This window comes from Zonotrichia leucophrys, chromosome 18, assembly GCF_028769735.1.
Source record: "Zonotrichia leucophrys gambelii isolate GWCS_2022_RI chromosome 18, RI_Zleu_2.0, whole genome shotgun sequence".
NCBI lineage: Eukaryota > Metazoa > Chordata > Aves > Passeriformes > Passerellidae > Zonotrichia > Zonotrichia leucophrys.
In genome coordinates, this window is record NC_088187.1 from 3295242 (window position 1) to 3558497 (window position 263256).

The window sequence follows — 263256 nt, forward strand, 5'->3', positions numbered from 1 at the left end:
TGCTCTCCAGCTGACATCAAAGCCTGCTCTCGCTTTTCATGGCTCCTAGAAGCCCTCATTAGGGTGTGCAAATGAGCAGAATATTTGGCTTCGTTGGCTCGAAGGATTTTTCCCCTCAGTCTGCAGAGATTTTGTAAACAGAAAAGTTTTTTTGAGCAGGTCCTGCTGCTCTGGCAGGCAAAGGACTAAGGGAATCCAAAATAGCCTTCACTGGCTATCTTTTACCACAGCACATCCTGCCTCTTCTCTCCCCAAACCTTCCTGCCTGTGCAGTGCTGGCTTGGATATCGAGAAAATGCCTGAAATCCTCGGCCTAATTTGTTCTCTTGCAGAAAAGACCCCAGGAGCAGCAGAGCAGTGTTTTCCCTCTTGTCCTCTCCCTCCCAGCCTGCTCTGCCTTGGCTGGATCAACCAGCTGGCTTTGGCTGACCCAAATCCACCCTCCAAGGTTTCTCCTCTTAGGAAAAGCAACCAGGATGAAGGTCTGCCCGTGCTCACCTCCTAAATTCTGGAAGCCTCTCCTCAAGATTGGGGTTTTCCCAATCTTGCAAATGGCCCTAAAGCCCTGGGAAGCAGCTGAGAAGGGGCTGTGCAGGCAGAGTGTGGGTGATGGGGGCACTGGGAGCTCTGCACAGCTCCTCACTACCCTGGGCGAGGCTGGCAGGGCAGCAGGACGCTCAGAGGGATGGAGAGGTACAAACTACCCCTGTCCTGCCTCCAAATCAGGGAGGGAACCCCTCCATTCCCTGTCTGCTCCCAGGCCAGCCTCCAGCATTTAATCACTCCCCACAGCATCCTGTTAATGAGAAAGGCAGAGTGTTAATGTGATTCCTTGCTGGAGCAGTTTTGGCTTCAACCCCAGGGATAAGAAACAGAATAGAGCTAAAAGGGACCATTGGGTGGCTAAATAGCAGCATGGCCCACAGGGAAAGGCAGTTTAAATATCCACTCAGTGCCGCTGTGGGATTGCAGCTGTTTCCAGGGATGTGCTCATGGGAATACAGAGCTGCATCCACATGCCCTGACCTCTGTGGGCAAGCTGGAGGGTTGATAGGCAGCATCCAGAGCACGAGTGCCTCTGGATTTCCCCCTCTGGATTTCACCCTGAGGATTTCACCCTGAGGATTTCACCCTCTGAGCATCGCTGTGCTAGAGGGGAGGGTGTGACACATCCCCCCAGAACATTCATCCAGCCCACCTGGAGCTGTGGACAAGGTTCCAGCCCCTCTCCCTCTGCAGCCAGGGAGAATTGTGCCTTTGTGGAAGCAGAATCAGGCCTTTCTCAAAGGCAGAAGGTGCCCTTTGGCTTCATTTACTCTGATGCCGTGTCTCCTCGAGGTTTCGAAGCAGAGCTTTATCCAGCACAGCGATGCTCCTCATCATCTCCTTAATGTACATTGCAACAGCCACTAATAAAATATAGATACAGTAATGGGCACAATCATGTGTGGAGATGGAAACTGTCCCTCTTCAGGGCTATTATGTGCTGAAGAGCAGTGGTGGGGTTTCAGGTAGCCACAAATAGCCAGGAAAACAATCACATTATACCCCTGACGGGGCTCACGGCAGGGGCACTGTAATGGGGACACGTCAGGGCTGTTTGCTCGTTAGCTGGGTGTGTTTTTGCACTCTGATCCCTGCTGGAGCTCTGATATGCTTCCATCAGGAAGTGCCACTGAAGGAGGACTGATTGCTTTTTTTAGGGCACAACAGCCCAGGGCCTTGGCTGTCACAGCACTGACGGGCTGCAGATTTTACAGTGCCTGGGTGTCAAAATGAGCCTCTCCCATTTAACAGCACTATCCAGATGTCCACTGAGGCACTGTTGGGATCTCTCTAGCTGGTCAGAGTGACCCCAAGAAAAGTTGGAAAGTCTCTTTTCCCAGCCTGGCGCTTGAAGAAGGAGTCGGGGCTCTTCATTTCTTGGTCTCAAGGTTGTTCATTGTATCTTATCTGTAAAATTCTTTCTCCTGTCCTGCTGAAGTCCGCTCAACAAGACAGTCAGAGGCATTTTGCCTGCCCCTGGGGCGGTGTTATAATAAAAACTACGTGTACAATGTTTACAATTACTTCCCAATACCTATTACCTATGTTAGACAGTGAGCTTCTACTCTAAATCAATCTAAAAGTGCCCCATCACAGCAGAAGATGGAGGCCAAGAAGAAGAAGGAGAAAGGCTGGACATGCCCAGATCTCTCCATCTTGCCCCCTGAACCCCCATTCTAAAAAAACCCAAAATCTACTTTTCCACCTTGTGATAAATTCACTGTCATTGTACTTAATTTGTGATGGCTTGATGATCTTCATCTAAGATTGGTAACTTGCTCCACACAGAACCCACACAGGCATTTTGGGCTCTGTGCCAGGGTCTCTGAGCCCCCTGGCAGGGGTCTTGGCCATCCTGGACAGACAGAGGGATGTTCTGGGTCCTGAGAAGGCACCTCTGCAAGTCCACACCACCCAGCAAAACACGCAAAGTGCCACATGCCAAGCAGCCTCCCTGCCCAGTTCAGGGACAATTCTTGCTGGGGAGGCTGTTTTGGGAAGGGATGGCCTTTACTCTGCAGGAGAACATCCTCCCTGGAACCAAGCTGTGCCTGTGATCTAACCACCTTATGGCACTTCGGTTAGATCACCAGCATCTCCCCGCTGAGCTACTGCTGCCCAGAGGGTGTGTGACAATGCCCAGAGGGTGCCAAAATGCCCAGAGGGTGCCAAGATGCCCAGCAGGTGCTGGGGTACCCAGGATAGCCCTTATCTATCTATCTACTGCTGAAAAGCAAGCCCTGCCCTTCCTCCCTGGGTGTCTCCCAGGCTCTCTTTGCTCAGGGTTTCAGGGGCAGGTGCTGGGGTGCCCACAGGGTGCTGGGGGGGCTGCCAGGTACTGGAGGTACCCCAGGATACAGGGAGGCGTGGCAGTGCCAAGGATGCCAGCAGGGCACCAGGATGTCTGCTGGGTGCTGGGGATGCCCACAGGGCCTGGAATGCCCGCTGGGTGCCGGGATGTGCCCTGGGGATCCCGGAGGGTGCCAGGTGCCCGGTGGGTGCCCGCTCGGTGCCGGTGCCGGGCTGCGGCCGGCGGGGCTCTGGTGCCACCTCGTGGGCTGTCGCCTCCCGGTGCGGCGACACCGGCCCGGGGCTCCCCAGGGCAGCAGCGCCGCTCGGAGCCCCGCGGCTGCGGCCGGGCTGGGGGCTCCGCGCTCGGGTGCAGGTGAGCGCTGAACCCCCCATGCTCAGGTACAGGTGAGCGCTGAACCCCCCATGCTCAGGTACAGGTGAGCACTGAACACCCCATGCTCAGGTACAGGTGAGCGCTGAACCCCCCATGCTCAGGTACAGGTGAGCACTGAACCCCCCCGTGCTCCACGCTCGGGGCAGGTGAGTGCTGAACCCCCCATGCTCAGTACAGGTGAGCACTGAACCCCCCCACCTCTCCTGCTCCGTGCTCAGGTACAGGTGAGCACTGAACCTCCCCCTTGCTCAGTACAGGTGCAGGTGAGAGCTGACACCCCCCACGCCCTTCTCCGTGCTCAGGTGCAGGGGAGCACTCCGTCCCCCCTGCTCAGCCTTCAGGTGCAGGTGAGCTCTGAACATCCCGTGCTCAGCCCTCAGGTGCAGGTGAGCACTGAACCTTCCCCTGCTCTGTGCTCAGGTACAGGTGAGCACTCCATCCCCCCTGCTCAGCCCTCAGGTGCAGGTGAGCACTCCATCCCCCCCTTCTCCTCTCTGCAGCCCCTCCTTGGCCAATCCTCCCCGTGTTTCCCTCTTTTGCTTTGCAGATGCACAGAGCTCCTGTCCTTTCCCTGCTGGGAAGAGCTGGTGCCTTCAGGAAAGGCCTTTCAGAGCAGCTGGTGTCACAGGGAATGCGTGCAGACCCTCCCCCAGGGAGAGCTGGGGGTTTATCTTCATCATCACGCTCAGCAGGAGTCCCTGTGCCCCCATTAACATCAGGGAACAGAAATGTGAGCGAGTGATGCAGCGTATGGCAATCCCTCATCCTGTCTCTGTGATCCCAGAGAGCCTCTGGAGGCTGGCTGGGCAGGGAAGGAGATGCTCTGTGAAATCCCTTCCACCTCAAGGCATTTTGTGATCCTGCAGGAATCGTGATCACCCAGCCCTTCCCCCTCTGGCTGTGCTGCCCTGACCAAACACTGCTACAGAAAACTCAGAGCAGCATCACCTTGTGCATGAGCAGCTCCATGTGAGCACGATCCTCCTCCTCTCCCTCCTCTCTCCCTTTTCACTGAGACCTAGAGCTCAGAACTCTCCCAATGGCCTTGCTCCAGGCTCAGCCTTGCCCTGCAGGGTTTTTCTTCCCCGTGGGTGGCATCTGGTCCCCACCATGTCCAGGGTCACCCTGGCTCCCAGCAGCATGTGCCAGGGTTAGGGCTGGGGACAGGACAGATCCTGTAAGCAGCAGGATGCCCCCAAAATTGCCAGGCTGCTGGAACCTCCTCTTCCCAAAGCCACACTGGCTCCAAACTGCTTGGAGGGCTGGGCCTGGAGGGTGGGGCTGCCACTGCTGGGCTCCTTCCCACCTGCCCAGCCCTCTCCTCCCAGAGGGGCTCCTGCAGCCCCCACTGACCCCCTTCCCCCAGGACTGTGCCATGAGTGGCTGTGACCTAGTTACAAACCCAGCTCACAGACAGGAGAGCAGGTTAATCAGCAGCACTGTGGTGCTCCAGGGAGGGCTAAAGAGGTCCTGGCTGGCTCCTGGCACCCGTCTCCTGCTTTTGGCCAAAAGCATCTGCCAGACTTGTTTGTTCTCCTTCCTCAAAGGCAGAAAAGCAGCAAGATACACCAGGCCTGCAAAGGTGTGACAGTGTTCATGGGGGTCTGGGGGTGAGGGAAGAGATGAGGATCTGACTCCATGTTTCAGAAGGCTTGATTTATTATTTTATGATATATATTATATTAAAACTATACTAAAAGGATAGAAGAAAGGATTTCATCAGAAGGCTAGCTAAGAATAGAAAAAGAAAGAATGATAACAAAGGCTTGTGGCTCAGACAGAAAGTCCAAGCCAGCTGGGCTGCGATTGGCCATTAATTAGAAACAACCAGATGAGACCAATCACAGATGCACCTGTTGCATTCCACAGCAGCAGATAATCAATATTTACACTTTGTTCCTGAGGCCTCCGAGCTTCTCAGGAGGAAAAATCCTAAGGAAAGGATTTTTTCATAAAATGTATCTGTGACACAAAGGCACATGTTTACTGCGGGTCAAAGCCACAGTTCAAAGCCTGTTCACCTAACCATTGCTGAGAACCCAAAAAAGCTGTGAGTATCATCCCTTCATCCCTTCCCCAGCTCCCTGAGAGCGTCTGTGGGGAGAATCAGTCCCACCACTGATGGGCCAAAGGGAATATGCCAAAGGGAAGACATACACATGTATATTTGCATGTTATTGATATTATAGATACACATATATAAACACCTCAGAGCACAGAGAAGTGGCCCCTCCAGGGCCTGTTGAGAGCCCTGTGTTGATATTTTGAAAGAGCAGCAGCTGGCAGGTTCCTAAACCACGATGTCCTGCTCCAGAGGAAGGGCTGGAACCATGCTGGCTCCTCAGGAGCTGCTGGTGGATTCAAACCACTCCTGGCAGCTGGAGAGGGAGCACTGGGAGGTAGAAGCAGCAGGAGGGCAACCTGGAAAACGCTGGGAATAGTGAGTATGTCCAAAGAGCCACGTCCTGCTGGGAAGTTACAGCAACAACAAGCACCAGCACTGAGTGATGAAAAGGAAGGAGGTGCTGAGAAGGAAATCAGAGCCCCCAGCTGACCCTGCAGCAATGCCAAAGTGCAGAGCCCTGCTGCTAGGTCATTGCCAGGACAAAAGCATCACCCCTTTGGAAAAGTGGGTCCCGATGGCCGAGCCAGAGGAAGGCGCTGAGCAGGGATGTAAACAGAGCCCAGCCTGGGAATTATGCAATTACGTGAGTCTGAGGGAGAAACCTCTCCAGCGGCGTCACACGGGGAAGGATCCCGGTGCCATCTGCATCCCGTGAGGGCAGACCCTGCCTCACAGCGGGGCTGCAGACACCGCAAGCCGCTTAATGCGCTGAGCACCGGGATAATGGGGCTCGGCGGGGCTGAGGAGCCCCTGAGCTGCCCGAGCACGGCTCCGCTCCCAATCCCGGCACAGGGAGGGGGGCAAACCGTGATTCATCTGCCTCCCACATGTGGCCCCTCGCAGCCAGCCCTGCCCGGCGATAATCGCTGCCTTCCCCCGGGTTCTGCAGCAGAGGGACCGGCCCTGCTGCGGGGCCGCAGCGATGCTCGGGGCTCTTTGAAGATGCTGAGAGAGCTGCTAAATATGCAAATCTGGGCACACTGCTGAGGCTCTAATTTAATGGAGCTGTTGACCCTCCGCAGCTGTGTGGGAGCAGGAAGAGGCAGGCTGTGGAATGCGGCATCCCTGATTGAATATTCCAGCCACGGGCCAGCCCCTGCTCTGCTGGGCTGTTTTAATGGCTGGGAGTTGCTCCAAAATGCCATTTCTGAAGAGCAAAAAGCTGCTGGGTCATATTTCTGTTTCTATTCAATGAAAAAGCTTAAAAGAGAGAGATAAGGGCGTAGCTCCAGGTCATTTTGGCCATGGCTGGAAGCTAAAGCAGGTCCAGAGCTGCCCTGGAAATGTCTCCAGTGGAGCAAAGCCAGCTCTGCCTCCTGCTCCAGGCTTCTTTCAGGGCTGCATCTGGTTCCCAGTGATAATGATGATGCCAACATCGTGCTCCTGCCTGGGATAATCTCCCTTTTGTTACACGTGCCCTGATGGGGACAAACATTGCTGGTTCTGCCTGTCCAGTTTCTTATGTAACAGCTCCCAGGGACAGAGGGCTGCGTGGGGGAGAGATGCTTGGTTTTTGGAATAAGCTCCTTGGGCAAGAGAGCTTAGATCTGATGCCCCATCCTACAAGGAGTCAGCTGAGAAACTCCCCCCTGCTCGAGCCCAAGCAATGATCATGCCTGGCACAACCGGCAGCCTCCCCATCCTTCCCCAAACAAAACTCATCCACTCTGATGGGGAGGTCAGGATCAGAACAGGACAGTGCTCCCTTTCCTGGCTGTCCCCTGCTCTCCCTGCCCAACCCACAGAGCAATCAGCTAAATGCTTTATCCCTCTTCAGCCAGTCACGCCAGGGGAAAAAAAAATTAAAAAAAAAAAAAAGAAAGAAAGAAGCCTGAAGTGATCCCTTTGCTGGCCTGACACCCTAAAGCCTCTCACCTCTCCCCGTCTTTCATCAGAGTTCTAAACTCCTTAGGATGTCATCACGTGCTCCATAAATAACAAATATATAAAAGCAGGGGCTGTGGAGGATGCAGCAGACAGAGGAGGGGAGGCAAAGCCCCGGATCCTCCTCTCCACCAGCGCTGAGACAGCACCAGGCGGGCAGGGAGCGGCTCAGCACCCCTGGCTGGTAAGCACCGACATTCCTGTCACATCCCAGGGACACTGCCAGCCTCGGGGACAGCTCCTGGTGCCCCGGGCACTGCGGCTGGCTCCTGTGCCCCAGGCTGGGGGAATTTCCCCAGAGGGGTGGCGGGTTGGTGCGCAGCATTTTGCTTGCTGAGAAGTGGTTTAGGCACAGGGGAGGGTGGGACTCCCATCCCAGCCCCTGCCTCACCCCTGCACTTCCAATATGTGCCTCCAAAATCCAGCTGCAGGGACTCTTCTCACTGAAACCCTCCCTGTTCTGGATGTGGGGAGAGCTTGAGCTCTTTTGCACAGAGTATTTGATTTTAAGACTGTGTGAATAACTCTGATTAAAAAAAAATCCATCTCCAAATCCAGGCAGACAATTCATAACTTAGTAAAAGATGTTGCCAGAGGGGTTCTGTGCACCTGCCTGTTTATTTAGCTGTGAGCATCTCTCTGTACCGTGGGGATGCTCTGATCTCTGGTGCACAAACACAAGTGATGGCAGGAAAAATTTACAGAGCAAGCTCTTGGTTCACTGCTACGACACACAGACATGGTGGGCTCATCTCAGACAGGCCTGGCAAGGAGTCACAGCACAAAATTCAGCCTGGGATATAAGAGAAATTAACAAATACAGGAGGCTTTGCTGGAGCATCAGAGAACAGGTGAGCTATGGAGAGAGAGTGTTCCTCATTGCTGTTTCTCACTTACTCTGGGACCTGGGCAGAGTTTCCTTCACTTCTGCAGGTCTGATGCTTCCCATGGTCCCCCCATGGCTGTGCAGGGCTCGTGGTTTCTCCAGGGTTAGGGAGCATTGTTGGTTCCTCTGTGCTCTGCAGATTCTATGTAACCCTCCCTCCTCAGAAGACCTTCAACTCCTCAGGGAGCTGAGAAGCAAAGCAAGAAGTTCATTTCCTGAAAACAAACATAAATACATCAGCCCTTCAGCTGTATAACCTGGGTTGCCAGGAATAACATGCTGGAGGGGAAAAAACGCAAGGAAAACAAGCAAGGAGCAACCTTTCCCCTTCCCTGGCTACTGCTCCAGGGTGTTGCTGGCTGGAGTCTCAGGCAATTCCTAAAAATAGCTGGAGGGACCTGATTGCCCTTTCCCAGTTTTCTCTGATGGGATTGGAGCAGCCACTTAAACAGGAGGTTTTGAACCTCCAGCTCTGAGGATGTCCCTGTAGAGACTTTTTGTGACCCAGTTGTTTCCAACCTCCATATGCTCTGGGATAAAGACTTGAATAGTGAGCACTGGATGGTGGCTGCTGGAGAGCAAACACCCCTGAGGAACCTGGGCTGGTCCCTTCTCCCTGCAGAGGGGTGAACTGCATGACCTTCAACAGCCCTTTCCAACCCAAACCGTGCTGTGATTCCACAATCCAGCTCCATAATTCCCATGGGAACTGAAATGCTGGCCCTGCCTGAGGCCATATTCAGCTGCCCTCTCTGCCCTGCCACCCCTGCACAGCCATCCCAGCCTGATCCAGCAGCATCCCCAGAACTCACCCCAGGCACTCAGCACCCCCAGGATCAAACCACCACTGCACGTTTTCAAACCACCACTGCATTTTCAGGGTCCCCTGAGCTTACCCTCTTGCCTACTCTGGGATTTATTCATGCAGATGAGTCCCTAATCCAATTAGTGGGACGAGGAGTTCCAGAAGGTTTGACAATAAGCTCTGTGAACATCAGACCCACTCCCCCAGCACCCCACTCTCCCTGCCAGCTCACCCTGCTTTACTTCCCTGCTGCAGGAGCATGAACCACCCATTCCCAGCACGGCTTCAGTCAGTCCTTGGTGGCTGGAATGAGCACTGGGGATGCTCAATAATTCCCCTGCCAAGGAAACCCTGTGTCCCTGATGGATCTGATCCCTCAGATACACACCCACAGCCAAACCAGCCATTCATTGAAAACAAATCCTGACCACCCTGTCTCACCTCAGGCTGGATAACACTGGCATTTCAAGCATCCAGCCCTTGGCATTTCAGGATGGAAAATTCCCAGCTTGTGCCAGTTGTGCCCTGTGCAATGTTTGTGCTGGTAATGCTTTTGTTTCCATAAATCCTATTAGCTGGAGGCAAGCCTATAATTAGCAGGGAAAGCCGGCACCTCTGAAACAATAATCAAAAATGACCTGGCTTTGCTCTGGCCTCGCTGGAAATTGCTTGCATATTGCTCTGAGTTTGGATGGATGGTTGAATGGGTGGCTCTGAAAGCCATTCCCACTATTTCTGTCTGCAGGATGTGTGTGCTTAGTGAAATTATTCACCCAGTTTGTGCTTCTCTCTGGGTTTATTGACTCGGTTCACTCACACGTGAAAGCAGAGGCAGATTGGAGCCACAGGCTCTGATCCAGGTCAAGGGATTTGTCTGGGCTGTGCAGGATGGGTGCTGCCAGATGACCTGGGGTGCTGGTGACCCTCTTGGGGGAACCCATGTTGAAGGTGGAGTGTCCTGGAGTGGGGTCAGCTACCCAAAGCTGCTGGGGCAGGGGGCAAAGCCTGAGGGCACCTCACCAGGGAGGATGGCCAAGGCCTTCAGCCTCAGTCACCTGCCAGGGACCTACCTCTGTGGGCATGGACATGACCTGAGAAGCCAACAGAGGTGAAGCTGTGTCACTGACCTGCTCAGTGGGTCAGTGAAGGGGGTAAATCCTGCCAGATTGGGTCACTGACCTGCACAGTGAGTCAGAGAAGGGGTAAATCCTGCCAGATTGGGTCACTCACCTGCTCAGTGGGTCAGAGAAGGGGTAAATCCTGCCAGATTGTGTCACTCACCTGCTCAGTGGGTCAGAGAAGGGGTAAATCCTGCCAGATTGGGTCACTCACCTGCTCAGTGGGTCAGAGAAGGGGTAAATCCTGCGAGATTGTGTCACTCACCTGCACAGTGAGTCAGAGAAGGGGGTAAATCCTGCCAGATTGGGTCACTCACCTGCTCAGTGAGTCAGAGAAGGGGTAAATCCTGTCAGCTTGTGCTTTGGAGGAGATGGCTCAGGCTGCCTGATGTGTGTCCCTGTCAGGGCACCTCTGTGACCTCCTGCTCCAGCACAGCTGTGCTGCTCTACAAACACCAGAGCATCACAGGGAACTTTCACACAGATAGATGCTTCTTTTGCAGCTCTTGGCTTCCTGCAGGCACATCCCACCCTGCCTGAACCCAGGGCAGCAGCTCCAGGGGTTCTCCTGCCCTGGTGCTGTCATGGGCTGGGCAATGTTGGGCAGGATGCTCAGCCCCACACCTGCTCCAGCTCTAGCAGCTCTGTCCCCTCTCCCTGCTCTGTGCCACAACCTGGATCACTGTGCTCTGTCCCCCTGGTCCCTGGGCTTTGCTCACAGCCAGTGCCAGCCCCCTGTGTCCCCCAGCTCACAGCGAGGGCAGCTGGGCTCACTGGGGTTGTTACAGGGCTTGCAAGGGTCTTCAGGGTGAAGAGAGAGGCGAGAATCTTGACTTCATGTTCAGAAGGCTTGATTTATTATTTTATGTTATATATTACATTATGACTATACTACAAAGAATAGAAGGAAAGTTCTCAGAAGCTAGCTAAGCTAAGAATGAAAAGGAATGAATAACAAAGGTCTATGTCCAGGCAGAAAGCGAGAACAGCTCTGCCGTGAGTGGTCAGTAAATCCAAACATCCACCCGAGACCAATCACGGATCCACCTGTTGCATTCCACAGCAGCAGATAACCACTGTTTACATTTCTTGCTGAGGCCACAGCTTCTCAGAAGGGAGAAAAACCTTAAAGAAAAGATTTTTATGAAAAGATGTCTGTGACAGGGGGTGGCTATTTGCTGTATATACAAACAGCAAAAGGGGAGCAAGCAGCCTAATCCCGTCTGTGAACAACAGATACCTCTGCTGGCTAACGGTGCTGGAGGAGCTCGGCTGGAATAAAGGGGGCGGGAGCCGGTGGGGGCTGCCCCGAAGCGAGGGAGCGGCGGGAAGCCGGGCAGGAGGAGCAGCAGGAGCAGCAGGAGCAGCAGGAGGAGCAGGAGGATCGGAGGATGCCGGCGCTGAGCGCGTTGCCGTTCCTGAAGCCGGCGCAGCTGCGCTCGCCCCGCAGCCCGCCCGGGGGCCAGCGCCGGCACACGCTGCCCGCCAGCGAGTTCCGCTGCCTCGGGCCCGGCGACGCCGCCAGCGTGTTCGAGATCGAGCGCGAAGGTACCGGAGATCCCGTCTGCTGCATCCCCTGGCTGCTCCCAGCCTCTTGTGCTCCTTGTAGCGGTGAATTCCCCTGTGGGGGCCCCCGTGGTCCTGGCTTGGGGCCACCACGGGCTCCCTAATTGGGGAAGCACGGCCCCAGCTCACCCTTGTAGGAGCCCAAAACAACCCTGTGAAAGACGGGATAGCAAAAGGGGAAGTGGGAGGAAGGACACCACGCTCTGCCTCCTCCTGCACAGGGACACTTTGAGGTGCCACTCTGGCAACATTTCCCCATTTCCTCCACCATAGCCTCCCTCACCCAACCCATTTCTCCCTCCTCTCCGAGGGCAGGGGCAGCCAGGGAGATGTAGAGATGCTCAATTCATCACCTGCTGCTGTAGCTCTGGAGCCAGCAGAATCAGGAGCTGGTTACTGGGCCATGGGGAAACTCACCTAGCCCATTTCTCCCTCATCTCCAAGCACAGGGGCAGCCAGGAAGATGCTGAGAGGGAGGGCTCAATTCAGCACCAGCAGAATCAGAAGCTGGTCACTAGGCCATGGGGAACTGCCTCTGGAGAAGCAGAACTGCTCCCTGGGACCATCTGTGTCCCTCAGACCTCCTTTAGACCCAGCAGGCAGCAGGACACGTGCCATCTCTCCCCACCACATCCCATTTTCCCTACCCTACGTCAGTGCTGGGAGTGTTTCTGGGTCGGGTGTGCTTTGTGTCTCTCACTGTGTTCACCACTGCCCCCTCCAGCCTTTATTTCGGTTTCTGGGGACTGTCCCCTGCACCTGGATGAGATCCGACACTTCCTGAACCTGTGCCCGGAGCTGTCCCTCGGCTGGTTTGAGGAAGGGCGGCTCGTGGCCTTCATCATCGGCTCCCTCTGGGACCAGGAGAGGCTCAGCCAGGTATGACCCAGTCCTTCCCCCTCGGGCACCACCAGGGAGGGCACCAGCTGGTGTGAGGGGAGAAATCCAGGGCACCTTGGGGCACCTCACTCTCAGGGGAGAAGGGGCAAATGCAGCCTCGGGTGATTTAGTGAAGGGTGGGATGAAGGCAGGGGTGACTCGGCCTTCAGGCAGGATCAGGAGGCTCCATGGATCCAAGGGTTTGGCTTCTCCTTCTGCCTGAGACCCTCCAAACCCTGTCTCCTCCCAGGGAAGGGTTTGAGTGAGCCAGCAGGGCACCAGCCCTGCCAGAGCCTGGGGACCAGGAGAAGCTCTCTGGGGCCCTGAGGCTGCTCCCAAAATCTTCTCCCAGTCTAACTGCTAAAGGGCTGCTCTGGTGGAGATGAACATTCTCATTAATTAATTTCAACCATGCTGTTAAAAAATACGCTAAGTAATTCCCCTCAACATTCATTTTAAAATTAAAAACTCTCTGAGGACGATGGGGGGAGGTGAACAGGCATGGGGAGGATGAGGATCCTGGTTATTTGGCTATTGGAATAATTACCAATATAGCTGGACAGGACATGCCTGGCTTGTCTGGCCCTTGCTGCTTGACCAAAGGTGGCAACTGTGGTGATTTCACCTCAGAGACACTTTTGGCTGGCTGTGTGCTGCAGCTGGCACTTGGGACAAGTCCAGGTAAGCAGGAGCTCTCAGAGGTGGAGAAGCTTTAAGGTGATGGTGAAGGAAAGGAGTCGGTTCTGATGGAGGGTTTGGATCCAGAGCTTTATTCTGGCCCACAGGCCTCTGAATCCAGCAACAGCTCCAACAGAACTCATATCAACCATGCTGTTAAAAAATATGCCAAGTAATTCCCCTCAACATTCATTTTAAAATTAAAAACCCTTCAAGAACGATGTGGGGAGGTGAACAGGCATGGGGAGAGTGATGACCCTGGTTCTTTGGGGTGGGGAATAACAAGCAGGATGGGACCCTGGTCCTGCTGAGCCCTGTTTCCCCCTGCAGGCAGCCCTGACCCTGCACAAGCCGCAGGGCTCGGCCGTGCACAGGGCTGTTCTGGTAGAAATGAACTTTCTGGTAGAAATTAAATTAATTTAAACCATGCTGTTAAAACATATGTTAAGCAATTCCCCTCAACATTAATTTTAAAATTGAAAATCCGCCGAGGATGATGTGGGGAGTTGAACAGGCACGGGGAGGATGTCGACCCTGGTTCTTTGGGGTGGGGAATAAGAAGCAGGCTGGGACCCTGTGCCCCTGCTGAGCCCTGTTTCCCCCTGCAGGCAGCCCTGACCCTGCACAAGCCGCAGGGCTCGGCCGTGCACATCCACGTGCTGGCCGTGCACCGCACCGTGCGCCAGCAGGGCAAGGGCTCCATCCTGATGTGGCGCTACCTGCAGCACCTGCGCTGCCTGCCCTGCGCCCGCCGCGCCCTGCTCATGTGCCAGCCCTTCCTCGTGCCCTTCTACCAGAAGTGCGGCTTCCAGGCGCTGGGGCCCTGCCAGGTGACCGTGGGGGACCTGGCCTTCGTGGAGATGCAGCACGCCGTGCGCGGCCACGCCTTCATGCGCAGGAACAGCGGCTGCTGAGGGGAGCTGCAGCCCCTCTCCGTGCCCACATCCATCATCCCCAGCTGGCCCTGGAAACAGCTGCTCCCTCTGCCACATCTGCCTTGCAGCCACGCCAGCCTGGCCCCATCCCATCCCTGCAGGGCTGGGCACAGGAGCTCCTGCCACGTCCTGCTGGAAGCATCAGCTCCCTGGGCTGGGCACAGGAATTCCTGCTGGATCCTGCTGGAAGCATCAGCTCCCTGGGCTGGGCACAGGAATTCCTGCTGGATCCTGCTGGATCCATCAGCTCCCTGAGCTGGGCACAGGAATTCCTGCTGGATCCTGCTGGATCCATCAGCTCCCTGGGCTGGGCACAGGAATTCCTGCTGGATCCTGCTGGAAGCATCAGCTCCCTGGGTTGTGCTTGAGTCAGGGATGGCCACAGGAATTCGTGCTGGATCCATCAGCTTCCTTGGCTCTGCTTGAGCTGCCCTGGCCATGAGCCCTCTGGGATGGGAAGGCTTTGCCCTGGGAATGGTTGGGGGCTCTGCTGGTCTGAGGACACTTGCACCCACCATGGTTGGCTGAGACACCCAGAAGAGCCCCTGCAAACACGTGCCCCAGCCTGGCATCGCTCCCACCATCACCACCACCATGAGTGGAGCACACCATGGCCAAGCCCTCCCTGAGCAGCCCCCAGGCCAGGCAGGGGTTGTGGCAGCCACCCCCTGCCCACAGATTTCCTTCCCAGCCCACAGCCACCCTGAGCTGCACATTGCAGAGCCTCCCCAGGGAACCAGCCCAAACCATTTGGTCCTCCCTGTCCCAGACCCACAACCAGCCCAGGACAAGCCTTCTGCAAACAACTCAGGTTGTTGGAAAGCAGCAAATAAAGATGTGGTGGTGATTTTCTACACAGCCCATGTGTGTTCCTGCCCTGCTTTGATCACGGTCTCACCACAATGGCTTGAGGGAGGGCACCAGCTGGTGTGAGGGGAGAAATCCAGGGCACTTTGGGGCACCTCAGCCTCAGGGGAGAAGGGGAAAATCCAGCCTCAGGTCATTCAGTGAAGGGTGGGATAGAGGCAGGGGTGACTCTGCCCTCAGGCAGGATCAGGAGGTTCCATGGATCCAAGGGTTTGGCTTCTCCTTCTGCCTGAGACCCTCCAAACCCTGTCTCCTCCCAGAGAGGGTTTGAGCAGCCCCTCAGGGCACCAGCCCAGCTTGTCCTCCCTCCCTGCCACACCAGCCATCACCAGAACAACCAGAACCCCCCAAAAGTGCTGCTTCCCCACGCCCAAGAAGAGAGGAGAGACCTTGTGCATCTCATTAAATACAGGTAGAAATTTATTAAGGATGGGGGGAACCCACAGCTTTTTAAAAAAGTATCAAAAAAGAGACAAATGAGGTGAAGTGTCTGTCTTTGGCTGGAGCAGCAACTGGAGGGACAGAGTGGGGCTGGAAACTGGCCCAGGGTGGAGGGAGGGATGCAGGGATGGATGCAGATGCTCCTGGGCTCACTCAGTGGCTGTGGAGTGGGAACCAGGCTCTCAGCCCTTGAATATTCATCCCAGGACATCCTAACTGGGGCATCCCCCACTTAAAAGCACTGAGGCCTCCAGCACCAAAGCAACACATCTCGGGGGAGAGCCTGGGTCCAAACCAGCCCAGAGGGGTCACCTGGACCCCAGGAAGGACCTGCCTTCGTGCCACGGCTGGTGCTGAGGAGGAGGAGGAGATGCTGGGGAGAGCAGCTGGGACAGGGCAGTCTCAGGCAGGGAGAGGGAAGGTGACAGCCCCATCCTGCACTTCCACACCTGAGCAGCACCACTGGAGCAAGGAAGGAAGGGCTGCCTGGGTCTCCATGCTTTGCAAAAGGGAAAGGGGAACCAGCAGGGACTCAAGGCAGAAGGTGGGAGCACTGACAGCTTCCTGAGAAGGCTGTAGGCTCCAGAAGCAGCCACAGGAGCCCCCCAGGGGGATTTTCTCCATGTCTGCCTCCCACCATGGCACTATAAATACAGTCCCTGCCACTCCTCCCCTTCCAAAAGGAGAATTTCACTGAAATAAGGGAAGGAAAAGCCCCCTGCCCCAAGTCCTGCCTCTCCATCCAGTGAGGAGCCAGGCGGGAAGGCACAACCCTCCTTGGGGACCTCAGGGGGAACAGGACTGAAAAATATCTTTAAAGCTCAGCCCTGAACATCTTGGAGCCACGACAGAGACTCCAGAGAGCCCAAAAGGGGGAAACCCTGGGCCTAAAGAGCTGTGGATAAAAAAAGTGCCCCTGCAAAAAGGGGGTTGTGTTCACAGTATGAGCTGCAGCACTGCAGGGCACCGAGGTGGGACGGGGCCCCAGGCAGGCAGGGACACAGGCTGGAGACTTCAGCAACTTCACCCCAGGACTGGCAGTGCAGCCTGGCCATAGATACACCAAGATCCAGCCTCCCTCAGCACTTTCCCCACACAGGCAGCAGCCAGGGTCCATCCCCAGGCCAGTTATGGCTTTCCAGCATCAGGAGGGGATCAAGGCAGGGCTGGCTCAGCCCTACATCCCCAGCACTGAGCAAGGGGTACCCCAAACCCTCCCTCCCTGAGGATGGAGCCATGCCCAGAGTCTGCCCCATCCTGGAGCAGCCACCACCACGTCCCACAGGCTGGGCAGCACCCGCCCCATGGGAACATGGCAGGGTCAGTGCAGGACCTGCTCCAGCTCGTACTTCTCACAGAACTTGCTGGTGAAGGGCAGGCAGGTGAGGTACTCCACCCAGCGCCAGTTGACGGGGTACACGTAGAGCCACACCACCAGCGAGGCAAAGAGCCCCAGGAAGACCAGCAGGGACACGATGATCATGGCCCGCTTGCGCAGCTTGTCCACCGTGCCGAAGGTGATGTAGGGCAGGAAGGCGAAGGACAGCAGGAGCCCGCTCAGGAAACCAAACAGGTGGGCAATGTTGTCGATCCAGGGCAGGAGGCCACAGATGAAGAGGAAGAGGACAATGCCGAAGAGGTTGAGGAAGGCTTTCCAGGGTTTCTCCAGCACTTGCCAGCTTTGGAAGAGCTCCACGAAGAGGCAGGCCAGCAAGCCGAACTGGGAGCCGGCAGGGCCCACCTGCAGGGAAATGAGGGCTGGGCTCTGTGTCACCCCAGACACACCCCGTGTCCCCCATGTCCCCTCTCTGTGTCACCCCAGACACACCCCGTGTCCCCCAGGGATCACCTCCTCCCCTGGCAAAGAGCATTTGGCTCCAGTGTGCCTGTGCAGGATCCTGCATGGGGCTCAGGGGTGGGAGCCTGTCACAGACATCTTTAATGGAAAATCCTTTCCTTAGGATTTTCCCTCCTGAGAAGCTCGGAGGCCTCAGGAACAAAATGTAAACAATGGTTATCTGCTGCTGTGGAATGCAACAGGTGCATCTGTGATTGGTCTCATGTGGTTGTTTCTAATTAATGGCCAATCACAGTCAGCTGGCTCGGGCTCTCTGTCCGAGTCACAAGCTTTTGTTATCATTCTTTCCTATTCTATTCTTAGCTAGCCTTCTGATGAAATCCTTTCTTCTATTCTTTTAGTATAGTTTTAATATAATATATATCATAAAATAATAAATCAAGCCTTCTGAGACATGGAGTCAGATCCTCATCTCTTCCCTCATCCTCAGACCCCTGCGAACATGGTCACAGGAGCCCTGGCACAGGAGGATGAGGAGGGGAGCAGGGTGGTGCTGTTTTGGCAGAGCTGACACTTTCTGTGACTCAGCATCACCCCCTGGCAGACCCCAGCCCCATCCTGGCACACCTGTGGGGGGATTAGGGCCCTTGGCATGATCTCATTTAAAGGCTGACAGGGTTTGGCTGGCAGCAGATTAGCCATCTGCCTGCCCAGGGACCCCGCACGCTCACGGACACGTGGTGACATGTGACACACGTGGCATGTGCCAACACCACACGTGGGGCAGGTACACCCCCTCCTCCTCTCCCTGCAGCAAACCCTGCCAGGGGGTGACAATCTGTGCTCCAGCCCCTTCCCCAAACCTCTGCCCAGCATGGGCATGGAGAGGGGCGTCCTTTGGTCCCTGGGAGCGCACAAGATTTGGGACAGACCCCCAAACCCTCACCTCTGCCCTGTAGGGTAGGAAGATGGCACTGGCCAGGTTGCCCGTGATGCCACTGAGGATGAAGATGATGGAGATGCGGTGCCAGCCCGCCAGCTTCTCCAGGTCCCGCAGCACTGTCATCTGGAACGTCACCGACACCAGGCAGTGGATGATGCTGGGGGAGAGGCCCTGGGTTAGAGACCCTGCCCAGGGCACGACACAGCTCACAGAACACCCCTGTCACAGACATCTTGTTATGAAAAATCCTTTCCTTAGGATTTTTCCTCCTGAGAAGCTGAGAGGCCTCAGGAACAAAATGTAAACAATGATTATCTGCTGCTGTGGAATGCAACAGGGGCATCTGTGATTGGTCTCATGGATGTTTCTAATTAATGGCCAATCACAGCCCAGCTGGCTCAGAGAGAGAGTCTGAGACAGCTGCCTTTGTTATCATTTTTTCCTTCCTATTCTATTCTTAGCTTAGCTAGGCTTCTGATGAAACCTTTTCTTCTATTCTTTTAGTATAGTTTTAATGTAATATATATATATATCATAATACAATAAATCAAGCCTTCCGAGACATAGAGTCAGATCTCTGTCTCTTCCCTCATTCGAAAACCCCTGTGAACACGGTCACACACCCCCACTGAAGGCACTGTCACAGTCTGGGAGTGCCCTTCCCTCCTCTCTCCCAGCCCATCCCATCCCAATGGGCACTCCAGTGCCCAGTTCCCCCATCCCTGGGGATTTGGGGCTGTGGCTCACCCGGCGTGCAGGAACAGGGACAGCCACAGGCGGTAGAACTGGTCAGGGACCTCCGGGTTCAGGAAGGGCAGGAGCCCACAGACCTCGTCCAGGCAGTGCACCTGCAAAGGCAGCAGGGTGGTCCCCAGAGCCACAGGGAGCAGGGGATGGCTTACAGGGATGCCAATGATGCCATGTGGCAGCTGTGAGGGGATTCTGGATGGAGTGGGGCACCCACATTGCCCTGGCACTGGTAAAGGCGCCTCCTGCCCCACACCAGCAAGGTGGGTATCACAGACAACTTTAATGGAAAATCATTTCCTTAGGATTTTTTCTCCTGAGAAGCTCAGAGGCCTCAGGAACAAAATGTAAACAATGATTATCTGCTGCTGTGGAATGCAACAGGTGAATCTGTGATTGGCTCATGTTGGTTTGTTTGTAATTAATGGCCAATCACAGTCAGCTGGCTCGGACTCTCTGTCCAAGATGAAGCCTTTGTTATCATTCTTTGCTATTCTATTCTCAGCTAGCCTTCTGATGAAATCCTTTTCTCCTATTCTTTTAGTATAGTTTTAATGTAATATATATCATAAAATAATAAATCAAGCCTTCTGAAACATGGAGTCAAATCCTCGTCTCTTCCGTGACCCAAGAACCCCTGTGATCACAGTCACAGGTGGGCACAGCAGCAGGAGCTTGGCCAACAGCTGGGCAAGGCCCTGCACTTTGCATCATTCCTGCTCACACCCATCCCAACCATGTGCCATTCCTGGTAGGACACTCTGAAGCCCTTTGATATCAGCAAGGCTGCCAGCATTGTATCCCACACATCCTGCCAGCATCCTCCCATGTACCCCACACGCCCTGCCAGCATCCCCCCATGTACCCCACACGCCCTGCCAGCATCCCCCCATGTACCCCACATGCCCTGCCATGCCTCCCTGGCCCCTCACCTGCGAGCAGAGCGTTGCCTCCTCGTGGAAGTAGCCATGCATGAAGTCGCAGTACTCCCGCGTGGTGATCTCACAGCTGCCAGGGGCAGGAGGGGCTCATGGGGACAGGGCACACTCAGGACACCCCTGAGCATCCCCCTCTGCCCCCAGCCTGCTGGCACTGCGCTTCCCACCCCCCAAGGCTCTGTAATCCCCCCCCTCAGGCACAGCTCTGGACACTGAGGGGCACTGGACACTGCACGAGGCAGGAGTGCAGAGGGGGGGCCAGGCCAGGTGCCCCCTTTGCCCACCTGCCCTTGGTGCCGATGCAGCAGGGCCTGCCCTTGATCTCGCAGTCCAGGTGGGCCAAGCCCGTGTGGTTGGTTTTGGTCTCGTAGGTGCAGATCTAGGAGCAGGAGGGAAAGGAGCCCTGGTCAGAGCCCGGCCCCAGGCTGTCCCTGCAGAGCCCTGCTGGGCTCATTGGCACTGCCACCATGGAGCCAGCAGCTGATGGTGGCACCGGGCTCTTACCGGCCACTTGGTGATGTCGTCTGGCCACACATGGGGTGGGTTGGACGCAGGCTCCTCACACGTCCTGGCAGGAGGAGGGGGGTGAGTCGGGTGGGTGCCCCCAACACATCCCCCTGCAGACCCTCAGGCACAGACAGCTCTGCCTCGACCCTGCCCACCCATGGGTGCCCCACAACACCCCACAGCAGCTCCTTCTGCAGGTGAACCCCACAGAACTCAGGGCTGTTGCACAACCATGCCCATGGATGCTCCCATCCCAGCACAACACAACAGCATCACCTGCTGCTCCTTATGTTAAAGACAGGCCCTGCCTCAGTTTCCCCACTGATTCCCTCTTCTTTATCACTCTCCTAGTGTGCAAAAACCTCCCATCCCCTCAGACAACAGGAATCAAGGTACCCCAGCAGGAAAGGCAGCGCCTTCTGCCGTGTCCCACACACAGCCAGGTGACAGGGTCACCTCCACCCAGCTGCTATGTCTACCTGGGGTCCTGGTGACACACAGCCCCCGAGGTCCTCTTCTCTCCCGAGCCCATGGCTGGTGCATTGCTGCCTGGCCACTTGATGAACGTTGCCAGTGTCTCCTGCAGGGAACGTGGAGACACTGAGGATGCAGCAGGGAATGCATGGCTCTGATATGTGGTCTCCTCGAGCCAGGTCTCATAAGCTCTTGGAGATCTATATCACACCCAAGATAGCTCAGCTACCTTAGAAGGCATAAAATCAGCAGGACGGCTTCTGTAGCAGTGTTGGAAAAAGAAAAATTTTAATAAAAGGCAAAATAACAAAACTCTTTACAGAGAAAAAATGAGCCCAGTGCAAGAGGTTCTTGCTCCTGGTAAAACACCTCACAAAAGCCATTAGTTTCTTTGTCTCCTTATTTTCCTAGTAAATAGCTTAGGCAGAACTTTTTGGCTCCTGTCCAGTTGGCCATCCTTAAGTTTGAGGTGAAGCCCCCCAGGTCTTATGAGGTGTCTTTTTACCTAATCGAGGAGAGAAACTTCTGGGCTTTTTTCCTTTTTAAAAAGACAAAGGCCAGTTTGGTCACTCCATCAACAGGGGGCACATTCCTACAGGGCTCTGACCGCACCTGCATCCTGCCCAGGGGCAGAGCAGGGCTGAGATGGTTTCCCCTGGGATCCCCAGCCCTTCGCAGGGCAGGGGCACGCACCGAGCAGTCCTGGGGCAGGGTCTGGATGCAGCCGGAGTTGTCGTTCTGCACGCAGCAGCCGGAGCCCCGCTCGCGGTCCCGCTCGCGCTGGATCAGCCGCTCCACCTGCCGGTCCTTGCGGATGCACGGCGAGAACTTGGCGCCCAGGTGGATCAGGTCGATCTGGCAGGGAGATGCCAGCAAAGGGGATTTGTCTGTGCACCCCCCTTTGCTCCAGCCATCCTCAGAGAGAGTTTAGCAGGAGCAGGGGGTCTCCACAGGGAATAGACAAAGGTGTCGGTCATCCCAGTGGAGGGAAGGCACGACCATCCCACTGTGATGCCACATGTCCCAGTGGGATGGGAGCATGGGACAGCAGGCTAGAGTGAGGAAGTCAAGCTGTGCCCCCCTGAGAAGAGGAGCACTGCAGAGAAGCACCTCAGATCAGGGCAGGGGAAGCAGAGGGCAGAGCCTGAGACCAGGGGCCAAGGGTCTGGCAGGGTCCTTACCGAGCTAGGCCCAATCCAGAAGTTTTCCTGCTGGATGTACTTGACACTCTCGTAGACACCCTTGTTCCTCAGCACCTGCCAAGAGAGGCCAGGGTCAGCTCCCACTGAAGGGATCAGTGCTGAGGGGAGGGGACACCCCTGTCTCCCTCCACTCAAAAGGGGCTGAGCAGCCCCTCCATCCGAGGGGAAGGGCTGTGGGTCCCACCAGCAAGGCAGGAGAGGGAACAGCTCTGCTCCCACCACATATTCTGCTGCAACATGGTGCTGCTCATCCCCTTGCCCCAGCCATATCACAGAGCCTCTCAAATGCTGGTTCCCAGTGTCCCACAGTGTCAGGCTCCCACAGGATGCTCCCAGTCCTTGCAGGGAGCATGACACCATGGGACCCTGGTGGTTACAGTCCCCCTGAAGGATGGCTCTCAAACTTACTAACTCTGTCGTCACGTGCTGGGCGAAGCCGATGGGGGCGATGCCGTAGGTGCCGATGACCAGCAGGGTGATGAGAATGTGCACAAAGGTGATCCAGTATGTGAAATACGGCCTGGAGGAGACAGGACCCAAAGCTGGAGCTGGTCAAAGATCTCCGGGCAAAGGGACACTGCAGTCCCCAAGCACTGAGGGGGACACACATCCGAGTGGGGTGTTCCTGCCATCGGTGCCCCTCACCGGTGGCTGTCGGTGATCTCCAGCTGGGACTGCACGATGCTGCTCAGGCTGCGCCGGTACGTCCTGTTCAGCCACTTGCCCACCACGCCCAGCCCGTAGTAGCGTTTCTTGCGGTCGAAGGCAAAGTGCTTCACCTTGGAGGCGATGCGCCTGCCCCGCCGCGGAGCCGCGCCCGGCACCGAGGCCAGCCGGGCACCCTCCCGCCTGGCCAGAGAGGAGAAACCCATCACACCTCCCAAAGGAACAGCTGAGAAACACCCCACGGCCAGAGCTATGCCCTGAGCTGGGGCTCTGAGCACCTCCTGGCTCCCAGGATCATCATGGAAGTGCCCGGTGCTCATGGGGACACTGTCCTGCCTGCAGCAGGGCACCTGGGCAGCCTTGGGGGCAAGGCCTGCTGAGGGTTGGTACTCACGGGGTGGGCTGCTCCACCTCAGGGGACACCCTGGCTTCCTCTGCCACCTGGTGCATGCGTAGGTACGTGGCTGACAGAGGAGGCGACTCAAAGACGTCATCGGGCATGGAGTACGTCTCATCGTGCATGTCCATCTGGAAAGGGGATGGATTGTGTCCTTGGATATGGGTGGTGGGTCAGAAACTGACTGAGCCCACACCCCCTGAATGAGCATCCCACTGGCCAGGGGGAGTGGGTGATCCCCAATGACACCCCACTAATGACACATCACAGGGTGTGAAATGTGCCCAGATGGCAACAAGGGCCATCACCAGGGCTGGGGCATAGCAGCCACCATTGCCTCTGTCACTGCCGGGTGGAGTGCCAACACAGGGATCCTCGTGAGAGCCCTCCTCCACACCGAGCCCCCTGTGCAGGGCCCCAGCTCCAGCAGCCAGCATGGAAAGGTGCTTGCCTTACTGAAGAAGGATGAGTCCAGGGTATCAGCAGCATCCACCATGTCCTCGTCCATGAAGCTGGGGTACAGGAAGCTCCTCTTGCTCCTCTGCTTGGGAGCCAGTGGCTCCAGGACAGAGCGCCCCTTCAGCAGCACAAGCAATTGAAGGTGAGCAACCAGAAGCCCTCAGTTTTTGCAGCACTGAGGGTTTCTCAGATCTTCCCTCTCCAACACCGAGTGGCAAAGATTAAATCCCAATCAGCCACCATACCCCCTTGTGTGGGGAGGAAAAGGCAGAAGATGCTGCCTTTAGCCCCTCAGAATCCACACTGGACCATGGCCACGTTAGTCAGCATGACAAGTGACCTCTGAATTCATCTGGTCTCATACCCACAAACCCATCCCCAAGACTTGCCCTGGGGTCCTCAGAACCAAGAAAATTGCTGGAGAGGTTTCATTGCCCCTAAGCAACGGAACCCAAAAGTTGTTTCTTTCTCAGATTGTCCAATTTCCACCAAAACTCCTACTTTTAAGTAGCGCTCAGGTTTAAAAAACCAACCTCCTCCCTCAAACCCACCCTGGAGAGAGAGCAGTCTCCATGCACAGCAAACAGACAACAAAGATGATGGGTGAAGGACAGAACTGAAACCCAGCTTAGGAAGGTGATTCCCCCTCACCCTCCCAAAACTCACACGCAGGAGGGCTGCAGCCGCCTTGAAGCTCATGTGGGCCACAGACTCCCTCTTCCTGCGCGGCAGGCGCCCGTAGCCTGAGCGGATGCTGTTGAAGGACGCCAAGGACACCACGCCGGGGGTGAGCGGGGGCAGCACGTGGTGGGGCGTGTGGGGACGGTCGGTGTCGTCGGGGTGGCGGAAGGGACGGCCCCTGGCCAGCGGGTCCACGATCTGCAGGAGGGATCCGCTGTCAGTGCCGGGAGAGCAAGGCTGGCAGTGGGACCCCTCACCCCGAGCTCTACCTTGGGCATCTTGGCGGGCTTGGGCGACTCGGTGGCTTGGAAGGAGGGCACCTCCTGGCTGGGCAGCTCCATGTCGCGATAGGCGGGCTTCAGCTTGCCGTACCTCATGCTGCAGTGCTGCAGGCTCTTGCGCTGCCACTGCTGCCGCTTGCCCTCCCAGTCACTGCTGACACCGAACCACTGCGCCGTGCCCCTGCACACGGGGTGGGCACAGCTGTCACACACCTGGCCCCACACCATGCACCACTATTGCACCCAGCCATCCCTTCTGCAAGGTGAGCACACCATATACCACCATTGCACCCAGCCACACGGGGTGGGCACAGCTGTCACACAGCTGGCCCCACACCATGTACCACCATTGCACCCAGCCATCCCTTCTGCAAGGTGGGCACAGCTGTCACACAGCTGGTCCCTCACACCACGCACCACCATTGCACCCAGCCATCCCCTCTGGCAGGTGGTTGGGGTGTCTCAGCCCAGCCCACAGCAGGGCAGTTTTCACCTGGCTGTGGGTCAAAGGTGAGAGGAATAATAGATTTGTCTTTACAAACCAGCTGTGGGTCTGCTGGTGGATAAAACTAGCACTGGGAGATAAAAGAAACCATGGGTAGGATTCCACTGATTGATGAATGGAAAAAGATATTTGCTTTTACTAATAACCTTTAGGTTTGCTGATAAATAAAATTAGACACTGAGAGATGAAAGAAACAATGGGGAAGAAAAACCCCTAAATTCTGTAAGAATTAAAAATTAAAAGGGAGGGTTATGCATTAGAGGGGAATCTTCAGTATCAGGTGTTTTGGGAAGTCTGTACCTCTCAAGTACCTCAGCCAATGGGGAAAGAGAGAAGAGAAATTGGGATAAAAAGGAGGCTGCAACCTCCAAAAATTTGAGAGATCCCAGGGGAATGCCCCATGGCCTCTCCCTTTATTCAAATAAAACCAGAAAGGACTCCTCTGTATCCTTTTTGGTCATAAACCTCTGGTGTTTGTGGATTAATTTTCTTAACAAAGGGATGTGGCGGCAAGTGATTCTTGCGCTCCCTACTGAGACAAAACCCTCCAGCCCCACCCCAAATCCTCTGGCAGCACCCACAGTGTCCCTCTGTGAGCGATCCAGCCCTGGCTGGAGCCCAGCCCGCCCTCACTTGCGGATGCTCTGCGACAGGGATGTCTGCCGGCGGAAGCCGGGCCGGCGCTCTGGGCGCGGCTCCTGCAGGCTCTTGCTCTTGCGGTACACGGGCACCTTGTGGGGCTGCAAGGCAGAGCAGGGGGGCATCAGGGCCACGGTGGCACCTGGCAGCCCCCCGGGCCTGGCGTGGCACGGGCACAGCTCCAGCACTCACCTCCTTGCGGGCGCCATCCTCCTCGGCCTCGCGGGGCGGGATGACGATGGACAGGTTCGGGGGTTTCTTGCTCTGCAGGCGGCTGCTGCTGCCGGAGCGGCTGCCCCCGTTCTTGTCCCCGGCTGACATCTCCGGCTGGGGCTGGCTGGCAGGCTGGCAGAGTGCAGGGGGTCAGCACAGGGGGACAGGGATTCCCCCAGGAGCTTGTGTGTGAGGGAAGGCTCAGTGAGAGACGGGGCCTCATCAGTGGGACGTCACCTGAGTGCTGTGCTGGTGAGACCTGGCCACCATGAACCCATCATGGACCCAAAACCCACATCCCAGCCCTGAGTTTGGGTGGGTAGCAAGGCTTGCATTACCCACTCACTGCCAGTCCCCCAGGGATCACCAACACCTGCTGGGAGTAGGGCAGGGACAGCAGCAGTGACCAGGTCAGAGCATCCCCATCATCCCAGCACATCCCAGGCTTCACACCCCGCCTGGATGAGCCTGACCATGTGCCTTGGAAACATGGGGGATCCCAGCAAGCCCTGCCAGGCCCGTGGCACACAGCTGCAGCACAGGGAACACCAGCACTCCCAGTTTGGCAAGGGAGCCAAGGGGAGACAGCAGGGGATGTGTGCAAGGAGCTGCTCTTGCCTGGGCAGGGGGGGAAGGAAGGGATGCACAAGGCCTGAAAACGCCTGATCCACTTCCCCACATGCACCACAGCTCCCACGTGGACCTGTCACGTGTTGGGGTGCCCCATGAAGGGGAGATGCAGGACATTCCCCTCTGGCACGTGCATGCACACACCAGGCTGGGACACTGAATCCTCCCTGGCACCGTGTGCAAGGAGAGATAGGCTTAACAGCCAAGATGTGGTTAATTCCTCAAGAAATCCCCTCCCAAGGGTCCCTGCAGCCAGCTCTACCAGGCAGGGCTTGCTTTGCAGGGAAAGTAATTCCATCAGAGTGCAAGAGAACAAGTCCCAGATCCTATTAGGGACTACGAGGGCAATCAAATGGGAGGCACAGCCCTCTCTGACCTCTTCTGCTTGCCCATGTGCCAGTGCCCAGGGACTCACACAGGTCTCACAAGCATCTCTTGTCCCCCAGGACAGCCATGGCCATGGGAATGGTGTCACCTGCCACATTTGCACAGTGCCACTGGCTGCAAAATGCCAGCTTGATCCACAGGCCTGGCTCCTCTCCCTGCCCAAGATCCCAATGACCAGACTCCTCCAGCTCTGCTCTCCTTAGGCAACATCACCTGAGCAAGCAGATGAGTGACTGAGATCCCACCAGCCTCTTCCACAACAGGATCTATTGGCAGCCCATTCCCACAGCAGGAGCCAGGGACAGGGACACTTTTGCAGCTCGCTCGGCATTTGGAGTCCTGAACACAACCCTGCCCTTAGCCCACACCACAAGCAAAGTCTGGCTTAAGCAGCATGGGCTGCCCAGGGGATCAGCTCCATGGGGATGCAGGAGTCCAGAACCAGCTCCCCAAGGAGGGGACAGCCTGGAGTGGGCAGCACTGGCAGGAATTGCTGCCCTCCATCAGCTCCTGGGCCAGGTGATAGTTTTCTGCTCCTGCATTAAAATGGGTGCTGGGCTCCCTCTCCAGCACCAAAGCTGGGAGCAATCAAGTCCCACATTTCCCCTGGAGGCTCAGCCAGTGCTGCTCCCCACGAGGGTCTCCTCACCTCATAAGAGTGACAGGGATCCTGTGCAGCGATGGCAAACACCCACAGCAGCCTTCCTCTGCCTCTGTCCTTCACGTGTGGGAGCCCAGGACACGGCTGAATTCCTCCTGTGGGGAGAAGCTGGGATGAAAAACCACTCATGGGCAAGCAGGCAAGGGCTGCAGGAGCATCCTGGCAGAGGGAGAGCTGAGCTCAGTGCTGCCCCGACCCTGGGGACAGGGCTGCAGCTGGCTGCACACCAGGGACAGGGATCAGCCACTGGCACAGCAGGAGGAGGAGAAGCCCCCATTTACAGCAGTGCTCCATGGCAGGGAATGGCATGGGGCAGGCAGGGAGTTTTGGAGTTTCCCCCTGCTGCTGCTTTCCTGGCTCTTGGGAACAAAGACACCCAGGAAGGGCAGGCAGGGACTGTGAGTGCCTCACTGGGTATTTCATAGCTGCTGAACTGGGAGAGTGCCAGCCCCAGCAAGTAAAACTTTCCATCCCATTGGTGAGCTGGAGGCTCTGTTTGTTTTCCTCCCAGGGCAGCCAGCAGTGAGCCCGAGATGGCAGCTGTTCTGGAGAGCTGGGAATGGGAACACACTGGGCTCAGAGCAATCCCTGGGGCACCCTCATCCTGTTCCAGCTCTGGGGAATGGCTCTGAGTGGTAAGAAGCACAGAAATTGGAGCCAAATTCTTACACTCCCATCCCAAAATCCCGTCCTCAGTTGCTCCCATTGTAGGAGCATTAGGGGGTAGGATGGTGGGGATGGATGGAGATGAGAGATCTCTGCAGCCAGGGCTGGAACTTGGGGTTCATTGCAAAGGGCCTGGGTGCAGGGCCCTGCTGGGAGCTGCCAGCCACAGCTCAGAGCAGGCCCCAGAGAAGAGAGGGGGAGAGAGAATGAAAGGGTAAGAGAGTAAAAGCAGAAGAGAGTAGAAGGGGTAAGAAAGTGAGGTTCCCGTTACAATACAATAAATCTTCTTTTGTGCTGAATATTCTAATTCTCACTAACCAATCTAGTACAAGATACAAATCCTATAGCATTTACATACAGCCTGTAAGAATCATTACATTGCCATACTGTGCTACATTTCAAACCCTAAAAACTCCTCTTTGGGCTCTTTCTGCCAAGCTGTAGGGTCTGCTCTGACCCTTGGGCCTGTCTGCAAGCAGAGGGTGTTGTTTCATCAAAAGGGGATTACCTTCAGCAGCCACACCATTGTTTTCCAATTGTTCAGTAACTGAGGGATCTCAAACCTTGCTTTCATTTCAATCTCACTTATAGTTTCTATATTCTCAAAATCTTTTGCCAGGCAATCATATTTATAAGGCTTTCCTGTTTCATCTCCCCCAACACCCATCACACCCCGGACAGCCCCAGATCTCTGTGCTTCCCAGCAAAGCAGGTTTGCAGCATGTCTAAAATCCCGGCCTGGCTTCCCCCCAGCTCCCCAGGCAGAGGGTGGAGGGCTGGGCTGGCCTCTCCCGAGGTGACTCAGGCCAGGGGAGCTGGCACAGCCTGCCTGGCACCTGCTGTCCCGTCACGGTCACGCGGCCGCAGCGCCGGTCACGGCTCTGTGCCCTGGCACTCCTGGCATTGAGAGGGAGGGGCAGGAGGGCAGCAGCCCCCGAGGGCTCAAGGCTGCTTTGCCACACAGCAGCCACCCCCTGAGCACAGATCCTGAGCCACAAGAGCCTTACCCCGTGCCAGGCAGAGAAATCCCCAGGGGATGGTGCTGGGAAGGTGTTTACCAGCTCACCATGTGCCTGGTGCTGGTGCCCAAGGCCTCTGGAGCTGGCATGCTCAGTGTGGGAATGGGCCAGGCAGTGCCTCCATCCACAGACAGCCTGCCCCTGCTTGTCCCTCCAGATTCCCTGAGGTCCCCAAGCTTGTTCCTCCAGGTCCCCTGGGGTCCCAGGTCCCCAAACTCGTCCCTCCACATCCCCTGGGGTCCCAGGTCCCCAAACTTGGCTCTCCAGATCCCCTGGGATCCCAGGTTCCCAAACTTGTCCCTCCAGATCCCCTGGGGTCCCAGGTTCCAGAACTTGGCTCTTCAGATCCCCTGGGGTCCCAGGTTCCAGAACTTGTCCCTCCAGGTCCCCTGGAGTCCCACATCCCCAAGCCTGGCTCTCCAGATCTCCTGGGGTCCCAGGTTCCCAAACTTGTCCCTCCAGATCCCCTGGGGTCCCAGGTTCCCAAACTTGGCTCTCCAGATCCCCTGGGCTCCCAGGTCCCTGTCACCCCCCAGCCCCATGGAGGGCTCTGCCATCAGGAGCAGGGCTCCCTGCCCAGCAGCCCAGGCATCAGCCACCCCATCGCAGGGCACAGCTCAGCTGTGGGTGCCCAGGGAGCCTCAGCCCAGCCCTTGGACACTCAGGGTGCACGTGGTGGCTTTGTCCTGGGACAGAAGAAGGAAGTGAGAGGCGACGTGCGGAGCTGGCACAGGGGATGGCTGAGCATGGCCCTGCTCTGGGGACAAGGCAGGTCACAGCATGTCCTGAGCTTGGTAGGAGCTGTGCTTTGGGCTGGAAGAAGGGTCCTGGGGCAGCACATTGTCACTCTAGGTTGGAAAAAATCTCCATGCACTGGGGCTGCTGGCATTGTTGGAGTGATAAATGGGCAGGGCATGGAGGGAGGAACACCAGGTGTGGTTGGTGAGAAGAGATCCCTCACTGTCACCATCTCCCCTCCCAAAGCTCTTGACCACTCAAAGTCACCAAAGCCTGACATCCAGCAGTGAGGGACACAGCCTGTGTGAAGGTCCCACCCCTTCCCAAGAGGGCAGATGTGCTGGCATCACTGGGGAGGAGCCTTCAGTCAAAAAAGGCACAAGGAAGGTGACCAGGGCTGGCTCCCAGCCTCAGGGTGAATCACAACAAGCACTGACCAGAGGAAGCACAGCAAGGAAGAAAGTGATGGGAAAAATTGTGTGGTTCACACAAAGAGTCAGGCAGGACATGCTGGGATGGTCCAAGCAACACAAAAGGAGCATCAGCAAGGCCAGGTGAGCAGAGCTGGGACAGCTCAGCACAGCCAAGGCACAGGACAGCAGAGACAACCCTGCAGAGCAGCCCTGGCTGGAGTTCTGTTGCCATTGATAAAGCACTCCCCTCCCAAAGAGACAATTACACATGCTTGGGCACACAAAGACATTTACTCATATTTGTTCTCCCAGATACAAAAAGAGAGAGAGAAGCTGAAATCTGTATGCATGCAAATATCAAGGAAAAGATAATAAAAAGCCAGAAGGTCCTCACAGGAACCAGAGTCAGAATTCATGTACGTATGGAAAAATATGCTAAGTTGTTCTTATACATCACATTTGTAAGGTTTCATCTTCTCCAGACTACTGATATTCTGGTTAATAACACCCGAAATTTCCAGATCTTTCCAAGTGTGGAATATGGATGCTTGGAGAAGGACCAGGATCTCTCTCCCTGCCTCTTTTGGCACTGAGGGAAGGGACATTCCTGCAGTAACACTGTCTGCATCTGCTGCAGCTCACCTGGAGGACAAAGCAGCTGTGAGCCACCCAAGGGTGTGGGGCAGGGACCCCATCATCACCCTGAGCCTGAGGAGCCCCAGCTCTTCCTCTTCCTCTGCACAGGGCAAGGAGAAAGGGGCCAGCAGTGCCACAGAGCCCCAGACACCCCCCAGCTTCTGCTGGCACCCAAGAGCCATCAGGCAGAGCTGCTGCTGCCCATAAATGATTCATGAGCATCCTCTCTCAAGGCTGGAGCCACGTTAAAAGGTGCTCCCAGTTATTAAGAGCTCCAGATAGGAAACTCAATTTGTGCAGCTGCTCTGAGCATCGAGCTCCTGTGGGCTCACACCCGAGCAGAGACCCAGCACCTTTCAAAAAGCTTTTTGCCATTTTGCAGTCTCAAGTTTCAGGGCTGGAGAAAAGGAGCCAAAGCACAAACAGCTTTTGAAATAAAACCATATTATTATTGGAGAAAAAAAAAGAAAAACACTCTATTTTTTCCCCACGTGTCCCAATCCTGTCACAAGGGAACTGGATGGCAAAACTGTGAGATTTTTCAGGGTTTTGCTCTGAGTGTTGAGAGAGGCCCCCTGTGTTCAGAGGGAATGGCTGGCTGCCCTCTCCCTTATCACTGAGCCACACAGTCAGCATGGACACCCACAGGGGCTGAAATCCACCCCTCCCTGCTGGCTGGGGCAGGAGGATGGGTATGGATGAGTGCTGGGATCCTGCCTGATCCCCAGGGCGTGCAGGCAGCCAGCAGCACCTCACCCACAGCACCATTAGAACATCCTCTCCCATTCTCCTCTGCCAGGAAGGACATTGGGCAATGGCAGCAGGTTTGCTGGGCTGGGAGCAGGGCACACCCCAGGAGGAAGGAAAGCAGCTGGGGAGACAGAGCATGGTGGGGCTGCTGATAAGGAGAGCCCTGCATGGGGACATGGGGACACAGGGACACGGCAGCCTGGGCTGGGCCTCCCTGCTGCAAGGCCTGGAGAGCCAGGGATGTGGCCCTGGGCTCCCTGGCAGGGAGGGTGACGCCATCCCCATGCATGGAGAGGGAAGGATTTGCCTGCACTGCCTGGGAGCGGGTGGAAAAGCCACGTGGAGGATTTCCCACAGCCCATTTCCCATTCTCATTAATGTTTTAACCAGAACAAAAACCCCCAGCCAGCCCAGCAGACAAAGGCTTCCCAAGCTGCTGGGCTGGGGTCCCTCTGTGCCACCCACCCCTTGTGTCCCCACACCCCCTCGCAGCACAACAGCCCCAAGCAGGCAGCACAAACCATTCCCTGCTTCCTGCAGAGGTGCTGGGAGCTGCTGGAGTGGCTGTGGCTGCACAAGGGGACCCCCAGCCCACCGGCCCCTTCCTCAGCTGGAGCTCAAGCCAAGTGAAGAGCACACAGGTGGAGATTTTGGGTCACCCCAGAGGCTTTGGGGACAGCAAAGGGCCAAAGTCTCCCCCAGCAGCTCCACTGGTCACAGACACACAAGGAAAGCTCTTTTCCATTTCCCCCCAGCCTACCAGGACTGAGTTAACTTGGTTTTACCTAAGAACTGATTAATTACTCAAATCTACTCCAATTTCTTATTAGCTGGGCTTAAACACAGAGAGCACAGACATGATGGTGCAAGTGTTTCAGCCCTGGCTGCACCTTCTGGAAGGGGCTGAGGGCTCTCAGGTTGGTGTTTACCCAAGGGAAGGGGACAGCCTGCCTGCAGCCACGTGCCTGCCATCCCCACGCTGCAGGTCATGCTGAGCTCACTCCCACTTCCCTCCTGGAAGCAAAATTCCTTGTATGAAAGGTCAGTGGGGCTGGAGGGGACACTCCTCCCTCTGGTTCTCTGCTGAGCACTCATTCCTCCAGCAGCTCTCGGTGCCAGGGCTGCCTTGTAGCCTTCCCCAGTGCCTGGTGCCTGTTCCAGAGCACACCAAGGCACCAGAGCAGCTCAGGCCTGGCACAAATGCCCCACATTTACAGAGGGTTTCCCTGCCCTGGGCTCTGGCCATCCCCACGCTGTGTGGGAGGAGGTGCTGAGCCCTGTGCAGGAATTTGGCTCAGCCCAGGGATGAGATGAGCCCTGGGCTGGAGCCCCCCTTGCCTGCAGCTCCCTATCTGTGGGAACAGACTCCTTATCTCAACACAGCCATTCCAAGGCTTTTACAAAGTGCTGCTCGCCCTGACAGGCCCTGTGCAAAGGGGGAGCCCTGGGTGGACACCAGCAGCCTCCTCCTTTCCCACTCCAGGGCCAGCAGAAGGGAAAAGGACCTTGTGGTGTCCCTTTGGGCTGTCATGGTGCCACCTCTGCTGGCAGGGGGCTGTCCCCAAACACCCCATTCAGTGTCAGTGCTCCTGGCCCTGGGACAGCTGGGGGAAGCTGCTCCTCCCTCCTCCCAGCCAGCAGCAGCCGAGCGTGGGTGGGCCACTCCTCAGCTTCCTTCCTTTCCCTCCTGATTGCAGGAGGGCTGCAGCACCCAGACCTGCACCCTGCACGGAAAGCCTGGCTGGGAACAGCTCAATCCACCCAGCACAGGGAATTCCTGCACAGGTGTAGGAGCACTGTGGGGTGGGACAGTCAGGGATGGATGGAGATGAGAGATCTCTGCAGCCAGGGCTGGAATTTGGGGTTCATTGCAAAGGGCCTGGGTGCAGGGCCCTGCTGGGAGCTGCCAGCCACAGCTCAGAGCAGGAATGAGAGAAGAGAGGGGGAGAGAGGATGAGAGGGCAAGAGACCGAGGTTCCCGTTACAATACCATAAATCTTCTTCTGTGTTGAATATTCTGTTTCTCACTAACCAATCCAGTACAGCATACAAATCCTACAGCATTTACATACAGCCTATAAGAATCATTACATTACCACACTGTGTTACATTTTAAACCCTAAAAACTCCTCTTTGGGCCCCTTCTGCCAAGCTGGCAGGGTCTGCTCTGACCCTCGGGCCTGTCTGCAGGCAGAGGGTGTTGTTCCATCAAAAGGGGATCACCTTCAGCTGGCCACACCATTGTTTCCCAGTTGTTCAGTAACTGAGGTATCTCAAAGCTTGCTTTCATTTCAATCTCACTTATAGTTTCCATATTCTCAAAATCTTTAGCCAGGCAATCATATTTATAAGGCTTTCCTGTTTCATCTTCCCCAACACACAGGGAATCCCTCACTCACTGAAACCTGTGCACAGTGATGCTCTTCCCACCACAGCCTCTCCATGGAGCTGTGCCAGCCAGGCACTTTGCAGCCTCTCAGCTGCCCAGAGGTGGAGATGGGGTCTCCTCAGCCATCTCCATGCTCCTCCTGCCTGCTGTCCCACCCCTGGGATGCTGCTCCACACAACTCACAGGGGCTGGAGATGCTGCTTTTGAAGGAGCCACCTCTGTGTCCTCCCCAGGAGAGCTTGGACTGGGTTAAGTCACTGTGTACAAGAGGTGACTGGCTATGGGATCACCTTGGAAAAGCTGTGTGACAGCAGCACAGCCCTGCTCCTTCCATGGAGGAGCTGAGGCTGGGCAGGACACACCAACACCGAGCACTGCGGATCCCCCTGGCTGCCCGTGGGCACAGAGTGCAGCCCTTGGGCTCACAGGTGGCAGACAGGACGTCACTCCCAGCCCTGCCTGGCATTCCCAGCAAATTCCCCCACAGGAATATTCCCCCACAGGAATAACTCCACCAGGCCCCCAGCACAAGCTGCAGCATGACACATGGGGAGTGAAGGAGGTGTGGGAGGAGACACTGGCACACTGGGCATCTTGGGGGGCACCAGCCACACCTCTTCTGCCCCGGGAGGGTCTGACAGACCAGAGGAATGTCACTTTTAAGCAATGAATCTCTAAAACACAAACCAACAGAGGCTGTTGAAGGATGCCTGGGAGCTGCAGCAGCTGGGAAAGGTGCCTGGAGATGGGAGGGATGGTCCTGTGGGATGGGGGGGACCACACACCACCCATCTGGAATGCTCCTCACAGGGCTGGGCATTCAGCACAGAGCCCATCTGCCCTCCACACTGGTGGGTTCCTTCCTCCCACCCAATGTCAGCAGCTTGAGAAAAGGCCAGGGAGCATCCCTGGGCGCTGTCCTGCTCCCTCCTGCCCCACATCCCCACTGCAGCATCAAGGGGCTTGGTTTACACCTCACTCCCCCTGCCCCCAGGCACAGCCACAGCGTCAGCCCTGCTCTTGTGCTGCACAAACTGTCCCCGAGGTGACAAGCTGTGGTTTCACTGGACACCTCTGTGCTTTGTGGCATCTCACAAGTGGGGAAACTGAGGCACTGCACTACAGAAAGGCTCCCTGCCTGCTCACCCTGCAGGGAGCTGGCTCCTTCTCCATCCAAGCCCACACAGCTCTCCCAGTTTTAAGTTCCTGGAGGACAAGGGTGGAGGAGGAAGCCCTCACATGCAAACCCCATAAATATTCACTGCCCTGCCCTCCCAGAGCAATTATTTGGGGGTTTCCTCAGCTCTGTTCTCAGCTAACATGACCAGTGCCCTGCAGTGCTTGACCTTGGAGTGTGAGTCCCCAAGGAAGAGGGGACACAGGGGTCCCGTGTGGTGGGCAAGCAGAGGCCAGGGCTGGCCTGGGGTCCTCCCTGGGTCCATTCTCCAACCTAAATGCCTCATTAAGAGAGCAACCACCAAACAACTGCTTTTTTGTTGTTTTTTTTTAAGTAAGAGGGATCAAGTACCAGCGCCAAGGGTTTCCTGCATACCCACCAGCACACACAGAGCTCTCCAGGCCGATTTGGAGGCCAGGAAATGACCATCACTCAAAGCACTGCACACCCCCAAATGACCAAACTCCTGGATGCCTGTAATTAACAGGGCCTGTGCCCACCCCCGCTGGGAGCTGGCTGTGTTATCAAACATCTCAGACCGGCAGGACAGCAGAAACCGAAAGTCATTAGGCAAAAAGCTCCTCCAGAGGGGGAGAGTTCATGATCCCAGCACTTGTGGGCTCATAGAGGTTTAAGTAATTAATTTTCAGCTTTCATTAATTGACTCCTTCAGTGCTGAGCCCCTGTCAGCACCAAGCCTGCACTCGCTCCTCCGGGCCAGGTCCCTGCAGGACTCCCAATGCCCACGGGAAATGTGGAAATGCCTCACGAGCCCCACGTTGGTCTGGGCAGCTCTGCCACCTCCCCACCAGCTGGTTCTCCATCACCTGTCTCCTGCTTTCCTTGGTAATGAGCTCTGTTCTGATTCCTGGCTTGTCCCAGGGGCTGTTTTCAGCTCAGGAAAACCCAGGGGATAGGAATACCAGGAGTATTTTGGGGGATCCCTCAGCTTCAGTGTAAGAGCTAAACAGGAGCAGCATCCAAGAACAAAACATAGAACAAGAGGACAGCTGCTCTTTCATCCCAGCCCACATTGCCCAGGTCCCCCAGCGCATCCCGGTGAGTGCATTCCCCCTGAGGCCACCCAGCAGTGCCCTCCCCACCGCATTCACGCCCCCCTGCTCCGCATCCCCAGCTCGGAGCTGCTCTCCCGGCATCCCCAGGCATCCTTTGTTCCTCCCCCCACTCCGCTCCGCTCCGGCAGCGCCGCTCTCACACCCAGCGCTCGCACATGGCAGAGACAACCCCGGGCTCGGGCCCGTCTCGCAGAATTTACATCAGGGCTCTGTTGTGGTGTCAAACCCCACTCTGCGGTTTGCCCTTTCTCACTCCGGGGCTTGTAGCACCTCCAGGTGTCCCAGCGCAGCTGCAGCGGTGCCAGAGAACAGCCACGAAGGGAAGTGGCGGATGGTCACCTGCTCTAGAGCTGATCACCCCATTGACTGCGAAGGAGCTGGGAAGGGCAGAGCCCAGGGAGCCACATGTGAAGCCAGAGCTGACCAGGGTAGCACAGGCAGAGGCAGCTCTGGTTTCTCCCAGGCTCAGCTGCAGCTGAACCCTCCAGCTCATTTCGGAGGTGGGACGATTCCAAACTGGTTATTTCCCACTTGGGAAAAAGGCAGGAGCCAAAGGATGCTGCTTCAGAGGGCACAACGGAGTGAGCTGAGTGGGGGCATTCCCTCGCTCACAGCCCTGGCACTGGGGTGGGGAGCTCTCCCCAGTTCCCCAGCTGGGCTGGAAGCTGTGTGCCCAGGGCAGCAGCAGCACCATGAGTTCACCCTGGAAATCCCCGGGAGCCGCCATCCAGGGGCTGGGAACGTGCAGGAGGAGAATGTCCTGGCTCCTCGTGGCACGGATGACGCCACGCTGGGGAAGAAGGCGGACACTTCCTCTTGCCACAGGGACCCGGCGGTGACAATGCAGCCTCTCGGGTCCCCTTCCCCCTGCAGGACGGGCCCGGGGACTGAGAGAGAACTGCAGGGTCTCAGATCACCGTGGGCACCACAGCCTGGAAGGATGGTCTCTGCCCAGTCCTGCTGGCCTGGTATCAAGGCAGGGCAGGATGGGGTAGAGCTCAGCCTCACCCCTCTATCCCAAACCTGGAGGATCAACAGCAAAAATCTGACTAAAATACCCACGCACAGCATCCCTCTGCTCCCGGCGGGATGTACACACAGACGGAGCATGACCCGAGCCCTGCTCTGTAGGGATTTTGTTCGCCTGCGAAGCGCTGGTGGCAGCACTCGCCACTCCAGGCAGCACGTGGGAGCGTCCCAGAGCCCGCAACCAAACCCCAGAGCAGCGACAACAACAAAGCCCGGGCGGGCGGGGGGCAGGAGGATGCCCGGGCTCCGGACCGGCCCCTCCGCCGCCCCCTGCCCGAGGGGCGCTGCCAGCCCCGCTCACCTGGGCGGGGGGAAAAGCAGCAAACACAAACAAAAAGCACCCGCCCGCCCGCCTGGTTATCGGCGCCAGAAAGTAGGTTAGAGCCTGCCTGCCTGCCTCGGCAGCGGGCAGGGTTTTCTCTCCGGCCGGGTCACCCCGCCGGGACACGCACCCACTTCCCCCTGTGATGGAGAGGAGGAGGAGGAAGAGCCCGGCCCCGCCACCCGTCCGGATGCTCGCGCTGGAGGCGCCGGGCAGGGCGCGGGGCACGGCCCCGGGCAGGGGGATGCGCGCAGAGCCCCCCGCCCCGCGAAGTGAGCGGGGTGGGACGGGGCAGCCCCCAGGCAGCCCCGCGGAGCCGGGCCGGGCCGGGCGGGAGGCGCGGGGCGGAGGAGGAAGCTGGCGGGACGCGGCGCTCACAAAGCAGCAACAAACCGGGCGGTCACGGAGCGGAGCGGCGCGGAGGCACCGGGACCCCGCCCCGCTCTGCTCTGCTCCCCTGCTGGCCCCGCTCACCTCGCTCCCGTCCTGCCCCCGGTGCCACTCCCGGTGCCGGTGCCGGTCCCGCGGCAGCGCCGCCGCCTCCACCTGGGCCGGGCGGGGCTGGGGGCGGGCCCGGGGCGGGGCTTGCCGGGGGCGGGGCCCGGGGCGGGGTCTCCGCCCGCGCCCCAGCCGGGGCTCCCCCAGTCCCGCCGGGCCCCGGCCCCATCTACGGGAATCCCCCATGGGAATGAGCCCCCGCTGGGAGCCGGCACCGCCAGGACTGGGCGCTATCGGAACCAGCCATCGCAAGAACTGGGCACTGCTAGGACTGGGCACTATTAGGACTAGGCACTGTTAAGACTAGTCACTATTAGAACGGGCCGCTGTTAGGACTGGTAGTAATGACCATTAGGAATGGTCATTATTAGGAACGGTCAGTATTAGGACTGGTCAGAATTAGAGCTGGTCAGCATTAGGACTGGGCATGATTGGGACCAGCCGCTGTAAGGACCGGTCACTGTTAGGACTGGATGCTATTAGGACCAGGCACTATTAGGACTGGTAACCATTAGAAATGATCATTACTAGGAACGGTCACTATTAGGACTGGGTATTATTGGGACCAGCCACCATAAGAACTGGTCACTGTTAGGACTGGATGCTATTAGGACCGGGCACTATTAGGACTGGTCACTATTAGAATTGGCCGCTATTAGGATCCGTTACTATTAGGACTGGTAGCCATTAGGAATGGTCAATACTAGGAACAACCACTATTAGGACTGGCCAGCATTAGAACTGATCAGCATTAGGACTGGGCATTATTGGGACCAGCCACTATAAGAACTAGGCACTATTAGGACCAGGCACTATTAGGACTGGTCACTATTAGAACTGGCCGCTATTAGGACCCATTACTATTAGAACTTGTAACCATTAGGAATGGTCACTATTAGGACAGGTCAGCATTAGGACTGGGCATTATTGGGACAAGGCACTATAAAAACTAGGCACTATTAGGACCAGTCACTATTAGGACTGGTCACTTTTAGGACTGGTCGCTGGTAGCATCAACCACTCTTAAGACTGATCACTCTTACAACCCATCACCATCAGGACTGGTCACTATCAGAATTCTCAGTATTAGGACCGGTCATTATTAGGAATGGTCACTACTAGGACTGGTCAGCATTAGGACTGGGCATTATTGGGATCAGCCACTATAAAAACTAGGCACTATTAGGACTGGTCGCTATTAGGACTGGTCACTATCAGAACTCTCAGTATTAGGACCTGACCACCATAAGGGCTCTAAGGGATGTCCCCTGACCCCACACTCCAGCAGTGGGCACTGCGGGGTGCAGGCAGGGATGGGCTGGCACAGCCCACAGGCTCGGTGGGCACTGCGGGGTGCGGGCAGGGCCGGGCTGGCACAGCCCTGTGGCTCGGTGGGCACTGCGGGGTGCGGGCAGGGATGGGCTGGCACAGCCCCGGGCTCGGTGGGCACTGCGGGGTGCAGGCAGGGATGGCCTGGCACAGCCCCGTGGCTCGGCGGGCCCGGGCATGTCCCGCCCAGCCGGGCTGGGGCAGCGGGCAGCGGGGCCGGTCCTGTCGGCTTTCACAGCCTGACTCACCCGGGGCTGGCCAGCTCAGCCCCTCGGGAGCTGCACCTGCTCCATCACCATCAGCGCTGGGCTGTTCTTCTTCCACAACAGCCTCACTTCAGCTCCCTCCATCGCTGAGGGGGACACTTGGTGCTGGCAGGATGTGGGGGCTGAGGAGACGCCTTTGCAGATCGGGTTTGGCACGGTTTTGTTGCTGAGGGGTCTATGCAGGACAATATGCCCTGGATTTTGCCACAAAATAAATTCTTGATTCACAGCTAGCTACTGGTTCCACGCTGAATTTACAGCTGGCACCAGGCAGGATGAGGAATGTTATGCCTTGCTGTCCAAAACTACAATTTCCCCTTACATTTCTTTTCCCTGCACACCCAGCCTGCATTCACCGGTGCCTGTTTGGGCGCTGAGCTCGTGCTCTCATCAGCCCTCTCGGCCTTCCACGGCTTCACGCTCAGCAAATCTGAGTTCCTGGTGGAAGGGAGGGAGGGTGGGGAAGCTTTTGGCTGCTGCCGGCTCCTTTGAAGGCGTGTCTGGGAGCGGGTGGAGCAGGGAGAGCCGGGCAGGTGCCAGGGTGGGTGTCTGGGCACACACAGCCCGACGCGGGGTGTTCCCTGCCCGTGACTCAGGGGTGAGCAAAGGGTGAGGTGCAGGTGGCAAGCAGGGACCTGTGCCAAGGTGCCAGGTCTTCTCCTGGCATTTGGGAAGGGACACAGCAACCTTTGGGTGGGATAAACAATGGCTGTCATTGCTATGCCCCTTCCTGCATCCCGCTCCAAGCTTGTATCCTGTGCAATGTGTCTTTCCATGGAGGAGCCAGGCAGGATGGCAAAGCCCACAGAGGGGAGGAGAGGAGGGTAACTGCCACCTGTGCCAGCCCTGCTGAGCATTGGGCAATAAGGAAGCAAAAGAAATGACTGAAAAACCCCAAGGCAGCGAGCACAGGGTGTTGCATCACTGCTGGGGAGACGCTCTGCAGAGCACTTCCCTTTGTGGAGCAAACAGCTCCATGGCCTGGCCACAACTGCTCTGGCTGGTCTGTGCTCCAGGGAAGGCAGGGAGGGGACACAACAGTGTGTGTCCCAGGGTTGGGAGACCATCCTGTGCAGGGTGATGTGCTGGGCCCAGAGCTGGGATCTCTCAGCAAGAGATTTTCCTCCCTCTTGTGCCATGAAACACTCCAGTCTGGGATCTGTCCCCACAGCCCAGAGCCAGCAAGGTGCTGCTGCTCGCTGCCCACCCAAGGCTGGCAGGGGCTGCTGCTGGGGCAGGTCCTGTCCCTGGGTGTGGAGGAGCACTGCAGGAGATCTGAGCAGCATCAGGCTTCTCTAGAAACCACAGCAGGAAGGGTTTCGGGGGATTTAAAAGAGGATTTTCAGGGGCAAACTGAGCCCCGCTTTCCTTGGCCTTGTGTCCTGTAACATCAGATGGGATTTGTGGTCCCTTCCAACCCAAACCACCCTATGATTCTGTTGCTGTTCTGATATGTTGTAGGAAGGTATGGCAGCTGGTTTTTCCTCCCAAGGATGCTGCTGAACAAACCCAGGGGGCCAGTGAGGCTGTGACGTGGGGCATCAACTATTACAGTGACCTTAAGGGGTCACTGGGTGAGAGAAGGACGAGAATCTTGTTCCTTGATCAGAAGGCTTGAGTTATTGATATATAATATATAATACATTATAACTATACTAAAAAGAATAAAGAGAGAGCTTGCAGAGACTGCTAAGCTAAGAATAGAATAGAAGGAATGAATAACAAAGTTCTGTGTTCAGGGAATCTCCCCTGAGCTGCTCCTGTGATTGGCCCTTAATGGTACACATGGAAGAAGAGCCAATCACAGGAACCCCTGCCACATTTTCACAGCAGCCGATAACAATTTGTTTACATTCTTTTTCTGGGGCTCTGCTTCCCAGAAGATGGACAAATCCCAAAGAAAGGATTTCTATGAAGAAATGTCTGCGACAATCAACCCTGTTGTTGTGTTTTGGGAGAGCTGATGGAGCCGAGAGGCTCCTGCTCCCCGAAAAGGAGCTCTGCATCCTGTGGGTTTGATCTTCCCTCTCAACAGAAACAGAAAAACCAGGGTTGTAGGACACAGGTGGAAAGGGCCAGTATTATGGGATGTGCTGGAACTGGATGGAATTGGGAATGGTGTTTTATGTGGGCCTCCACCTGCAGAGGAGCTCCAGGAGCTTGGCATCAGCTCCAGTGACTTTTCAGAGGAAGTGTCATGAGGATGCTTGGGACAAAAGATCCCAGTTTCCACAGTCTCAGAGTTTTTGTGTTGTAAAAACAGCACACTCCCATCCCAAGGCTGCAGTCCAAGATTTTCTTGTCTTTCCAACTTCTTCCTTAAATCTCCAGGATTCTTTCCTCCATTATTGGCTCTTTATGAACCCCATATGGATGTGACACCCCTCTGCTTGCCTGGAGTTGCTCCCACACGAAGGCAGATGGGTTTGGTTTGTGTCCCCACAGCCCCTCTGGACACCTGGTCCCCCCATCCCTTCATCCCCTGATCTCTGGGGACACAACCTGGGGGTGCAAACCTGCACAGAGGGGACAGAATTGCCCCATGCCTCCCCCTGGTTCTGACCCTCCATGTCCCACCCCCACCATGTCCCACTGTAGCCACATTTTACAGAGAAAAGCAAGGCACAACTTCCCAAGGATATTTCTAGCATTCACATTCTCTGAACCTCAGAGAAACAAAAAACAATTCTTATCTAATTTACTGTTCCTGTGTTTTAAAACAAGTAGAATGCATAGAGGATTATTTACCTGAAGGAATTTGCTTAATTAGATTCTAATGTGAGTGTTTTAATTCATTAACCAATTGAATCCACGTGTGTGTGTGTTGTGACTGTCGGCTAGCAGTCACAAAATTCTGTACAATTGAGTCGAGTGCTTGTACATATTCAGTTCAGATGCAATGCAATATAATTTAGAATAATATAGTATAGCGTAATGATAATATACTATAGTATATAGTATATTTATTATACTATAATATCGTGTAATAAGGTAATAATAATATATAATATGATATGATGTAATGAAATGTAATATAATATGATATGATATAATACAACATAATATAACATAACATAGCATAACATAATATATAATATATAATATATAATATATAATATATAATATATATAACATATAATATATAGTATATGGTATATAACTTATAACGTATAACGTATTATATATTATATATATATATAATATATATTATATATTATATATTATATATTATATATTATATATTATATATTATATATTATATATTATATATTATATATTATAGTATAATAAAGTAATTGATTAGCCTTCTGGTACCCATAGAGTCAGACACATAATTTCCCCCCGGGGGCATTGCCAGCAGCTGGATGAGCAGCTGGATGAGCCGCCCTGCTGTTCCCGCTGCGAACGGCAGAGGCCAGCCCGTGGCCGCGCTCCGAGCCGGGTGGAAGGCATGGAATGGATGGGAGCTGCTCCAGCAGCAGCAGGGGATGCTCAGCCTCTGCCATCGCTCCCTTCCCTCTCACCTCCTTCCCTCCGGTGCCACTCCGGGTGTCGCAGCTGCCACCCCTGCCCAGCTCCTGGTGGCTCCTGGTGCATCATGCACAGACAGAAGTTTTTCCTGCTGGGCAAACTGGGAGCTCAGGTCTGGTTCTGGGAGGGCAGAGCACAAGGAAAGCCCCTCTGAAGTCTCCCCACCGGCATCACAGGGGTGGTGGCAGTGGTGCCACCCATCTGTATGACAGTGGTGTCACCCTGCTGTGTGGCAGTGGTGTCACCTCTCTGTATGGCAGTGGTGCCACCCGGCTGTGTGGCAGTGGTGTCACCTGGCTTGGTGTCACCTGGCTGTGTGGCACATGGAGCTTGTGGTGTCCTTCTCACCTGCCTCAGCCATCGAGGGGCAGGGACACGGGCACCAGCACCCACTGCCCACCATGCCATGCTCTGCAGCTGTCCCATGCCCTGGCACCCCAGCAGGGATGGGGATGCTCCTGCTCACCCCAAGTTCCCAGCCTGGGCAACTGGGGGACCCCAACACCCATCCCCAGAGCCACTGTTACCCTCAGATGCTCACTGAGCCACCCTAAGGCACAGATATTAGTGGGAAAATTTGTATATTTACCCTTTTCAAGCACTGCCTCCTCCTGCCCTCTGGGCCTCCCTCCCTCCGTCCTCGGCCAGCCTGCAGTGGGAAAGCATTAAGAAATAAAACAATATCAAATGTAATCAAAGGCATGCTGGTGGGAGTTTGTCTTCTGGGGTTTCCTCCTCTCTTATTGCTTTCTCAAAGAATAAACTCTTGGGAGGACTCTGGAGTGATTTAGTGGAGCAGGAAAGGTCAGGAGGCTGGGAGCTGCCTGCTCCCTCAACTCAGCAAATTCTGGGACTCTGTGAAATAACCTAGCATAGTCCAGCCTTGGGAATTTTCCTTCTAGTGAGTGCTCAGTCAGAGTCAAAGCTGGGAACAGCCTGGCTCTGTGGGGAGCTGTTTGTGCCCGCGGCTGTGGGGCTGGGCCAGCGGGAGCTGCTGGCAGCGGGGCTGGGGCAGGGGATGGCTCCAAGGATGCCATCTTTTCATAAAAATCCTTTCTTTAGGATTTTTCCTCTTTTTGAGAAGCTGTGCCCTCAGCAACAAAAGGTAAACAATGGTTATCTGCTGCTGTGGAATGCAACAGGTGGATCTGTGATTGGTCTCCTGTGGATGTTTGGATTTGCTGACCACTCATGGCAGAGCTGGGTCTCACTCTCTGCTGAGACACAGAACTTTGTTATTCATTCCTTTTCTATTCTTAGCTTAGCTAGCCTTCTGAGAACTTTCTCTCTATTCTTTTTAGTATAGTCATAATGTAATATATATCATAAAATAATAAATCAAGCCTTCTGAACGTGAAGTCAAGATTCTCGCCTCTCTCTTCATCCTGCGACCCTTGCAAGCCCTGTAACACAAGTGGGCGAGTTCACAGCGGCACGGAGGAAGCGCTGACCTTTGCGAAGCCATCCTCCTCGCCCACTGCTATTTATCCAGCGTTCCCAGGGCTCTCCTGCCGGCGTGCGGGGCTCGGCGGGGCCGGGCTGGCTGGGCAGAGGCTGCAGAGCCGTGTCCGCCTGCATTCACCTCCCGAGAGCTCCCCGCTGCCGAGCCCAGCCTCACCCAGCAGCTGGGCCGGGCAGAGGCAGAGCTCCATCAGCCCGGGGGGCCAGGGGGCTCGGTATCCCAGGGGAAATGGGGGCTTGGTAGAGAGCAAGGCTGGGCTGCCAGGACAGGCACTTGCCCTGTGCGTTGTTAGCAGCCCCACGTGTGTGCTGGAACCCCCTCTCTCCACGGGAACCTGTAGGCACAGCACCTCTGCAGGCACCCCAAGCTGTTGGGGAAGATGAAACAGGAAAGCCTTATAAATATGATTGTCTGGCAAAAGATTTGGAGAATATGGAAACTATAAGTGAGACTGAAATGAAAGCAAGCTTTGAGATACCTCAGTTACTGAACAACTGGAAAACAATGGTGTGGCCGGCTGAAGGTAATCCCCTTTTGATGGAACAACACCCTCTGCTTGCAGACAGGTCCAAGGTCAGAGCAGACCCTGCCAGCTTGGCAGAAGGGGCACAAAGAGGAGATTTTAGGGTTTAAAATGTAACACAGTATGGTAATGTAATGATTTTTATAGGCTGTATGTAAATGCTATAGGATTTGTACCTTGTACTAAATTGGTAAGTGAGAATCAGAATATTCAACACAGAAGAAGATTTATTGTGTTGTAATGGGAACTTTGCCCTCTTGCCTTTTACTCTCTTGCCCCTCTTAGCTCTTACCCCTTTTACTCTCTCACTCTCTCATCCTCTCTCCCCCTCTCTTCTCTGGGGCCTGCTCTGAGCTGTGTTTGGCAGCTCCCAGCAGGGCCCTGCACCCAGGCCCTTTGCAATGAACCCCAAGTTCCGGACCTGGCTGCAGAGATCTCTCATCTCTGTCCATCCCCACCGTCCCACCCCCTGTCAATCCTACACCAAGCCTTTCTCTCATCACCCAAACCCTCTGCCAGCCCCTGATCCAAAAGGGAGCCATGGCACAGGTTGTTCTCTGTATGGAGCAGAGAACAACCACAGTCTCACTGATCTCCTCCTCAGCCACCACCATGAGGATTATTTTTAAATTAGGTTCCCCAAACTGACAGTATCATTTCCAGGATCTGCTTCCTGCATTTTGCACCCTCCCTTCACCTCTCCACCTGGTGTGGATGTCAGCCAGTGCCCTGGCAGATGCAGGCCAGGGACTACATTTTATGTAGGTACATATAAAATAGGAAAAAAATTTATTAAATCCTGAGTATAATCATGATTTGCTGGCTGCAGAGCCCTGAGTGGTGTGCAGCTCTTGGCAGACAGATGGGGCATGGGTTTCCTAAGTTCAAAATAAATCAATTTATCTTCCCGTGCACTGCCTGGCTTTTAGCCCAGCCAATCCTCTACCAAGAAAACAATGAAAATAAGTGAAAGCATTTGTGGTTATTTATTTAAATATCCAAAGAAAGTAAATGAAAACCACACTATTCCTTAGAAAAGTATCCTCAAACCAAATCCCTCTGCTGTATAAATATAAACTATAGCAATGTGGCAGAGCCCGATGGTTATTTTAATTCAGGACCTGTTTGGAACATCAACGGGGCAGTTTTCCAAAGCTTTCCTTTAGAGAAAATACATTTTTCAATTTATGAAAAGGATTTGTAATAAACAGCAGTGACAGTCCCACCTATTTTGGGCTGGGAATCTCCTCAGCAGCAAAGTCCTTGGGTGATCTCTTGGTGAGGGATGGGGAGATGTTGGGAAGGATGAAAGTTTGACAGGAAAGTCTCACAGATATGAATGCTTAGCAGAAAGATTTTTGAATGTAGAGTCTGATGAAGGAATAGAGATGGAAGCAAGTTTTGATATAGAAGAAAAGAATTGCTGAGCCAGTCTCACTGGATAACCAAGGAGGCAAAGGGTGTGTTAGTTAGAAGGAGTTTTTATGACTTAGAGCAAAGGATAAACCCACTTCAAACAAGAAGTTTGTACCAAGCAGAAAGAGAGCACAGGCAAACAAGGTAGCAAAGTTGCAAGAAGAAAAAAGGTCTCAGAATTTTCCACTGCAAGAAAACTGAAAACCAACTTCTAGCTTAAACTGGAATGTACTGACTTTTAGTGACTGGAGAACAGTAACATTAATATGGTAATTATAGTAGTTATGATAGGCTGTAGGTAAAAGTTAAGGTATAGATTTGTTCTGCTGTATCAAGATGCTCAGCAAAGAAAAGTCTAGAATGCATTGTAACCAAAACCAAAGGGTCTCCAGGCCTGCAGCTGGAGCTGACAGCTGTAGGCACAGCTCTGTCACACACAACCCTGGACTGCTGTGACATCCTGGATCCAATAAACTGCATTTTGGAGAGCAGCCTGGAGTCCTGCATCCCTCATTTCAGCTCTTACAGTGGCGCCCAACGTGAGGCACCATTACTATGAGCCTGAATGAGGGATGCAGGACTCCAGGCCTGCCTGCAGCTGGAGCTCACACAGGCTGTGGGCACAGCTCTGTCACCCACGACCCTGGACTGCTGTGACCTCCTGAATACAATAAACTGCATTTCGGAGAGCAGCCTGGAGTCCCGCATGTCTCAGTTAGGCTCTTACAGGGATATTCAGCCAGAATGTGTTTTGTGGTGTTTTTTTCCACAAGAAGAGGGCGGTGGGTGCTCATCAGAGCGGGGCTGGGAGTGGCCCCTGGGCCAGGGGGGAACAGAGGGGGCTTCTGTCTGGGCATGGTGCCACCTCCCGAGGTTCAGGCATCTGGAGCATCCCGGTGTCCGGAGCATCCCGGTGCCCTCAGCGCTGCTTCCTCCAGCAGCACCCGGGGGTCCTGGGGCTGATTGGGCTGGGCTGGGGGCTGTGGGCTGTGGCCTCGCCCCACCGTGTCCCTGGCACTGCGGGGACAGCTCCTGAGCGTGGGGAAAGCGTGGTTTCCCAATCCTTCCCCTCCCTGCAACCCTCCTCCTGCTGCTGCTGCTGGTCCTCTCCCCATCCTCCCTCTGCCCCCGGCTTTGCTCTCTCTCAGGAGTGCCTGGGAGAAGAGAAACCCGGCTGTAAATTACCCGGGAGGATTTTTCAGTCTGAGATGTGCACTCCCCCCTTTCTCCCCCCCTCGCAGCGCTGTTATTTCATCTCGGCTGCCAAACTGCCGGGAATTAATCCCGGCCGGCGCTGACAGCGTTTACATCCCGCGCCGCTCAGATAAACCATATCAGCCGTGGCAGCTGAAGAGGAGCCGGCCGCGGAAGGAAGGGCTGGCTCCTGCTCAGTGTCAGCCTCTCTGGCCTGCCAGGGTGTTTTCCTGCCTTTTTTTCTTCTCCCCGAGGGCTTTGCTCAGAGCGAGGAGCCACCAAAACGCCCCCGCTGGTGAGGGTGGCCGTGGAGGGGTTCAAACAGGGAAACCTGGAGCTCCTGGCTCTTGTCCTGGTGCAGATAACACAGAGGAAGAAGGGACATGTCCTTCAAGCTGGTGGGAATCTGCAAGCTCTGTCTCATCCTTCACCCTGTGCCACCCCCACAGCCACTTCTCCTTACTGCCAGCTTCCATGGGACGGGGTTTCATAGGAATTTCAATTAATTTGAAAGGAAATTCCTTAAAAAAGGAATTTCAACAGTGCAGTTATTGCATGTTCTCTTTCCCAATCTCCCCTCTGCAGCTGCGTTCCTGCCTGTCCCTCACAGTGACCCTCTGGCCCTGCCCTCAGCTGTCACCAGGAGTATCCAGCAGGACACAGACACACAGTGCAGAGGTGTCACCTCTGATCCCAGAACGCCTGTCTGATCCCAGCCTGTCACCTCTGATCCACCAGCATGGTGGGGCCACCATTGCCCAGCTTGTGACAGGCCTTGGGCAGGAGCACTGGGCCCTGTGGCCCCTGGTGTGGATGGAGAGGTTTTCCTGGAGCTGGAGCAGGACAAGGGGACCAGGAACACACCCTGGGCCGTGCCTTAGCTGTCGATTCATCTTTCCCTCCATCTCCCAGCCCACAAAACACCACTGGGGCCACCAAGGTGCTTTCTCAGAGCTGAATCTCCACCAGCTCCCTTGCACAAAGGGTGGTTCCTGGACAGCAGCATCCCCAGGCAGGCACACTTGGGAACTAGGTGGGTTTGGCACTCCATGAGCACAGGGCAGTGAGGGTGTGAGCCCATTGTCCCCTGGGCTGATTTTGTGGTGTGGTGTGAGCCTCAGGCTCCTTTTCCAGCAGCACTCGCAGATCTCTGGTGAGGCCACGGGCTCTGGGTCAGGGTGTGATCGTCACAGGCACCCTGACGTGACAGGATCTGGGGGTAAATATTAGTATGAAGTGAAGGGCTGTGTACATATTTTCTCCCTGCAAGGTAATGCTGAAATTCCCTGCTCCTTTTCAACAAGCTGTTAGAAAAAACAGCCCCGTTTTAGCACCCTCTGGCCACTGCTGGGCCTGGCCACTCTCAGCTCAGCGTGCAAAGGTCTGGGGGCTCTGGGTGCCCACTGCAGCCTCCCCACTGCAGAGCTGAGTCCTTCTGCTCGTGCTTTCCCAGCCGATGGCTCCCATCTGGAGCAGGGCAGTGTGCAGGCTTTGCTGACTGCTCACTTCTGCCTGGAAGCGTGTACAGGATGTGGCAGAGACTCCAAGGATGGCTTATTAATCACATTAACAGCACCAAGTGGTTTTTTGCCCCACAAGAAAAGACACAGCAGGAGAAGACAGATTGAACCAGACACTTATTCCCCTCCCCACATTCTCTGTGGCTACTGCTGGGCTCAGTTTTGTGGAGCTGTGGGGAAAGAAAAAGGTTCCTCTTGCAAGGCCACACTTCTAATTGTGGCTTGGGTACTCCAGAGTAGCTCAAGTGCCTGCCCATGCAAAACTGCACCACTCAACTGCTGTTATTTTCAGCATGTGGGGCTGGAGAGCAGCATTGTTGCCCTCAGCCCAACTGGAGAAGTTGGCACCAGGCTCCCCAAGACCCTGAGCAGCCTCCAAGGCACCAATCTTTGCCCTCCTCCCTCTCAGAACAGTGTCCCCCCAGCCTCAGTCCAAAACTGGGATTGCTTCCCTTGAAATTGTGGCAAGGTGCTGCTGTTTTCTACCACCCTGGTGGGATGGGTTTTCCCACCCCTGGAAGACTGTTCTGGATTCAGGGTAAAGAGGAGCACAATAAACAGGATTGCTGGAATTTGTTTTCCAAGCCTTGGATCCCACGGCAACAGAGCTTATGGGACCATAGCACGAGTCTGTCTGTCTGTCTGTCTGTCTGTCCATCCTCTGCCAACAACTTTGGGAAGGCTGGCCAGTGTCAGCTGAACTTGAGAGGGGCTGTTTTGCAAACGAGGGAGCTGGAGAGACCCACGGGGGCAAACCACAAAGTGACCCAACCCCTCTGGGACCCATCCCCTGCAACGTGACCCAGCCTCAGAGAGGGGCAGGGGGAGCCACCAGGGGCTGGGACGTGGAAAACTGAGCTTCTGCTGCTGCTCAGGGAGCTGTTTGTTATTTTTACAGGCTGGGAACAGGCTCACAGCCCTCGGTGGTCGTGGCTGCTGCACGTTGTGGCCGTCAGTGAGCACTTTGGACTGGCTGGGCTGCCAGAGGCACAGGAATAGCTCCTGATCCAGGAGAGACCCTGCTGGTTTGTACTTGGAAGCCAAGTGAAGAGCCCGGAGGGGGGCAAACCCTTCCTTCCCTGTTGGGGAAGATGAAACAGGAAAGCCTTATAAATATGATTGTCTGGCAAAAGATTTTGAGAATATAGAAACTATAAGTGAGATTGAAATGAAAGCAAGCTTTGAGATACCTCAGTTACTGAACAACTGGAAAACAATGGTGTGGCCAGCTGAAGGTAATCCCCTTTTGATGGGGGGGATACAATACCCTCTCTTGCAGGCAGGCCCAAGGGTCAGAGCAGACCCTGCCAGCTTGGCAGAAGGGGTCCAAAGAGGAGATTTTAGGGTTTAAAATGTAACACAGTATGGTAATGTAATGATTCTTATAGGCTGTATGTAAATGCTGTAGGATTTGTATGTTGTACTGGATTGGTTAGTGAGAATGAGAATATTCAGCACAGAAAAAGATTTATTGTATTGTAATGGGAACTTTGCTCTCTTACCCCAATTATTCTCTTACCCCTTTTACTCTCTCACCCTCTCACCCTCTCTCCCCCTCTCTTCTCTCAGCCTGCTCTGAGCTGTGGCTGGCAGCTCCCAGCAGGGCCCTGCACCCAGGCCCTTTGCAATAAACCCCAAATTCCAGCCCTGGCTGCAGAGATCTCTCATCTCCATCCATCCCCACCATCCTTGATGCACCCTCGATGCTCCTACACCTCCCCACAGGAGTGCACTGCTGAGATGTCTCCAGCCACCTCTACCACCTTTGCTGGGCACATCCACTCCCTTTTCTGCTGCTTTCCTGCTCAAAACTCCCTCAGAGTGAGCAGGAACCCTCACGACCACGGGGCAGCCCTCAACACACCTCATCTTCCCACCAGAAGAAACCAAGCAGAGCTCAAGAGGGGTTTGATTGATTTATCCACTGAAGATACAAGTTTCAGTTTAATAACACCATTTTGTCCGGTTACAAACATACTAAAAACCTACAAAAAGAAAAAAACCAAAGTTACACCCATAAACACAGAAGGCAGGTATAAAACCAGCACGGAAGCGCCGAGGAACACGAACATGAACAGGATCTGCAGCAGGAACAGGAGAGACACAGGGTTACATCAGACCACACTCATGGCTGTGGGGCACGCTGGGGCTGGGGCAGACACACCAACACTGAGAGACAACTTCAGCTATGGAAAATAACTGGCAACCTGGCACAGAGGTCAGGCCAGGCGGGTGGATTTGGCCCTCCCTTTCCCTCAGCTGGTCCAAGGTCAGCGTGTGGGTTTCCCTTTGATCCCTGTGCCTGGCATTGGTGGTGCTGGCCCCAGATCCCCACAGCAGGGCAGCTTCCCCATGGCCAGGGGCAGGCTGAGTTCTGGCACCAGAGTCCAGCCAGGTGGAATCTGGTCCCCATTGAAGTGTCTGAGCATCCCCTCACACCCTGGGGGGACACTGTGACCTCTCTCCTGGGACAAAGGGGCAGAGATGTGAGAGGATCCCCTGGGAGAGCTCAGGCTGCCCTGGGGATTTGTCACCCCCAAGAGAAGATGAGGGTGGTAGCACATAAGGGTTCTGGTGATATTGGGGGGTGTCTGCAGAGCTAAACCTGCCATGAATGTTGGCCATGGAGGGGGGACAGGGTGGGTGGGTCTGTGCCCCATCCCAGCCCAGTGCCCCCATTCCCCAGGGCTCAGCTCCCTCTGAGCAAACACTGAGCTGCAGCGAGGGGACAGGAGCTGGCTGATGAGAACAGTGCTGCCAAAGACAGCCAGGACAAGGGGCTCAAGGGGGACACCAAATCCCCCCTCACTCAGCATTTCCCCACCTCTGGCAGGGGGCACAGAGGCTTTCCCACCTGGATCACAGCTCCAGGCCCAGCCCTGATGATAATGCCAAGGTGCTGGCAGAGCCAGGGGCTGGCTGGGTCTGGGGGTGCAGGGCAGAGACCAGCTGGGCCCAGCATGTGCTGGCAGCAATGCCCTGAGCCTTAGCTTCTCACTTGTGAGCTCTGGGGAAAGGAGTTTGAGAGCTGGTCACCACCAAGGAGAGCAAAGCTCGGCCTAAGTGTGCCCTTAGCTCGGCCTAAGCGTGCCCTTAGCTCAGCCTAAGCATGCCAGGAGTGAAAGGCCAAGCCCCAGAGAGCAAGACCTGAACAAAAGGGGACAAGGGGTCCCCAATCAGCAGTGGTGGGACTGGGGGAGCAGTGGGTGGCAGTGACAGGGAATGGCTGTGCATGGGGGTGTGTGTGTGTGTGTGCCAGAGAGCCATGCACAGAGCCATGCTCCCCCTTGCTGCTCTTCCACACGGCATTTATCAGCCCTGTCACTCTGGAATGGCGCTTTTCCCTCGCTCTGTTGATCTTTGTCTCTCCCCAGATGAGGACGGGGCTGGGTTTCAGCAGAGCAGAGAGGGGGCGTTTGTTTCATCTCCATCTCCTCCTCCCCTCCCGAGCCCTGCCCTGCCGCCCTCCTGCTCCATGTCACTTCCCAGCAAGTTGATAAAAATAAAAATAAACGTGGTTTTGTTTGCCTCTACTGGAGTGGGCTGCGATTTGGCTGATCGGGGTGCTCCTCGAGGGACAGCAGCTGCACACATCTGGATCTGCTTTACGAAAAAGTGCCTGGAAAAAGCCCCAAGCCCAGCACACGCACACGTGGTGCAGGAGGCCGTGGGTCAGCTTTTCTGGGGATGTAACAAAAGAAAGGAGAAACCAAAGCACTGTTTAATGGGGAGGTGAGGGGACCTTCCTGCTGCTGCCCCCCAAAAGCCAAGGCACAAGGGTAGGTTGGGTATGAACATGGAGAATTTCCAGACGCTCCAAAGTGGCTTCTCTGCAGACTGGGAGCCCAGTTTTGGCTGTGGGAAGGGAGGGGAAGGGTTTGCGCTGCAAAAATAAAATTCCCACCTGGAGATTATTAACCTCAAAGGTCAATGTGCAAAATTTTGTCTAAAGATGAAACATCCCTGTACAGAAACACCCCTGGCCCAGCATGTGCAGAGCACAGGGAGTGCATGAACTGCTCAGAAATGTGTGCTGCTGGCCCCCAGGCCTTGGCAGGAGCCAGCAGAGCTCGTGAGTGCCGTGGTGTGCACACACACAGACATCACCTAACAGTCTTGATCCAAGGGATCCCTCACCAGCCCTGCACTGGAGGGGAGTCAATGGCTGAGCAGGCTTCTCCCATCCATCCCCACCCCAGGCAGCAGCAGCTGTTTGAGGGCTGAGCAGCCTCTGTGACAGCCCAGAGGGAGCTGGAGCTGCAGCCACGGGCACCTCCACCAGGGCAGGCTGTGGGCTGGATTCTGGGCATGCTGGCTCTGACAGCCCCATGAGCAGAGCAGCATCACTTGTCACCCTGTGCCTGTCCCTTCCTTTCACAACCCCCTGGACCCTGCCATGCCCAGGACAGCTGTGCCCAGCTGTTGGTGCCACCCAGGAGGTACCATTGCCCCAGGCCCCATTGCTCCTCTCCATCAGTGGCACTGTGGGATGCAGGAAGGAAAGGACTGCAAGGCCAGAGTGGCTGCAGTGACATTATTGGAGTTGTGGGGCTGTTTTGAGACACAACAAACCTGTTCTGTTCCTGGGGATGGTGGAAAGCACAGGTGAGCCAAGCAGGAGGTTCTGTCTGTCTGTCTGCTCTGGAGGAGGGAGGTCAGCCTGGGGCAGTGACCCACGGTTAGGGGTGGCCCCAGGGTGGCTGTGGGGATGCCAGGTGGAGCTCTGGGCTGGCTGCCTGTCCAGCTGGCACCAGCAGAGGAGCTGGGCTCTCTCAGGAGCTGCCAGCTCTCCAGGACAGCGGTGGAGCCCGGCCAGAGGGAATCTCAAAGGGAACCCTCCTCCCACTGCCACAGATAACACTGCCCTTAATGCCTGAGCTCTAAAAATAGCACAGGCCTTCAGGGAAATATTGGGTGCCAAGGATTCCAAAGCTTCCCAGCACATCTGGCATTTCATCCTCAATCCTTCGCCATTCAGTTCCCAGAAATGTTAAGAATCCAACCACATGTGGGCAGGAGGACGCGGGGCTGCTCCTCCTCCTCCCTTTTTCATATCTGCAGGGGAAACTGAGGCACAACCCAGGCAGACTGACCCGGAGGCTCAGGAGGAGTTGGTGCTGGAGGAGGGATGAGTGCTCCAAGCCCTGCAGCCACGTTTGGGGGTGTGGGAGAAGCCTCTGTCAGGCACAGGCAGGAGCACTGCTGTCCCCAGGAGGGACTCAGCTCCTGCATGGGCTGATTTCTACCAGGCACTTTGTTTGGAGGAGCCCAGTCTCACCACGAGGGCAGGAATATGTACAAGGTATTTATGGATGTTAACAGAGAAGGGACCTTTCCTCACAACCAGAATCCCTCCTGATGTGTCTGTGCCATCTTTCCTCCTCCTAATCACAGCCTGACCCCCGTTCTCACTGAGAGGACAGACAGACTGACACACAGCAGCTCCCAGGGCACACCATGCTCCATCCAAACCCCTCCTCAGGGAGATGTGGGGGCACTCACCAGCTCCCCACCTGTGGCACAGGGATCCCACCCACACACCGTGCTCTGAGCCATGAGGGATCCCCCAAGGGCTCCCCCTCCTTCCCCTCTCTGGGGCTGTGGGGCAGCTTCTCTCCCAGCCCAGAGGGGCTGCAGCAGCCAGCCCAGGACAGGGACTGTGGGTGGCTGCACAGGTGAGCTCTGCTGCCCACCTGGAGCATCCAGAGAGGCTCTGGCTGTCAGCCCTGCCAGATGACACACAAAGTGCAAAGCAAAGCAAAGTTCTCGGTGCAGTCAGGGGCTCCAGCTTTAGCCAGGGGCCTCACGTGGAAAATGAGGGTTGTGTTGTTCATCAGTGAACAGGGCAGCAGCACTTGTGCAAGGGGCTTTGAGATGGTGCAAGTGAGGTGCAGGATTTGGGAGGTGGTGATGGACAGGCCAGGACAGGAAGATGGAGCCAACAACCAAAGCTCTCCCCTCACCCTCTGCATCCCCTTCCAGCATCCCCTGCAACTGCTTCACCCCGACCCACCCACACCCTTCATGGTTCTGTGGCTTTTTTTGGCTTGTTTAGTTTGTTTTTAAACCCCATGGAGATCAAATTGTGACTTGGCAGCTGACAGAACTGGCCCTGCCGGGCTTCCCAAACCGAGCAAAGATCTTGAGAGGAGACCAGAGCAAAGTCCTGGGGTGAGCAAAGCCCTCCCTGCCCCTCTGGTGGCCCCCTGGGCGCTCACAGGGTGGCAGTGGGGTACTGAGCCCAGCCCGCCTCCTTGTAGGCTGCTGTCACATGGGTGCAGATGAGGGTCTTCATCTTGGTCCAGGCTCCGTGTGCCTCAGGGGTGAAGTCGTTGGGGTATTCCTCAGCAATCACCTCCAGCATCACACCAGTGAGTTTCTGAGGGGAGGCAGACAGCAAGGAAGGGGTTAATAACTCACCAGGGAGCTGCTCACAGCAAGTTTGGCTTTTTCCTACAGAAACACTTGAATCCTGCTGCTGTCTGTAGGACACAGATGTGCTGGAGGTCTGGGACAGCCCTGGGAGCAGCCAGGACAGGCAGCAGAGCAGGGAGCTGCTGGCAGGCTGAGGCATCTCCCCAGTCTGGGCACCCCAAATGATTCACAGAATCACAGAATATTCCAGGCTGGAAGGGACCCATGAGCATCATCAAGCCCAACTCTTGAGTGCAATGGGGATCAAACCTGTGATCTTGGGGTTATTATTCCCATCAGAAAGAAACCAAGCAGAGCTGGAGAGGGGCTAATTAGCCAACTAATTGAGTCCCTGCTATCGTGCCTAATTTCTAGAAGGGGGACACAGACACAAACATGGGCACAGCCAGGTGGGCAGGGGCAGGCACAGGGTGCTCTGGGACTGAGTGTTTGGGCAGTGTGGTGTCCACAGGACAGTGCCACAGTGGGACACTCCAGCTGTGTGGGGAGCAGCCCCACACCCAGCCAAGGCCCAGCAGCACCAGCTCACACAGCTCCTGCTCCCCTGCCCTGTTCCTGCAGCAGCCCCAAGGTTATTTTGCTCCTATTTGTCGCAGACATCTTTTATGAAAAATCCTTTCCTTAGGATTTTTCCTCCTGAGAAGCTGCGAGGCCTCAGGAACAAAATGTAAACAATGATTATCTGCTGCTGTGGAATGCAACAGGTGCATCTGTGATTGGTCTCATGTGGTTGTTTCTAATTAATCACAGCCCATCTCGGACTCTCTGTCCAAGCCACAAAACTTTGTTCTCATTCCTTCTTATTCTATTCTTAGCTGTTGAAGATTGCAATGCAAGATGTTTTCAAGTACCATCTGTATGGCAGATTACCTTTGTCAAGTGGGCAGTTTGCCTTATCTCTCTCTCTGAGTGACCACAATCACTCCTCCCTCGAGAGGGAACATCAGCTGATAACAGCTGTTGAATGTCCCTGCATGGCTGATAAGAACTACAGCATCCCATTGGGAGATGGGAGCCCAGAGGGAGGAGCCAAGCATTCCTACCTGGATATAATCTGAGATTCTGGAACACCAGCACAGCTTCTCCACTGGATTCCCCAGAGGAACAGCAGCTGCTTCTCCCACTGGATCTTCAGAGGAAGAACACATCCTTCTCTACAGGATCCCTGCTCCAACAGAACCAGCCCTGACACTGCAGGAGGGCTGAGCCACAATTCCAATGGGACTGCTGCCAACACCCTGACCCACAGGGTGTCAGGTTGGGTTCTGACTCTGGCAGTGTTGTTCCAGTGTACTGCATTTTTTATTTTATCCTTTTATTTTTTCCTTTCCCTATTTAAGAACTGTTATTTACTGCTCCCATATTTTTTGCCTGAGAGCCCCTTAATTTAAAATTTATAGCAATTCAGAGGGGTGGGGAGGGTTTATATTCTCCATTTCAGGGGAGGCTCCTGCCTTCCTTAGCAGGCACCTGTCTTTCCAAACCAAGACAGAAGGCCTTCTGATGAAATCCTTTCTTCTATTCTTTTAGTATAGTTTTGATGTAATATATATCATAAAATAATAAATCAAGCCTTCTGAAACACGGAGCCAGATCCTCATCTCTTCCCTCATCCTCAGCCCCCTGTGAACACAGTCACACCTATCCTTTACCTTAAAGTAGATGGGCTCCACTTTGTGCTTGAGGGCATGGGCCTTGCCCACCAGGGCCAGCACAGAGGAGACCTTTTCAGCATCATTGAGGTTCTCCACCACGGTGTTGATGGCCCCCATGACCCTCCGGGCGTGCTTGCGCAGCTGCAGGCTCCTCTCCATCTCCAGAGGGTCCTCCATGTGCTTGAACTGGCTGAAGTACTGCTTGGCCGAGGGGAAGTTCACGAAAAACCTTCCAGAAAGAGCAGATATGAAATGCCATCAGCAGGGGGAGAGCAAGCTGAGGGGTTAATGCAAAGCACGGGGGATGGAGGTGGTGGAATCCATCCCCTGTGTCTCACACAGCCAGGGCTGATTTTGCTATCAAATTCCCCAGGAGCTGCAGCATTCAGCTGTCTGAAAACAAGAAGGTTGATGCCTTTTCCCCAAACCCCATCTGCTACAAGGTCATCACAGCTGGATATTCATCCTCAAAGCAGAAGCAAGACTGAGTTCTTGAGGCCCAGAGATGCCACCCAGGCGTGCCAGATGCTGGATATGTGCCCACATATATCAGAACAGCACATCCTGCCTCAGAGAGCTGGAGATGAGCATGAAAACCTCTCTTTATCCCATCCAGCCTCTCCTTGCCCCTCTTCCTTGCCTCTATGGGCTTTATTTCTGCATTGCCACCCAAAACAGTCTCCCCTTGTCCACCTTTCGTGGATCAGCCCCACCAGAGTGTCCAGCAGGACCTAAGGCCTGAGCTGATGTCACTGCTCATTTGGGACATTTTTCCCAGCACAAGGATACCCCAAAAACTCATCAGCCCCTGTGTGGGGCGGCCTGGGGACCCTCTTTTCTGCAGGACTAAATCAACCCCAATGAAATGCAGCTGAAAGAAATGAAGTTGTGGTCACAGTTGATGTGCTGAGCTCCCCAGGGAGGCAGAGGGCTGGAGGGGACAGGGAATTGAAGGGCACAAGGTAACAGGGACCAGGGCTGGAGCCACCAATGCCAACAGCACCCATGCCAGGATTGCAGCTGGGGCTGACACCTCGCTCACATAAACCACCCCTTCCACTGAATTTCTGCAGGAGAGAGCCACATCAGTGCTGGTTCCCCCCTGTCACCCAGCTCCCTCCCTCCTACAGGGCTCTCCCTGGCTCCTGGGCTGCTGGAGGATGCTCAGGAGGCAGCACAGTGCTCCCAGGCTGTCCCCATCATCCCTGGCTCCAGGCAGACTCCCTGCTCCCCTCCCCACACCCCTTCCCAAGCACCATCCCAAACCACAGGATCCTGAACCCATCCCACCTCTCTCTCCAACCATCACTCCTTCTCTCCAGAACCAGGTGGGATCCTCTTCCCCACTCACCACTCGGTGAATAATCACAATATTGAGTACCAGGCTCCTTTACCAGTTTGTTATCCTCCTTTTCCCCCTCCCTCCCTTCCTTCCCCCGCTCCCTTGGCTTGTGAAAGCTTGGGGGCATTGCCAAGGAAGCGGCTGAAGCTGTGCCTGGAGTGCACCACGGCTCCTGCTGCTTCCCCAGGCAGCTGGGATTCATCAGATGGCCCAAAATAGGTTTTGGAGGTGTGAGGAATGTGTGGCAGAAAGGGTGGGGGAGGAAGGAAGGTGGAAGGGGGAGATGAGGTGTTGCTTTTGAAACCCAGAGGGGACCCATGACAAAACTCCTCTTGTTGTCGTGCAGCCTCCTCCCCGCAGCACAGCTCCTCCTGACACATCTGGTCCCTGTCGGCAGAAATCACTCCCAGGCCTGGCTGTCTCCAGCTCCTGCTGCCACAGAGATGCTCAGTCCTTGAGCCCAGAGCTGTCAGAGAGGTGCTGGGGGATGGAGCTGGCCAGGCCTTCACAGATAACATCATCCCAGCATCTCAGACTTCTGCTGCCCTGCGCATTTCCCCACAGAAGGGCAAATGTTCCTCTCTGGTTCAATGGAACCATTTTTTCCAGCTGGACTCAGCATCCTTCAGTCCCCATCTCATCCCTCCCCACCTCTATTCAAGGTGTTGCAGCTGCAGTCACCCAGCAAAGCCCTCCAGCTCCAGCAGCGCTCATCCTGTGGGTTTGACCATCCCTTAGTGGATCTTCCCCTTTCACAGGCTCCCCCTTGGAGCCAGGGATGGCCCTGGGAGCCAGGGATGGCACTGGGAGTGGGACCTGCTGCCCCAGGCAGGGAATGGAGGCTCCAGCTGCTCCCTGCATGCCTCAGCCTCTGCACCCCAAACCATGGGAAGCTCCCTGAAAAGCTGTTTGATCTCAGCCGAAGGGCAGCATCTTCTCAAGGCATGGGAAATGAGTTGAGAAAAATTCCTGGTCTGAACCACGAAGGGAATAGCAAGGGGGGACAGAGCTCTGCACCATGAGGATTCACAGTTTGTCCCCAACAAGAGAAGGGCCAAAAAGAGACCCTGGGACCATCACCTCCACCTCTCCCCACTTTGGTCAGCTATGCCAGGAGCAAAGCCTGGTTCAACCATCAAAATACCCCAACCTGTATGAAACCAGACCAATGAAAGATCCAAATACTTGGTTTCCAACCTGTCCCTGCTTTGCAGACCCTCAGGCTGATGCCCCTGTGGGAGCTGAGCCCAGCATCTTTCCCAGGGGATGTAAAACCAGCAAACCCTCAGCTCATGTGTCCAGTCCTGTCTCTGCTGGATTTCTTTGGTGGAGAACCGAAACAGAGGAGCCCAAAACATCTTCAGGAGCAAACCTATGGATGGCCAGAGACCTGCAGCCACCTCTCCTTAGAGAGCAGCAGGCGCCTGCAGCAAGAACTTCAGCCTGGAGCAAATATTTGAGCTGTCAAAGCACAGAGAAGAGGGAAGGAGGCTCACTCAGTGGTAGTTGTTAATAAACAGAGAAGATTAATTTAACACAAAGGTTAAATATAACCAGAGGAAAGGAGGGGGAAAAAAAAGAAATAAAATACTCCAACAATAGTGAGTTAGAAGAGGTGTCTGTTGGGGTTTTTCCATCTGCAGAAAATTTGGAGAGTTCAAACCTCACGGGCTCTGGAAGGGTTTTGGATCATTATGTGTGTGCGTGTGTGTGGTTTGGGCTTTTTTTCCTCCATCAGAGTCATTAAAAGATGATATTTACCATTGCATATCACACAAAATGATGATTGATAGGAACCAGATGCCTGCATACCGATCTCATTAAATTTCTTTTTAAGCGATTCCATTCTCCACCCGCTAATTTGTACTCTGCCAGCTACATCTGGACCCAGAGGACAGGATGTCAGGATTGCTTTTCCTCTCTCTTTTGCCCTTGTAACAACTTTAAGGACACAACCATTCCCAGTAGCAGAGCCAAAGGAAATAATTAAGGTGCAAACCCACTGCAGTTACTGGAAACCTGTTTTCTGTTAGGGAGGAGAGGCATCTCCTCCATCTCCCCCAGCTTCCTCCCTCTCCCCAGAGCATACAAAGCAAATCCTGCATGAAGGAAACCTCCAAGCCCAGCTGGAAAGAGGGCACCTGGGTGCTGCCTGGTCCCCCCCAGCACCTGAACCCTTGCTGCTTCACTTCCCCTGTTTGCAAACTGTGGGGTGAAAATGCTCATGAGCCCTCAGATCTGCTGGAGGCTTCAGCAGAATCATTCAGGTCGGAAGAGGCCTTCAGGATCACCAAGTCCAGCTCTTAACCCAGCCCTGCCAAGCTCACCACTAAAGCACATCCCCAAGTGCCACATCTCCACACCTCCTGAATCCCTCCAGGGTTGGTGACTCAACCTACCAATGCTTTCATGTTTTCCCTCGCCTCGTCCCTCTACGTGGGAGAGACTCTAAGGCAGCCTGGAGCCTCTGTGTCCCTTTCAAACCTCTCCTTCCAGCTCCTCTCTGGGGTGCCCACAAAGCAGCTGATAATGGGTAGGCAGGTGCTGTGTGCTGCTGCTATTTATTATTATGCTGAGGGCTGGCTCACAGCTTTGCCTGCATGTTCCCCCTGCTCCTCCCAGCCACCTGTAGCCCATCATCCCCTTTTCAGGCTGCTGGGTTTACACAGCCCAGGGTGAGGAAGGTCTCAGCCATGTTGATGCTACAGCTCAGCAAGGCAGAAAAAGGCAAATCCAGTGAGTAGGAAGGGAATGGTGCCTGCCTGCTCCTCTGTCCTCTCTCTGAAAGCTCCTGGACAGGTGGGGATGGTGGTGGGAAACATCTCCAGCTCTGCCAGGGGAGGGCTGAGGGAAAAGGGCCAAGTCCCCATCCACTCACTAATGCTAAATTCAACTTCTTCTGCAGCTGAGAGAAAGGTGTAGCTGGCCTTGCTCCAGATGATGCCCACACCCCACTGCAGAGCCTTGGGAGCAGAATCCAGCACAGCACTGAACCCTGCCCAGAGGCTGTGATGCCCCAGTGCCCAAGGCACAGGGACCAGGACACCCCCGGGAGGCTGGGAGCAGATTCCTCAGCAAAGATTCCACCAAATACACTTGGACATGAGCTAGAAACCCCCAGGGGCAGGTCCTGCTCACTTCTGTGTGCACAGCTCACACCTCCAAGTCCTCATTGCTGTTGTTTTTCCCTACCCCACATGAGGATTCAGCCCAAGCACAGATGAACCTTTAGGGCAGGGATCTTTCACAGGAGAAGTGAATTAACAGCACCAAAGTGGCTTCCCCACTGGTCTCTGGAGACCTGCCTCCCTTGGAGCTGGAAGAACACCCCTGGCTGTGTACAGAGGGGGGTAGAACCCATCCACAAGGATGTGGTCCATGTTCCACTCACACTGTGAGCCTGCGTGTGGCTTTGCCCATCACCACCTCTCCCCTCCAACGCTCCCTTGGTGGTTTCCAGCAGGTCCAGCTCGGACAGGATGGGCAGCCAGCAGCACTCAGCGTTCCCCAGGCACCCTGCCAGCCTGCCCGGGGCTGTGCTGGCATTTCCCTGCCCTAAATGAGCCCCGAAGCTCTGCCACAGCCTCATTAGCGGGGCCGGCCGGGGCTCAGCCCTCCCTGCCTGCCCTGGAGGGGAATTGTCACCGCTGGGACCGACCCATCCTCAGCCACAGCCAGGGAAACTGCCCGGGCACACTGCTCACCCCCTGAGCTTTTGCTTGCCCTGGTCATGGATGTCCTGGTGGGTGCTGAGTGGGATTTTGTACCCCCACATGCCTTGGAAGTGATGCAAGGGCAGCACGGGGACAGGGGACATGGGGAAGGCTCTGGATATCCCAAGAGCTGCTGGCAGGTTGTGCCACATTTCTCTTTCATTATCCAACTTCTTTCATTATCCAAACTTCTGTCATTCATATCAATAAATCCCCCCTCTAGCAAAACCACCCATTGCTCCAAGCACTACCCCCTGAACCTGCCCATGAACTTAAACTTCTTTGACCAATTTTCAAGCCCATTCCTCCTAGGAATCCCACTAATCCTCATCTCAATAACATTCCCAGCTCTCCTACTACCATCCTTGGCCACGGGGAAGGCTCTGGATGTCCCAGGAGCTGCTGGCAGTGCCAAGGTTGTGCCACAGGGATCCCCACACAGCTGTCTTGGGAGTTTGCTCAGAGACAATGCAGCCATAGGAGAAGGGGCTGTTTTGAGACTGAGCTTGTTAAACCCTCACTTGCCCCCTCAGTGCTCATGGAGTGGTTGTTAGCTGGGAAATGTCCCTTGTGTGCGCCTGTGTCCCTCTCTGGCTCTCCCTGTCCCCACAAAAACATCTCCCAAAACATCTCTCACCGCCATTCATGAGTGTGGGACAGGGACACTGCTGCTGTCTCCACTGGGCCCTTTGCAAGGAGAGATTTTGCATCTCCCTGAGCCACTGTGCCCTGAAATGTGTCCTTCATCAGCCTGTCCCCATGGACGCCTCCACAAAACACATGTTGGTTTTGGGGGCAGCTGCAAAATCACTTCTTTAAATGCCATTTTTGGGTAGATTCAACCCATACATTTTGATTCAGCTGGGAAAAAAAAAAGAAAAAAATAAGGTTTTTCTGCATTTCCAGACTCATTAGTCAGATTTTTTTGCTATTTTAACCTAGAACTCACAATAACATCTGGCATCCAAGGAGTGCTTTCATATTTTAAAGCTCTCTGCAAAGTGTCTGAGTCCAGGTGTGTTTGCTCAGACTAAGCAGCAACCAAAATCCAAAATCCAGGGGCCTGATCCTGCATTGGCAAACCTTTTGCTTCCCCTCCTACACCTCTTGAGGGGGAAAGAGCACATCAGGAGCGATGGAGAAGGTGGGAATTTGGAAAGCTGATGGCTCTGAAGTGCAGACAGAGGGAACAGAGGGATGGAGAAGCCCTGTGGAGGTGGCACAGCCTGTGGTGGCTGAGCCAGCTCGCCTTGCATGCACTTGGCATGGCATCACCATTGGTCCAGATTCTCCTGGGATCTGTAGAAGCTATCCCTGGGTTTTATCCCCTCTGGAATCCATAAAGTTCTGTGCTCTCACATCTGTGCCTGTGGTACGTGTGTGTGGGTGTGGGAGCAGGCTGAGCTTTCAGCCCTGGGTGCTGGGATTAGCTGGGCTCTGCAAAGCACGGAGGGTCCCAAACCCCCTCTGATGCTCACCCCGGGCTGCTCTCAGCCCCTGTGTGCTGTGGAGGGCTGAGCCACCCCCGGGTGTTGGCATTTCCCAGCCCTGTGTCACAGTATTGGCAATAAACTATTGGAAGGAGAAAAGGGGGACCCTGGGGAGGCACAACCACAGGCTGAGGGCTCCTGCACTGCACAGCAGGCTCTGAAGGCTGCCCTGGGAGCTCTGTGCTGAGGGAGGGGTCCAAAAGGACTCATTACTGAATAACAGATGGGGAAACTGAGGCACAGCAACGACCCCAGGGTCATGGGGAGGCTACGGAGGAGATTCAGCCCAGGGCTCCCAGCCAGCCCACTTGGGAACCACTCAGAAGGAGGCACAGCCCCAGGTGAGCAGCTCCTGCTCCTGCTCCTGCTCCTGCTCCAGCTCCAGCCCCAGCTCCAGCCCCAGCCCCAGCCCCAGCTCCAGCCCCAGCCCCAGCTCCAGCTCCAGCCCAGCCCCAGTCCCAGCTCCAGCCCCAGCTCCAGCTCCAGCCCCAGCTCCAGCCCCAGCCCCAGCCCCAGCTCCAGCCCCAGCCCCAGCTCCAGCTCCAGCCCAGCCCCAGTCCCAGCTCCAGCCCCAGCTCCAGCTCCAGCCCCAGCTCCAGCCCCAGCCCCAGCTCCAGCTCCAGCCCAGCCCCAGTCCCAGCTCCAGCCCCAGCTCCAGCTCCAGCTCCATCCCAGCTCCAGCCCAGCCCCAGCTCAGCTCCAGCCCCAGCTCCATCTCCAGCTCTAGCCCCAGCTCAGCCCCAGCCCCAGCTCCAGCCCCAGCTCCAGCCCCAGCTTCATCTCCAGTTCCAGCTCCTGCTCCAGCTCCATCCCCAGCCCCAGCAAGGGTTAAGGCCGCTGTGAGATGGAGCCTGCAGAGGCCCCAGAGCTCCCGGGGAGGAGGAAGATGAGCGTGGCGAGGAGCCTCTGCTTCCTCCGGGGCGAGGCTCCCCACCGAGGAAATTGTCAATTAGCGACAGCGTTTGAAGCACAGAGCGCAGATTCCCAGGATCCGGTGGCTGCTCAGCCACAGTCCCCATTATCCTTGTTTGTGTCCCCGGGCTCCCAGAGCTCTGTGGGATCAGGGGCTCGTCGTGCTAGGGCAGGACCCCGGGGTTTGCTGGGGGTTCAAGCACCAGCAGCAGCCACGAGGGATGGGAACATGATGCCCAGCTCTGTGCCTCAGTTTCCCCACATGCAAAGCATGGAGAGGCTGGGGGTGGAGGGGTGGGATGCTGGCTGGGGACATAGGGAGCTGGGCTGGGTTCCTGCAGGATGGCAGAGCTGCAGATCCCCCATCACTGCCTTTGGGTGGGCATTGTTGCCCCCCTGCCTCCAGCCTTGGAGCACAGGATCAGGCCCCAGATTCAGTTCAGGAGAGCTGCAACCCCCCAGCCCTTCCCACAGGGGAAAATGCAATTTCCTGCCCTGAAGGGATGGAGAGGGGATAGAGCAGGTAAGCAGGAGCAGACCCTCTGCCACCAGGCACAGCCAGGTCCCTGGTCACAACCCCAGCCACAAGTGCTGACAGATTTGCCTGCTCTCACCACTCTGCCCATGGGGGTTGCACTAAAAGGGCTCCACAGCCACGCACCCCCTTCCTTCTCCCTGGCCACACCTGTGCCAACCCCTTTCTGCCTCAGTTTCCCTCGCGAGGTGAGCAGGAGCACCAGGCTGGCTCTGGTGAAGCAGAGGCTGCTGGGGCAGCTCCCAGCCCCTGTTGTACCCACCCAAAATGTGCAGGGCGGGTCACCTCGCACCGACCCCTCCCCAGCCCCGACCTCTGGAGCTGCTGAATCACGGCCCGGGCTCCCGGCGGCCCCCAAGCGTGACCCACTTCCACCGCGGCTCTGCCAGCTGTGAGCACAGCTGGGGCAGCGGCAGCGCGGGCTCCCGGCCCCAGCCAGGGCTGCTCTGCTTTCCGTGCCCCTGCCAGGGCTGCCCTGAGCTCCCTGTGCTCCTATCCCCGGCCAGGGCTGCCTTGCTTTCCCATCCCTGCTTTCCCATCCCTGCTTTCCCATCCCTGCTTTCCCATTCCTGCTTTCCCATCCCTGCTTTTCCATCCCTGCTTTTTCTGCCTTGCTCTCCCAGCCCCGGCCAGGGCTGCCCTGAGCTCCCATCCCCGGCCAGGGCTATTCTGCACTCCCAGCCCGGCTTTCCCAGCCCTGCTCTCCTATCCCGGCCAGGGCTTTTCCAACCGTGCTTTCCCATCCCCGTGCTCCCAGCCCCGGCCAGGGCTCCCCTGTTTTCCCATCCCTCTTTTCCCATCCCTGCTTTCCCCTCCTTTCCCATCCCTGCTTTCCCAGCCCTGCTCTCCCAGCCCCGGCCAGGGCTGCCCTGCTTTTGGCCTCCACGTGCTTCTTCCCCAGGGAGCTCAGGTGCGGCTCAGAGCAGCAGCGCCAAAAGCTCCCTGGGGACAGGGATTGTCACCGAGGGGACACAAACCGGCTGTGCCGTGCGGATCTGCGGCTCCAGCCGGCGCTGCTGGAGGGGATGGTTCCTCTCCCAAATGGCATCGCTATGCACAAGGCCAGACCTCACTTTAAGCATCCCAGGGAAGCTCTGGCTGAGGGAGCAGGTGGTGGGTTTAGCTGGGATGTGCAGGGCACGTGCCATGACTAAGGATGGAAAGGCTCCCAAAGAGCCAGGGTTCACCCTAGCAGGCAATTCTGTCCTGCCCTGTTGTCACAGCAGGAGAAAACCTTCACCACAGTGCACAACTCTGCCTGCATTAAAAAACCCCCAAACTGCACCAAAAACTTCTGCTGGGAAAGTTTGACTTGGGACCAGAGCTCGGCCACCCCGTCCCCACTGCCACACCTCGATTCTCCTCATGCCCAGCCCTGCCCCAAGCAGCACCATGAGGACTCCAAAAGCAATGAGCTGCCCTGGGTGAATCCCCCATGGCATTGCCATGAGTCCCTGGGTGCCAGCCACGGGCACAGAGCCACCCTCCCTGTGTCTGTGGGCAGTGGGCACCTGGAAGGGCTGGCAGATGGGGCCGTGGCATGACCCAGCTGCTGGGCAAGGGGCTGGCCATGCATGGCTGGTGGCCAAGCCACGAGCTCAGCCTTGTGAGATGGGGATGAGGGGAATCTTACAACCCCCAGATTGCTGCAATTTCTGCTTCAGAGCCAGCCTAGGTAGGTTTGGTGTCCCAGCCATGGAGCTGTCACCCCTCCTGACTGCCCTGACTGCCTACACAGACTGGGGCCATGGGAGAATGGGCTCAGCCATCAGCTGGCTCTGAGAGAAGGAAATGTTTGTGAAGGAGGTGGAGAGGGGGCTCCAGTCTCATTTTGGAATCTGCAGAGGGGTCTTGGTAAGAAAATCCCATTGCAGTGCTGGCATGAGCCTGGAGGGGAACTGGCTCTGCTCATTGTGATGTCCAGGGAGTCTCTGCTCCCTGCAGACCCTGTGGGCTCAGAGCTTTAGCTCAGTCAATTGGAAAACTTTCAGATGATTATTAGTGAACAGCACATCCTTCCAAGGGGTTCCCTGCACACCCACAGTGCCCTGGTGCAGGAGAAAAGGGGGAAGACCCAACCCATACCTGGAGTGCCTGGTTTTGGTCCAGGTGGGGTCTGACCAGGGACATCCCAGCATTCCCGACCCCAGGGATGAGCTGTGTGGCTCTGGACAGGATCTTTGCTGTTTGCCATTTGGCCATTGCAGGCATCTCACCTGCCCCTCTCCTTGCCCTCCTCAATAAGGGAAACAGTTGGTGCCATACCCCACTGTTACCCCAAACTCCCAGAGCCTGTGGGATTCCCACTTGGCTCTTTCCCGGTGTACCTGGATACGGTTTTACTCCCAGACAACACAAGAACCCCCACCTCCAGAGCATCTCCCCCGCTCTGGCTGCAGGTGCAGAGCTCTGAGCTGCTCTCTGTGCCCCACTGCCCTCGGGAGATGCTCCACACCCCCCTCGGGGTCTGCCGTCCCCCCCTGCCCCTCTCCCGCCCGTGCCCCCCACCTCCCTTCCCAACTTCACTGCTCTCCTTCCCGCCGACGCTGCCGCCGGAGGGACAGATGGTGCCCTGGGAGACACACCTGCTTGGCTTTTATCTTGGCTCCCAACTCGCATTATTTCACCCGCCAGCCTGCTCCGGACCCGGGGGGAGCCAAGAACCGCGGAGCCCCGACCCGCCCGCAGCGGGGCTGAGCTGCCCCCGCCTCCGCCGCCCCCCGGCCCCGGGGTAAGGTGACCTCAGCACGGAGCATCCCCCCAAAGCCCCCGGCAAGGCTGCCCTGCTCCCCCCGGCTCAAAGGTGTGGGAATCCGAGGAGCGCTGCGAATCCCTCCCTGCTCCCAGGCAGCAGATACACCCAGCCAGCTCCCCACTCGCTGTCATTCATCTCCACTCAGTTCTATATATTGTTCTGCCTCTTTCTGAGCTATATAGAGATTCAGTTGGATTTGCTGCTTCCTTTTTTTTTGGTTTGTTTTTTTAAATACCTGATGAGTATGGAGACCCCAACGTCCTCGCAGTTTGCATATACTCTGCTCCATATCTCTTGAATGACCTTTTTTTCTGCGTCTGAAATTTCTTCACTTCTTTCCCATCTCTCAATCTCCATTTCTCCCTGGACTTTCTCCATGAAAAACAGCCGGCAGGATCCTCCGGGAAGCCAGGAGGAGATAAAGAGAGATGTGTGTGAGCGGGTATATCCTGCGAGAGGAGAGACAAGGTGTTTGCTCGGCGGCTCTGCGACGTGTGGATGTGTGTGTGAGTGTGTGAGTGTGTGTGTGAGTGTGTGTGTGTGTGAGTGCAGCTGCTGTCAGCGTGTTTGGATGTGGAATTTCAAGAATATCCCGGAGGAATGATGCGTGCGATTAGATGTGAGATCTCCTAGTGCTGTCCATGGCTGTAGTTAGCTTCAGCTCGCCTCGGATGTGTGTGGCTGACTGATGAGGAACTGCCTAAAAGTAAAATATTCAAAGGCATTGCAAGACCAGCCTCTTCACCAATGTGTGAACGTGAGCTCACTTTCTCCCTCTCTCCTCCTCTCTCCCACTCCTCCCTCCTTTCCGTTTTTTTTTTTTTTTTTTTTCCTCCCTGAAAGGGAGGGATGAGAGAGATGTTCTGGGCAATATCAGGACGGGGCTGGCGGGGGGGAGGTAGTGCTGGAAGTTTTTTTTCCAGCCCTTTGTAAACAGCTCAGAGGAAATTCAGAATCCAGAGTGCTGAGTTAAAGTTAGCCCAAGTGCTGGTTGTGCCCCGGCTCTGCTCTTTGCACTCCCTGATTTTGCAGGAGGTGATGTTTGGAAGGACAGACCCCTCACCTCCAATTCTTGGGCTGAGAAGAGATTTGGGTAGAGAGGGGATCTCTCTGCCCCCCAAAAGAGATCATGGTGTGTCCCACGGGGACTTTTTTAATGCTGAGATTTTGCTCTCCCTTCTCGTGGCACGACCCAGCTGAAAGGGATGCAGAGTTGAGGCACTGGTGAAATGAAGGCATTATTGTGGATTGCGTGGCTCCTGGCAGCGCCTCGGCAGGGAACACCTCCACTCCAGGCTTCCCGCCGCCTCCGTGGGTGTGATTTTGGGGCTGCTTTTTACCCAGATGCCATTCCCAGCTCGCTGGCAATCCGGCACGTTAAACCCACAGCACAGCCCATTAGCACAGAGAGCAGGAGAATCCTCCAGGGACTTGTAATAACCGCGGGTGCTCCAGGGGGATCAGAGAGCGGGTGTGCCCTGCACACCCCGCCAGGACAGACGGGCAGACAGACGGACAGACAGGCTGTGAGTGCTGCTCTGGCAGCCTGGGGGGTGCCTGAGCCCCTTGAGGAGCTGCAGCTTTGTTATTGCAGAGCTGTCGAGGCTCTTTTGCTGTATTTCTCCTCCAAACCAGCCTTGGCCACGTCCCCATTAGCAGCCGCCAGACTGGTGGTGTCAGCAGATTTGCTCTTGCAGAGCTGATGGGAGCTGGTGGAGAACGTGCTGCCCACAGATCCCACCCCCAGGGAACACGTCCTGGGACACACTGGGAGCTCCACGCAGCCTTGAACCCCTTGGTTCAAGAGCAAAGCTCAGCTGGGAGTGCTGACAGGGTGACAACAGAGCAGTGTGACCAACCCAACCCTGCCAGAGGTCAGGAATTGTTCGATAGCTCCACCAGCAGCTGCTGAATCATCAGATTTTCACCACGTTTGCATTTACCTTTTGCCCATTAGCCACTGGGATGAACAACCACGAGCCCCAGCTCAAATAATGTCACCAGGTGGTCACCAGGCAGCAGAGAAATCCCTCTGGACATAATATGGCACGGCTGAGCTTATCACCTTCCCTTGAGGTGTAGGGGAAGAGCTGCTTTAGACCTGGCTTAAAACCAGAGAGACCCAGCTTAAACCCTGAGCAAAATTGCAGTGCAGTGCAAGGGGAAAAAATTCTCTTTCAAAAAATGGAAAAATCAAATACTGACCAATGTGAACACTGGGGAGATAATCTGGGTCAAGTTTTGGTTATCACTTGCGGTGTGTTTAAAGAAAAGAAATCTTTGAGCTTTTGTACCTGGTGTCTTAGTCCACCCTGTGCTCAGAGCCTGGCACGTGGTGCCTGGGTGCAGCAGGAGCTTTTCCTCACTCCCTAGCACTAGGAGTCAAAATGTCTGGGCTCAGAAGTCTCAATTTAGAAATATTAGAAAGCATTAGAAAAGCAAGTGAGAAATCCCCCAGCCTTTTCCAGGTTTCTGCCTCCCTCCCTGCGCTCACCACGTCTGGCCCTGGCCGGAGCCCAGCCCTGCCCTCCTGCTCCACCAAGGAGGTGGGGAGTGAAGCAGTGGTGATTCTGCACTGCCTCCAAACCCCAACCCATGCCAGGAGCCATGCATTTGTGCCTCTGGTCCCAGAGGTGGGCCATAAATCAAGGGCAGGAGTGCAGCACACGCTGTCACGTGCCGGCCGTGGTTTCCATGGTTTCCCATGACTGTTGCTCTCCAGGGCTTGGGGTTAGGAGGCGACTCCTTCCACAAGGAGAGAGATGCTGCCCTGACACCGCTGCAGCCTGCTGGCCCCAGGGGAGCTCAGCTGAGCCAGGGCGCTCCAGGGAGGGGCACAGAGAGCTCTGTCCCCATGGCCATTGCAGACACTGAGGTGGGGTCAGCCTGCATGATCCATGCTGAGGAAATCAATCCATCTCTCTCAGGTGATTCAACACCCTCATCTCCCCTCACCAGCTGAGCATCACAGCCCTCCTGCTTTCCATCTCCTTGCTGTGGTCCTGTCCCCATGATGGGGTGGCACTGTGGTGCCCTGTCCCTGCTGAGCCTCAGCCTGCTTCTCACAGAGCTTCTGCACAGCAGGAAGAGATCAATTCCTTGTCCAAGCCATCCTCCATGGCAGCTGCAGAGGGTGAGGATGGGTTTCCAGGCCCTCCAAGCCTCTGCTTGTGGCATGCCATGTTCCTGAGGGGTCTGTACCCACCTGCTGATGGCTTCTCCCACTCCTCCCCTGCCCTCCTACGTTGCCTCTCCTCCTCTCATGTGCTGGGTGCAATGAGAAATGTACTTGGCTCCTAATCCTTGAGTGGGAGGTAAAGGCAAAAAATCCCAAGACTTCAGCTCCACAGCGTGTGGGATGTGGATGATGGCAGATCCCCACCTTTGACTTTTCCACTGTCTCTGGGGTGAAGGCAGACACCTCAAATCCTTTGGGTCCTGAGTCCACCCTTCGTGGTGCTTGGGGACAGCCTTGTCATTTGTTTCCTGGAGAATACCAGGCCTTTTCTTGTGCCCCTTGCAGTGTCAGCTCCCTGGGGCCTTCTGACAGCCACCATTACTTGGGGTGTCCCAGGAGACACCCCATGAGATCCAGCAGGGAGTGCTTTGGGAAGGAGCTGCCCGAGCTGCCCCAAGGCCTTGGTGCTGGTGGCATTCCAGGGCTGCAGTGAGAATCCCTCACCAGATCCTCAAGACACCAACGTGGCCAGAACAGGAGCAGTCCTGGGATTCTGAGTGCAATGAGGCTGAAGGCGCCAACTCCTCCTTCATTCTCCTCCCAGAGCCTTTCTGGGCTGCTGACCTGGAGATGCTGGATTGTCACCCTGACCTTTGCTGGTTGCCAGCCCAGCTCACCCAGCTCAGCAGGCCAGGCCTCTCTCTCCCCTTTCTAATCCAGCCCTGCTGCAAGCTGCAGTGTCCCAGCCTGAAAAGGAATAACAAGACTCCAGGAAAGAGCTTTGCAGTGCTGCTACCCAGGGAGGGAAGGATTTAGCCTAAAGCCTGTACAAATGCTCTGTGCTTATTGCAGGTTTCCTTCCCCCAGCTTCTCTGATCCCAGGAGATCTGTGTGCAATCCTGATGCTCCAGCTCTGTGCTGGCAGTACCTGTGGCCTGAGCATCTCTGCAGGGTCAGGATGGAGGCAAAAGGGGCTGCAGGCAGCAGGACACCCCCAGATCCAGCTGGGGTTGGATTGCTGCCTGAATCTCCATCCCAAGGTGGGGGTGATCCCAGTTTAATCATGCAGTCATTGTTCCCATTGCTGGAAGGCGTGGTCACCAATTTACTCAGAAATACCTGAAGTACTGAGAAACTGGGATTTCCCCAGTTCCATGTCTGCAGCTTGGCTGGCAGGAGATGTGCCAGCAGAGTGACAATGAGGGAGCTGCTGTCCCCTCCCAGCTCTGTGACACCTGGGCTGTGGTGAGGAGCAGACATTCCTGACTGATGGAATCCAGGCTGCAGGAGGTGCTGCTGGAGCTGTGGGGAATCTGCTGAAACCAAACCAGCCCAGATGTTCCTTCCTACCTGGGAACAGGGCTGCTCTGCTCTGGGCTCCCAGTGCAGCAAATGTGGCTTTGTGCAGACTGAGGTGCCACCACAGCAAACCTCCCAGTGGGGACCCCCAAGCTCCCAGAGGGACCCTGTGGCCACTCCAGCCTCAGTTCACAGCCCATGTGTGGGAGCAGGAAGGTGTGGGGTGCTGGGGACTGGGACAGCAGCAGCACTGAGCTGATGCCTGGGAAGGGACAAAAAGGAGACCCTGGGCAGCAGCAGGCAGGGTGTGATGGGGACAGCACAGCCTCCCCATGACCTTAAGCCTTATGACACCTTTCTGGTTTCCTGCCCCAAAAATCCCTACCAACCCACACAACCTAAAACCCCCCAAGGATTAGGAAATCCAGGGCAGTAGGAAGAAAGGAGCCCTGGGAGAGGGGCTGGTGCTGCCCAGGGCTCTGTCAGGATGGGGCAGGGCAGGGTGAGACAACCCTGGAGAACACTTCCAACCCAACCACTTCCAACCAGATTAACCTGTTCCTGGACTAAGAATGTTGCAAAAACTCCCAGTTCCATACTGGGATTTGGAAGAAGCTGAAACCTTGTGATGCAACTGGGAGAGATGAAGCAAGAGACACTCAGGAAGCAGATGACAGATCCAGCACCACAGGGCTTCATGAACAAGGCATTAGCCAGCTGGTAAATCTCCCCAGATCCTGAACAGTCCCCGGTGTCACCCCCAGTGCCCTGCTCTTCCCCCCTGAGCACAGCCCCTGTCACAACCAGAACCTTCAGGGGTAAGCAAGAGTGACAGGGTTATTGGCAAACAAGTTGGCATTTCCAAACTGACTCTCTTTGCTGCTCTTTTCCTTCCTGAAGCTGGTCTGAGCATGGCAGGGGTTGCTCAGGAGAGCCAATAAGCTAATATATTCATATCATCTCACATTTGGTGCCAGGACATGAAGTAAACACCATCAGGGACTTCGCTCTGGTTCAAAGACAAGCCGTGATTCTTATTCTGATCACATCATCCCTGCTCCTCGTACAGCTCCATTGATTCATATCTTAACAAGAAAAGCCTTCAAAACCCATTGTCTGCCCCGTCATTCCAGCCCTGCTCTCAAGGGCCAGGCCAAGAAGCATTAACTAATCTGCTCACATTACCTTGCCTTTGAACCAAGCACCTCTCAGCATCAATCAAGAGCGTTTGGAGGTGATACAATCCCACACAGGGGACGAGTGCTGGCTGCCAAGGTCACCCAATGACCTCAGTGCCAGAGTTAATTGATTCTAGAAGATGTGTTTGGCATTGCAGAGGTCACCCAAGTGGGTGCAGGGGCCAGCACTCAGGCATTGCCCCCTGCACCAGGCTGGGCACCCAGGGCTCGAGCAGCCCAGTGCTGATGCCCTGTTTGGTTAGGGAGGGCTATGTGCTTGTAAACAAATCCCTGAAGGAGAAAACTCAGGGTCTCAGGCAGCATCTGGGGTGCAAGAACGGGGACTTTGCCGGTGTCAGCCTGCAGAGGAGAGTTTACAAGCAGCAATGGATTCCTGCATGGAGTCCTCGCAGGGATTACAAAAGCCCGGCTGCCGATTGCCAGGGAAAGGCAGGTCCCTCAGCCTCCTGGGCCTCAGCTCAGCCAGCAGCCGCTGTTTGTTTGGCTCCAGTGAGCTCCCAGCACAGCAGGACGTGCTCCTGGGGGCTCAGCGTGCTCGGGGGTGGCTGGCAGGGACTCGGGGCTCGGCCACCCCCAGTGCCTTGCGCAAGGCAGCTCCGCTCCTCCGGCCGCCTGACTTACACTCAGGAAGGAATTAGTCACTCCTGTCTCCATCTGGCTGCAGGACACACTTGGAATGTTTCTTCCACGGCTCTCACAAAGGTTTCCCATCCTGCTGGTGCCAGTAACGAGGTCAGATCCATCCCCTTTGCTCCCGCCGACCCCAGGTTCAGGAATGGGGGCTGTTTACTGCATTGCCTTAGAGGAATTTGGTTTTTCTGACGTTTCAAGAGCTGCTTGAGGCTGTTGTTTTCAGGGCTGGAGTACTTTGAGAGGACATGTCCACCAGGAGAGAATTAACCACAGCTGTCCCAGGCCCCTGCCATGGCTGGGCTCAGGGGGCATCTCTGGCCCTGGCTGGATGGGGATGGAAAGCCAGGCTTCCTGGAAAGCTCAGTTTTGCTTTCTTTGAGACTCAAGTACTCAATGAACCCAGACCCTTCCAGGTTGCTTGGATTTGGTTCTGGTTTCAAAACCCTTTTGCAGGAGGAAGCTGTTTTCTGCCTGAGTTATGGGAATGCCCAGACTGGGGCTTTTCTCAGCTGCCCTGCTGAGACCAATGTCTGCCCCTGTCATTGGGATGGAGGACATGCCCCAAATCATTGGGATGGATTGACATGTCCCAAAATGTCCCTGGATGGACATTTGGCCCTGGGGCCAAAATGCAACTGGGCATGGGGAGAACCCTCAGGGTTGTGTGCACAGCCCCAAAGGGAGACACATCCCAACATTGATGAGCACCAGTGTTGGACTCCGTGGATCAGAGCCCATGCCATGGTGTCCATGTGGGACAGCCAGTGCTGGAGGTGGGGGCAGAGAGTGTTCACTGCAGGACCCTCCCTCATGGTGAAACCCCAGCTGGGGGCAAAACCCCACAGCCACAGCTGTCTGCAGCTCCCTGCCTGCTCTGGGGCTCTTCTCCAGGTCAGCACCATCACCACCACCAAGCCCCATGTGTGTGCCCACAGATCTGCATGGCACACACAGCTGTCTTCCCCCTGCCCCTCCTGCAGAGGGGCTTGCCAGTTCTCTTTAACCTAAACCCACAACGTCTCTCCAGAACATGTTCTGCTTTGTAAAGGGCTGAGCTGGGACAAGATGTTTGAAGGAAATTCACTGCCCATGGAGCTTAGAGTGTAGGGAAAGGCTACCCTGGCAGGAGAATGGGATGGGCAAGGAGAGCACAGGGCCAGGGCAGCTCTGTGAAGAGACGTGAGTGTGCTGCTGAGCTATGGGAGAGCAGGGAGGAGGAGGCAAACCCAGTCTGGGTGAGGGAAGGATGCAGACAAGGTCTTGGGATCAGCTGGCTGAGACGAGTCCACAGGGAATTACAGCAGGTCTGAGCCTGTCAGATTACTGGAGCCGGGAGGGGGGGACGGGTTGAGGCAGGTCTGGCAGGAGGAGGGATGGAGGAGCTGGAGGGAAAGAGAGGAGCAGGGCAAGGTGGGCACAGATGGGAAGATGAAACAGGAAAACCTTATAAATATGATTGCCTGGCAAAAGATTTTATAAGCAAGATTGAAATGAAAGCAAGCTTTGAGATACCTCAGTTACTGAACAACTGGAAAACAATGGTGTGGCTGTGCTGAAAGTGATCCCCTTTTGATGGAACAACACCCTCTGCTTGCAGACAGGCCCAAGGGTCAGAGCAGACTCTACAGCTTGGCAGAAGGGGCCCAAAGAGGAGTTTTTAGGGTTAAAAATGTAACACAGTATGGTAATGTAGTGATTCTTATAGGCTGTATGTAAATGCTATAGGATTTGTATCTTGTACTAGATTGGCTAGTGAGAATTAGAATATTCAACACAGAAGAAGATTTATTGTATTGTAATGGGAACCTCGCTCTCTTTCCCTCTTGCTTTTATTCTTTGCTCTCTCTTTGGGGCCTGCTCTGAGCTGTGGCTGGCAGCTCCCAGCAGGGCCCTGCACCCAGGCCCTGTGCAATAAACCCCAAGTTCCAGACCTGGCTGCAGAGATCTCTCATCTCCATCCATCCTGACCGTGCTAACCACTGTCACTCCTACAGGGCACAGAGGGGAGGGAGGCACATGGGAAAGGGGGGAGAAGAGGGGAGAACCCAGCCCTGGTGCTGTGGGGCTGCTGGGGGCAGGAGGACAGACTGGGGGTGCCACGGGGTGGATGAGGTGGGAACTGGCCTGGTCCTGGACACGTCACCCCCAGCACCCACCTGGCCAAGGTGCAGAGCTGGGGCCAACCAGGACAGGAGCACCACACTCCAAAACCAATTAAATGCTCAAGGGGTCACAGACCAGCTCCAGGGCTCCCTCCCATCCAGAGGTCAGAGGAGAGCGTCCTCATTTGCTGCCTCTTAAATACATCTGATCCTGCCTTAATTCCTCCTAAAACCCTCCCTGAGATCTTTCAGGTGGCTGCTGGGGAGAGGTGCCCATGAGCTGGGGTGGCAGGCCAGCCAGGCACGGGTGACAGCCCTGGGCTGAGCAGTGCTCCAGAGGGATTGAAGGGCTGTGGTGGTGATGGAGGAAGCGCCATGTGCACCACCATCCTGATCCTGGGTCCACTGGTCCTCATGCTGCGGCGCCGCTTCTGCAACAAAGTCGAACCGTACGTGCTCTGCTGTCCCCCTCCTGTCCCCTCAGGGCTCTGGGGGTGGGACGGTGAGGGGGGCCTGGGGGGGAGGATCTCACTCCTCAACCTATGGAGATTCATGGAGATATTTGGGTTCCTGCTGGTTTTGGTTCTCTGGATGATATTTGCTCGAGCTGGGTAGAGAGGAGCCTTCTGAGATGTGCTATCACCTCCTCTCTGATGCACCAGTGCCAGTAAGGAGGAAATGCAGGACTGCTCCTCCTGTTTGTCTGATGTGAAGGGCCAGGGATAAACCACTGGGATGCTTTTACATGCGCTGAGCAAGGTGTTTCCCAAAAGGAGCAGTCCTGCAGCCTGGCTGCCTGACTCTCTTCATGCCTCAGCTTGGGAGGAGAGTGAGCAGCGACTTCAGCTGCGGGGACATCACCAGGCTGACATTGGCACTCAACTGGTGTCAAACAGCTCTGAGGAGGTCCCACTCCACCCTTGCTGTTCGGGGAGCTCGGATGAGTGTCTGGCTGTGTGGAATGCGTGAGAGCACCGGCTGCATGTGGGCTCTGGGGACAGCCAGCAGCCAGCACCGCACACCCTGTTGCGCTGCGCTCACACACTGCTCCTGGCTCCGAGGCGAAGGCAGCGAGCAGATGGGAAGGGACTTGCTGCAGTCCCACAGCGAGGCAGTGACAAAGCTGCGACAGGAGGGCAGGGTCACCTCCTGCTCGGTGCGTCACGGGCACGGTGCCGGCGGCTGCGGCTCCCGCTACCTGCAGCTCCCCGAGCCTTTGCGGAGGAGCTCCGGCTCCGTCCTGCTCCTCTCAGCACTCGCTTGGCTTCGGCTTGGTGGCAGCAGGGCCGTGCTCAGGGACAGCCCGAGCATCCCCCTGTGCCTGCTCCAACGCCAGGCTCAGCTCGGGAGGTTCCTGCTGGAGACGCACAAATCTATTTACCGGCGCAGACTGGAGACATCTGAGAGTGGGGAGGTCAAATTGGCACTTAATGAGCCGATTGAGTCAGGGGAGGGAGAAACAAACCTCAAAGCAGGGAAGGCATCTCCTGGCCTCTGTGCCCCCGGGTTTCCCTGTGCTACCTGCAGCTCTGGCTGGGTGAAACACTCATTAAATGTCTGAGCAAATGAGCTGCAGAGGTGGGGGCTGTCTCTGGGCAGAGGGGGCAGGGATGGCTGGCAAGGCTGGCAGACTGCAGGTCCATCCCTGGGGAAGCTGCAGGAGGAATGGGCAGGTCCATGGCTGGGATGATGGCACAGAGCTGGCAGCGTGCAGGCAGCCCAGAGCCCCAGCCCTGGACAGGCAGATCCAGCTGCAGCACAAGCCCTGCCCTGGGAGCTGTGTGCAGGGTCAGCTTCAAGGAACAAGCAGTGAATAAACACAAATCTGTGCATGAGGAGATGGGAGGGAGCCTGGAGCTGAAAAGGCCGGGGCCGGGACAGGCATGGTCCTGCCCTGGCTGCTTCCACTCAAGACAGGATCAGCACTCCTTCCACCACATTGAAACTGCAGGCCTGTAGCCTGGTCAGTCCTTTCACCCAACTGGCTTCATCACCACCACCACCACCATCATCATCATCATCAGCCCCAGCAGCAGCAGAGCACAGAGAGAGAATGTGCCTGGTGCCAGCACCAGCAGCAAAAACCTGGAATGAGCACAAGGGATCCCATCATGGCATGGACCTGAGAGCATGAGGAAGACTCAGAGCTGGATGGCCAGGAAAAGCTTCCTCCAATCCCTGCTGCAGTCTTCAGACAGGCACCTGGTCTGGATGCAGCCCATAGAAAAGCTGTAAACTCCTAGATTAGTTCTTTTGGTGATTAATTACTCTCACCATTAAAGACCAGTGGCTATTAACAGCTTTTCTACTTGATCTATTTTGGACATTCATCTACTCGCCTTGCTTGGTGTTGGCATAAATCAGAGCTGTTCCACTGACAGCTTTACACCAAGAGAGATTCTGTTTCCAGACTTTCATGTCCTGGAAAAGAAAAGCAGCAGGAGCAAGAGAAAAATGTGCTGCTGGGTAGGGTCTGGGGAGAAGTGGTGCAGGAAACCAAGAAACAGTGGAGACCTCATGAAGAGCAGGCAGCATCCTCAAGACCAGGAACAGACCTGAGGCACCAGAGCCCCACTACTGTGTTGATCCAACTGGATTTTGGCCAGCTAGATGACCAAGCTTAGGCTGCTTGGACACCAGGACCCCATACAGCAACAAAGACCAGGATTTTCCATGTTTGCACTGTTCTGCATGACTGCTGGATTAAAGACATCCCTGAGAAACAGCACATGTGAAGAAGAAGTCAGGAGCCCACACGTTCCACAGGATAAACCTGGCTCAGTGAAGGATCAACCCTCTGCCTCTGACGTCCCCGTGTGCGAAGCAGGGCGGGCACCCTGAGCAAAGGACACAAATGAACAGCACAGGCAAGATCAGATTATGTGAAATCCCCTGCTCACTTGACCTCCTTCACGTCCCTGTCTTCTATTTATATACCTTGGGGCTGCCAGGAATGGCACAGGTTGTCCTTGGCCCACCCTCACAGAGCTGGGGTGCTCAGCCATGGATTAGTGGTGGCCACTGGAGCTGGCTGCCAGCATCTCAGAAGGAGAGGTTTGAAGGGGTTCCTCCCAGCATCCCAGCTCTGGGGCCTGCTCTCCCCACCCCTTGCTGCAGCTGAAAAACAAACTGGAACACTATCCTGGACTAACCTGCTGTCAAGAGACAGGAAGGTCAAGAGGAACTCCTTGTGCTTGGATTTCCTCACAAGCAGTGATTTATTCTTTGTTTTGTGTGATATTTAAGGAGAAGATCCTGGCTGGGGGCCAGAGCTGGCTATGGATGTCTGCTCTGTTTGCCTTTCTCATGTTCTTCCCCTCCAGCCTCTTCCTGGCAGGAGCTGCTCATGGCCTGCTCCTGGCTTTGGGGAGCAGGAGATGCTGCTGGAACATGGGGTTTAGTCTTGGTGCTGGTCTAGCTGGGGTGATGCAGGGGACTGAGCACCCAAAGGGGCACAGGTCACACAAAGGAGCCAGCTGGAAAGAGCCAGGTTTGTGAGGTGTCCTCCATGGAGAGCTCTTGGAGAGGTCACAGGTTTGGAGGGGCAGTGCTGGATGATGTCAAAGCAAAGGAGATGTTTTGGGAAGTGAAATGTGGGTTTGCCTTACTGCTGTTTTTGAGCCCCCTCCCAAAAGGTTGGACATGAATCCCCTGGGCCCCAGAAGGGTTGTTTTCCTGGGACTGGGAGCCAGGGCCATGGAGAGAGGGACTGTTTAGTGCCTTTACTGATCTGCCCTCAGAACACCCTCGTTGTATCCCACACACTGCTGCAAGACGAGAACAGTGCACTCCAGGCTGGGGAAAGCAGAGCTGGTGGCCTGGCATCATCTAGATCAGCCTCCCAGCTCATTTCCCTCTGGGAAGCAGGAGATGACCTCCTCATTTCCACTGGCCAGGCACGGCTGGCAGCTGGCAGTGGTGGCACACAGCTCTGCCTCTCCAGGCTGGAGCAATCAGAGCGCAGCAGGCAGGCACAGCCAAGTGCCAGCCAAATTTCTGTACACTTTAAATACCTTAGCAAGGCCACAAACACAGCCCCAAAGTGCTGCAGGCACAGGAGAGCCGATAAATAACCCCCAAACCCACCAGCAAGGGAACACCCCTCTGCTTTCCACTGGAGATAGAGCTCAGCATTGCTTTCCCTCCATATCAGCGCAGCAGCTGAGCAGATCCTCTCTCTCCCTGGCTGCTTTCAATCCAGTACCAGAAGGGTCAATTCTGTGCCACTTCTGCGGAGTCATTATCCTGTCGGTTATATAAATGTCTGGGCATGCACAAAAGGCAGTGCTGATACAGTGGCTCTGACACCAACTCTCTCCAACACCTGCTTTTCAGCTGGGGAGAGAGCTGAGCACAAGAACATCTCGAGAGCTGTCACACAGAAGGCTGCTGTCTTTCAAGCTGAATGGAGGTCTAAATAGCTCTCACTTCTGCTTTAGAATCTCATTTCTAAATGCAATTAATACTGGCACATGCATAATGAGAGACTGACGAGTGAATACAGACTCCAGCAATAAAGAAGCCAGCCCCAAGTGCTATGTAAATATTACAAATCCTCACAGGGAGCTGACCTGGGGAAGACAGCTCTCTGATGATTAAACCCCAGTGACAATACGACTGCATTCCTACATCTGTCACAATACTACCTGCTGATACATAATGAGCCACACTAAAAGAACTTGCTCTTGCTGCTCTTCAGTGCAGATAAAATGTCTATTTGTAGAATGTAATTAATCTCTTCTTCAAAATCAGGAACCTTAGTGTCCTTGGTAACAACATGCCAGTGACTCAGAGAGCGTCTCTGGCTTTTCCTTCTGATTTTGGAGTGAGTTACTGAAAGTGACCCCAAATTCTAGCACTGCAAAGGAGCACAGGTGGAGAAGCCAACAGTATCTGGAGATAGGGATAGGTTTTACCCACCTTTCTGGTCTCTGCAGGGCTGCTTTGGGAGCTTAAGGAGCTCCCTGGACTTGTTTCAGCCACGTTGCCTGTGATGAGACAAGCTCTGTCCCAAGATCTGCTCCCCAGCCACTGAGAACAAATTCCCTTTTACCATGGGGTATAACAGGGCAGAGAATAAACTGTCAGGACAGCAGGGGCACAATCAGAGGATGAAGCTGCTCCCTCTTTTGCCTGGTTTCCCCAGCAGTAAGTGCCTCTGCTCTGCATGTGTGTGTGTGTCCATGCCTGCTCCCCTGATGGCTTTCAAGCCTGCTGGCTTATTTCAGCCAAGTTTGGTGGGGATGGAAGTTCAAAGACATCCATTCCCCACCAGGCAGCGAACATGCAAAGCCATGAGCACCAACGTGGCAGAGGGATGCAGGGAAGTGCTGCCAGTCCCACCCTGGTCCCTCTGAGGGCTGTGCTTGGGCATGGCCTGTTCCTCCAGCCCACCCCAGGCTGGATGAGATTTGTGCTAAAAAGGCAAAGTTGCTCCAAAGCAGCCAGGGGCTATATCTGCTTTCTATGAATTGCAGTGGGAAGAAGCAGTGCTGGATGTTGCTCACTGACCCAGTTCCAAAGCCCAGGGGAAGCACGGGCCGTGGTACGGGGACAGCTGCGTGGAGAGGGGGTGATGGAAGACTTGCATGATTTATTTATTTCCTGGGAAATAAAAAGGAAGAAGAAAAGAATTGTTGGATAAAATCAGCATATTTCAGGCTAAACTGTGCTGCAGCAATTCCATGTGGGGCTGGAGCTCAGCTGCTTGGTCTCCTGTAAGGGAGATTCATCCCTGCTGCAGGATGCTCTGCAGAGCCAGGGGGACGTGGGGAAAAGGAGGGTTTGATGTTACTCTGCTCTTCAGTGCAAAAATGCCCTTTACTGGGGCAAGTTCTCACTTCCCTTTAGAGAGGGGCTTCAATCAGCACCACTGCCCACAGCTCACCCCATCTGCTCTGTCCCCAGGCACTCGGAGGGAGAGGAGGAGATCAGGAGAGAGGCTGGCTCTGACCCTCACGCCACGTAACTGCGCCTGGAGCAAAGGCAGGTGGGATGCAGCATTTACCTGGGATGATGCAGCTCTGAGGAAATTGAGGGAAGGACATGCAAAAAGCCTGGATTTAACCTTCAAGTATTTTAATGGTGATTTTTTTTCTTTGTGTTTCAGCAGGATTTGTTGTTTTTCCTGCCTATTGGTGAGGCTGTGAAGTCTCAAGAAAAGTGTCTTGCTCTGGAGAAAGGAAATTAAACCTGGAATGGCTGGATTGGAAGGGAAAACCCCATTTTCCCATTACTTTCAATAGCATTTCAGTTCCCAGGTGAGGGCTCACAGAGACATTTCTCTCTGGCTGCCTGGATGCCAGGAGCATCTCACAGGGACAGAAAATGCAGCAGAGCCAGGGTGATCCAGCTGGGGTGCAAGGGGTGGGTGCAGGTTGCCCAGAGAGGATGTGGATGCCACACTCCTGCAAGTGTTGATGGATGGGTTGGATGGGGCTTTGAGGAACCTGAAGAGGAGGGTTGGAACAAGATGGTCTTTAAGGTCCCTTCCCACCTCAGCCATACTGTGATTCTGTGTGGGATTTGGGACTGATGTGGCTTTGTGTCCTGCTCAGTGACCCCAGAGGGCTGGCTCTGGGGTGTCCATGTGCAGCTCCCAGCAAAGGCTGGGTCACTCACACACCACTGCCTTGGCTCTGGCAGGGAATCTTCACATCAAGGGTGAGGGGACACTGGATTGGGTTATAGGGAGAAACTGGGGCCAGAGCTGGCTTTCCTAATTCCCTCCCTGGGCACTGCTGAATGCCCAGAGCAGCTCAGGGACTCACTATCCCCTGCAGGCAGCTCCCCCAAGTCTTCTAACCTCAGCTCTCAACAAAGAATTATCCACAATTCACCAATTAACCATGACTCCTTCTCGTCCTGCAGCTCCCCTGCGCCCTGCAGCCGGCACCGAGCACACCCCAGCCTCAGCACCTGCTGAAAGCCTCACCAAACAACCCGTGACAGCAACAAACCCACACCACCCAGCTGTCCTCCCACAGCTCAGCGAGGGCCAGGGCTAATGCTGGGCCAGCAGGGAGATTTGCCTGTCTGAGCCCTGGTTGGGGCCAGCAGCCCCAGCTGTGGGCACAGAGCGAGCCCTGCTCCCAGCCATGGGCTTCTCACGTGCCCTGCAGCTTTCCCATGGATATAAACCCATTAATAAAAGATCAGTGTGCACACAGCTCACTGCGGATGACAGCATTAGAGGCACATCAGCTTCTCCTAAGCACCAGTCTCGTGCTGGGTTTATTTGGTCCGTTTGTGGCAGGGGAAGAGTTGCTTTCGGCATTCAGAGATGACTTGTGTCTGGGAGAAGTAGCGGGGTGAGTTATATTTTTGGCTCTATTTAGCCACAAAAATTTGGGTTTAGAATAAAGAGAAATATTCCTGTTTGCTGCCAAACTGAGGCAGACGATTTCTTGTGCAAGCCTTCGTTTGTTTGAGGACTCGGTGTCCTGCTGTAAAAATAAATGCTCTGATGGGAAAAGTCTATCAGGGTGTGCTGATCAGTCATTGGGAGTGGTGGGCTCACAAACATCAGCTTCAGCCTAACTGGAAAAGCAGCTCCCAAGGCTTCTGCAAATAAATATTAGACAGAAGGTCTTTGGTTTTTTGGTGAGTGAAATACTCACAAGCTGAATATTTTCCACGGGCACTGTTGTGCTGGCCTCGCCATGGCTGGCATGAATTTTCAGTGCCAAATACACCCAGTTTGTACCCGAACCAGGTTGTTTGCTCCTTATGAGAGCCAGCCACAGGAATGGGGGAAGGAGAGAGGCTGATGGTGGGGAAGAAACTTGGGATGTGTCTCCTGCCCAGATTGTTCTGGTTGATGTCAGCCTCTCCCCATCCTGCAGCTGCAGGGTCACCTCCCTGCCTCACAGGTAAGGCCAGACACACGGACAAGAGCTCCCAGCAGCTTGGTTCTCCATACTGAGAATTTCACACGTCTATAGAGTTTTCCTAATAGATTTTTTTTCCCTGTAAGATTTTAAATTAAGCTTCTTCATCCTCAACTCATGTTAAACATTTCTCTTTCTTCTTTTTGGCAAAAGAAGTATTATGATCTGGAGGAATAAAACTGGTTTTACCTGGAGTTAACTTCATTTTATAGCAGATTAAAAGCAAGATACAGAGTCAATAATGCCAGGAAGGGGGGTCAGGGGATGAATACAATGATGTGCTGAAAGCAGCACAGAAAAGATTGGAATCTGAAAAGACAAAAGCTTGCCAGGATTGAGCCTCAAAAGCAGAATCAGCTCTTTGGTGATATGAATCACCTGGGTTCCCCTGACATGCTGGTATTGCTGTAGAATGGCTTTTATGTATTGATTTAAGGGAGAATAAAGGTCAAGGGCTTAGCTGCAGAGGTGCTGTTCAGCCTGGGTGGGCAGAAATGAACAACAAGGAAAATGTGCAAGGTCAGAAACAGAATGGAGAGGAGCCCCAAGAATGATAGGTGCATGCTGGGGCTATGAGACCCCAAAGACTGGAGCAGAGCCTCACTGAGGGGAGCCCATGGAGCCCTGATCTGCAGGGTTAGCCCAGGCACAGTTATTCTGGGCTTAGTGAAAATCCAGATTTCAGTCTGGACCTTTCCATCAATAACTCTGACCTCTCTCCCCATCTGGACTAGCACTCAGAAACTCCCAGAAAGGACAACATGGGGCCAGATGGAAATGGTGCCTGCAAATGTCACAGTGCTGCTGGGACGGGGTCACTGCCCTGCAAACCCGGGTGTGCAACCAGCGCTTGCTAAATCAGCTGTGGGGCAGTGTGGTAGATTTGGGGGATAAAGGTTTCCTGAGCCATGGGAAGGCCAGCCCTCTGCCTGGGGACCTCTGAGAGGGTGGATTTCATGAGAAATGTTCTTTATTTACTCAGGCAGGCACAGCCAGCAGCTGAGCTCAGAGCTGGTGAGCGCCTGTAGCGCGAGGCTCGCTGGCCATGGCGAGCTGTTTGCTGTTTGCACCGAGATTTGGGATGTCCCACAAGGCCTTTGGTGGGTGGGAGTGGGAATTTGGTTAATTCGTTCATTGTGTCCTCTCTGCTGGCCAAAACCGACCTCCACTTCATGAGAAACACAGAAGGGGTGGTGGCAGCCCTCACAGGTCAGGAACGGTGTCACCAGTGTTTTTCCGAGGAATGCTGATGGACATGGTGCCCTCATCATGGTCCCACTGAGGAGAAGCTGTTTGAGGAAGAAGGAAGGATTGTGACATCTCTGCTCTTCTTCTTTCCCTCTCTGTCCCCACTAAAATGCAATTTGGGAAAAACTAAAAGGGGAAATGAAACGTTGAGTGGATGACCCCAGCTGTGGGACCAGCAGTCCCACACAGCCTGGAGGAGGGGGTGACGCTGTGGGGCCTTGCTGGGCCCCACTCCCCAGGGTTTATCAGACTGTCTGTTTTCACCATTTCTCTCTGAGAAGGGAAGTGGACCACACAGCAGTAGAAAGTCCTGGAAATCTGTGAGGGAGACTGTTCCCAGCACTCTTTTCTCTGCTGTTGCCCCTGTATTCAGCTGGCCATGGAGGATGTATGGCTCTGTATTGCTCCAACTCAGTGAGATAATGCCTCAGAATTTCAATTCCTTCCCAATTAAATTCCTAATCACAGCCAGCATGTGCACTTTCCCAGCTCTGACCCTCTTGTCTCAGTCACACACGTGGTCTCTCTGACAAACCAAGTGGACCAGGACTGGGGTCACCTCATCTCAGCTGCCCTGTCTGCTCCATCCCCTCCACGTCAGACCCTGCTGTCTCTCCTCTGCTCCCACTCCTGAGGCATCCTAAAGGCTGTGTGTGGCCTGTAACTTTTCATTTTCTCAAAAGAAAAAAAAAATCAACCAAAAAACGACAGTAGAAGCAAGTAGAGGAAATTGGTTCAAGTTTCTTAACTATCTCATGGAACAAAAATGCTTCATGAGGCTGCTCAGGGAAAGAGAGGGTCAAATGTCCCTCATTAAGGCTGATTTACTAAGAGGGCTGGGAATGGAAGGGGGAGACAGTCCAGCTGCCTGTCTCAGTGCACAGGGGTCCTGCTCTGGGATCCAGGCTGGGATGGGTGGGCTGGACCCCCAACACAGGATTGGAGTGCTGGGTTTACCAGCAGAAGGTACAGTGGGGTGCAGGCTGCTGTGCACCCACACCCACAGAGGACCCAGCCCGCACTTGCACGGCAGAGAAGCAGCACAGCTCCCTCAGCTCATGAGCAGTTCAGAGATTTCATGGCTTTCTGAGGAAAAGAGCAGAAGTTGAGTCCATTCAACCCAATTAAAACTCCAGAGGAAGTGCAGAGAGGCAGGATGTAATTACCCGTGCTGGAATCCCAGTTTGGAACAGGAGGCAGAGCTCTCCGGATCAAATTAATCCCTGGTGTAACTCTGCCGAAGTTACACCAGGGCTATAATTGGCCTGAAACATTTTAACTATCTCATTTAATGTTATTCATGCTCTGCTGGAGATGAGAATGTTTATCCTAAATGAGGGATTCTAATGCTCTAAAGCAATAATAGAGTGTGAGGCTTATGTGGTTTCTCATTTACAAGGATGCTGGGGAGGCCAGATTGCCACAGAAGATGCAGTAAATCTGGATTCCCCAAATCTTTAGCAATTTCTACAGCTCCTGTGGTGGCTGGCTGTGCCATTGTCCTTCCTGCAGTGTGTTCACCCTCCCTACACCCAAGATACTTTTCCACCTCTTGGAGATATTGGGGGCTTGTACCCCATACCCAGCCAGAGGCAGGAATAGCAGGAGATGTAAAGTGAGATGAGAGGGAATGCAAAGCACTGAGAGAGGCCTTCCAAGATGAAAGCTTCTATAAACCAGCAGCAGTGAGATTTCCCAGGGACAGACTGGTTCCTGTGATGCTGAAAGAGGGGATTTCCATCAAAGAGGGCTGGCTCCCTGAGTCACTGCAGGGAAGCAGCCTCCAGGCTCCTGCAGAAGGAGCAGGGTCAGGGCTGCAGGTAGCTCAGCAGGCGCACAGAGCAGGACACCCCATGGACACTGTGCCAGCTGCCAGCCCCGGGTTATCCACCAGGATGATCCCAGGATTGTTTGAGCTCCATGCCAGAACAGAGCTGAGCATGTCCCCTGCAGTGAGAGACACAAACACAGCCCTGCCACCCTCCATGAGGGACATGCCCCAGGAACCACGAGCTGTGCTGGCGATGCCATCAGTCAGCCGAGCACACATCCTGCCCCTGGCAAAGCAAAGCCTGCAGGTTGCATTCCTCCTTTAGCCAGCTGTACTCTGGCTGGTGCACCCCTGCCAGGGATGCCATGGGGCCCCAAATCTCTGCTGTGTGCCCTGAGTTCCCCCTGACCCAGCCCTGGCCAGGTACTGCTTGCTGTGGGCTCTGCACCACCATCACCAGGCTTTTGGAGATTGCAGTTATCTGTCTTTAAATCACACTTCCAATCCCCAAGCTGCTTTTAAGCCAGACCCTTGGTCTTTCCCTCTGCTCTCATGCCAGTGGAAACCACAGGAAAGGCAGATTTGTTTGTTCTGAAGCAATTTTTTAATGCCCTGTAGCTTAAAAAGCTCAAGCATTGCGATTCATTCCGGTTCCTTTCTGCTCCTCAGAGAATATTAGATCCTTCTTTTGATACTTCCTCACTCTTTGTAGATGTTACCCTAGTTTTAATTTTCAGGGCTTCCAGATTGTTTTTAACAGTGCTGAGCTTTCAAGTTGCTTCCTTCAAACTTTCTCCAGCCATGCTTTCTCAGAGCCTAAATAGCTTTGATTATTCCCAGATGTTTTTGGTTTGTTAACCCCAGAATAGTATTGTGTAACAGCTTGGAAAGAAGACTGGCAGCAGGGGTCCTGGGTTCTCTTTCCTTCTTCACCAAATCACTTCCCAAGCAGGACATCTATGGGGTTTCACCTACAGAAGAAATGTCATTAGCTTCAACAGGACTGAAGGTGGCTGAAATCCTCCTGTTGATAAAGATAACCCTCTGAAGGCACGGCTCATTTTCTTTACCCAGTTCCTCCTTACCCGCTGTGCTGAGATTTCCAAGCAGGATGACATGTTGGGCAGCAAATCTGCAGGGAACAGGCATTCCTGAGGCTGCCAGGCTGCACTAAATGGGAAATTGCTCACCTCCAGGCCAGGCTGGGCTCAGGCTGTGGCCACCCCTCCTCGCCAGCCACCGGCTCTGCTCTGCTGGGGCCAAGTTTTCCTTGGCCCGGGAGGGAGCGTGCGTATGTCCTGACAGGCCAGAGAGTGGGGAGTGAGGAGTTTCACACAACTGGCTGTGCTCCTAACAGACCTCTGCAGCCCTCCTGACCCCAGCAACCCTACCACTCCCATGTTTGAGCCATTGCATTGCTAAACACTCATAAAAAACATCCCCATTCCCACTAGAAGAGAGCCAGGGTGTATCCGATCTGGCAGGAGATTCTTCTCAACCATCCATAAATCTTCCCAAGGTCACCCCAAATTTCCCATATTTTCTGGTGCCTCCACCCACTCTGCTGGATCCTTGCACTTCCCTTTCTCAGCCCTGTGCTCCACTTGGTGAAGCCCAAGGTTCCTGGGACGGACGTGAATACATCCCATGGCATCTGCGTCCCATATGCTGAGGGCCACACCTAGGCAGGGCAAGCAGCAACGAAAGAAAGAGGAAAACATGAAGGGAAAAAGAAAAAAAGCATCAAGAGAGAATATTTTTTTAGCTGAGAGACAAACCGACCTACCCTGGCACGTCCCCATGACAGTGCTGTGGTACCCAGCCTTGCCACCTTGTACCAGCTGCAGCTGGGAAAGCAGGTGAGAGACAAACCACCACTGTTCAGCCCTTGGACAGCCAAAGTGACCTGCTGTAGAAGACCCTGCCCCAAGGAAGACACCCATACCTCTGCCTGGGACACTGAGAGTCTCAAAAACCCATCTCCATCACAGTTGGGCACAGCTTGTGCTGAGCAGATGTGCCCCAGGCCAGCCCCGTGTGAGCTGGTGGGACCAGGGCTGCACCCAGAGCTGCTCAGGAGAGCAGAGGGAGGAGGATCAGCAAGACAAGCTGTGAGTGAAGAGTGTCAGTGCTTGGAAAGCGCAACCAATTTGCTTTTAGTACAGTTCATGCCTCTCCAACAGTGCCTAGAATAACAAATTCCTTCCACCCTCCAAGCCTGAATGCTGGAGGAAGCTGCTGAGAAACTTAATTGATTAGCTGGATGCGTGCACAGAAAAAAATTGCTCAGCATCAAGGAAATCACTGTCTTGACAGTTAATGCAGATGCTGGTGGAAGATTAGAAAGACCAGCTGCAGCTTTTTATCACAAAACCCCTTCTTTTAGTCTGGGAACAAGGCAAGATGTGTTTTGATGGGACGACCATTTTGCAGTGGCGCTGAGGGGCTGAAGAACCAGGGCTGTGCCCCACACTGCACCCACGCAGGGCTCACTGGCCCCATTACCAGTCCTGGCAGCTTCAGCTGCTGGAGGGCAAGGAGACAAGTTTTGTGCTCCTCTCACCCCTCACTCTCCAGCCCCAGAGGTTCCTATCAACCCTGGCAGCCTCTGAGCAGCAGGAAGAGACGCCCTGAGAGCAATTTCAGCATCCAGGATGCAGAGGACAGAACTGAGCATGCTGGAGGAGCTGAGTTTCCAGATGCCTCACAGCATCCTCTCTAGCCCTTGCAGAACATCTCCCCATCCCAGACCCTGCCTAGGCTTTCTGCTTTGCTCTCAGCATCTCCAGCTCTGCCCTGCCTGCCACAAGGTCACCACACAGGATTGCTTTCTCCGTTTGGCAAAAGAAAACAGGAAGCCAAAGGCCTGCAGGGGCTGTGAACTTGCCTGTCATGTTCTCTGACAGTACCAAAACCTTTTGCTGCTTGTGTTTTTCCCAAACTGTCGCTGCTTGTCACACCCCTTGTTTAAACCTCGGATCTTGAAAGCTTTCCTGAGCCCTCAGCAAAACAAATGGGAGAGAGCATGGTCTGTTCTCCACAGGGATCAGACACCACCTCAAAAGCAATGAGACTGACAGTGTCAAAGCTTCCCAGAGCAGCAACAGGCAGAGCCAAGCGTGCATGCCTGTGCTCTGGGGCTGCCAGAGGTGGGAGGAAGCAGCCTGCTAACCCCAGCTTCCTCCTCTCCCTCCAGCTACTCAGCTCCTGAGGTATTTGGCTCAGGGAAGAATGAAAGGGGAATGAAAGGGCTCAGCCCTCCTGTTTGCTCTCTGCTGAGCAGAACTGCTCTCCTGTCCCCCGTTTCCCCTGTTGCTGCTATTTGACCTGAGCAGCCCAGAGGCATCTTAGTCACGGTGCATTCCTAGCACAGCATCGGTTTTCTGGAGCAAAACGGGAACAGCTGCCAATAAACAAATCTTCCCCTGACGCCTGGCACTTTTCATGGGTGGAACAAAACTTCTTGAAACCCCAGGGGAAAAAACCACCAGATCTCAGCCACAGCAAACCTCATCCCACTCCAGCCCAACCCCTCCAGGGATTTTGCAGCATGAGGGGGCTCAGACAGAGACTAATGAACATTGTGATCACATCCATACGGCACCACTTGGAGTCAAAGAGGAGGTGAAGAGAGTTCTGATCTTTAGCTGAAAGCAGTGCTGTGGGGAGCAGTGCACTCTGGCTGAACCCCCCCAGCATTCAATTCCAGCTGTGTCCAGTGTCCTCCTACCTGCCCAGACCTGCTGTCACTATTGTAACTGGGCAGGGTAGAGGCAGGTAGGTGGTGCTGATATGGAGCACATGAAGTTCACACCTAGCTTGCTGTGAAAGAGTTTTTGAGGCTTGTCAGGGCTAAAAGAAGTTTGTCCCCAAGAGCTGTGAGGAAATCTGGTGCTATCAGTGTCAGACAGGTGAGGAGGGAAGCACACGAGGGGTTGCATGGGGTGAGTGTGGATTGCATGGAGAGGTATCTGTGTCCATGGGATTTCTGTGTGCTCCAATAGCAGAGCTCCCAGATGAACATAACCCTTTCCCCATGAAGGTTAGTGTCTCTCCCAGGTATTAACCAGATCTGGGATGGAGCCTGCAATAGTCTCCCTGCCCTGCTCACCAATTTCTTCATAGATTGCTGTGGTTTAGCAGGGAGATGGTTAGAGATAGCCAGAAGAAAATTGAGAAGTGTTTCTGGAGGCCTGGAGCCTGCTGAGACACACAAGCAGCCTCAAAGCACATGGCTTCTTGCCCCTTTCAGCTGAAGGAACAACACTTGCTCTGTGTTCACTCACATGTTGAATGTGATAGATGGAATAAGGACAGAAATATTGGCAAGCCAGTTTCTTGGAGGGCTTATGCCAGCTGACACCTGCTCCTTGCTGATAACAGAGTTCCACCCTCAGTCATGGTGCAGAAGGCAGCCTTCAGACAATATGAAGGCAATATGTTTTTCTTGTTCATCCTGATTGAGATTGAGGCTTATCTTGAAATCATCCACTGCAGTTAGTGTTCAGCAGTCTCAGTCTGGCAGAAATGGGTCTGATGGAGGTTCAGCTTCACCTTCTCAGTGATGATTTTAGCAGGATATGCAGGAACAGGCTGTCAGCAACACCTCTGGTTCACTCAAGTCAGGGCAGTTTCTCTGACCATGAGGATTTTTGGGCATGAAGCATGCAGAGTTCACAGCTAGGACAGGGGCAGAGCTGATCTGCTAAAGCCTAAGGCAGCAACACCAGGCTAGCCCCACTTTAGATGCATTAAGGTTTTCTGTGAAGGTAACATGAAGTTCACATTGCAACACGCATCACCTCCCTGCTCACTGAGATTCCCCCGAGATTGCCAGGAGTGCTTCAGAGAGACTGGAGCTGCTGACTGCAGGCAAGTCAAGACAGTGCTTTAGCTTGTAAGCTGGAGATGTCAGAGAAACCAAATCAATGAAAAATCAAGAATTCCTTTGTGATCCAGGCTTTCAGGCCAGGTTTACACAACAAGCCAGTTCCAGCAAGCCTAGACTGCAGCTTCTCTTTCTGTTTCTTGGCTAGCCCAGGCCGTTCTGCTACAACAACACAAGCAAAGTCCACTGTCACAAACACCATCTGCTGAAGAGGAGGAAGGTTTCACACTGTGTCAGTCTCTTTTATCTCAGTGTAGGCTCTGCACAGGAGCTGGCTGAAGTTAGAAAAGCAAAGGAGACCCCAGCAACAGCTTTTCCTGGTGCTGTCTGTGGGCAGTTACTGATTTGAGTAGAAGAGGACTCCAGGGAGGCAGGACAGCACACAAGCAGCTGGTCCATCACATCACTCTTCAGGCTTTGGTTGAAAATAGCATCAGAGTTTTCCCCCCCAAACTCCATGAAGTCCCAGGCAACAGGAGCAGCCCTGCTCAAGAGCTAAGCCAGCACAGCTGAACTCAGCCTTTCTGTTTTGGATCAGGTCACTCCAGAAACAGAAGCAGCAAGAGCCAGGCTGGGACTGGCTGTATGAGGAACCATCATTTACATCCTCCTCCCGTATCTACAGAGGAGCAGCCACCCACACCTCAGCAGCAGCAAGGCTTTTTTAGCCACCCAACAGGTACTCGAGCTTCTCTGGAAACAGCATCTTCAGATCACAGCCCAGCACCATTGTCAGAGTGAACAGCTGAGGCAGGAGTGTCATTCTAGAGGCTGTAGAGCAAATACAGGAGAGCAGAGCACATTTCTGTAGCACTGCAGCTTGCACACACTGGACAAAGCAACTCAGAGCAGAGAGCAGCCCCCCAGCCCTGGGTGCTGAGGGGATCTACACCCACAGCTGGGCAAGGGCTGAGCAGGACTGGGCCACAAGGACACCAGGGCAACACAAGAGTGATGAGGAGCACAAAGTCCTTCCCTGGTTGGACAGGAGCAGAGCAGGTAGGACTGGGCAGAAGCAAGCCCTGACTGGGTGCTGGGGACAAGCTGAGACCTCAGGCAAGTTGGTGGGGAGTACAGTCCTCCTCTGCTCCCCAGAGACCTGTTTCTCATATGTCTTCCTCATGGATGAACCGTCTTTTTTCCCATCCAAAGTGTCCCTCATGCTGGGCAGGATGCCCTCCTTTCCCTGAGAGCACAGATGATGATCCTGCTCTAGGACCAATGCTCCAGGCTTTGGGATCTGGGACCCAGGGCATCAGATTTGCAGGGAGGCTGCAGAGCAGCCGTGGATCTCCAGCAGCCCACAATGCCCAGTGCTTCAGATCAATTCCCTCTCAGCCTGGAGCCAAACCAGGATGCAGCTCCAGCTCTTCAACAGCAAAAAGCTGAATTAGTTGAAGTCATGGTGCCAGCTGTGTATTTAAACAGGAATTACATAGGGATTCTGCTGTGGTAATGCAGCAGGTGCTGGCAGTGCTGCTAAGGCAGATGAGGAAGGAAGGGCAGTGAGCTGGACCTGGGAGAGGTCAGGGAACAGGGGGGGCTCCTGATTCCTGCCCTGCTCACATGTGCAAAGGTATCCCAGCAGTCAGCCAGCCCATAGCACCTTGCTCCTTTGAGCTCCCTGGCTGCTGCTGAGCTTTGGCCACCATAAATCTTTGGTCTGGGAAAGCAAAACATCACTGGGAGTGAGTACTCACAGCCACTGACTCCTGGCTGAGGTGCCCTGGCCATGAACTGGGATCCTTTGGCATGAGGCCCTGACCAAACACAGGCATCAAAGGTGGTGCCCATGCCAAACTGCAGCCTCTGGAAAGAAGATATTTGAGAAGTGATTGTGAATTTGCAGTCTCCCAAAGCGGCCTAGCAGCTGGATCTTCTGGATGAATAAAACCCTGCCAAAAATTAAGATCTGTTTCTGCAAAGCTGAAACAGCAAACTTGTTTGTCTTTCCTCCTTCCCCTCACAACCACGTTGTTTTAAACATTTACAGAGACCTTTAGACTGTTTAAATAATGATTGGGGTGGAAGGGGGTTGTTTCCAGGTTTTTTGCCAGCTGCTCCAAGTCAGCAGTGCTTCACATGCAACCTCTGGACAACCAGGTGCTGTGGTTTGTGACAGTGCCACCCACGCTGTCCTGCCTCCCCTTGCCTGCCCCAGCAGAAGGGACCCCCGTGACCCCCCTAAACCAGAAGAAAGGATTACCCTGAGAGTTGCAGTGTGCTGTGGGATAAAGGCGTGCATGTCCAGCTCCCCACACACCCCCCAAGCCCCCAGCAGCGCCTCCCAGGCAGCCTCGGTGGGGCTGACCTTGGGAGGAGAGGAGGAGGAGGAGGAGGAGGAGGAGGATGCCGGAGCAGCTGAGCGCTCCCATCGCCGAGCACAGGCGCTACGGAAGATTAGCGTCTCCCGCGGAGCGTGCTCGCCCGCCCACCTCCTTCAGCAGCGAGGAGATGACAGCTGAGCAGAGAGAGCAGAGCGCCCGAGAAGTGCAGGGGGAGACGGCTAAAGACACACCGACCTTGCAGCGACAGCACGGCGGCGGGGTGGTGGCAGCTCGATCGGAGAGAAAGGCGTGTGAGCCTCTCTCCCCTGCAGGCCGGGCTCCAGGAGTCTGGGGGCTGTGCTGGGCTCGCTGAGCTTTATTTGTGGGGAAAGGGAGTGAGGGAGGCTGTCCAGCAGGGCTGGAGGCTTTCTGCAGGATGTTTGGATTGAGTGAAAGGACAGAGAAGTGAATGTGAGACATGCTGTGGAAGCAGGATGTGGGATGGAGAAATGTTTACATACAGTCAAACTCAGGCTAATCCATGGGAGGCTTTAGAGACCATAAAAGCCATCTGCAAGTGGATGGATCACATTCTGGAGGAAAACAATGGTTTAAAACAACACTACCCTCTTTGATCTACTCTGAAGAAATCACACTTGTGAGCCTGGAGACAGAGCTAGGATAAGTAGATCCATGAGTTCTGCCCTTACAGTGAGGGCTGACAGCAAAGGCCATTTATGGTCTCTGCCTGTACAGGAACTTGGGGCCACCAAACAAAACCACCAGGAGCCAGACATGGAGCAAAACAAAAGGAAGCTGGTCCCTCTCCTCCCCACAGGAGGGAATGGTTGCTACAGATTCACTGATCAAAGTTAGTGAAATCTCTGTTCCAGAGCAGACTCTTCAGCAGGGGCAGGGAGCTGACCTCCAGCTCTCAGAATCTGCACCCCTCAAGTGGCTGGTGGCTGCAGAGGTGCTGGGAGATGTACTGTGAGAAATCACTGCTCCTGCATTCCCTAGGCATTCATTTTGGACATTTCTTGGGAAAATGACATGAGTCTGGTTGGCCCTTGGTCAGATGCCCTGCAGCAGGGCTCCTTCAAGCAGATGTCACAGGGAAACTATTCTCAAGAAACCTTTTTACAGGCAGCAGGAGGAATAACCACTGTCCTTTAACCAGCTGTCCTCTGTCATCTTGAAAATCCTCAGCTTACCTTCAGACTTGGTCAAATTAGGCATTTGGCCTGCTTTCCCTGCACAAGGGCAAGAAAAATTAACCAAAAGGTCTGAAATAATGTGACCTTTCATCATTTAAACATGTTTTTTCCCATTAAGCAATGAAAGCAGCAGAGATGCTATTCTCAAAAGTACCTCAAGACAATTATCTCCTTCCTCTGGAATAAATGGTGGGAAGCAAGAGGTGAGCTGGAGATATGGCATTTGCAATTCTCCATTTTCCATCTGCAGCAGGAAGAAATGTTGATTTGCATTGTGCTCTGACACAACTGCTTGACCTCAGTGCAGCTTATGCTAATTACCTGCAAGAAAATGTTGTCTGCTCCGTGTGTGCCCAGCATATTTCTGGTATCTGAGCCTGATAGATGAAATATTGCTTACAGCACAGTGCAGATGGGGAGCGCTGAACCAATGGCCAAGTAATCCAAGCAAACAGAAACACTGATAAAAGAGGAGAGGGCCTGATAAGTTTCCCATTAATATTACCTGGGTATTTTTATAACAACTCACTCCCTTTCTGCTTACCAAGCAGTAATTGCTCAGGCTGACACAGAAAATAGAGAGAGGATCCATCTCTTTGCCCAAAGCAAGGACAACTCTCCTTTCCTTGCTCATCTAAATTGGCCTAAAAGGAAATCTCTCTCCTGGTCGCAGTAGCTTTACAATGTTAAAGTTTTCCTGCTACCTTTGGGAGCATTTGTGTAGCTGTACACATCTCTGGGTATGCTCAGAGGGTGTATATTTCAATTAAAGATGCTCATCCATGAAGAAGCTGGATTCCTGCTGCTGCTGTTCAACAAATGCATCTGTCTGGCCCCAGGATTTATCTGTGCATGCACTGCCATTGGAACATTTTGTGTGTGTTCTCTGCTCTGGTTGCTCCTCCAAGGAGCTGGGAACAGAATCTGGCTGGCTCCCACTTTGCCTGCCTGGGACACAGACCTGAAGGATCAAAAGTGTTGATCAGCTTGACTCCACCCCACTGACACAATCTCCTCAAGATCCATTCTGTGTTGCACTCAAAAAACAGTACCTTGAGATTGGCTTTGTTGCACTGTGCCCAAAACTCAGGTGAGAAACAGGGGGAGAAGCAGGAGGAACAGCTGAGTGGCCAGAGCTGCAATTTCTTCTGCACCATCAGTAGAAAGGGGGACATTTTCTCTTCTCAACCTGCAGAATCCATCCCAGAGAAGCCATCCCTTGTTTGCACAGACATTCTGGAAGCATAAAGCTCTTGTTATTCAGTGCACAGGCCTCCAGTTACAGCAGAGCCTTCCTGAGCCTGCTGAAGTTCTACATAAGCACACGAGACATGCTGAGAAATGGGCTTAGGTTTAAACGTGTATTTAATATTAAATGAAGGCTTAAGAGCTTTGCTGCCAGGAGCAGGGAAGGATGTTTTGTTTGCAGTGTGCCTTGTCCTGTGTGGGAAGACATTGCTTGTCTGCTGCTGAGCTCCAAAGAGCCTTTCTGCCTTTTCAGGGGGCTGATTTGAAGCAACTGACACCAAGATTTAGGACCTTGTGGCAGGTTTTTTTTTTTCCTTTTTAAATAGTATATATCTTTTCTCTTGGAAATCTGGCACCTGAAATACCAGCAAGCAATCTCCAGCCTTACCCAAAGGGACTGTTTTTTGTTGGGCACCCAGCATTTCTGACAGAAACAAGCATCAATCCCTGCACTCAGCATCTCCTCGTGCTCTGTGCACTGCAGCCTGGCAGGGGGCTGGGGTCTGCCTTTAATGGGTTCAAACACCCTGGCCATATGTCAAAGATAAAAAGATAACCACAGCAAAGCATCTCTGAAGCCCCAGATGTTTTGTTTCTCCAGGCTTTGTGGAGCCCTGTCTGCAGGGTGGGACCAGGGCAGGGGAAATCAGGAGGAAATCAAATTACTGTCAATAAGCATGGAGAGCTTCTCCCTCGAGGGATTTACAGGCAGTTAAGAGAAGAAATGGGTGGAAAACTGAGAGATGACCTTGTCCTTCAATCTGAGCATGGGATCAAAGCCCAGCCAAAGATGGAGTGGCTCTGTCATTGATTTCCATTTGTTTTTCCATCCTTCCCTCCTCTGTCAGATACTGATCTCTCATATGATTTATGGGAGGAAGCAATCCCCTCCAAATCCTCTGCAGGGAAATTGAGAGCAGCCCCAAAAAGTTCCTGTGTAGATCTACACGCCCTTTTCATAGCTTTCCTTACTTGTTCAGCCTTTCAGAGACTGGAGCAAGAAAATACCATAACTGATGGAGATTGGAAAGGAAATCCATCCTAATTATGTCCAAGCTGCCCTGGGGGGCAGCCCTGCAGCTGCCTGAGGAAGGACAGTGTGTTCAAACACAACCCTCAGACCAGGCTGTAACTTCCTCCACATCTCGGAAGGTTCTCAGAGCCTCAGAGAAGCCACCACATGCTGGTGACCTCGGGAAGGCTCTGCCTTACCCTGCCGCTCCCGGCGAAGGCTCCGGGCTGGAGATCTGTGGGTCATGGTCGCCCTCTAAAGGGAAGAGCTGAGAAAATTCCATTAATTCCCACCCAGGCAAAGCTGCAGAGAATTAGGAAAGCGTGGGCATGGGCGAGGCAAGGGCTATCCCTCTTCACCCAGAGTCTTTGTTCTGACTCCAAGATATCCTTGGAAACATTATCCGTGCACTGCAAACATGAATTATTACATCCAATCCACTGCTCACTTAGCTCATGCTGTTCTCCCGAGTTTTAATTGTTGAGTCCATTCATTATTTGGTACCTGGCAGAGCTTATCCTTTTATAGGCACACACGGGCTCTGTGGGCTGAGCAGCTTCCACCAAAAAATCAAGATAATGGCAAATCCCTCAGCACATCCACGTTACATCTTCTCTCCTTCTGGGATCTGAACTCTTCTTAAGGGGGATTTTAGTTTTATTTTTAAAACTTGCCTCCCTTGGGGCCTTGAAGGGCTAATTCTCATTGAATTAGATGGGTTATATTTGCTTTTTTAGGAAGCTGAAGGCAGCCAGGCAGGTTGCCAGCCAAATCTTCATGGAGTAAAGGCTGCTTCAACGAAGGCTGTGTTAATTATTGCTGATCTCTACCATCATCTGCCTTCCTGCCAGGCCAAACACTCAATCCACAGCTCCTGTGGGGCAGGGAGACTCCTGTGTGCTCATGTCAGAGCCCAGGACTCTCTGCAGGCTGCTCTTCCCAGCCAGGACAGCATTTGGGGTTTCATTTTTTGGGGAACACCACAGCCAGCTGCTGGTGCTGGGAGCAGCTTATTTATTTATAACAGCATGTTGGTATCTCCCTACAGTTTTCTTGCAATTTTTTTTAAAGCCTCCTGCAACCTGTTGACTGTTACCACATTTCTCTTCACAGATAAAAGCAAAGCACAATTCTTCTCAAGGATTTCTGAGATTCCCATTCTCTGAACCTCAGAGAAAGGGAAAAACACAATTCTTATCACTTGCTGTGCCTGGGTTGTGCCAAAGCAGAATGCAATATGGAGATTGTTTATCCAAAGTGAGGATGTTTTGTTTCCTTGGCCTATCAGGGCCAGGAGTGTGTGTGTGTGTGTGTGTATTGTTGGGTGAGAATCACAAGATTCAGTGCAGCGTGAGCAGATGTGTGTGGAGTGCGTGCTTGGCAGATTTAGTTTAGATGAAATATATATAGCATAGTATAATAAAGTAATTAATTTGCTTTCTGATATCAATAGAATCAGATTTATCATTCTCTCCCCTTCGTCGGAGTCAGCTTTGATTTATAATAGTTGACTTTTTGAAGAAACTTTAAGACACACCATAGGCCATTCAGGAGGGCAATGTGGGAATTTGGGTGAGCACACCTCTGATCCAAACCCCCCAGGGATCAGGAATCCTGCACTTCTCAGACTTTTCAGGGGTGGCACTGGGGTTGGCATCTGTGCTCACACTTGGCTGCTTTCAGATTCTGGTTTGTTGTCTCTCCATTCCCATTCACTCCAGCTCTTTATCACAAGGATGGATAAACCTTTGGGGCAGAATGTAGATGTTCGCAGTTCTTATGTTTCTTCTCCTCAGTTCTGTTTGTACTTTGTTCATGTTCACACAGACTTCATATACGAGCTAAATACAATCACCGGTAGTTTCATATATATGTTATAATTTCATTTATAGTTTCATATATAAGCTAAATAGGATCCTGTGGATTTCACATCAGGTTTTAACAGCAAAGGACAATTAAAGTACATCCTGGAATCATTGCAGATTCAAAGCGTGGCACATACATTTACTAACTAATCTCTGACTAATCCCTGATTTCCAGCTAATTAGCCGCTTCCTCCATGAGCTGATGCATGTTCAGCCTTTTGAAGCGTTTGGCCGACTAAAAACAATTATACGTGTGTCCCTAATGAACAGGATACATGAAGAATTAATAAATAATTAGTAAATCCCATTAAGGAGTGGGTTGGGGGGGGTCAGGAGCGCGCTTTACTCCTGAGGGACGGGACTACACTTCCCGTCAGCCCCCGCGCTCCTCAGGGGCCGGACTACAGTTCCCATGCGCCCTCACGGCCCAGGACTACATCTCCCATGAGACCTTGCGGCCGCTCCTTTCACCGCGATCCCTGAGCCAACATGGCAGCGAAGCTGCGTGTGGTGAGTGGGCCCAGCCGCCATCGGCCGCCATCCGCGGGCACGGTAGCCTCGAGGGGCGGGGGGACGGCCGGATGGTGTGCGGGCAACTCCCGCACGCTGTCGGAACCGCCCGTAGGGTTGCGGCGAGGGCTCGAGGGCTGCATGGGAGGGCGGGATAGTGGCCCCTCTCCCCGCCATGGTGGACGCAGAGAGCAAGGCCAGGGGGGCTCCGGCCCTGCCGTGACGGGGCTGCGCCAGGAACCGCGGGCTGAGCAGCGGGTGCGGCTCAGCCGGGGCTGTCTCCCGGCACCCCGAGGCGGGTTCAGCGGGCCGGGGAGCCGCGTGTACCCGCAGGCATCGGTGCTACCCGGCTGGGGAGCGTGGACAGCCTCGAGGGCAAGAGCAGGTCTGCGATTGGGGATGGCCCTCTACTCTTTAGCTGTTCTGGAAGCTGAGCTAGTGATGATTATAAAAGTTATCCCTGTCTGAATTTGATCTTTCCTCTGTGGAAATGTAAACTCTGAGGCTCAGTGTGAGAGACACAAAGGTAAAGGAGTGATTTGGTACCTGAACTAACTCTGTCCCCTTTCTCAGTTTCAGAGCATGACACCGTGTCAAGAAGAGGTAGAAACACTGCCCTGGCTGGGGAGCTGATTTACCCACAGTGCACCTTCACAATGGTGAGAAACAGCAGCATCTGTCTTGGCATAGTCTGGTTTTCTTTTTCTCCTCTAGGGGGGTTATGAAAGAAAGACTCGCTCTGCTGTCTCAAATTATACCCTTCTGAATTCCTGGGGCTCCTGGAAGGGAATATAAAAGCCCAGCAGCTTGATTAATGTAATTAAGCCAATAAAGGCTGTAGCTTTGTAGCAGCTGCCACCTGAGTGTGCTGCCCTTTGCTGGCACAGAGCACAGGCTGAAAAGCAGCATGGATTGAATGGGAATTTTACTGGTGTTGGTGCCCAGCAGAAGGATGAGAGGTAGGAGGGATTGGATGACAGGCCATTATGGAGACACTTGACACAGCTCATCTCATAACTGTATCTGTCACAAAAATAGACCTAGTGACAGAATAATTGCTCTGTTTGCCTGCCTGGAGGTGCTCTGGGACAGTTTCAAACTTGCATCAGGTTGCTGGGGCTGGGGAGGTGCAGCTCACCTGCCCCAAAGGGTCACCCTGTGAAGGACACACCCTGAGGAAGCTTTCACCTGGGGGGATGTGGCTGTCCTAGGTCTGATTAATGCATTTCTTGAGATAAACCCATAGACCAGTTACACCATGGATGGATGGGTTATTTTTGTGTGCAGGGAACAAGTTGGGCTGGGAAGTTTCTGGAAGATGAGGAGAATGTCAGGTTGAAACAGCTTAAAAGGGTCCAAACCACCAACGTCTCAGAGCTTCCCTAAGCAAGGATTTAAACAGCATCCACCTCCCAAAGCTTCTTGTCTGTGAATGAGACAGCCCCCTGGCAAACATGCTCCTCTGTGTCTTGAGGGACAGGTTTCTCCTCTGCTAAGTTTGTGACACAAAAGTTGTTTGCCTTTGAATGGAGAATTTCTGTCTAATTCTTGCTCTGCGATCCGGTGCTGGGGTTTTTTTCTCAGGAAAGGTGAGGAAAAGAAAATTGACTTTAAAGTACTTTTGCTGACAGTGTTCATTGCAACTTGTGTTTAGGAGGAAACGGTCCTGCAGAATCCTGGGGCTGCTGTTGCCCAAGGACAGCTTTGGCCAGAGGGCAGCTGCTGTGTTTGGCTTCAGGCCGGTAAGAGAATTGAATTCTTCAGTGTGTTGTTTGTGTGTTGTTTATTTTTAATTGATTAATTACATGCCAGGCCTGCAGAGCCTGATCTCTGAAGAAAAAATCCCAGGGAGAACAGCTGTGTATCTGCACTGTGTGTGTGGTTTTGGGGAACATGAGGGGTTTGTGCAGCCAGGGCTGGGACAGACACTGAGCCTGTGATGTGCTGTTATCCCTGTCTGACACTCAGCTTGAGGAGGAAAATGTCCAACTGAGGCTCAGATGCTTCCCTTAGCAGGTCCCCTGTCCCTTGCAAAGAGTCCACAGGTGTGAGTGGCACCAGAGTGACACAGTCTGTCCCCTGTAGGTGTGAGTGGCACCAGGGTGACACAGTCTGTCCCCTGTAGGTGTGAGTGGCACCAGTGTGACACAATCTGTCCCCTGTAGGTGTGAGTGGCACCAGAGTGACACAGTCTGTCCCCTGTAGGTGTGAGTGGCACCATTCTCACACAGTCTGTCCCCTGTAGGTGTGAGTGGCACCAGAGTGACACAATCTGTCCCCTGTAGGTGTGAGTGGCACCAGGGTGACACAATTTGTCCCCTGTAGGTGTGAGTGGCACCATTCTGACACAGTCTGTCCCCTGTAGGTGTGAGTGGCACCATTCTCACACAGTCTGTCCCCTGTAGGTGTGAGTGGCACCAGAGTGACACAGTCTGTCCCCTGTAGGTGTGAGTGGCACCATTCTCACACAATCTGTCCCCTGTAGGTGTGAGTGGCACCAGAGTGACACAGTCTGTCCCCTGTAGGTGTGAGTGGCACCATTCTGACACAGTCTGTCCCCTGTAGGTGTGAGTGGCACCAGAGTGACACAGTCTGTCCCCTGTAGGTGTGAGTGGCACCAGAGTGACACAGTCTGTCCCCTGTAGGTGTGAGTGGCACCAGAGTGACACAGTCTGTCCCCTGTAGGTGTGGGTGACACAGTCTGTCCCCTGTAGGTGTGAGTGGCACCAGAGTGACACAGTTTGTCCCCTGTAGGTGTGAGTGGCACCAGTGTGACACAGTCTGTCCCCTGTCCTGCCACCCTGGGCCGTGTGGCAGCTCCAGGTGCAGTCCCAGGCACAGCTGCTGTTGTCATAGCACAGTTTAGAGCTGCAAAAAGCTTTCAAGTTCCTTGTGCAAACATTGCCAAGTTGAAGGGCAGATAAGAAAGGCATTTTTTATCTCCCCTGCTGTACAGTCACTGAACACACAGGCTGGAACAGCACTTTGTCTTGGGCAGCTGACAGCTGCCTTCTGCTAAATGATTTTATGCTTTATTGAGCAGAATTTGGTTTTGTTTGCAGAAGGTCAATAACAGCTTGTGACAGGCCGGCAGGGCTGGTGACAGGGATGTCATTGGGACTGTGAAAAGGGAGGGAATGGCACCACAAATCAGGCATTGGGGTGCTCTGACAGCACAGCTGTCTCCCAGACAGCATCAGGCACTGGGACAAGCACCTGGAGCTTTTGACTTCCAAAGGAAAAGAAAGTGGAGAGGCAGCCTGAGGATAAATGGGACAAGGAAAAGCTACTCAGTGCTTTGAGATCAGAAGGGCAGGGATTGTTTCAGAATGGACTTTTTTAGGAGAACAGTTATAGTCTTGGTTTGTGGCTTTTACAGATCTAGAAGGAAGACTGTTCTGGACTGGATGTCACAAATGACTGCTGATATGTCATGAAATGGCCACTTGTGTGTAGCCACAGGCTCTCCTCACTGCTCAGTGGTTGCTGCAGCCACACCATGGGTAAGGGACCACTAAAACCAAAAAGGATTTGGGTACTGGTGCCATTGGCCTGGGTAGGAGCAAGGTTTTGTCTCCTGAGACCTGTACTCCAGATTAAATAGTGCAAATCATGAACTTTTCAGCTGCTCTGATAATGTTGTTTTTTGTTATTTTTTTTCACCAGGACCTGACCTACAGTTGGCTGGAGGAAAAAGTGGTTCCTTGCTTTCTTCTGTTCCAGAATAAAATAAGTTGTGGAAAATCTTACGAGTCGAAGTTGGGTTTTATTTGGTTATTTCTGTAAAGGTTGGAGTCCATGCTCTTAAAGGCGTTTTCTAACTGTAATGATCCTGATTCTTCTTGGACAGAAATGGTTTTGTGCAGGTATGAAGGATTTTGGATTAAAATCCTTCCTGAAATGGCAGTTGTGAGCTTACCCTTCATTGCAAACCTGATAACTCAGACTTCAGTGTCTGCAGATTCTGTCCCAAAGTGTTCATGGGAACAGTGTGACAAAACTAACTTATGGCTAAGGTCTGGTGCCAAATGGTTCTTGTGGTGTGCTTGGAAATACAGCCATGAACAAGTCCTTAAAATGGAATTAACTCCAGCTCCACCCTTGCCTGGGAATGTCCCTTTTTGAGAGAGGAAAGGAAAGAGCTCATTGTGGTTCCCAGTGTTTGGTTCCTGGTGTGCCTGTGAACTGGATGATTCCAGGCAGGACTGCAGTACCACGAGTGTCACCGAGCTGCTGATGTCACCTGAGGCCTGGCCAGGGTTAGTTTGAGGAGGTTTCAGGGTGGCTTGGCCAGGAGATGTGAGGATCAGGCTCATTCGTGTCACGAAAGGTTTTGCTGAGTGTTTGGGAACACAGAACAGGCCTGACAGGCTGCTGTGGTACCAGTGTAGGGTGGCTCTGATGGGAACAAAGGTTAATTTGAGACGTGGGAACACAAGATGGGCCCCAGGCTAGAGATTACATCTGGAACAGGCTTGGAGCCTAATCTGAGTCTGTGAACCAGCTGGAAGCAGGCTGCTGGAGTTTCAGGGGCTTTGGAGATTCCCTGGCTCAGGGCCAGGGTATCTTTTGCCATCTCTGTGTACCAACCTTGTACAGTAAATAGCATTCCAAGTGGAAAAGGGCTGTGCTCAGAGCTAACAACAGTCTTGAATCTCCATGATTTAAACTGGTTTCCATCCCTGTCTGCCTCTGAAACAGTTGAACTCTCTACTCCCTGTTACTGCTCCTCTGCCGTGGGAGGTAAAGGGGGGATCTCACCCCACTCAGTTCATCAAAACAACAAAAACGGGTTAGGGAAAACAATCATTCAACATTTATGTAATTACACAAAGTGGGAAAGTGTCTTGGGTTACACTGCTCCGTCTCCAGCCCCCACCAGCTGGAGAAGCCTCCCCAGGTGGGTCTCCCTGAGCAGTGCTGGTGTTTGAGGGACAGCTGAAGGGTTCAGGACCCTCCCTTCCCTGGGGGTTTGGGGAAGGAAATTAAGAGTGACCATCCCTTTGACCCACCTGGTGTGGGGCTGCCTCTCAGAGGCACCACGCAGTCCCTGTGCAAGAAAAGGCTGACAAAGCCAGTGCCACACACACATGGCCCAGGCCAGTGTCACCTCTGGGCTGCTCAGAGCCTGGACGTGATCCTGGTGTCCTGGCTGAGCTGCTGTGACCCTCCTTGGAGCTGATGGCTTTTGAGCCCCTTTCTTGTCAGAAAACACCAGACCTCAAGAAGGGAACAGTGACAGGGCCCACTGTGTCTGTCCTGCTCTCTGTGCCACTGACCAGGGAGGCAAACAGATCCTTCTGGAGCGTGGCACACATCCACACACAGCTGGGACTTTGCAGTCTTTCTGGAGAGAGGTGTTCCCCAGACATGTCACCTCTTGTCACCTGAGCTCCAGTGCAAGGATTTCTCCTGCCTGCTGCGGTCCCACCATGGTGATGAGCATTTAAGGTGAAGGGCATTTTCCAGCATCCTCTTCAGCATCACCCTGCCCCTCCTGTGCTCCACAGGGGCCACTGCTGCCCCAAAGCCACACTCATGGGGCTGGCAGGGCACAGCCACGTGCTGTGGTGCTTCTGGCTGCCCCAAAGGCCGTGTTCCATCACACTGATCCCCGAGGAGACGCAACATTCCTCCACCAGCACCAGCTTCCCTGTTATCCTCACATCACTGCTGGCTGTGGTGCAGCAAGCCTGCTCCGTGGGCTGGCTGGCCAGCTGGGGAGAGCCCTCAGGAGGGAGAAGGTGACCCTCAGGAGAAAGGAGAAGAGCCACAAGAGTCCTTGGACTTGGCCCTGTGGGCAATTCCCAGCCTCAGCGCTGGTAGAGGGTGATGATCCCTGCACGGTGCAGGCTCCTCCAGAGCGCTGCCTCCAGCATCATGTCGTGGTTGGCATAAAACACCAGAGGTTTCTTCTCCACCTCGTAGTAGTGGTCTGAGAACTGCTCGTAGTTGGCTGTGATGAACCCATAGGCACTGACCTGTGGGGAAGGAGGTGGGGCAGACACAGGAAGGGTCAAGGCTTCACCTCGGGTGGTCCATCACCACCAGCATTCCCTTCAGGCACAGGGGACATGTAGGACAGCCACCACAGCAGCCAAGGGGGGGATTCCCTTTCTCCCCAGGGGAACAGTGGCCCTGTGGCCCCTTACCTGGTCGCAGGTGTGGAGCGCGGTGAGGAGCATGAGGGCACCGGTGCTGGGCATGTACAGGGAGCTGTACTGGGTGTTGAGCAGCTCTGAGCGCAGGAACCTGGCACGGGGGGACACGGTGGCTGTGGGGATGGCACAGCCCTGCAGCCCCCAGACCCAGCCATCCCTCTCCAGTGACACCAGTGCCCAGTGAGGCAGGAGCACTGAGTGAAACGAGGGCTCTCATTTGCTCAGAGGTTGGTAAAAGGCGCCTTTCTGCTGTTTGGAGCCACCCCAACCTGGGCACCTGCTTTCATGAAAGGCAGGAAAAGACCATCCTGTTGGGCCCTACCTTTGCTTCTGTTAGACTGGGACAAAATGTAATTTGTTTTGGGGAAACAGACCAAGGTGTGCATGGGGAGGTGTAGGGGGGGGTGTGAGCTGTGCTGCAGTGAACAGCTGGAATGGCAGGAGACTCCTCTGCCCTGTGTGCAAACAGCAGGGCAGAGTGGTTCCAGTGTCTGGGAGAGACTGGGACTGCACTCTGGTGCTGGGCAGCTCCTGGTCTGTACTGGAATGAGCAGAGGGGGAAGCAGATGGTCTGAGCCCAGCCCAGAGCAGAGCCAGACAGCAGCCACAGTGCTCATCACCCTCACCTTGCTGTCAGGTACTGCAGGAAATCAGGATGCAGCAGCTTGAACTTCTCTGCAGATGCCTCCGGTCCAAAATACTTCTGTGGGCTGCAGCAAGGCAAGGAGAAGGGCAGAACTTTGTCATGGGAGTCCTGGAGCTCCTTGGGGTTTATCCCAGGAGGGACAGATGTGGGGTGAGGACAGGCAAGTCATGCCTGCATCACTGGGGTGCTGGGGGGATCTTGGGGAGGTACTCACTCGTCCCCCTTGTCCGAGCCCTCGGGCACCGGGCTGCCCTGGATGGCTGATTTCAGCATGACGTAGTCCCGGATATCCGAGGGGATGAAGATGTACTTCAGGTCCTGCAGCAAGGACACACACAGGGGGGTTTAGGGACACAGCCCATACTTGCAGGCGAGGACTGAGGGCTCCCAAGATGGGGAGAAGGTGTTCCAGATTTCAAGGCAAGATGTATTCTATTACCATCTGTATGGCAGTTGTCTTGTCAAGTAAGCAGTTTGCCTTATCTCTCTCTCTGAGTGACCACAATCACTCCTCCCTAGGGAGGGGACATCAGCTGATAACAGCTATTGAATGTCCCTGCATGGCTGATAAGAACTACAGCATCCCATTGGGAGATGGGAGTCCAGAGGGAGGAGCCAAGCATTCCTACCTGGACATAATCTGGAGATTCTGGAACACCAGCACAGCTTCTCCACTGGATTCCCCAGAGGAACAGCAGCTGCCTTTTCTTCCCCTGGATCTTCAGAGGAAGAGACTGCACCTTTCTACAGGATCCCTGCTCTAACAGAACCACTCCTGACACTGCAGGAGGGCTGAGCCACAATTCCAATGGGACTGCTGACAACACCCTGACCCACAGGGTGTCAGGCTGGGTTCTGACTCAGTGTTGGTTTGGTTTACTGCATTGTTTATTTTATCCTTTTATTTTCTTCCCTATTTAAGAACTGTTATTTCCTGCTCCCATAATTTTTGTTGCCTGAGAGTCCCTTAATTTAAAATTTATAGCAATTCAGAGGCCGGGGGTGTTCATTTTCTCCATTTCAGGGGATGCTCCTGCCTTCCTTAGCAGACACCTTTCTTTCCAAACCAAGACAGAAGGTCTCAAGAAGCAAGCCCAGCCTGAAGGGAGAACTTGATCCCCAACAAGCCCTCAGGGTCTCACCTTTCCCTGGGGGACCTGGGTGAAGCCGTACTCCTCGTAGGAGATGAGGGAGTTCTTCATGGTGTTCACCGTGAAGCCGTAGAAGGAGACCTTGGTGCCCACATCCTCCTCGAAGCCCTTGATCACGGCACCATTGAGCCTGCAGGAAAAGCAGAGAACACCGTGTCCAGGGCTAGCATCTCCCAGCACCCATTGTTATGAGTAGAAAAGTTGCCCATCTTTTTTAAAGGTTGCAGAGTTCACAGGTTGGGCTAGTTGCTGCCAGGGTGGAGTTCTAACTGTTTGTTATTGCAATCACCTGTCATTTTCGTTAACTCCCTGTCCTTGATGGTTAAGAATTCCCCCTTTTGTCAAGTGGCACCCTGTTGCTTCCTGGAGGATAGCACCAGTACGGTGAAGAGGAGGGGACATCGGAGTTAGCATACAAATGACCTCAGAACCAGCATGCAACAGGAGAAGCCCCTCACCAAACCTAGCCAAAAACCCCTAAAAACAATGAGCTAACATGAAATAGATGTGATGCCTAGATGTGAGGAACAGAATCTAGTATCTCCTAAGACCGTTTCACCCCTCACCCTAACGTTAAAGGATGTCAGCTAGACAGAGGACCTCCAATGTTAAACCAGAAAATTAAGGGAATCTCCTGGTGCTCATGTGAGGATGGAATTCCCAGCTCTGCCCACAGACCAAAGGAAAAACTCTTCCTCCTCCTCCAAGCCACTCCTGGGAGCAGCAGCGGTGTGAGCGCGGACCTGTCGCTTCTCGCCACCCGAGCTGATCACTTTCAATAAAGGCATTACAAAGGAGAAAGGTCTCCTGCCCGTGTTTATGTCACCCACGGCCCCATCCTGCCTGGCATTCCCCCTCACCTGAAGACCAGGTGGTGGCTGTCGATGGCCTTGCCCTGCCGCGAGCCGTTGAGGATGCCACCGTTGCCCACCACGGCACAGCGGACGCAGCCCCCGGGGAAGGCGGCCCTGTCGAAGAGCTGCCGGTTGGCCGAGGCGTTGAGGAGCTGCAGGGTGCTGCCCACAACTGGAATGGAGCAGGATGGGAGCAGTCAGCAGGGAAAAGGTGTGTGCCAACCCATGGGAGCCTGTGCAAGAGCTGGCACGGCACAGCCAAGAGCAGCATATAAAGAAACTCACACCGCTCCATGCAGGAGAGAGGTCTTCTGGTGGGAGATGGGGGCACCAGATAGATCCTCCTCTCTCAGCTTGGTGTCACCTCCTTGTATCTCTTATCTCCCCATGCTCCTCACCCTGCTACAAACAGTGGCCACCCACCCAAGGCTGTGCAAAGCACAAGGATACATCCAGGTATCTCCAGCCCCAGCCCTGCAGATGCTGCTGCCTGTGCTGGCCACATCCCCTCCTGACAATGTCTCTGCAAATGCCACTGGTTCTCTCCTGCTCGCTGTTCCCAGCACTTCCCAGCCCAGGGATTGAAGCTGGCAGCTGCCAGGGAAAACAGAGAGTGGGTTTGGGGTGGGAAGGGAAACAATCTCCATGCACAACAATGGAGCTGGTTGTCTGAGCTCCTCCGGCCCAAGTTAATAATCAAGGACAACACTGGAGCTTTTATTCAGAGAAAATGTCACAAGATGCAGCAAGAACCGCACCCTGTGCCCCGGGAGGTGGGGTGGGAAGAGATCAACGTTCCTGGCTCCTCTGCAGGGCTCCTTGCCTCTCCCACATCTCCAGTCCCTTCTTCTGGGCTCCCCAGTCCCCTCAAGCTGCCCCACACCCCAGCTGGGTCTGTACCTGCGAGGGACAAGCCCTGCCAGCCATAGGGGACGTGTCGTGTCTTCAGCCTGTTCCATGTCTCCAGGGTGAAGTGCTGGTCCCACATCAGCACGGGGGTGTTGAAGTGGAAGATCTCCCGAAACTTGGGGTCTGCCTTTGCTCTGGCCATCACAGAGTGGAGGCAGGGGCTGGGCTGGGAGGGAGGAAGGAGGATCCCTGCTCAATCTCCAGCCTGGATCTGCCTTCCCTGTGACACCTCCACCCCTCAGCAAGGTGAGAACAAACCCAGGGACAGAAATGCTCCTTGTCCATCACATGTTCTGCTGCGTCACCCAGGCAGGGCATTGCCTCCTGCCTTGGTTTTGTGCTGCAAAACTGCCTCTGGCAGCCAGCTCAGTGGGGCTGGCAGAATTGGGGCTTACAGAGTCACCTGAGGGTGTGAAAGATTCAGCACCTTCAGGTGTGGGCAACACGTTAAAGGGCTCTGCTCTGTGAGAACAGAACAGCAACAGCTCCCCTCAGGGCCTGGGTCCATCCCCACGAGTCCCCAGCCTGCATTGCTGGCCCAGGAGTCACAGGGCTGGGTGGGGTGGTGATGCTGCTGCAGCCTCCACACTGGGCAATGGCAGCAGGGAGGCCTGGGGACAATCACTTGTGTGGATGGACAAGGTTGCTCCTCTGTAAATCCCTTCCAGAGGGTGCTGCTCCTCCTCAGCCTCCCCACACTGCCCTTCAAGCAACAAAACCCAGCTGGAGGGGCACCATGGACAATACTGTGCTGTGCTGATGATTACCTGCTTCCTGCTGGGCTCCGGCTCCTCCAGCTCGGCAGAGGGCTTGAAGGAATTCCCACTGGGAAGGGGGAAACATGGCAGAGTTAAAAATCCATTGCTTGGGCATTGGGGAAGCCCACAGCGGGCAGGGCGTCCCAGTTCCTGCCAGGATGGCTGAGCATCTCCCCTCCTTACCTCTCCAAGCTGCCTCCAGGAGCCCACCTGTGGCTGCCAGCTCCCTGCGGTGTCCCTGAGGGAGCCAGGACCAGCGGCCCCGGCTGCAGCAAGCTGGGAGAAGACAAGGGAGGGCTCAGCTGAGGAGGTGACACTGAGCACCCTGACATCCTCCCCTGTGAGAGCCACAGGGCAGCACCACGACCCCTCCATTTATCTCCTCTTCACCACTGCTGTGCCCACCCACGCCCCTCTGCAGGTGGAGAGAAGAGGATTTGCAAAATACAGGGTTTGTGCAGCCACCATCTCCTGGACTCCCATAAACCAAAAACCACACCAAGCCCAGCCTGCAGCCTTGGGGGAATCCTGCTGAGACCTCTCTGTCTCTTCCCACCATCCCACCATTCTCAAGTCCAAGAGGACCGGGCTGGAATAAACTAGACAGGTCAGCAGGACACATTCAGTTGTTCTACCACAGCACCTGGGATCTGGAGGTTCTCGGGGTGCATGGGACACCCTCTGCCAGGGGAGCAGCTGAGGCATGCCCTGATCCTTCATTAGCAGCAGGGGTTGAGCAGCTTGGGGTGCCCTGAGCCCCACAGGGCCAGGCTGAGCTGCCCCAGCCCCTGGGGGGGCACTGGGGTGGGCAGGAGGTGGGAGCCCACCGGAGGGGAACAGGCTCCCATTGATCCCCACACAGAAAGGCCCTTCAGAGCCCCCAGCAGCAGGTGCTGCAGCCAGAAGGGGGCTATTGTGGAGCAGACAAGGGCTCCTTGTTACAGGATCTCTGCTGGAGCCTGGGGACAGGTAAAGGCAGGTGGGGAGCGGAGCTCACCCCCCCAGCCCTGCTGGCACGGCGTGTCCTGGCACAGGGGCACAGCAGGAGTTGGGTTTCTGTCCCTGTCACGGCCCCTGTCAACACCAGCAGCACCCACAGCCCTGCCCAGGAGCAGATCCAACCCCGTCTGCCACCCAAACCCTGCTCTGTGCCACTCTGGGGGCATGGCCTGACATGGGGGGGCAGCCCAGCACCCTGCCTGGGGTCTGGAACTGGGGCTGCAGCATCTCCCCAGGCGTGGATGGAAGGGCAGCACCAAGCAGGTTTTGTTCCCAGCACCTTCCTTGCACCATTCCAGCGCTGCCAGCTCTGGGCAGGGCATGCTGGGGGTGCTGAGCCCAACAGTGGAGCAGGGCAGCTTTGAAATCAAGCCTGAGTGTCTTGCCTTGGTGTCTCATGGGAAGTCAGGATCCCAGCAGGAGCAGAGCCCTGCAAAGCCCCCATGTCTCCAAACAGCCCAGGGGTCAGCACAATGGGACCCCACCATCTCACCCCTGAGGCTCATCCTGAGACCACCTGAGCAGGCAGAGAGAGGAGGGAGGGGAAATGCTCAAGAGGGTCCAACAAGATGGGACTGAGCCACCCCAGAGAGATGCAGAGCTGCAGCTTTCTGCAGGGCCTTTGTGGTGCCATCCTGCATCATCCAACTCATCCCAGCCTGAGCAAACGTTCCCTTGGCTTGCAGGGGGCAGTGCAAGGTCTGCTCACAGCAAGGACAAGGCCACCAGAGGCTGTACCAGAGCTGCTGGTGACGCTGGGAGCTGCTTTTCCAGCCCTGGCACTGACAGCATGTCCCCCAGAGCAAAGCTCTCCACACAAGTGTCCCACAGCTTGCACCCTGAGTGGGCTCAGCCCTGAGAGCTGCCCTGGGGTGCAGGAGCTGCCCAGCCCCACTTGCTGCCTTTTATCTCCCAGTGCAGGTGATCCCCAGCCCAGGTGCTCAGCAGCAGAGCTTATCAACACCTCCACCACCCAACAGGTGGACCAGGACTGGGGAAACCTTCCTGCTCCAACCCCGAGCTGGCTGCTGTGAAGCACTGAAGCCCCTGTGTGCAAAGCCCCTGGGTTTGCCACTCACCCATTTTCTGGCCACAGAGGGGCAGCCCCCATCAAACACTGAGGCTGTTACCCTCACCCACCATGTCCAGGTTTAAACTGCACCCAAGCAGCCTCTCCCAGCCCTTCCCACCAGGCTCACAAGCCCCAGCTGCACATCTCTGCCCACCCAGCCCCTCCCCAGCTCTCCTGCTCCTGTTTCTTCCCTTTCCCTTCCCTGGCAGCAGCTGTGTGAGGGTGCTGCACCACTTTCTGAGCTGCCAGGGATCTGTGGGAGCCCCAAGGGGTTCAGCCTGGCTGTGCCCAGGATGGAGGAAGGTGGGCACAGGCAGCCTGGCACCTTGGCTCCTGCTGACCTTCCATGGGAGCTGTGCCCCAGCCCCACCCATGGCCGGACACAGTGGGTGGCACCTGCTCATCGTTTCTTCCAGGCTTTGTGCTGAGCTGATAACTCAGTGCCAGCACCTCCCTGCACTTGCTTGCCAGCTGTGGGTGCTGGAGCCAGCTCCCCAGCATTGCTGCTGCCCAAACCCTGCTGGGGAGGCCCCCCAGCACACAGCATCGCAGCGCTGTGACGGGGAGCCCAGCGCTTTGACGTCACCTGCAGGATGTGGTGAAGCACCTCGTGCTGCTTGGTTGACTCAAAAGATGACAATCCTGCCCAGGACCGACAGATGGACAATGGGGCTGTGGGAAGGAGTGGCTGTGGCTGCCCAGGCACCGGTGGTGGCAGCAGAGGCAGCCAGGACTGGGTGCTCCCTCACCACTGTGACATTCACAAATGTGACGTTTCTGGTCCAGGGCCATCCCTCATTTCCGGAAGATAACGCTGTGTGTGAGCACACACTCCAGCCTTACCTTCAGCAAATACTCCCAGGGCCCCACAGAAACATTGGAGAGAGCCAAAACAGCAACAAGAACCTGCTCTTGCTCCATCTCCCCACAAAGGGCTGAGCTCCAGCAGCATCTCTGCCTGGTGCAGAGCAGGAGTGGCACAGCCAGGCTGGGCAGAGCTCTGTGCTCGTCCCATCCGCCCTAAGAATAAAGCCACAAGTGCAGCCAGCAGCTCCCCAGGGGGTTTGGGAGAGATGGACGGGCAGGGAGTGGGACAAACCCCAGGGGATTTGGTTCTCTCCATCCCAGCTCTGCAGGGAACAGGGCATTTGCCCACTTCCATGGGGCCACCAGCTTTGTGCAGAACTGCAGGGGGACTTGGCATTGCTGTGGGGGTCCTGGGGTGAGCTGGTGCTGGCAGCAGCCACCATCCATCAGAGATCATCTCCCTCCTGATGCCCTTCATCCCCCTGTACCTCTGCATAGCAACACTGCTCACACAAACCTGCTGAAACCGAGTCACCTGCACCCCCAGGTGAGGACTCTGAGCCTCCTGTCCCTGCTGGCAGAGCAGGAATGAGTGCTCTGTGAGGGCACCTCAGCCTTGTGAAGTGGCCAGCCCAGTCCCAGCTCTGGGCTCAGCCGGCAGGGCAGCACCAGCTCCTGCAGGGACACAGCTCTGCTGGGATGAGCAGCACCCGTGCAGTGCCATGTTTCCCAAAGACAGGGAGTTGAAGCAAACAGGCAGCACTCTGGTTTGGGTTTAGCTTTAGGGGTTGAATTAAAGCCAAGAGGAGAGTTCAGGAGGGCTCTGGAGCACAGGTCAGCTCTGTGATGCCTCCCCCCTGGACAAGCTGACCCTTGGTCCCATCAGTCAGGGCTGGAGCTGGGCTGGCTTTCCAAGGAAGGTGACCTGGGGCTGTGGCAGGTCCAGGCAGGTTAACCTGGCATGTGGTGGGGGGATCCTGCTCCCTGCTTCCATCCCATGGGTTTTCTCCACACCCACAGACCCTGTGTCAGAGCACGGCTGTGTCAGGGCATGGCTGGTTTCCATTCCCAGCTCCAGTGTGGGCCATGGGCACGTTCTGCTGCCCTCATGAGCCTCAGTTTCCCCTTTTGTGGACATCAAGCTGTTTGTGGGGAGCTGCTCCCACTCCAGCTGTGACTGCCCGGGCAGGTTTTGATAACACTGGCACTGCTGCCATGGTGAGGGTGCAAAGAGCCAAGAGCCAGCCCGGGCTGCTGCAGGTACTCCTGACCCACCATCCTGCCAGGAGAGGGGACCTCTGCCTTTGGCACGGCGGCATCGGGCAAGGAGAGCTCCCAGCTGAGGAAGAGAGAAGGTCTGAAGCCCAGGGCAGCTCATCCTGCTGCACCCTCAGCAAATCTCACCCTGTGTAGAACCAGCTCCGGTCCCACAGCATCCCCCGTTCCGGTTGGACTCTGTCACACCGATAGCACCCAAAGCACCCAGGGGGAAGTGGGGGACACCCACCTAGCCCAGCACCTGATGCTGGCAGGGGACAGGGCAGCGAGTCCCGCATCCCGAGAGCTGTGCGGGCTCCTTCCCCCGCACTTCCCGGGGCTCCCCGGCACCCCATGGCGGGGCACGGGGAGGCTCAGACCGGCTCCGGGAGGTTCGGAGGATGCAGGGGAGGCAGACAAAGGGGGAGCCGCAAACTGCTGGAGTTTGGGGAACGCTGCAGCCCCGAGTTCGCCGGCAGTGCGGGGGATCCCAGAGCGGGGCAGCCGTGCCCTGCCTCTGCAGGCGGGTGGGTGCAGCTCCCTGGGGGCCATGGCAATGCTCTTCCTTGGGATTGTGCTGCTCGCCCGGGACAATCGGCGGGCTCCGGTCCCGCCCAGCCCGGCGGGAACACGCGGCGGCTCCGGCAGCGGCTGGATCCCCACGCTCGGCAGTGCCGGCTCTCAGCAGGGGCTGCTCTGCACCGTGATGTGCCGAACCCTTGGAGGGGCTCAGCCCAGTGTGGGGACCCTTGGGGAGCCTCCATGGCCTTGGGGTGCCGCTCTGGGCAGCGCTGGGGGCCGCGGGCAGCACCCAGGACCCCTTAGAGCCCGCTGCCAGCCTATTCTCCAAACCGGCCGGGGGCAGAGCTGGGATCACCAGCCCTAAGGAACCCACACCGGCACCCCGATTCAGAACAGATCCACAGCTCCCTGCCCTCTCCCATCGCCGTGCCCCTTACCTGGCTATGATCCTGGGGCTGCCGGGCGCCTCCACCGTAGCGCGGTAGTGACTGTAGAGGAGCAGGGAGGATGTTAAGCCCGCCAGGAGCAGAAGGCAGAGCCTTTTCCAGTGCGGGGACCCCATGGTGGGCAGCTCAGCCCCTGGGGCCGTGCAGGGCAGCGGGAGTGGCAGCCAGCCCCGGGCACAGAAACTTGCCGGCCCCTCTGCTCGCCCTGCCCCGGGAGCCCGGCCGCGCTTCGGAGCAGGCTGGGATATTCCTCCGGAGCGGTGGGAGGGAGGGTGAAAGCCGGAGGGAGGAGGCACCAGGCTGACTGGTTCAGACTTGCTGAGAAAAAAAGCACTTTTGAGCTGCATTTTCTGCGAACTGGGGATTAAACATTTACCCAGACCAGAAGGGAACGGAGAAAAATGTTACTTCTATTTTTTTTTTCTTTCACCTCTTAATGTCACCTACCCACGGCTCATAAGCCGGGTTTCCCCTTTTTGTAACTTTCTTTTTCGACTCAAACGCGTTCGTGTTTAGGCTGCACCGCACGGACACCGGGCGACCCTGCGGTGCTACCCCCGAACATCATCATCATCATAATCATCATCATCATCATCATCAATTTTTATTATTTTTATTTTTATTTTATTATTATATTTTATGAAATTTTTTTTTTTTTTGGCCTCTGAAACGGAAGGTTCTGAAGTTGGCACCCCGATAGCAACATCCTGTTGCAGCCACCCCCTAAACCTGCCAGGATGTGGGGGAACCCCACAAATGTGAGAGAAAAGGGGGGGGTGGCAAAAAAAACCCTCCAAAAACTGATGGGGTTTTGGCACTAAAAAGGAGGGGGGACACGGTTGGGGTGGTGCCCCCCATCCCTGGCTGAATGTGTGATCGCCTGCATTTGCAGCAAACAAAACCTTTCAGGGCTTTGTGGGAAGCTCGACAAAGAGTTTGGGTTGGAGGAAAGAAGGAATGGGTTTGGGGGAAATTTTGCATGAATTATTTTGGTATTTTCGGAGAGGATGTGCTCCAGTTTCTTTTTTGAAAGAATATCTTGGTGTTATTTTAGTTCAACTCTGAAAGAACCAGCCTGTGAACTGAAGGATATGCATACCAAAATGTTTGTGGCAGTGGGGGAAGGGACTCAGCAGGCAAACAAGACTTTTCAGTTGAGCTGTAGGGATTTTGGGGGGTTGGATTTTTAGGAAATCACCAGACTTGGGGAGCAGCACTTGGTGAGCCCTGCTCCATCCAAACCCTTTGCCTGTGGCTCCCTGAGCACTTGTGTGTTGTTCCAGGCTCTCACACACCTCCAGCCCCCCCACAAATACCCTCTGGCATTGTTCAGCCCCAAAACCTGGGCCCAACCCCTGTCCCTGTCCCTGAGTCCCACTGTGCCTCCATTTTCCCCAACACTTCTTTATCCCCTCAGATCCAACCACTCCCCACTTCCTTTCCAGCCTGCCCAGACAGGTTCAAAGGAAGATAAAAGCAAAGCACATTTTAACAGGAGTTGGCTTCAATCTCCACTTGCTTCCATTACTACAGATCCCTCCATTGCCAGCCCTGTTCTTCTGGGAATTTTGGCTCTGTGGGGATGGCACCGTGGTGGCATCCATGAAATTCTCAGGCTGTGGTGTGAACACAGGAGCAGCTCAGTGCTGTCACTGCTGGCCTTGTCCCACTGGAAGAGAGGACACTGGACCAGGGACACCACAAAGGGATCGTGGCCAGGTTGATTTCAAAGCCAACTTGCAGGGAACCCCCTGATTTTAAAGCAAACTTGCAGGGGAGCTGTGGCAGGAAGGCTGGCTGGGCATGGGTTATCTCAGGAAAGGAGAGAACAGCTGGAAGGACAGGGCAGACCACGACCACTTGGACACACAGGGATGAGATGGAGCTTAAAGCTCAGCTGGAGCTAGAGCTGAGGAAGAACAGGCAGGAAGAGGGGGTCACACATACCCCAGTAGCAAAAGGCAGCTCAGGGAAATGGGGGTGCATGGATGGAGGGTTTGATGCTTTTTCCCTCTCTCACTAAAAGCTGCTCCCAGCCTTCAGGGTACAGGCATTTTGTTGAAAATTCAGAGCCAGCAGAGCATGGTTGAGTCTGGGGTCCTGCTCAGGGTTCCCCAGAGCTGTCCCCACCCTGTGTGGCCCAGGTCTGCCTTGCTCTGCCTTGCACATCCCTGGATGTGCTCCCTGCTATCCGGTGCTTTGGCTCACGTGCTCTTGACTCTGGCCCTTCGTTAACCACAGCTAATTATTACCAACTGCTCGAGTCAGTCACAAGGGACACAGCAAGGCTTGGCTCCAGATGGATGACCAGTGGTCCAGGGGAAATGACCTGGGGAAAGTCAGGAATTTACCATTTGGAAACATTTATGGCCCAATCATGCAAATACTGGTGGAGTGGCAGCTTCAAGGGCTGGAGGAGCTGGTTTCTTCACATCTCACTGTTTCCATGATAGATGGTTTTCTACTGTTGGTTTTATTTTCAGCGGGGTGAAAATGAGATGCACAGTTCTTCATCTGCTCTACTTGTTTTGTGCTACAATGCATTTTGGACTATGCCCCAAAATTAAGTGGTGCTTAATTTAGAAGTTAAATAAGTGTGAAAAACCTTTTAGGGTGGTAGTTGCCAAATAAAGATTAGGAAAAGAACATAAAAGAAATTACAATGGAAACCAGCAAGTATCATTTTTAGCTTGGGCTTTTTATTCCAGTGATTACTTCTTGGAAACAGAACCCCATCCCTCCCCGTGGCTAGAGAGCACAAGAGGAGAATAAACATATTTTGCACCAGCTGGCTGCCAGCCACAGGCTGGTGGAGGAAAATCTCATGGTCTTTGCCATGATGAAATGTGCAGGTGGGAGAATGAGATCTCCAAAAATCTCCTGGAGGATTTATACATCCAAATTCATTCAGCACGGGTCAGAGGTACATTGAAGAAAGTGCCAAAAACCTGCTCACAGAGCAGCTCCCTGAAAGGCAGAGCTGTGTGCCCCCGAGAACGGGGGCCATATGGCTGCTGTGGAGTGGCAGCATGAAAAATTCATCAGCAGATGTCCCTGGAGGTGACCAACAGATGTCCCTGGAGGTGATACTCGGCCCCTGCCTGCAGGGCAGGGAGGGCACAGGAGCTGCTCTGCCACAGCTCCCCCTACCCTGGGGAGAAATGGGGTCAGGCACAGCTCCCTGACACGCCCTGCTCAGCTTTGGGGTGGATTTGTAGGTGTTACTACAACCAAAGGCAGGAGAAGTGACTACACAGAGGGTGCCTGGAGATGGAATGACAGCAGGGTGACAGCAGGGTGGCAACAGGGTGGCAGCAGGGTGACAGCAGGGCACTGTCTGTGCTTGGCAGAGGGATGTTATGAGGGATGTTAAAATTAGGGCTCATTTGTGTCCTTTTTAGACTAGGGCATTATTAGTTGTTTTGTAACCATAGTTAAAAAACCATTAGTTGTTTTGATAAACCATAGTTGGAGGGTTGAGAGTTGGTTAGTGATTCATCGATTGTCTAGGGATGGTAGTAGGAGAGCTGGGAATGTTATTGAGATGAGGATTAGTGGGATTCCTAGGAGGAAAGGGCTTTAAAATTGGTCAAAGAAGTTTAAGTTCATGGTCAGGTTCAGGGGATAGCACTTGGAGCAATGGGTGGTTTGCTAGAGGGGGGATTTATTGATATGAATGACAGAAGTTTGAGTTGGATAATTAAAGAGAAAGTGAATCATGAAGTGAGCATGATAAAAAATCAGGGGCTGGGGTTTAGTTGAGGCATATCACTAAGGTGTGGAGGAAACCCTCTTTCTTTATCCCTTGCTGGTCTGCAGGACCAGAGATGCTCAGGGCTGGGCTCTGCCCTCTTGCCCACACCCCCAGGCTGCAGGGGGATGAAAGGGGTTCAGGGGTGCAGCAAAACTGCTCAGAGAAGGGCAACAAAGCTGGTAAAGGAACATAAATGCTGTGAGGAGAAGCTGGGGGAGCTGGAGTTGTTTAGCCTGGAGAGAAGGAGGCTCTATCCCTCTCTACAAGGCCCTGACAGGAGGGTGTAGGTCTGTGACCGTGTTCACAGGGGTCCAAGGATGAGGGAAGAGACAAGGATCTGACTCCATGTTTCAGAAGGCTTGATTTATTATTTTATGATATATATTATATTAAAACTATACTGAAAGAATTGAAGAAAGGATTTCATCAGAAGGGTAGCTAAGAATAGAAAAAGAAGGAATGATGACAAAGGCTTGTGGCTTAGACAGAGAGTCCAAGACAGCCAGACAGTGATTGATTGATCCATTAATTAGAAACAACCACATGAGACCAATCCCAGATGCACCTGTTGCATTCCACAGCAGCAGATAACCATTGTTTACATTTTGTTCCTGAGGCCTCTGAGCTTCTCAGAAGGAAAAATCCTAAGGAAAGGATTTTTCAGAAAATATCATGGCTACATAGGTCAGCTGGCGATCCATCTCTTCTCCCTGGCAACCAGTGATAGGATGAGAGGACAGAGTCTAGGTCTAGGTTGGACATTAGGAGGAATTCTTCTCAGGTGGGGTTGTCAGGCATTGGATTGGGCTGCCCAGTGGAGTCACTGTCCCTGAAGGTGTTTAAGGAAAGGCTGGATGTGTGTCATGGTTTGAGCCTGGCACAGAGCCAGTGCCCCCCATGAAAATGCCTCACCCTGGTGTCTGCTGTGAGATGTGACTAGGAATAAGCAAAACAGGCTCTAACTTAAACATAAAGAACACTTTATTACCTAAACTACAGGAAAATAGGGAAAGAAAAAAAAAGAAATTGAAAACCTTACAAAAAAAACTTTCCTCCTCCCCACTCCCTGACTTTCCCAATCCGATACATTCTCCCAAAAAACACCAACTGCCCAGCCCGGCACGACACTTTAGTATACTCAAACTTCAGTTCATGAAGAGGAAAGGAGTCTTTCTCGTTCCATAGGCTTCTCGTGGAAACACACTGAAAACCTCGTGTGCTTCCCTGTCACTTCGGCACCGCCCGGAAAGTCCATTTGCCGCTTGTGACATCTTCCTTCCATGCTCAGTGCTCTCACCACCGAGACATGGCCAGAGCTGCTTTTAGGGTTGTCTTTCAAGGATGCCTTGTCTCACTCCAAAAAGGCACAGTCTCTGCTTTTGGGACATCTGTCCCCCCCATATTTTTCCAACCCCCTGGGGCCGGGGGGTCCTCACGAAGAACCTTCCTGGTTTTGAGGCACTGCCTCCCCCTAAATGCAGTCTGTGTCACAGGAACAACTGAGTCCATAGCTACAAGAAAAAGTCCAGCCAAAAGGCCACTCCAAATCATCTCCCCCCATCCAATCATCTCCACATTCTTCGGGCCAAAGTCCTTGTCTCATCTCATCTCTCATCTCCCTTCTTATTCAGCTTCGAGGAGGATTAGCATTTTTGCAAGGCCCCAATCATGCAAGAAAGGGTTAAAAGTTTTCAGTCTCTGTCTGTCCTGGGACGAGATGATACTCCCACACGTGCTGCTGCTGCGGCCGGCCGCTCTCCCTCCCGGGGGGGGGGGGGGGCTGGCCGCCCGATGTCTCGATGTCTCTTGGGGCTCCGCCACCCTTCCATCCTTGAAAGCCCCTCAACCCCCACCTCCGGGAGGCTGGGCGGGGGAAGAGATCTGACCTCTTCGCCCGACGATGTCCCAAAGAGGAAGTGCCAGGGCAGTGCCTTGCTTTTAACCCCTGTGTATTCTCGGAGGTGTGTCCAAACCCCACTGGCTACACCAGGTGTCAGTATGAAACCCAAAACCTTCATTGGTTTGACCACAGCTTCCCAGAATTCCCACTCCTTCCTGGTCAAACCACGACAATGTGGCACTCAGCGCCATGGCCTAGTTGACAAGGGGGTGTTCAAAGGTTGGAATCAGTGATGTCAGAGGCCTTTTCCCACCAAAGGGACTCTGTGACTCTGTGATCTTTGTGCCACTGAGGCAGGATGTGGCACTCTATAGTCCCCTCCTGCCCTTCCCCAAAGCAGTAAGGCTCTTGGGGTGAGCCACAGGCTGAGGTGGCAGCTCAGGCCTCACGAGCAGGGCAGGATGTGGCTTAGGCTGGCTCGTGCTGGCTCGCTGCCCTTGGCCCTGCTGGCCCAGCCTGGCTCTTATCTCAGGGGCCTGAGCATGGCAGAGCCCTTGAGAGTCCTGACCAGGGCTCAGATAAACCAAACACAGCTCAAAGGCCATCCCCTCTCTGTGACCATGTTCACAGGGGTCTGAGGATGAGGTAAGAGATGAGGATGTGACTCCATGTTTCAGAAGGTTTGATTTATTATTTTATGATATATATTATATTAAAACTATACTAAAAGAATAGAAGACAAGATTTCATCAGAAGGCTAGCTAAGAATAAAAAAAGAAAGAATGATAACAAAGGCTTGATAACAAAGCTGACTGTGATTGGCCATTAATTAGAAACAACCACATGAGAGCAATCACAGATGCACCTGTTGCATTCCACAGCAGCAGATAATCATTGTTTACATTTTGTTCCTGAGGCCTCCCAGCTTCTCAGGAGGAAAAATCCTAAGGAAAGGATTTTTCATAAAAGATGTCTGTGACACCTCTCCAGTGGCATGGGGCAACCTGGGAGGCTCTGAGCTGTGCCAGGAGGGGTGCAGAGCTGGAAAACACCTCTGAGGAATTAGGGTGATGATACAAACCACTGCCTTCCCCCTTCCTGGGGGACCAAGAAGACATCTTGGACCAAGATGTCATCTGTGGACCAAGCAGAGCAGATATCAGCTGATCCTGCCCTGCTCTTAGCAGAGCAACCAAAGGTTTGAGGTCTGCTCAAAGCCACACATCCCTGGGGTCAGGCCAGGCTCTGTCCCCAAAGCTGGGGAGAGGGGACACCATGTGTGAGTGTGGGTGGGTGACCCAGCCCCTTGTCCACCCACCTGTGTAGTCCTATCTGACACTGCAGGGATGGAGGGAGCCTTGGGATGTCTCCAGCACTCAGGAACTGTCTTTCCAGAATTTACCACCCCAAGGGCTGGCCAGGCCAAGCTGGGAGAGCCCTGCAGCACCCAAGGTGCTGTTGCTCAGCCTGGCAGAGGAGCCCTGCTGCACCCCCTGGAGCTGTTTACCTGCAGGGCCCTGCTCCAGCACCTGGAGGTGAGGGCTCCTGGCAGGTCAGCCAGTGCTTTTTGCACAACAAAGCCACGGGCTGCTCCTTTATCTTGTTCTCCCTCCCCTATTATCAATAGTTTTTCTGGTCCAACTGGATTTACCTGCTACCACATCCCCAAGAACGGGAGAAGGTCCACACGGAGGAGGAGAGGAAACCTCCCACCCTCTGCCCCTAGGCCTGCCCCAAACTGAGGAGCATTAACAGCACCTGCACGGAGTTTTTTGTGCAGGTGGAGCAGGCACAGAGCTCTGCCACACTCCCACAGCATCCAGCAGCCACAGAGGCTGCAGAGTGACACATCCAGAGGGAGCAATGCTGGAGTGCTGGGTGCTGTTATCCAGCTCTGTGGCTCTGCTCCCTCCCTGAGACGGGAGTGACAATGTGGATGTGCCACCATGGCACGAGGCTGCCTTGGAGCTGTGTGTGGCACTCACAGTGGCTCCCTCCAGCACCTGGTTGGGTTTGGGGCTGGCTGCCACCTTCAGAAGGTACCTCAAACCCCAGAGCCCACCTTATCCCTGCTCCTGGCAAGGCCAAACCCAGAGAGGACCCAGAGAGCAGGGCTGCACTGACAGGAGCAGGGACCTGCTGGGCTCTGCATCTCTCACTTGTCCCCAAAATGCATTCCTGTCTCCCAGCAAGCCCATGTCTGCTTCCTCCTGCTTCATCCACAGTCAAGGAGCTGTGAACACTCAGCAGGACAGGGTGAGCTCTGCTCCTGCTCTACACTGAAAGAGGGAAGAGGTGGAAATGAAGCAGTAAATTTGAAGCCCTGCCAGGAAGGCGACACCATGAGAGCTTCTGGGTGACAACTGGTTTTGGTTTCTACAATCTGGTGGGGAATATTTAAATGCTGTTAACACTTGAGGAGCCCCAGGAGGAGTCTGGCACGGCTGTAATAAAGTTCATGGTACTCACCAAGAGCTTATGAAAAAAGCAGGGCTGACAAAACAGCAACTTCTGGACATGCTGAGGCACATGGTTTATTTATCCCCCAAATGAAATGCCTCTGTTTAAATCCTGTAGCCCCCAGAGCTCCTGGCTGGCAGTGGGGAATCCACTGGTTGCTAGCCCTGGGTATTGTGTCCAAATAATGACATTGTAAATGCTAATCATTACAAAAGACATCTTTGTCCTCTAATCAAAAGTTTAAAAAATTTCAGCTCTATTAAAAATTAAAATGTTTAAACCTTGGTTCAAGAAACTATTCTGTTGTGCATGTAGGTTGAAAATCAACCATCAATTCAAAGACTGAATTTACAGCTCACTTCTGTTGTGCTCGTTGAATAACACTTCGTTGATGTTCTACGGGGGTCATTTTCAACTATGGCTGATGAAATATTCTAAATATCCATCTTAAACAGTGACTGCATTAACTCAGATATGCTTCATCAGAAGATATACTAGAAATCAAAAGTGATGCAGCAATCTGCACTATAATACAGACCTAAGAAACCCCAAGTTCCAGTCCATATTTCAATGTGTAACTCCTGTGTGTTACAGGAGTGGCTGTCCCTGAGCATCCCTGGGGATGTCAGAGCTGATCCCACACCAGCTCGCTGCCGTGCTGCAGGAGCAGAGGAGGTACCAAAGCTGTGCACTGTGTGTCCCCTGAGAGCCCAGGGAGCTGCAGGGCTGTGCCCAGCCCCGACACGGTGGCACTCCAGGATGTGCCAGCCCCGGCACAAGGACAGATCCCTGAACAGCAGCTGCCACCTGCTGGCACAGGGACAACCTTGGTGTCGTGCCAACCACGGAGACCTGGGTTTTGGGGTGTCCCTGCACCGTGGCACTGGCTGGGGCTGCTTTCACCCTGGGACACTCACCCTGCTGGGAGCTTGCTCAGCTCTCAATCCTGGCTCTTGCCAAGGGTGCTCCAGCTGTAGCTACTCTCCACAGGCTTTGTTCCATGCGTTTGTGCCAGGGAAATGCCACCTCCAACCCTGCTCAGCTTCCTGTGGCCACGCTGGAGCACAAGATCAGGTGGCTCTGGTGTGGCACAGCTGGACTTGTGCCCCAGGGGATGTGTCCCAGTGTGTGCCACACACAGTGGGACAGTCTTCACAGGGGTCTCAGGTTAAGGGAAGAGATTTGACTCCATGTTTCAGAAGGCTTGGTTTATTGTTTTATTATATATATTACATTAAAACTATACTAAAATAATAGAAGAAAAGGTTTTCTCAGAAGGCTAGATAAGAATAGAATAAAAAAAGTATGATAAAGGTTTGTGGCCTGGACTCTGTCTGAGCCAGCTGACTGTGATTGGCCATTAATTAGAAACAATCACATGAGACCAATCACAGATGCACCTGTTGCATTCCACAGCAGCAGGTAATCATTGTTTATATTTTGTTCCTGAGGCCTCTCAGGAGAAAAAATCCTAAGGAAAGGATTTTTCATAAAAGATGTCTGTGACAGGACAGGATGCCTTTGTGCAGGGGGACAGGAGCAGAGTGAGGAGGTGGGGGGGACCATCACGTCAGAGTCACTTTTCTGGGAACAGGAAGGATGTGGCCTTGAGCTCCTTGGGAAACTTCAGGCCACACCAAGATTGTCCCTGATAACATCAAACTCAGCTGTGCTGAGAGAAAAGCCTGGGAAAGGGAAAGGCTCCTGGGAAGTTTGCTTCCTTTGCCTCTGGGAAGCCTCAACACCAGGGAAAAGCGTGGGCTGGGGGCTGTGAGCCCACCCCAAAGCCCCCTCAACCACTGGGGAGCCCTTGCTCAGTGGGACTCAGCCCCTTCCTGCTTCGCAAAGGACAGAGGAACAAAAGAGGAGGAGGGGGAAGGGAAAGGTCTGAGAGAAACTTCTTCCAAGTTGTCAGGAAGAGAAAAGCCCTATTCAGGCAGGAAGAATGCCCGGTGGAGCTGGTCACTAAGCAACCCTCAGCAATGTGGTGTGGCCTGAGGGACAGGCAAGGAACAGAACTGCCTCACTGCCCACCCACAGCCCATCAGGGACAGCCTGCAGGGCCTGGGGACAGGGGACACCACCAGGGCCACACTGCAGAGCCACCATGAGGGGCTGAGGCACCCAGTTCCTCAGGCCCAGAGCTCCTGGGTGCAGCTCTGGACGGGGCCCAGCCTCACTCAGGCTTCCCTGTTTGCTGCTCAGGAAGGATTTCTGGCCTGCTGCAAAGCCCGTGGCTCCCTCTGGGCCTGTCATTCCCACAGGGCCGCACCATTCCCAAGAGAGGCATCTGGGGACAGCAGGCACTGGGGACAGCTCCTGCTCCCACAGGCATTGGGGACAGCTCCTGCTCCCACAGACATTGGGGACAGCTCCCTGCTGCCACAGATATTAGGGACAGCTCCCTGCTCCCACAGACATTGGGGACAGCTCCCTGCTCCCACAGGCATTAGGGACAGCTCCTGCTCCCACAGCATTTGGGGACAGCTCCCTGCTGCCACAGGCATTGGGGGGCAGCTCCTGCTCCCACAGGCATTGGGGACAGCTCCCTGCTCCCACAGATATTGGGGACAGCTCCTGCTGCCACAGACACCGTGGGCTCCTATGGCCACAGCAGCCAGGTACAGCTACACCCTCTCCAGGGAAGCTGAATCCTGCATTTGGATCCTCAGTGTGGGTGGTTATCCTTCACAAACAAGCTCAGTGAGACATGAGAAACTGCCCGGCCTCTCTGCAGCACAAGGAAAAAAGGGGAAAGGAAATCAAGCCTGACCAACTCTGCTGATAATTCCAGCTGAAATTCCTTCCTTGGAGCCCAGGGAGTCCTTGGAGACACTGCTGCCCCCAACAAAAATGCTGCAGAAATGGAAAAACACTCCCAACCACAGCAGGTCTGGTGAGTGTGCAGCTGTTTAACCCAGGGACATGCTCTGCACCTGTGGGACACTGGATGTGGCTTTTTTGCCTGTACAGTGTCATGGGGGAAACGTCCAGCCCTTCCTGCATTTTTCTTGAATATCTGATACACCTGGAGAGCAGCTGCTGGGACAAGGGCAGACTCGCCAGGTGTTCACCCACTTCCTCAGGGAGGTGTTGGGCTGGTGCTGATCCCTGTCCTGCAAGGTGAACAGGTGGGGGATTGTGAAAAATGCGTATTTTATGATTGGCTTTTCGCAAATATTGAAATGAATATTATCTGTGTTGTGTTAGAAAGTAATGCTGTATTAATTCTCTTAAGTACTGTGTTAAATATAGTTTTAGGTTATAAAAAATGTTAAAATAGAAACTATACTATGTAGGATACTTTTTTTAAAGAAAGGACTCACACTGAGATAGCAGCCACAGGACACCTGAATCTTTCAGAGAAAAAGAATTTATTGCCCTCTTATCAGAAGAAATGAACTTCTTCCCGCCTCAAAGGCGCTGTTAGGATTCAGAGGAAGAAGGTGACAATCAGACAGAATCCTGTGTTTGAATGGAATTTATGTATCATGTATGAAGTGTATGAATACGCAACAGGCTGTTGCTTTTAAGGGTTAATCCTTTGTGAACATGGGTCCTTTATTGGGCTCATGCTGCCCAGAAAAAGGTACCCAGACATCTTTGTCTTTATTGTCTCATATTGTCCTAATTCAATTTGTCCAAATTATTATTACTCTAATTGTATTATTATTTTTATAACCATTTTGTTACTATTAAACTTTTAAAATTTTAAAAACAAGTGATTGGCGTTTTTCACAGGGATGTTCGGGTGTGTCCACACAAGCTGCAGAGCTTCTCCAGGTAATCTCATTATCCCTCAGTCCTGGACTTCCCTGGCTTTGCCACCTGCTGTATCTCAGCCTTTAAAGCACTAAATAACCACAATTCTGGGTGCACTAAATAACCACAAGCCACAGGGCTGCTGAAAGATCAGCTTGGCCAAAGCAGTGCCATTTATTTTGCTTACAAAACCCCTTCCAGGAGGCCAACACACCCCAGGTGTGCTGGCTGCAGCTGGGCCCCTCTCAGCACCGTGGGGGACAGGCCCTTCAGCCAGCAGCAATGACACATGGCATCCATCCCTGGGCTTGGAGAGTTTCCACCTCCAACAGGACAAACACAGCTGGGAGCCAAGCATGACCGAGTCCAGCTGTGCAAGGACTTGGCACATCAGGTCCATGCCACAAAATTCACATTTTGTGCAGCCAGGGGAGCCCTGGGGCAAGAGGCAGCAGGTACAGGAGGTGTGCTGCACCATGGAGAGCAGCTGCCTGCCCTGGAGTTGATGGCAGTGCTCCTCTGGAAGTGTCAGAGCAAGGCCATTCTAGGTAGCAGAAGTGAAACTCATTGTCTCTCAAATTGGTCACCTGGAAGCGTCCAGTCCATCCTTTTTATTTCCAGGGAGCAGAGTGAGTGCAGCCCCCTCCCCCCAAGAAATAAAGTCAACCTGAAGCAGAATCTGTGTTTCCACCTCCATCCATTCCAGCTCCTCAGGGAGTTTGTTTAGACAACACCCAGCTCCAAAATGGGCATTGCAAATGGAGAGGATCCACCCAGAAGAGAAGTGGCCCCAGCCTGAGGAGCATCTTCTTGGAAAGAGAGAAATTACACACAGGACCATATCCATCCTGGATTCTGCTATCATAATACCCATGCCTACAACAACCAGCAAGAGCACTGCAGCACAGCCAGGTGGGATTTATTTGCAGGCTGCATTTCCTGTTGGTCTTTGGGTCTGCAGCATTCACACATTTGTTGAAGTGTTGTGAAATTACAGAGCTGCTGAAGGAGGGAAATGTCTTTGTGGGGATGAAATGTGCCTGGCAGTGCAGAGCTGACCTTGGCTCTGGTGATCCTCTTCTGTTCTCTGTGAGGTGTTGTTGAGATTTCCCAGGCTGCAGTCAGGTTCTCAGGTAAAGTTTCATTATATTCTCATCATGAAGCCTTTTCCACAGCTGCTTCTCCAGGTTGAAGTCATGGTTAATGTAGAAAATCAACTTTTTCCAGTTCTTGTCATAGTAGTGATCTGAGTACTTCTCATACCCCTCTGTGATGTAGCCATAGGCACTGACCTGGGGAAGATGCAGGGCTCACTGGGCATGGGATGGAGGGAGCAGGGGAAATACAGGACAGAGATGCCAGCTGGGACTTCTCTGGGGGTCCAGAAGGACCAGAGTGTGAGCACTGGCTCCAGAGATCCTGCTGTGCCCTCACTGCCTCCCCAGGAGATGATGTGCTCCAGGAGAGGCATCCCTCTGGGCCTTCACTGCCTAGTGACATGCTCCTCTCAGAAGCAGCAGCTCTCTCCTCTGTCCCCTGTTCCCACTTCCAGACAGCTCTGGGTGCAAGAATCACTGTGCCCTTACCTGGTCACAGAGGTGGAGTGCAGTCAGTAGCAGGAAGGCCCCTGTTGTGGGTCTGTACAGCCTCCAGTAGTGCTTTTGCAAATTTTTAGACTTTAAAAACCTGCAGCAGGAGAGAGGAAAGCACTGAGGGGTTGCTGGCTGTGGTGTTTCAAGCAGGGCACACCTTGTGGCTCATGTGGCATCTCCCCTCCTTGCAGCAGCCTGGGGCCACATGAGGCGTTTCAGAGAAGCCACAAATGTGCTCAGAACTCTCCACCACCTTCATGGCAACCTCAGCCCAGCTCTGCCCCAGCTTTGTGGAAGTGGTGGGTCTTGAGGCAGTGGGGGTAAAGGATCTCATAGGTTAAAGCCCCCTTCTCTTAAATCTGCCCTTTGCTCTGCAGTGCAGAGGTGGCTTTGGGGCTCCCTGGTATATCCTGCTCCCCACCCACATCTAGGAGTGAAAGGAGACACAGGCAAGGTGCAGAGGAGTCACAAAACCTGCCAGGAGCTGCACTGTGTCATGCCAGAAGTTGTTAGGAAAGCAGGAGTAAACACTGGGAAAAAATAGCATGGAGTGCTCTTGGTGCTGGAAAGGCCCCAAGTCAGAGGGGGCCCCAAGGCAGAGCAGGCAGGGAAGGCTGGCCATCTGCTCCAGGGAAGGCAGCAGCTCTCAAGGACACTGAAGGGTACAGGCAGCCAAAGCAGGGCCCTACAGGAGCCTCTGTGCCTCCTTCTCTCAGTCATGTGTGGCCCAGGATGGGCAGATCTCATGGTGGCAGTGGCCAGCACAGATCTCATGGTGGCAGTGGCCAGCATGCTGTGGAAAGGGCTGGAGAAGAGCAGCAGCCAGGCCAGGCAAAGGAGATGCTGAAGAAGAGCCTGTCATGCTTGAGGGCACAACCAACCTTCTGAGTCTAGAAGGAATCTCTGGAGAGAAAATCTGTCACAGAGCCTTCCTCCAAGGTGCCAAGCAATGGGGAACATGAAAGGCTGGTCCTGAGCTAGAGATCAACTGTTCTGGCACTTCAGCAACATTCTTCTTACACCTAAACTTGCAATTGGCCCTGGGTCTCTTCTGGATGCAGAAAACCAAACAGTTTGATGGCTGTTGCTTCTCCAGCTCACAGGTTCTGGATGTTCACCCACTACAGCACCACAGAGAGTTTCAGCTTGAGATGAAAGGAGGAGTAAAGAAAGTTCTGGGGAAGGGGTATGGATAGGAGAGGTGTAAAACTTGGCAGGGAACAGCTAGGTAACAAATGAAAAACAAACACTTAACTAAATAACAATAAAGGAGCAAGTCTAGTTTTAAAAACATAAAATACAAAATGGACAACTTGTGCTACTCTAAAGGCAGGGGAAAGGACAGCATAAGGAAATGACAAAATTACAAATTAAACAGCAAGCATATTAATACAACTAAAAAGCACACTACAACATCAGCAGAGCTCAGGCTGCTGGTGTGGCTGAGCTGGGGTTACAGGGAGGGAGCTGGGAGGAGAGGCCAGAGACAGAGAGAGATGGTGCTGGCCAGGAAAAAGGAGCCTGTTACAGCACACAACCTGCAGCTCACCTGTTTTTCATGTATCTGAGGAAATCAGGGTGAGTCACCAGGTATTTGTCCATTGTGAAATCTTCATCAAATTTCTGCCGGGGTTTCTGCCTAAGGACAGGAATGGGGAGACTCAAGACAAGCAAGCTCCTACACCTCATCACAGCAAGAAAGGGTCAGCCCTGATGCACTTGTTGGTAAAAGAACCACAAACACTGTGAAGATATTCTGTAGCATTTCCCACATTATGACAAAGCCTCCATAGCCTGTGTACATTGCAAAGGAAGAGATCAGGAAGGAGAGGCAACAAAAGGAGATAGGAATATCAAAAGCATGTGTTTGTATAGGCAAAAATTAGTGAAACCAGGCCTTCATCCATGAGCAGGCCACACCAGACCAGCCAGCAGCAAGTGTTCATCCCCAAAAGTCACAAAGCTTTCCCTAAGCTCTGGCCACACATCATTGAAATCAGCTGATGTTGGGGAAGATGAAACAGGAAAGCCTTATAAATATGATTGTCTGGCAAAAGATTTTGAGAATATGGAAACTATAAGTGAGACTGAAATGAAAGCAAGGTTTGAGATCCCTCAGTTACTGAACAACTGGAAAACAATGGTGTGGCCAGCTGAAGGTGATCCCCTTTTGATGGAACAACACCCTCTGCTTGCAGACAGGCCCAAGGGTCAGAGCAGACCCTGCCAGCTTGGCAGAAGGGGCACAAAGAGGAGTTTTTAGGGTTTAAAATGTAACCCAGTGTGGCAATGTAATGATTCTTACAGGCTGTATGTAAATGCTATAGGATTTGTATGTTGTGCTAGATTGGTTAGTGAGAATCAGAATACTCAACACAGAAGAAGATTTGTTGTATTGTAACGGGAACCTCGCTCTATTACTCTCTTACCCTCTCATCCTCTCTCCCGTCTCCTCTCTGGGGCCTGCTCTGAGCTGTGGCTGGCAGCTCCCAGCAGGGCCCTGCACCCAGGCCCTTTGCAATAAACCCCAAATTCCACAACCAGAAGATTTATTGTATTGTAACAGGAACCTTGCCCTCTGAGCCTGCCTTTTACTCTCTCATTCTCTCTTTACCATGTTCTTGCCTTCTCTCTCTTCCTCTTTGGGGCCTGCTCTGAGCTGTGGCTGGCAGCTCCCAGCAGGGCCCTGCACCCAGGCCCTTTGCAATAAACCCCAAGTTCCACAACCTAGCTTCAAAAATCTCTCGTCTCCATCCTTCCCACCCCCAATGCTCCTACAAGGTACCTCTGAAGGAGGTGCATTGACTACAGCAGTGCTCAGAGCTGTGCAGGAAATGAGAGATTTCTTTCTGCAAGTCTGCCAGGGGAGGGAGGCTTTACCCTGGCCTAGTCCTCACAGGGCTGAGCCCTGGGAGAGGCAAAGAGCCCCACAGAGAGCTCATCACTGAGGGGCAGAGGGGGCTGGAGTTGGCTTTACCCGCTGAGGTTCAGGAATCCTTTCCTGATGTCCTTGTTGAACAGCAGAGCCTCCAGCCACTCATAGTCTCTTGCTCCCTCCAGGAAGTGAATGTACCTGACATGCTAGGAAAATAAATGAGCATTAGTGAACAGAACCTCCAAAACAATGCAAGCAAACATCTTGGCTCACTGGGTTTCTTGGGCACACATCTCCAGTCTGCAGCTCTCAACCAGCACACAGTAGCAGAATGGAGAAAACATCTGATGTGCAGCTCCTTCTACATGCCACAAGGCTGTGGATGTGACAGAGACAGCCAGATAAACTTTCCCAGGAATTGTTCTGGGGAGTTTTGTTTTTTAACTTTTTCTCTCAGCCTTCTCAATCTTGCAGCTGGTGTTTTGAATAGTTGTTTTCTCATAAGATATTTACCAAAGGGTGTCTGCTTAAATAGCCAATGGTGTGAAGGGGTGTTAATTAAGTAACCAATCAAGTCCACCTGAATTGGAATGGTGTATAAAAAGAATGGGTTTCTAATAAACTCAAATTAGCCTCATGAAGAGAATGAATGTGTTGCCTTCACTCCTGCTCCTGACTCACAGGTGGCACAAGGCTGGGGTGGCATTGACACAACTTGTCACTGCAAACACTCACTCTGAGCCAGAGCAGAGCAGGTTCCCTCCCTGAGGGTAAAGCTAAAGGGCTGCCTCAGCCCCTCTGCTCCCTGTGGCAGGAGCAGAGCTGAAGCACACAGACAAACAGCATCCTGTTAAAGCTGTGCATGCACACAGCAGTGTGCACTCACTTTGTCCCGTGGGATGTTCCGGAACCCTCTGTGTCCCAAGATCTGAAGAGAGGAAACCAGGGAGTAGGCTGTGAATCCATAAAAGGAAGTTTTTGTTCCCACATCTTTTTCATAACCCTTGATTAGAGCCCCGCTCAGCCTGGCAAAGGAAATGAAACAGAAGAGCAGGGTTAGGTGAGCACTGAAACCCCCCCATGCACATTCCTGACAGGAAAAGACAGTGTTAGCCTGGAGGAAGGGCAGACTAGCCCTATTCTGATTAGCACCCTGATCTGCAGGACAGCCCCTGCTGTGGAGATGGCTCTTTATGGCTCATTTGTGACCACAGGCTTTGGATATTGAGTAACTCTCCAATTATTTTTGGACTTTTTATCTCCTGCCATCTATCATTTTGGCACTTGGGAATGAGTGGAATACTAGAAGAGATGAAGTGATCCAGCCCCAGTCAGGGGCTACCCACAGTGAGCTATCTGTGCATCTTCTGAGAAGGAAGGGAGCCTTACCTGAAGACATAGTCATGGGAGTCAATCTCCTGGCCCATCCCAGAGTTATTCAGAATTCCTCCATTCCCCACGACAGCACAGCTGATGCATGTGGGCATGCTGCTGTCATGGTTGGCCAGGAGCAGCTGCTGGTGGGGCTTTGGGGGCAGCAGGGATATGACCTCCTTTACCACTGTGAAGCAAACACAGCGGTGAGTTATCAAGAGCCTTTGGGATGGACACAGTGAAACCACCACAGTTTCCACCATGAGATCCTCCTAGACTGATGCCTTGGATGGGGAGATGCTGCAAACCTATAGCTACTCAGCACAAGGTTCCTGCTGGGAGTCTGAAAGTCCCATCCTGACAAGCCCTGAGGGACTCACGTGAATAATTGAGGTCCATGAAGCCATAGGGGGGTATAAAATGCTCCAGGCGGTTCCATTCACTGTCACTGAAGTGTCTCCTGTCCATGAAGAGTGTGATGTTGGGCAGGAAAAGATCCCTCAGCCAGGCAGACTTGGCAGCCCTGGCCCTCACTGATTCAGAGCAGGTCTTGAAAAACAAAAAGCAAACAGTAATGACTGATGATGAGCAGAGGTGATAAACCTGAGTGCCAGTGCTTGTGTGCCTGTCTGTGGCAGGACCAAAGGGAAACACAGAAACTCCAGTGCTACCATTTCCCTCGTGATCCCTGTCACAGACATCTTTTATGAAAAATCTTTTCCTTAGGATTTTTCCTCCTGAGAAGCTGGGAGGCCTCAGGAACAAAATGTAAACAATGATTATCTGCTGCTGTGGAATGCAACAGGTGCATCTGTGATTGGCCCATGTTGGTTGTTTGTAATTAATGGCCAATCACAGTCAGCTGGCTCAGACTCTCTGTCCAAGCCACAAGCCTTTGTTATTATTCCTTCTGTTTCTATTCTTAGCCAGCCTTCTGATGAAATCCTTTCTTCTATTCTTTTAGTATAGTTTTAATGTAATATATATCATAAAATAATAAATCAGCCTTCTGAAACATGGAGTCAGATCCTCGTCTCTTCCCTCATCCTCAGACCCCTGTGAACATGAACACTGTCACACCCACTGCAAAGGGCCCACACCCCCAGGACCAGCAGACAAGGAGCTCAGTGGGGAGGGAGGCCATTCTTGGTGACCACCTGCACCACCCCACCTACCGAGGCTGGGGATGAGCTATCCAGCAGGTACTCATCCTCAAAATCCCACTGTGGCTCAGATGTGAAGTTAACAGCGCTCAGTTTCCTCTTCTGTGTCACAGCAGCAGCCTGAGGAGTAGGTGGTACAGTTTTCATTGATGCAGGAGGAGCTTTGGGGCTTGCTTGGTCTGGGGATGTGTTGTTCTCATGTGCTCCCTTCACCCCAGAGGATGGTTTCACTGTTGCCTTCTCCTTGCCACCCTTCTCCAAGGGAAGTGATTCCACTGTTGTCTTTTCCTTGGCTTCTGCCACCCATGGAGCTGGCCTCACTGTTGTTTTCCCCTTGTTTTCCTGCACCACAGGGGTTGTTTTCACTGTTGTCTCCTTGATTCCCTCCAACTGGGGTGGTGGTTTCACAGCCATGTTCCCCTTTTCTTCCTTAACACTCATAACTGGTTTCACTGTTTCCTTCTGCTCCTCCTTTCCTTTTCTTGGTGTGCTCTCCACAACATCATTGAGGCTTGTGATGTGTCCTCCCAAAGTCACCTTTAAAATGCTCCTGGAGTTCTCATTATCAGAATAGTTCAAACCCTGTTGCTCTTGGGGGTCCACTTGTTGTGTCTCTGGGGCATGCTGGAAAATGTTCAATTTCCTGAATGCAATCAAAGGAAAAGCAGATACATCACACACACTTAACACTGAACACCCTTCAGCTCATTTCTAGTGCTCTTGACTCTGAGCCTCTCTCTGTGCTTTACAGCAATTTCATTTTAAGCTTTGCCAAAATGTTATTCAACTTCCTGCACCATTCTAGCCTGAATATTGCTTATCTCCCCACTAGGCAAATCCCAGAGGCACACATTCTCTCCTCAGCTCTTGGCACATGGAACATTCACTCTGGCAGTAGCAGCCAACCAGTACAGGGCACTGGGCACTGGGCAGGTTCCCTGGCACTGTCCCCAGAGCACTGCAGGGTTGGTTTGGAGATCCTGGGCTCAGGACATGGCCCCACCATGGAGGCAGCCATCTGCCTCTCCCCTCTGCCAGCAGAGCATGAAGAGCTTCCAGAATTCAGGAAGGGAAGTCTGAGAAGTGAAATATTGTAAATTCAGGCAACCCTGATGAGGGGAGAGATGATGCATCTGACTCCACTGATATCAGAAGGATAATTTATTACTTTATTATACTATATTATATTAAAGAATACTAAACTATACTAAAGAATACAGAAAAGATACTTACTGAATGCTAAAAAGACAATAAGGAAAACTTGTGACTCTTTCCAAAGTCCTGACACAGCTTGGCCATGATTGGCCAATGAGTCAAAACAACTCACACCAGAATCCAATGAAACAATCACCTGTGGGTAAGAAATCTCCAAACACATTCCAAGTAAACACTATATACTATACTAAAGAATACAGAAAAGATACTTTTATAAGTATAAAGATTTGCTATATCTTTTTAGTATAAGATATACTAAAAACATATACTAAAAGATAAGATATACTAAAAAGACCTTTAGTATAAGATATACTAAAAAGATAATAATGAAAACTTATGACTCTTTCCAGAGTCCCGACACAGCTTGGCCCTGATTGGCCAAAGAGTGAAAACAAGTCACAGCAGAATCCAATGGAACAATCACCTGTGGGTAAACAATCTCCAAACACATTCCACATGAGCACAACACAGGAGAACCAAATGAGATGAGAATTGTTTTCCTTTTCTCTGAGGCCTCTCTCTGCCTTTCAGCTTCCCAGGAGAGAAACCCTGGGTGCAGGGATGATGTTTATAGAATGTGATTGCCACAATGAAACTCACTTCTTTGCCCTTCTCTTCCCAATCACCTCTTGAGATTTTGGGGCCACAGGACACTTCTTTCTCTCCTCTGCCTTGGTCAGGTATTGCAAGGGCATCACACAGCACTCACCAGGCACATGTGTCTGAAGGCAGACACTGTGAAGCTGTTAAAATGCAAAATTTCTACATTTTTAGCACTTGCCTCTAATATTGCAGCTGCCCTGTTGCCTGATTCAGAGGCACAGGCAGGTACAAGGTTGTCACAGGAGGACACATCTGCTGACAGCAGAAGAGCCACCTGCAACAAGACTGTGCTGAAACCCAGGGAAAAAAAATCAGGGCAGAAGTGGTGGAGTTGTGTCCTAAACATTCTCCCTTCTCTGTGCATGGCTGGAGGGTAGAACAGGAAAAAGGAAGGTGAACAATATCCACAGCTGAGCTTTTGTGTGCAGCGAAGCTGTTGAGGATAAACCATGGCTGTGGCACTCTGATCCCACCCTCCTGTTCAGCCTTTGCATGACACACTCGTTTGGGAACGCTGTGGATTGCTTCCGAAGTGAAAAATGGGACAAAAAGCACTTCTGCAGATAACAGGCTGCAGATAGCAGCTCAGTCACTGCTGAAATTCAATGGGTGTTGTACCACTCTGAAAGTGCTCAGGAAATGATCAGCTAAGGAGGCTTTTAAAAACGTTTTTTATCAGATAAATATGTGAACCTTTACAAGGCTAGAAAAGAGAGCTTGTAGCACATGGCCTATCAGCTCTGCCTCTCCCATAATCATTAGCCAGCTTCAAGCCAGTGTGCAGCATGTGCTTTCTGTCACAGGCTTTCATGTATAAACTTACTGTCACTGCTTACTGCCCAATAGGAGGAAAGATTTTATATGGACACTCTAAATAAAGAGAAATTTGGTAATATAGCCCAGGCAGATCTTAAATCCCTTGGTGAATTTATGTTGTATTTTCAAGAGGATGTTTAAAACTTTGAAATAAAGTGCAGAAAACAAATGAAAAGGAGTTTCAATATGAGAAACCAGCCCCCACTCCAGGCTTTCCCTGTTGCTGTCTTGCAGGGCAGATTCCACCTCAGCCTGTTACACTTCAAATCCTGTGCCAGAGACCAAAATATAAAACCAAGGACTCTTCCCATCCCAAAGCTTGCTCCCTGCAGTCAGGCCCACATGGCCAGGCACTGGTGCTCACACAGGACCCTGCTCTCCTGACCAGCATTTTAAACCCAGACAAATTGTCAAAGCAGCACGGTGGATTTCAGGCTCTAGAGTCCAGCTGGCAAACAACTGCAGAAGCTCAATGACATTTGCTGTCATTTTCCTCCCCTTTTACAAAGCCCAAGGACAAATAGAGGATAAAGCCATGAAAATGCTGCTTTGTGTATTCTGCGTGACATGCAGGGTACAGAAATAGAACTGCCACACAGACAACCACACACAGCTCATATCTTGTTGTGTTTTACTTAAGTTGTATAAATACAGGCATTTCCATTCTCTGAAACTACAGCAGAAGGAAATGGCTTCAAGCAGCTAAATATGGAGAGCCACTTCTTGTTCCAGCTCTGCCACTGATGGGCTCTGGGATCAAGGAGAAGTCACTTCTCTACGCCTCCTCCTTCTCTCCTTTCCCTCCCACCTCCTTTGTGCAGGTTCCAACCTCTCCAAATCTGACAGCTGTCCTCAAAGCGGGGTCTCAAGCTGCTAGAGCTGAGCTGAACTCAAGTCACCTCCAGAAGAGCTGCAGATGTTCCCAGCTTCACTCCTCCTGCCTGCCCCCATAGCAGCAGCCCAGACATTCAGCTGAGAACCAGCCCAGCCCAGCCAAGCCATTTGAGCTTACTGGGAGAGCTGGGACCAGCTGAGGGTGGTGGGGAGGCTGGGGAGTGGTGCTTGATGTACACAGCACCAACACATCCATGAGCCATCCCTGTACTGGGAAAGGCTCAGGTGCCTGCAAGGGCTCATGCAAGGAGCAGTGCTCCCTGCCAGTGATGCTGGAGACATTTCTCTGCAATTCCCTCCACACTCATCCCTGTAGGATTTACTTGACCATTTATATAAAATAGATAAAATTCTATTATATATATTATTATATGAAATTATATAAAATAGATATCAAGATATCATGTCTGCATGACATTGGTGTGCCAGGATGCAGAATATTTTGTGTTAGGAATCAGCTGCTGAACTTGCCATACATTCAAAGCCATCCCATCAAATTCACTGTCCACCAATGCAATCTGGATTAGGGCTGAATAAGGTCCTTCTGGGAGCCAACAGGAAAAGCAAATACTATGTAGTGCCAAAGTATGAAAACACGTAGCATTAGTGAAGCAAAAGCTGCTTTAGACAGCTACAAAAGGAAGCCCTGGAAAATAGTGAGCCAACAGAGGCAGGTTTTTGACTGTGGATCTTCCAACACCATGCTCTGCTAAAGTAACATGGTCACCTAACTCAGATCAGAAGTGCAAATTTCAGGGTAAAAAAGACAGACAGACAGACAGAAAGTGAGCACAAGCACCCACACCAGCAGTGCACGCCACGAAGGAACAGGTCCCTTACCTGAAAACCTTTGTCTTTGCCAAGTCAAACAAGGAGCTGGAACTGCCAAGGAAGAGGCAGAACTGTAATACAACAACGAGGCAAATCAGGGCTTTGGCAATTTTTGGGAGCCTTACCCTGGAGCAGCGCATGGTGAGGAACCTGTGAGTGGCAGAGGGCTCACAGGCACTGCCTCACCAAGGGGTGTGGAAGGACTGGGCTGAGTTTCCCTCTGGATTTCCCACAATAAAGTGCACACCCTGTCTCCCAGCATTCCCAGTCACTGCACACAGATCCAGTTTCTCAGGAAGGCATCAGTTTTGTGCTGTTCCTATTTATCACCAGAAGCTTATTTCCAAAGAGCGGGGAAAGGAAAGCCTTTTACTGCACACAGTGGAAGTTTCTTGTGTTTTTCTTAATGACATTGTTCTGCCCTAAAAAAGAAACCTTTTGTCTCTAACCTGGAAAAGGCATCACTGGGAATACATGCAAAGTGTGGAAGTGACCATAATTACAATCCAGGAAGCTTTCAGAGCACCACCTGCCCAAGGTTTTAGACAGGGCCATAAACAAATATTCTTCATGTAATAATTGCTTTCAGCCCCAGTCCAGAAGCAATCCTTGCCCCACAAATGCTGATGGCTAGATACACATCCATTTTACCTTGTAGTTGGGTGGCAACTCAACAAATCGAAGTACGACTTGGTGTAAACCCACCACAGAAAAGAGGAGTTTGTGTTATGAAAATCTCCAGTCAGTGTGAAATCAATCTTTGGCAGTCCAGGGTACATCACCCCACCAGCAGAGGGAAAGATTTGCACAGATGAACACCACACCCAGATAAATGTTTACTTCTACCAGGGATGTAGGTTTACAATTATTTTAACTTTTTAAGCGGTTAAACATTAACCCTGAAATTTCAAGGGGTGATAGCCATATTGCTTCTTATGCATAGGCTTCTTTTGCAAGCTCTTATAAAAAATGAAGCTCAGATATAAAAAAAGCTTTTGCTGACAGTATCTCAAATCTCAGAAGCACTCACAGTGTTACTGAATACCCAGAGAACTGAAGGTTCCTGTTTTATATCACAGCAAAGCCAGTCAACAGGTTTCACAACTACAAGACTTTTTTTGTTAACAGGGGTCCCAAAGGGAAATTCTGGAGGCAGGAATCATTTTCCTTCAATCTCCTCCATGTAACATTACTGCAAAAGCAAGAGCCACAAGGGATAGAAAAATTCCTACAAGCAGAAAAATACAGATTTCTTTGCTTTTAAGGATCTGCACTGGTGATTGTGGAGAATTTGTCTGTAGCACTGTCTGTTCAGGAGGTATTGTGATTGTACTTGGGGGAATATCCAAATCTCTGACAAGCACATTAGCCAAAAGCAGCCTTGCTATTTGCAAAACAGGGCTTTTCACCTTCTTGGTGTGAGAAAAGGAAACCTAAGCCCCCCTTGTCAGAGTACAGACTTTCACTTCCTTGGAGCATCATTTCCTCACCCCACTGCTGACATCAGTGTCAGAACTGAGGCACCAGGCTGGTTTGCTCAAACATGAGGTCAGAGTGGGAAATGGGGATGTACTGGAACTCTCCAGGGATGACCTGGTGAAAACTGAGGTCAAGAGCAGAGCTGGTCTCTTAAACAGCTCTGTAAGAAGTGAGATTCTTGGGATACACAGGGCTCCCAGCCCAGGGGCAGGAAAGTACAAAGCAAAGAGTGCAAATGCACAGGGCCTGGCCTGTCAAAGGCCACAGCATCCTTTTCCAAATGCATGTTTCTCTGCAGTCCCACCTGCAATCTCAGGAGATGCTGCTTCATTTATGGTGTGGAGACTCCAAGCCCAGCACTGCTGGTGTGTCCAGTCTCAGCATCAATGCCCACAGCAGAAGTTCTTCCATCCTTCAGTACTGTAAAAACAAGATGACTCTTTTATTTAAACAAACTCCACCTGGGATCATTGAGTGAAGATGGTTTTCTGTCAGCCCTTCTGATCTCCAACATCCATTTAATTCCACGTGCACTTCACTCATCCTTAATTACATCCTGGACATATAAAAGGCAGATTTGTCTAGAGTGGTGTTTGGAGATTTTTTATTGGTTTTTTTTTTTAATTCATAAACAAACTTGATTGTCATTAAATCCTACACTGTGTGTGTTGAGGGTGTCAGTGGGCAAGCTGGCATTTGAACTGTGCCATAAACTTTTCTGTGTGCACGTTCTTCACTGGGCTGTGCACCAAATCTTGTTTGCTTGCCTGTGCCTTGTGTGCTTTCCACTCTCCCATGTCTCTGCTCCACAGAACAGAACATCACAAGATGTGCTCAGGAACAGAACTGTTCTACAGATCAATGAATCTTAGCTGCAGGATAAACTTGTCTTTCAGTGATGCCTACAACCTACCAAAACCAATGTTTGACTGGAAATCAATGGAATAAAGCTGCTAAAGAAGCTGGGGGTGTTTGGATATGTTCACAGTATTATTTGATGATGTAAGAACTGAGTTATAAGTGGGAGAGAAAAAGAATGACATTGTCTGCAGCATGCAGCTGCTCAGTGGTCATGCCTTGGGGCAAGCAAAGGCTTGGCAACCTTAGGTTCTTGTTTTTTCCCTCCCTGTTCAGCAGTCATCTTCAGAAACAAATGCATTCAGGCTGGGAATCTGGAGGGGAAGAAATTACAAGAGAAAACTTTGAACAGCTGTTTGTCTTGTTTTTACCAAATGAAACTGATAGCCCAGAAACTCCCAAGCTTGCCATAATTCCACACTCACTGGCCATTTTCCAGCCAGTTCCTTCCCTTCTGCACCAAACCTTCTCTCAAAAACTAAACAAGCAGCCAGAGACAACAGCGTTTGTTGAAGCAAAGCCCCCACATCTGATACAGTGGCACTTTCAAGAATGCCCAGAGTTCTTGGACATTCACAGAGCAAAAGCCCCAGTGAAGTGTGCCAGGAGTGAGGGAGCAGCTTTGTGAGCCTGTTCTCTCCATGGGGTGAAATGCTCCAGGAGGGAAAGACACAGTGGTTTTGATGGTGGAATGAGCAAGTGACTGCTCAGTGCCCACAGAGATTGCAAACCCTGTCAGCTTTTCATTAGTGTTGATTTGTGTGCTTGGTGTCCAGCCCAGCCAGCTCAGGCCCCTATAAAGAAACTGCCTTGGATCTGTGGAGGGCCAGTAGATGACATGGGTCCAAACCAGATTATTTCCTCCTCTCCCACTTGGTAATGGGACCAGGGGGAGAGTCCTCCAGCAGTGCCCACACCCATGGAATGTCTTTGACTGGAGCAATCACTGGGAGGTGAGGGCAAAGTGCTCTGAATCTGGCCCTGTTACAGGCTCTGGATGCTGGGACCTGTTTTAGTTCCTCCTGTAAGCATAGTGAGGACTTGGCTTTGAGCTGTTCCCTCTGGCCACAGCTCTGGGTGATAATAAACCTCCCTGAACAGAGAGGAGCAGACCAAATCTGCCATCACACAGCCTTTTCTGCTCCTCGAGCTCTTCACATTCACCCCATCCCACTGAAATGCTCTGCTCCCAGCTTTCCTTCCTCAGCCACACAATGCTGAGAACACTCATGAGCCTCTTCATTTGTGAGAATTTTTAAAAAAACACAGAAAAATACGGTCCCAGCAACAATGGCTGGAAACATCATCTGGAGTTACACAGGCTGGAAAGAAGCAGGGATCCTTTATCCAAATGCCTCCCTCAGCAGCCTTTTGTCTGTGCCACCCCAGCAGGAAGCCTAGCACATCACCCCAGAGCTGACAGACAGAGAGACAGACTGACACCACTTCTGGGCTAAGATGTGGAATTTTTCCCCCCCACTTTTAAAATTTGATGGAAATGAAGAAAAAAGTTCTGTTCCTTGACTGGGAATCTCTCACCGAGCTGGTCCTCCAAGGAGCAGGGCAGCACTGCAGACAGGTGAAGAGGTAATTTATGAAACTCGTGGCTAGTTGGCCTCCCATCAGAAAAGCAGCTTCTCCAGCTCCTGTCCCTGACAGCTGCCAGGAATAGGAGCATTCAAGGACTCTCCACTGCTCCAGAGAAAGAAACACAAGAATCACAAAGCCCAAATTCCTCTCCATACCCCTGGCAAAAAAAAAATTGCAGGCATATTATCTCAGCACGTCACATCTGGCAGCAAAACTCAGGCCCTGCAGAGAAATGAATTACAGAATCACATCTCCATGGGGATCCACTAATTTTAGGGCCAGAAGTGAAATATTTCTTGGTAAAGGTCTTTCCCATACTCTTCCCACTGCCTTAACATCAGAATCCATTGCTCTTGACATCTCTGGCAGGACAAATGTGCCATTTGGCATCCTTTGGGCTGAAAAGTGCTGCAGGGAATGCAAGACATAAGCCTGCTTCTTGAGTGGTATAAATCATCCTGTTCCTGTCTTACACTTGGGAAAATGTGGCGTCATAGCGCTTTCCTCTCTGCTCCTGACTGACTGGAGAGTGAAATCAGAGAAGATCAGAGAAGTGCAGTCCCATTTTTAGCTGCAGGAGTGGGACAACCACAGGGTCCTGTGAGGAGCTGCTGAAAATCAGATGCTTCTCTTCCCTTCTCTCCTTTTTGTGTATTGTCTCCTCTGTAACAGTTCTTCTCCTGCTTTATTTAGATACATACCTGGTGTTATTTCTCTTCATCCTTCTGTTAACTTGACAGAGCCTTTTGTTAGCCAAGGAGAAAAGGGAAACCTTTGCCATGGCAGATACACAGCACCTAACCAAGCTCCTACTTGGAAATGCCCAGGCAAAGGAATTGCTGGGCAGGAGAGCAGCGCTATGGAAGGGCCACACATTCTCTCCTGATTCCTTGGAGCTCTTTAGTATCTGTTCCATCCAGGTTTGTCACAGAGATTCCAGGAAGGACCCTTCTGTGGCAGCCAGAGCCAAGAGGATGAGCCAGCCTGTTTCACTGATGATGTGCAGTGACATTCATCATCTCCTCCATGAGCTGTGCTTCCAAAACCTGCCACAGAGAAGTCTGCAGGACACACTGAGTGGGGTTTTTCCCAGCTCTGCAGCTTGCACCTCAAGCCTTGGGTCTCCATTTGCAGTTACCAACTGAGAATGATCAGGCCTACAACAGAAACTGTGTTGTTTACGCTATGGCAAATGTGGGTGCTGTCCAGCCCTTGTGTTAATCTCCAAAATTACCAACCCCATGCTTCCAAGCAGAGGTCAGCTGGGTCCTGTCTATCCTTCAGTTCCCTCCCTCTCCCTAAGCAATCTCCACCACTGCATCAGACTCTGCTGATCCCCTTTGCTCCACCCCACATGGAAGCTTGCTCAGTATCTAAGTTCATATTCACCCCCTGGTATTGTAACCATAAGTAAAAACAAGCTCAGTTAACTAAAATAACATCTTAAATGCACAAAACAACCAAGAGCAAGAAGACACATTGCTCTGTATTAAAATGAGAACTATGAAAAGTTATTTTGCTGGTTGTTTAACTGTGTGTGCTGTCTGTGAAACCATATGGTAAAGTGCTCTGAGAATCACTGAGAAATAACAAGCCCTTGGGTTGACAAGCTTTGTGTAATCTACCCTAAAGCATTTGCAAATTACCTTACTGTGGGTCCTTCAGCTGATGTTGAAAGGCAATCCTGGCTAGCAGGAGGATGAGGAGCCATCCTACAGCATCCCAGACAGATCTCTGAAATAAATAGAAAGGAGACAAAGCAGTAAAGGCAGTTAATCACATCAGAATTTAACCAGCATGGTGCCAACAGTTCTGTTTTGCCCAAAACTACACGAATATCTTTTTGTTTTCAGCTTTATCTGTCAGCTTTTATCTTCCATGGCTCCACCACAACATCCTTGGAGCCCTGATGGCTGAAGCCCCCAGGCTCCAGCAGCCCACAAGTCAAAGTTTGGTTATTTATTTTGCCACAGTCAAAACATTTCTCCATTGTTCAGGAGACCAATCTATTAAAAACACGTTGATATGTCAAGTACCCCAAGCACTCCTGGCTGCCAGGAGGATGAGGAGCCATCCTACAGCACCCCAGACAGAAGATCTCTGAAATAAATAAAATGAGACAGAGCAGTAGAGGCAGTTAATCACATCAGAATTTAACCAGGATGGTGCCAACAGTTCTACCCAAAACTACATGGGTATCTTTTTGCTTTCAGCTTTATCTGTCAGCTTTTATCTTCCATGGCTCCACCACAACATCCTTGGAGCCCTGATGGCTGAAGCCCCCCGGCTCCAGCAGCCTGCAAGTCAAAGTTTGGTTATTTATTTTGCCACAGTCAAAACATTTTATCACTGTTCAGGAGACCAATCTATTAAAAACATGTTGACATGTCAAGTACCCCACAAACACATTAAAATAACTGCACCGTTTGATGGATAGAAATTCATATGCATTTTGATTTTAGAATTGGTTTTACCTGACATCTACAAAATGCACATTTGCCTCTTCCTCTTTGAGGATAAATAGGTGGCATCTTATTTGTGAAATTTCACATGGTTTGCTATCTCATCTAACCAGGAATAAAAACTTCCTGTCCTGCCACGTGGTGAGTCTTTGGGTTTTGTGTTATCCTGTGAAACAATTCCTTGTCTGGGGATTGCAGCTGAATTGAAGGTCAGTTTTCCTAGAAAGGCCACTTTCTTGAGTTGTTTACTGTTCCCTGTACAATACTGTATTCAAGCCAGCTTTGTGCTTCTGTTAATACCAGAATTTGATTAGGTCTGGCCTTCCAGATTCAAGTAAACCAGAAGCCTGGAGTTACATTTATCCATTTATTAGAAATGGATCCATTTATCCATGCACCAACACTGCCAGGGCTGCCTGCAGGCAAAACTGAGACACATCCATGCCTGCAGACACTTGGTCACCAGTTTTATTTAACCTGGTTTGACTCAGAACAGAGCCAAGGTGATCAAATTTTGTTTCAACACTGCAGCTGGCAGGTGGAATTTATACCTGGAGAAGAGAAAGGAGAAGAGAAGAGAAAGGAGAAGAGAAGAGAAAGGAGAAGAGAAGAGAAGAGAAGAGAAGAGAAGAGAAGAGAAGAGAAGAGAAGAGAAGAGAAGAGAAGAGAAGAGAAGAGAGAAGAGATCACCCTTACACCATCCCTTCCTACCTGCACCTAAATGTGACTGTAAATAACCGTGGTAAGTGACTGTGGACACTCAGCACCCCAGCCAACTTTTTCTCCACAAGTAGGTACATAATGGATAATTTTGTTCTGTTTTGTGCTCACAAAGAAAGAAAAAGATCTCCTCTCCTCTGGTAGGTTTGTTTAAAGAAAGGTTTGTACAAGGGCTCTTGGATAACTCCACCTGCTGATGACCCCAAGGCTGCTGGGACAGAGCCCTGCCATTCCCATCACCACATGCTCTCCTTCCTTGTTGGTTTTCCCAGCTTTTACAGAGATGGGGCAACTGAGAGGTGTTTTAAATGATTTTATTCCATTATCAGTCTTGATGAAGGCTGAGACATAAGAGATGTAAAACTCAGTGTCATTCCATCAGAAGCCAACCTATTTCCTGCTTACAATACCTCGAAATGTTTTTCATCCCATTAGCTTTTGCCCCACAATGCTGCTGTTACTTCTAACACCAATCACCTCTATTTTTCCCCCACATGGTCCTGCTACAGTGCATCTTTCACAGTTCTAATCCTCTAAAATATCCGGTCTTTTTGCAAAGCCATATTTTGAAACTTATTAAAACTTATTTCTAGTTCAATCTCTCCCTCAACAATCTCTATTCCATGGCCTTCCTAAGTCAGAACACCTTATCTCAGTGTCTGCATACAGATGTACAAGACTGTGTGAGCTTTCTGTCAGATTTTGAGAATTCTTTACAAACCCATTTCTCACACTACCTCACCTCAAACTCATCATGGTGGTTGAGTTCTGGACCCCGAGATCCCAACCCCAAGGGTCTGCATGTCTGTGTCCCCAAAGACATTGCAACAATCACTTTTCCTCAGCTGAGTGAGCCCCTGTGAGTGCAGAGAGCAGGAAAAAGCCCACACCATTCTGAGGCTCTCTGCCTCATTTCTTGTTGCAGAAAGGTGAGCAGGGACATCATCACAGGCTTGTCAGTACAAATATCACCAAACTGTCATGCACGATGGAGATCACTCCTGGGTGCAGTATATCCATGTACAAACAAGGATAATCCACCCTCTGGAAGAAACCATTTGTCACAAAAGGCCACAGGAGGAGCTGGCTGGCTGGCAAGGACAGACTTTTGTTATGAAACAGCCTGAGAATGGAGGGGCCATCCAAGACATCTGGACACCTACAGAAAGAATACAGGTACTGGATGCAGGTCCAACATCTCTGCCTGGGCACTCAAACATTTTATGAACAGGCTGCTCTAGAGTGGATCCCCTGCAAGGTCACCCCATGGGCTCCTCTCCTGCCAGGAGCCTGCTCCAGCTCAGCCTTCCCAGAAGTTCACAGCCTCTTTCAGGCATCCCCTGCTCCAGTGTGGGCTCCTGCAGGAGCTGCAGGTGGATCTGCACCCACAGGAACCTCCATGGGCTGGTGGATGTGCACCCACAGGAACCTCCATGGGCTGCAGGGACACAGCTGCTTCACCCTGCTCTGCAGCACAGGCTGCAGGGGAACCCCACCCTGATGACTGGAGTGCATCATCCCCCTCCTTCCCCGCTGATCTTGCTGTCTGCAGGCTTATCTCATATGTTCTGACTCCTCTCTTCTCTGAGTGCAATTATCTCTGTGCAATAACTTTTTATTCCTTCTTAAATATGTCATCACAGAGATGTTACTGCCATCACTGACTGGCTGGCACTGCACAGGGACAGGTCCCACCCTGGAACCAGCTGGTGTTCGCTCTGCTGGACATGGCAGAAACTTCTGGCAGCTCCTCACAGAAGCCATCCCTGTGGCCACCCTGCTACCAAAACCTGGCCATGCAAACCCAAAAGGATCATCAAGTGCAACTGGACAGGACAGCTCCAGAAATCCCATCCTGTGCCTGAAATCATTGTCCAAACACTGCTTGAGTTCTGGCAGCCTTGGGGCTGTGACCACTTCCCTGAGGAGCCACTTCCCACCTCAGCTGTGCTGCCAGCAGTTTTTAAAAAGCAGAGGAGGTGTGTAGGATAGAGTGCCATTTCCTCAGGAAATGTAGGGAGCCATCCCATCAACCCACTCAGAGCACTGCCAATTTAAAACTGCCACTGTGGGGCTATTGAAACTCTCATGGTCTACACACAAAATGAGGCCCAACACTCTAGGCTGTTCATGGGCAGCTTGAAAATAGGGAGGAGATAACCTTCCCCCTAAAAACAAGTTTTCAAAATGCCTCTGCTCCTATCTCAAGGTCACTGGGTTCAGACACAGTGGCACTCTCCTTCTTCACTAAGGTCATACAGCACAAGCACAGCAGATGAGGCACAGGAATCCTTTACTACAGGACAAAAACACAGCCCACAGGGGAGAAAGAACTGGCAAACCCAACCTAAAATTTTCATGTTGTGCTGCCCGAAATAGAAGTTTCCTTGCTCATGCCAAAAGTCAAACTTTACCACTACAAAGTTGATTTAAAGTGTGTGGGTGTGAAAATTTCAGTGTAGTCTGTACAGAGGAAAGCTGCGGTTTCTATTTTCTCCATTTGGTTTCTTCTGGTGTTTCTGCTGCTGCCATGCAGTAACTCATCCACAGGCTTCACATCACAGTGGAAAAACAAACAGGACAAAGAGCATGGAAGAGGAATGGACAATATCTGGTCAGACCCTTCAAAACTGAAGTAAGCAAGCACATAGAGAGGAGAGCTTCTGACAAAAACCCAGAACAAACAGCAAGTTCAGAAATCAGCAGGTGTGAGTCTCCTCCCAGCCATTCTGACCACATCCTGGAAGTATCCAGAAACTATAAGTCTTCCATTTTAGCTCTAACTTTTGGTGAAGAGTCAGATGCTGGGACAAGCCTGAGCAGTCAGTGATTCCATCTCCTTGCAAATCTCTTTTCCCAGGCAGATTCTGGTTTATCCCTCCAGTCCCATCTTCACTATGTTCCTCTTCCCACCAAAGGCCACAGCCATCTCCATGAGCTGCTGGGCTGGTTCTCCTCCAAAGTTAAACTGCTGGATTTTGCAGTGGTCCTTGCTGGCATGAAAGGACATGCTCCACATAAACAGAATGGCAGCTAAAGGGAATTCAGGGTGACAGGAGGGATTTAAAAGATTCTGTGCTTCAGTGGGGGACCACTACTGTGTTCAAACAGGTTACAGTAAGATGGGAATTTAAAGCATGAGTCTGATGCTGTTTTTCATCTGAGGTCAGGACTTTCTTCAGGTATGAAGCACTGGCATCTCAGAGTCAGGCATCCCTCTGCTGACCTCTGCTTTGCCAGTCTCTGGTTGGGCACACCCTGCACACATGCTGAACAGCTGAACAGCTCTTGCCCAGCTCACCACAGCTGCTGCAGGGACCTGGCAAGGACACAAACCTGGCCAGGGACACAGACACAGCTCTGAGCTGTCACACTCGGGGTTCTCCCTGTACCCCATGGACTTGCAGTGGTTGTCAGAAACAGCTACAGCCAGCAGACTGCAGCTTTGCAGCGCTCTGCTACCACAGTTTGGGGTATCTGCAAGGGAAGAAGCGTACAGGCAGTTCTCTGATGCTGGAAGGCACTATAAAGTCAAAGCACCTCCTTTCAGGGGAGTTACTGAGCCAGTGAGACCTTCCTTACTCACTACAAACCAGACACTCCCACCACTCCTTTACCACCCTCCCATTTTCATAAGAAAAGCATTTTGACTTAATTTCTACCTCCATCAGTTATCAGGAGTAGAAGTGAGTCACAGGCAGTCACAAAACAATATCTTACATCACACAGGCTGCTGGTTTTCTCTCTGATAAAAGGGTTATAGCAGCGTTGACAAGGAAGACAAATGACAGAGGCAATGATTCACAACGTCCTCTCCTCCAAAAGGATTGCAGTTATATCTTTATGACACAGTTATAAAACAAAACAATAAAGTTCCTAGGCCATTAGAAAAAGATCACACACATTACAGTAGGAAATACCTATTTCAGATCTTATCTGGAGCTATGAAGACAAACAGCATTCAAACATCAGAGTTCTGGCCTCTGGAACTTTGGCTTCCTCACAGGCATGTGCCTTCCCTACCCCCAAGACTGAAAGCCCTTTTTTCCCCCTGTAACTCCAGACCAGCTCTGTTCACTCCCTCAAGCTAACAAATACTCATCCCACAGCTGAAAGAGAGCTTAAATCTTGGTGGCTGGGGGAACAAGGGAAGTTTTAAACAAGATGCTAAAAAACCCTCCTTGCCCTGACCAGGAGGGATTGCTCAGAAAAGATGAGTTTTCCCATCAGTAGTCATTAGCTAAGTTTAGCCAGTCTCAGGAATGCTGGAGAACAGGTGGATCACAACATAAGGGATTTGTGAATAGAAAAGGACTGAGCACATCCTTAACAGCACCTGAAATGCTCAGCCGGAGCTCTGCGGGCCCTCTCTGCTGTTTGTACAACACAACAGCACCATCCAGAGGATAAACTCTGCTGGCTGCACCTTCCCTTCGCCCACATTTGCAGGATAGGAGCTTGGTTCCGACTGGGAGCACTGCAGGGCTGCCTTCAAGTTACCCTTGGGTTAACAAACGTGAGCCATTGCAGCAGGGCAGGAATGGGGATGTGAAAAACGCCAATCACTTGTTTTTAAAATTTTTAAAAGTTTAATAGTAATAAAATGGTTAGGACAATATGCGACAATAAAAACAAAGAGTTACGGATGTCCGGGTACCTTTTTCTGGGCATCACGAGCCCGAAAAAGGGCACACATTAACAGAGGATTAACCCTTAAAAGCAATAGCCTGTTGCATATTCATACACCTCATACGTGATGCATAAATTCCATTCAAACACAGGATTCCGTCTGGTCATTGTCAACTTCTTCCTTCTAATCCTAACAGCGTCTTCAAGGCGGGAAGAAGTTTGTTTCTTCTGATAAGAGGACAATAAATTCGTTTCCCTGAAAGATTGAGGTGTCCTGTGGCTGCTATCTGGTGCGAGTGCCTCATTCCTTTCTTTAAAAAAACCCCACTAACATAGTTCTTATTTTAACAAATTTTATAACCTAAAACTATATTTAACACAGTACTTCAGAGAATTAATACAGCATTTCTTTCTTTCACAACACATATAACATTTATTTTAATATTTGCGAAAAGCTAATCATAAAATACGCATTTTTCACAGGGATCTCCAGAAATAAATGCCAGGCATCACCACCTCTCTCCAAGTGTTTCTTCCTGCAGGGTTGCAACCTCTTCACCAGTGCAGAGGAGGAAAACTGCCTGCCCTGTGAGGACTCATCATCCCTCACTTTGATTTCTCACAGGCACAGCCCGTGGTGCTGCAGTGAGTCCCCAGGGGATTTCACTGCATAATTTATAATAACATATGCATAATTATATATATATATATATATAAAATATAATAAAAATGCATAATAATGTACATAGAGCCAAGGATCTCTGATTCCTGAGGTTCAGAAAGTGCCTTGGGAAGGTGAGGAGCCCACTGTTCTCATCCATCCATTGGGGAAGATCCCATAAATGTGTGCAGGGTGCACATTTGTGTGTCCCCAGGGTGCATGGGGGAGGCTCACAGCCTCCCTGCCCCCCTGGCCCGGTCCCACTGCCGATTTTGGACATGTGCTCAGGCTGTTTGTGCTTCCCCAGGGTGATGTCAGCTGCCTGGCTCATCTCTCCTGCAGCAGCATCCCACACGACCTGCTTCAACGCCTGACAAATCACAATCCCCACAGCAGGTCTGCCAGCAGCTTTTCATGGAAAACAAAATCAATTATCCCCTTCCTCTGAGACAAATTAAGATGAAACAAACTATAAAATACTTCCACTTTGTGTTTATTGTTCCCAGTGCAATTCAGCATTCCCGACAGCTGAGCACACCGTGACTCAGGACAGCACAAACCTCAATGGCTGCATTCCTGACCTACTTTGGGAATTAAGAAAGAATTTCAGGCAGGAGAATTTCCCCTATAGGTTAAAAAAAAAAAAGTGTCTTACAGCTATTCCAGAAGTGTTGGCTGGGATCCAGTGACTGGATGAGCTGAATAAGATTTATTCAAAATTTAAAAAAAAAAAGAAACAACAAAACAAACCAGAGGATCTTCTATGTTTTGTTCTGTCCCTGTCCTAGCACAAAGTCAGATTCAAATCCATGGCACTGGCTAATCCCTATCTCCTGAGCCTATCTTTAGGAATTCTTATCATCTCCTGCTGCTCCCAGAGTTTGTAACCTCTGCTGCTTCATTTGATATTTAGAGAGGACTGAAAAGAAAAATTATTCCTATGAACACTCACTTTTGTGAGAAAAACTTTAGTCATATTATGGAGAAAGAATAAAAAAAAAAAAAAAAAAACAAAATACCCCTCAGTTGCCACAAGCAGAAGGTAGAAGACACCACTGTACATTTTTCAGCACCTCTGAGGTTGTGTTGGTCAGAAAACTTCCAGAGAAATGCAGGCAGAAAAGGCTTCAGTGCTGAGGGGGTTACTTTTTATACAATCTTTATATCAAAATGTGATTCACCAACAAAAGCAAAGGCAGTAAAGGTGAAGCTGCTTTATTAAAATAGAAGCTGCTTGTGCCCCACACTCACTGAATTACTGCCCAAATTCCCCATAGGCACCAGGTAAAAAAACTTTCAGAACAAGTTATTTCACCTTCCAGGGGAAATTATATCATCTAAAAGAGATTGTTACCCACATGATTTTTGAACTTTACTCCTTTGTTCTTATGGGGATAAATCCTGACTATTTTAAATTAATTCCCTGCCTGGCAACAGTGGTTAAGAGACATGGGGGACTGGAAGGGTGAGGCAGGAAGGAAGAAGTGGGGAGTTTGTTAGTGTTCTAACTTCAAAGCTGCTCTGGAAACTCCTGCTTGCTCTCTTCTGGCAGGTATCAGTGAAGAATTTTGCCTTTGGTTCATTCTGAGAAATACCCCTGAGGAATATATTTGAAATATTTGACATAGTTTGCAAAAAATCCCAGAATTCCCCTGAACAGCACAGGAGGGAATATAAGGTGGAAAATAACTTTACAGATGGAAAAAGCACAGGGTTCATGGTGGGGGGGAGGGCAGACTCTTTCCCTATCTATAACTATTCTCATTTTTTCCAAGAAAAGGACAGAGCAAACCCAACTGTTTTGAATTTTCTCACCTTTTGTAAACATAACTGATGGCATTAGGTAACCTCTGATAATTTCTACAACAGAAGATGCTCAGTGAAGAAAAGGCAAACTTTGGCTTCTTGTCCTCAAAGATTCACCCAAAGAAAGCAGACATTGAATAAAATTACTTCACCCAAATAAACATGCATTAGGTAGGCAGCAAATATGATTTAGGTGGGTGGGTTCACATGAATTTTACTGCAAAAGGGAGCTTTTTGCCTCTCAATTTGTGGAGACCCCTACCCCACATCCTGTGCACAATAAACAGTGTCTCCTGATATCCAGATTGGATTATCTGTGCCTGGGCTGGATTTTCTCACTTTTTGTAAATCTAACTGATGCCATCAGACAAATTCTGCAACAGAAGTTTCTTAATGAACTAAAGAACTTTTGTGTTCCACGATCAACCACCCAAATTTAAAATTCAGCATGGGGACAGATAATTCAGCTTGAAGATATCATCCACATCATCCACATCTATTAGAGATCCAAGTTCTTCAAAAAAATCTGGAATGGGTTGATAAGGGAACTTTAATAGTGAGGGAGGTGGAGGCAGGGGAAGATAAAAATGAACAGAATTCCCTTCTGGCTGTGCAGGTAGCTTTGATGGAGATCTGAGATTTCTTTCCAGATTGTTAAAAGGAGGTTTTTGCAGGGGTTGCTGCTCCATGGTGTGTCTGCAGGTGTTTCCCCCTCTGGAGCTGGTGTCAGTTCAGGGAGTTGGGCTTGTCCAGCTTGCTGTTAAATATGTATTAGACAGTGAATTCATGTGAATTTTACTGTAGAAAAGAGGTGACTTTTCACCTGTTTGATTTGTGGAAACGTCCCCTGTGCACAGAATAAACAATGCAGAGTAAACAATGTGTCCCTGCTCAGGCAGACTCAGTGTCTGGGACCAGAGTGATGCCTTGAGAAGGCTGAGCTAGTGCAGAGGCTGGACAGAGTTAAAGAATAAAGCAGGGATTTATTAAAAGGATCTCCTCAATGGATTCACCTTGGGCAGCACAAGAGCCCAGCCAGGGCTGCACCCAAGATGAACCAAAATGGTCCCAAAATGCACACAGGGTCTCTCACTGTGATCAGTTCTGCTCCATTTGCACATTGGAGTTCATTGTCCCATTCCAGCTTTAGCCCATGCAGTCCCATCCTGCTTGTTTTTCTCTCTCCAGCCCACGGTGTTTGTGCTCTTGGGCTGAGATTTGGATCATTTGTCCTTGGTGCCCAGCTGGAGCAGGAATTGTTTTGTCTCCCTGCTCTGTGCACAGAGCTCACCATCCCCTCATGTGAAGCTCAGACCAACACACTAAAGCAGCACAGAATGTGAAAAATAGAAAAGCCAAAACCTGAGGCATCAAGAGAGCTCCAAAGATGGAAGCCCTCAGACTGGGAACCCACAGTTCTGGGGATTTTTGAAGGAGTTTTGAAAGAGCTCAAGACATTCTGAGATGGTTTTGATGATGTGGTTTATTTCTCTTATCTCTACATAGGCAGGAGTGGTGAGTTTGGCTCACACCTTCACAGCATGACTCAGAACGTCACAAGATCCTCAGTTACAAGACCTTTTAAGGATTTATTATCCAATAAAACACTGCCAACAAGGATATTTGTGGTTTTGAGCCAATCCTTAAATATTTTGTGTTATGGACTCATGCTACAGTGTGAGCTTTCTTAGCCAATCATGTTATGGCACACAAACCTACCGTGCTGCAGTCTAAACTCCTTGTTTACCTCTGTAACTACTTTTATTTTTATACCTTAAACTCTAAAACTCTAAACTTTCTTCCACTTAATGTGTCTCTGCTTTAAACTGCAAATCCACATTCTAGCACCTAAGTTTGGAAGCCTTTTCCAAGCTCTCATATCGAATCCTGTGTTTAATTCTGTCAGGAAGATTAATCCACAAACATCGGAGGTTTATGTCCAAAAAGGAGACAGAGGAGTCCTTTGGCTTTATTTAAATAAATGGAGAGGCCATGGGACATTCCCCTGGGGTCTCTCAAGTTTTTGGAGGATGCAGCCTACTTTTTATCCCAATTTCCCTCTCTCTTTCCCCATTTCTGAGATACTTGAGAGGTTCAGACTTCCTGAAATTCCTGATAATTTGAAGATTCCCTCTAATGTACAACCCTCCCTTTCCATTTTTAATTCTTATGGAATTTAGGGGTTTTGCCCATTGTTTCTTTCATCTTTCAATATCCAATTCCATTTACCAGCAAACCTACAGTTTGTTTGTGTGAAAAATGTGTATTTTATGATTGGCTTTTCACAAATATTAAAATGAATATTATGTGTGTTATGTTACAAAGTTATGCTGTATTAATTTTCTTAAGCAGTGTGGTAAATATAGTTTTAGGTTATAACATAATATTAAAATAGAAACAATGCTATGTAAGATACTTTTTTAAAGAGAGGACTCAACAGCGAGATAGCAGCCACAGGACACCTAAATCTTTCAGAGAAAGAGAATTTATTGCTCCATTATCAGAAGGAATTAACTTCTTCCTGCCTTGCTCAGCCCTGAAGATGCTGTCAGGATTCAGAGGAAGAAGTTGACACTGCCCAGACAGAATCCTGTGTTTGAATAGATTTTATGCATCATATATAAGGTGTATGAATATGCAACAGGTTATTGTTTTTAAGGGTCAATCCTCTGTTAACGTGGGTCCTTTTTGGGGCTTATTTTGCCCAGAAAGGGGTACCTGCACTGTCCATAACTCTTTGTTTCTATTGTCTCATATTGTCCTAATCCTAACTGTCCAAATTATTATTACTCTAATTGTATTACTCTTTTTAGAACCATTTTATTACTATTAAACTTTGAAAATTTTAAAAACAAGTGATTGGCGTTTTTCACATTTGTAAAAGGAAATATCTTTTTCCATCCATCACTCAGTAGAATCTTTCCCATTGTTTCTTTTATCTCCTGGTGCTGGTTTTATGTAACAGCTGGTTTGTGAGGACAAACCCCTCACTGCTCTCAGTTCTGAGCTTTGGCTCACGAAGTTCCGAGAGCTCCGAGAGTTTCCGGCCTCCGCCGCCATCGCCGTGAGGGCGGAGCGGCCTCGCCTCAGGCAGCACCTGCGTGACGTCATCCGCGCCGCCTGACGTCATCCGCGCCGCCTGACGTCACTCACTGCGCACGCGCGCTGCCAGTAACGGCAGCGTCTCCAGCCAGCCCCGCGTCTCCAGCGGCGCGGTAAGGAGAGCGCGTAGGGACAATTCGAGCCTGTTTCGCGTTGCCGTACGGGAGCCCAATGGGGACATGTCAGTCTAATGGCGACCGTCACTTGTTGCCATGGCAGCGCGGTCTGCGGCCGTGGGGGGCCCCCAGTGTCGCTGTCCCCTCACGGGCACCCCCTCGCCCCCCTCAAGGGGACCCCGCAGTACTATTGGAAATCACACCAGTTTAAAAATTTATGTGTAACTTTTGTCAAGAGGTTTTGTTTGAGTTTGCCCCAGGAAAAAGAATTTTAAGTTTTTTTCCAGGGCATTGTTCCACCAGGTGGGGTCTGGTGAACTCAGCACACCAACAGACTGGGAGCACCCAAAAGATAAAGGTACATCAGCGCCATCTACAACATCTGCCCCAGACCTGGCAGGGTTGGAGACATCTCCAGAAAGACTGGTAAGAAAATCAAGGAATGAAGATCTAATTAACATCAGAAGCAAAGAAATCCAGATCCAATAGAAGACCAAATACTAAGAACTACTCGGGACCAATGAACACCGACCCAATTCGTTTCTATGAGTTTTGACTGTATAAAAGATCTGAAAAATCTACTTAAAACCATGTGCCATGAAATGATTCTCTGTACACCTGGGCTATGTGTGGGTGAGATGATTTTTGTGGTACATCCTGGCCAGAACATCCTGACCAGAAAATAAAGCAATGCCTTGATTGTCTTACTTAAAAAATGCTGTTGGAGGGTTTTTGTTTTCCCCACAGTTTTGGTGACAGTGCTGCCATCCCCTCATGGAAACACTGAGTTCAGCCACTGCATCATGGGGACCCCCAGTGTCACTGTCCCCTCATGAGGGACCCCCAGTGTTGCTGTCCTCTCATGGGGACCCCTCACTGCCATTAGCCCCTCATGGGGACCCCCAGTGCTGCCATTATCCTGTCATGGGGAACCCCCAGTACCGCCATTCCCTCACGAGGACCCCTCACTGCCATTATCCTGTCATGGGGACCCCCAGTGTTGCTGTCCTCTCATGAGGGACCTCCAGTGTTCCTGTCCCCTCATGAGGGATCCCTTGCTGCCATTATCCTGTCATGGGGACCCCCAGTACCACCATCCCCTCATGAGGGACCCCCAGTGCTGCCATCCTGTCCTGGAGACCCCCAGTGCCTTTGCCCCTGACAAGGATCCCCCGGTGCCACCATCCCCTTTTTTGGAGAATTAGGTGCCCTCTAAGGTCACTTAAACAGAAGTGAGTGTGCAATGGGTTCTGTGATTCTGCAGTTATTTAGAGGATGATCCCAGAAGAGGAGATGCTGCTGCTGCAACTGGTGACATTCCCTGTATGAAGGGAAACCCCCCCATAGCCACTGATGACATTTCCTGTATAAATATTGATGAGTCCAGTGGGAGAAGCACTTCAGAAGCTGCCCAACCAAACCAGGACATACCCCATGGTCCCTCCCCACCACCTCCATGGATGTGTCCAGCAGGATGCTCCTCATTTCAGCCTTGCCAATGCACATGGAGGAATGCACTGCTCAAAACCCGTGGGTTTTACATCTTGACACCCCTTCCTTTCATGTCTTGGGCAAAGAGAGGCTTTTTATTTATCTTTTTCTATTTATCTGCATTTCTTTCTTAAATCTGAGCCTGGTAAATAACAGGTTTTTCATCACTGTCCTGTTAGCGGCAGCATCTGAACATTTTGATGATGGTGGTGGGAGCTGGTGTGGACAGGACAGGGTTAATCCCAGCTGCTGTCCCTTGCACAGTGTTATCATTGCTGCCATTCTCTGAAGCTGAAGGGTTTGAAGATTTTTTTTTTCCTGCCCCAGAACTGTTCCTATTCAGAGAAGAACCAGCCATAACATAGGAAATATAAAAATATTTTGGAAGTAAACTGTGAAGTCTGCAAGACAAAGACTAAAAATCAACTACTTTTATCTCTCTTTTGCTTGCTTTCATGAAGAGTTTTGGAAGATCCTGATTTTTTTGAACTAGGGACAAGCCCCATATAATTTTTCTACATTTCTCCCTGTTTGACAAAGGAAACTGTGTCACAGGGACACAGCAAGCTAGAGTGATATTTCACAACATGGAACTACTTTTCCCACTTAATTCGTTCATGTTGAATAAGAAGAGGTAATTTTGAGACATTACATTTAAACTAAGTCATGATTGGTGGTAAAACCAGCTTGATCTCATTATAAATATGCCTTGGCCTAAGTGAAAACAATTAGAAGATAAAATGATTCTTAAAAGTCTAAGTGTCTGATGTTCTAGAACACACTATACTGGGAGACAGAGACCAGATAATGAGATATTAGGTTTCTTGGGCTGAAGAGGATTACACAAAAGAAAGCAAAACTAATTTTTTAAGTGATCATTCCCGAAAACTGGGGCAGAAAATGTTGCCTCCCTTTGTGAGCAGTTACTAAAACGAAGAAAATCCTTCCTGATAAGAAAGTATTTAACAGGATTTCATAGGAAAGATAAGCACACCAGAAGACATTTAGCTATAATTAGGAATGCTCAATTGATTTACTCTATTCAAACCACCAAGGGCTGCTCAAGACTATTCAAAATCTTGATAGAATCACAGAGATTTCCTAAGATTGTAGTTTCCCACATAATTACGTATGAGAAGAGCAGGATCTGAGGTGGACACAACCATCCTTGTGATAAACCCAGCAGCCTTTCTGTGCTCCTTGCAGCAGTGTCAGGAGATGTTTGTGTTTCCAGGTTGGAGCTTGCTGCTGCTTCCTCAGGCGTGAGGATGATCTCAGTGAGGTCAGCCAGAACCAGCTTGGGTTGGTTTCAAAGCCAGCCTGAAGGAGGATGAAGTGTTCCTTCCAGGGAGACGAGGGGCAGCACGCCCTGATCAGAGCACTGATGCCTTGCTTTTGATGTTTGTTTTCTAACTGTAGGGCTGGAAGCCTCCCTGCCGAGAGAGGGAGGCAGTCTCCATCTTTGGAGCTTTTCAAGACCCAACAGGATAAAGCCCTGAGTAACCCACCTTGGTCTCACAGCTTTTAGCAGGAGGTTGGACCAGAGGACCCTTCAACCTGAGTTATTCTATTATTTTAATCCATTTTACACCTATCATCTTTGGTTTTCTTCAGATATCAAACTGAGAAAGATTAGGCTTGAAAGTTCATTTGCATAAAGCATGGCCAGAAAAAAAGTTGCGAGTTTACCTGCTTTGTAGGACTGAGACATATGACCCAGCCAGAAAGAGGTAAAAAATCGCTGTACGAGATGATAGCTCTACAAAGAAAAATTATTAAAAGGCTGAGGAATTACAAGTCTTTTGAAATACAAATCACAGGCCTATATGTGTTTGCAAAACAATCTGGAACTGCAAAATAACTACTGAGACATTTTTAAAGCACTACAGCCTCCAGTGTCCTGCAGAACAAGGGCCAAGATGGCTTTTGGGCACAACCTCCCCTGGCTGCAGGGTTAGATATCATACAGTCTGAGCTGCTCCTTCATGTCCCCTTCTGACATCTCTCCAAAGGTGTCACTTTTTTCCTTCATCAGTCTGAAGATGGCAGCCAGCTGCTCTCTCTGAACCCTGTTGAGAAGAAAGGAGAAGTAGGAATAGCCAGTCCAGGAGCAAGGACATCACTGTGAAATGAAACACGGAGCCAAAGGCAGGTCACTGTGCAACCCTCACTGGCTGCAGGAAATCTGTGTGAGATAAGGCAGAGACAGCCTCTGGTTCTCCTTCCTCCCCCTTCCCATCTATCCCATCACCCTGCATGTCTCTCTGCAGCTCCCTAAATGTGGAGATAAACCAGCCTGCTTTAACACTGACTTTGGAGCTCCTTAGGGCTTATCTATGCTCAAACTTTCAGGATAACTTGACGTATGGGATTTTATAAGACCAACATATCCCAGTTTAGCAGACTCCATAAAAAAACCTGGTTTAAGATTCAACTGCCCAGTGTGCTTTCCTTCTGTAATGAGAGCATGTAGATACAGAATAATTCAGGAATAGCCATTAAATTTTAGATGCGTAGCCTAACTTAAAACTAGACAGCAGACTACCTCCCAGTGTGGACATGATTTTAATCAGCCACTGGAAGATAAGATCAGGGATAGGAATTTGCTTTGATTTGAGTTTGTTGGCCAATGTCCCATGGTGAGATGGATCCAGGTTGCCATTCCAGCAGTGAGTTGGTCCCTGTGTAGGCAGAGGCTGACCAGTGGAACACCTAGCTCAGATTTTTAATCCCCAGGCAGTCCCATAGTAGATGATTAACCTCCTTCTCCCCTGATAGAAGATCTCTTGATTTTCCCCCACCCTGAACCAGTTAACCATTGTACATCCCATGACGATTGGTATCTGTGACAGGGCTTTATTTGTAGGATTTATGCTGCTCATCTCTGGGGGGTACAGGGGGTGGGCAGCACTCTTGGCAGGTAGCTCATGAACTGATGTAACTGCACAAAATTCCCTTTTGGGGCAAGATGAATGTGCACATGGCCTCAGGCAGGGCTGGCTGAGGGATGGAATGTTCCCACTGCCAGACCCCTACCTGCTGAGGATCAGGCTGCTCCATTGCCCAGCACATCTCATTCCTGATCTCCTGAGGCAGACAGAAAGAACTAATGGGGATGTGGTGCTTTATGGCTGTGACAAGGCAGATGAAGTTCCTGTTACTTCAAGGCTCGTTTTGTCCCTGCATGAGCATGAGGCCAGAACTCACTGAGAGCTCAGAGCACAGACCTGCCACAATCCCAGCTCCTCCTGCTTGCTCAGCACCTCCCATGCACTAAAAACACAGAATCTGCCTTTTACTCCCACATGGTCACCCTGTCAAGAGTCCTCTTTGCTGCCACAACCAGCTTCCCACACAGGACTTTGAATCATTTAATTAATCCATTTAAATGCACGCCACTGCATAACCTGGGGTAGTCTTCCTGCAAAGCCTGAGTGGACAAGCCATCATCTGTTCCAGTAACAGGAGGGGCAGTAATATCTATTGACAGGCAAAACCAGGGCACAATCTTTGCTTGAAAGGACAGCATCAACACACCAGCAGGAATAAGATCAGAGGAAGACAGGAATGAGCAGAGAACCTTCCACCCATGCTCCTGAGCTCCTGCTCTGCATTTCCCCTCTCCTGGACTAAGCCCCAGCAGCAGCAGGAACAGCAGCCTGTCCTCTCAGCACTGCTGAAGCAAACAGGGCAGGAAAAAAGCAGATCCTGGCTGAAGCAAGCTCATTTGCCAGTTCTTTTCCATCGCAATTAAAATGCAATGATCCCATGGCCAAACAAATGCTGATAATGATGTGGGATCTTTTGTTTATGGAAGCCTGGATTTGTTTGCCTCTTCTGTAATGTTTTGTGCTCACAGGAAGAACATCCAGCTGCCCTTTCCAGATGAGAGGAAGGGAAGCGGGGTCATGAGTGATCAATATTTTATTTTAGATCACCACTGGGCACCACAGGGCACGTTGCCAGTCTGGTGTGGAGAAATTCAATACACAGCTTGGCCTCCTGTGTCTGCAGTGCATCCCAGCTGGGAGTGCTCACACAGGTCTGCATCCCTCACTCCTTATTTCACAGACACCAGCACTGCTGAAACCTCTCCAAAAGCCCATTTCCTCATCTCCAAAATCAGGATCGCAGACAATATTCACTCTCTTTTTTTGAAGCACAACATCAATGCATTTTGGCTCTCCCCTCAACTTTAAATATCATGACTGTGCATTTGGAAAATAGAAAAAAGAGCTGTTACTACTGTTACTTTTCTGCACTACACAATCTACTACAAAGGGACAGCAAAACAAAGATAAAGAGAGAAAAGAGCCTGGGAAGGAGGAGTAAGGCACCACAAATATGAAACTGTCTTTGAAGAGGAGCTTCTCCTATCAGAAGTGACCTTGCAAAACAACCTTGTAGTGATCCAGCTTGGTTTGCTTTTGGGTATTTTTTTGGATGAGTTCAGATCAAACATAATACCCCATTCACAAATAAAATCATTCTCTCTTCTCATAAATGCTGTCCTCAAAACCACTTGGATTCAGGAGGTCAAACAGGATTTTACTTATTGCTAACAAAATAGATTAATTAAGGATTTCTGAAGCAGCCTAATTCTTCTTCATAGGCAATTACATTTGCATACTTAGCTCCCTTAGGCTCTTTTTAGACATTTCAGTCCAAGACTTTTACAGTTAGCTGGAGGTTTGGGGCAGTGAGCCATAGGTATGTCAGAGATCTGGGGTTTAGGAACTGCAAAGCACCCGTGTCCACAGCAGCTGAAATCCTGGGCAGAGCTCTGCATTGGGAATGTTGCAAATGGCTCTGCAGCCAAACAAGAGCAGGAATGCAACACTGCATTGCTTCAGCAGAAAAAGGGGAATAACCCTGGTTTTCCCTCTGATCATTTATGGGAATGTAATAATTTATGGGATAAAAGTCATAGTAAGGTAGAATGTACTTCTAACCTAAAATCCAGATTTCTAACACAAATCTCTTGAGGAAGAAGTTACAAGCTGCTGGAGGTAGGGAGAACAAGCACAAACCAAATAAACTATTCAAAGGTTTATTGGACCAAACAAAGGCAATTTTTACAGATTCAAGCCACTAGAATTACAGTCCTTTGTATAAGAGCCACCATCAGATACAAAACAAACAAAACCAAACAAAAGTAAAAAATACCCAGACAGCCATTTGAGTTGAAGAAAGAGTTTGACTTGCTGCCACTAGCAAAAATCTGGACTTAACTACCGACTTTGCTGGATGTACATATTGCCATGTAACTTAAACACAACGGATATAAGGCATTCTTTGCATAGTTGGGTGCTTGGGACACAGTCAGCCAGCCAGTACCGAGGAGAGACAGCGGCTGCACCAGCGGGATGTTGAAGCAGAGGGTCCAGATGTGCCTTAATTCATATGCAAACCACTGAACACGCTTGCAGTTGTCGGCTGGGAGGGGCAGCCCAGCCTCTTCTAAAGCTGAAGCCTCCTGCTGTTCTTTAAACGAGCCCGTTTGGGAAGAGTTTGCCAACCCCAGGCGCTGGAAAGGACAACTGTGTACAAGGTTTCAAGTATTGTCTGCATAGGAATTAAAAAGAAAAAAAAAAAAAAAAAGAAAAAGCAGCCTGTTGGGTTCCTGATATGTTTGCAGTGTTAGCCAAGAGGCAGTGACAGAGAAGCTTTGGAGGACACATCCCCACCCAGGCCTGGTGTTTCTATAACATCACTAAAGGACTTGGACCCTCTTCTCTCTTTCAAAAACCAGCTGGGTTTGATTTAAAACCAAGTATGTGCCCAGCCAAATTCATCTGCTCTGTGTGACAGAGCTGAGGGGCAGTGCTGAGCTCTGGTTCCCACGGACCAGCAAGAGAAGAGGGCACTGGAACAGCCAGCAGGCAGAGGAAGGGGAGTGGGCCTCTCCCAGGACCTCCACTATCCCATCCTGAGCCAGAGGGAGCCCCTGATGCCATGGCTGCCTCCTCCTTGGGTCTCTCCTCTTGGGAGCTGGAGCAGGGAAAATGAGGATGCAGATAATAACAGCAGCCAAAGTGTGGCCTCTCCACCACAAGCAGAACAGCTAAACGATCAAACTTCATCACTTCTTGAGTATCCTGTGTACCTACAGAATCAGCTCTCCGCTAAAATAACTACAGAAGCAAGATTTGAGTCAGCCCAGCCATCGTCTGCCATCCCTCACACAGACCCCATTTGTCTCTCCAGCCCTCAAAGAGTAAAGCAGCTTTGTACAACACTGGAAATCACAGGCAGTTACCAGCCCCCAGCAACAAAGAGGAGTTTGACCCCAGGACAAAACAACTTGAGATTCTGGTACAAGGTCCCAGCTGGTCTGAGAGCAGAGCTATGGTTTGCCCACCCCAGGAAAGGAACAACATGAATTTCATGGCCCAATATATGAAGCCAACACAGCTAATAGACTTGTTGCATATTTAGTGTTCACTTTGGGTTTTGCTTGGGGGAGAGGGAGGAAGGTTCTTCCCAGTCTCCCAAACACAACTCAGGTCACTGCTTGGGCCCAGCCCCAGCCTGTGGAGCCACACAACAGGATATCCTCAAACTTGACAGGAGTTTTTGAAGAACTCAACTTCAGACCAAGAGGGGATCCCAAGTTTTGAGGGTTTATGGGTTTCTCTTATGGGTGTGTTTGGTTGGTTTTGGTATTTCTCTCAAGCCTTTAATGATGCCAAGGGATGCCTTTAGGAGGAGGCTAGGGACAACTTCATATAGTCTTCAGGTCTGCAAAGAGAAACAGGGAGAGAAATCATTTCAGTCATTTCACTCCTCAGGTTGCTTCATTATTATTCACACAAATGAGCAGGGAGAGCCCTCGGTGTGTGTGCTGGGAGGAAGGCAAGGCAGCTTCCCCCTCAGGGCAGGACAAGCTGCTGTTTGCAAACCTCATGCCTCTAAGAAGGACTTTGCTTCATCAACTGCAGCAGGATAGTCGAAACCCAATCGGAAGTGCAAATCCTCTTGTCTGGCACCAAGCTAAGTTACAACCCTTCTGAGCTACTAATAACAACTGGAGAAGCCAAACTAATTAACTCCAGGGGTTATTGCCTCACTGGCCTGTGCAGAGCCTCCTGGGCTGCTGGCACCCTTGACCAGCCCAGATTCCTCTCCCACCTGTAGCCAGGTGAGCCAGGAACAAGAGCTGATTTCACAGGCTGGTGTGCCTGAACTGCTCAACCTTTCTCAATCTTTCTACAGATGAGTCTGTTCAAGGGAAGGAGGTAAAATCCCCAGACTCCCTGCAGGTCACTTCCTTTTGATGGGAAACTCCCCCAGTGTGCCAGGGAAGGAGGGTGAGATGTGTTTAATGTGTGGGGACACTCTGGCCTTACTCTCATAGGTGAACCACCCACATCAGGAAACAGCTGGCCCAAGGCTGGACAGCTGCCCATGGACACAGAGACCTGCACTGGGGTAGAGGGAAGCTACAACACACATCACCTACCCTACAAGCACATTCAGATACACCCCAGCCTCATTCCTCCTCGATTCAATTGGTTCATGGTCCATAACACCTGAGCCACGTTTGGAAGTCCCCTACTCCTGCCAGCCACGATGTGAGGGTGAGGAAAAGCCTCATTTCTTCCTCGCTCTTCTGCAAAACCTTGCTTTGTCCAGCAGCCTTGTGACATGGCCAGTGACCTGGATCCTGGGTGGGAGATCATCCCGTGGCATTGGGGTTACTGGAGCCTGGGTGGGAGATCATCCTGTGACACTGGGGGTACTGGAGCCTGGATGGGAGATGATCCCATGGCACTGGGGGTACTGGAGCCTGGATAGGAGATCATCCTGTGGCACTGGGGTTAGCTGGAACCCCAATGGGGGTACTGAATTCCAGATGGGAGATCATCCCATGGCACTGGGGTACTGGACATGGTGGGAGATCATCCCGTGGCATTGGGGTTCTAGCCGGTGAGATCATCCTTGCACTGGGTATTGGAGCCCCAATGGAGACCATCCCGTGGCACTGGGGGTACTGGAGCCCGGGTGGGAGATCATCCTGTGGCACTGGGGGTATTGGAGCCCCAATGGGAGATCATCCTGTGGCACTTGGGGTACTGGAGCACCGTTGCCAAGGCTCGCTGGCCATCCCACCAGGACAAAGAAAGGAAATTTTCCAGGGTGGATAATCGCTCTGCGGGATCCACGGCGCTGAGGACGGATCATCCCGCTCAAGTCACGCAAGCATAATCAGATTTCACGTGGCAGGACATAAGCTCGTTGTCACGGGGGCCCAGGAGGGGAGGTCCCCTCCAGAGTGCCACAGGTGGAGCAGGGAGGGATGGGGGACATCAGAGAGGGTGGATGAGCCCCTCACAGGGATACTCATCTCCACAGGGCCAGGCTGACAGCTGGGGTGAGAAGATCTCAAAACCAGCATGGCCCTAATGGAGGATGAACATCAGAGCCAGAAATTCCTATCTGCACAACAGGGATACCCCTTCCTGGTCGTGGAGCAAGCTGTGAGGAGAATTAGAATAAAGAGCATGAGGCAGTCCCTCTCTGGGACATTGGGGCCATAAAACCCCCAGGCTGAGAAGCTCTGCCATCTCAGCCATGGAAACTGGAAATGTTGATTAGCTTGGGATGGAGGCCCAGAGATTTGAGCCACTGCTTATCCTTGGCTCTTCCCTCCTTTCCATTCTGCTTGGGTCAGCATGCTTGCCCCCAGCAGCTCATCAATCAAACCAGGTTAGGGTCATCTTTTGCCAGAAGCTGTATCCTTTCTTCAGATAAAGAATATCCAGATATCTCTGCTCTTGCCCAAGCCAACAGCCACGTCTCTGAATCACATGATTTGTCAGCTGGACATGGTTCTGTGCATGGAAAAGCTGGAGACAAGGAACCCAGACAAAAGCAGGTCCTGGAATAGGAGGGCAGCTCAGGGACTGAAGGTCTCAAAGAAGCATGGAAACTGCAGGTGCTGGTGGCCTCAGGAGCATTGCCTTCACTCCAGCTCACCCACAGCACTGACACAAGGCTTCCTGTTTTTCAGAGAAGACAACACCTCAACTCTGAAAAACAGAGGTTACTGGTGGCATTGCCATGTGCATCTATCATGTGTGCAAAAATCCACAGCAGATCAGGAGATCTGTAGCACATTCACAGACTTCAGCTTTCCAAAGGAGTCCTGACTCACTCTAAGGAGAGGCCTCTGTAACCATGTCTGGTAATTGCTTGTGCCCTTTTAAGGAATAGTTTCACTCAAAAAGATTACTTTCAGAAGCACGGAGCATTCCCAGCTCCTTTCCCTGGCTCAGGACCTTGTCAGAACCATCAGTGCTCTGCTCTGAAATCCTGGCAAGGAAGGTGAACAGCAACCTGGCTCCAGACTCTTCTCACTCCAGACCAGGATTGACCCTTGAGGATGAAGAGCAGGAAATAAAGGCCCTTAGTGCTGGGCAGACCTGCAATGGGTGGTTGAGATCTCCCCAAGGAGTTCCCTCCCATCTCACTGCTAGGGATGGTCCCATCACCACTGTCCCCAGTTCTTCACCATGGGGGCAGACACCATCTCTGGTCGTGACTTTAACCCAGTCTTGAGGTATTGCAGGAAGAATATGAGGAATGACACACTGAATTAAATTTTCCTGGTGGTCCCAGAAGTGTGAGCCAATTGCTTCAGCCAATCAGCAAAACACAGAGAGGACTTAAATGCAGAACAGGGAGAGACAGTGCTTAGAAAAGAGAGAAGGGACTGAGTGAGAGGTACCAAAAGGAGCTTCATCAGCACAGATCTGAAATTCCTCCTCTGGGACAGAGAAGTTAAAGGTGCTCTGGATTTTGGGAAATACCTGCTGTGCCTCAAGGCTGCCAGGACCAGTGTGAGCAGGGAGCACAGGTCTCAGTGGCTTTAGGACAGGGGCTGCTGAGGAGCCAGTGGGATCAGGGCTGTATCACCCCCAGCACTCCTTGCCCACAGCTGGTTTGAGGCAGAAGCTTCTCACATTGCCCAGCCAGAGCAGCAACAGCTGAAAAGGCCAGAGCACAGCCAGGGAGGTGGCTTGGGCTCCTGACCAGCTCATCCATCACTCGTGTGCCCATTCCCTTGCCACACTCCTGACCTCCCCAGCCAACACCACAGCAGTGGGAAAAGCCAGGGGCAGGCTGGGCTGTGCTTTCCTCCATCACTCAATGTTTTTTCAGCTCACTGAACACCAGTTTGCTCCCAGCCTGGCAAGATGCCCCAATTCCTGCATCCCTGGGTCTGTCCCAGCTGCAGGGGAGCCCAGCACAGGCAGAGCAGGGCTCCCAGGGAGTTAGCAGGCAGACAACAGCCAGCTGCCCATGCTGCACAAGGTTAAGCAGAAGCAGATGAAGACAAGTCATGAGAGCTGGGTGAGGGAGACACGGAGAAGCAGCCACAAGCCAGGACAATTCAGGACCTGAGCCAAAAAAAAAAAAACCCAGGAGCTCAAGCAGAGTTGCTGTCTGAACTAAAATTTCATGCCAAGGCAGGGTCAGAGACTCACACCCTGCAAAGGCTACGGGGGAGTTTGCAAGAGTTTCCTCTCTGGGATGGGAGAGGAGGAGATGGGAAGGGTCTTCCTGGCCTCCCCTTCCCTGGCTTTCTGAGGGAGGCATCCTGAGTTACTCTGTTTTTAAAGCTTTTTGGGATTCATGACTCAATCATGACTATAAATAGGGCCAGGGCTCCATTCCACTGACATCTCATAGGTCAGAGGAGGTTTTCCCTGGGGATATGGAGGCAGGGAACAGCACCAGGCCACCAGCAGACTCCCTCCACATCCAAGTGGACTTGGGCACCTACAGAGTGAGCATGTAGGAGCAGAGAAACCCAAACTCTCGCCCTTTACTACAAGAGGCAGCTGGGAAGCAAAAACACCTCATGCCCTGGGTGTTGGGCAGCTGAAATCAACCTTGCCCATGGCTGGAGCCATCCCTGTGGCTGCAGTAAAGCAGTGCCCACCCATGGCCCCTTGCTGCTCCTCCTCCTCCCTCAGCCCAGGACGACTATCGTGCTGCAGAAGATGAGAAGCAAACAAATAATAGCCCTCAACCCCCCAAAAAGCCCAAACTTACCAGCTCCCCTCATCCAAAAGAAGCACCATGCTGGACAGCACAGGACAGGACAGGACAGACAGCAAAGCCACTGGGTGGGGGAAGGTTAGCAAAGAGAGGGAGGAGAAAAGCCCAGTCCCCATGCTGTACAGAGAGGGGAGCGAGCAGGCAGGCCAGGGTTGTGTGATGGCAATGCAGGGGGTGGGCAGGGACAGATGCCAATGGACAGCTCTCCCAAAATGCAACCTCCCCCAGCCCTGTCCACCCACCTATTTTTGGAGGGCTACTAATGGAGATGTTTGAAATAGGCCAAGGTCTGTCAACACAGCCATCAAACCTCTGCAGCTGCTTCCTGCCCTTGTGTGCTCCAGGGCTGTCATCACCAGCATTGTCTCATTCAAATTTCAAACTTCTGCACAGTTGGCCCTCAAGCCACAGCTGCATCGCATGTTCATTCAGGATGCCTTGTAGAGCACAGAAAGGTCTCTCCTCTCTGACATTCCCTAGAACCAGGGTCTGCCCTGCCTTGCTGAAATTCCAGAGTCCAAGCCCAGTTTTTTTCAGTGCCCCATAACCAAGAGGCACTCTGAACCCAGCTGGGGAGGAGGCAGGTTCCCAGTGCTCAATCACCACTAAGAAAAGGGCTGAGCTTGATATTTACAGCCACCCAATTCCCCTGGCATGAATTCTAATTTGCAGTTGAACTCCAGGCTTAAACCCAGTCTGCATTCAAACAGTGTCACCTCAGCCCATCTGTGGCTGGCCAGGAGGTGAGAGGAGAGGATTGAGAGGCAGGAGGAGAGTTTGTTCCTTGGATGGGTCACCTGGATGTGGGAAGTGAGTCCATTAGGCAGGGAAACTGGGCAGCTGTCCCCATCTGGGATATCCCCATCTGGTCTGGGGGATGTCCTGCTCCATCCAGGAGTGCCCTGCCAGCAGCAGTTTGGTGCCATTCATCAGACCCTGTTCAATGGCTCTGCCATGGAGCAGCTTCTGCCTCTTCACCCCCACCTCTTCCTCAATCCCACACAGAGGAGAGACCTTTCTAGAGCCTGTCAGATGGGATCTGCTCTCCTTTGTCCCACCAACACTCCTAGCCCAGAGTGACAAGGAGAGAGCACAGAGAGCTCAACCCCCTGACAGCACTGAGGCCAAGCAAGGCTTGGCTGGGAGCTGCTTTGCCTCATGGAAAGAGAGAACTGAAAGCAGAGACCCAAGGGGGCCATTTCTCCCATTGTTTTCTCTTTTATAAGGAGTGGAGCTTTGCTGCAGCTGCCAACACTCAGCAGAGCCCTGACCATACTCATTTCTAACAGGAAAAATCCCCACTAACCTCTTTCAACCCCAAGGGAGGTTTGAAGAACATCTGGCAGAGAGCACTCCATGAGAGCCAGGCCCTGCAGGCACTGGGGGGTTCCTCCTCCCTCTGCACAGGAGAGGGACAGCAGCACCTCTCAGGCAGCCTGGCTGTGTCTCACACCCACACAGCTCAGCCCTGCCTGAGCAGGGGCAGCTGCACCACCAGCACTCACATTTCCTGAGCCCCAGCTGGCAACAGATGGCCAAAAGCCTCAGGTGCACAGGACAAGGATTTGGGAATAAGCTGTGCTGGCTGGACCAGGGCTGCATCCTTCCCCTGCACTCTTCCCCTTCCTGCCCAGACTGTTTTTCTCCCCCAGGGGGGCAGAGGCTACGTGCTTCTGTTCCAGAAGGACTGGTGACCCACCTGGTGTGATCAAGCACAGCCACCACCCCAGCACAAGTATTTGCCAAAAGGATTTACTGTCCTCCTCCCTCAGTGAGCACTCTAATTTTTAAGGCTGAAGTCACCAAAAGCAGGAAGTTGCCTCACTCAGTGAAGGTCACATTCCTTCCCCTTTTAGTCCAGATTTAGCACCAGCTGGAAGCCACAAGATTCAAGTGAATTGTAGGCAGGACAACCACAGCTTCTGCAGGGATGCAGGTTAGAACAGAAGTTGGTTTTTTGCTTAAATAACCAAATCTATTGCATGCCTGTACTCTCCTGTCTGAAGTCTTACAGCTCCTTCTGGAACAGGCAAGGAATATTTTCAATGGCATCTCTAAAATCAAGGAGTGCCAAAATTCAAACTTATTTTCAATGGCATCTCCAAAATCAAGGAGTCCCAAAATTCAAAGTTGTGAACTACACAGCAAGCAGCCTCTGAGAACCCACTTCTGGTCCTCCCAAAAAAGCATTTTTAGGTCCTTTTGGTCCTCCCAAAAAAGCATTTTTGGGATGTTTCTTCTTTCTGCTGCTTCACATGGGAACCTGTTGGTTCACAGGAAAGCTGGAGGAGTGACAGGACTAAAAGTGGACGCTAAACCTATCTGAGTTTTGATAACACACCCCAATACTCTGCAGCAGCCCCAGTTTCCCAAATCAGTACAAAGTGGCTGTGGGATGTCCAGTTTCAGGCATCCAAGCTGGAAGAGGTGAGCATCCAAATGTGAGAGCCCCCATTTGCCCTGGAGTGCTCGTGGAAAGTGAGATGGAGGCAGAGAGGAGTGGACTCATTAATCTGTTATGAGGAGGGAAGGGGAAGGAGGTGGGGAGGGAGGTGGGACAGGCAACCAACTGCAGCTCCAAACAAGCCCTCCCCTGGAAAATAAAAGCAAAATCACCCAAAAGACACGAGCAGGTGTTACCAGTGGTACCACTACCTCTAAGCAGCAGCAGCAGTGTGTCCTTACCAAAAAGATTTGCAAGAATGTTTGTGGCCGAGGACCTAAGGTACTCGCTACAGAGATGTGAGATCAGAGGTCAGCTCAATCCTGCAACATAAAGGTGGCAAAGCCAGGTCACAGCAGGTCAGCAGCACTGGCAGGGCTCATGGAGAGGGGTGGAAGGGCAAGGAGGAGGATGCAGGACAAGGCTGAGCTGCTGTGCTCAGCTCTCCCAGCTTACCTGGCAGCAGCCCTGCCCCCTTGCACCACCTGCGAGGCCTGCAATGAAAAGCTGCTGATGCTGCAGTGAAGATTTGAGGGGGGGGAAAGTAAGCCAGCAACAAAGCAAGACAAAAAAAAAAAAAAAGTTCACCAAGCTGCCTTAAAGAAATGAACAACACAAATATGGAAGAGAAGAAAATAAAGGAGCAGTAGGAAAAACACATCTGGCAGTGGCCCTCAAGTGGGGAAGGTTGGTCAGAGCCTCCATGGGACATGAAACCCATCAGTTCAGGTGCACTGTGCTGCCCTGGGGCTGCTCCACACAGACAGAGCAGCCTGAGGTGCCTGGGCTGTGCCATGTGCCCAGGACGGGTCCATCACCCCTGGAGCCTGTTCTGAGTCCTGAGTTCTGAGTCCTTCCCCTCCCTTCCTCACATGCAGGATTCAGCATCTGCTTCCCTCTATTTTCTGATCAATACTGCCCTTAAGGATTTTTCTCCTTGTGTCCAGTGCCTTGATTTTGGGATTTCTCCAAGCCCAACAAAACCCCCATCCCACTGCTGTCCTTAGACAACGTCACCTCAGTGTCTCCATGTGACAACAAGGGCATTTTTTGCCACACAGGAACCAGCCCAAGGCCCTGCAGGAGTCCTGGCCCTGCAAACCTGAGCAGTGATTGCTCAGCTTGGATGGAGCTGCTGGTGCAAAGGGTTGGAATTTGCCAGCTGCAGGCAGATTTTTGTTTGGTGCTTAGCAGGATACTGAAAAGCAAATCCCATTTAGCCCCATGGGTGTCCCCAGGATCCTGAAAAGCAAATCCCATCGAGCCCCATGGGTGTCCCTGGCATTCACTTGGCTCATCCCCCCAGCACCCTCCCCAAGTGAGAAACGCAGTGACACTCACAGCCCTGCTCAGCAGTTACAGGGTGGGGGCTTCAGGCACAACAGACACATGGAAAAGAAGAAAGCAAACATTTTTGCCAATGCAGAATCAATCCCATGCCAGAGGAAACCAGAGCTCATTCCTGTTGCTGATCCCAGAGCAGGACAGGTCTCTGGATTTACTCTGCTTACCACAGTGCCCTGCTCACCTCACACAGATAAACCTCAGCCAGCATCACAGGGATGCTGCCCAAGAGCCTCAAGGCAGGGTTTGCCAGCAGGAGATGCCTGAGCTGGGGGTGAGTGTGATCCCCCATCCCTGCCTTCCTTGCTGTGCTCAAGTTTCTGCTTGGTTCTTTACACCAGGCCAGCTGTGGTGGTACTTAAACCATGATTTGACAGGCAAGGGGTGACAAATGCCCCTAAATCACTTTCTGCAAACCTCTGGGTGGAGAATTGGGTCCCACAGCCCTTGGGACAGCAGTGGGGACAGCACCACCTCCCAGGCCTGTTGAGCAACCCCTGGGAAATCAGTTCCTTCGAGCTCACCCTCAGGGAAGGGGTGTGAGCTGCAGATGCCTGTGAGGGAGCAGCCTGCCACAGAGCCCTCAGCTGGGGGTTATTCCTTCTACAGGCTGGGGAATCTCGAGCCAGAACGCTTGTTTGAAGTGACAGGATAGGTCTGACCTTTCTTCATGCAGGCCTCAGGGGATACTTCAGCAAAAAGTGCAAGATGGACAATCCTCCATCTAGACCAGGCTCACCACTTGGTAAATCCCCACCACATCCAGCTGAGGAGACAGCCCTGGGCATGGACACTTGCAGTGCCAGCCCCATCTCAGTGAGCTCTAGAACCTTGTGCTCCCTCACTTTGCCCCAGTGTTTCTGAGCTGTGCCCATGCCCTTGGTTGGGATGCCATCCCCAGCCCCAAGGGAGGGGAAGTAACCAAAGGTCAGCTCCTCAGGAGACACCTGCCAGCATAGAACCAATGGGGTCAGGGCAAATCCACCAGGAAAATTTGGTCTAAGCATCCAGAGGAGCTCCAAAGGTATTTAGGGCCACAGTGCCTCCATCTCCTAAATCAGTGTGGCTTTATTTGTTCTCATATCTTCCTATGTGGGAGAGGTCTGGAGCTCCAGAGCAGTGAGACACTGAGGGCAGTGTGGGGAGAGAGGCTGAGCACACCCAGCTTGCTCCAAGGCACATCAGCCAGGTGGGCTTGGGCAAGAAGAAAAAGGAACCTCAACTTACCTTTGTTCTTCCTCTAGTTCTTCTTTGGACATCATTGACTTGTACTGGTTTCCCCTTAGCTTCCCAGGACTGTATTTAAAAGAAAATGTCTCCTCTGCAGCTGGAGAGGGGAGACAAAAAAACAGCAAGAAATCTGTGAACCAGAGACCTCCTGAGAGCCACAACCCACAGCAGTGGAGTTATTCCTTTGGGTGCTCTCTGCTCTGCTCCTGCACCCCAAATACTCTGGCCACTCCAGCACCTTCCCTGAGTCAGCTCCAATCTGCAGAAAGGCTGGGCACTGCCAGGGAGGATCCCAGAGCAGAGCCAAGGTGCTGCAGGAGCCTGGGCACAGCCAGGGAGGCAGGGTGGATCCCAGAGGATGGCAGGAGCCTGGGCACAGCCAGCACTGCAAACAGTGAGGACTGCTGTGAGTAAGCAGCCTGCTGGAAGCAGATCCAAGGAAATCCTACAGCCCAGGAACCATATGCCATTGTTCTCCCTGGATTGAAAGCCTTGCAGGCCCATCTTGGCTTATCAAGACATGCTAATCCTGCCCTGATTAACTCGCAGCATTTTCCACTTCTCCTCTCCAGGCTTGCATTCCTCCTCCTCCTCCCTCCCTCTGCTCATCCAGGGGCCCTTTCCCCAGCTTGGGGCTCATGGATGGTGCCACAAGCAGAGCTGTCCCAGCTCTCCTGCAGCCCTTGACAAAAAGAAGATGCCACATGGCAAATGCCAGGGCTGCAAACAGCCCCAGGAGCACCAACACAGCCCCTCTGTCACCAGCCCTGAGGAGAAGCCAAGGTTCCTTCTCTGGGTGCTCTCTCCAGCCTCAGCCTGTGCTAATTAGAGCAGCAAAGCTCAGACTCTGAGCCAAAGCCGATCCTTTTCCAATCGGATTTTGTTCCAGCACTATTTGCTCTTAAAAACCTCTCCCGTGCTTTATCTGCCTGCAGAGAGGGGAAAACAACAGGAGGGGAGCTCAGCCCAGGAGGAGCTGCTGCTGTGGGTGTGTGTTATCTGTGGGCTGCTTATCTCAGAGCCTTTATCTCCCAAGGACTGCAGGAATGGGCTGCTTCAGCCCAACCATCCAGCACTGGGGTTTGCTCATTCCCAGAAATATTTGCTGCTTCCCCAGACCCCCAGAGCCCTGGGGATGCTTCCAAGGAAGATGTTCCTTCATTTATCTGCCTGGCCCTGAAAAAATTGCACGTTATCCACAAACCAGTATCCAGGATGACACCAGCAGGACCCTAAAGGGCTCCTGCACCCTAAAGGGGTGAAATTCCCCTGGCAGGAGAGGAACCCCAACCTGTGCACAGCTCATGGATGAACACAGGGAGCCCCTTCCCAAACTCTCCACTGCAATTGTGGCCATATCCATGATTGTGTCTCCTCCTCCACCTGCCCAAATGAAAACCCCTCACACTCAGGATTCAGCATCAGCTCCCCTCTATTTTCTGATCAATTCTGCCCTTAAGGATTTTTCTCCTTGTGTCCAGTACCTTGATTTTGGGATTTCTCCAACCCCAAGCTCATGCTCACATTCAGCTGCTGCCAGACCTTGGGGACCTCCATGTAAAAAGTAATTCAGAGCCTGATTTTGTAGGTGGGGAAACCAGAGATCTCAAAAACAAGCAGTGCAAGGCTTGTTTCCATAATGATAAATACAATAACTATATATATAATATAATAAAATAACTATAAATACAATATAATAAAATACAACACAATATAATAAAATAACTATAAATACAATATAATAAAATACAACACAATATAATACAATAACTATAAATACAATAATAATAAAAAAAAACTTTTACCAATTTCCATGCCAAAAGTGTAATTTACTAATAAAATTTGGTGAGTTATTGTAAAAAAAAAAAAAAAAGGCAAAGCAAAAAAACCACTTAAATCTACTTTCTAGAAGAACCCCTTCAGATATTCTCTCTCAAATTTGCCCTAAACCAGGACACCATGCCTGGAGCAACAGGAGTGGGATGGGAACTTCCCAGAGACCTCCCCCCTGTTAATGCCCACATCTCCTCACTTCTTTACAGCTCCTGATCTTGGGGAGCTTCCCTGAGCAGTCCTGCTTGATTACTACTCAATTTTTGTGTTTCTCTAATCCCTAAATGCCATTGGGGCTCCCAGGGGATGCAAATCCTTTATCCAGCTTGGTCACAAATGGCTGAACAACACAAGCAGCCCCAAACATTCAGCTTGGCCATATTCCACTTCCCTGGGTGGGAAACCCTCCCCATGGGCAAACAAACAAAGAAAACCTGGCTAGCTGGAAAGAAGCAGTAATGCTGCAGCTTATCAGCACCTTGGGTGACCATAAAAGTGCATGGAAAGAAAATTCAGCTGGCTGCTGCTTTGGGAGATTTTAGGAGAAAGGAAAAAAAAAAAAGAAAAAAAAAAGAGGGTGTAACATCCTGTTCCTTATGCTGGTGCAGAGCAGGAGCTGCTCATTACCTTTGTAAAGCTCCAATGATTTCAAGGACAATCAAGATTGTTTCCCTCACATGGTTTTCTGCCAAATCAAGTGAGATTTGGGGTTTAGAGTGGCCCAAAAGGAGCAGTTTAGTTGCCACCTCCTCAGCAAATAATAAGGGAGGAGGGAGGCAAGGAAGGTCCCCATCTCCCTGCCCACAGGGTGAGATTACAAAAAGGAGGCAGTGTGTGGGTTTGGAAACCTCTGGCTGGTTTTGGAGCTCAGGAACTTTCTCTGTAGATTGAAAACAAACTTCAGGAAACACCCAGAAAAGGGGAGGCTGGGTTTTCATGTGGACAGGGAAAACACCAGAGGAACAGGAGGTGACCTACTTACTGAGAGCCTCCATGAGTTCATATTAAAGAAAACATTTGTCTTTCATCTCTGTGCCCTGCATTGCCAGTGCTGTGACCCTGAGCTGGCAGGGTGAGAGCAGCTCTGCCCTGAGCAGGCTTTGGTGTTATCCCTGCCCAAAGGGAGGGAAAGCTGCTCTGGTGCCTTTGGTCACAGGGCTGGGGCATCTCCACATGCCCCAGGGGCATCTCTGGGCTGAGTGGGGCCAGGACATGCAGGAGGCAGTGCAGGAGGAGCAGGGCTGGTCCCAGGGCACTGCTGGTGCTCCCAGCTCCATCCCTCAGCCCAGGCCATGGATTTGCCCAGCTCCATTAGGAAATACTTCAGAAACAGTGGGAATAATTCAGGAGAGGAGCCAGGGCCTGGCTGCAGGAGGTGTCTAGGAAGGGCTAGCCAGTACTCATCACCTTCCCCAGCCCATTGTAAGGACGCCCCTGCAGTGCCAGGGCAGCCCTGAAACAGAGCTGGACCTGCAGAAGCAGACACAGAGGCAGAGCAGCATTGCTGAGCATCCATTTGGCAGAATACACCCACCAATCCTCAAAGCAGACCCCTCACAGCCCCCACAGTGGCATCCCCAGCCACCAGAACTGTGAGGAAGCCCTGCAGGGTGCAATGAGTGTATTTTGGGAGCCCTGTCTCCAAAGGAGCTTCCCCTGCCTCGCAGGAATGGCACCAGGATTAAAATTTGATTCTCTATGGCATTAGGCATAATCCTCCCGAGCTGGGGATTGCCACCCAGCACCTTCAGAGAGCCAGGCAGAAAGTGGGGCAGGGAAGGGAGAACTCCCCAAGGCCTCCTGCTGCCCCAGCTGTCCCCAGCCACCCCAGCCAGGACTCCTGGGGACACCCCAGCAGAGCAGAGACCCCTCCAGACACACATTCAGGCACCATCTGTTTCATTTGCTTAGCACTGCAGCAGTTGTCACCCCAATTAGTCAATTAATCATTTTCCAATCAACTAATTGGCTAATCAGTTAAACGTGGCCCTGGCTAAAGCCCCTGGAGATTGTCCTGGATGAGCAAGGAGCTTTTGGAGCAGCTGCATCACAAAGCTGCCCCATGGCAAACAGCCCAAGGGCATCTGGGCAAGGGGCAGGAGTTTCCTGGAGGAAGGAGAGCATCCCCAAGCACTCAGGGCTCCAGAGCTGTCCATAATCTCCCTGCAGAGCTCTGGCTTGCTTGGCACTCACCATCCTCATCCTCTGGCTCTCTCACCACCAGCTTCTCGTTTTCTGAGTCCACCTCTTCCTCCTGGGGGAGCGAGAAACAGAACAGCCATGAAGAGAAGGTGCTGTGCTGAATAACCCACGTTTGGTTGGGGCAGGGCTGGGGTGCAGAGCCTGGAGCTCCAGGGACATCCTGGCCACCCCTTCCCTGCCTCCTCCCAGGCACAGGACAAAGGAATGCTCACTAATGAGTGAGGTTCATTAGGCTGCTTCCCTCTCACTAGTCAGTCCCGGTCGTCTGGCTGTGAAATGCAAGTAATCAAGGAGATGTTAAGGTTTATCATCAAAGAGATATGAAGGTTTATAATCAAAAAGATACTGTTTATAATCAAAGAGATACTAAGGTTTTTAAGAAGAGCCTTGTGCCTGAGCACTTCCCTCCCAGCTGCACCCCTGCCACCCCTCCTGCCAAGAGCCACAGGGACTTCTGTGTGCCCCAGGCCAGGCTTGGACGGGCTGTGCTGGCAGGAGGAAAGGGTGGATCCCCAGCCAGAGCCACGGGCCAAGGAGCTGCTCTGGAGCACAGGGACATTCAGCAGCCATGGGGGTCAAAGGCAGCACTGGGAGGTTGTGCTGGGACCCCTCCAGGAGCCATCCACAGCTGGTGTCTGGAGCAGCAACAGCACATTTTGGGGGTTTTTTTAAAAGGTGAAGCAATTTTGGAAGTTTTGGGGCTCCCTTCTACAAGATACAACAAACTTCATCAAGCCCAGAACCTTGTCCTGTGCAGAATCTCCAAGCAGTGAGAGGGGGAGCACCCCAGCTCTGGAGATAAGACAAGGCACATGGCAGAGCCCCTGCATGAGGGATTTCCTCCTGCACAGCCCTGTGCTCCAGCTGCAAACCCCTGTGAGCCGAGCCCAGGGGGCACTGCTGTCACAGACATCTTTCATGAAAAATCCTTTCCTTAGGGTTTTTCCTCCTGAGAAGCTGAGAGGCCTCAGGAACAAAATGTAAACGTTGATTATCTGCTGCTGTGGAATGCAACAGGTGCATCTGGGATTGGTCTCATGTGGTTGTTTCTAATTAATGGCCAATCACAGTCAGCTGGCTCAGGCTCTCTGGGCCACAAACCTTTGTTATTCATTCCTTCTTTTTCTATTCTTAGCTAGCCTTCTGATGAAACCCTTTCTTCTATTCTTTTAGTATAGTTTTAATATAATATATATCATAAAATAATAAACCAAGCCTTCTGAAACATGGAGTCAGATCCTCATCTCTTCCCTCATCCTCAGACCCCTGTGAACACGGTCACAACCAGCACCCAGGGGTGTCTCCTGCAGCCTCCTGGCAAAAGGACAGAGCACCTGCAGAGAGGGGAGGCTGCCAAGCCCCTCACTGTCAAGGGAAAAGCTGTGGGGAAGGAGACGCAGGGGAAGGAGCAGGCAGAGCTGAGTGCTGGCTGTGCAGGGCAGAGCTGGGGAGGAGCTGCTGGAGCACAGCCCCAGCCCAGAGCTGGGTGAGTTTATCATGGGGCAGGAATGTGCATTATTCACAGCCCCTTGGCCTCCTCTGGCCACCCTGTTCCCCACAAGGAGATGCACCAGGACCCCCACCCGCGGCAGCCACGGCTATTTTGGGCCACACTTCCAAACATGGGCACTTCCCACTGGACACCCAGGCTGAGGATGGCTGGGGAGGCACCCAGAGGGAGGGCACAGGGAGGGCACAAGCCCAGGGCAGCAGTTCCCCATCACATCCATCTGCCCCTGTGAGCTGGGACATGCCCTGGGACACCCAACCCTCCAGGAGGGAGATTTCAGCCTCTTCCTCGCCTGGACATTGGGAACTGAGCGTTTAACAATGAGAGCAAGCAGGAAATTTGGGTGGCAAACCTCCAAGGAAGGGAAATAGATCTGCTCCAACACACTTTGACAGGAGCAGAGAGGGACAGGCAGGGGTGCCAGGCTGGCAGGCGACAGCAGCGTGCCAGGGCTGGCTGGGCACCCCTGCTCGTGCCAGCCAGGAGCTCCCTGCAGCACAGCTCTTCTCTGCTTCAATGGCTTGGAGGCAGATGCCAGAACCTCCCTTTCCCCTTCCTCCACATCCCTGTCCCTCTGTCCTCCTGGGGCTGCTCCCTCTCCAGCTGCCTCAGAGGGACCTCACTGACCCCCATCCCCAGGGCATCACAAACCTGCCCCTGGAGCACCATTTCTTTCTGTTTGAAATGGGCTGAGTCATTAAGAGGCCATGCAGCCTCACCAGGGAGAACAGCAGGGAAGCTTTGCCCCCCTCCCCATGGCCACTGCCACCCTGGGACAATGCCCCACCCTGCAGGGACACTGTGGGCTGTGCCACCCTCCCCAGGCTGGCTCTGCCTCCCACACACCTCTGCATGGCTGGAAAGTGCTTCGTGGCCCCGTGTGTCCTCTGCTTGTCCTGTGTGCCCGAGGCCGGATCCAGGGGAGGCACCCAGTGGTGGGATCTGGAAAAGGACAAAAGCTTTGAGCACAAACACCCCTGAGCCCTCCCTGTGCTCAGCCAACCAGCCCTGGCAGCTCCTGCACACATGGACAAATGCTGAAGGTGGCCCATGGCCCACTTTGCCCCATGCCTGTGCTGTGTGCCAAGCCAGGAATGGCTGCTGGAGCGGGGAACCCCAAAGACCTCCAGTGCCTGGTCCTGCAGCCAGGGCTGGAGCTCAGGATCTCTCCCTGTGGAGCTCTGGATCTCTCCCTGTGGAGCTCAGGATCTCTTCTCGTGGGAGCTCAGGATCTCTCCCTGTGGAGCTCAGGAGCTGCTCCCTGTGGAGTTCAGGATCTCTCCCTGTGGAGCTCAGGAGCTGCTCCCTGTGGAGCTCAGGATCTCTCCCTGTGGAGCTCAGGATCTCTCCCTGTGGAGCTCAGGATCTCTCCCTGTGGAGCTCAGGAGCTGCTCCCTGTGGAGCTCAGGATCTCTCCCTGTGGAGCTCAGGAGCTGCTCCCTGTGGAGCTCAGGATCTCTCCCTGTGGAGCTCAGGAGCTGCTCCCTGTGGAGCTCAGGAGCTGCTCCCTGTGGAGCTCAGGAGCTGCTCCCTGTGGCAGCCCCAGCCCGTGGGGTGGGCCCAGGGCAAGGAGGCCCCAGTGAGGGCTGGGCTGGCTGTGCCAGCTCCAGGCTGGGCTGTCCGTGTGTCCTGGCAGGGCTCAGGCAGCTGCCTGGGATGCTGATGCAGCAGAAGGGAGGAGGGGACATGTCTGGTTTGTTAATGCTCTGCCAGCTGCCTTCTCCATCACCCCCTGGAGACCTCCCCATCCCACCCTGCCCTCCTGGGCTGGGCTGCGCTTTCCCAGCCCCACAGTAGCTGTGGGTGGCCTGGACCCCCGTGCTCAGCCAACTTTCCCTGCCCAAAACCTTCAGCTGAAGGTTTCCCCGCTGTGCCTGGAGGGCTGTGGAGGAGGATTTGCGTGGGCAGGGAGCAGGGACACCGTGTCCCTTGGCCTTGCACAGAAATGCCAGCACAGGGCTGGAAATGCCAGCAGGGACAAAGCCCCACCTGGAGCCTGGCAGTGCCACAGCCCCTGGGAGCCAGGGAGAGGGGAGAGCCCTCTCTGCCTGGAGAAGCCCAAAATTCAGAATTTCACCCCTGAATCTCAGCCTTGCCATGGCCATTGGGTGCTGCTGTCCTGAAATACTGAAAACCCAGTCAGAGTAAATCCTGATCTTTACATAAAATACAGTAGAATAGCAGAACACTATGAAGTGACTTTGATTACAGTTTTTATAAGTATCAAAAAGTTCTCTGTAACTTTGCTGGCAAAAGACCTGAATTCACAGGCCAATATTATTCCTTCCAACTAAGACCTGATGTAGCATTATTGTAGTCACAAACAGTTCTTAAAAATTAAATCTCAACTTCCCAAACTATCCTAAAAGTCTAAAGGGTGCCTTCTCTTTTACCAGAATTTCTTCTCACTCCTGTCAATCCACAAATGAAGTGACTCTGTCCCAGAAACAACCCTGCACCAAAGCCTTTCCATGCTGAACACTTCTCCAAGGGGGAACCATTTCAGAGGGAAACCAGGTCCCATTTAGGAACCTTAACCTGCTGCACATGGACACCTGCTCCTTTGTGAATGACAGGATGAAAACCAGCACCTGCAAAGCAGGGAGGGGGAAGATGTTGGGACAGCACTGGGAGACATGGAGGACACCCTTGTTGCAGACATCTTTTCATGAAAATCCTTTCCTTAGGATTTTTCCTCCTGAGAAGCTGAGAAGCCTCAGGAACAAAATGTAAACAATGGTTATCTGCTGCTGTGGAATGCAACAGGTGCATCTGTGATTGGCCCATGTTGGATGTTTGTAATTAATGGCCAATCACAGTCAGCTGGCTCAGACTCTCTGTCCGAGCCACAGACCTTTGTCATTCATTCTTTTCTATTCTTAGCCAGCCTTCTGATGAGAACCTTTTCTTCTATTCTTTTAGTATAGTTTTAATGTAATATATGTCATAAAATAATAAATCAAGCCTTCTGAAACATGGAGTCAGATCCTCATCTCTTCCCTCATCCTCAGACCACTGTGAACACGGTCACAGACCATGGTACCCCAGGTGCTGCTCTGGTGGGAAGCACAGCCCAGGGAGAATGCAGGGAGAGTTTGGAGCAGCTGGGAGTGAGGAAGGAACAACTGGAGAAGAAAGGAGCAAAGTGTTCTGTCCAAGAGCCCACAAATCAGCATCTCTCCGGTGCCATGAAAACCTCCCCTCAGGGACAAAAAAAAAAACAAACAAAAAAAATAAAACAAAACCAAAAAACGGCGAGAAGCAGCACTGCAGGGAGCCGTGCACGTCATTATCCGGGAGCATCTGGAGGAGACTTGACACGGGCCGCCCCAGCAGCTGCTGCAGCAAACAAAGATCGCATTGCCGGGCCAGGGACGCGCTGGGCGGCAGCTGCAGGGCCCGGGGCCGTGCGGGGCCGGGAGCGCAACGGGAACGGGCCGGGATCACTCCGGGACAATCCGGATGCCGGGAACATCCGGGAATGCTCCGGAAATCCGGAAGCTCCTGGAGATGCACCGGAACGCTCCGGGAACGCTCGTGGGATACCCCGGGAACCCTCCCGGGAAAGCTCCGGGATCGCTCCGTGCCAGCTCCTGCCCACGGGCATCACCCAGCCAGCCCGGGCACAGCACAGTCCATGCCCTGGCACCTCTGAATCACACCTGGGCACCGCTCAGTGGGCTCAGGAAAGGCCAGGGTTAAAATGCAGCAAGTCATCCACCTTCAGTAACAAGGCAGCGATCCATCCGATCCATCTGCCTCAGCGGCTCCCGGCTGCAGAGCCAAGCATTTCATTTGCTGGATGATCACAAACGTGCTGCTGCCCTTCAGCTCCATGGCCACGACACCCGCGCGTGGAGCTGGCTCTGGAGCAAAGCAGGGCAAGGACAAAGCTTCAGGGACATCCTGGACACAGCCAACACTGAGCATGGACAGCCTGGGTCTCCCTGGGGAGGGTGGCTCAGATAGAGGAGCTTGGCATCCTGACCCCCTCAAGGCTCTGCCCGCACTGAACCCTCTCCCAGCCTGTGGGAGGTGGGAGCCAGGCTTCCCACTGCAGCATCATCTGGTTTTCAGCTCATTTCTGGCCATTTCCTCCCCACTTGCTCCATCCCTGCTGCAAACCTGGGCTTCTTTCTCAGAAAGGACAAGAGGACACTTTGGGGGTGGTGTGTTCCTCACCCTTTCTTCAGGGACAGCCCTGGCCCTTATGGGCAGGCTGGGGACAAATAAGTGCCCTGCTCCAGCTTCAGGAAAAGGGAAGATCCCAGGCTGCAAAGCAAGAGGAGAAAATTATCTTGGATTAAACTCCTGGGTCCTGTGTGTTGCCATTTATGGCTGCACTTTCTGCTCCAAGCCTGATGCAAGACATTGCAAGAGGGAAAGAAAGCAGACAGGAGAGAGCCAGCCAGAAGAGAAAAGCCAGGAGAAAAGGGGAAGGAAGAAACCTTTAAAAAAAGACTAAATAATAATAATGTTGGTCAGAGTTTAGCAGAGCAAAGCAGCTGCTGTGTCAGCAGCTCCCCTTCACCCACCACTGGGGCTCTCCATCCTCTCTCTGCCCAGAGGAGCAGCTGCAGACCAAGAGCAGTTCTCCAGCCCTGCTGATGGTCCTGCCAGCTCTGGGGTGCTGGAGAGGATGTCCCTCGTGTGGAGATGGAGTTTTGCAGGTCTGAGCCCCCCAGAGCGTGGGAGCATCTGCTCCTGCCACTGCTACGGGCAAGGACAAGGCACAGAGTGGGCAGAGCATTTCTGAAGCTCTGGGACCACCCAGCCCTTAATGAGGAGCAGGCAGTGCCAGGAGAGCTCTGGTGTGTCCCACAGCAGGGTGAGGAGCCCAGCTGAGCACACCCATCCCTGCAGGCACCACCAAACCCAGCTCCTTCCCTTTTTGCTACAGCAAACACCCGCACAAGGATGTCCCTGCTGAGCTGCATGGCATCCCTGGCAGCAGGCAAAGCCGGCCCTCACCTGGAAACTTCACAAAAAGTGAACTTCAGGAGGCAAAGAGTCCTCCAGCAACCCTGGCACAGCTCCAGGGCTTCACCCAGCCCACAAGGACCTGTGGGACCCCAAACTTCTGGACCCATGTAGGGCACACACCACACACCCCAATGCCCCTCTGTTCCTCACCACGGCCTAGCAGAGCCCCATGGTGGGATTCAGGGTGGGCAGGACACGTGCACAGGTCCCTGGGGGTGACACACGTCCTGTGTCACTTCCCAGTTCCCATTCTCTGCAGGAGATGAGGCATTGTGCCTGGCACAGGCAGCTCTGTGAGAGCTGGGCAGGCAGGGATCGGGGTGGGGAGCCCTGCATTCCCTGGCAGTGCTGCTGCCAGGGCTGTGACGGGAGTGGCACATCCCCACATCCCTCCCCAGTGCCCTGTGGGACACTGGAGCTCCTGTCCCAGCCCTCTGGCAGCGCAGACACAGCCTGAACAGCTGCCAATTACAGCCAGACTTAATTAGACACCCTCTCCCCTGCAGCACAGGGAGGGCGGGCAGGAGGCATCAGAGGGGGAAATGATGACTTTGTAAATGTGAGCAGGGCTCCTGGTGGGAGCTGGGGGGTTTGGGCTGCCTGCTGTGTCCAGAGGCACCGGGAGCCCCCAGGGAGGCCCAGCCTGGGGCGGGAGGCACGGGGAAAATGCACCAGGAGCTTGGCAGAGGAGGCAGATGAAGCCTTTGTGCCTCTGCTGTGCAGGTGACAGCCCCAGACAGGGTTTGTGTGTCCCCTCTCCCCTCTGTCACACACTCACCCCTGCTCTGTTTGAAGCTGTCGGCTCAGCTGCAATTAACCCTTGGCAAACCAGCCAGGCTGGCACTGCCCACTCACCCTCCCCATCTCCTGCACATTTTGGCCAGGATGGCATCTTGGAGATGGCTCTGCTCCAACACTGACAACCCTGCCCGGTCCCTGCCACCTGTCACTTCAGGACAGGATGGCTCATTAGGGAGTTGAAGTTTCTGACCGTTTCTCACAAGAACCACGCTCCACAGCCCCAGATTCGCCGCTGTTCCCACCCAGCTCCCACCCAGCAGCTTTTCATTACGGGATTGCTTTGACAGCACTGCCTCATCCATTAACGAGCTGGGGATGGGGATGAGAACAGACAATGACAGACTAATTAAGGGGTTTTTTTCAGCGATGGGAGCCAGCAGAGACAAGGGGAAACACTACCAGCAGTTCAGGGAAACAAGGACTCCTGGGCTCCTTTCCCTGCTCTGCCACTGGGTCATTCTGTAGCCCTGAGCATGAGGCTACAATGAACTGGTCACTGCAGAGAGGGGCAGGGAACCTTCAATTTTAGTGATTTACCAGGAGATGGAAGCAGGAGGGAGGCTGAGACACTTAGCTGCCCCAGCAGATCCCAGTTTGCACAGGCAGGGAGCAAGGGAAAGAGGAGGCAGCGGGATCCAGCCCGTCATTAACACACCGAGGCCGCTCTCCCTGCGCGGCTTCATCCATCAGCACTTTGCTCGAGTGGTTAATGGCTGCGGGCAAGGCGAGCCAGCCTGGCACACTGCGTGCTGAGCAAACAGGGGGGAAGGAAAATAGGGAAAGAAAATAAATAAGGAGAGAAAATAAATAAGGAAAGAAAATAAATAAGGAGAGAAAGCTCTCTGAGCGCCTGCTGATGTATTGAGAAGCCCTGAGCCTGCAGGAGCCAGCAGGCAGACAGGGTCTGGGAGCCTCTGCTGAGTCACATCAGGGGACTGCAGCCCTCACCGAGCCAAGACAGGCTGGAAAGGGAACGATTCCATCAGCAAAGCACTCCCTGCTCTGCTCACCTGTATCCCTCACCTTTCTTCAGGGACAGCCCTGGCCCTTATGGTAGGCTGGGACAAATAAGTGTCTGCTCCAGCTTCAGGAAAAGGGAAGATCCAGGCTGCAAAGCAAGAGGAGAAATTATCTTGGCCCAGGGCCCGTCCCATCCCTGTCTGTAACATCTCCTGGGCTTGGGTCTGGGTGGTGCTGGAGGAGGGGGAGGATGAAGCAGCTTTGAGGATGTTCACAGGGAGCCGAACCAGGGAATCAGGGAGATCCTGCAGAGCTGTGGATGGTCTGTCCCACTCTGCCCACAGCAGCAACCCTTGGATCAGCAGGCTGGGCACTGCCACACGTGTGTGGTGCCTGCTGCAAGGGCACGTAGTCCCTCACAGTCCCTCAGCCAGCTGTGCCACAGCGCTGGCAGCTGTGGGATCATGTGCTGGCCACGGCTCCCAAACACACACTCAGCATTGCTCCCCCTCCCACAGCACCCACAGCACACAGGCCTGCTCCCTGACCCTCCCAAAGGGATGCTCCTCAGGGTGAGCAGCATCCTTGTCCTGCCCTGCCCACACAGTGAGGAACAATTCCCAGGAGGGAAAGCTGGGCAGGACCCTGTGCTGTTCCTTCAGCTCCTGGGCTGAAGTCAGTGAGGAGCCCAGCCAGGCTTCTGGAGGACACAGAACTCCCCGTTTCTTGAGTAAGAACTCATTCCAGGCACACAAAACCCTGGTACTGCACCTGTGCTGAGTGGGGACAAAGGAGCTGAGCCCTTCTCTGAAGGCAACAAGCATTGCAGCAGTGCCTGTTCAAAGAAATCAGGGCTGAAGAGCAGCCAGAGGGGAGGAAAACATTCCCAACATGTTTTCCCAACATCAGAGGAACCTGTGGGCTCTGGCAGCCCTGGATCTGTCCGTCTGTCCCAATGCACCTCACCAGAGAGCAGCTCCAGCCAAGTTGCCAACTTTGGTGCTGAGCTGGCCCAGCCAGGACCCAGCTGGCCAAGGGTGGCCCAGGAGCTCTCCAGAGATCCTGGTACTCACAGGCACTGATGAATCACACGAGAGAAACAGATGTGGTTTCCAGGATGCTGTACAAGGCACGGGGCTGCTCTAGAGCTGTATCCAAGGGCAAGGGGCACTGGGAAGGGGACAGGGACAGCTCTGAGGCTCAAAAACCACCAAGGGAGGTGCGAGGAGCACAGGGAGGCAGAGGCACATCCCAGCCCCAGCAGGTGCCCCGCGGGTGTCACAGAGCATCGCAGCACAGAGCAGGGTGTGCGAGCCCCAGGACCTGCCCAAGGCTATCCGGTGAGTCACTGGAGATGCTTTCCAAGGCGAGGGCTGAGTGTGCGCTGCCCGGCAGCCTGGAAACAGTTGCTGAGGATTACAAATGCTGCTAATAATAGCCAGGAGGCGACTGGGCCCCAGCCCCGTGCCCCGGCCCAAGCACGCTGCCGGCACACGGCGACTCTCCCGCATTCCCAGCGCTCCCTTCCCGCCCCGTGCACAAGGAGCCACACGGCAGAAAGCCACCAGGACAGGGAGTTCGGGTGCCTCAGGTTGTCACCGAGTCCCATCCAGGCTGGGCAAGAGCAGAACAAGATCTTCCCGTGGACACTGGGCCGCTCTTTTATTTTTAAACAAGATCCGATGGAGGAGGAGGATTTAGCGAGCGTTTATTGGCATCACTGCCGCCCCCAGCCCCGCCAGGGGTCAGAGCCTGGGGCCAGCACCCTGGGGGGCTGAGGAGTGGGGCGGTCCCTTCCCTGGGGCGGGCAGGGACAGCGCACGGAGCCCGGGGACAGTTTGTGTAACCCACAGAAAAGGGATGCGGACGGGAAGAATAAACACAAGCACATCCCCCAGCACCTGGACAAGCTCTTGGAGAAAGGAAAAGACTCCCGGGGGTTAGATGTGCACACAGGAGAGGCTCACACTGACACACGCTTCCTTTCCCTTAAATCTTCACTTTCTTGATTATTTTTAGGAGAATTTTTTGGCGGGCCGGGGAGGGAAGGAGGCAGAAACACCCCCCAAACCGCTGCCTCCCCGGGGACAATGAGCTTGTTCCCACCCGAAGACAAAACACGGGCTTTGCCGGGACTTCTCTTATTTTAGGGGAAAACCCGGAGCGCTGCTCCCTCCCCGCCAGCCGGGGGGACAGAGGGATGGGGAAGGGACACCACGGGGGCACTGGGGGGACCGGCCTTACCTTGCTCTCCGCATCCTCCCGGTGTCCGGGCTGCCGGGGCTCCTCCGGGGGCTGCCGGGGCTCCTCGGGCGGCTCCTTGGGCTGCTGCCGGGGCTCCGGGGGCGGCTGTGGGGGCTGCTCGGGGGTTTGCCGGGGCTGCTCCGGGGGCTGCCCGGGGATGCTCTCGGCCGCCGCGGGGCTGGGCTCGGCCGCGGGGCCCGGCTCCGCCGCCGCCTCCCGCTGCTCGGTGACCGCTTCCTTCCCCTCGCCGCCCACTCCGACCTCCTCCACCGGCACCCGGCTCCCCTCGTCCTCCGGCCCCGCTGCCGCCGCTTCGCCGCCGGGGCCGCCCTCCCGAGCCGGCTCCGCCGCGGGCCCCCGGGGCCGCTCCGCCGCCCGCTCGCCGCCGCCTCCCCGCAGCCTCAGGAAGACGGAGGCGAGGACGAGGGCCAGCACGGTGAAGAGCAGCGGCACGGCCAGGTACGAGTCCACGGGCAGCTCCATCCTGCGCCGCCGCCGGAGCCCGCCCGAGCCGAGTGCGCGGCCGCGGGGGGTGCGCGGGCAGCGCTCGGCCGGCGGCGGGGCTGGGCCGGCTCTCGGCCGGCTTTACCGGCGTCATCGCCGGCCCTGCCCACCCCCGGCCCCCCCGGCACCGGGCCCGGCACCCACCGCCCCCTCCGAGCCCGCAGCGCAGCCCGGCCCCGCTCCCCGCCCGCGGCCACCGCAGCCAGGGTGGGATTTGGGAAGGGGCGACCAGAGAGGAAGGCTCGGGATGCTCTGCTTGATGCGAGTCCGGCTTGGGACAAGGGGATCTTTCATTAGACACTGCTTTACATCCACAAAGTCATTCCCAAACTAGAATCATTTACATTGGAAAAGACTTCTAGGATGATAACCCCTGTCAGTGGATAAATTGTTCCTAATACCCAATCTAAACCTCCCCTGGCGCAACTTGAGGACATTTCCTCTTGTCCTGTCACTCGTTAACGGATCCCATTCGAACAACGGGAAGGTTTCTGTCTCCCGGGATGTTCCCTGCGCAGGCACCCAGGGCTCGGTGAGCTCTGACCCGCTGGGCTGTTGGCTGGCCTCCGGGAAATGTTTAATGAGCATTTGCACCTTGTTAGCCCTTGGCTGGGTAGCGGAGGGGCTGGCAGGGCCGGGAAGGCTGTCCTGACTCCCCTGGGTGAGCAGCATCTGGCAGCACATCCATGCCAAGCTCCAGAGCATCACTCCACCTTCCCCAGGAGCTGCAGGGATATCAGTGCCATCAACTGCTGGGATACCCACCAGGTAAAGCTGGTGCTGAGAGCAGCTGGGCTGCCAGAGCCTCCCCCCGAGCATTTTGCTGAAAAACAGGAGACTGACAAACCAGGATGTGTCCAAAAGCCATCACAAACTGGCAAGCAGAGTGGCCGAGGAGTTGTCAGGTTCCCCCAGACTCTGCCTCTGAGGATTTCCTGCCTCTCGACACTGCTGGGAGGATTAGCCAACCTTTCACAAAGCAGGCTGAAATTAGAAGGCCTAAACTATTCCTGCCAGGGTGAAACCAGCACGGGGCAGGATGCACATGAGGGGAGCAGACATGGAATTCACCCCGGAAAGTTTCTCCTATGGGAAAAGACTCCGGAGATACCACCCGGAGCAGAGTTTTTGTATTGACTGACCAAAGACAAAACTCAAACAAAGACAGGATTAAATCCCCGGGTGGGAGGAAGGAAGTGAAGCCATGATCCTCCCTGCGTTTGTCTTTATTGGTAATCCTATCAGGCAGGCAATCGTTAGTATGGATAATTGTATTCTTAGCAACAACCAAGCACGGTACTTAGCTCCCCTTCTCCCGCAGAGCTTTGCATTTCCTGGCTCTCCATCGTCAGAGCTGCTCTAGAGCTCAGCCAAATCACCCGGAGATTGGCAGCTTTGGTTCAGCAGCTTTTCCATGCGTGTTTGGTCCCCTGTGCCCCCTGCTTGCCCTAATCCCAGTAGCCCTGAAGGCACCATCCCCAGTCCAGGGCATCTCTTGCTTTCAGAGGCTCCCTCTGAGCCCTGGAAATGGCTCATGGCCAGGGACAGAAGCAGGGTGGGGAAGTTCCAGGGTCTGGCTCCTTGCTCCTGTGCTCATGTGGACGGTCAGTTTGGGGCACAAAGAGGAATTCTGGGTGAGATGAGGGAAACTGGGCACTGGGAGCTGCTAATAGGGTGACACGGGGTTACATTTCCAGCTGTCACAGTGCCCTTAATTGCTGCCAACACCCAGGACACCTCCTGCTCTTTCTCCTGGCAGTGTAAATTTTCCACAGCTCTTGGTTGGAAGTGTGTTGGAGGGTGTTTGCCCGCTCAGGAATGCAGCAGCATGTGGCTTGCATTAACCCAGCACGGAGACAGAGCACTTCAGGCAGCACCCTCCGGAGCAGGATTTATCACTGCCTTAAAATAAGAGAAGCTGGTCCTGACAGCTTCCCCAGGGGTTGGAATGCCTGACAAGGGAATCAACAGGAGCTTCAGAGGTGCTCAACAGCAGAAGCTCCTGGCTCTGGACCTGCAGCAATTCCCTCTCAGGTTGCTGGAACCTGCAGCACGCACAGGAATTGTGAGAGATGCTGGGTTTGGATGTCTGTGAAAAACAACACTCCTGGTCCTGAGTGCAACAGGCAGGAGCAGCAAGGACGTGTCTGCCAGAAGAGCTGCTCTAACTCAGCCAAACTCATGCAGTAACGAGGTGACAGATCCGCAACAGAGCTCAGCTCCCTGTGTCCACACTAGGGGTGAGAGCTCCTGCAGAATGTGACCTGATGGGGATGATCCCCCGAGCAGAATTCGGGCTCAGCAGGTCCTGTGTGACACCAACCTGGCCCCTCCATGGCTCTCCAGAGGGAACTGATGGAGTAAACTCGGCCTGGTCCCTGGCCAGAGCTCTTGCTGGGAGGCACAGAGGTATCTCTGGGGCTCCCCTGGCACGACTGGTGTCACAGACATCTTTTATGAAAAATCTTTTCCTTAGGATTTTTCCTCCTGAGAAGCTGAGAGGCCTCAGGAACAAAATGTAAATATTGATTATCTGCTGCTGTGGAATGAATGCAACAGGGGCATCTGTGATTGGTCTCATGTGGTTGTTTCTAATTAATGGCCAATCACAGTCAGCTGGCTCAGACAGAGAGTCCAAGCCACAAGCTTTTGTTATCATTCTTTCTTTTTTTTTATTCTTAGCTAGCCTTCTGATGAAATTTTGTCTTCTGTTCTTTTAGTATAGTTTTAATATAATATATATCATAAAATAATAAATCAAGCCTTCTGAAACATGGAGTCAGATCCTCGTCTCTTCTTTCATCTTAGGACCCCTGCGAACACGGTCACAGACTGGTGCCTCCAGCTTCATCTTGTACAGGAGGGGACGGATTGACACTCCCTCCCAGGCAGGGACCCCCAGGACAGACGAGCTCGGGCTCTGCTGGCAGGGGGGGCTCGGGGAGGGGTCCCTGGGCACGGCACCCCCGGCCCAGGCTCGGGCTGAGCCCGCAGCGGGGCAGCGGCAGCAGCTGGAGCGCGCTGCCCTCTCTCGGGAGGAGAACCGCCCTGCAGCGCCCGGGACAGCCGGGGACGGCTGGGGACAGTCCCCGAGAGCCCCGGGACGGGCTGGGGACAGTGCCCGAGAGCCCCGGACGGGCTGGGGACAGTCCCCGAGAGCCCCGGGACGGGCTGGGGACAGTGCCCGAGAGCCCCGGCAGAGCAGGGTTTAGACCCCAAGAGCCCAGGACGGGTAGGAGGGGATGGCCGGGAACGGTCCCCGAGAGCTCCGGGCGGGCAGGGAATGGTCCCCAGGAGTCCCGGGAGGGGAGGGATGGCTGGGAAAGGGCTTCCCCTGAGCCCAGTCTGGGCAGGGGGTGGCTGGAAACTGCTCCCCGAGAGCCCCGGGCAGGGACAGGGGACAGACCCTAAGAGTCTCTGCAGAGCAGGGGGCAGTCCCCGAGAGCCCCAGGTGGGCAGGGACTGGCTGGGTCCGGTCCCCAGAGCCCCAGACGGGCAGAGGACAGTCCCCGAGAGCCCCGGGCAGGGACAGGGGACAGACCCTAAGAGTCCATGCAGAGCAGGGGACAGTCCCCGAGAGCCCCGGGCTGGCTGGGTGCGGTCCCCAGAGCCCCGGCCCCGCACAGAAGCCGCTTTCACACGGCTGCCAGCTCCGGGCCGAACGGGGGAGCCAAGGGCGGCAGCAGCAGCTGAGGAGCTTTGCCAACAAAGGGGGATTCAGGAGAAGCGCGGTGACAACGCCTCCGGGAACAGCCCCGGCACGGAAATGCTGCGAATCCGCCTGGGGACGGACTGAGCCGGGCTGGCTCCTGCTGCCCGGGCACTGCGGGACCACAGCCACCCCCCTAGGATGCAGGAATGGGCTGTGGGACATCGGGAGAGCCTCTACAGGCACAAAAAGATCTGATCCAACACAGCACACGTTCTCAGTGTCCTGTACACCCGGGAGCTGTACAGGCAGGTGCTGTTCCGAGCTCCTCTGTGTCCCTCCCACCCAAAGCCAGGAGGTCACTGAGCTCCAATACCCGCCTCTGCATCCCAGCCACAACCCAAGTGTGGCTCCACAAGCCCCCGTGCAGTGAGGTGTGCAGATACACGCTGGTTTCTGAGAGGAAAATTCAGGATTTTATGTTCCCAGATCCTCCCAGAACCCATTTCCCCTCACATAAAGTTTGAACACAGATCAGTGTTATAACTGCTCCAAACTTGGATTATTTCTGCAAGCCCCAGTCAGGCTCCCAGTCATGGATGCCACTTTTTCCTTGCCAAGAACACATCCCTCTCCATTCTGATGTCAGAAATGAGAAGCTATCCCAAGAAATGCCTCTGTACTCACTGTTCTTCTGGCTTGCAGGTCACTCCCCTACCTGGCTGGCGTCTCATTTGCTTTTTGTACATCTGGCTGTGTTCTGGCTCAGGGATATTTGGGTTCAATTCACAAATAGCAGAGCTCAGCCCAGGGGTGGGGATGGCTGTACCTTGCTTCAATGATCCAACTCAAGAGCTCTCCTGGAAGTATTTGTTTTAGACCTTCTCCCTAAGTTCCTGTCACTTCCCCCTCTGCTCTCACCCATGCAGCTTTTCCAACAACTTCATTCATTTTACAATCCAATCCCTGACCCAGGGCAGGCTCTGAGTTGGTTTTGAGGGTCTTCAAGCAGTACAACTGGCCTTGCCCTTGACAGCACAGTGACACAAGCTGATATTCCAAAAGCTCCTGGATCCTGGCAGCCATTCCAGCCCCAGCTGCAGTGCAGCAGCTGAGCAATGACACAGCCTTGGGTGTGAACAAGGCAGTGCTGCAGAGAAAAGCCCAGTGCAGCTCTCCCTGTCAGCACAGCTGGGACAGGCAGGACACTGCTGCTGCTGCTCCAGCTGCCCTGCCCTGGGCAGGCTGCAGGATCTGTTCCAGGATTTGTTCCAGGACAGGACACAGTCACAGGCATCACACACAGAAGGGACATGGAATGATTATTCCCCTCTGAACACATTCCCAACCAGCTCTACCTGCCTTGATCCACCCTTCTCCAGAACCACAGGAGGTGAAGCCCCACAGAGGAGTCTTTGTGTGCCTTGAAGGAAAAAAAATGTGCTGCAAGCCTGTTCATTCAACTCCAAACCAGTCTTAAAGCATGCAGCAGCTCAGTGCCACGCCTGGCACTGCAGGAGGACACAGCCCTGCTCCATGACTTGCTCTCCAGCTGCCACAAAATAAAAAGCAGGAGTTATTTGCTTCTGCATCAGGCTGGAGGGAAGGAGCAGGAATATTGGCAAAGGTGCAGCACAGGCTCCCCAGCAGGAATGAAAGTATCAGTGTGTCATCCTCCTTGGTGAAATGAAATTGCAGCTGTCACAAAAAGAAAGATGTGTAGATAAATCAAGAGGAATAAAAATAAATCAAGTCCTGATTGCAAGGCCACAGAGGAACTGCAGGAGGTACCAGCAATACCTACAAATGAGGAAGAATGGTGAAGTTGTCTCTAAATTGCCTCTCCAGACTGAAAATCAAGAGAGATCAATTATAAAAGCATTTCTACAGTGGCTGTACAGTTTTTAGCCACCATTAACTTGCAGCATTTTCTGGAATTGGGGCTTGTTAAATGCCAGGCATGGACACACCCAGAGCATCCACAAGGAGAGGAGGGGCTCATCTGCTAATTGTGCATTGAGCTGGGCATGGGGAGAGCTGCTGAAGGGCAACTGGAAAGGAGGAAAAAAATGCTTTATAGGTGACACTAAAGAAGAAGAATGTTTCCAGCAGTGTCTGGGAAGGGGAGGACAGAGGTTTATGTGGGAATGGGTGAATTGCCTGTCTGCTGCCACAAAGCCATTTACTCTTCAAGGTGTTTCATTCTACAATATATTGCTATAAATATTTCAAAAGCCTCAGGGCTGCTTGTCCCACACTCTGTTCCAGCTTATTTACCTACAGTTACTGCTTTCAACAACTCTCACTGACAAAACATACAAGTTCTCCCATCTCCCCAGCCCTTGTTCCACCTCACAGTCAGGCTCTTGGGACAGCTCTGCCCCAAACCCCTCAGCTGGGAGTGCAGCCCTTGCACAGAGCCCCTCTGCACTGTGGGGCTTATTTAGAATCATGGAATCACAGAATGGGTTGGGTTGGAAGAGACCTTAAAGCTCCTCCTGTTCTACCCCTGCCATGGGCAGGGACACTTTCCATGATCCCAGGCTGCTCCAAGCCTCTTCCACCCTGGCCTGGGACATTTCCAGGAATGGGGCAGCCACAGCTTCTCTGGGCAACCTGTGCCAGGGCCCCACCACCCTCACAGGGAAGAATTTCATCCTAATATCAAGCTAAACCTGCTCCCTGTCAGTTTGAAGCCATTCCCCTTGTCCTGTCACTCCAGGCTCTTGTAAAATGTCTCTCTCCATCTTTGTGGTAGGTTCCCTCCCCTGGAGACTTCTTCAGGCTGGACAATCCCATTTCTCTCAGCCTTTCCTCATGGGACAAGTGCTCCATCTCTCTGATTACCATGGTGGGCATCCCCAAGCAGACACCTGGAAGGTGAAACCCCCTCCTGGCAGTGTGAGGTGGCACCAGAAACACAACACAGGAACCTCTTGTGACACAGACTGGGGAGGCCAGGGCAGGGCCAAAGGGCAGTGGGACAGTCTGGTAACAAACCTAAATTCACCTCCCAGAGCCAGGACAACCCCACAGCTTCCAAACCCCAGCCCAGCACAGATGGGCAAACCCTCAAGCATCCCCAGAGCTGTTCCCAGCACAATTAACAGAGGTGCACACCTGTAAGGTTTTTTCACATCATCACAGCATGAAAGAAAGTGACAGGATAATGCAAAATAATTGATTTTATTTAAAATAAAAAGCAAAACCACAATCATCCGAACAAGACAAGTATCCCAGCTCTGCTGGATGGGTGATAAAAGCAGCTAAGGGCAGTGGCAGGGTTTGGAGCTGACAGTGGGACTGTCACACAGATGGGTAACACTTTCCTTCCCCCTCTGCAAGGGGGATGCCAAAAACCTCCCAGTTACAATGTGCCCACAGAGGCATTCCAGGCTGGATTCAGCCAACAGTCTCATTTTCCAGCCCACGGTGGCTGGGGACTCAAGGAGAGCAGAGGTTAACTATGAAAGAGGCTGCTGTCTTTCCTTGAAGCATTTGGAGAGGTTTGATGTAACTGAGAAGACAAACTGGAGCAGCTTGAGAGGGGAGGAAGCTCTGCCAGAGGCTCCTGGGTGTCACCTGCTCCCACAGCACTTGTGCAGGAACAGCTGCTGGCACTGCTGCCTTTTGCCCACATTTGTGGCTCTGATGGAGTGTTGGATCATTTCCTCCTGAACTCTCCCAGCCTGTGGCTGTCACCAGGCTCTGAAGCACAGGCAGAGCTCCCAAATCCCATCACCTTTCCTGGAGCAGGTGACAATGACACCCAGCCCGAGGCTCTCTGCCATCCCTGGGGAACAGAGCAGTGAGGCAGAGCTGTGCTGCTGCTCTGGGGCTCCAGGAAATGAGGAAATCTCCTCAAGGAAATGAGGGGTGCACAGGGTGCTGCACCAGCTGCACCCAGGGCCTCCAGAGTACAAAAGCAGCAGGGTTGGAACAAGAGACAAGGATGTCCCAAGAAGCACAAGCCTGGAGAAATGAGAGCACAGAGCCCACTGGCCCCAGCCAGCTTCCCCCAGAGTGAGGCACAAAGGGAGCACAGTTTTAACTGTTCCTCCCTCAGCCAGCCTGGGAAGCACCAGCTCCTCCCATTCCTGTAAGGCCAGAGAAGCTGACTCCCTGATGAGAAAATTGCATCTAGTCCTATTTAAAACCAGATCCTGCTCTAGCAGGACCCCCTGTTTAGAGCAGGCCATGGAACAGCAGCAGCTCAACCCTGGTGAAAACAGCAAGTCTTGTTCTGCTACAATTTATGTAGCACACAGCAATTCTGGAAGGGCCACCACAGAACACCACGTGGCCAAGAGTGTCCAACAACATCCCCAATGTTTTCTGCTACAAAAAGCTCCCACCAGGCTCAGAAGGCTCAGGTTGCTCAGGATGAATGGAACATTTTTGTGGGTGGATGGCTTCAAAGCATCTTACACAGCAACTGCAGTTCAGCCTCACAACAGCCCTGTGAGGTAGGGATTTTCCTCACTGCTCAAAGACTCCCCAAAGTGGCTCAGGTAAAAGCCAGAAGTGGAAGAACTGGAGATCCCAGAGTCCTGATTGCCAGGTAAGCCTGCACAGACACTGTTTCACAGCAGGGAGTGCCCTGTGGAGCAGTCAGCAGAGGGCTGCTGGTATCATGATGTCTGCTGCAAACATGCTGCTCTTCTGTGAGGGGTGCCACACCAACACAGGCTTCCCCTGGGATTGCTTTATTTCACACTATGGAAGAGTTGACAGGCATGGCAGAATGCTCTGCACGCTGCATCCTCCCCCTGTGCTTCCAGAGGCAGAGGTGTGGCTTTCCCAGCACAGCAATCAGGCTTTCACACTGGATTTCAGACTGTGCAAACTGTGTCAAATGCAGCTGCAGCTCACTGAGGGCTGCCCAGCCACCACAGAGGAAGGGACAGCTCTGCAAGGACTGTGACAGAGCTGAGCATTGGGAGCCTTCACCTCTGCAGGCCCCACATGATCCCAAAAGGCAGCAGCTGCAGACAGCTCTGAGAGGACACACACAGACTGTGCAGGCTCCCAGGCTGTTCAGCCTTGGCCAGAAATGCCAGGAGGTGGAGAAGTTGGAGGATTTTTTAAAAAGTGATCTTGTGGAAGAATCTGCAGTGGCTACAGAGCAAGTGTGCTTGCTAATGCCTGGCTATCTAGCACAGGAAATTTGGGAGTCTGGACAGCTAAAAAAGATATCAATAAAACTTCCCTTTTCCCACCACCACACTGCTCTTACTGGCACAAAAGACTCAAAAACAGAGATCCCAAAACAACATATTTAGGATTCCTTTATACAAAAGGATATGGTCCAGGAGTGTTTAAATAAGGAACAGACAAGGTTAAAAATGGATCAGAGAGCCCAGAAAAGCAACACTCCAGGTTCCACCAAGCCCAACACGTTTAAGAAAGTCACAGTTGAGGCTTTAATCTCTCTTTAATTTGCTCTTTCATCAGTGCCTGGGCATTGCTGTGTGTTTCCTACATGCACAGCACTTCTGCTGACAAGTTTTCTCTCTCAAAGAAAGCTGAAGTGAGTTCTGTAGCCACCTCCAAGGGCTCCAAGAGCACCCACTGAAGCAGCCCATGGGAAATTCAGATTTCCTGGCAGCACCTTCAGCCACACAGAGACACCACCAGCACAAGCCCCTGCTAACAGAACAAACCAGCAGCTCCAAAAGATCCCTTGGGGACAAGAGCTTTACCTGGCATAATACAAATGCATCCACACAGACTTAAACAACACATTGCATTTTTAAAAAGCATAAAACAACAACATGTCCCCCTCCTCAGTCCTTTAAAATTGGCACTGCATCTTTCAGAAAGGTCTGAATGTACAACCTCAAAGAGAAGCCATTTGGGGATGTGGACTGCACTGGCCTGAGTGAGCCCACAGCCCCAGCAATGTTTGGTGTTCCAAGCCCACACATGTGATCCTGCCAGAGTCAGACTTTGTCAGCAGTTGCCTTGTGCTAAACATCACACCTGAAGGATTGGAAGTACTGGCAAACGCTTTTTCCTGCCACAGTTTTTGCTGTGCAAGAAACTCCAGGATCCTCCTGCTCCACTGAGTTTCCCATCACAAGGTGCAAGTGCAGCTTTGTCACCTGTCACCCTGACAGAGTGGAAGCAGAAGGATTGCTGCTGGTTCAGGTGTTGCACCTCAGGTGTGTGCATGGAGCACACAGATCCAGACCACAAAAGATGCTTCAGGCTGGTGGTCACCTCTGCTGAGATTGCTTCAGTGCTTGGGGCATTCACCTTCCCTTCCTTGGCTGAACAGGGATCTTCTCTTGGAAATAAGATGAAAAAGGAAGGTGTTTGCCCAGTGGAAGCAAGGTCAGGTGGCATGGGAAGAACACAGAAATACTGCTGCCACTGTAGGGAGAAAATTCACATGGCCAAAGCTCAACTGGAGACAAAACTGGCCAGAATCGTGAGGGAAATAAAAAAGAGTTTTTTCCAATATATTAATGGCAAAAAGCAAATTAGAAATAACACTGGCCCATTCCAGGATGAGGATGGTCTCCTCACAAACAGTGTTTAATGTTTCTTTGCCTGTCTTCAGCACAGATGATGGACCAAAGGGGTCTCAGTGCCCTGAGCTGGAGGACTGTGACTGTGAAAATGTCCAACTTCCAGCTGACCCCAAAGCAGCAGGATCTGCTGCTCCACATGGATGCCTGCAAATCCATGGGACCTCATGGCACTCATGTGAGAATCCTCAAGATGCTGCTGATGTCATTGCAAAACCTCTCCATGATTTTTGAGCAGTTTTGGGAATCCAAAGGGGTTCCAGCTGACTGGAAGCTGGCAAATGTCCCAGTTTTCAATATCAAAGAGGAGGACCCTGGAAACCACAGGCCTGTCAGTCCCACTTCAGTGCTGAAATCATGGAAGAGATGATCTGGGAAGTACTGAGAAACACCTGGAGGACAGTGCAGGCATCAGTCACAGCCAGCACAGCTCCAGGAAGGAAAGTCCTGCTTGTTGAATCTGATCTCCTTCAGTGACAGAGTGACCCACCTCACTGATCTAAGAAAGGCAGTCACCTCATGGATTTCAGCAAAACTTTGGGTATTGTCTCTCCCAGTGACCTTCTGGACAAACTGTGCAGCCCACAGCTGGTTAATGGTGTTCCATGAGGGGTGAGCCACTGGCTCACAGGCTGCACACAAAGGGTGACAGTGACTGGGGTGACACCAGGCTGGCACTGCTCACTGCTGGGTTCTGCAGGGCTCCATCCTCATCCCTGTGCTCTTCAACATCCTCCAGAATGACTTGGACACAGGACTGGAAGAATTTTAAGTTTGCCAAAAACACTAAATTGGGAGGAGCTGTCAACTCCCTCAAGGGTACAGAGGCCTCAACAAATTAGAGATGGGCAATCACCAACCATGAGGAGTTAAACATTCTGCACTGGGGTCTGGGAACTCCTGCTTGGTGGCAAGCTGGATCTGAGTTAGCAGTGCCCTGACAGCCAGAGGGCAAACCATGTCCTGGGGGCACCAGGCCCAGCATCACCAGACAGGAAAGGGAGGGGATTGTCCTGGAGTTTTGGGCAGTTTTGGGAACCACAACATCTAACAGACATGAAGCCATTGGAGAGCACCCAAAGGAGGCCATGAGGATGGTGAAGGGTCTGGAGGGGAACTGCATGAGGAGTGGCTGAGGTCACTTGGTCTGTTCAGCCTGGAGGAGACTGAGGTCAGACCTCATTTGGGTCTTCAGCATCCTCATGAGGGACAGCAGAGGGGCAGGTACCAATCTCTTCACTCTTGTGACCAGTGACAGGGCTCAAGGAAACGGCTGGAGCTGAGTGAGGGCAGGTTTAGGTTGGATATCACAAAAATGTTTTTCACCCCGAGGGTGGTTGGGCACTGGAACAGGCTCCCCAGGGCAATGGTCACAGCACTGAGCCTGTGTGAGCTCATGAAGTGTCTGGACAATGCTCTTGGGCACAGGGTGGGGTTCTTGCTTTCTGTGCAGGGCCAGGAGTTGAACTCAAGGATCCTGATGGGTTCTTTCCAGGTGCCCAAATTCCAGGATTTTATGAGACATACACAGCCCTGACAGCAACGTTCTCCTGCAGCAGGGTAAGACCCAAGGACTCATCTTCCACAGCTCAGTTCTTGCAGAAGCTCATTTCCTCCTTGTTCTTCCCAAAATTCTGGTGTGAGATCCACCAATCATTCCAATAGGCCAAAAGGGCTGGTGTTCCTTTCCTCAAGTGTACAGGACAACATGTAAACATATGACAGTGTCAAAACAAGGCAGGTTTTTTCCATTTACCTGCTGGTTTTAAAAAGAGTTCTTTAAAAACTGACCGTTGCCTTCCTTGCCAGTTCTGTGACCCATGAAATACTTGGCATGTCCTTACCCACAGCTGGGTTGTAGTGCAGGGGTCAGAGGGGACAAAGCATTGCACAAAGGACACAGTTGGGGTGTTCCCCTACGGGTTATTCAGGAGCCAACCTTGGACAGCACGAAACGAAGATGTCTGGATCGAGGAAGAGTAACAAAAACTTAAGGAGTGTGAGAAACAGAAGCAGGAGGGAGTAGGACAGAGCTGGCTGGCTGCTAACAGAGCTTCCATCAGCAGCTGCCTCTGGGTAGGTGGTGTTATCCCTCAGGGGTAGCTGCGGCCTCCACAAGATTCCCTAATCCTGTCAAAAAAAAAGGTACAACTGCCTTTAAGCATTCCCCTTGGATCAGGGCACAAGATCCCAGCATGCAGATTCATCTCAGGCTTATTCTGCCTCCAGCATTGTATGAGCAAGGTTAAGATTTCATGTTTGGAAGCATTTCTAGCAACTAAGCCATCACACAGCTGGAAGAGAACGCCCACCCACCCTCACAGAGTGACACAATCAACATATGGGAGGAAGAACAGTGAAACCCAGAAAGAAAATGTTTTAAGCAAGGTGCTAATTTTCAATATTTAGGGTATTCATTTCAAAATTTGAATGGCAAATAATTTAAAAGTGCATGAGTTTTTCAGAAGAACAGACCTGCATTGTAATCTGCATTTTTACAGCTTTCATTTTAAACCAGGGTCTGCATTAAAGGTTTGTTCTCTGCTGCTGCTCATTCCCTGAAGTCACACTGGCTGCCAAAATGGGATTTGACAATGTCATAACAAGCAAAGTGTAGAAACCTCCGGGGCAAAATAAGCAGCCAGCACAGTTCTCCCCAACCTTTAATGATGCTCTGTACTTGTAATTCAATTGTATTCAGTTATGAGCAACTGCAGGGAACAAGAGAGCAATCCACAGGAGCACACAGGCCTCCAGGCAGTCCCACACTGGGAAGTCAGGCTGGAATCATGCTGCAATATGGACTTCCTCAGGTAAATTACTGCTGCACACTTTCTTTAGCAAGCCACACACCAAGCCAAGCACTTGCCTCCATGCCAAACCTGGAGCACCCAAGAGCTGGCCAGCACTCTAATGCAGGCAGGCAGCCAACCCAGCAGCACTGGTTAACCAAGCTGCAAGGAATTTGCATAAGAATTTTGGCAGGCCTCTGCTATATGAGAAAAATGCTTCATTTAGCAAAGAATGTTTAAGTTCTTCCCTGCAGTACACTCCCAGATTCCCAGTGTTTTATTCTTTTTAACCTCGCCTGTCCAGAGAACTGCTTTCCTCAGCAACTTTACCCTAAGCATAACTATCCTTGATTTTGCAATATTAATGTTGCCTCCTTCCACACTGGCTGAAACTTGCTCAATATTTATGTATTTATTTATTTATTTAAAATGTAAACACAGACATTTGGAATTTAGGATGAATTTTGTCTTTAATAGATAAAGCAGTGGAATAAATTGAAATAGTTCAGGCAGCAGTAAGAGAAACCATACAACTACTTGAAGGTTTTCTGTTTGAACAAGACATTGAAACCTCAGTGCTGCCTGATCATTCTTCATCTTTAACTGTTCACTACTCATTTGTGCTCTCTGAAGAGCAGTTTATAACATCCCACCTCTCTCATTAAACAAAGATAAAATCAAATCCTCTCATCTATTAAAAGAGACAACTAGGAAAAGCAATTAAGACTGTTTATTAAATAAAACCCCTGATTTTTAAAAAGAAAACATCAATAATCTTAGTTTTGTGTTTGGAACAATTAAAATAATTCACGGAGGGACGACACCACCTTGTAAATGGGCAGTGAGAATATACTGTAAGGAATAAGGAATCCCCTATGTGAAGTGTGCCAGCTTTCCCTTGCATGTCCTGTGCTTGTTTAAACCCAACAGCTGCCCTGGGTCACCTGGAGGAGCTGCGCTCTTTGCTCACGCAGTCGTCCTGGGAAGTGGTGTCCCCGTTGCCCATCATCCCGCACGTCCTCCGCTTCTTCCTGCGGTGCATCGTCCCCTCAGTCTCAGAGCCAGAGTCACACTGCAGCATGGAAAAATGAAACCACAACTCAGAGGAACCTCAGCAACTGTCTGTGCTGTGCAAGTCACCACAAGTTCTTTGAGCTCAGCAACCCTGAACGTGCTGTTTTAGGCTGGACGCACCAAGGAAATTTTAAATTAAGCATTTAAAAGGCAGGAACAGAAATGTTTTTAGATTTCGTCACTGGCTGAAGCTGATTTGAGGCAAGACAATTAGTGTGCTCCTTTTGGTCCCTAGAAGGACCTCTCACAGACACATTTTCTGAAAAATCCTTTCCTTAGGATTTTTTCTCCTGAGAAGCTCAGAGGCCTCAAGAACAAAATACAAACAATGATTATCTGCTGCTGTGGAATGCAACAGGTGCATCTGTGATTGGTCTCATGTGGTTGTTTCTAATTAATGGCCAATCACAGTCAGCTGGCTCAGACTCTCTGTCCAAGACACAAGCTTTTGTTATTAATTCTTTCCTTTTCTATTCTTAGCTAGCCTTCTGATGAAATCCTTTCTTCTATTCTTTCAGTACAGTTTTAATATAATATATATCATAAAATAATAAATCAAGCCTTCTGAAACATGGAGTCAGATCTTCATCTCTTCCCTCATCCTGAGACCCCTGTGAACACGGTCACAGACCTCATCTTCCAAGAGAAGACTTTGGCTTCTGAAGGATTTAGGTGTTGACAAGAGTCCCATGTCATAACTGACCTGTTTTGCATTTTTTTCCCCCTCCCAATTTTTAGAACATTCACTTTGCAGCTATTTTCCACAAGCTAAATGAGTGACAGATTCATATATAATATAGACATGGATCAAACAGATTGAATCCATTTAGCAATGTGAAGAGAGGCTACACCAAACAGAACCTGCTAAAATCACTGGCTCCTCCACCATGTAGATGGATTTAGCTGCTTTCTAATAATTTATTCCATATGGCATGAATATAAGAATGAAGGCATGTTAAAACAATGCAAATGCAAAATATGGATCATCTATTAAAGCAAAAAGCATTACCTCTGAATCAGAGTCTGAGGAGCTGGAACTTGATGAACTGGAAGAATCACTAGAACTGTCAGAAGCAATACCAGTAGATTCCTGCAGGTCAACTGAATCAGCCAAGGCTGCCAATTCAGGATGCTCCTGCTTTAGGATCCTAAATACAGTTAAAATTTCAGGGTTAGCCTTTGAATTGTAACACTGCACATTAATGAATATTTTAGGTTTTGTTTTCAATGGAGAACATACAAAGAAAGGCACTGAATCTCTTACCTGTACCATTTCCGTGACAGTTTGGGTCTCCCTCTCACTGTCTTGTGCCACACCACTGGGAAGTTGGTACAGCTGGCAAAGTTTTGTGTGATGGCAATAGTTGTGTCAAGGTTGAGGACTACGTGCCACCAGCCACCTAAAACACAACACCAGTGACCTTTGGTGGCTGCCTGGCAGAGAGCAAGTTCAACAACAGCCAAGAACACCTTTCCCACAGTGCAGCTGGAACTGGAGCTTTTCTCCCAAACCCAGGTGAGTTTTCCAACCCATTATATTTCCTGTCTTATTTCAGCTTTGATCACAGTGCCTGACAGGTTCTCCATGCTCTGACCAAATTACCCAGCTCACAGGCAGGACTAAGATGTGACCTGACAGCACCACACTGGCTGCTGACAGTTTATTTAACAGCAGCAGCCATTGTAACCCAGACTGCACAGAGCCCTTTCTGTTCAGCTGAGAGCACTTTCCACGCTGATTTTGCAAGGTTCTTATGACTACAGACTAACCTTTCATTTAAACATAGATGCAAAATTGTTTTTCCACACGGGATAAAAATAGTGGAGTTCTTACAACCCACTTAGAGGCCCAGAAAAGACTGAGGGAACAGTTTAATGGAACCTGACAGCTACAAACTCTTAACAGAAGGTACACTCAGGAGTCACTAATAAGTGCCAAGACAATCACAAGGCACCCTTCACACAACAAGTCAGCTGGATGTTAGACACAAGCAATGTGGACACAAACTATGGGCTGTGCTGCACATAAATGATGCAAGATTCAGAGGTTAGAATCTGCTACTGAACTCACCTCACCCCCACTTACAATGGGCACACAGTGTGCAGCCACTCAGAGGGAAGGGCATCTTCAGCAAAGCTTTATTTAGCTTTTGATTTCAAATGCAAGATGAAGCATAACCACAGAGAGGTGGGTGGAAGGTGTCAGTGCATTTAAGTAGTTCATTTCCCACAGCTAAGAAAAATCCACATGCAAAACTCAGCCATGAATTTGCTCCAGCATGTATAAACTCAAACATTTTTGTCTAAGACTTAGTGGGGCTCAAACACCTCTATTATTTTATGCCCTGACAGCTTTCTATTACTGCAATTTAGTTCAGACTACAGTCCTGTGATGCTGCAATTTAAATCCCATTTGTTTTGCCATCTGTATCACATGCAATCCTATGCCACAGGTCATACAGGTTTTGTGACATTCAGGAATAACTGAACAGTCCCAAAATGAGCTCAGTTTGTTTTGTAAGAAATGGAAAAAGCTGAAACGGAAAGCTGAAATGTTCATCTCCATGACACAGGAATGTTACAAACATGCTTTTTTTTTTCCTCCTAGATTTCCTTCCTGGAGACATTTGCACATACCTGGCACGAAGACTGTCTCTCCTGGTTTCTGTAAGACTTCCAGGGGTTTGAACTCGGGGGGCCAGGTGGGAAGCTGTGTCCGAGGATAGATGACATTGAACCAGGTGATGGCCTCGTCCTGCTGGTTGCCCCCCTCCTCCCGGGTCACCTTGATCAGCTCTCTGGGGGTGCTGGTTGGGAACAGGCACCAACGCTTGTGGCCCTGCACTAAGGCATTCCAGGCACTGGTGCCCAAGGGATCAATGTGAATTCCTGTTCCAGAACGAGGTGGGCCCATCACAAACCACCTGCATAGTGGGAAAAATGCTTTAGTCATAGAGCAGGCAGCTCCCTTTCTTCATGTTGGACAGACAATTACAGCAGCTCATTGCACATTCAGTTAGAAATTAAAGTAACTACAGTTACATTTATATTCTTGATTTTGTGAAGTTCACACTGCAGCAAAAGGATATAACAGGAGTTCAACCTAAAAACCAGTATGAATTTACATTCTTGATTTTGTGAAGTTCACACTGCAGCAAAAGGATATAACATGAGTTTAACCTAAAAACCAATATGAATTGGGACAGGTATGACTGTGGGATAAGTAAGTGAAAATGAGTTTTTATGTGTCATAGCCGTATTTTGTTTTAAACAGTTCTTCAATAAAATCATTATTTCAAAGTTGATGAGCATGATTAAGTTCTAACTGCCTGTGCTGGGATTCTTCCTAATAAATAAAATCATTAATAAAATCATGATTTCCAAATTTATGAGCATGATTAAGTCCCAACTGCCTGTGCTGGGATTCTTCCTAATAAAAAAAATCATTAATAAAATCATTCAATAAAATCATGATTTCAAAATTTATGAGCATGATTAAGTCCCAACTGCCTGTGCTGGGATTCTTCCTAATAAATAAAATCATTCAATAAAATCATTATTTCAAAGTTGATGAGCATGATTAAGTCCCAACTGCCTGTGTTGGGATTCTTCCTAGGGAGGGGGATTCTCCAATGGTTTTCTAGAATTTGCTGCTCGAACAGACCAGAACTGCAGAACAATGAGGAACAAAAAGCAACAACAAGGAACAGAGCAAGTTACACAACCCTGGCCTCTCTCTTCCCCTTCTGTTCATTCACAAGAGGCTTTTCATGCCAACACTTAACTACATGGAGCTTATTCTCCAGTGCCCATTCAGGATTTGAGGTTTATATTCCCACTGCCCATTTACAAGGTTTATTTCTCCCAGTGGAGAACTTTATCTGCTGTACATGTTTAACTGCAGCAGCACCTTCAACTGCTCATTTTCCCTGGAACAGAGCAGTAAGACCAGAGGTGACTTCATACCAGGCACCAAGAGAAAAAAGAAAAAGCAATAATTGTTTAACTGGCAGCAAAGAGTGCAGAAACCAACACAATCCTCCATGGTGTAGTGACAGGAGGGTGATGCCCAGCAAGAAGAATGCAAAACCAGCAAGTTCTCCATCTCCCCTTTCCAGTGCAGGTGTAAATCAAACTGGTTTTGAAGGATCATTTGTCAGCATGAATTGTAGGACTGTAAAGTTTGATTATCAAGATGATTTCTTCCTGTTTCACAAAGGAGCTGTAAATAAGCAGGTGTTTGTCATTTCTATTGCAAATTCACTCCTTAGATTCCTCTTATGCTTAGAAAGCTGATTAAACTACAGGCAGAACAGTCAAGGCTTTTGTTAAGAAATCAGAAGAAATGAGACACATGAAGGTCTGTCTGAGGGCACAGACAGAAGCACTGTTCAACATCCTTTTTCTGACAATAACCTGAATCTACACACAGGTTTTAAACTCCTTATTTAGCAACACTGTCATTTACCAGCACTTAATTTACAATGAACAAAACACAGTTTGTCCCAAGACATCAAACTTACCATTAAAAACTTCACAACTCCTAAACTCAATCTGAAAGCAAACCCCAGCTGCCTTCCTCAAATTAAAATAGCTCCTTCAGTAAATGGCTTCCAGAAATTACTGTCTTTATTTTAAAGAGGAACAATGCCAATAAAAATGTCCAAACAGCACCAATTGTTCTTTTAAGGTCTCCACACTATCACACACCTCTCAACCCAGAGATCAACCTGTAGAGGTCGTATCCTCCTCATATGATTAGCAGCACTTCTTGTCAGATTTTCAATTATGCTCTAGAAGTATTGCACACTCATTTCTGTACCTAGGTGAACCCTCTAACTCCAGGAGGCATTACTGTGCTCTTGTGTATCACTCAGCTCTCAAAAAAACCTGAAAAATACCCACATTTTTCAGAAAATACAAGAAGTTTGATACCAAGATCAAGAGCAAGGAGCTCAGCAGTGCCTGTGGAGGACACAGACAGCAAAATAAATGAGTCACAACCAGATTCTCTCATTCACCTCGAACTTGGGTAAATGATCTCCAGGTCATTAAGTGTATCCAGTTCTACTACACCCAGTGTGGTTTTGTGTTTGACCACGTTCTTGGAAGAGAATTATGAAAAGCACTGTAAAAACACCTCCTTCAGTGGTCTCAAATGGAATCAGGTTCTTGCTTCACTCCTGCAAAAGCACAATTGAACTACAGACACGTGAGAGAGTGCAAAGTGCCATTACTGATGAGCTCTTGCTCAATTTTATTTAAATAAACCACATCACAGCCTCATGGCACTCAAAGAGCAACAGGCATTGTCTGACAATTATAATGGCACTGGAAAGACTTTAATTATTTGGGAGGGTTCAACTTAAGCTCACAGTGCTATGAAGTGTCATAGTAACATAGATAAAAATGGCTTTTTACTTAGCAGCCCAAACACAAGGTTGCTGCATTTGAATTTATGAATGAAATGTCATTTCACCCTCTTCCAAGCTGAAGCAAAAATAAAGAGCTGAAAAGACCCCATAGATGTGAAATATTCTCTCTCAAACCCATCTGAAGGGGAGCTAAGAACTGGTGCCCATATTAGATCCTAATCTAACTTAAGATCTTTACCTTAAAAGGAGTGACTCATAATTAAACAAAATTCCACACTGTACATAAGCCACTGGTGCAAAACCCAGGAGCTGTTCCTGAGGTATTTAAAATTAGAACACTAGAATGCATACACAGCAAGAAAGTGATTGTTACAGCTCTCAGTAACTATGTAATTTTTGAAAAAATCTAAGAAGTGATGTAAGCTGACTTCATAGAATGAAAAAAAAAACCCTAAACCATAAACCTGTAGCAACACTGGTGGCAAAAGGAGAAATTATGATATAAATAATTTAAATTGAAAAAATTATTATAATTAAAAATCTGCCCTTCTTTCCTGCAGGATTACAGAGGTACATTCATTTCAGAGATAATGTAAAAATATCCCTTTTTTACATGAGACAATCCCAGCTATTTAGGAACAACCAATGAGCTGGAAAATACCCAGTTTTGTCTTGCTGTCACTCTACCTGTAGGGTGGCCTTCGTTTCTCCCCTGCATACTGAAACAAATCATCAGTGAAGAATTTGGGGACCTTGTAGTCCTCCAGGAGTTTCCTTCGCTTGGGATGCTCTCCATAGCTGCTGTCAAAGATGTACAGGGGGCTGTCATCACGTGTGGTTTCCATGTACTCGATGTAATATTTCATCTTCATCTTCACGGAGTAACCATCATTGTCCTCCCCACATTTGAACTTCTGGTTCCTGTACTTGCGTTTGAGCCGCTCCAGCGTCCACTTCTCCTGGGCAGACCAGCCCACCTGAGCGTTCAGCAGCACCACGGGCTTGTAAGGCTTCTCATAGCGCTCAACAAACTCCTCCACTGTTAACTGGAGTGCATCGGCCCTCTCCACGTTATCCTGTAAAACCAAGGGAGGAAAGCAGGACAGATATTAGGACAGACTGACGTCCTAGGGCTGCGCTGGCTTGTGGGGGTGCTTCACACGTATCCTTTGCTCCACACACCACGCGGCTGTGGAGCTGCCTCTGGGTTATTTTAAGCTCCCCGAGGCTGCAGCCCCGTTTCTGCTGGCCCGCTCCCTGCACACATCAGTGACAGCCGCCGCCTGCAGCCTTTGGCACAGCTCCGCATCGAGGCAGCTCCGGGGCGGAGAGGCCACCCTGCCCTTTGGTGACACATCCCTGCTGCGTGTCACTCCCTCGGGACAGGGACACCGAGAAGCGCTCCTGGGAGTTGTGCGGGTGCCCGTTCCACCCCGGCGGGCCTGACCTTCCCACAGCCTCGCCACGTGGAGGGAAGAAAGTCCCGTCCCTCACCCAACCTCTCGGTGCCGCCAGCTCTGAGGCAAGCCCAGCCTCGGGCAAGGGCCCTTCCCGCCTCCCATCAGCCGTCCCGCAGCTCCTCCTTCACCTCAGGCGCTCCCAATCCCCTCAGTCGCCCTCTCCATCCCCGTCCCCTCAGGGCTCCCCGATCCCCAGCCGTGCCCCCACCCCGCCTCCCCAGCCCCCTCCGTTCCCCTCAGGTCTCTCCCCTTCCCCGCAGGACTCGCTCAGTCGCACCCCCCTCCATTCCCAATTTCCCCCCTCCATTCTCCATTCCCCATTCCCAGCCTTTCATTCCTGATCCCGCTCTTTCCCCTCCGCCCGGCGCACCTTGCAGGCGGTGGGGCTGAGGGGGAAGGTCTCGCAGTAGTTGTGACGGGTCCAGTCCAGCGAGTCCTTCAGCTCGGGCCGGGCGCTGCGCTTCGCCTCACGGATCCGCTTCTTGCTCTTGTGGTTCATGGCGGCGGCGCTGGGGGCCGTCACCGCCCGCGGCCCCCGGCCCGACCCTGCTGCCGATCCCGACCCTGATCCCGATCCCGGCCCCGCTCCGGCCGCACCTTCCAGAAATTTCACCCCGTGCCGCCGCTGTCGCCGCGGCCCCGCCCCCGCCGCACTCCCATTGGCCGGCTGCGCCCCGGCTTCCGCCACGCCTCGGCGCTGATTGGCCCAGGCTGGGGAAGCGGCGCCCCCGCGCCGCCATGTTGAGGAAGGGCAGCGCGGGCGGCACGGAGGCAGCGCGGGCACCGGGCGCCCTTAGCGGCGGAGTCCCGCGGCCACACCGGGAACCCCCCGCCGCCGCTGCCCTTCCCGCGGCGGGCCGGCGCTCCGCGCTTGCTGCTCCCCGGACAGTGGCGGGCCGACCGCGTGTCACCCGGTTTCCTCCCTTCTCCGGGAAGCGGCCCGCGGAGGCGCCAGCCCCGCCCCGCCGGGGTAGCGGTGCGGGAGGGAGCGGCCCGGTATAACCGCGGCCCCGGGGGGAGGCCGCGGCTGGGCGAGCGCCTCATCGCCATCAGCGCCCGCGGCGGCGCTCCGCGTGACGTCGCGCCGGGAGGAGGCGCGGATTGGCCGGCGCGGCCTAGCGCCCATACGTGTCTGCCCGCGATTGGCCCATGGCGGCGGCGCGGCGGCAGCGCGCGCGGCGGTACCGCTTCCAGGAGGGTCCGGCGGCGCTGGCCGTGCGCGTGCCCGAGGTACCGGGGGCAGCCGGGACACCGCGGGAACGGCGGCAGCTCCCGGACCCCGGCACAGCGCCTCGGCCCGTGTCTTGCAGGTGCTGGACTCGCAGTACGGCACGTACGTGTGGCCCTGCGCCGTGGTCCTGGCCCAATACCTGTGGGCGCACAGGCAGAGCCTGCCCGGCAAGCGAGTGCTGGAGGTACCGCCCGCTCCCCGCCCGGTTCCCCCTGCCGTGACCCGCGGGTCAGGCTCCGCCCGCGGTCCCCACGAACGCGCTGTGGTTTCAGATCGGTGCCGGTGTGAGCCTCCCCGGCGTGGTGGCCGCCAGGTGCGGTGCCCAGGTGATCCTGTCGGACAGCGAGGAGCTGCCCCAGTGCCTGCAGAGCTGCCGCAGCAGCTGCCTCATGAACCGCCTGCCACACGTGCCCGTCCTCGGCCTCACCTGGGGCCGCGTGTCCCCTGAGCTGCTCTCTCTTGCACCCATAGACGTTATCCTGGGCTCGGATGTCTTTTTTGACCCCAAAGGTACGTTAATGCTCTTCGGTATCTTTGGTTTGTGACTGCAAGGAGTTCATGTCCCAAGTACTGCTGGGAACAGTGTCAGTGGATCAGGTGACACTGTGCTACTGACCCTGTTACTCTGGGCTAATTCTAGTTCAGAGATGTCATAAATCCAGCTGAGGGTGTGGGAGTAGAAGATTAGGTAAATAACTGAGTCCCTTCATGCCCTGCTTGTGTCTCTCATACACAGAAACACCGTGCTTGCATTGATTTATAATTACCATTTCATAGCAGATTTATCTACACCTGGAATTGAGACTAACCCAGACTGCTTTATCTCCCCAAACTACACAGACTTTGAAGATATTTTAACTACAATTTACTTCTTGTTGGAGAAGAACCCACATGCTCAATTCTGGACAACATACCAAGTCCGAAGGTAAATTTTTACATATTTAAAACTCAAATTTTAACTCCTGTCTCAGCTGTGGATGAACATTGAGTGTGGCAGCACCACTCTGACTCAGAAAAGCTCTTTATGGTGAGTCAGGCTGCTATTTGCCCAGTAAACCCTGCAGGTAACAAAATCTAAAAATATTCCAAGAACCCCCAATTTGGTGTTATGTAGAAAACTGCTACAAACCCCTCAGTGCTGCACTAGTTTGGAGAGAGCCTGCTGGAGTTACAGCAGCAGTGATAACCCTGGGTGAGGTTTGCACCCCTTTTCCTCCCCTCAGTGCTGACTGGTCTATCGAGGCTCTGCTCCACAAATGGAACCTGAAGAGCAGCCACGTTCCCCTGCACTCCTTTGGTGCAGACAAAGAGCACTTGGCCAGCTCCTCCATGCCAGGAAGACACACAATTGAAATGATGATCATCTCACTAGCACAGTCAGAGGGCACTTCTCTTTATTCCACTTCAGATTGCAGTACAAGGTGATACTGAGCTGTTCACTGCAGCACAGAGCTGCACAGAACAGTCCTGCTTACAGCAAACCTCATGGATATTTTGGGGAAGCAGCAATTCTTAAAACATGCATTGTAAAAATAAAGTTGTTTGGTTTTCCAGCTATGGCTTTTGAGAAATTTGTGTTCCTCCCCCAATTCCATCATGTGAGTCACTACAAAACAGAGTTTAACCTGGAAAGACACAAGATCCAGCCTAAATCCACAGCTTCAGCTATGAAAAGGTAACTGCACTCTTAGAATAAAAAACCCATTCCCATAAGATCCTTTTCCCAAAGTCCCACATACAAAATCCAGCCCCTCTGTTGGTAAATGAGTGTGTGGAGACTGCACTACCCTAGAAGATACAAACTCCTCAGTTTGTAGAAAAGTACTTTTAATCCTCAACAAAGCCATACTGCCAGTGTTCAGATGTTTCCATTCCCATTGAACATACATGCATAAGATAAAACAAGGCATTACAATAACCCTTGACACAGGATGTTTGAAGTTACAAGTCATTTGGTACCAAATCAAGAGAAATCATCACTGTAAAGATCAGCCCCTGTCAAGCAGCAGCCTGGTGAGCCAGGGCAAGCACACAGCAATGCAATTATTAGTACTGCTCAGTGTGGACCTCCCAAACACCATCCCAGGCTGGCTCTGTGCTCGTGGCCTGGTGTGGTACCACCTGCCACACAGCATTGGGTTAGTAACAATACTAATTAAAGTTTGCCCAAGGTAATTTCAAAGCAACCCCAGTGGATAAAATTTATAAGCAGTAGAATGCATTTAGTTACTATATAGAAGTTAAACATTGACAGTATAATTGCAGAAATCTTTTCAAGCTAAAAATAAGCTGACCCAAGACATTAAGTTGAGAAAAGTTAACACAGAAAAAAATGTTTAATATTAACTACAGAGACAGTGGGTATAGTACAGAATGTCTTAAGCAAAAGATACACCAATCAGTACTTACAAAGGAATGAACCATTTCTTTGCTTAACATTACAATTCTCATATGTAAGTTCATATATGTAGGTTGGTAAGTTTTACCATTCTGGAAAAAATAAGGTGTGTATATCATCAGCTAGATGTGCTCACTGTATGCTCCATTATTTTACGCAAGGCCCGGGTGACTGGAAGTGCAGTTGTCAGGCATTTTAATTAACTGGACAGCCATTTGTTTCTGCACGACAAGGCATCATACACAGGAGCAATCAGGAGACAACAGGAAACAGCCAAGCACTCTGCACTGCAACACGCCACCTTAACAGCTAACCAGCATTACTCAACTGCTACACAACTGCGCCTAGTGCACAAAAATACATAAGAGAAGAGATTAGAATTGAGTCTGGTAAAACAATCCTTGCAAATATCAACTGTCACCTGAAAAGATTTCTATCAATTTGAATTTGAAGATGCTATTTTAAGTCAAAGTTTTTCTTACTTAAAAAAAAAAAAAAACAAACATTTACAGTAAGTTTCAAGTTGAAGTTTTGTGGACTTATTTAAGGATTCAAAATAAAATTGAGAGTACTTTTTGACAGTTAGCTATCAGCATATAATGGCTGCATGATTCCTCAGTATGAAACTGGAGGCAGCAAGTTACCATCGATTTTAATTTCCAATAGAAGTCAGCACTATATAAACAAAAATGAAGTTTTACCTCAAATATCCAAGCCAATATTGAAATCGGTAGTCGTTCACTTCACTAAATTACAAGAAATTTGAATAACAGCAACAAAATGGCACATAAAATGTAAAATCTGCCACTTGAGGCGCAACTTAAACAAGTAAAAAGTTAGACAAAATGTTACAAAATAACCTTTTCAACAGCTGGTTGCTCGGCCAGGGTCTCTCCAATGGGCTGAAGACTCAAGCGATCTTTTCCCCCCAAAGGCGTCCTTTATCTGGGCTCTCATTTAGCTGAAGCATCTAGGTTTGAAGAGAGAAAAATTCAGCCAGGTTTCTACCTTGTCCATTTTGGGTGTGGATGACTTCAGGGATACTTCTAGTTGTGTTTCAACTGGCTTTGACTAATTTAATTAAGTTTTAGGAATTTCCACAGTGTTCCACCTCCCCCCCGTGTGTTGCTTTACTTCAGAGGCCAAATGTAAGGTTTGGTTAAAATATTTAGTTACAAAGGAGAATAAGCACCAGGCTGTGGATCAAGCCACCATTAACTTCAATTCAGCCTGTTCACCACTCAATTATTCAGAGTTTTATAAAAGTTACAAAACTAATACTTCTTCATAAAGACTTAACTAAGCTCTAATTAGCAGTCAAAACCGAAAATGTGACTAATTTTGCTACAATTATCTAACTCCAGAGCTAGCTCAGGCCCTTTCCTTTTAAAAAATAGGACCAAACAGTTTGAAGGGTTAAAGACACACTATCCTTTCCCCACCCAGTGTATCCTTAGATGCCTCTTCAAGATGTCGACTTGAGGAAAAACTAGTTTCCGTGGTTTTCTCGTTGCAAGGAATTTTACCACTTTTCTAGGACAGTTATTACCTCCAGTCAGTACAACGGCCACTGAACCGATCTTCCGTTCTAAAAGGATAGTGTATCTTTAACAGTGTAAGACAAACCTGCTCCAACACACGCCCACAGAAACTGGTCCCTGGAGGATCAGCCAAATCAGTTAAAATCTGCAATACTGGCCAATATTCTTTTAGCAAACAGGAGACCGCAGCTTTAAAGGGGAAAATGCAGATGTTGGATAAATACAGTAAGAAATAGTCATTTTCATCATAGGTTGCGTCTCATACAATATTTTATTAAAACCAAGGCATTAATCTTGCAATAAAACATTTTCTCTGTTTAAAAAAAAAATTTCTCCGTAGAAAACCCTTCAGTAATTATTTCCCTAAATCAATAACCAAAAAAATCACTGCTCAAGAAAAAAAAAACCAAAACCAACAACTAACAATGTGCCCCACACTAGGATTCACTTGGTTCAGGCTATTAATGCTCCAAGAACTACCCAACACCCCACCTAAGCGATCTAATAAAGTAACATGCATCCTGTGCTGACCCCGAGCTACATTACCATGTTCCTAGGAGGATACAGCTCCTTCTTCTTCCGGAGACTTAGGAGGGCTCTTAGACCTGGATCTAGAGTTGGATTCCCTCTTTGAGGCAGGGGGAGGGCTTCTAGATCTAGACCGGGATCTTGATCTGGATCGGGATCTGGAGACAGATGAGGACTTTGACTTGGATCTCCTGGCAGATCTGGACTTGGAGGTGGAGCGAGACCGAGAGCGTGTGCGAGACCGGGATTTGGATCGACTGTAACGGGACCGACTGCGGGACCTAGAGCGGCTCCTGCTTCTAGATCGGCTGCGACGGCGTCTTCTAGGGCTAAAACACACCAGGAGGAAAGAAAAAGAAAAGGGAGCGTTAGAAGTTGCACAGAGGTGACGCACGGACCGGAGCGAGTGCTGCGGGACAGGGAAGGCGGAACAGGACGCACGTGGGCAAGAAAATGAGTGTTACGAGGGCGCCATTGTTCAGAGTGAGTGGCCGGGGGCTAAACCTACTACAGGGCGAAACTCTTCCACTCCGAGGGAACGCCACGTGCCTGTGCTAGTAAACCTCTAGTAAACCCCCACTACCTCTTCCCAGCCCCGCCGCGAAACTCACTGGGAAAAGGACACAGAGTCCCAGAATCGGTCCGCTTAGAAGGGGCAACAGCGGGTCAGCCGGTCCAACCTTCCTGCTTAAGCAGGATCGACCTAGAGCGCATGGCTCAACTCTGAGCCTCTACCATTCAGTGACGGAGACCTCGCTACCTCTCTAGGCAACCAACATGAAAACAAACGGCTCCCACTGCACAAGCGCACAGCTGAGGCTCATCTCCTTTACTGCCCAAACTCCGCTGCCCGTTCCGAGGCGCTCACCTGCGGCTGCGGCGGCCGTAGCCGCTGCTGCTGTACCGGCGGGGCGGCGGCCCGCGGCGGCTGTGGTGCGAGTCGGGCGGGCGGCCGTAGCGGGCCATCTGCACGCGGAGCTCCCGGCCGTCCAGCACCGCCCCGTCCATCGCGTCCATCGCGTCCTCCGCGTCCCGCTTGTCGTGGAAGCGCACGAAAGCGAAGCCTCGGCTCTCCTTGGTGTAGCGGTCCCGCGGGATGTAGACGTCGCCCACGCGGCCGTATTTCTCAAAGACCCTCCGGAGGGTGTCCGGGGAGGTGCGGTAGGTCAGGTTGTCCACCTTGAGGGACGTCATGCCCTCCACATCGGGCGGCGGGCGGCCGTAGCTCATGGTGGGCAGGAGCCCCTGAGGGGCGGCGGCGGACGAAGAGAATAAACCTGAGGGGTTTCAAGGGGGTCAGCAGCCGGCGCGGCCCTGAGGGCGACGCGCCTCACGCCGCGGGGCGAGTCCAAAAAGGAGGAGAGCTACAGCGCATAGGGGAAAGCCGCGGGGTCCGCAGGGAGCAGCACCCACCTCAGGGTCCGAGGGGCGGCCCGAGGCCGGAGCGAAGCGCCAGGAGCGGCCGCCCCGTCCCGCCGCGACGAGGAAATGAGAGGGAACCGCCCGCGCGCGCGGCTTAACGCCACAAAATGGCCGGCGGCGCCCCGGAAGGAAACGCGGCACCGCCCCGCCCGCGGCGCCGCGGGAGCGACCCCCGATCCCTTTTTCTTCTTTTTCCCCGAGGTGGTCCCGGAGGGAGCGTGGGGAATCCCCCTGTAAATTAACAATTCGCCCGGTGGTTGGAAAGTGGTTGTTAAAACGCCGCCGCCGTGACCCGGAAGGGCTCGGTGGAGGCGGGGAAATTTTTGAACAATGTGTGTTGAAAACCGTAAAAAAATCACCCCAAAATAGCAGCAACAATAAAAAATTAGGGCACAGCAGTGTGTGTGGGAGAGAGAGAGAGGCGACAAAACCCCACCGAAGGAAAAAAAGCGATGGTGAAGTGAATCGCTTGTGGCGCGGGCGGGCGGGGACGGTTTAAAATGGCGGACGTGGAGGGGAGAGCCGTGAGGGGAATGGGGCCGGGGTCTGCCACAGCGGTTCTCCCGGTGCGGCTGCTGTGGGAGCTCCGTGCCTTTCCTGCCCGCGCTCCGTGGCGGCTGTGAGGAGCCGGGCAGCCCGGAGCGGGCTCTCCGCGGGCTCTCCTTCATCGCTGCGGTGCCCGGGGAAGCCTCCGCGGCCCCGGCAGCTCCGCATGTGCCGCGGTGGATCCGCTCCCCGCCGGCTCCTCGGTGCCTGTGTGAGCCGAGCAGTGAAATGCTAAAATCATCCTCACACCGGCCCGCTGTGCAGGGTCGTGCTGTGGGCTGTGCACAGCCCTTGTGTAAGGGTGATAAGCAACTTCTGAGTCCAAGGAATTCCGTGAAAGCTGCTCCCCCCCACCCCAAAAGTTGTTGCTCTGTCACCTCAGGCATGAATAAAATGCTCCAACTCATGAACTGTAATACCTGGTTCTCATTCTCAAAACAATTTTGAAAGTTTCTACCCAGCTGTTCCATAACACTGTTTTTTTTCTGATCTGTTTAATCCAATGACAGTATCAATATGAACAATTATTTCTGTAACAGAATTTAAATTCTTAGTTTTACTATAATTGTGGGTTTGTTTTTGATTTTTTTTTTTGCCCTGAAGAAGTATTAACAGTGCCGTGAATTAAAATCCAGAACCAACAGTTTGTTTCCAGCTACAAGTGACTTCAGAAATCAAATAAACTGTTACTGGTTTGACATTTTGTGTTGCTTTGATTAAAGAATTCGCTGTTTCATCTGCTGAAGCCCTTTTTCAGAGGAGAATTTTGAAGTTTATCTTTACAGTAATTTTCCTAAAATGACAGAAGATGTTTCCTAGTTTCGGTCACTTCAGTACATGCTGCTGTTGCCAAAGGAATTGTTCCAGCCCACCAGCCCAGTTTGCTGTGCAGCAGGATGGAAGCTTGTACTGGCATAAGGGAGAAGACATGAGTGGGACATTATTCCTAGAGGATCTTAAAATTCTGCACTATGAATTAATAATCTTAAAAAGCAAGAAGAGAGCTTTTTTTGTGTTAAGACCCCTCACCTTGATATTTTAATTGCATCTTTGTGAAGCAGCCTCTGAATAATCACACTGACTTTCCTCCACAAATGGAAATTTGCTGTTTTGAATGCTGTTTTGAAAAACACTTACATTAAAAACAAAACACAGTTTAGAAATTAAAAGAGCATGTAATGCATGTATTAAATATGTGTAACTGTGGCTGGGGTGCAGATTTTATTTCACAGGGTGGGTCAGGTTGGTAGGGACCTCCAGGGGAGGCCTGGCCAGGGCTGAGCAGAGGGGCAGCATCACCCCTGACCTGCTGGAAATGCTCTCTGTGAAAAACACCAATCACTTGTTTTTAAAATTTTAAAAGTTTAGTAGTAATAAAATGGCTATAAAAATAGTAATACAATTAGAGTAATAATAATTTGGACAATTTGAATTAGGACGATATGAGACAATAGAAACAAAGAGTTATGGACAGTCTGGGTACCTTTTTCTGGGCAGCATAAGCCTGAAAAAGGACCCACGTTAACAGAGGATTAACCCTTAAAAACAATAACCTGTTGCATATTCATACATCTCATACATGATGCATAAATTCCACTCAAATACAGGATTCTGTCTGGTCAGCATCAGCTTCTTCCTCAAAATCCTAAAGGCGTCATCCTGTCCGAACAAGGCAGGAAGAAGTTCATTTCTCCTGATAATGGAGCAATAAATTCTCTTTCTCTGAAAGATTTAGGTGTCCTGTGACTGCTATCTCAGTATGAGTCCTTTCTGTAGAAAAAAAAAGTATCCTACATAGCATAGTTTCTATTTTAACATTTTGTTATAACCTAAAACCACATTTAACACACTACTTAAAAGAGTGAATACAGCATAACTTTCTAACATAACACATATAATATTCATTTTAAAATCTGTGAAAAGCCAATCATAAAATATGCATTTTTCACACTCGGGCACAGTGGTGCTCATGGGCAGCTCCTTGGCCACCAGGAGCCCCAGCTCCTTCCCCACAGAGCTGCTTCTCCAGGCGCTGAGTCCCAGCCTGGGCTGGTGCCTGGGACTTCTCCCTTTTTCCCCACTTTTTAATCTGTCCTTCCTCCACAGGTGAAGGACCCTGCACTTGTCTGTGCTGAACTTTGGGCAGTTCCTCTCTGCCCTCCTCCCCAGCCTGCCCAGGTCCCTCTGAAGGGCTCACAGCACTCTGGGCTATGGGCACCCCTCCCAACTTTGTGCCATCAGCACATGGTGATGTGATGCCTCCTCACAAATGATGAGGAGGCACTGACCCCTTATCGAAGTCATTGATAAAAGGGTTAAACAACCCTGAGGGACAGCAGCGAGAGGCCTCCAAACGGACCCAGTGCCGCTGATTATGAGTGGGATTTTCCATTCAGCCAATGCTCAATCATCTCACTGCCCACTCATCCCATGCTGAGCTTGTCCAGGAGGGTGTTGTGAAACACAGTGTTGAAAACTTTGCTGGAGTTTTATGGAGGATAGTATCCACTGCCCTCCCTCATGCATCCATGCAGTTGTTTCATCATAGAAGGTGATCAGGTTTGTCAAGCAAACCTTATCCCACTTCAGATCTAGTCTGAACTCTCTCAACGAGCCCTTCTAACTCCTGGGCCAATATCCTTTTCTCCCTTTGAGACCTCTGTTTCTTTAAACCCTTTACTGTAGACAGCAGAGGTAAAATGTGGTGATTTGTCATTTACATCAATCAATTCTGAATTTCCTTCTCTGTCCTTTTGTGGCCAGCATTAAAGTAGAACTGATTTAGTTGAATTCTCCAATCCCAGAGGCCCAACAGAACAGACAAAGGATGGTAACAGGAAAAAGTGGCCATTTGATCAATGTCTGATCCTCTCAGTTTTGCTGATGTTTTAACAGAGATCTTCATGACTCGAAAATCAATTAATCTTAAATTGATTATTTAGAAATACTGTGAAGTAAAAGATGAATAGTATCACTTCCATCCCTGGAGGTGTTCAAGGCCAGGTTGGAGCGGGCTTGGAGCATCCTGGTCCAGGAGAGGGTGTCCCTGCCCATGGCAGGGGTGGGATGAGATGGACTTTAAGGTCCCTTTCCATCAAAAATTTCACCATTCTGTGATTCCATGATTCTGTCGTTGAGTGGGGTTTTTATTTTTTGGTTTGGTTTGTAAGGTTTTGGGGTTTTTTTTTGTGTGTGCATTTTTAATTTTTTAAAAATTATTATTATTATTTTTTGCCAGGTGTTATCTAGCGCCGAGAAATTACAAATCTGAAAAACTGGTAGAAATAACTTTATTTTAAGGGCAGGGAGATTTCCACCGCTTTAAACAGGAAAAGGTTGCTTTGCCTGCCAAAACTGCATTTCCCATAGTGCACAAGGGCTCTCACATCGGGCTGGGTCAGCTGATCCAGACACCGAAATGTTCTTTATTTCCTGTGCAGGACATGGAAATGTACGAGCGGCTCATCCTCCCTTCGTCAGGTGATTGAGAGGCCGGGGAGCGCAATTCTGATTTCAGCAATGCCGAGAAGCTGAGCCGATTCACCTGCTCGATATTGGGAAAGGGATGCCATGGAGTAACACGTGCAGTCAGCCCTAAAACCTCATGGGAACAGGTAGAGACAATCCTGGGCTTCACCTTTTCTACCACACCTTCTTATTTTTCAAGTTTTGTTGCATATTATTTAAAAGGTTTCCAGGATTTTTGATTAATTGATAATTTCTGGTAGCTAATAAGTAGCCCTGAGTAATCATTGTCAGCCCTAAAACCTCATGGGAACAGGTAGAGACAATCCTGGGCTTCACCTTTTCTACCACACCTTCTTATTTTTCAACTTTTGTTGCACATTATTTAAAAGGTTTCCAGGATTCTTGGTTAATTGATATTTATTGGTAGCTAATAAGTAGCCCTAAGTAATCATTATTTTTGAAGCTTGCTTTCTTTTATGCTTGTTTTTTTTTTTTTTAAACAGAGGTTAAGAGGAAACTTTTAAAAGAAAAAAGAGTTTTTCCAGACTGAAGCTGAGGACTTGGGAAAAATACACAAAATGTCTCCGGAAGGAAAAAAGCTTTTCAACATCATTATTTTGGGAGTCTCGTTTATGTTTATATTCACTGCTTTCCAATCCTGTGGAAATATCGCGGTAGGTGTCACTTTCAATTTGTGCCACGTTTCTCTCTCAGTTATTTATCCTGGCTTGTCTTTTGTGTGTTCTAATGTTGCTTTATTTGGCATTTCCTAATGTGCACAATACTTTGACATTTATCTTCTTTTGGTTTAATTTGAAGTAGATTAATGTGTTTAACCAAATAATTCAGCAGGTTATCTCTTTATGATAGCATAGCTACATATACAACTGAGCCTGGTTGCTTGGAAAGTAGAAAAATACTCTTATAAAATGTTTGAGGTTTAAAATAATATCTGCTTTAACACTTGTGATGTTAGACAATTGAATTACACTGAGCCTTGCATATTCTGTCTTGTCCCTTTCAAAATATTTGCCTAAGTTATTATTAACCATGCTATTATTAATGGGATTTTCATAATCTAACAAACTAGATATTGAGGGGGAGTATGAGGATAACACCTGGCAAATAGATTTCTGCAATTGCTAAACTGCCAAGTCACCTTCCAGCTGAAGGAGTTGCTGCTATTTAGTATCTCTTTGCAGAGCAAAAATTGAGCACAGCATAATCCAAATTTGCTGTTACTATTTAAATTTTTAGACTTGTGTTGCTGCCAGGTTTAGCCCTTTAACTTCCTGAGCTGTGTTGTTAGTTTGCTCCTGCAGGGCAGTTAGATTTCAACATCCCCTTTGAGCCCACAGGGCTTACAGCTCTTTTCTTGCATGCAAGAAGGATCCTTGCTGGGTTCAGAGAGATAAATGTCCTTCACTGCATTACAGAAAATTACAGAAATATTTAGGCGGTATATTACAGAATAAGACAGAAATATTACAGAAATAACTACTTGGGGTAGTTTTTGTAAGTTCCAGTGCAGTGTGATACTTTCTGTGAGCTCTCAAGGGCAGCCCAGTGATCTCAGAAATTCTGCAATGAATTCAGCACCTCACTGAATTGAACTTTGTGATCATGCAGTCATGTAATTCATTGTCATAAAAGTCTGTACAAGTGACTTTCAGTCAGATCTGCCTGCCAGTCCAACTAACTGCATGGTCTCATGATCACTAAAGCTGATTCAAGGGGAAAAAAGGAATAGGGAAATAATGGGAAGCTGACAAGAGTGGAAACTCTTATCAGAGATTCATAGTTAAGTCAAGATTATTCTGAAGCTTCTCCTTTTTTCCCCACTTTTATAATTAAGATAGTCATACGTAGCTACATAAGAAAGGTCTTAAGTGAAGCAGAAGTTTTGTGAAGTATTTTAGCTAACTTATAAAATTATGATTTAATAATAAAGTACTAATTTCTTCTTCAAACATAGATGTTTCCTTGCCAAGTATCTCCTGCATCTTTGTTGTGGAGGTGGTGTGAGTTGTAATTAACATTTTAAATTCTTTGTAGTGTCTATTAATGAATAATTCTAATGTTTGATACTGACTTCAAACCAATGCAGGTGTTTTTCAAAATACAAGATAGATTCTGACATATTACAATGTATGATCTTCTCCTCACAGCAAACTGTTATCACAAATTTAAACAACACAGACTTCCATGGCAGTGGCTACACGAGGTAATTACAGAGATTTTCTTCTTACTTTGCTCCTTGCAGGGTGAACTTAGTTACAGCAGAGAGACACTCTCAAGAGATTGCAGAGTTCTGCTGACTTCATAATTTATTGACACACTTAAAGCAGTTTAAAACAGGCTTCTCACAGCTCTGCTCTGAATTATTTCCAGTTGAACTACATATCTGGTTTGCATGTTTTCTTTGTAGGGTGAAAAACCACTGTCATCACATTCTCAACATTTGCCTTAGGAGGTGAAGAAGGTGGAAGTTTAAAAATAAATAAAACTGCTAACTCAGGCCTTGGTTGTTTGCTTTTGTCCATGGTGTTTGTGTAGGACAGGTGGTGTGGATCAGCTCTCAGGAAATACAACTCAGATGTGAAAGGAGCAGTCAGAAAGACAAGCAAAGCCACAAAAAACCATTCTCATTGAGTCAAACTTGTCAGGCATGATCAGGGACCTTTTGCATTCCAAATTAATCTGTCCTGTAGGAAAACCTCAGTGCTCCTTTGAAGGGTTTACTGTCTTAATTTAAACTAAAAATGCCACTGGCACTAAATATGTCTGTAAAATTTCTGTGGTGTATCTGGCAGAAGATGAAAACCTCACTGACAGATAAATGAGGTTCTAGAACATTCTCCTCTAGACTTACAGGTACAAAATACAATAACTGCTGTTCAGGCAGTTTGACAAATGCCTGCTGTAAATTCCAAGATATCATTGCCTGCAGTAGTTTGGGACTCTGCTCAGCAATCCAGGGAATATTGTTCACTCCTGTATTCCCACATGGGTGAAGGGAACAGAAGAAAGTAGGGAAATGAACCATTGAAGTTTTGCTGTTAAGTTATGTATGTACTTAACTTGATATTTTGAAATCCACTGATCACTCTTAAGTCATATTTTAGCCTATATTTTATTTTAAGTATTTAACACTCTTTTTTTTTTAAATTTTTGTAGCATGTCCATTATTTATGGAGTACTGTCTGCATCAAATCTTATATCACCTTCACTAGTTGCAATAGTGGGACCTCAATTCTCTATGGTTATTAGTGGTGTGTTTTATAGGTAAGTATTAATTTTGAGTTTTTTCCTGGTTCCTTGGAAATATTTTTAAATTTTTTTTTCACATCTAAGGCTCCTGTGCCATACATGAAATTGTACTGGCTAAGCAAAGCCTCTCACAGAGATATTCCAGGTGTTTAACTGCAGAGTACTGGAAACAGCACATTTTTTTCCACAGCATTTCCAGACTTTGCTGACTGTGGAATTGAGGTTATGGTCTCAGATTAATAACAATATTTTAAAAATTCTATGTGCTTAGAAGGGTAAAAAGATTTTTCACATACAACCTGTTTTTCAACATTCCTTAGGAGAGAGTGACTGATTTAGAAGCACCTAAGTGCTTTAATCTGATTGTTAAAGAGCATTTTCCACTTTAGCTCAGTATTCAATGCCCTGATCTCTTCTGTTCCAGCCTGTACATTGCAGTCTTCATCCAGCCAGCTACATGGGCTTTCTACACTGCCTCTGTGCTTATTGGCATTGCAGCTGCTGGTAAGCATTGTTCTTACTCTGCTGACTGTTTTTAATGAGATTTGAATATGCCTTTAAAATATTTTTATTTCCTGAACAATATATTCTGTCTGTTTCAGTCCTCTGGACAGCCCAGGGAAATTGCTTGACTGAAAATTCTGATGAAAACACCATTGGGAGGAACAGTGGGATATTTTGGGCACTCCTACAGTTCAGGTAAACTTTATTTGTTAATTAATTTTTTTTGGTTGTGCACACATTCTGCCTTTTGCACATTTTGCATTGAAAATGACTCCCCTGGGACCTTGCAGTCAGTGGGAAGGAGAGATGGAAGCAATGTTTTTATTGGTGCTGTGCATTACAGAACAGGGAATGAAAGAAAGCTGAGTATTGCAATCTCAGCTGCTAAAAAGATCTATTTCTGTTAGGGGAGCATTTGAGGGATGTAACAACAATTTTGGTTGTGGAGGGCTGTTCCAATGTGTGTCCTTTATTGAGGGAAAAGCTGGTTCTCACTGCCAAGGTGAAGATGCTAAAGTTGGACCTGGGTGTCAGAAGCCAGAGGAGAAATCTTGTTTTTGGTGGCTTTCTGATATTAAACTTTGAGTGCTGCTCAACTGAAAAAATCAACAAAAAGCTCAGCATCAAGAAGGGCAGTGAGAACAAGGCAGGGAATGCTGTGTTGTGGCCATTAAGTGTTTTGTGCAGAGATAGTTAATGCCTCTCATGGGAGTGTAATACAATTAGGACATAGAAAAAAAAAATTGAAATTATACAAGAAGATAGAGCTGATGGCTTGAGGAGAAACTGAAAAGGTTGGGACTCTTTCCTGTGGAGGAACAGCAGCTGAGGATGGTTATACCCAAAATATGGGCAGCAGGGGAGCTGAGTGTGGAGTTGTTGCTCACCAAATGCTGCTGTGCTGAACTGGGGTCACTGGGTGAGAGCAGGGAGGGACTGGTTTGAGACAGATAAAGTGCTTTTTACAGTGGGTGATTAAATTTTGGGAGCTTGCAGCCTTGGGAGTGTGTAGAGTTGGATGGTGTGAGCAGGATTGAAAAGGAATCAAAATTCGTGGGAGACAGGTGCACAAATAGTTCCTGAAGAGGGATCCTTTTACCACCTCTAATGCAGCAGTTCTGAATATTCTCCCAGAAAATATATCTGGGGGATAACCAGGGGAATGAATTGCAGAAATGCTTAGGGAGCTGAGCCTGCATTGCTGATGCTGCTGTGGGGATGGGATCCAAGCTGGGAGAGCATCAGCCTGAAGCAGCATGCATTTGTCAAACTTTGTGTTTCTAAAGTTTTCAGTTCCAGAATTAACCCCTCAGTATGTTATCAGAGTAGCAAATTCCACAAACCCACCTGATTGTGGGTTTTACAGTGAATAAAATACATGGGTTAATGAGAGGAAAATTAGCTTTAAAACTGTTTAAAATCATTTATTCAGAATGACTGTATTTTGGGAAATGGTAGTTAGGGACACAGAATTTCCTTGAGCTGAACAATCCTTCAGACAAAACACATGACCCTGCAGAGGAAGTATTACAAAATCACCTCCAGAAATATGTCAGCTTTCTAACCTACATGCTTCCAGAATTAGAAGCAGCTTAGATGCAGATTTCTTCATTTTTGCCACCACCTTGTGTCTTGATTGATAAAAACGAATAGCCAGCATTTTGGGGCAGAATCCCCAAATTTGTTTGAGTTTTATATAGAAGCAGTTGACATGAAGGAGAGTGACTCATGTCTTTATTTCTTTCACGATTGCACAGCTTTGAGATGTTGTTGTTGTTGTATAAAATAGTACTAATGGAGTGTTAGTACCCTAATATTTTCATAGAATGTATTGTTGACCTTTATTCTTTTTGTTTTCAGCTTGATTTTTGGAAATCTGTACATATACTTGGCTTGGCAAGGAAAAACTCACATATCAGGTGGGTACTGCTTGTTTATGTGGCCAACCTTTAAATTCAGTAGCATGGATTAACAGATGAAATAATGAGCTCCAAAGTGGCAGGAAGCTTATACAAAAGCAGACTTTTATTTTTTTTTCCTCCCAGTTTATTGTAGGTAGTCTCTTCTTGGAGATTTTCCACAACAGCTACTCTGGGATTTTCCCTGTGCAGACACATTTGTGCCAAAATTCACCTGGGGAAAGTGTTCTGGCTGTGTGTGTAATAATGTACACACTGTCCTATTCCAAAGGAAGCTCCTGGTGTGGAGGGTTCTTTAAATCCTACTGGAGATTGATAAAGCTATGAAATAAAGGAAAATAAAGGAAAACCATCTCAGTTTTTACTTCATGTCTGCATTAAATGTGCTGGCACAAAGCACTGTTGAGGGCAGTGGCTGAGATGAGGCAGCACTGCTGGGAGAGTGGAGAAAGAACTCCCTTCCTTTCTTGGCAGAGTTTATGAGATGAACTTCCTGATGGGATTGTAATTAATGCTGTATTTTTTCCATTTGATGTTGTGCTTGATTGGCAAAGAGCAGGAACTGAGTAACAGTAGACTTTATTCATGTTCTTGAGCCACACAATGTCAATAATCTGGTTTTAAACCAAAGATTTCTGTCAACTGTTCAGGCCAAGGAAAGTAGAGGGGTGGAAATTCACTAAGAAAAGTGGTGAAAATAAATTTTAAAAATCAAAAATGAGTGCTGCTGGGAAGGCAGTGCTCTGTAAACAGGTAAGTTTGATTCTCCTGTTCTATAATTACTGATAATTTTCCTTATTTAGTGCTAATGTTGAATATCTACTAGAATGGTCAGTTCTTTTAACTTTTAACAGATGATTTAATTCTGCTTAAGTCAATCAGGCATAAGATGTTGACTTTTAAATGATAATTATCAGGTTTCAGAAATAACAGAACAGAGAGAACAGTTCACTTCTTGTTTCTGTTAGCTCCATCTTTTCAGGTTCTCCACAGATACAGGTTTGGTAATATCACACTGGCTAAATTTAAAGGTCATTTTCTGCATTCTCTCACCTGTAATTCAAAGGTTTAAGTGTTGCTGGAAATACTGGAGACACTTTGAACCTGGGGAAGGGTCTCAAATTCTGTGCATTCCAAACTTCACTGCTCTGCTCACCACAGAATAGAGCAATTAACTGTGAGGCAGTTCTGCTCTTACACATCCCTCCATCTTAAATGTCTTGAGATTCCTCTTTATTGGAAAATTTTATATGAAACCCTAACAGCGTTTAAAAATCAAATCGCATTTAAAAATCAAATCTTATTTTATTACCTATATAAAAATAGCAGAGTCATTTCAAGCTGTGAAGCACACCTTCTCTTTTTGGATCTGTGATCATACCCAAGTTATTTTTGGGACAAGTTTGCAAGGGGGAAGTAAATACAAGCATAGGTAATATCTTCAGGGTCATGCATTAGTTCAGTCACAACTGTTTGCTGTTATTGGCTTTTTTCCCTGCTTAATGCTGGTAATTGGGGTTGGCTTTTGCATTAAATGTGACTGTGCTGCAGTAACCAACTTTTTAGCAGAATTGTCCCCTATAGCTGCTGTGACAGTTACTGAGGTTTTGGTGGTTTTAATGCCTACAGTTTATGATGTCATGGTTCTGATGCTGGTCAAGAGATTCTCTTAGATATCTGAAGGGGTTTGGGGCAGTTTGTGTCCAGTCTGAATTATATAAATATTCAGAGATGTACTTTCTTCTGCTAATAATTTATGCACTTCCTTTAATTGGCTGCTCCTTGGTCATTGCCTTTGCATGGCAGAGAATGCGAGGGACCTCTTTAATTTGCTGATATTTTATTAGCACCATAAAACTGAGACAGGAGTTTGCCAGCAGCTCCATGTGGAAGGTAAGCTAGAAAATTAGTGTGTGTTCAACACTGTAGCATGTGTGTGTTAGTTGTTGGAAGGTAGCTGGATTGGTTTGGATCTCTTCTGCACATCTGGTTATGGCTCTTGTTTGTTTTTCCACAGAGGGCGATCGCAGAACTGTCTTCATTGCTCTGACTGTTATCAGTCTTGTGGGCACAGTTCTGTTCTTTCTGATTAGGAAACAAGAGGACACAAAAGCTCCAGGGGATGATGATTCCACTAATGAAATCCTGGGGGAGAGCTCGTAAGTGTTGATGGCAATAAATGTTGTCACAGCTCCAGAGGAACACTGTGCATTCACTTCCCCTCTGTGCTGGGAACAGGAATCTTATCAGCAATCTGGTGGATTCACAGATTTAACACAAAAGTGTCTGTGTTTTAACAATGAGAATATCTGAGAAATAATGTTATTGATAAGGCATATTCTCAAGGGTGAAGTTCAGTACTGCACATGAAGTTTTTTCCTTTGATAAGCAAGTGCCTTGCAAAAGATAAGCTTCACCTCTTCTCCACTGATTATTATTTATCTTGCCCTCATCAGCCCATTTGAAAGGCTGGAATAAACAGAAAGTGCTCCTTTTTTATAGATTGTTTTACAAACTAGAACATGTTTTTTTCCTATCTTCTCTAAGTATATATTCCACCCTGATAAATACATTAGAAATGCACAGTTACACAGATTCAGTGCAGTTTTGCCTGAGGCATCAGCTTAAATATTTTTGCTTTATTTAAAGAACAATGAAAATGTTAGAAAAACATTAGTGAGCATGCCTGTGGAAAAAAATGTTGAAAGCTAAAAATGTTCAAGAGAAAGATTCTATTAAGCAAGCATTCACCAGTGCAGGCAGCAAATTGATTTTGTGGTTACTTTAGATCTCAGAAACTTTAAAAAATACGTTGGCATATTCCAGTAGAAAATGTACAGAAAGTTTGAAAAATGAAGGTGCCTTCCAGCACAGCAATAAAGTGATTTTTCTCTTCCATTTTGACCAAATAATTTGTTTACCCAGGTCTGCACGAAACAAAATGATGAGAGCAGTGGCTGCCTTCAGTAAGTACAATTTCACATAAGAGTTGCTTCAGCAGAACCTGGCATCTCCTTGCCAGCTCTCTGTGTTTGTGCTGATGATGTGATCATGTACAAACCACTTCAATCACATACCTGAGTGCTCCAGGAGAGATGTGGAGTGTTCCTCCTTTGATGTGATTCAGATCCAAACTGCTTTACAACAGTGAGCACAAAAGGAGCAGGTTACTCCTTGGGAGAGGCAGTGAGACTGAAAAATAAAAACCAACAAACATATGAAGATAAAAAGAAGTCAAATAGGTTGTTTGATTTTTGTCACCAGTTAACAGTTTAGAACTGAAGCATCTGCAGTTCCCTTTGAAGCTTGATGTGTTCTGCCTGAGACTGTTAAATTTGTTGTGAGGATTGGAGATCTTCACTGAAAATCTATTTATCCTTTTAGGAGACAGTTGCCATGAACTGAGAGTACAAAAATACAGAGAGCAGAAAATTGTCTGATAATTGAAAACTCTGTATCTCCTCTTTAATATTTCCCCCACTGCATTTCTTACAAAATACAATTTTTGGATGGCACATTTCTTCTAGATGGCAGATTTGAGTTGGTTTATTTGACACTCTGCTGTAATAAACAGTAAATAAAACTTTAATACACAGTTTGTATAATAACCAATTCTTGCTTTAAGCAAAGAGCAGAAGTAACTGAAGATTATCTTAGTAGTGTCCTCAGAAGTTTTATTAATTTTCTTTATTGTTTCCTTACAGAGAAATCTATTACACTGAGCTTCACCAAAGAGATGCTGCTTCTCAGTGTTACCACAGCCTACACAGGTATGAAGCCAGCAGAATTTCACCATGGAGCACTGGCAGGGCATTGTTTGGAATTTTAACAACAGACTGGAATTTTAATCCATATCTCTGAACACATTATTTGGATATTTTAATTATTTTTGGGTTACTCATGACATTTCTGTGTCCTGGGAAGGAGCAGGGGTGCATCCAAACCTGCAGGTGCTGGTTCAGTAAAGTTCTGGGTCCCAAAGTGAGAGGCAAAATTTACAGAGCTGGCTTTTATGGGATTTGATATTGCACTATCAATAGATTGGAGATTGTTTGTTTAATGCAGCTGTATTGCATTTGAATTAAAGGAATGTTTGTACATCATCCCTTCATTAAGCCATGGGAGATTCCCAATGCTCTTCATTTTAGTCATGGTTCAATTTGGAATCAGTTTAGTAATTTCCAGCTGTTTTTATCAATAGGATTTACTGTGATAAGAGTTCTCACCCTTTTTAGCAACTTTCAGTTAAACTTGGTCTGCCATCCTTGGACCAATGTATGAGTTGTAAAATAAAAGTGTATTTTTGCAATATAAGTGATTCTTCCACCAAAAAACCCTTATAAAATCCTTGAGGTTTTTTTGGGAGCATTTCTTGCTCCTTATTTGGCTTCAGATAGTTTTTTTCATGCTCAAATTAGGTTATTTTATAAAATAGATGCACTTTTCAGAACCTAAGCTCTGAGTCACCGTTAGGAAAAATAATTGTTATGTGAAAAGAGAAACTTAGATGTGAAGAAAATATCAACATTGCAATTTCCAGCAGCTCCTGGTAGAGAAACAGCAGGAGTAACTCTGGAGTTGGGTTGCTCCAGCCACTAATCTGAGTTACAAATGACTTCACAGCATCTCCAGTGTTGTGTTAACCCAGATTAATTCAATGAATTCACATGGATGGGAATGTGGAGCAAGATAACAAGGGAAGGGAGTCAGTCAGGTTTTGCCTGAATATCCTGAAATTTGGCTTTACAGGTGGCATAAAAATAACTCAGTCCAGACTGGGGAAAAAAATATCTGCTGCCATCTTCTGGATCTGGGTTGGTGTTGCTACTTTCTGTAGGAAAACAGAAAATTCCCTGAGGCCAACAAGGGTTTTTATTCCAAAATTACTGGAATTAAGATGCTCCAAGTGCACCCTTGTTATTGAAGCCACGCAGTTCATCCAGGCAGGGCAGGGTGAGCTATACCAGCATTTGGCTGTAGCCAAAAAGCAAAGGATATAAATGAGAAAGTGTATTTAAAACAACACAAAATGTTACTCCTAAACAAAGAAATACAGCTTAAAATAAAACTTTTTTATTGAGTTTAGATTTTTAAATTAATGGTTGCTCATGGTAATGTCACCTTTCCTCACACTAATGGCAATAGAAAGGAAGAAAGAGAATTTAAAACAATTGTTCAGAATTTAAAACTGTTTTAAAACAGAGAATTTAAAGCAGTTGTTCTTTCTCAGCTTAAATTCATTATGTATGTATAAAAAAGTTAATTTTAGGATTCTTAGCTCCTTATTGGTATTTGAGCCTGCAGGGACTTTTAGGAATGCCATAACTTGAAGGGGGGGGAAATCCTTAAATGAAATTGTGCCTTATTTCTTCAGTTACTTTGTGTTATTTCACATGGCATTTTTTATTTGATAAAATTCCAGAGTTTTTGTAGAAGTAGAAATATAAACTGTTGGTTTACATTTGTTTAATATAACAAAATATAAACATATATATTTATTATAAACCTATATTTTATATATTGTTGAATATAAACATTTTAGGTGTTGGGTCAAGAGTAGCAGCCCTGAACCTTGGTGCCTGTGACACCAATTAGTGTCACTTTTCTAATGTGGTTTTTAGGAACTGGTATAGAAGAATATAATAAATTTAATATTTAAATTATATTAAATTAAATATTTAAATTTAAAATTCCCTCTTTGCTTTTATTACCCACATCTAATTTAAATACATGATTTGAAAGATACCTGAGGGCAAAAAGCCTTTAGACATAAAGATTTTTCCATGACTTTTATGAGAGTGCATCAATGAGTTCTGTCTGGTTTTCTTCCAAGGTTTGGTGTTAACATTCTTTTCTGGAGTGTATGGAACCTGCATTGGTGCTGTGAACAGGTTTGGCAGTGAAGAGAAAAGCCTGATTGGTCTCTCTGGTATTTTTATTGGTGTTGGAGAAATCTTGGGTGAGTCTAAACTTGCTACCTTTTGATAACAAAAAGGATTAGGCTGATGCAGTTATTACATTTATTTTAATTTTTTTTGTGGTTTTTTGTGTGTTTGGAGCTTCCAGCAATAATTATGTGAACATAAAATGAAATAGCAGCAATAGAATTGGCACTGTGGTTCCTCACTGCACTGTGAATTATACCTTACACTGTGTGAAGTGGATGTAAACCAATTCTAATATTCTGCATTCCTCTGTGGAGGAATAGATAGACTTCAAACGTGAGAAACACTGGGCTGCAGTGTTATTAGGGAATTGAAACCATTTTGCTATTTTAAATAGTATTATGTTTGCATTTTTATTACTTCTTGAGTGATATAATTTTTAAATTTTTGAATAAGTGCTTACACTAAGGATTTCTTCCTTTAAAAAGTTTGCTTGTGTTAAATGAGATGTGATATTTGAATAAATGTGGCTACAGGTAATATTCATTAAGTAAATGTTTCTTTTTTTCTGTAGACTCAAGCACTGAGGTGTTTAGCAAAAATCCACTGTTCATTAGCAGCTCAGATCCATTGAGTTGCATGTTTTTCAATTAAGAGCTGAGCACAGGCTGTCCATTTCCACTTAGTGATGGTGCAATACTGAGATGCTGGTTAAATACTTGCCAAAAGCTGAAATATGTTCATCAGCCCCCATCTGATCAATCTCCTGCCCCATTTCCCTGGCAAACTCCTTGGGGCTGTTTGCATGTCAGTCAATCTTTGTTATCCGATGTGGGAACGTTTATAATTTAAATTGTCAGTATTTAAATCTCCACCTCTGATGGAATTCTCTCCTTTTTCTGCTCCTGCAGGGGGAGGAATCTTTGGCTTGCTGAGCAAGAGGAGTCGCTCTGGCAGGAACCCAGTGGTGATGCTGGGCATCCTTGTCCACTTCATTGCCTTTTATTTGATTTTTTTCAACATGCCAAATGATGCCCCCATTGCTCCTATGGAAGGAACAGATCAAGTTGCTTATATGATTCCAAGGTAGGTGGGATTTATTTTTTTTGCCTTTGGTAACTCAGGAGGTGCATAAAACAGATTGTTTCTCTGCAGAAAATTTCTTGAATTTTTTTTTTTTCTGTGTAGTGACTAACTCCCTGGAAAAAGCTTTCAGGAATTCTGTTTTTGTTAAAGGTAGATATTCCACCAGTGTGCACCCAATTTAGGAACTTGAATGGCATAAGAATAAAAAGCCTGGGGATGAATAATAGCAGTTGTGTCACTTGGCAACTGATGTTTCTGACATGTAGCACAATAGCAAGACCAGCATCTATTGTAGTGAGTGTTAAGAATTCAGTTTATTTTAAAACAGTCTTGGGCTCAGTTTTACATCAGGGAGCACCAGCCTTGCCCTGTTGCTCTGCTTTTTAAAGTCTTCCAGTGCTTTTTGTCAAATTCCACTTGATGTGACTGCAGCCTGTCCCTTACAGCACTCAGTGTTTGGGGGAAGGATATAGAAAGCTTTCTTATCTCATCATTACAACTTTCTTTTGGGCTGTATTTTTACCAATTTGTGTGAAAATCCTGTGCTGTCAGTTTTGCAGACCCAGCTGCTAACTTGCATTCTAAGCATTTGTGCCTGTGCAGGTGACTGCTCTTAGCTGGAATATTTTTCTGCCAAATGAATTGGTATTTCTCTAACATTCCTGCAGATTTTTGAACTCACCATGTGCCTCAGCCTTTAATCACTGCTGTGTGGGTTTTGTGGCTCCAAGCACTGAAACCTTATTTTAGTGATTCCAATTCAGTGCAGAATTGACTGCAGGTAACAGTAACAGAAGTCTTGGCATTCAAGAAATTAAAGCTGCAGAAATTACTCCTTTTGCCAAGTCAGGCATTCCCAGCTCTTTTCTGGGGAAATTAAAAGTGTGATAACTTTCTTCCATTCCCACTTTCCAAATAAGCCTGCCAGAAACACTTTATAGATGTGTGAGCTGTTTGAAGGAATGGCTTTTAAATTGGAATTACTTTCTCCTTCAGCAAGGAGGTGGCCATGCTCTGCAGCTTCCTGCTGGGGCTGGGGGACAGCTGCTTCAACACCCAGCTCCTCAGCATTTTGGGATTCCTGTATTCAGAGGACAGTGCTCCTGCCTTTGCCATCTTTAAGTTTGTCCAGGTATTGCCTAACACAGCTTTTTGCAAGTAGGATTGTTGGGATGCCACTGAATTACTGGGTTGGGTTTTTTAATCAGCTGAGAAAAATGTTTCTGCACATTATTTCATGCTGAATTTTGGTGAAAAATAGTTTTGTGAAGCTGGAAACAGTTTCTTAAAGCTTTGTCTGTGTTGTTTCTAGACAAAGTGGTTTGAAATACCAGAGATTTTGGTAGTGGTTTTACCATTTGAAATACCAGCTTGCAATGCTACAAACACTTTGGAGTTTGGTGATCATTTTCTACAGTTGGATGCTGTTTAAATAACAAGTAAAAACTAAATCTGTTGTGGGACATGCTGAGACATATGTTGAGGTATAATGAAGCCTTAAGATTCTCTATCTACTACAAAAGCATTCTGAGAGCTTCATATTAAACTGTCTCTGTGTCACTTTGATAATCCTTCTGTAGCAGCACCAGCCTGGAAATCTCCACTGATAATCTTTTCCCTTTGTTTTTCCTCTCAGTCCATCTGTGCTGCAGTTGCCTATTTCTACAGCAACTATTTCCTGCTGCAGTGGCAGCTCCTGATCATGGTGCTGGTGGGTTTCTTTGGAACAATCACCTTCTTCACCGTGGAGTGGGGAGCAGCAGCAGCCCTGGCTGCCCGTGGCTCTGACTACAGCAGCATCTGATCCCTGTGCCAGGAGCAACAGCACATGGGGCTGGGGAAGTGACAAAAAGGTGAAAAGCTGCTGCAGAGGTTGAGCTGGAGGGAGCTGCTGCTTCAGTGCAGCTGAATGTGAAATAGGAGGGGAAAAAATGCCACATTTGAAAGGCTTTTATTCCTTGCTTTGGCCATCTGAGCGTGGTATTGTGTTGTTAAAAATCTCGTATTGGGAATGGAAGGAAATGTAGGGACCCATGTATTGAACAATTCTCTTCTGAGATGTCCCTTTCAGAATGTAATTGCCTAATTTCACTCTACCATGCACTACAGAATTCGTTTGGGGTTTTGTCCCTTAAATTATTTTTCCTATATTCTAGTTCTGCAGACATTTGAATTCCTGTATTGAATGAGTGATATTTTTATAAGGTAGATTATATTGCAGATCGTGTCTGCACAGCTGAGAAATCAATTTGGCATTGAATTTTTCAACAATTAGATGTGAGGAAGTATTTCTGTGGGAAATGTTGCCTTATTCTGTATCCCTCAGCTCCTTGTTTCCCAACCATTTGTTTGTTAATCTATTTCATGTGGTTAAGTTGTCAGGTCCATGGGGTTTTTTGTTTGGTTGGGTTTTTTTAATGTTGTGGGCTTTTTTGGGTTTGCTGTTTTTAATTTTTTTTTTTTTTCTGTAAAGAAGTCAATCAGGTTATAGTGTGACATGATAGATTTTTACAAGAATTTGAAGAAATCACCCTTGGCCATCTGAAGGCTGGGATATTGATGTTGGAAAACAGCTTCTGGCTCAGCATCTCAGAATTGAGCTGTGTTGGGAAAGGTGCTGAACCTTCCTCAGGGTATTGCTTTATGAAGGACCATAATCCAGAGCTTCCCTCCCAGAATCCCAAGTATTTCTTTTGAGTTCAGTAGCATTTTTATCAATGATGGAAATCTGTGATGGGAGCACTAAGACAACTTTAAAAAATAGAAATAGTCTCAGAATGTGAACTGTCAGAACAATATTGCAGTGTTTATTCTACTGCATTACCTGAAACACTTGTCCTAAGTTGTTTTACTCAGTCTGTTTTGGGAAAATTGAAGTGTAATTGAAGTGTAATCTTACTCCACCAAATAGGAAAGCAAGGTTACAGGCATAGTAACTGAATTTTAATCCAGAGCTGTTATAGGTGATGTAACAGGCAGTGACTGCAGCTCACCCTGACTTCAGCTGCCTACATAAAACTCTGCAGTTGTGTTTGGTGGGCAGAGAGCAGGCAAGGAACACTCAGGAGGTGTTTTTAGACACTCCATGGAGCTATTTTTAGAAAAGTACAATTCACCAACCTTCTTTTATGCCCAATCAGAATGTTAATGCCTTGTCTTTAAAGACAATTTTAAAAAGACTGTTTTACATGTCAGTAGCTCCCACGTGTTGTAACCGTGTGGGAGCTGCCAAGGTTAACCCTGGGGAGGGAGGGTGGCATCTCCTGTGACATCTCCTGTGACATTTGCTGTCACTTGTGCTCTCCAGGAGCAGTGTCACAAGTGCAGCACAGCCAAACAGCCCAGGGGCATCTTTTTACAGGGATGGAGAAAGGGATTTTTAAATTCCCAGGGATAGAGAAAGGGATTTTTAAATTCACAGCAGGTTCTTGCTGTGAGATCAGCAAGGTGTTAATGGGGGGATTGGAGGGCACCTGAACATCCAGCAAGCTGAGAAATCTGTGAGGACAAGCAGCAGAGAGAGGTTTCTGTGTATTCCCAGGAGATTTAATGAATGATGTAAAAGAGAATGAGGCAGAACATGGATTTGAGTGAGGGGTTACCAGAGCCATTCCAATCTGTCAGGCAGCCTGAAAAAGCATTCAGTGCTCAATCAATATGTGATTAATGGGACCAGCAGCACTGCAAAGCCTCTCTCTCTCCCACTCCTGTTGTCCTGCAATTTGCAGCATATGATTTTTATATACTGAGCACTACAAATGTGTGGATTAAAGGGTGCTGCCACTGATTAAAATTGTCGTGTTGCTGCACATTTGCATTTTCTCCAGTGTACCAAAAGGGATAAAGAGCTTTTTTTTTTTTTTTCCAAATAGGAATTACTGAAATTTTTTTTCCTCCAAACCCTGTTCTCCCCATCACCTTAATGAGAGCAGAAAGACTTTGAAAGTTCACAAGGAGCAGTTTGGGGGAAAAAATGATTTTTGGATCTTGTGGTGATGAGTAACTTAAAAGTGCTTTTTAAACAATGTCACTTAATTGTAAGTAGGTTATGGCTCTCATGCGGTTGCTTTTTAAATTGACCCCTTTTAATTATGAACTTCTGTGATGTTCATTTACCATATGAGAATTATATGAACTATTTTATTACAAATTTGAAGTGCTAAGTTTATGTAGTTTCAAAAAGCATTTTGAAACCAACTCAGAGGGACACTAATGAACAAGGACTTGTGGGTTTTCAGTACCTCTGTGAATCTGATGCTTTACTTTTTTATTTTGCTCTGTTCTGGTCTGACTCAGTATCAGATAATCTTAGAAAGCTGCTCAGAACTATTTATAGGGTCATTAAAGGGAAGTATTATTGCTCTGTGACAAGATTTACAAGAAATCATGGCACTCTCCAAGCTGCATCATGGATAGCTATTCTTTTTTACAATTAACTATATAAGTATTGCTTTTGACATTTGATCTGAAGAGAGAGGCCCCAGTTATTCAGGCTGCTGATGACATATGATTGCTTTTCATTTATTCATATTTCTTTAATATGCCAAGAGCTGAAAGATCCTCTCTAATGTACACAGCTGTTCATTTGGTGGAAATTTTTGGTGTAGCAATATAAAGAGCAGTAACACTGACATCCATTTATGATTCCATCTCTTAATCAGCATTTACCAACCATGAGGCTGCAGCCCCTTCATTTCACCTCAGTGGCCTTTGCACAATTTCATGTTAATCTGAATTGGGAGCTCACTGTTAAATAAAGAAGGATTTTGCTTTATCTGTGGGTTTGTTTTATATTATAGATTTCATCTTTATAAGCAAAATTATACATGAAGTTGCTTTGGTTTATTAAAAAGTCCTCTTTCATTTTTTTCCCTCATTCTTCTAGGGTGTTACTAAGGTTTAATATCTTGATTTAATATCACAGCCTCATGTTTTTCAAACAAATGCTAAACAGGAGATGAAAACTGCTCTTCTTGACAACTGAGTGCCAAATAAACTGCTGCAAATTAGCCTTCAATGAATCTCATATAAACATACCTGTATTTTGTCTTGCCAGTTGGTTTTTATTTTGATACATGGCTGCATGGACTGAGAATCTCCAGAACTGTGGACTTCCTTCCTAATTAATGATGTGGTTTTACTCTTGTGTAATTTAATTACTTTTGTGTTAATTTAATTAGGTACAATCCATGTTAGCAAGTTGAGATAAATAAGAGAACCATTTATAAAATAATTTTTAAAAAAGAATTCAGATCTATAATTTTGTGGAGATACTCCCAAACTCTTAAGGGGTATAAAAAAATCCCAAACAACCAGAAAAATCCTTGACCAAGGTCCCTATCTTAGCAGAAACTCTTCTGTGGTACAGTTGTGAGAAACAAGAAATCCTGTGCTGGTGAGTTCTTTGAATGTTTGTAACCATTTTAAAATATACTGGAGAGAGAACTTCCTGGTGGGGTTTGCTGTGATTTATGGAAAAATAATTCAAGTGTACAAGGCTATAAGTTCAGGACCACTGAGTTAATCAAAGTTCCTCTGGACCTTCTTGGAATTCCACAAGTTTACTTCAGCTGATGAATGTTCTTCCCTGGACTCCAGCCTAAGTGCCAGCAATTAATGCACAGAGGGGTGAGTGAGCAGAGCACTAAATTCTGTATTTCAGGGCAAACATGAATTGTTTGCTGTCAGTATAAATAGGAAATGCAATGTTCAGCATCATGCCAGGAACCACAACACCCACCTTGGACCCAAACTGTGCAAGTGTGTTAGTCAAGGCACGACCTCACCATCACAACCATTCATTTTCCTGGTGAAATGTGTGTTTGAAGGCTTTATCCACACCTCTGTTTTCCTTGGAGACCCACAAATGTTAATTAAATGGCAGCAGCAGTTAATACCATGTTTTCCTTGATCCCTGTCTATCATGCAGGCAGAAATAATAAAAGATGGGGTGATTTAGAGATGGAGCTGAACTGGGAAGTTTGCTGCTTTACAAGCACCTTGCCCTTCTGATCGGACCATGCTGGTTCAAAAGTAAAATTGAGACTCATGATTATCATGGATAAATTCAGAATGGTGCCTTGATTAATTTATTTTTAGAGGTTGAGTTACTACCACAGAGAAGCACCAATAAGAGTGGGGAAAACTTCTTTAAAATGCAATAAAGAGAAATCTGGAAGTGAGAATTAGTCTCAGCGGGCACATGAAGGGGGTGCTTTGTTCAATTGAGTTTGTGCATTAGAAATTGAGATTTCTATTTAGTCCATACTGCCTCTGTTAAATTGATTATCTCAGCTGCTGAGAGTCTTCCTCCAAGCTCTCCTTTCTCTTTTATTTACATTTTGACACTGTGCAGAAGTCTAAACGGTGGCAACTTTTTTACCTTTAAAAGGTAGGTCCTTGGGTTGATAATTGGTGATAATTGGGAGCAGGGTCACACAGTGATTATCCCTAATGGAACTCTGATTTCCAGTGAGTGAACTGACTCTTCCTTTCATGGTCACAGGCGCGCAAATAAAAGCGAATTACAGCCATTGTTTTTGTTAATGGGCTCGTTAAGTTGTCGGGATTGCTCTTGTCACTGTTTTAGGAGAGGGAGGCACAGTCTGAACTGATGGTTTTGGAAGTGCTTTGTAAGAGCCAGCTCAGGGAAATGAAGGGGTTGGTTTAGGGCTAAGGAGCCCTTTGGAAATGCTTCTTTCTGGTTTGGACACACCAGTGAAGTGTCTCAGGGCAACCAGGGACTGCTTCAGCTTAGCCTGTCTGAGACCCCATCCTAAGGAGACCCATGCTGTTGTTGAGAAGTGTCTAAATGTTGGTTTGGGGCTATTTTTTCATTTGTTTCCTTTCCCAGTATCCTTTCCTATGATTTCAGTTCCTTTCCTTTTAGTTTGAGTGATCTGGTCTGAAAGACTCCAGAAAACCAATCATGGATTGTGTCTTGTTTATCTAAATTTAAATGTGGCTGTGGAGGGCTTTGTCCAGGCTCAAAGTCAGGATTCAGTGCAGGCTCCATCCTGCAAATGAGGGGAGCAGCAGGGAACAGCTCTGCTGCCTTGTGATGTTGTGAGATCCCCAGGATGAGGTGAGAGATGAGAGTTTGACTCCATGTTCTCAGAGGGCTGATAAATTATATATATTACATTACATTACATTAATTTTATTATATTATATATTATATTTATTTTTATTATATTTATTATATTATATTATATTTATTTTATTATATTATATTTATTTTACTATATATATCATCTATCTTCTCTTATATTCTCATATTCTCTTCTATTCTAGTATATTCTCTTATATTGTATTCTGTTCTCTTATAAGAAATATAAGAAATTATATACTAAAACTATACTAATTGAAGCTAATTTAACTAGCTTCAATTAAATATATAAGAAATTATATCCTAAAATTATACTAAAGAAAGAGAAAGGGATCCATCACAAGGACAAGAAAAGAATGAATAATAAAAACCTGTGACTGACTCGGAGAGTCCGACACAGCTGGCTGTGATTGGCCATTAATTGAAAACAATTCACATGTTTGGATAAACAATCTCCAGACCACATTCCAGAGGAGCAAAACATGAAGAAGCTGAGGCTTCTCATCTGAAGAAGTAATCCTAGTGGAGAGATTTTTCAGAAAATATCATGGTGACAGCTGCCTCTCATTTGGCTGGGTAATAGATGAAATAATTCAACTGCAGAGATTAAGATGCTCAGGGTAACAAGGAGGAGGCCAGGACAGATAAATTCCGCCTGCTGCAGTTTCCCCTCAAGATTTAGTAATTTGCAGATGGGCCAAAATCCACTGTGGTTTCACCAATGTGATCTTTGGATGGCCTTGCTATTCTGATTTCTGAGGGGAAGGATCTGTATTCAATACCTGACTGTACAATCCTTTATGTAAGCAAATAGAAAAGAACCTTGCAGGTTAACTTTTGCTGTGCACAGCCCTTTGGGTCTTGGATAAAAGGAGATTCAGGAGTTTGCACTTCAAAGCTAATCGTGAAGGGAGGAAAAAATAGAAGGTTTGTGCCTTAAATGAAAAAAAAAAAAATTAGTCATTCTGTCACATGAAAAGGAAATTGCTATTTAAGGTCACTTAGTGAAATTAGCTTCAATTAAGCATCCTTTCTAAATGCAGCGCTTGTTGTCAGAGCCACTCATCTTGTGGTAATGCCTGACCTGCTGAGTTTATGATTATTAATCTGTGTAAAAAAAATCCCTAAACCCCCTTAAACCAAACAGGTTATTATCTGTGTAATCAGCTGTTGAAAGGAGCTTTGCCACCATGCATCACTATTTGTTTTGTGCTCACAAAATTGTGACTGACAGAGCATTAGTTTCACAGCTCCAGAGCAGAGTGATGGTGCTGAGGAGGTGTTTCCTCAGCTGGAAATAACTCTGAGCTGAGTTTTTGGGCTGAAATCAGAGGAGTGGAGAGAATCAGAAGCTGCTGGAGCGTCCCTGCTCTGTTCCCAGCGTGTGCCTGATGGAGGAAAGCACAGCAGGGAGTGCTCAGCCTTTTCCCTCACTGCAATTTCTCCAAATGCTCATTTAAAATTTGCAGGGCAAACTTTTTAAACTGCCTTTCTTCCCATTATGCCTATTCCTATAAAATATCTGTAAAGGATACAAGTGACTGCTGCAGTGTCACTGTGCTCAGCCTGACACAGGGCAAACCCAGCACGTTCAGCTGCTGCTCCCATCTCAGTGTTTTCTCTGTGTGGAGGTGATCCAGCCTTGGAATTGGCTGCTTTTCCTCCCTGCAGGGCTGGATTCAACAGGCACCTGTGCTGTAATTGGAAGTTTTGGAGAAAACAGGACACGAGTGAGCCTGAAAAATGAGTGTTCCAGTGCTTGCATTCATCTGCCACCCTTACCCCGCTGCAAGTGAAAGAGAGAAGCGATCACAGGCACATCTTGATGGCATTTATGAGTAATTACAATAATTATACTTGACAAGAGCCTAATTCTGCTGATTCTCAGGCGTGTCAGTGAGACACGAAGCGCTGCCCTTGGCAGGGACAGGGAGAGGCAGAGACAGGGACAGGGCTGAGCACCCGTGGGTGTTCAGTGGGATCTGCTGGGACTGTCCCTGCCCACATTGCCAGTTCCACAGAAACAGGTGATTTGGTTTGAACAGACAGGTGTCTGCTAAGGAAGGCAGGAGCCTCCCTTGAAATGGAAAATGTAAACCCCTTCCCTCTGAATTATTATAATTTTGAAATTAAGGGGCTCTCAGGCAAAGATACGGAAATTGGAATAACAGCGCTGTACTATGAAAACTAAAAATTACAAAGGCAATAGTACGAAAAAAACCCAGAAAACAAGCCACTGAGATTCAGAACATGCCCTGCCCCCTGTGTGTCAGGGCAGTGTCCCAGCCCCATCCATGGGGGCTCAGCCCTCCTGCAGTGCCAGCTGTGGCTCTGCTGCAGCAGGGATCCTGCACAAGGGGGGAGTTTTCCTCTGCAGCTCCAGGGCTGCTGCAGATGGGCCTGGGCTCCCTCTGGCCATGCAGGGCAGCAGAAAGCTGCTCCTCTGGCAATGCAGGGGGCAAAGGCTGCTGTGCTGTGCCAGGCTCAGATTGGATCCAGGTAGGAATGCTTGGCTCCTCCCCTGGGCGGAGCATCTCCCCATGGGATGCTGGGATTGGATCAGCCCTGCAGGGACACTCAGTGGCCATGGACAGCAGAGATGTCCTGGAGGGAGGGTTGGTGTGGGAGAGATAAAGAAAAAACTGCCCCATGGACAGCAGAGAACTGCCCCACCTCCAACACATGGCACATAGAATACACACATATCTTACAACCCAGGACAACCAGAAGGAAAATGTCTCCAAGGCAAGGAGAGGGCATTATGCATGCTGGGCTTTACTTCATGCAGAAAGCATTGGATTTTAAGTTTCCTAGCTGGTAGAAATGTTTATGATGTTGTGCAGCAAATAAACCACCGGTGGTGGAAATTGTGAGGGGAGGATGGCTTAAAATGCTTCAAGGCTGGAAAGTTCATGTTCAAGACTTCTTCTTTCCTGGATAAAACAGCTTTGTGCTGAGGCACATCCTGGTGTGTTTATATTGCTGTTAGTGAAGGTGCTGGTTTGGGCACCCTGTGCCCTCGCTGGGGCTGGCACTGCCTCAGGTGTTGGGCAGCCTTGGCAGCCAGGTGTGCTTGGGGATCCCAGTGGGTCTGCTGAGGATGGAACTCCAGGCTCATGGATGCATTCCTGGGGCTGGCACAAGGCCATGGACAACCAGGCACTTTTTTTACCCACTCTGAGCTTTTTCTTTCACCAGGCAGGAAAGGTTTTGCTTGGCATTGGTGACAGGGCTGGTGGAAGGGCTCTGAGGGCATAAACTGGGCAGCTTTACACATCCCAGTCTGAACTGTGGGGGAAGAATATATTTGTGTATATTTTCTTTCTTGGGTTTCCAACAGCAGCTCACCCCCACTGTGGGTGTGGATTCACTGCAGGATCAAAGCCAAAGATTTCAGTTTGTGAAGGAGCCCAAGGCTGCAGCAACATGTGGTCAGGAGAGGTTGGTAACAAGGCAGGTGAGAAGCAGAGGGGAGTGCTAAAATATGCAGGAGGAAAACAAGAGGATTATTTTTCATATTCGGGCCACCAGGAGCTCTGAAATGATGATGTGTTGATGGGTAGCAACACTGAGGGATCAGCAGAGCTTGGGTTCTGCTTTCTGTGAGGATGCACCTGTGAGCTGGCCCTGTGCAGAGCACAGAAAGAGCTCTCTGTGTCTTCACTGCCTTTTGAACTCGCAGCATGTCGTGGTGTGGTTTGGTTTCCCTCTGTGGGAACATGTGTCACTTCACTTGGAGGGGAAAGACAGGTCGTGTTGCTCCATTAAAAATTAAACTTCTTTTCAGCTGGTGGTGAAGCAGTAAGGTGACAGGTGCTCAGGCTGTGGAATAAAGGAGTGGGAATGCCCTGGGTAGTTTTAAACAGCTGAAAGTGCAGTTTGATGGTCAATATTTTCCTGAAGGGCTACATTTAGCAAGAATGATAATGTTCCCAAGTCATTGACTGAAACTCTCAAATGGACTTGTTTTGTTTCTGGTGGAATTAAAGGCTTAAGATATTGATAATACTTAGATGTGGAAACTAGTCAATATTTTCTACTGGAAAGTACTGCTGAAGAATATTTGATTTGTTTTTCCTCTATTAATATATTCCTTCCCCCCCAAAAAAACAACTTTATGCAGGAAATAAATATTGCAGAGAGGAGAATTTTGAAGCAGAAAGGCAGTGGTTGTGCCTAAGGCAACGAGCTGGCATTAGCAGCTGGCTGCTCCCAGCTAATCCAGTTTGTAAATCCCCAGTCCTGGGAGCTGTGAACAGCCTGGGGCTCTCCATCCCAACCCAGAGCAGGTCCAGGCTGTGCCTGTGGCTGCAGAGGGTGCTCTCTGCTCGTGTGGAGCTGTTCCCAGCCTCTGCCACCCTCCAGGGAGCCTCCCCAAGGTGCCCTTTGGATCTTGTTCCAACTGGCTCCCAATTAAACCCAGCTCAGGTCAGCTCTTGACAAGCAGCCTCCCTTGTAACTCAGGGAGGTTACCAGCCAGCAGATTCTTGAAATGCATCTTAAAAAGAGAAAGCTTTGGGCTAGGAGCCAAGATGATTTTTGGTCTTTCTTTATATTTTTTTTCTTGTCTCCTGCTTCCTTCTCTCCTGCAAGGCTTTTGGCAGAGCTGTGGCTCAGCTGGGAGGTTGTGGGGACCAAGAGCACAATGTTAATTAGCTGTCGTACCTTCCAGCTTGTAAAACCCTGATAGAGACCCAGTTGTCATAATTAATGACCACAGAAATAGCAGAAGGGCTCTCAGACCTTGTGCTGAGGAATGTGAGCCAATTCCTCAGTACTGGAAACCTGGAAGAGGCTTGAGTGAGGGCAGGTTGTCCTGGCTGTGTGCAAAGGGTGTCCTGCATCCTCCTGAAGTGCCCAGAATGGGATTTTTAGTGGGATACAGCTGTTCCCAAACACGAGCTGCTCTGGTGGAGTTTCTGAAGTTACCTCTGTGTCAATAATTGTAATTGTTTTCCATTAATAAGCTGTTTGGTGTGGCACAGCACAGATGGAAGATGGGTTTAGTTTATAATTGAGTTCTCTGCAGTGTGTTTTGTACAGAGCAAAGGAAAGGAATGAAGTGATGTTGTTTGCTTTGAGGCTCTAGGTGTGAACAGTCCTGTTCTGCTGTGACAGGACACAGAGCAGGTGTCACTGTCATATTTTCTGGAAACATCCCTTTGCCCAGGATTCTTCTCCTGGGAAGCTGAGAAGCCTCTGAGAAAAAGGAAAACAAGATTATCTCATTTGCTTCTCCTGTGTTTTGCTGCTTTGGAATGTGGTTTGGTAGATTGTTTACCAACAGGTGATTGTTTAATTGGTTTCATGTGAATTGTTTTTACTTAATGACCAATCACAGCCGGCTGTGTCAGGGCTCTGGAGAGAGCCACAAGTTTTTCATTATTATCTTTTTAGCCTTCTGTCTGTATCCTTTCTCTATTCTTTAGTAGAGTTTTAATATAGCATTCTTTAATATAATATAGATCATAAAATAATAAATTAGCCTTCTAAGAACATGGAATCAGACTCATCATCTCCTCCCTTCAGTGGGGGTCTCTGAAAATAACACAAGCAGGAATTACTGCTGGGCTGGGAGAGGAGCAAATGCAGCTGCAGCAGCAGCCAGGTGTGTGCAGGTAACTCCGTGTTCCACCAAGAGCCAGCAGGAGCTGCTGTCCCTGCCTGAATGGTTGTAGAGACAGCAGGTGCTGGATGTGGGGTCAGCTTGGGTGGGACACCAAGAGAGGAGCTGGAAGGGCTGTGTGGCTGACCTGCTCTCTGCTGGATTTTGGAGCAAATCCTCCCAGCTGTGAGGACATGTTTGGAGAGGGAAAGTGTAAAAAGAACGCAGAAAGGATGGGGAGATGTTGTGGCTTTGGGGAGGAGTTCATGGCCAGCTGGAAAGGGATCAGTGGGCACAATACTGCTCTGATTGGGCATTTGAGGATGTCTTAGGTTGGAAATGCAAGATGTGCTGGGGGTGTGTATTCTATCACCATCTGTCAGAGCTGGGGCAGTTCTCTGCTGTCCCTGGGGCAGTTTTTTCTTTATCTCTCCCACACCAACCCTCCCTCCAGGAGATCTCTGCTGTCCATGGCCACTGAGTGTCCCTGCAGGGCTGATCCAATCCCAGCATCCCATGGGGAGATGCTCCGCCCAGGGGAGGAGCCAAGCATTCCTACCTGGATCCAATCTGAGCCTGGCCCAGCACAGCAGCCTTTGCCCCCTGCATTGCCAGAGGAGCAGCTTTCTGCTGCCCTGCATGGCCAGAGGGAGCCCAGGCCCATCTGCAGCAGCCCTGGAGCTGCAGAGGAAAACTCCCCCCTTGTGCAGGATCCCTGCTGCAGCAGAGCCACAGCTGGCACTGCAGGAGGGCTGAGCCCCCATGGGATGGGGCTGGGACACCGCCCTGACACACAGGGGGCAGGGCATGGTCTGATTCTGGCAGTGTTGTTTTTGTTTGTTTGTACTATTGCATTTGTATTTTTAATTTTCCTAGTACAGAACTGTTATTCCTATTCCCATTCTTTGCCTGAGAGCCCCTTAATCTCAAAATTATAATAATTCAGAGGGAGGGAGTTTACATTTTCCATTTCATGGGAGGCTTCTACATTCCTTAGCAGACACCTGTGTGTTCAAACCAAGACAGAGGCCTCTTCTCACTGGCAATTAAACCCAAGGAATTGTGTTCCACCCAAGCCAGAGCCATGGCTGGTCTGGCTGAGCACACAGCACTGGTGTCATCCCAGCAAGGCTGGCTTTAGCAGCACTTGCTGGCAGAGTTCATTCCCCTCTTGGGCACACACAGCTCCTGAAGCAGCATTTGGTTCCCCCTTATCTACAGGAAAGACAATTCCAGCCTCTGTAATTAATGTCTCTGTCCTGCCAGGGTCTGGGGTGAAGCATCAGCACAGGAAATTGGCTGGGCTGAGTGGTGCCTGTGCCTGATCTGGGCTGCAGAGGCAGCCCTCAGCCAGCTGAGATGAATTGTGGCCGAGCTGCTGAGTTCATTTTTCATCCTTGGGTCTGACAGGGACACAGGAAGAGCTCCAGTGCAGCCTGGAGTAACTTCTCCATCTGCAGCCTCATTTGTTGCAGATATCCCATGAGCTGGTGGAGACCCAGGGTTTGTTAGGCTGTCCCTGGGGATTACCTGTGCTGGGGTTTTGCAATGGCATTTGGGGACCAGACACTCCAACACCAGTCCCCAGGGAGATCAGGGTACAGGACAAGGGGTTAATTCTCATGGAGCTGCTAAAAGGCAGCACAACAGCTCTGATCTCACCTAGCACTTGGTGGATCTCTGGAATATTTGAGGTGCTGTCAGGCTCCCACACATGGTGTGCTCTGTATCCCTCCTCTCAGAAAAAGCGAATTTATTTCACTCGTAGTGAAGCATAACCATGCACCAGGAGGTTCCTGTTCCTGTACCCCTGTGCCCACCTGTTTTTCTCTCTCTTCCTTATTTTCCTTGCTTCTTGTCTCCCTCCTCCTTCAATGAATCTCTCCTTCCCCTGCAGCTCCTGTTGGCAGGGAGCTGTGGTCACCTCTGCCCAAAGGTTCAGCAGTGTCACCCTGGGCTGTGTCCCTGTGTAGTCCAGGTGAATCGTTCTGCTGAGCTGAGCTTTGGATTTCTAATCCTGCCTCCTTTGCTGGCCTTAGGTGCCTTAGGACAGGTTTTGGCTTCCTCACCTGCAGGGTGGCACTGCTGCTAAAACAGCCCCTGTCTGGGGCAGTGTGAGGTGGATCAGATTCAGGGGAAAATAGGTAAAAATGGTGTGAGAAGTGCACATTATATGGCTCTAGGCAGATACTTACCATATGTATTTTGATGTATTGATTAGTAGTGCTGTATTAACATTTTATTAATAGGATAAATGTAGTCTTGTAATCAAAAGGTAACTTTTGTAGTTAAAATAAGAACTGTATTAGTGGGATTTTTTAAGAAGGGAATGAGGCACTTGCACCAGATAGCAGCCCCAGGACACCTGAATCTTTTTCCTTGCTTTTAAGGCACTTATATTTGCTATTGTTGGCACATAAGGGCTTTTTGGAGGCTGCTGGGTGTCTGAGGAAGGACAGCAGCATTTTCCCATTGCTGTGGTGAAGGAGCAGAGCTGCTGGAGGGGGAAGGATGCCGAGTGCTCCCACATGGGGTGGCTTTCAGCCTGTGCACATGAGAGGGGAAGTGCATTTTACAGGAGCAGCTTTTCCTGGCATTGCACTTCATCTTGTTAATAAATCTCTTGTAAGGCCTCCCTGCAGAGCCCCTCAAGGAACTGGCTAACCGGGAGAAAGTGGAGATCCAAGAAAAGCCTCCTAATCCATTATCAGCAAATGCAATCAGACTCTCCATCTGCTCTCCCAGGCCCCTGCAGCCCCACAGCTGGGAGCCAGCCCCTGCTGCCTCCTGCACAGATGTTTGGTCACCGTGTGCCTTCACTCTGGGTCCAGCCTAGTGTCACATCACATCAGTGGCTGATGCTCAGAGTCTGTGCCGGCCCTTGGGAGGAGCCAGGTGAAGCTGGCAGGCTGAGGCAAGCACACCTTGGCTGCAAAACAAGGGTATGAGTTTGCACAAAGTGGCAGGACTGCTGGGGTACATTCCTTGAGCCTGGGAAGAACAGCAGATTTCTCTTTACGAACAAGCTGTGGGTCTGCTGGTAGATAAAACCAGCACTGAGAGGTAAAAGAAACAATGGGAAGGATTCCACTGATTGATGAATGGAAAAAGACATTTGCTTTTACAAATAAACTTTAAGTTTGCTGATAAATGAAATTAGACATTGAGAGAGGAAAGAAACCATGGGGAAGAAAAACTCCTAAATTCCATAAGAATTAAAAATTAAAAGGGAGGGTTGTACATGAGAGGGGAGTCTTTGGTATCAGGCATTTTAGAAGTCGAACTCTCAGTACTCAAAATGGAAGAGAGAGGAATTGGAATTGTATAAAAGGAGCTGACCTCCAAAATTGAAAGACCAGAATGCTCATGGCTCTCCTTTATTCGAAAAAGCAGAAGGATCTCTGCTCTTTGACATAAACCTGTGTGATTAATTCCTACAGCGTACTGCGCATCAGCTATTGCATGGCGACACTAAGATGACAAAGCTCACTGTTACCAACAGCAGCCAAAGATTTCTTTGTTACAGAGCATCTTAAAAACTTTCCAGCCAATAACATATTGCTAAAGCTTACAGGTAATTTGCTGTAGTAGCTCTCTGGTCACAGAGAGCAACAGACAACTTTACCAGGCATTGTTCTGGGAAAGGCTGTGAGAAGATCAGAGGAAAAAAAAGAGAGACCCCGTGCCTGGTTGTGCATTTTGGGACCATTTTGGTTCATCTTGGGTGCAGCCCTGGCTGGGCTCTTGTGCTGCCCAAGGTGGATCCATTGAGGAGATCCTTTTAATAAATCCCTGCTTTATTCTTTAGCTCTGTCCAGCCTCTGTTCTAGACACGAGGCATCAGGGTGGAAAGGACCTCTGGGTGTTGCCTGGCCCACCCCTCTCCTCCAGCAAGGCCACCACCAGCAGCTGTCCCAGGACTGTTCCAGTTGCATTTCAGACACCTCCAAGGATGGCAAACACCACCTGTGTGCCCTCAGGGGCTGGGTTCACTCCATGCACAGCACAGCAGTGGGGCTCAGGGGGCTGGGCCACCTTTGTCCCCAAGCTGGTGGCCCTGGTTTGCCCTGGTGGCAGTGCTGGGGCAGCAGAGGGTGGTGGGATGGAGATCTGCCAGCAGAGCACCTCCCCTGTGAGGGCACATTTCAGTCTGTGCCAACCAAGCCATGCTTTGTCCACCAGCCCCATATTGACACTTGGGCACCTGCTAGCATTTCCTACTTTTCCTCTTTTTTCCTGTGTCCTTTGAAATATTCATTATCCAGGCCAGGATAAAAATCTGTCCCAGGGAATTTCAGGATTCAGCTGCACAAAAATGAGAAAAGGAGCCAAAGTAACAGCAGGTAAAGAATGGTTTAATTTAGTAACTAATTTTCTATAAAGTAATTATTTCTTTAAAAACCAGGGATTTGCTCAAAGTATCCCAATTACTTTTTTCATTATGGCTACAGAATTAAGTGCTTGTTTAATTAGTAAACATTTGGCATGCCTTTAAATAGGTTTTTAATTACATTAAAGGGACACTGTCAAGGTGTCTTTCATAATTTTTAATAGACCTGGATTTCTTTTTTCCCCTCGCAGTTGGATGCAACTCCTTGGGTTTCATTGGCTGTTCCAGACAAAAACTGGAGAAACCATTTCCCTGGAAAAGATTAAAAAGAGAGGCTCATTTGTAGGTTTGGAGCTGAGCTATGGTCTCCCCACCTCCTGTTTTTTTTAACTTGATGCCAGCAGGGCTTGTAGCCTCCTTTGCAGTCCTGAGGATGACCCTGTGCTGAACACCCAGAGCTGAACCAGCAGCTTTTACCCCCAAAATCTCCCTGTGCTGCTCCTGGTGCAGCAGATGCCTGTTCTGCAGCCCCACAGCTGCTCCCAGGAGTAGCTCTGCTATTAAATCCTCAGTGTTCTGACTGAGCTTGATGTGAGCTCCTGGAAGAAACTGGGTTCTGAGTGAGCCCCCAGGTTCCTGTTTGCCTTTCAATCCACAGCCTGGGCTGGGAGGTGCTGCTGGCAGAGCCCAGCCCTGATGGAGCATTTGTAAATTCACAGCGAGCCCTGTGGCAGGGAAGAACAATGCATCTGACTCCATGTTCTCAGAAGGCTAATTTATTATTTTATTATACTCAATGTTATAATAAAGTATAAAAAATCTATATAAAAATAATATACTTTATATATATAATATACTTTATATATAAAAATAGACTTAATATAATTATATGTATTATATATAATTATATATATTATGAAATATATATTAAAATATATATTAAATATATCTTATTATGCTCAATGTTATATTAAAGAACACTATATTATACTAAAGAATACAGAAAGGATACTTACAGAAGGCTAAAAAGATAATAATGAAAACTCCTGACTCTTTCCAGAATCCTGGCACAGCTTGGCCCTGATTGGCCAAAGAGTGAAAACAACTCACACCAGAATCCAATGAAACAATCACCTGTGAGTAAACAATCTCCAAACACATTCCACGTGAGCACAACACAGGAGAAGCAAATGAGATGAGAATTGTTTTCCTTTATTCTGAAGCCTCTCTCACTGCCTTTCAGCTTCCCAGGAGAGAAAAATCCTGAGTGAAGGAATCATAGAATGTGAATTTGAATAGAATTTGTGTATAGAATGTGAATTTGAATCATAGAATGTGAATGCCACAGTGGAGCTGCTGGTGCTGCTCACGCCCTGCCCAGTGTGGGGCAGCTGGACGTGCCCATGGTCAGTGTGAGATGGGTCAGGCTCAGAGCAGCCACCCCCATGTGGCAGGGGACATTTGTCTGTGTCCCCCCTCTCTGCTCACAGGAGCTGGGGCCTCTGGTGCATTTTTGGGGAAGGTTCATTAACTGAGATGGATGGGAGTTGCTGCAGGCAGAGGCAGCTGAGATTGAGCAAAGGCTGCCTGGGTGTGCCCGAAGGGAGAGCAAACAGAACCAGTGTGGGGTGTGTGACCCAGGGGCTGCCTGGGACACGTGCCAGTCCTTCCTGTCCCCTCCGAGCCTGTCCCTGCTCTGCTTCCCCGTGTTTTACAGGCCGAACAAGCACTAAAGTGCCTCTGGCTGAATTTCTGCCTGCATTTCAGACATCCTCGCTCTCCTCTGAGGAGCAGGAGCTGCAGGGAATGAAAATATCCAGTGTCTTTGCTTTAATATCATTGACTTTCTGCTCTGCTGGCTCCTGGCAGGCTTCCCTGAGGCCACATCCTCCTCCAGCACTCTCTGAGCACCTCTTCTTCGTTTCCTCAAATTTTCCCCCTACTTCCATCTGTTTTCCTCCTCCTTGTTCACCTCCTGCTCCTTCTTCCTCCTGCTCTGTTGGCTCTCCACAAAGTCCTTTGCTTTTCCTGCAGTGACTGTGTGCCCCTCAATATGGCCTTGAATGCAGGCACTGATCCCTCCTGACCCCAAAGCAGATGGAGATGTGTGTCAGAGCCCAGAGCATCCCTCTGGCTGTCCTGGAGTGCCAGGATCCCTGCCAGGGGGCTCAGAGACTCTGGCACAGAGCCCAGAATGCCTGTGGGTTTGATTATGACAAGTTACCAACCTTAGATGAAGATCTGCAAGCCACGAAAGTTTAAGCAGAATGATAGTGAATTTATCACAAGGTGAAAATGTAGATTTTGAGGTTTTTTAGAATGGGGGTTCAGGGGGCAAGATGGAGGGATCTGGGTGTGTCCAGCCTTTCTCCTTCTTCTTCTTGGCCTCCATCTTCTGCTGTGATGTTGGCACTTTTGGATTGGTTTAGAGTAGAAGCTCACTGTCTAACACAGGTGATAGGTATTGGGAAGTAATTGTAAACATTGCACACGTAGTTTTTAGTATAAAGACGTAGCACAGCCCTGGGGAGGTGTGGGAATGGCTCCTGCCCCTGCACAGCCTGGAGGATCCCTGGGAAGGAAAGGTCCTGCCTGACACCCCTGGAGCTGGGCAGCAGAGGAGCCCCAGCCTTTCATCCATCCTGGAAGGAATCGCTGCACAGCTTGTCCACCCACCTTTCCCAAAGGGAAGTCCTGCCCTTTCCTGCTTCCAGTTTCCAGGGAGACAGCTGCTGGGGAAGCACTGGAAGTGCTGGAGCTGGTAGGGATGTCCAGCCCATGTTGTCTTATATATTACAACAGTTCTCTTATCATTATAGTGCAAGGATTCCATGTCGATTGAGTTTCATACCTCCTTGATGTTTCTCATAGGCCTTCTCCAAGTCCCACCATGGGGCCACAGAGGCTCTTTGCTGTGGGGAATCAGGGTTGTGAGGAGTGGGGTCATGGGGGAGCCCTGCTGCTGTGCCAGTGTCCCCTGTCCCCAGGAGGTGCTGGGCTGCAGGGGCACAGCCCAGCCCTGGGAATGTGGCCGCCCTGATCAGCTCCGTGCCCTGTCCCCAGTGCCACAGGGAGCTGAGGTCCCTGAGCTGTAATTTCCACTCCAGCCCCCAGCATCCCTCACTGATGGAGATTTCTGGAAGGGAGCAAATGGTTGTGAACATCCACGGCCTTGCAAGACTTCCATAAAATATGAATGCATGACAGCATCTGCATAAATTATTCAAGATAATCAGGATGGAGGATATTTCCCTGGCAATTAAATGGGGGCTACTGGAGCTTGATTGTCCCACCCGTGGGGTGTGTGCCAAGCCCCCCTAAGGCAGAAAGGGAAAGTCCTGAGCATCCCAGGTCTCCCTGCTCCTCCCCTCCCTCTCCTCACGTTGCCAACTGCTCTCCCTCCTGTGCTTTCCCCCAGCTCCCAGTGCTATTAACACCTCTAATTAGAGCTGCTTATTGATGTACTGCTGTTTATCTAAGTGCAGCTGATCAAGGCAGAGGAGCTGTGGAGCCGAAGTGATTCACACCCTGCACAGCCAGCACAGCCTTCCTGGGGCTGGGGAGAGAAAATCCTGACAGGAACAGGGGTGTGGTGCCGCCCTGCTTGGCTGGGCCTGCTCCCTCTGCAAGTTACTCCAGGGAATGCTGGCATTTTCCTACAGGAGCATCCCTCAGGAGAAGGGTGTCCCTTGTGTCCCTGCCTGCAGTCACTGCTGTCCCATCCACACTGCCCTGTGTCAGGAAAACCCCACTGGAACTGGGGGTTCTCCAAGGAGGAGGCGTTTTCTTCTTCCTGAGGGGTCAAACAGAGCAGATCCTGGGTAGATAGATGATGGATGGATGGATGGATGGATGGATGGATGGATGGATGGATGGATGGATGGATGGATGGATGGATGGATGGATGGATGCTCACCACAGGACACTCATAAACACAGGCACCATGTGGGTTTGAGCACTGAGGCAGGATCCAAACCCCCAAAACCAGCTGGACACAGGGTTTTACCCCACACTGGGGTGCTGGGGAGCACAATCCTGCTCTCTCCTCCCAGGGCAGGGATTTGGGGGTCCTGTGTGTCTGCACTCCATAAAGCCACCCCCAGGTGAGAGCAATTCCTGGTGCTGAGGCAGCACTCCAGGCACCAGCTGCTCCTGCTGTGTGCAGAGAGAGGAAGGATTAGCACAGCTCTGTGAAAACACACCCTTGGACTGTGCCAGGGGCTGTGCAGTGACCTGTGTGTGCTGAGCCAGCTCTCCTGACTCCCTCACTTGGTTTGAACCCGGCATCTCCTCCTGGGTCACCAGCACTGACAGAGGGTGGTGGCACTCGGCTGCAGGAGGCAGATTTGGCTGTTCCTAAGGCATGGCAGCCCCCTGGCACCTCTCACAGCCATCCCATTGACCAGAGGAGAGGCTGATGTGCACCAGCAGTGCTTCCCTTCCCCCTTGCCATCAGGGTTTATTAATTCCTCGCTCGGTGAAGCCTCTATTAATAATGGCTGCAGGATCTGGCTGGGAAGCTGTGTAATGAGATCCTCTGCTGGCTGTTCCTGGGCTGCTGTGATTGTGTTTGGAGGACAAAATTCTATGTGGATTAATTAAAATGAAAAACAAAAGGGGAAAGAAAGAATAAAAAAAAAAAAAAAAAGAAGCAGGATTGTTTGAATTATTTACTAGTTTCCAGGAGACAAAGCAGTAATTGCAAGTGTCTTATTGCAGGTGTTTGGAGAAGGGATGCTCCCACCTCTGGGCAAGCAGCAAAGTCTGGTTATTTACTGGTGTGGAGGAGACTTATCAATCCTCTTTAAGCCCAAGTGCAGCTCCAACTGCTCCTCAGTTTGCTGATTCTGATTTTCTCCTTTTCCTTTTGGAAATTCAGAAGACAGAGGCTCTGAGAGAGCTTTGATGTGGGTAAATGTGGGAACAAGCTCTGCCAGCAGTGTGCTAGGAAATGGAGAGGGAAAACCTCAAACCATCCTTATCTGAGGAACTGCCTGTCCTCTGTTGGCTTTTCCCCCTGCCAGGGCCCCTCTGGGTCACACAAGTGCCACCATGTGCTCCTTGTGGTGCCCCTTTCTGGATGCCTCTTGTGCCAGGGGGATGCTGAAGGAGCGGAACCACCCCATTTTGGGGCCCAATGCCCTTTGGGATGAGGTCCTGTCCCTGATGGACACATCTGGGCTGGATCCAAGCCCAGGGAGAAGCCACCACGTGCTGTGTCCCATCTGTCCCACGGCACTGGGGTGGCTTTGGCCGTGCCCTGCGAAGGAGGGTTGGTACAAAACCAGCTGTTCAAACCCTGGCTTCCTTCACAGAGCCTCTCAGCTGATGGATCAGCAGCATTTTAGGGAATTGCTCTGTGCTTTTACTGCTCTTTTACTCAAGTGCTGCTCCCCTTGATTGCCTCCGTCCGTCTCTTTTCAACCCTGGGCCTTCGGAGCCGCCTAATTGATTTCAAAGGGATCAGGACTTGCTGGAAATTGAGTTTTGCATTCCTCCCTGCCTCTGTGACAGAGCACCTGGCAGCTCCAGCCTCAGCTCCTGCTGCAGTTCACCTTCACTGCCTTGTCTGCAGGAGAAGAAATATAGAAAAGAAAGAAAAATGAAGGAAAGAGGTACAAAAAATTCCATTTAGCAATATAGGGCGTGATCAATATTCCTTTGTCTCCATATTCAAATTGTGATCCTGCTGAGCAGAAACAAGTGGAGCTGCCTTGCCGGAGATGAGAAGTTAATCTTTAAAGCCAATAAAGATTTAGGGCAGTGTAATTGCTTTAAGATTTGATGATTCAGACTATTCAAACTTTAAGTTTTTAACCAAAGGACCTGAATCCTTGGCAATGGAGATGAGATGAGGAGGGAACCTGTGGTGCTGCTGTGTGGCCTGGGATGGGGACCCTCAGGAGGGGACAGTGGGATGCTGCCTGTCTTGGTTTGGAAAGGCAAGGCAGGAGCCTACTCTGAAATGGAGAATGTAAACCCTCCCCACCCCTTGGAATTGTTATAAATTTTAAATTAAGGGGCTCTCAGGCAAAAAAAATATGGGAGCAGGAAATAACAGTTCTTTATTAGGAAAGGAAAAAAATAAAGGATAAAATAAACAATGCAGTACACTAGAACAACACTGCCAGAGTCAGAACCCAACCTGACACCCTGTGGGTCAGGGTGTTGGCAGCAGTCCCATTGGAATTGTGGCTCAGCCCTCCTGCAGTGTCAGGGCTGGTTCTGCTGGAGCAGGGATCCTGGAGAGAAGGATGTATTCTTCCTCTGAAGATCCAGGGGAAGGAGAGGCAGCTGCTGTTCCTCTGGGGAATCCAGTGGAGAAGCTGTGCTGGTGTTCCAGAATCTCCAGATTATGTCCAGGTAGGAATGCTTGGCTCCTCCCTCTGGGCTCCCATCTCCCAATGGGATGCTGTAGTTCTTATCAGCCATGCAGGGACATTCAATAGCTGTTATCAGCAGGTGTCCCTCCCGAGGGAGGAGTGATTGTGGTCACTCAGAGAGAGAGATAAGGCAAACTGCCCACTTGACAAAGGTAATCTGCCATACAGATGGTAATGGAAAACATCTTGCATTGCAATCTTCAACACTGCCTGCCCCCAAAAGCACCAGCAGTGGCTGGAGAAGGTGAAGAGGAATGGGATGGGAAGAGGAGATGCTCTGTAGGAAAAGGGGAGCAGCCCTAATGGGGGATCAAAGCACAGCACCCCATTCCCTCCCCTGCTGGATGGAGGGCAGAATTAAACCCCAATCTTTTCCACTGTTGTGATTTTACAGTGTTGTTGTTACAGGAAGGGAGCACATAAGGGATGAGGTAGATCATTATGTGCTTATATTATCAGCAGTGAAGCAAAATCTCTTAATTCCTAATTCCACAATTGTCTGACACATTTCTTTGTGAGTTTCCTATTCATCCATATTTTTTCCCCCTTGGTCTCCACTAATAGAAATTGCTTTGTTGTTCAACTCAATTTCACTCTTGACTGGATTGAAATATGCTTATTTCCTTTCTAAAATAATAATAATAATAATAAAAACCTAAAATTATTTCCACTCATTGTATGTGAAAAGAGAACATTTTTCTTCATGAAGTCTCTCAGGTTTTGAATGTCTGAGGGTTTCAGAGGTTTATTTTCTCACAGTCTAATTGCATGATCACAGCCATAGCTGGGGGCTTTCCATTTTTCATTATTTTATTATATATTTGAATTCATTATATATATATATATAAAACATATAATGAATTCAAATATATAATGAAATAATGAATTATATATATATATATATATATAATTATATATATGTATATAAATAAAATATTTATATATTTATTATATATTATATTTATTATATATTTGAATAACTCAGGACAGTTTAGGATTTCCTGGATTAATTTTGAAGCCTTGTGGCAGAGAGGGGGCTGCAAAATGAGACTTCTCCCACTCTCAGCCTCCTGACACAGCAACAGCTCTGTGAGTACTGTGCAGCAGCCTTGACCCTCCTGTAGTAATTAAAAGGCTGGAGAATTCTTCTCACCCCTGACTTGATTTTCTTTAATTACAGCTGAAGCTTGATGTATCTTGTCCCTCTTAATTTGGCTGAACCTTCCTCCTGCTCCAGCACTGGCTGCTCACTGCAGGGACTGGCAGCTCTGGCACCTTGCAAGGGTGTGAGTGCCCTGCTGGGCTCATTTAGGGCTCTTGAAGTGAGCCCTGGGTGGCTGAGTGAATCCTTGTGGATACAGGAGCCTCTTGGGGGTGTTTCAGCTCTCCCTGCTCCCCTTCTTCAGCCCCGCTTTTCACCTTGAGCTCCACCACGAGGTCTCTACCCTGTGCAGGGTGATGCCCCAGGTTGGTGGGGATAAAATCCACCCTCATCCTATGGGATGGCTGGGAGAGCTCCTGGACCCTGCTGGGGTTGTTCCCCAGGGGATAAAATCCATCCTTATCCCATGGGAGGGCTGGGGAGCTCCTGGGCTTTCCTGGGCTTGTTACCCAGGGGTTAAAATCCACCCTCATCCTATGGGATGGCTGGGAGAGCTCCTGGACTCTGCTGGGTTTGTTCTCCAGGGAATGAAATCCATCTTCATCCTGTGGAATGCTGCGGGAGCTCCTGGACCCTACTGGGTTTGTTCCCCAGGGGATAAAATCCATCCTCATCCTGTGGAATGCTGGGGGAGCTCCTGGACTCTGCTGGGGTTGTTCCCCAGGGGATAAAATCCATCTCTGGATGCTGGGTGTGGATCAGATTGACCCTGGGCAGGCCCGAGACCATCCTGGGGGCCGGAGTCCTGGATGTGCAGAGTGTCTGTGAGACTTGACCCTACACGGGAGAACTTTAGAAGATAGAGACTCACCGGGTTCAGGTGGAAGATGCTATAGGGGAGAACAGAGTTTAGGATTTATACAGGGGTTAAGGAGTAAGATGGAGAATTGGGTGTCCTACCTCCTTCTTCTTCCTCCTCCTCCATCTTCTTGGCCAGGTGGCTCCTTAGATTGTTATACTAGAGTACACGAGTTACAATAGATGGATGGAGAAACGATAAATATTGTATACGTAACAAGGATATAGTACGTGCGTCAGGGAGAGGCATTCCATGGCTGACTGCTGAGCGATTTTATTCGCTGAAGAACACTTTAGATAAACAATTAATAAACATAACCAGAAGAAGACTGAAGCCCTCTCGTCCTTCGATACCGCTGCCAGGCCACTCGGCCTTTCAGCCCTCAAACAGCCAGATAAACCAGACATTTGCTCCACGGTGAGCAGAACACCACAACTTCGGGGGGGGCACACCACCACTTCAAAGCCCTTGAAAAAACAAAAAGAAAAAACAAAACCAAAAAACCAGCAGTCACTGAGACTGGGTAGCCTCCGGTTGTTCCCCAGGGGATAAAATCCATCCTCATCCTCTGGGATGGCTGGGGGAGCTCCTGGACTCTCCCTCTCCGGGAAGGCAGCACTTGCTGCAGGAGCTCAGCATAACGTGCTAACAAGCCTGGGAGGCTCCTCCAGAGGGTTTTTCTTGTCCTTTCGATGCTAATCCAATGGCTGAGCGATGTATTGCCCTCCTGGGCTGGGAAATGTGCTCAGCTGAGTGTGACAGAGAGGCACAGCGGGGAGGCAAACCTGAGCTGGCAGCTCTGAGGATCTGCCTGGCCAAGGGGCACATCCAGCCCTCGGGGCTCACTTTCCCTGCTCCCCTTCCCGTGAGGGCTCTCGGGGGTGTTTATCCTCAAATAACCCCACCCAAAGGGAGGAAGGATGCTCTGTCCTCGTCAGGAGCAATGGTTCAGCATTTCCCATTGTCCTGCTGCTCTCCTTTACTCTGGGCTCTGTCCTTCCTTTCCCCTGGGCTCTGTCCCTTCCTTGTTGCCCCTGGATGGAGCTGGCAGAGCTGCCCAGTGAGGGAATTGTGCCCAGTGAGGGAATTGTGCTCGCCAGGGGAATGAGGAGCTGCCCCTTAATGCGATCGCACTGCACCTCCCTTCTCTGCTGCGCACATCTTCCTCTCTCTTTAATTTTTAATTGCTGCTCGTGTTTCCTCGGAGCGTCTCCCTTTGCAGCCGGGGAGCCAGGAGCCCTTTGTGACCGATAAAGCTGCTGCAGGTTTTCCTTTCACCTTTTGTGTTTGCTTCTCGCTGAAGCCGGGGTCGTTGCTGGGTTTAATTAACATAGTGAGAGAAATGCATGAGTTTATTTAAGCAGGAGGAGAAAGGGAAATTCAGCTTCCCCGCTGCTCTCAGAACACATAATCCTATTGGGAGCTGAGGAGTGATCCCTACATCGATTATTCTCCTCTGCTGAATTAGCGAATTAGCAGCTAATGGAAGTGAAGGATTCGAAATGCTGACAGGCTGGAGGAGCAGGAGCTGCCCAAATTCCCCTGCAAGGCAGCGCTGACAGCCCTGAGCTGTCGGGAGCTGCAGAATCTCCTGTTTTACACCTGACTTGGCTCTGCTCTTCCAGCAGTGCCTGAGCACAGGACGGGTCCTGGCTGTGCCAGCGGCGCCGGGGCTGCAGCATCCCTGGGATCCAGGGCTGGGATGCTCCCCCTGCTCCCCACTGATGCTGAGAGCTCATCCCTTGGGGAAGATGAAACAGGAAAGCCTTATAAATATGATTGTCTGGCAAAAGATTTTGGGAATATAGAAACTATAAGTGAGATTGAAATGAAAGCAAGCTTTGAGATACCTTAATTACTGAACAATGGGAAAACAATGGTGTGGCCGGCTGAAGGTAATCCCCTTTTGATGGAACAACACCCTCTGCCTGCAGACAGGCCCAAGGTCACAGCAGACCCTGCCAGCTTGGCAGAAGGGCTCCAAAGAGGAGTTTTTAGGGTTTAAAATGTAACACAGTATGGTAACGTAATGATTCTTATAGGCTGTATGGAAATGCTATAGGATTTTGTATATTGTACTAGATTGGTTAGTGAGAATCAGAACATTCAACACAGAAGAAGATTTATTCTATTGTAACGGGAACCTCGCTCTATTACTCTCTCACCCTCTCATCCTCTCTCCCCCTCTCTTCTCTCAGCCTGCTCTGAGCTGTGGCTGGCCGCTCCCAGCAGGGCCCTGCACCCAGGCCCTTTGCAATGAACCCCAAGTTCCAGCCCTGGCTGCAGAGATCTCTCATCTCCATCCATCCCCACCATCCCACCCCCCAACACTCCTGCACCCATCCTGAGTGCTGGGGGCTGCAGCACCCCGGGGATCCCAGGGCTGGAATGCTGCTCCTGCTCCCCTCTGGAAGCTCCCATGGGCTGGGGGCTGCAGGCAGCCTCAGCCCTGCTGGATCTGCCCCCAGGGATGCCTTCAGGCAGTGCAGAAATGCTGAACATCACCAACATCACCCCTGGGCTCCCACTGCTGTCCCAGAGCAGGAGGGGACGGAGATTGGTGTCTGCCTGGTGGAGCAGCCCACTGGGACCCAGACAGGCAGCTCCAGGGAACAGAGAACAACTCCAGAAAACAGATCCAGGATCAGAGAATAGCTCCAGGGAACAGCTCAGAAACCAGAGAACAACTCCAGGGAACAGAGAACTCCAGAAAACAGATCCGGGAAACAGAGAGCAACTCCAGAAAACAACCCCAGGGAACAGAGAACTCCAGGGAGCAGAGAACATCCCCAGGGACATGAAAACATGTAGAACAGCTCCAGGGATCAGAGAACAGCCCCAGTGACAGCTCCAGGGACCAAAGAACAGATCCAGAGAGCAGAGAACAGCTCTGGGGACCAGAAAACATAGAGAACAGCTGCAGGAACCAGAGACCAGCTCCAGTGAACAGCTCTGGGGACCAGAGAACATCCCCAGGGACATGAAAACATAGAGAACTGCTCCAGGGATCAGAGAACAGATCAAGAGACCAGGGAGCAGCTCTGGGGACCAGAGAACAGCTTCAGAGACCAGAGAACATCCCCAGGGACCAAAATACATCGAGAACAGCTCCAGGGAGCAAAGAGCAGCTCCAGGGGTCAGAGAACAGCCCTGGGGAACAGAGAGCAGCCCCATGGAGCAGAGGACAGGTTCTGGGACCCTCACGGTTGGTGAATCTCCCCAGGGCAGGGTCAGGTGCCCTCTCACTGCTGCCTGCTAGCTGAGCAGTGTTCCTGCACTTCAGGTGTTTGAGGGAAATGTTGCATCTTCTGCAGGCTGGTGGATTGATCCTCAGCACCCACATTTCCTACTCTGGCAGCAGCAAGGCCACCCATGCCCAGGGGTTTTGCTGGCTCCTCTTGGTCCCTTCCAGCAGTCTCGGGGAGCATCCTGTGTGTGGGGATGCAAAGGTGGCTTCAGGACACTGCCATGCCCTCCCTTGCTCTTTGCTCAGTGCTTTGAGGAGCAAATTTAGGGTTTGTTTTCTTTTTTGCTGCCCCTGGCTGGTGATGCTCAGTGGCACAGGAGATCCCTCGGAGCCTCTCTGCCCTGTTGAACAGAGCTGGGCAGAGGCGGGGATGCAGCAATTGAGGCTGAGCCAGTGTTTGTGTCAATAACAGAGCTCCCTGTCCCCAGCAGTGTCGCCTGGGGGGACAGAGGATTACGGTGACTAAGTGATCCTAATGCCCAAA

At 50.9% G+C, this 263256-nt stretch overlaps 10 protein-coding genes, 1 long non-coding RNA gene and 1 other non-coding gene across 21 annotated transcripts; 5 read left to right on the top strand and 7 right to left on the bottom strand.

The window, feature by feature from the left end:
• The first annotated feature begins 6909 nt into the window (after nt 1-6909).
• Nucleotides 6910-14966, top strand: AANAT (aralkylamine N-acetyltransferase). 2 transcript variants are annotated; one of them, XM_064728538.1, is made up of 4 exons: nt 6910-7425; nt 11287-11598; nt 12341-12495; nt 13782-14966. In XM_064728538.1, exons 2-4 carry the CDS (start codon nt 11442-11444, stop codon nt 14085-14087), a joined length of 618 nt encoding a protein of 205 aa, XP_064584608.1. In that variant the 5' UTR covers nt 6910-7425; nt 11287-11441; the 3' UTR covers nt 14088-14966. The 2 variants fall into 2 exon arrangements, with proteins under 2 accessions (XP_064584608.1, XP_064584607.1); XM_064728537.1 differs by lacking the exon at nt 6910-7425 and having other exon boundaries at nt 11151-11598.
• A 406-nt stretch (nt 14967-15372) lies between these two features.
• On the bottom strand, nt 15373-38325 carry RHBDF2 (rhomboid 5 homolog 2). Its single transcript, XM_064728536.1, has 19 exons — nt 38234-38325; nt 27533-27639; nt 25846-25998; nt 25648-25754; nt 24498-24690; nt 24214-24426; nt 23540-23665; nt 23086-23219; nt 22671-22874; nt 22434-22545; nt 22005-22079; nt 21517-21678; nt 20829-20929; nt 20347-20410; nt 20127-20221; nt 19837-19912; nt 18905-19005; nt 18161-18314; nt 15373-17157 (listed from the first exon to the last, which is right to left on the bottom strand). The coding sequence occupies exons 3-19, from the start codon at nt 25972-25974 to the stop codon at nt 16738-16740; spliced, it is 2466 nt and encodes an 821-aa protein (XP_064584606.1). The 5' UTR covers nt 25975-25998; nt 27533-27639; nt 38234-38325; the 3' UTR covers nt 15373-16737.
• A 13070-nt stretch (nt 38326-51395) lies between these two features.
• Nucleotides 51396-69221, bottom strand: CYGB (cytoglobin). Its single transcript, XM_064728412.1, has 3 exons — nt 68571-69221; nt 57586-57817; nt 51396-55877 (listed from the first exon to the last, which is right to left on the bottom strand). The coding sequence occupies exons 1-3, from the start codon at nt 68711-68713 to the stop codon at nt 55713-55715; spliced, it is 540 nt and encodes a 179-aa protein (XP_064584482.1). The 5' UTR covers nt 68714-69221; the 3' UTR covers nt 51396-55712.
• Nucleotides 69222-100522: 31301 nt separating this feature from the next.
• Nucleotides 100523-104410, top strand: LOC135455414 (uncharacterized). The gene is made up of 5 exons (XR_010442320.1): nt 100523-100661; nt 101235-101320; nt 102316-102403; nt 104041-104164; nt 104328-104410. It is a non-coding gene; the product is annotated as an uncharacterized LOC135455414 (long non-coding RNA).
• On the top strand, nt 101092-101171 carry LOC135455588 (small nucleolar RNA R38). Its single transcript, XR_010442344.1, has one exon. It is a non-coding gene; the product is annotated as a small nucleolar RNA R38 (small nucleolar RNA).
• A 1044-nt stretch (nt 104411-105454) lies between the features above and the next one.
• Nucleotides 105455-116489, bottom strand: ST6GALNAC2 (ST6 N-acetylgalactosaminide alpha-2,6-sialyltransferase 2). The gene is made up of 10 exons (XM_064728596.1): nt 116235-116489; nt 111324-111416; nt 111150-111207; nt 110374-110548; nt 109480-109645; nt 108611-108749; nt 107683-107786; nt 107449-107532; nt 106814-106913; nt 105455-106642 (listed from the first exon to the last, which is right to left on the bottom strand). Exons 1-10 carry the CDS (start codon nt 116357-116359, stop codon nt 106475-106477), a joined length of 1212 nt encoding a protein of 403 aa, XP_064584666.1. The 5' UTR covers nt 116360-116489; the 3' UTR covers nt 105455-106474.
• Nucleotides 116490-127935: 11446 nt separating this feature from the next.
• ST6GALNAC1 (ST6 N-acetylgalactosaminide alpha-2,6-sialyltransferase 1) lies at nt 127936-139580 on the bottom strand. The gene is made up of 9 exons (XM_064728429.1): nt 139432-139580; nt 135076-135706; nt 134281-134449; nt 133916-134087; nt 133413-133551; nt 132629-132732; nt 131201-131290; nt 129646-129745; nt 127936-129351 (listed from the first exon to the last, which is right to left on the bottom strand). The coding sequence occupies exons 1-9, from the start codon at nt 139560-139562 to the stop codon at nt 129181-129183; spliced, it is 1707 nt and encodes a 568-aa protein (XP_064584499.1). The 5' UTR covers nt 139563-139580; the 3' UTR covers nt 127936-129180.
• Nucleotides 139581-159141: 19561 nt separating this feature from the next.
• On the bottom strand, nt 159142-189532 carry MXRA7 (matrix remodeling associated 7). 5 transcript variants are annotated; one of them, XR_010442296.1, is made up of 7 exons: nt 188954-189532; nt 180812-180907; nt 178447-178507; nt 174418-174517; nt 172303-172340; nt 172089-172169; nt 163371-165077 (listed from the first exon to the last, which is right to left on the bottom strand). XR_010442296.1 is itself a non-coding variant. In XM_064728328.1 (7 exons), the coding sequence occupies exons 1-6, from the start codon at nt 189434-189436 to the stop codon at nt 172136-172138; spliced, it is 834 nt and encodes a 277-aa protein (XP_064584398.1). In that variant the 5' UTR covers nt 189437-189532; the 3' UTR covers nt 163371-165077; nt 172089-172135. The 5 variants fall into 5 exon arrangements, 4 of the variants coding, with proteins under 4 accessions (XP_064584397.1, XP_064584398.1, XP_064584400.1 ...); XM_064728328.1 differs by having other exon boundaries at nt 172303-172362; XM_064728330.1 differs by lacking the exon at nt 172303-172340 and having other exon boundaries at nt 188954-189530.
• Nucleotides 189533-201583: 12051 nt separating this feature from the next.
• Nucleotides 201584-210994, bottom strand: JMJD6 (jumonji domain containing 6, arginine demethylase and lysine hydroxylase). The gene is made up of 7 exons (XM_064728770.1): nt 210711-210994; nt 209568-209956; nt 206143-206429; nt 204770-204905; nt 204515-204653; nt 203376-203503; nt 201584-201769 (listed from the first exon to the last, which is right to left on the bottom strand). The coding sequence occupies exons 1-7, from the start codon at nt 210837-210839 to the stop codon at nt 201733-201735; spliced, it is 1245 nt and encodes a 414-aa protein (XP_064584840.1). The 5' UTR covers nt 210840-210994; the 3' UTR covers nt 201584-201732.
• A 360-nt stretch (nt 210995-211354) lies between these two features.
• Nucleotides 211355-213128, top strand: METTL23 (methyltransferase 23, arginine). Its single transcript, XM_064728771.1, has 5 exons — nt 211355-211570; nt 211651-211755; nt 211844-212081; nt 212412-212496; nt 212795-213128. The coding sequence occupies exons 1-5, from the start codon at nt 211490-211492 to the stop codon at nt 212994-212996; spliced, it is 711 nt and encodes a 236-aa protein (XP_064584841.1). The 5' UTR covers nt 211355-211489; the 3' UTR covers nt 212997-213128.
• Nucleotides 213129-213878: 750 nt separating this feature from the next.
• Nucleotides 213879-217585, bottom strand: SRSF2 (serine and arginine rich splicing factor 2). Of its 4 annotated transcripts, XR_010442332.1 has the most exons (5): nt 217452-217585; nt 216907-217315; nt 216057-216367; nt 214830-214939; nt 214177-214313 (listed from the first exon to the last, which is right to left on the bottom strand). XR_010442332.1 is itself a non-coding variant. In XM_064728773.1 (4 exons), the coding sequence occupies exons 2-3, from the start codon at nt 217266-217268 to the stop codon at nt 216064-216066; spliced, it is 666 nt and encodes a 221-aa protein (XP_064584843.1). In that variant the 5' UTR covers nt 217269-217315; nt 217452-217585; the 3' UTR covers nt 213879-214939; nt 216057-216063. The 4 variants fall into 4 exon arrangements, 2 of the variants coding, with proteins under 2 accessions (XP_064584843.1, XP_064584842.1); XR_010442331.1 differs by having other exon boundaries at nt 213879-214313; nt 214830-216367; XM_064728773.1 differs by having other exon boundaries at nt 213879-214939.
• Nucleotides 217586-221456: 3871 nt separating this feature from the next.
• MFSD11 (major facilitator superfamily domain containing 11) lies at nt 221457-238912 on the top strand. 2 transcript variants are annotated; one of them, XM_064728525.1, is made up of 14 exons: nt 221457-221620; nt 221978-222148; nt 223643-223698; nt 224652-224759; nt 225169-225248; nt 225347-225443; nt 227109-227167; nt 229185-229326; nt 230093-230133; nt 230872-230937; nt 233001-233126; nt 233964-234138; nt 235135-235270; nt 235775-238912. In XM_064728525.1, exons 2-14 carry the CDS (start codon nt 222053-222055, stop codon nt 235940-235942), a joined length of 1350 nt encoding a protein of 449 aa, XP_064584595.1. In that variant the 5' UTR covers nt 221457-221620; nt 221978-222052; the 3' UTR covers nt 235943-238912. The 2 variants fall into 2 exon arrangements, with proteins under 2 accessions (XP_064584595.1, XP_064584596.1); XM_064728526.1 differs by lacking the exon at nt 221457-221620 and adding an exon at nt 221761-221787.
• Nucleotides 238913-263256: the final 24344 nt, after the last annotated feature.

Coding starts and splice junctions, on each gene's coding strand:
- MXRA7 (XM_064728327.1), bottom strand. CDS start 189,436: ATGGAGCTGCCCGTGGACTCGTACCTGGCCGTGCCGCTGCTCTTCACC. Junction 180,908..188,953: donor GGGAGGATGCGGAGAGCAAG/GTAAGGCCGGTC, acceptor GTCCTTTTCCAG/ATCCCACCACTGGGTGCCTC. Junction 178,508..180,811: donor CACTTTCCAGCCATGCAGAG/GTGTGTGGGAGG, acceptor TCGCTCCCCCAG/GAGGAAGAGGTGGACTCAGA.
- JMJD6 (XM_064728770.1), bottom strand. CDS start 210,839: ATGAACCACAAGAGCAAGAAGCGGATCCGTGAGGCGAAGCGCAGCGCC. Junction 204,906..206,142: donor AGAGACAGTCTTCGTGCCAG/GTATGTGCAAAT, acceptor GTTGTGTTTTAG/GTGGCTGGTGGCACGTAGTC. Junction 203,504..204,514: donor CCTCAGACTCTGATTCAGAG/GTAATGCTTTTT, acceptor TCCATGCTGCAG/TGTGACTCTGGCTCTGAGAC.
- AANAT (XM_064728538.1), top strand. CDS start 11,442: ATGCCGGCGCTGAGCGCGTTGCCGTTCCTGAAGCCGGCGCAGCTGCGC. Junction 11,599..12,340: donor GTTCGAGATCGAGCGCGAAG/GTACCGGAGATC, acceptor TGCCCCCTCCAG/CCTTTATTTCGGTTTCTGGG. Junction 12,496..13,781: donor ACCAGGAGAGGCTCAGCCAG/GTATGACCCAGT, acceptor TTCCCCCTGCAG/GCAGCCCTGACCCTGCACAA.
- RHBDF2 (XM_064728536.1), bottom strand. CDS start 25,974: ATGTCAGCCGGGGACAAGAACGGGGGCAGCCGCTCCGGCAGCAGCAGC. Junction 24,427..24,497: donor AGCCCGCCAAGATGCCCAAG/GTAGAGCTCGGG, acceptor TCCCTCCTGCAG/ATCGTGGACCCGCTGGCCAG. Junction 22,080..22,433: donor AGCACGTGACGACAGAGTTA/GTAAGTTTGAGA, acceptor CTCTCTTGGCAG/GTGCTGAGGAACAAGGGTGT.
- ST6GALNAC1 (XM_064728429.1), bottom strand. CDS start 139,562: ATGCGCTGCTCCAGGGTAAGGCTCCCAAAAATTGCCAAAGCCCTGATT. Junction 131,291..132,628: donor GGATTCCTGAACCTCAGCGG/GTAAAGCCAACT, acceptor TCCTGTCCTTAG/GCAGAAACCCCGGCAGAAAT. Junction 129,746..131,200: donor CTCAGATACATGAAAAACAG/GTGAGCTGCAGG, acceptor CTCCTGCTGCAG/GTTTTTAAAGTCTAAAAATT.
- ST6GALNAC2 (XM_064728596.1), bottom strand. CDS start 116,359: ATGGGGTCCCCGCACTGGAAAAGGCTCTGCCTTCTGCTCCTGGCGGGC. Junction 109,646..110,373: donor GCAGGGCTTGTCCCTCGCAG/GTACAGACCCAG, acceptor GCTCCATTCCAG/TTGTGGGCAGCACCCTGCAG. Junction 106,643..106,813: donor CGCTCCACACCTGCGACCAG/GTAAGGGGCCAC, acceptor CCTTCCCCACAG/GTCAGTGCCTATGGGTTCAT.
- METTL23 (XM_064728771.1), top strand. CDS start 211,490: ATGGCGGCGGCGCGGCGGCAGCGCGCGCGGCGGTACCGCTTCCAGGAG. Junction 211,756..211,843: donor CCGGCAAGCGAGTGCTGGAG/GTACCGCCCGCT, acceptor CTGTGGTTTCAG/ATCGGTGCCGGTGTGAGCCT. Junction 212,082..212,411: donor TGTCTTTTTTGACCCCAAAG/GTACGTTAATGC, acceptor CAAACTACACAG/ACTTTGAAGATATTTTAACT.
- CYGB (XM_064728412.1), bottom strand. CDS start 68,713: ATGGAGAAAGTCCAGGGAGAAATGGAGATTGAGAGATGGGAAAGAAGT. Junction 57,818..68,570: donor GGGGTCTCCATACTCATCAG/GTATTTAAAAAA, acceptor TCTTTCTGGAAG/GTTTTTCGTGAACTTCCCCT. Junction 55,878..57,585: donor TGGAGCCCATCTACTTTAAG/GTAAAGGATAGG, acceptor GCCTCCCCTCAG/AAACTCACTGGTGTGATGCT.
- MFSD11 (XM_064728525.1), top strand. CDS start 222,053: ATGTCTCCGGAAGGAAAAAAGCTTTTCAACATCATTATTTTGGGAGTC. Junction 229,327..230,092: donor GAAATCCTGGGGGAGAGCTC/GTAAGTGTTGAT, acceptor TTGTTTACCCAG/GTCTGCACGAAACAAAATGA. Junction 234,139..235,134: donor GTTGCTTATATGATTCCAAG/GTAGGTGGGATT, acceptor TTTCTCCTTCAG/CAAGGAGGTGGCCATGCTCT.
- SRSF2 (XM_064728773.1), bottom strand. CDS start 217,268: ATGAGCTACGGCCGCCCGCCGCCCGATGTGGAGGGCATGACGTCCCTC. Junction 216,368..216,906: donor TACGGCCGCCGCAGCCGCAG/GTGAGCGCCTCG, acceptor GGTGTGTTTTAG/CCCTAGAAGACGCCGTCGCA.